Genomic DNA, 285,271 nt, shown 5'->3' on the forward strand with positions numbered 1-285,271 from the left:
GAAGGATGTCTGGACTTCAGGTGGCTCTCTTGAAAGCTGTTTATTGCATAGGCGAAGTTCCAGCATTTCAGGGAGTGGCTATCCAGAGCCAGCCCTACAGCTGCCAGCTCCAGCTGTAGGCATACCTGAAGCCGCTTGCTGTTCAAGTTACAGAGCATTCTATACTTTTCTTTGCAGAGTATCTTAGCACGTAACAACCAATAAGCACCATACACAACACCTTGACATTGGCCTATAGCCTATCATAGCTACTACCATCACCATATTATAGTCATTATTATCCAATCACAAGAGTAAGTTACAATTTAAGCTTCCAGTGGAAAATTCTTAGACCTTTCTTCTTCTTGCTACATCAACAGTTCTTGTTTGCCTGCCATATCTTTCTTTTTGGGAAAGACACCTTTTCTATTCACTTATGCTCTTCTTGAGACTTACTTACTTGGTGAAAAACATGTCTTTGTTTGTAATCACATACCTTTGTCCTGCTCCTAAAAATCTCCTTCCAACTCATCTCCAACCTTTGCCTTCTCAGTTACTCAGCGATCACTGTTTCAGCAAAACATCTTTTCTTCTATATCAAAACTTGCTTTCATTTCTACCTCATCCCCAGCTTCTACATTCTCAGACCTTGCTGCCAAGCCTACTTACCTGTGAAACTTTCTTACCAAACTTTCATCCTCCCCAACACATGGCCACTTCATTCTTCTCCAACAGGCACTTATTGCCTAAACAGGACAGGGCGGGTCTATGTAGGAAAAGGCGTTTGTCAATTGACTTTCCCTCTGGCTTTAAACAATTGGGTTTGGACCCACAATTGCCCTCCTTACAATTGTTCCAAATATCAAGACAATTGCAATCAAAGAGCTGTTCAGCTCACTAATGGTAGCTGCGTAAAGTGTTCTTACCAAAAACATTTGGAAGCCTGTAAAGCAATGGGGAGGGACAAGGGGATTTTTTGACCACCTATTTTTAAGCTGTCCCCACAAAAATCCCACAAGTAGAAGACATGTTGTTTGTGATTATCAGTGGGAATGGCAACAGCGGATTGGAACTCAAAGCCTTTTAGTGAGTTCTGCTCCAAATCCAAGCAAGCAACTTGCAGATGTAAATGTAGATGGGAACCCTGTGTGGGAGCTTGGAAATGCAAATGCTGTGACCCTTATGGTGGGGCAGCTATTGTTGGAGGACCGTTAGGCCCGGGAATCCTGCTGTATTTTGACCCACCAATTGATGACCAAGGGTAGGAAGGCCCCTTTGCTAATGGAACACGGGCTTTGAAAGGACATGATTGGATTTGTGGCCAACATGCTTAGCTCAGGTTACCTCCAAACTGGTCAGGGATATGGTGTATATCTTAGACCATTGTTCTTTTTGCTACTACAAATTCAGGGAAATCGCTTAGGAATCCAAATCTGTGATGATTTAATTAGAGAAAAGCAGTCAGCTGATGCAGCCTTGGCTGCAGGGAGCACCCCAGAACGGGGAAAAGATGAATGGCCACCAGAACAAGTTACGCAACATGATGGACCAGCCACTTGGAAACCTAAGGAATTAATCCCAGATGCCTGGCAACCCATTTATCATTTGAATGAGATAATTAGGGTACAAGCTGTCTCAGAAATAATTAGCAACCAGCCAGCCACAGCTCTTGACCGTCTTGCTGAGCAACCCACTTCAATGAGGAAAGTGGTATTTTCAACATTCGATGGTATTAGATTATCTGTTAGCAGAAGAAGGAGGAGTTTGTGGGAAATTAAATGACTCGAGCTGCTGTTTGCAAGCAGATGACAGCGGAAAAGTGGTCAAACAAATAACAGAGGAAATAACCTCAGCTCATGGACCTGTCCAAGTGTTGAAAGGATGGTAATGGGACATGTTTTCCTGGCTAACTGGCCAGCTATGGGCTAAATTGTTACAGCAGGGATTACTGTAACACGCCTATATCGAACCAGGAATCCCGTGGAAAAGAAGTAGATATGGACAGATTGGTGGTAGATGGTTCAGAGGTCTTTATTTCTTCAGCCACATGGCCGGGGCTCTGCTCAGGAACTCCCCCAGTCACGGGACCCGAGGGTCCTTGGCCACACCGGGGAACACAAACCAACCAAGGGGGAATGAAGCTGACCAGGGGCAGGGAAACCCCGTGTCTACCCCCCAGGGCCCGTCGCCCAGGGCTCCATGGCAGGGGGGGAGACCCCAACACTAAATGAATACCATTTCTCCTCTTCTATGCTGTAGCAACTCTAATCTTTTGACCATACGTGACACCATGCTGGGTGCAGCTCTTTCAGCAGGTAGCAGCCATGCCTACCTGATCCAGAAACGACTACAAAAGGACAGAAGAGGATGTCACTGCAAATAATAGCAAAAGCCCAGAAGACTCAAGAAGAAAAAATTAAATCAATGGTAATTAAGGTTTGTAAAGACAAATACAGATTAAATAAAAAAAGGAGGGATTAAAAGGAATGAGATGGATGAGTCTTTACAAACAGACCGTGTGAATTGGCCTGTAGACAAGGCTAGGAACTTATGGGGAGTGAAGTAACAGAAGAAACGATTAGTTCTCTAGAACTGTTACTAATCATCAGAGACTGTTGATTAATCAAGGCCGTGTTAAATTCCTGAACCTAGAGCAAGGCAACAAAGACTTAATAGCATTAGGAATGGGTTTTTTTCTTCCTTTTCGATGCCAAAAGGGGGGTGCATATTAGAGGGGGACATAGAGTAGGCAGTTCTGGAAGTCTGTATCTCCCGAATACCTCAGCCAGTGGGGAAAAGGAAGAGGGTGCTGTGGCTGGGAACTTGACATCAAAAGGGGGCTGCATCCCGCAACCGTTTGACAGACCCCATGGGAAAAGCCCCATGGACTCTCCCTGTAGTCGAAGAATGTTGCAGGACTCCTCTGTCTCCTTTTCGGACATCAACCTCAGGCATGGTGGATTAATTTTCCCCAACGGCAGCGACCTGCTGCGTGCTCTCCGTGCTCCTCCCCAGCCCCCCGGGAGGTGTAAAAGAGTTGCCGGCGGCTCCCACCGCGCGTTACAGACGGCTGCGCGGCGCCGGGGCTGCTCGCAGTGCTCCCCTGCCCCGCCAGGGCTGGCCGCGGGCTGCGGAGCCACCTCGCCACCGGCGCGGCCAGGGCCGGGGCCCTTCTCGACAGCAGCCGAGGGGCTGCGGAGCGGGCGGCTGCGGGACGATCAGCTCTTTTATGCCGCGCGGTGCTGCCGCCTCCATCTAGCTCCCCATCGCGCCGCCGGCCGACCCCGCCTGGCGCGTTCACGCTCGGCCGCGCTCGCCGCCCGCCCAGCCTCGCCGGAAGCTCTCCCGCCCGGGCCGTGCCCCGGCTCCGCCTGCGGCTCGGCAGGGCCCGGCCGCACGCGTGCTGCGTGGCTCGGAGCACCCGCGTTGCGGCGCAGGCGACGGGGAAGGCGGGGCGGGCCGGCGCCATCGTGGTAGCGCGAGGAGAGGAGCGCCCGGGCGGGGCGGCGAGTGGCGCGGCGGTGAGCGCTTCTGCTTGCTGTCGCTCGGCTGCCGCCCACGGCAGGTGCCGTGTGACCCCGCGGAGCGGCGGGGCCGGCCGGGCGGTGCGCGGCGCGGCTTTCGGCCAGCGGCGGCCGCAGCGACAGTCTGCTGGCACTGCCCGTGCCGGTGGAGAGAGCGGGGATCCGAGGCCGGCCTTCCTAGGGTAACGAGGGGCGACCGCCTTTGCCGCGCTGCCCTCCGTGCAGCACGTGGCTGATTCCGGCGAAGCCGGGGTCTCCGCAGCGGCGCGGGCGGGAGGGAGTGGGGAGCGCGCTCGGTGCTCTGCCGGCCGCTCCCGCCCAGCGCTGCGCTCCGCCGAGGCGTTTTCCTGCCTATCCTGGGAAGGACATAAGGGACCCCGGAGTCGGAGCTTAGCTGTCAGGGGGAACAACTTCCCTCCATTGGCGACCTCCTTTTCCCTCTGATTCAGCTACCTTGTGGTAGGTGCGATGGTGCTGAAGAAGAGTGGCGGCTGGGCACAGTTGCTGGCATAGGTGGTGCGAGAGCTCCACGCAAGCAGCTTGGAGTGGCATGTGTGAGGGTAGGAAGGTACGGCACCCACAGCTGAAGGTAAAAAAAGTCAGGGCATGTCATCAGCCGCAGTCGTGCTAAGTTGTTCATCTTTGCAAACTGCTTGCCGAGTTGTTCCTTTTCTTAGGTAATGGGGGTTTGTATCAACCAGAACTGCATATGGTCAGTATTTGCAGAGAAGGTTATTTGGACTGTTGTTGAAGTGAGTGTAGCAGTTTCTATGGCATTTTGCAAAAAAGTGACAGGTCTCTCTGCGTTCCCCAATTCTTAACAAAAATGAAGTTAACAAAGCCCTGAAAAGAGGTTTTACAAAACTTCAGGGATTTTTTCCTACGAGTACTGTGGAGACAACCATAGTCACCTTGTCTTTCCAAAAGTGAAGGTTACATCTTTTTGTCCAAGAGCATCAAGTGCTTTTGATCAGCGTTTGTGTGCATGCATTAGCCTTGTTCTTGTTCTTCCTTGGAGAACTTTTACAATACTCAGATGATCTGTGTAGGCTGCAGACTGCAGTGGTGAACTTGAAGGCTTCCAGCAGAAGGGAGATGCTGTCCACGTTTTGGATTTTCTTTAGTCTGAACTGATGATCTGTCATTTGCATGTTTGTTTAGCTGTGCTTAGAATAATGAGCAGAAACATTGATAAGTTGGTGTATAGAATAAAGACAATTACCAATTTCCTCCCTTTGTGGAAGCCCATCCAAAAGTCACGCAAGAAGAAACGTAGAGGTCACTAAAGTAATTAGAATTGTTAAAACTCAGAAAGGCATAAAGGTCAGAGTGAGGAAGATGAGTTACTTCATCTTCCTTAGGACCACTGACCCAATTCAAGACCACCGACTCCATTCAGATCACACGCTACGCATGCTTAATGACATGTAAGCTCATTTCCATACAAAGTGGAGAATGGGAGGTGTCAACACCATGAATACGCATTTTGTATTTTGGATATCCATAATACGTGGAAATAAAAGGTATCGTTTGCTTGTATCAGGGCCTGCGACTTAGGGAGCTATCCCACGCAAAAATAAAACATACACTTTCTAACTCTAAACTGTTAAGAGTTTTTGTCCATCTCAGTTGGATATCGATATTAGATCGATATTCATATTTTGGTAAATCATAGTTAGCATAGGAGAAAGGCATGCTTGGTATGTACCTGGGATAGTTAGGGCTAGCTTTTAGTTCTGCAATGTTATTACGAAACATAGATACGGTCTTGGCCAGTTGCCCCTCGTTTCGAAAAAGGGCTATAAAGGGACTTTCTGAAATAACTGAGATGAGATCTCCCCACGGAAAGAAGATAAATCTATTGGCAGCAGAGCACGAGGACTTCGTCTCATCCGTTGGTAGCCATTGCCTCCCCTTTCTTCCTCTCTACTCTTTTACTTTGTTTTTCTTTCTCTCTCTCTCTCTCTTTCTCTCCTCTATCACATTACCATGTTGTGGGTACTTAACAAAGGTGAAAAGGTGATTAAAACTGAAATCCCTTGTGTCCTTTTGCACTCGGAGATCTGTAAACAAACCATCACGACCCTCACTTCTATTAGCAGATGGTGACATTAAACTGGCATCACGGACAGGATTTCTGACAGACAGAAGGGGTTGCAAGGTTGTGTGTAGTCTGTAATAGGGGAAGGACGTTTCACTGCAGCCGCACCTAGCCCGACACCCCGCAAAGGGTGAGCGGTGTCTAGAAAGCAAGGGGGACGACTCGAATTTCCCACAAACTGCACACGCCTAGGTGAAAAGCACCCCATACTCAACTGAGGGCTCTGTCTTCAGATTTTTCACAAAAAGATCTCTTAGTGTAAAAGGGGGAACTGTTTTGGTGGGCGTGTGTGAATTTGGACTGCTTGGTGTAGCGAAGAGACAACCGTAAGTAACTTAAGGAGTACCTCCCAGGCAGATTTTGGTCTCTTCACCCACCCAGGGAAGCGAAGGGCGACACGGCGAAGCTGTTTGTGTCGCAATGTGTAATTAGGTTTTACCTCCCTGTAGTGGTTTTGATCCCTTTATAAAATGACTGAAAACCCTAGTGCAAATCATAAAGCTGCATTTTATGCTCTGCTAGCAAAACATAATGCCCGGCCCTCTCCGGGAGGGGAAGAATGGGCTCAAAATAACTGGTTTAATTTGGAGAGTGTGACTGATAGAAGATGTTCATTCCAACATGAGACAAAGTTTAAATTTGGCCAAAATAAAACCATAATCTGCTCCTAAATCTGTTTCAGGAGCATGCCTTACAGCAGCTACAGATCACTGCTTTAAGCGATGTAGTGAAGAGAAAGCAATCACAGATTCCCTTCAAAAGCTAGTGGAAATTTTACAGGAACAATCAGATGAAGAAAGGAATGAAAATCATTTGCTGCGGGCTGCTTTGAGGGAGGAATATTTTAAGAATTCAAAGAATGCTGACTCACCAAAAGAGAAAGAGGAAAAGAAAACTCCTCACATTAACCAAATATACCCCCAGGAAGAACTAGTGCTAGTGAAAAATTGTGGGGAAAACTGCTGCCCTCCTATGGGACCTCTAATTAAAACAGAATATAATTATATCAATGATGAAGATTTTGAACCGCATATCACCACTAAACAAATACCATACACTGCTCCTGAGTTGGCGAAGTTAAAAAAGGAGTACGGGCGGCTTCCCCACAAAGCTGAGACGGAATATGTCTTCCAAGTGTCTCTCACCGGAGGAGACCAAATTCAATTCACTGAACAGGAGGCCAGTGGATACTGGGGACATGGAGTTCTCTTAACAACAGGAGACAAACGTAACACATGGTCGCTGACTCAGCGCGCAGCTTTCTGGGCCGGGGGACTCAATCCTTTAGAAAGGGGAGACCCTTTTGCTACAGTTGGTACCCCTGATCAACTTCTAGAAAGCGTCCACAAAGCCGCCTGTCTGCAAATGATCCATGAAAGGAAATTAACTCCTGGATATGAATCCCCCACGCAATTACCTGTGAAACCTGAACTGATGACCCCTTTAATTCGAGGCCTTCCAGAATCACTCCAATCTACAGCAGCTGTCCTGCAAAAAACCATAGCTGCTGCAGGTCCTGTAGAGAGGTTGGACAGATTCCTTGGAAACCCGAGCGACCAAACTGCATCTACCGATCCTGGGTTTACTCCATATTCAACCCCCTCTCAGCCGCCAGGTTCACAATCAAATTCACCTGCCGGTGATTGCAAAGTTTGGACATGGAGTGAGGTTGAAGAAGATCTGATTAATTACAGTAGGAAATATGGACCGATAAAAATCCCAGAGGAAAAATCAGAAAAAACAAAAGGTGTCAGGTACATTAGGGCTCCTCATAGTGAAAACCCAAAGAATGTAACCAGAGATCCCTAACCGTCAGCATTGGTGCTTATTAGGTATCAAAAAGGGGGTCCCCAGAAATGCGATGGATGGCTTAGCCCTTGATCAGTTGAGTAAGGTAGTGTCTAACTGGCACTGCCAAAAGCCCCTTCTACCCAATCCGTCACTTCAACCCAGTGCACCCCTCCTCCCTCAGAATCTGGGCAGTGAGTCAAAGCCACTTCTCCCTCAAAGTCCGGCCAATGAGCCAGAACAGATTCTTCCTCAAAACCAGGGAAACTAGACCCTCTGTTTCTTGTCAGTGGGCAAAGAAACGGAGCATAGGTCTACCTGAGAATGCTCACTAAAAATAAAACGGGAGATATAACGATCACAGCTATTACAAGTCCTAAACGGGCACCTGTAACTTTTCTGATTGACACTGGGGCACAAATTTCTGCGCTGACAAAGAAAGATGCCCAGAGGTGTGGAATTGTTCCAACAAAGAACCGATATGGTGTTTTAAGTGCCTTGGGCACTTAAACAGAATCTATGAATGGGGCCTTAGTCAAGCTCCCTTTGCCTGGAGAGGAAAACCAACTCTCCATCCATGGGGTGATTGGAGATATTCCAACCAATTTATTAGGGCTGAATGCCCTTGCTAGGAGGCAGTGGGAGGACTCAGAGGGTCTTCTGTGGTCTTTTGGCACACCACATTTTAACATCAGACTGCTCCAAGCTGCAGCCTCCCTACCATTCAGCAAAGTAACTAATGTGAAACAATACCTCCTTCCCCTGGGTGCCAAAGAGGGTATCAAGCCAGTGATACAGGAGCTACCACAACAAGGAGTAATACTTCATACCCATTCTCCTTTCAATTCTCCGGTGTGGCCAGTGCAAAATCCTAATGGGAAGTGGAGGCTGACAATAGATTTTCGTAGGCTAAATGCTAACACAGACCCTCTTACAGCAGCAGTCCCAAATCTAGCAGAATTCATAACATTGATTCAAGAAAAGGCTCATTCAATCATGCCACCTGTAGATGTCAAAGACATGTTTTTTACGACACCTTTACAGCCAGAAGATATGGACCGTTTTGCTTTCGCATGGCAAGGACAGCAACACACTTTCACTAGGCTTCCCCAAGGGTACAAACATTCTCCTACCCTGGCTCATCACGCTTTAGCCCAAGAGTTCGACAAAGTACCCAAAGCGGACAATCTAGCTGTTCATCAACACACTGATGAGACCCTTGTGGGAGGAGATGAAATAGAAGAAGTGAGAGATACCCAACAGAAAATAACCTCCCACTTAGAAAGCCTTGATTTGCAAATTCCCTCAGAAAAAACCCAAACCCCTTCACATGAAGTGAAATTGTTGGGAATTTGGTGGAAAGGAGGTATGACACGTATCCCACCTGATAGCCTAACCTCTTCAGATCAGATTAAAATGCCTGAATCCAAAAAAGATCTCCAACATGCTTTAGGATGTGTATTAGTGCTCCGGAGAAAACACATCCCAGATTTTCCATAATTGCCAGACCTCTTTACAACTTGTTAAGAAAAGGGACAAAATGGGAATGGAGTGCTTCCCAAGAAGAAGCACTGCAACTGTTGGTTTTTGAAGCAACAGCCTCACCAAGCCCTGGGCCCTATTCATCCCACAGATGCTTTTCAGGTCTCCTCAGGGTTGTCAGTACACATATGGCAGCGGGGTCCTGAGGGTCCGACGAAGCCTGTTGGTTTTTACTCCCGTGGCTTTAAAGATGCTGAAAAAAGGTACACTACCTGGGAGAAAGGATTGTTTGTGGTTAGCTTAGCTCTCCTAGAAGCGGAGAAGATTGCACAACAACAACCAATTGTTTTGAGAGGCCCTTTCAAAGTTATTAAGGCTGTCTCTACTGGCACCACCCCCACCTGACGGGGTGGCCCAGAGGACCTCAGTAAGGAAGTGGTATGCTCAGATTGAACATGATTGTAGCGTCTTCTCAAGAACTGAAGGAGCTGTAAAAAATCTGGCAATCCAAGAAACTGAAGACTTGGGTAGCAGCCAGGACAAACCTGCCTCAGTCATTAGAGTAGCCCCTCCTTTTTCCCCCAAACGGTCAGCAAATTCTTGGCTTACGGATGCTTCTGCCAAGCGAGAAGGAAAGGTGTGGAAACATAAGGCTGTAGCCCTCCACACTTCCTCAGGTGAAGGAATTATCACAGAGGGGGAAGGCAGTGCCCAAGTTGGCAAGCTGATAGCTGTTTGGAGTGTTTTCCAACGTGAGGCACAGAATACTTCTCCTGTCTGTATCTACACCGATTATTCCTATGCTGTGTTTAAGGGATGGACTGAGTGGCTTCCTTTTTGGCAGCAAAAGGATTGTGAAGTTAACAGAATCCCAGTATGGCAAAAGGAGAAGTAGCAAGAAATTCTAAGTATTGCAAGTCCAGGGAATTTTGCCGTGGAGTGGGTAGCCTCTCACCAGACAGATGGAAATCCAGCAGGAGAGTGGAACACTAGAGCTGACGAATTAGCAAGACTAAGTCCTGTGAAAAAAGATCGAATTACAGAGGACTGGGAGCACTTCTTAGAATGGTTGCATGTAAAAAGACAACGCACAGGTGCAAAAGATTTGTACAAAGAAGCCCTTGCTCGCGGTTGGTCTGTTACCAGAGAAATGTGTAAAACATGCATGTCAGCCTGTGAACAACGTCGCAGACGGCTAGAAAGACACCCTTTGGAAGATGACCCTCTGCATTTAAGAAAGGGTAAAGGCTTACGGGAAGCGTGGCCTTTTAAAAAGTCAGGAGGTAAACACTTTGGGCTGGTAGGAGTAGAGATGATATCTGGGTTAGTCCAGGCCAATGCTTTTAAAAGAGCTACAGGAGATCATACTGTTCAAGCATTGCAGGCATGGTTTGGAACTTTCCCAAAACCACAAGAAATTCAATCTGATCATGGGTCTCACTTTACTGCCAAAGTTGTACAGGACTGGGCAAAAGGTGAAGGGATTAAACGGACTTTTCACACTCCTTACTACCCTGAAGCTAACGGCATTGTAGAAAGGACCAATGGTCTCTTGAAAGGACTTTTGAAACCACAGGAGGGAAATTGGGATGTTCGGCTATGGGAAGCTGTGAAAGGTGTGAATGATAGATGGGGGGTAAACGGGTGTCCCAAAATCACTGTCTTTTTCCCAACAGCTCCAAGCATAATTCTCTCACTGCAGGGACCAAATGATCCTAAGAATCCTGCACACTACCCTGGACAACCTGTTTCGGTAGATCTCCCTACCGTAGGAGAAGTACCACTAGTGCTAAAACGCCCTCTGAATAAATATGCATGGCTAGCCTCTGATGCCCTAGGGAGAGAGCATCGGATACATACACGCTGCATAATTCCATCATTCTAATTTTCTGCCTTTCGGTGGCAGACTCTGTTGTGTTCACTTTTCACAGAAGAACTCCGAGGGACATGAAGAAGAGCACATAAACCATGATAAGACTAGTGATACTTTTCTGCATCCTACCACAACACCAGGGCCAAAAACCAGCTGAGTGGCCATGGTCTGAGAATTTTTGAAATTGGACCACGTATAATCACAAAAACAGGCCAACAACAACTATTGCTCAATCCGGCATGGTCCCTTAAACAAGTCAAGTTGCTGGTGCAAAACAATGCCTCAGAAATTCAGCCAGCTTGTTCACCTTTTCTGCAGACTTCCTTCAAGGGGCAGACAACCGGGTTGCAAAAGCGGAACCCTTCTAAGAAACGGACGCAAAGAGACATAACCGGCGTTGTGGGAACAGGATTGGGAATCTTAAATAGTATTGATTCAGAAGTGCTAATGAATAAATTGGCTGCCACAACTACAGATTTGACTAAAATACAACAACCCATCAGCGGTTGTTATCAAACATATTACCAAATTGAGAAAAGGTAAATGTGAATGACCACAAATTGATAATTGGCATGCTCCGTGCTACGCAAAACAACATCTCTTTGGCTCTCAGCTGCGTCCAGGCTCAATTGTGGATGCAGTCCGTTGCTGCCTCAATTGTAAGAGAAGGCAAAGAAGGCACTTTTCCTACTGAAATTCGGAAAATAATCTGGGACGGTGCCACTGATTTTGAAAGAGAATTCCAATCCTGGTGGAATTTAGTGAATTTTACCTACAATCCCATCACAAACACAGCCACAGCCTTTGTACTAACCATACGTAATGCTTCAGTGCATTGGATAGTCCCTATCATTGCATTAGGGCTGAACCATGATGCAGCTATTCTCTACCCTTTCCAGCACAGAGAATGGGCCCGTCAAACTGGGAAGAAGTGGCAAACTGTTAATTTGGAAACTTGTATTGTCCGAGAACAACAAGGGTTTATCTGTGAAAGCAGTGCAATTAGACCTCAAGACATTTGTTTGGACACAGAACAAAGTGTCTGTCCTTTTGAAATTCATCCTAACAAGATTCCTGAAACACTGCTTGTGTATATAGGCAATGGATGTGCATGCTTAAGAACTGCATGTGATAAGGTATTTCTAGAAAATTTAGTTGTAGATACTAAAACTCATTCAAATTCTTGTGTTTGTAACTTGACTAAAAGCACAGGATGTGATTTCTCTTATTTAGCCCCACTTACTTCTTATTGTATTTTACAGTCCAATTACACAGTGATCCACCAATTATTGCCTACCCCCACTGGGATGAACCTTACTTAGGTAAAGCACTTGTTGCTTCACCAGGATTTCATTGGAATTTTGGAAAAGATCAAGAAAAACAGACAGAAAACCTTGGTAACTGTTCATCACAATGGGAAAGAAACACATTGTTTTCTAGACAGAGGAAAGAAAGATGCTGGACACAGCTGGTGGGATACTCCTTTTGGGTGCTCACCTACTGCTACAGGTGTCCTGAACAAATTGTGTCATCCCATCCTTGTTCTCTTGATTTTAGTTTTGATTGGGTTTGTTTTATCAGCAATCTTACACATCATGAATTGCAGAATGATGAAACGGTTGACATCTGTAGTAGATGTGCACAATTTGGACGCTATCCCATCCACTGTGGACACCCCTAAGGTTATTGACACAAGATGAACTACATGAGTATTAAAATAAGATAAGACATGATTAAAAATTACAGGTGTATTTTGATTGAAAATTACTTATTCCTTCTTTTTCCTTTTCTTTCTCTTTTCTTATTTTCTCTACCCTTTCCTGGGATATGCTACCAACATTAACGAGTCCTGAAGACTTCGCAACAACACTACGAAATCGTGCTGATGGAGCTCTCCTGATGACAATCGTGAGTCATGGGGTGGTGTAAGAGACGGTCTGAAGATCCCTCATCTGCCTCACGATCATCGCCGAGAACAGAGGCTAAACACAGGAGTTCTGACCTGCCTAAGGTGGGATGTCTGCCAACTGCTGCCTGCAGGTGTGCCCGCTGGGAACTGGTACGCATTCCTGAGGAAATTTGTGCAGGTCACAGTGGACTGCGCCGTTCTTGCTGCCCAGGCGGGAAGGACTGCGCTGAAGCGGAAAGGAATGACCTGTCCTCTACACCTGTCCTGTACCTGTTTCCCAAAGCAACGGGCCTCATAACAACGGCTGTAGATTTGCCCCACCTCTTGGGGAAAAGGGCGAGATGTGGGGATACAGCTAGAAAGCAGAAGCGAGAGCACTGCTAAACTCATGCCAGAAGTAGACGCGCTAACGCTGCTAGGCCGCAAACCATAGCAGGCAGTATAGTTAGCATAGGAGAAAGGCATGCTTGGTATGTACCTGGGATAGTTAGGGCTAGCTTTTAGTTTTGCAATGTTATTACAAAACACAGATATGGTCTTGGCCAGTTGCCCCTCGTTTCAAAAAAGGGCTATAAAGGGACTTTCTGAAATAACTGAGATGAGATCTCCCCACGGAAAGAAGACAAATCTATTGGCAGCAGAGCACGAGGACTTCATCTCATCCGTTGGTAGCCATTACCCCCCCTTTCTTCCTCTCTACTCTTTTACTTTGTTTTTCTTTATCTCTCTCTCTCTTTCTCTCCTCTATCGCATTACCGTGTTGTGGGTACTTAACAAAGGTGCACTGTTTTGATTAAAACTGAAATCCCTTGTGTCCTTTTGCACTCGGAGATCTGTAAACAAACCATCACGACCCTTACTTGTATTAACGGATCGTGACAAATGTCCAAAAGAAAAATCACTGGAACAAAAAGAGCAAACTGATCCAAGGTGAACTGATCCACGGTGAAAAACAGAAGCCTACGAAAATCTGGGGGGAAAAAAAAAGGCAACTCACGTGCCCGATTCACAGATGCAACTCCTGCAAAACTTTTGAAGGCAGTCTCACTCCCTCTGCTGAACAATCAACTGGAGGAAATCCCACTCCAAATCTGTGGGAAACAACAAAAGTGGTGCAACAAGCACTTCATAGAATAAAAACTAAAACTCCACCTGAATAAATTAATGCAATTAACATTGCATTAATTTCACCTGGCTTTTTTTTTTTTTTTTTTTTTTTTTTTTTGAGGAAATCTGTTTCTTTTCTCTTTTCTAAGAATGTCAAACATCCCTGCATTGACGATAAAGAAAGCAGTTTGAGGGCAGAGAAAGTGCAAGCAGCAGAATCACATCTAAATGTGATAACCATTTACTCACGTGGACGCTGTCCCTTTGTGTTAGCCCCAAGGAGTTGTACTTCTTTTTAATAATCGGTCTAGTGGGCCAAATTTTCACTTTTTAAGAACCTACCAACACATGGGATGGAGCTGCATGAAAACCAATGAAATGTAAAGTGTCACCATAATTGCTTGCATTGTCAGTTTGTTAACGTTTGTCATTTAAGAATTTCTACATATTTGAAGTCATACAAATATGTTCTAACCTTCCCAGTTCTGCCTCAGAAGACTTCAAAATTATTATCATTCAGCTAATTTTTTAAATTTACTATTTAGTGAATGAAAGAATCTTGACAAAACACAAGCAAATGCTAGAGAAGAAATGATTAAATCCCCCTTCCAGGGGACCCCAGGCGCTGACGGCTGCCACCGGCGTGCGCCAGGTCGGGACCGGCAGGCAGGGCTGCACCCCGCGTCTGCCACAACACCTGCAGCTTCTGCAGCCTGAAACACAGCTGGCTCAGGGGTTTCAATCAAGAGCCAAAAGATCTTGCTGGTCAATTTGGGGCAGAGAAAGGTCATCACTTCTAGCATGGCATAAGCCTGCCACTACATTTCTGTCAAGGACAATCACCTTGTTGCAGTGAAACTCCTGGGTAAAATACTGAAGCGCTTTCAGATTCATATTATCCGACATTTCGGTGACCTTCTTTTATACCTGCATTGCTTCATACTGCTGGTTGTGGGCACAAGTTCTTTGTACACTATCCTGGAAATTAAAAAGATCAGAAACAACACCCACCCCTCCCCCACCACCACCCCTTCCCCAGCCACAACCCTAACAAAACCAACCTCCAGAATGTTCAGGAGTTCAAATGAGAACAAGCATAGATGGGGCATAAAAAGATGTCCTTAGACATTTGTGCATGCAGTGCCCTGCAATCCACTAAGTTCTACTTCTCGTACACCAAATGCCTGTCTTCGGAACTCCTTGTTCTCCATTCAAACCCTTCTGGGAGGGTAATCGAGGAGATACTCTTACATATTTTTAGCACATCTTGCACTAGGCAATTAAATCCAGTGCGCAGCATTACCTGACGAACTGAGGCGGTGACAAGGTCAATTAAGACCTGTTCATATCTTCATTTGGAGCTCTTCCAACTGCTTGAAAAGTGAAGCCTTGGACATTGAAGGTTCAGACTAAGGAAAATCCAAAACGTGGACAGCATCTCCCTTCTGCTGGAAGCCTTCAAGTTCACCACTGCAGTCGGCAGCCTACACAGATCATCTGAGTATTGTAAAAGTTCTCCAAGGAAGAACAAGAACAAGGCTAATGCATGCACACAAACGCTGATCAAAAGCACTTGATGCTCTTGGACAAAAAGATGTAACCTTCACTTTTGGAAAGACAAGGTGACTATGGTTGTCTCCACAGTACTCGTAGGAAAAAATCCCTGAAGTTTTGTAAAACCTCTTTTCAGGGCTTTGTTAACTTCATTTTTGTTAAGAATTGGGGAACGCAGAGAGACCTGTCACTTTTTTTGCAAAATGCCATAGAAACTGCTACACTCACTTCAACAACAGTCCACGTAACCTTCTCTGCAAATACTGACCATATGCAGTTCTGGTTGATACAAACCCCCATTACCTAAGAAAAGGAACAACTCGGCAAGCAGTTTGCAAAGATGAACAACTTAGCACGACTGCGGCTGATGACATGCCCTGACTTTTTTTACCTTCAGCTGTGGGTGCCGTACCTTCCTACCCTCACACATGCCACTCCAAGCTGCCTGCGTGGAGCTCTCGCACCACCTATGCCAGCAACTGTGCCCAGCCGCCACCCTTCTTCAGCACCATCGCACCTACCACAAGGTAGCTGAATCAGAGGGAAAAGGAGGTCGCCAATGGAGGGAAGTTGTTCCCCCTGACAGCTAAGCTCCGACTCCGGGGTCCCTTATGTCCTTCCCAGGATAGGCAGGAAAACGCCTCGGCGGAGCGCAGCGCTGGGCGGGAGCGACCGGCAGAGCACCGAGCGCGCTCCCCACTCCCTCCCGCCCGCGCCGCTGCGGAGACCCCGGCTTCGCCGGAATCGGCCACGTGCTGCACGGAGGGCAGCGCGGCAAAGGCGGTCGCCCCTCGTTAGCCTAGGAAGGCCGGCCTCGGATCCCCGCTCTCTCCACCGGCACGGGCAGTGCCAGCAGACTGTCGCTGCGGCCGCCGCTGGCCGAAAGCCTCGCCGCGCACCGCCCGGCCGGCCCCGCCGCTCCGCGGGGTCACACGGCACCTGCCGTGGGCGGCAGCCGAGCGACAGCAAGCAGAAGCGCTCACCGCCGCGCCACTCGCCGCCCCGCCCGGGCGCTCCTCTCCTCGCGCTACCACGATGGCGCCGGCCCGCCCCGCCTTCCCCGTCGCCTGCGCCGCAACGCGGGTGCTCCGAGCCACGCAGCACGCGTGCGGCCGGGCCCTGCCGAGCCGCAGGCGGAGCCGGGGCACGGCCCGGGCGGGAGAGCTTCCGGCGAGGCTGGGCGGGCGGCGAGCGCGGCCGAGCGTGAACGCGCCAGGCGGGGTCGGCCGGCGGCGCGATGGGGAGCTAGATGGAGGCGGCAGCACCGCGCGGCATAAAAGAGCTGATCGTCCCGCAGCCGCCCGCTCCGCAGCCCCTCGGCTGCTGTCGAGAAGGGCCCCGGCCCTGGCCGCGCCGGTGGCGAGGTGGCTCCGCAGCCCGCGGCCAGCCCTGGCGGGGCAGGGGAGCACTGCGAGCAGCCCCGGCGCCGCGCAGCCGTCTGTAACGCGCGGTGGGAGCCGCCGGCAACTCTTTTACACCTCCCGGGGGGCTGGGGAGGAGCACGGAGAGCACGCAGCAGGTCGCTGCCGTTGGGGAAAATTAATCCACCATGCCTGAGGTTGATGTCCGAAAAGGAGACAGAGGAGTCCTGCAACATTCTTCGACTACAGGGAGAGTCCATGGGGCTTTTCCCATGGGGTCTGTCAAACGGTTGCGGGATGCAGCCCCCTTTTGATGTCAAGTTCCCAGCCACAGCACCCTCTTCCTTTTCCCCACTGGCTGAGGTATTCGGGAGATACAGACTTCCAGAACTGCCTACTCTATGTCCCCCTCTAATATGCACCCCCCTTTTGGCATCGAAAAGGAAGAAAAAAACCCATTCCTAATGCTATTAAGTCTTTGTTGCCTTGCTCTAGGTTCAGGAATTTAACACGGCCTTGATTAATCAACAGTCTCTGATGATTAGTAACAGTTCTAGAGAACTAATCGTTTCTTCTGTTACTTCACTCCCCATAAGTTCCTAGCCTTGTCTACAGGCCAATTCACACGGTCTGTTTGTAAAGACTCATCCATCTCATTCCTTTTAATCCCTCCTTTTTTTATTTAATCTGTATTTGTCTTTACAAACCTTAATTACCATTGATTTAATTTTTTCTTCTTGAGTCTTCTGGGCTTTTGCTATTATTTGCAGTGACATCCTCTTCTGTCCTTTTGTAGTCATTTCTGGATCAGGTAGGCATGGCTGCTAGCAGCATCCCCTTGACCACCTGCTGAAAGAGCTGCACCCAGCATGGTGTCACGCATGGTCAAAAGATTAGAGTTGCTACAGCATAGAAGAGGAGAAATGGTATTCATTTAGCCCAGAGCTGGCCAGTTAACCATGAAAACATGTCCCATTACCATCTTTTCAACACTTGGACAGGTCCATGAGCTGAGGTTATTTCCTCTGTTATTTGTTTGACCATTTTCCGCTGTCATCTGCTTGCAAACAGCAGCTCGAGTCATTTAATTTCCCACAAACTCCTCCTTCTTCTGCTAACAGATAATCTAATACCATCCAATGTTGAAAATACCACTTTCCTCATTGAAGTGGGTTGCTCAGCAAGACGGTCAAGAGCTGTGGCTGGCTGGTTGCTAATTATTTCTGAGACAGCTTGTACCCTAATTATCTCATTCAAATGATAAATGGGTTGCCAGGCATCTGGGATTAATTCCTTAGGTTTCCAAGTGGCTGGTCCATCATGTTGCGTAACTTGTTCTGGTGGCCATTCATCTTTTCCCCATTCTGGGGTGCTCCCTGCAGCCAAGGCTGCATCAGCTGACTGCTTTTCTCTAATTAAATCATCACAGATTTGGATTCCTAAGCGATTTCCCTGAATTTGTAGTAGCAAAAAGAACAATGGTCTAAGATATACACCATATCCCTGACCAGTTTGGAGGTAACCTGAGCTAAGCATGTTGGCCACAAATCCAATCATGTCCTTTCAAAGCCCGTGTTCCATTAGCAAAGGGGCCTTCCTACCCTTGGTCATCAATTGGTGGGTCAAAATACAGCAGGATTCCCGGGCCTAACGGTCCTCCAACAATAGCTGCCCCACCATAAGGGTCACAGCATTTGCATTTCCAAGCTCCCACACAGGGTTCCCATCTACATTTACATCTGCAAGTTGCTTGCTTGGATTTGGAGCAGAACTCACTAAAAGGCTTTGAGTTCCAATCCGCTGTTGCCATTCCCACTGATAATCACAAACAACATGTCTTCTACTTGTGGGATTTTTGTGGGGACAGCTTAAAAATAGGTGGTCAAAAAAACCCCTTGTCCCTCCGCATTGCTTTACAGGCTTCCAAATGTTTTTGGTAAGAACACTTTACGCAGCTACCATTAGTGAGCTGAACAGCTCTTTGATTGCAATTGTCTTGATATTTGGAACAATTGTAAGGAGGGCAATTGTGGGTCCAAACCCAATTGTTTAAAGCCAGAGGGAAAGTCAATTGACAAACGCCTTTTCCTACATAGACCCGCCCTGTCCTGTTTAGGCAATAAGTGCCTGTTGGAGAAGAATGAAGTGGCCATGGACTTCCTTCTTTGGCCCAAAATCCCATCCTATTGTGGCCCTCACATTGACCCACCATTTAAGTTCAGCTGGGCTAGCCAACCATGGCCACTCTTCAGATCCTCCGGGCCCTCCACAGAGCCAGCAATTGCTAAGGTGAAAAACTTTTGCTACTTTTTCTGCTAAGAAGGCTGCAAATTGATTCTCCCACTCCTGGCCTAAACTTAGCTGACCATATAAAAGTAGAGTTATTAAGGAAAATGTTTTAATAGTGTGATCTAATTAGCTAGTCTAATTTTCCCGTTGTCTTCTGCACCACCTGTGGCAATTGAAGACACAGAAACCACTTAACATAAAAGAATCCAGCAAGTATTAGGGCCCCAGTGAGTGGAGATTCTAGAGGAGGGATACCCATAGAGACTATTTCAGCAGGTGGTCTGTGGGTAGGCACGCAGGGCTTCCTCTGATGTCGAAGCACTGGCTACTGCTCCGGCCCACTCCTGCAGAGTGTCAGTCACAGCCTCCCGGCCTTCTCCTCCAGCTGAGATGTGCAAATCTCTGAGGCTTCAGAGACCTTGACCCGAGAGTGACGGGTCCACCTGTGTCCAGCTGTCTTCATGGCTGTTTCTGTCGTCAGTGACACTTGGAATGGGCCACGCCATTTCACCGCCACTGGCGCTTCTTTCTGCTCCTTAACTAGGACTCAATCTCCTGGTTGGATGTTACAAGCAGCAAAGTCCAAAGGTGGGGCTTGTGCCAGCTGAGCTTCCTGTTGAAGGGGTTTCACAAGAAGCAGTATCCTGGCCACAGATGGTTTTAAATATACATCACTTACCTCTACTCCCCCACTAGGTTGAGACTTAGCCGGGTAATTCATAACAACGACGGAAAGGGGGAGAACGGAATCTCTCTTCTGGCTCGGGCTCTCATTCTCGCCAAAGCCAATGTCCAAGCCCTAGCCATGGCATCTTGGTTTCTATTACCAGCTTCAAAAGGTGTTTATTTCTCTAGTCATTGTTTTCTACCCGAGCTGAGCTCTGGGGGTGCCAGGGCCTATGGAGGTTCCATTGTGTTCCTAAAGAAGCCAAAACCCCTTGAAGGATCTTTCCTGTCAAATGAGTTCCCCTATCTGAGTCTATTGCTTCTACAATGCTGTATCTTGGAATGATTTGTTCCAAAAATGCCTTAATACCTGATCCTGTCGTTGCTGAAGCAGTTGGAAATGCTTCTGGCCACCTTGCTAGCTGACATACCATTACCAGAAGAGATGAAGCCTTCCCACTTGGGGCATCTCAGGAAAATCCACCTGGCATCTTTGGAAGGGACCTGCAGCCCAAGGCCTCCCTCCCCTGGCAAGTTACTTTGTAACTTGGCTGTTTGCTTTAGCACAGATCAAGCAACCTTCAACAGCTCGTTTTGCCAGTCTAAAAAGACCCCCAGCACCATCCAGCATGAGGAAGGCTTCTGCCAATCCTCAGGAGGTGCAAGGATTCTCTTCACGGAGTTCTTTTACTATTGGTAGGGCCAAAGCTTCTGGTATCTCTTGTTTGCCATCCCTTGTAAACCAAGTATTGCCTTTTTTCTCTGCCACACGGCTTTTAACTGTATCTCAAACTCCTCTGGGAGAAAAGACAGCTTCCCGGCCAGTGATGGAGTCACTGCGAGCAAAGGGGGCATCTTGGAGAGTTCTGGCAGAAGTGTTGCTTTCTGACTTTCTTCATCCACCAAAAAGGAGACAGAGGAGCCTGTAACATTCTTCAACTACAGGGAGAGGCCATGGGGCTTTTGCCATGGAGTCTCTCAACTGATTGCGGGACGCAGCCCCCTTTTGATGCGAAGTTCCTGGCAACAGCACCCTCGGAGGTACTCGGGAATTACAGACTTCCGGAACTGCCTACTCTATGCTCCCCTCTAATATGCACCCCCTTCTTGGTATGGAAAAGGAAGAAAACGAAACTATTCCTAATGCTATTAAGTCTTTGCTGCCTTGCTCTAGGTTCAGCAATTTAACACGGCCTTGGCTGAGCAACAGTCTCTGTCGATTAGTAACAGTTTCTAGAACTAAGACTTTCTTCTGTTACGCCCCTACCAGTAAATTCCTAGCCTTGTCTAAGGACGGATTCACACGGTCTCTTTGTAAAGACACATCTATGTTACTTCTTTCACTCCCACACCTTCTTGGCGGTGGGATGGCTCCCCCCGGCACAGCACCTGGCACAAAACCCCCCTATGCACATACACGCACACCTGCACTTACCCTGCACTCCGCTGCACACACACACACACACCTCCCGCACACTAACACCCCCCTCCACATCCCTGCCATGCAGTTGCCCCGCCCCTGCCATCCCGGCCGGCTGGCAGCACTCACTCCTCACATGCTTCCCCATGCCTTGCGTTTCCTTGCTGCCCCCTCTGTAGCCTTCCCTCAACCTGCCTTTTCTCCCCTGCCTTGCATTGACTTGCTCACCCATCCCCCACCGGACTTCCTTTCACATTCGTCTAGCTCTGGCCTCACCTTTCCTTTTCCTTCTAGGACCCTCATTGCCTTGCCTCGCCTCGCCTCGCCAAGCCACCACTTGCCTTGCCCTGCCCTTGAACCCCTCCCTTGCCTTGCATGACCTTGCTCAGCCCTCCCCCACCTGGAATTCAAGACCCCTTTTCAATGCCATTTCATGGCCTTGCCCTGCCCTTTCTGCTCCTCCTAGGAATCTCAAAGCTCTCAAGCATCTCCCGTGTTTCAGGATCACAGGAGAGGAAGACCAGGGGAGGACGCGTGTTGCCACACTCATCTCTATGGGCAGCCTTGGTCTGGGAGCAATCCTTGCATGTCTTGAATCTTGCAAGGGCAATTCACATTTTGCCCTTGAGCTCGGGGACCAGAATGAGAGTTCTTTTGCCTACAAAGGAAAGCAGGTAGCTCAAGTCTTTGAGGTGCAGAGGAGACATGACCCACGTGGGATCAAGGCCACACAAAGCACTTGGTCCTGGCCACTTTTGTGTACCAGCAGTCCTTGAATGTACTTCTCACCTGCCTTGCCTGGCCTTGCCTTGGCAACACAACAGTTTCCTTGTCTTGCCCTGCTAGCCCTCTGGAGCCCTCTGGAGCCTTGCATTCCTTTGCATGGCCATGCCCCGCCCTTGACCTGCCTACTGCTTTCCTCCAGGGCCTTGGATTGCCGAGCCCTTCTTGTTTCTGCCTGGCCACCCATCAGTCGACTTCCCTTCCTACGGCCAGCCTTGCCTCTAACGTCTGGGCCTTCTCTTGCCTACCACTCCATTTGCTTTCCCCTCACTGCTCTGGCCTTGCTTACCTCTCCCTTGACTTGCCCACAATTGCCTGCACTTGCTTTGCAGCGCCTTGCCTGCATGGAAGGCAAGGGCAAGAGTGGTAGGCAGGGCAAAGCAAAGCCAGCAAGTTGTAGGTAGTGCAAGGCAAGGCAGCAGAGGCAAAGGAAGCAGAGCAAGGGTAGCTTAAGAAGAACTAGACAAGGTACTGAAGGCAAGGCAAGGCCAAGAGACTCGGAGTGCCTTTCCTTGCCAAGGCAAGGACATAAGTGCCAGTGTTGCTGGAGCAGATGGGAAGGTAGCACGGGGAGGAATAGAAAGTGCTGAGAACAGCGTGTGTGCTGCTAGTTTGAGGGGTGCAGTTGAAATTGCAGGCAGCAAGATCTTCCTCAGCCCACACTGTTTTGAGCTCTGTTTTTGCCAGATGGTTTCAAGTTGGTGGGCAGAATCTGCGAGAGGGAAAAGATTGGTTTGGGCCAAAGAGGTTTGTCTGCCTCTTGGAGTGCAGTATAAAGAAGAGTATGCTCTTGGAAGGGGAAGATGAGGGAAATCTTTTTGTCCTGAAGTGCTGTTGATTTGAGTGCAGGGACGTTTGCAACTTGCCTCTGCCCTTGGGGTGGTTTCGAGCAGCGCCTGGTGCTTGGCCTTCTTTTGCAAGTCGTCAGCGCCATCGTGTGCTTGTTTCGAGGAGCGCTGACAGTGCCGGGGAAAAAGCCAAGCGCTTCGCTGGCGCCGCCCCAAGTCGTGTGCGAGCAGTTGCTGGAAGAGCTCCGCTGTGCATCCTGCCTCTTGGAGACACAAAAGAATGTGATCCTGCGCGTAGCGGGGAAGCAAGAGGAATCTTTTCACTGTTGGCTGTGCAGTTACCAAGCGGCAAAAGTCAAGGCAGCTCCAGCACGGCCTCTTTCTTTCAGAACCTTTTCTGTGCCATCATGAACATGCTCAACATGCAACTCGCACCCACTGAACTGCATCAAAGGTCCTGGAGAGACGCACTTTCCTTCAAGCTCTAGCTACCATCCTACCCTCCACCTCTCGCCGATCCCAAAGCCCTTCCGAACATGCAGCAGCTGCACGCAGAGAACAAGTGCTAGAAGAAGGCGTTGGCCTTCAGAGTCCCTCTAAAGTCTGTAAACTAGGCGAAACATTGCAGTGACCAGCACTTTCCTTCGCAACTATCTACAGAGGGTCATCACATTCTCTCAGAGTGGCTAAGTCCACCCTTGCAGCACAGCAGCGTTTCCGGCCACAGTTCGGACTGAGAGATGGGCCAGGTGAGAAAGCATTTGTTGACTATCCGTCGTCTCTGGAAGACTTGATACTCGCAGCGCAATCACGTCCACACACCTTCAGTGTGGCCAAGTTCAAGCCAGCTAGAGCTCACAGAGACGGGAGGGTCAGGAGAGAAGCCGTTCCAAAAGTACCGTGTACTTAGGGCAGCATTCAAACTGTGCACAGCACTCTACAGCACTGTAGACCGTGGCTTCTCTGACAAGACGTGCCATCCCATTGTTGGCTCTCGCAGCTCGCTTGCTAGCTGCTCTCCTGAAGAAAAGAACTAGGAGGAAAAGCCAATGCTGGGCTGCACCTTCCCCTTGCCTCCCGTAAAGCCACTTCAACTCCCCGCTGCACTCTCTACTTCCCCTCTCCTTGGCATCGACCACTGTGTTTTCTGCATCTCGGAGCCCAAAGGTAAGCGCCAGTGTTCCCAGGGATGCTTGGAAGAGGGAGAAGTAGTAGCACAAGTAGCTGCCGTTGAACTTCCTCCTTCTCAATGCTAACGTGAAGTCGGCAGGCAGGCGAGCGCCAGCCACGCTCCTTTCTCAGTTTGGACGCTGCGGACACGAGCCCGGTGCTCGGCGCCTTCGTTCGGCCTCTTTAGTAGCCATTGTCGCGCTTTCATTCTGCCGGAGTCGAAGCGCCGTCTACTTGTGGCACAAAGAGCACGGTGCCGGCAGCCAAATGCTCCAGCCGACTGCTTCTGCCGACACACGCCTGGGCTATGCACTTTCCCTCTCAGCGACATACAGCAGCACATTCGCTCTAAATGTAAAGGGAAAGATTCTCGGCTACGTCTGGCACAGAGAACAGCTTTAGTTCAGCGGGCTTACCCAGAGCATGCCCCCGACGCGTGGCAACTTGTATTTGCACCACATTCCAGTCACAGTCCTCTTTCCTTTACAGGCTGCACAGCGCCGGCAGATGGCCGTGCGCTCTGCACCTGCCTTCTCACTTCCAAGTAGTACCGCGCACATTCGAGCCTTGCAGGGAGAGAAGACGCGGCTAGGCGTCTCGCCCAGAAGAACGTGGCAGGGCGAAAAGGTGTTCTTCTTTTGTCTTCCTCGTAGCCCAGAGTGTGCTGCTGTGTTGAAAGTCTTGGCCAGCGAAAAGCTACACCAGCAAGTATTTCTCTCCTGATGCATTGCGCTGAGCCAGAGCTGAGGAAAATCCTTGCACAGCACACTGTGGATGCGTGCAGTACACACGCTGAAGAGCGGCACGGCTAAAAGGCATCGCTGGGCTTCAGTTCTGTCCAGACAGCAGAAGGCGAAGAACGAAGCAGCTGGGCACCGGCTGCATGTACATAGTGGAGCGAATTTCACATGTGCAGCCAAGAGCTGCTTCACAAGCAGATTCAGCTGAGAATGCTCTGGCTGCTTCACAAAGGAAGGCGCAGCCGTTGCATTCCTGGACACTACCTGGCCAGAAGCAGGTTCTTACACCTTCAATGCTACAGAGTCCATGCAGCTGGAGCACCCCCAGAAGGACGCGTCCAGCTAGAAGGCGTTCTTCAAGTACCCTCCTCTTCCAAGTAGACTTGAAACTGAGCACAACACACTGCGGCTCGGCAGCTTCCTTCTCAGATAGACGTGCCGTCACATTATGCCCTCTCGCAGCTCAGTTGCCCACTTGCAGCAGCTGCTCCCAAAGAAAAAGGCTCCAGAAGTAAAAGCCACTGCTGGGCTGCCCTTTCCCCTTACCTCACGTCAAGCACCTGAAACTGTCCGCTGCACTCTCGATTTCCTTTCTCCGCCGTATGGCGAAGCATAAACCTAACCGCAATTGTTTCCAGGGCAAAGCTGGAAGAGAAATAGGTAGCAGCACAAGTAGCTGCAAGTTGAACTTTAAGTTTCGAGCTGCTAACATGAATCCGAAAACAAGCGAGTGGCAGGCACGCTTCCTCTTGCAGCCTGAGCGATGCACACGCCAGCTCGGTACTCTGCCTTCATTCTTAAGCCCTTTCGTTTTGCTGGAGGCGACCTGTCGTCTACTTCTCGCGCAGAGAGCACGGTGCCGGCAGCCAAATGCTGCAGGCTGCTGCTTCTGCCGAAACACGCCTGGGCTATGCAATTTCTCTCTAGCGCTGAATTAGTACCACATTCTGTTTGCTTTGTAGCCAGCATCTTTACAGAAAGCTTCTCGGCTAATCTGGCACAGAGAACAGCTTTATTTTAACGGGCTTACCCTGAGCTTGTCCTCAACGCGTGGGAACTTGTATTTTCACCACATTCCAGTCGCAGTCCTCTTTCCTTTACAGGCTGCACAGCGCCGGCAGATCGCCGTGCTCTCTGCACCTGCCTTCTCACTTCCAAGTAGCACCGCGCACATTAGAGCCTTGCAGGGAGCAAAGACGTGGATAGATGTGTGGCAGACAAAATCGTGCACAGACGAAAAGATGGTCTTCTTTTGTCCTCCTCGTCGCCCAGATTGTGCTGCTGTGCTGAAAGCGTGCGTTTTATTACCCCTTCTCGCAGTAAGACTATGTGCTGCGTTGGAACTGTTGGCCAGCGGAAGGCTAATGCAGCAAGTGCTTCTCTCCTGACACATTTCTCTGAGCGAGAGCTTGTGCGGCCAGTTGGGCTCTGCCAAGCAGAAAGGCTGTACTTGCACGTAGCGCTGAGGAAAATCCGTGCACTGCGCACTGTGGATGCGTGCAGTACACACACACTGAAGAGAGCCAAAGCTGAATGCTTCAGTTCTGTCCAGCGCCGGTAAGGGAGAAGAACGCAGCCCCAGGCCACTGGGCTGGTGTGTGCGATGACTAGGAGCTTTGCCGCTCTTCTGCGTGTATACTGCACGCATCCACAGTGCGCAGTGCATGGATTTTCCTCAGCTCTCGCTCAGCAAAATGCATCAGAAGGGAAGCACATGATGGATTAGCCTTTCACTGGCCAACAGTTCCAACGCAGCACCACAGTCTTCTTGCGAGAAGGGGTAATAAAACACATGTATTGTCCCGGAACAGTTCTCTGGGCGAGCCGTAGCCGAGAATCTTTCCCTTAAGATAAAGACCACAACGCAGACAGAATGTTGTGCTACCTAGCGCTAGAGAGAAATTGCATAGCCCAGGCGTGTTTGGGCAGAAGCAGCAGCCTGCAGCATTTGGCTGCCGGCACCGTGCTCTCTGCGCGAGATGTAGACGACGGGTCGTCTCCAGCAAAACGAAAGCGCGACCTGCTACGAAGGGCTTAAGAATGAAGGCAGAGCACGGAGCTGGTGTGTGCATCGCACAGGCTGCAAGAGGAAGCGTGGCTGCCTCGAGTGCTTGTTTTCGGATTCACGTTAGCAGCTCGAAACTTAAAGTTCAACTTGCAGCTACTTGTGCTGCTACCTATTTCTCTTCCAGCTTTGCCCTGGAAACAATTGCGGTTAGGTTTATGCTTCGCCATACGGCGGAGAAAGGAAATCGAGAGTGCAGCGGACAGTTTCAGGTGCTTGACGTGAGGTAAGGGGAAAGGGCAGCCCAGCAGTGGCTTTTACTTCTGGAGCCTTTTTCTTTGGGAGCAGCTGCTGCAAGTGGGCAGCTGAGCTGCGAGAGTGCATAATGTGAGACGGCACGTCTCTCTGAGAAGAAAGCTGCCGAGCCGCAGTGTGTTGTGCTCAGTTTCAAGGCTACTTGGAAGAGGGGGGTACTTGAAGAACGCCTTCTAGCTGGACGCGTCCTTCTGGGGGTGCTCCAGCTGCATGGACTCTGCAGCATTGAAGGTGTAAGAACCTGCTTCTGGCCAGGTAGTGTCCAGGAGTGCAACACAGCACCTTCCTTTGTGAAGCAGCCAGAGCATTCTCAGCTGAATCTGCTTGTGAAGCAGCTCGTGGCTGCACATTTGAAATTCACTCCACTGAGTACATGCAGCCGGTGCTCAGCTGCTTCGTTCTTCGCCTTCTGTGCTCTGGACAGAACTGAAGCCCAGCGATGCCTTTGAGCTTTGCCGCTCTTCAGCGTGTGTACTGCACGCATCCACAGTGGGCTGTGCAAGGATTTTCCTCAGCTCAACGTACAATCATTTTCTTGCTGTTTCACAGGGTCCACACTGTCCGCGTAGCTCTCGCCCTGCGAAATGCGTCAGGAGAGAAACACTTGCTGGTGTAGCTTTTCGCTGGCCAAGACTTTCAACACAGCAGCACAATTCGGGCAAGAAGAAGGAGAAAGGAAGAACACCTTTTCGCTCTGCCACGTTCTTCTGTGCGAGACGCCTATCCGCATCTTCTCTCCCTGCAAGGCTCGAATGTGCGCGGTGCTACTTGGAAGTCAGGTGCAGAGAAGCACTGCCATCTGCCGGCGCTGTGCAGCCTGTAAAGGAAAGAGGACTGCGACTGGAATGTGGTGCAAATACAAGTTTCCACGCGTCGGGGGCATGCTCCGGCTAAGCCCGTTAAAATAAAGCTGTTCCCTGTGCCAGACTAGCCGAGAATCCTTCCGCAAAGATGCTGGCTACAAAGCAAAGAGAATGTGGTGTTACTTCAGCGCTCGAGAGAAATTGCATAGCCCAGGCGTGTTTCGGCAGAAGCAGCAGCCTGCAGCATTCGGCTGCCGGCACCGTGCTCTCTGCGCGAGAAGTAGACGACGGGTCGTCTCCAGCCAAACGAAAGCGCGACCAGCTACGAAGGGCGTAAGAATGAAGGCAGAGCACGGAGCTGGTGTGTGCATCGCACAGGCTGCAAGAGGAAGCGTGGCTGCCTCGAGTGCTTGTTTTCGGATTCACGTTAGCAGCTCGAAACTTAAAGTTCAACTTGCAGCTACTTGTGCTGCTACCTATTTCTCTTCCAGCTTTGCCCTGGAAACAATTGCGGTTAGGTTTATGCTTCGCCATACGGCGGAGAAAGGAAATCGAGAGTGCAGCGGACAGTTTCAGGTGCTTGACGTGAGGCAAGGGGAAAGGGCAGCCCAGCAGTGGCTTTTACTTCTGGAGCCTTTTTCTTTGGGAGCAGCTGCTGCAAGTGGGCAGCTGAGCTGCGAGAGTGCATAATGTGAGACGGCACGTCTCTCTGAGAAGAAAGCTGCCGAGCCGCAGTGTGTTGTGCTCAGTTTCAAGGCTACTTGGAAGAGGGGGGTACTTGAAGAACGCCTTCTAGCTGGACGCGTCCTTCTGGGGGTGCTCCAGCTGCATGGACTCTGCAGCATTGAAGGTGTAAGAACCTGCTTCTGGCCAGGTAGTGTCCAGGAGTGCAACACAGCACCTTCCTTTGTGAAGCAGCCAGAGCATTCTCAGCTGAATCTGCTTGTGAAGCAGCTCGTGGCTGCACATTTGAAATTCACTCCACTGAGTACATGCAGCCGGTGCTCAGCTGCTTCGTTCTTCGCCTTCTGTGCTCTGGACAGAACTGAAGCCCAGCGATGCCTTTGAGCTTTGCCGCTCTTCAGCGTGTGTACTGCACGCATCCACAGTGGGCTGTGCAAGGATTTTCCTCAGCTCAACGTACAATCATTTTCTTGCTGTTTCACAGGGTCCACACTGTCCGCGTAGCTCTCGCCCTGCGAAATGCGTCAGGAGAGAAACATTTGCTGGTGTAGCTTTTCGCTGGCCAAGACTTTCAACACAGCAGCACAATTCGGGCAAGAAGAAGGAGAAAGGAAGAACACCTTTTCGCTCTGCCACGTTCTTCTGTGCGAGACGCCTATCCGCATCTTCTCTCCCTGCAAGGCTCGAATGTGCGCGGTGCTACTTGGAAGTCAGGTGCAGAGAAGCACTGCCATCTGCCGGCGCTGTGCAGCCTGTAAAGGAAAGAGGACTGCGACTGGAATGTGGTGCAAATACAAGTTTCCACGCGTCGGGGGCATGCTCCGGCTAAGCCCGTTAAAATAAAGCTGTTCCCTGTGCCAGACTAGCCGAGAATCCTTCCGCAAAGATGCTGGCTACAAAGCAAAGAGAATGTGGTGTTACTTCAGCGCTCGAGAGAAATTGCATAGCCCAGGCGTGTTTCGGCAGAAGCAGCAGCCTGCAGCATTCGGCTGCCGGCACCGTGCTCTCTGCGCGAGAAGTAGACGACGGGTCGTCTCCAGCCAAACGAAAGCGCGACCAGCTACGAAGGGCGTAAGAATGAAGGCAGAGCACGGAGCTGGTGTGTGCATCGCACAGGCTGCAAGAGGAAGCGTGGCTGCCTCGAGTGCTTGTTTTCGGATTCACGTTAGCAGCTCGAAACTTAAAGTTCAACTTGCAGCTACTTGTGCTGCTACCTATTTCTCTTCCAGCTTTGCCCTGGAAACAATTGCGGTTAGGTTTATGCTTCGCCATACGGCGGAGAAAGGAAATCGAGAGTGCAGCGGACAGTTTCAGGTGCTTGACGTGAGGCAAGGGGAAAGGGCAGCCCAGCAGTGGCTTTTACTTCTGGAGCCTTTTTCTTTGGGAGCAGCTGCTGCAAGCGGGCAACGGAGCTGCGAGAGTGCATAATGTGAGACGGCACGTCTCTCTGAGAAGAAAGATGTCGAGCCGCAGTGTGTTGTGCTCAGTTTCAAGTCTACTTGTAAGAGGGGGGTACTTGAAGAACGCCTTCTAGCTGGACGCGTCCTTCTGGGAGTGCTCCAGCTGCATGGACTCTGCAGCATTGAAGGTGTAAGAACCTGCTCCTGGCCAGGTAGTGTCCAGGAGTGCAACACAGCACCTTCCTTTGTGAAGCACCCAGAGCACTCTCAGCTGAATCTGCTTGTGAAGCAGCTCTTGGCTGGACATTTGAAATTCACTCCACTGAGTACATGCAGCCGGTGCCCAGCTGCTTCGTTCTTCGTCTTCTGCTGTCTGGACAGAACTGAAGCCCAGCGATGCCTTTTAGCCGTGCCGCTCTTCAGCGCGAACACTGCACGCATCCACAGTGGGCTGTGCAAGGATTTTCCTCAGCTCAACGTACAATCATTTTCTTGCTGTTTCACAGGGTCCACACTGTCCGCGTAGCTCTCGCCCTGCGAAATGCGTCAGGAGAGAAACACTTGCTGGTGTAGCTTTTCGCTGGCCAAGACTTTCAACACAGCAGCACAATTCGGGCAAGAAGAAGGAGAAAGGAAAAACACCTTTTCGCCCTGCCACGTTCTTCTGGGCGAGACGCCTATCCGCATCTTCTCTCCCTGCAAGGCTCGAATGTGCGCGGTGCTACTTGGAAGTCAGGTGCAGAGAAGCACTGCCATCTGCCGGCGCTGTGCAGCCTGTAAAGGAAAGAGGACTGCGACTGGAATGTGGTGCAAATACAAGTTTCCACGCGTCGGGGGCAAGCTCCGGCTAAGCCCGTTAAAATAAAGCTGTTCCCTGTGCCAGACTAGCCGAGAATCTTTCCGCAAAGATGCTGGCTACAAAGCAAAGAGAATGTGGTGTTACTTCAGCGCTCGAGAGAAATTGCATAGCCCAGGCGTGTTTCGGCAGAAGCAGCAGCCTGCAGCATTCGGCTGCCGGCACCGTGCTCTCTGGGCGAGAAGTAGACGACGGCTCGTCTCCAGCCAAAGGAAAGCGCGACCTGCTACGACGAGCGTAAGAATGAAGGCAGAGCACAGAGCTGGTGTGTGCGTCGCACAGGCTGCAAGAGGAAGCGTGCCTGCCACTCGCTTGTTTTCGGATTCACGTTAGCAGTTGAAAACAGAAAGTTCAACTTGCAGCTACTTGTGCTGCTACCTATTTCTCTTCCAGCTTTGCCCTGGAAACAATTGCGGTTAGGTTTATGCTTCGCCATACGGCGGAGAAAGGAAATCGAGAGTGCAGCGGACAGTTTCAGGTGCTTGACGTGAGGCAAGGGGAAAGGGCAGCCCAGCAGTGGCTTTTCTTCTGGAGCCTTTTTCTTTGGGAGCAGCTGCTGCAAGTGGGCAACGGAGCTGCGAGAGGGCATAGTGTGACGGCACGTCTATCTGAGAAGGAAGCTGCCCAGCCGCAGTGTGTTGTGCTCAGTTTCAAGGCAGCTTGGAGCAGGGAGGTACTTGAAGAACGCGTTCTAGCTGGACGCGTCCTTCTGGGTGTGCTCCAGCTGCATGGACTCTGCAGCATTGAAGGTGTAAGAAACTGCTTCTGACCAGGTAGTGTCCAGGAGTGCAACACAGCACCTTCCTTTGTGAAGCAGCCAGAGCATTCTCAGCTGAATCTGCTTGTGAAGCAGCTCTTGGCTGCACATGTGAAATTCGCTCCACTAAGTACATGCAGCCGGTGCCCAGCTGCTTCGTTCTTCGTCTTCTGCTGTCTGGACAGAACTGAAGCCCAGCGATGACTTTTAGCCGTGCCGCTCTTCAGCGTGTGTACTGCACGCATCCACAGTGTGCTGTGCAAGGATTTTCCTCAGCTCTCGCTCAGCGCAATGCGTCAGGAGAGAAACACTTGCTGGTGTAGCTTTTCGCTGGCCAAGACTTTCAACACAGCAGCACACTCTGGGCTACGAGGAAGACAAAAGAAGAACACCTTTTCGCCCTGCCACGTTCTTCTGGGCGAGACGCCTAGCCGCATCTTCTCTCCCTGCAAGGCTCGAATGTGCGCGGTGCTACTTGGAAGTGAGAAGGCAGGTGCAGAGCGCACGGCCATCTGCCGGCGCTGTGCAGCCTGTAAAGGAAAGAGGACTGTGACTGGAATGTGGTGCAAATACAAGTTGCCACGCGTCGGGGGCATGCTCTGGGTAAGCCCGCTGAACTAAAGCTGTTCTCTGTGCCAGACGTAGCCGAGAATCTTTCCCTTTACATTTAGAGCGAATGTGCTGCTGTATGTCGCTGAGAGGGAAAGTGCATAGCCCAGGCGTGTGTCGGCAGAAGCAGTCGGCTGGAGCATTTGGCTGCCGGCACCGTGCTCTTTGTGCCACAAGTAGACGGCGCTTCGACTCCGGCAGAATGAAAGCGCGACAATGGCTACTAAAGAGGCCGAACGAAGGCGCCGAGCACCGGGCTCGTGTCCGCAGCGTCCAAACTGAGAAAGGAGCGTGGCTGGCGCTCGCCTGCCTGCCGACTTCACGTTAGCATTGAGAAGGAGGAAGTTCAACGGCAGCTACTTGTGCTACTACTTCTCCCTCTTCCAAGCATCCCTGGGAACACTGGCGCTTACCTTTGGGCTCCGAGATGCAGAAAACACAGTGGTCGATGCCAAGGAGAGGGGAAGTAGAGAGTGCAGCGGGGAGTTGAAGTGGCTTTACGGGAGGCAAGGGGAAGGTGCAGCCCAGCATTGGCTTTTCCTCCTAGTTCTTTTCTTCAGGAGAGCAGCTAGCAAAGCGAGCTGCGAGAGCCAACAATGGGATGGCACGTCTTGTCAGAGAAGCCACGGTCTACAGTGCTGTAGAGTGCTGTGCACAGTTTGAATGCTGCCCTAAGTACACGGTACTTTTGGAACGGCTTCTCTCCTGACCCTCCCGTCTCTGTGAGCTCTAGCTGGCTTGAACTTGGCCACACTGAAGGTGTGTGGACGTGATTGCGCTGCGAGTATCAAGTCTTCCAGAGACGACGGATAGTCAACAAATGCTTTCTCACCTGGCCCATCTCTCAGTCCGAACTGTGGCCGGAAACGCTGCTGTGCTGCAAGGGTGGACTTAGCCACTCTGAGAGAATGTGATGGCGCTCTATAGATAGTTGCGAAGGAAAGTGCTGGTCACTGCAATGTTTCGCCTAGTTTACAGACTTTAGAGGGACTCTGAAGGCCAACGCCTTCTTCTAGCACTTGTTCTCTGCGTGCAGCTGCTGCATGTTCGGAAGGGCTTTGGGATCGGCGAGAGGTGGAGGGTAGGATGGTAGCTAGAGCTTGAAGGAAAGTGCGTCTCTCCAGGACCTTTGATGCAGTTCAGTGGGTGCGAGTTGCATGTTGAGCATGTTCATGATGGCACAGAAAAGGTTCTGAAAGAAAGAGGCCGTGCTGCAGCTGCCTTGACTTTTGCCGCTTAGAAACTGCACAGCCAACAATGAAAAGATTCCTCTTGCTTCCCCGCTACGCGCAGGATCACATTCTTTTGTGTCTCCAAGAGGCAGGATGCACAGCGGAGCTCTTCCAGCAACTGCTCGCACACGACTTGGGGCGGCGCCAGCGAAGCGCTTGGCTTTTTCCCCGGCACTGTCAGCGTTCCTCGAAACAAGCACACGATGGCGCTGACGACTTGCAAAAGAAGGCCAAGCGCCTGGCGCTGCTCGAAACCACCCCAAGGGCAGAGGCAAGTTGCAAACGTCCCTGCACTCAAATCAACAGCACCTCAGGACAAAAAGATTTCCCTCATCTTCCCCTTCCAAGAGCATACTCTTCTTTATACTGCACTCCAAGAGGCAGACAAACCTCTTTGGCCCAAACCAATCTTTTCCCTCTCGCAGATTCTGCCCACCAACTTGAAACCATCTGGCAAAAACAGAGCTCAAAACAGTGTGGGCTGAGGAAGATCTTGCTGCCTGCAACTTCGACTGCACCCCTCAAACTAGCAGCACACACGCTGTTCTCAGCACTTCCTATTCCTCCCCGTGCTACCTTCCCATCTGCTCCAGCAACACTGGCACTTATGTCCTTGCCTTGGCAAGGAAAGGCACTCCGAGTCTCTTGGCCTTGCCTTGCCTTCAGTACCTTGTCTAGTTCTTCTTAAGCTACCCTTGCTCTGCTTCCTTTGCCTACGTCTGCCTTGCCTCGCACTACTTACAACTTGCTGGCTTTGTTTTGCCCTGCCTACCACTCTTGCCCTCGCCTTCCATGCAGGCAAGGCGCTGCAAAGCAAGTGCAGGCAATTGTGGGCAAGTCAAGGGAGAGGTAAGCAAGGCCAGAGCAGTGAGGGGAAAGCAAATGGAGTGGTAGGCAAGAGAAGGCCCAGACGTTAGAGGCAAGGCTGGCCGTAGGAAGGAAAGTCCACTGATGGGAAGGCCAGGCAGAAACAGGAAGTGCTTGGCAAGTCAAGGCCTTGGAGGAAAGCGGTAGGCAGGTCAAGGGCGGGGCATGGCCATGCAAAGGAATGCAAGGCTCCAGAGGGCTCCAGAGGGCTAGCAGGGCAAGACAAGGAAACTGTTGTGTTGCCAAGGCAAGGCCAGGCAAGGCAGGTGAGAAGTACATTCAAGGACTGCTGGTACACAAAAGTGGCCAGGACCAAGTGCTTTGTGTGGCCTTGATCCCACGTGGGTCATGTCTCCTCTGCACCTCAAAGACTTGAGCTACCTGCTTTCCTTTGTAGGCAAAAGAACTCTCATTCTGGTCCCCGAGCTCAAGGGCAAAATGTGAATTGCCCTTGCAAGATTCAAGACATGCAAGGATTGCTCCCAGACCAAGGCTGCCCATAGAGATGAGTGTGGCAACACGCGTCCTCCCCTGGTCTTCCTCTCCTGTGATCCTGAAACACGGGAGATGCTTGAGAGCTTTGAGATTCCTAGGAGGAGCAGAAAGGGCAGGGCAAGGCCATGAAATGGCATTGAAAAGGGGTCTTGAATTCCAGGTGGGGGAGGGCTGAGCAAGGTCATGCAAGGCAAGGGAGGGCTTCAAGGGCAGGGCAAGGCAAGTGGTGGCTTGGCGAGGCGAGGCGAGGCAAGGCAATGAGGGTCCTAGAAGGAAAAGGAAAGGTGAGGCCAGAGCTAGACGAATGTGAAAGGAAGTCAGGTGGGGGATGGGTGAGCAAGTCAATGCAAGGCAGGGGAGAAAAGGCAGGTTGAGGGAAGGCTACAGAGGGGGCAGCAAGGAAACGCAAGGCATGTGAGGAGTGAGTGCTGCCAGCCGGCCGGGATGGCAGGGGCGGGGCCACTGCAAGTAGCATGGCAGGGATGTGGAGGGGGGTGTTAGTGTGCGGGAGGTGTGTGTGTGTGTGTGCAGCGGAGTGCAGGGTAAGTGCAGGTGTGCGTGTATGTGCATAGGGGGGTTTTGTGCCAGGTGCTGTGCCGGGGGGAGCCATCCCACCGCCAAGAAGGTGTGGGAGTGAAAGAAGTAACATAGATGTGTCTTTACAAAGAGACCATGTGAATCCGTCCTTAGACAAGGCTAGGAATTTACTGGTAGGGGCGTAACAGAAGAAAGTCTTAGTTCTAGAAACTGTTACTAATCGACAGAGACTGTTGCTCAGCCAAATTGCTGAACCTAGAGCAAGGCAGCAAAGACTTAATAGCATTAGGAATAGTTTCGTTTTCTTCCTTTTCCATACCAAGAGGGGGGTGCATATTAGAGGGGAGCATAGAGTAGGCAGTTCCGGAAGTCTGTAATTCCCGAGTACCTCCGAGGGTGCTGTTGCCAGGAACTAGGCATCAAAAGGGGGCTGCGTCCCGCAATCAGTTGAGAGACTCCATGGCAAAAGCCCCATGGCCTCTCCCTGTAGTTGAAGAATGTTACAGGCCTCCTCTGTCTCCTTTTTGGTGGATGAAGAAAGTCAGAAAGCAACACTTCTGCCAGAACTCTCCAAGATGCCCCCTTTGCTCGCAGTGACTCCATCACTGGCCGGGAAGCTGTCTTTTCTCCCAGAGGAGTTTGAGATACTGTTAAAAGCCGTGTGGCAGAGAAAAAAGGCAATACTTGGTTTACAAGGGATGGCAAACAAGAGATACCAGAAGCTTTGGCCCTACCAATAGTAAAAGAACTCCGTGAAGAGAGTCCTTGCACCTCCTGAGGATTGGCAGAAGCCTTCCTCATGCTGGATGGTGCTGGGGGTCTTTTTAGACTGGCAAAACGAGCTGTTGAAGGTTGCTTGATCTGTGCTAAAGCAAACAGCCAAGTTACAAAGTAACTTGCCAGGGGAGGGAGGCCTTGGGCTGCAGGTCCCTTCCAAAGATGCCAGGTGGATTTTCCTGAGATGCCCCAAGTGGGAAGGCTTCATGTCTTCTGGTAATGGTATGTCAGCTAGCAAGGTGGCCAGAAGCATTTCCAACTGCTTCAGCAACGACAGGATCAGGTATTAAGGCATTTTTGGAACAAATCATTCCAAGATACAGCATTGTAGAAGCAATAGACTCAGATAGTGGAACTCATTTGACAGGAAAGATCCTTCAAGGGGTTTTGGCTTCTTTAGGAACACAATGGAACCTCCATAGGCCCTGGCACCCCCAGAGCTCAGCTCGGGTAGAAAACAATGACTAGAGAAATAAACACCTTTTGAAGCTGGTAATAGAAACCAAGATGCTTTGGACATTGGCTTTGGTGAGAATGAGAGCCTGACCCAGAAGAGAGATTCTGTTCTCCCCCTTTCCGTCGTTGTTATGAATTACCCGGCTAAGTCTCAACCTAGTGGGGGAGTAGAGGTAAGTGATGTATATTTAAAACCATCTGTGGCCAGGATACTGCTTCTTGTGAAACCCCTTCAACAGGAAGCTCAGCTGGCACAAGCCCCACCTTTGGACTTTGCTGCTTGTAACATCCAACCAGGAGATTGAGTCCTAGTTAAGGAGTAGAAAGAAGCGCCAGTGGTTCTGAAATGGCGTGGCCCATTCCAAGTGTCACTGACGACAGAAACAGCCATGAAGACAGCTGGACACAGGTGGACCCGTCACTCTCGGGTCAAGGTCTCTGAAGCCTCAGAGATTTGCACATCTCAGCTGGAGGAGAAGGCCGGGAGGCTGTGACTGACACTCTGCAGGAGTGGGCCGGAGCAGTAGCCAGTGCTTCGACATCAGAGGAAGCCCTGCGTGCCTACCCACAGACCACCTGCTGAAATAGTCTCTATGGGTATCCCTCCTCTAGAATCTCCACTCACTGGGGGGGCTAATACTTGCTGGATTCTTTTATGTTAAGTGGTTTCTGTGTCTTCAATTGCCACAGGTGCTGCAGAAGACAACGTGAAAATTAGACTAGCTAATTAGATCACACTATTAAAACATTGTCCTTAATAACTCTACTTTTATATGGTCAGCTAAGTTTAGGCCAGGAGTGGGAGAATCAATTTGCAGCCTTAGCAGAAGAAGTAGCAAAAGTTTTTCACCTTAGCAATTGCTGGCTCTGTGGAGGGTCAGGACAATCTGAAGAGTGGCCATGGTTGTCTAGCCCAGCTGAACCTAAATGGTGGGTCAATGTGAGGGCCACAATGGGATGGGATTTGGGGCCAAAGAAGGAAGTCCATGGCCACTTCATTCTTCTCCAACAGGCACTTATTGCCTAAACAGGACAGGGCGGGTCTATGTAGGAAAAGGCGTTTGTCAATTGACTTTCCCTCTGGCTTTAAACAATTGGGTTTGGACCCACAATTGCCCTCCTTACAATTGTTCCAAATATCAAGACAATTGCAATCAAAGAGCTGTTCAGCTCACTAATGGTAGCTGCGTAAGGTGTTCTTACCAAAAACATTTGGAAGCCTGTAAAGCAATGGGGAGGGACAAGGGGTTTTTTTGGCCACCTATTTTTAAGCTGTCCCCACAAAAATCCCACAAGTAGAAGACATGTTGTTTGTGATTATCAGTGGGAATGGCAACAGCGGATTGGAACTCAAAGCCTTTTAGTGAGTTCTGCTCCAAATCCAAGCAAGCAACTTGCAGATGTAAATGTAGATGGGAACCCTGTGTGGGAGCTTGGAAATGCAAATGCTGTGACCCTTATGGTGGGGCAGCTATTGTTGGAGGACCGTTAGGCCAGGGAAACCCGCGGTATTTTGACCTACCAATTGATGACAAAGGGTAGGAAGGCCCCTTTGCTAATGGAACACGGGCTTTGAAAGGACATGATTGGATTTGTGGCCAACATGCTTAGCTCAGGTTACCTCCAAACTGGTCAGGGATATGGTATATCCCTGGGGTATATTAGACCGTTGTTCTTTTTGCTACTACAAATTCAGGGAAATCGCTTAGGAATCCAAATCTGTGATGATTTAATTAGAGAAAAGCAGTCAGCTGATGCAGCCTTGGCTGCAGGGAGCACCCCAGAACGGGGAAAAGATGAATGGCCACCAGAACAAGTTACGCAACATGATGGACCAGCCACTTGGAAACCTAAGGAATTAATCCCAGATGCCTGGCAACCCATTTATCATTTGAATGAGATAATTAGGGTACAAGCTGTCTCGGAAATAATTACCAACCAGCCAGCCACAGCTCTTGACCGTCTTGCTGAGCAACCCACTTCAATGAGGAAAGTGGTATTTTCAACATTCGATGGTATTAGATTATCTGTTAGCAGAAGAAGGAGGAGTTTGTGGGAAATTAAATGACTCGAGCTGCTGTTTGCAAGCAGATGACAGCGGAAAAGTGGTCAAACAAATAACAGAGGAAATAACCTCAGCTCATGGACCTGTCCAAGTGTTGAAAAGATGGTAATGGGACATGTTTTCCTGGCTAACTGGCCAGCTATGGGCTAAATGAATACCATTTCTCCTCTTCTATGCTATAGCAACTCTAATCTTTTGACCATACGTGACACCATGCTGGGTGCAGCTCTTTCAGCAGGTGGTCAAGGGGATGCTGCTAGCAGCCATGCCTACCTGATCCAGAAATGACTAGAAAAGGACAGAAAAGGATGTCACTGCAAATAATAGCAAAAGCCCAGAAGACTCAAGAAGAAAAAATTAAATCAATGGTAATTAAGGTTTGTAAAGACAAATACAGATTAAATAAAAAAAGGAGGGATTAAAAGGAATGAGATGGATGAGTCTTTACAAACAGACCGTGTGAATCGGCCTGTAGACAAGGCTAGGAACTTACGGGGAGTGAAGTAACAGAAGAAAGTATTAGTTCTCTAGAACTGTTACTAATCATCAGAGACTGTTGATTAATCAAGGCCGTGTTAAATTCCTGAACCTAGAGCAAGGCAACAAAGACTTAATAGCATTAGGAATGGGTTTTTTTCTTCCTTTTCGATGCCAAATGGGGGGTGCATATTAGAGGGGGACATAGAGTAGGCAGTTCTGGAAGTCTGTATCTCCCGAATACCTCAGCCAGTGGGGAAAAGGAAGAGGGTGCTGTGGCTGGGAACTTGACATCAAAAGGGGGCTGCATCCCGCAACCGTTTGACAGACCCCATGGGAAAAGCCCCATGGACTCTCCCTGTAGTCGAAGAATGTTGCAGGACTCCTCTGTCTCCTTTTCGGACATCAACCTCAGGCATGGTGGATTAATTTTCCCCAACGGCAGCGACCTGCTGCGTGCTCTGCGTGCTCCTCCCCAGCCCCCCGGGAGGTGTCAAATAGTTGCCGGCGGCTCCCACCGCGCGTTACAGACGGCTGCGCGGCGCCGGGGCTGCTCGCAGTGCTCCCCTGCTCCGCCAGGGCTGGCCGCGGGCTGCGGAGCCACCTCGCCACCGGCGCGGCCAGGGCCGGGGCCCTTCTCGACAGCAGCCGAGGGGCTGCGGAGCGGGCGGCCGCGGGACGATCAGCTCTTTTATGCCGCGCGGTGCTGCCGCCTCCATCTAGCTCCCCATCGCGCCGCCGGCCGACCCCGCCTGGCGCGTTCACGCTCGGCCGCGCTCGCCGCCCGCCCAGCCTCGCCGGAAGCTCTCCCGCGCGGGCCGTGCCCCGGCTCCGCCTGCGGCTCGGCAGGGCCCGGCCGCACGCGTGCTGCGTGGCTCGGAGCACCCGCGTTGCGCCGCAGGCGACGGGGAAGGCGGGGCGGGCCGGCGCCATCGTGGTAGCGCGAGGAGAGGAGCGCCCGGGCGGGGCGGCGAGTGGCGCGGCGGTGAGCGCTTCTGCTTGCTGTCGCTCGGCTGCCGCCCACGGCAGGTGCCGTGTGACCCCGCGGAGCGGCGGGGCCGGCCGGGCGGTGCGCGGCGAGGCTTTCGGCCAGCGGCGGCCGCAGCGACAGTCTGCTGGCACTGCCCGTGCCGGTGGAGAGAGCGGGGATCCGAGGCCGGCCTTCCTAGGCTAACGAGGGGCGACCGCCTTTGCCGCGCTGCCCTCCGTGCAGCACGTGGCCGATTCCGGCGAAGCCGGGGTCTCCGCAGCGACGCGGGCGGGAGGGAGTGGGGAGCGCGCTCGGTGCTCTGCCGGCCGCTCCCGCCCAGCGCTGCGCTCCGCCGAGGCGTTTTCCCGCCCGTCCTGGGAAGGACATAAGGGACACCAAAGTTGGAGCTTAGCTGTCAGGGGAAACAACTTCCCTCCATTGGCGACCTCCTTTTCCCTCTGATTCAGCTACCTTGTGGTAGGTGCGATGGTGCTGAAGAAGGGTGGCGGCTGGGCACAGTTGCTGGCATAGGTGGTGCGAGAGCTCCACGCAGGCAGCTTGGAGTGGCATGTGTGAGGGTAGGAAGGTACGGCACCCACAGCTGAAGGTAAAAAAAGTCAGGGCATGTCATCAGCCGCAGTCGTGCTAAGTTGTTCATCTTTGCAAACTGCTTGCCGAGTTGTTCCTTTCTTAGGTAATGGGGGTTTGTATCAACCAGAACTGCATATGGCCAGTATTTGCAGAGAAGGTTACGTGGACTGTTGTTGAAGTGAGTGTCGCAGTTTCTATGGCATTCTGCAAAAAAAGTGACAGGTCTCTCTGTGTTCCCCAATTCTTAACAAAAATGAAGTTAACAAAGCCCTGAAAAGAGGTTTTGCAAAACTTCAGGGATTTTTTCCTACTAGTACTGTAGAGACAACCATAGTCACCTTGTCTTTCCAAAAGTGAAGGTTACATCTTTTTGTCCAAGAGCATCAAGTGCTTTTGATCAGCGTTTGTGTGCATGCATTAGCCTTGTTCTTGTTCTTCCTTGGAGAACTTTTACAATCCTCAGATGATCTGTGTAGGCTGCAGACTGCAGTGGTGAACTTGAAGGCTTCCAGCAGAAGGGAGATGCTGTCCACGTTTTGGATTCTCCTTAGTCTGAACCTTCAATGTCCAAGAACGCAGCGTTTGGTTCTTGAGGCACCGGGTCTGGCGGGCCCCAGGTCAGAGACAGTCCAGCTGCGTTACCTCCACGCATCGCTGAAGTGACTTGGGGATCAGGAAAAGAGCTGCTTGCTGGGTTAGCTAGCTGGCTTCTTTGCAGAGGGATAGATAGCAGGAGCCCATGGTGTCGGCTCACGGTAGCTCAGAGACAAAGGAAGAGAGAGGCTGTTCAGGTCTGGCTTCTAACAGGTTTAATGCGATAGGATGATGATGAGGTCAGATTGATGGGAATCCGCTCCTCAGAGCCTTGTCCTCAGTTTTATAGGGAATTTGAAAACCGCGGTGAAAGGGGAAAATAACCAATGAGTTACAAGCCAGGGGGAGGATACAATGAAACAAGAACCACTGTGGTAAACCGAGAGGCGGGAGTTATAACAGAACCAATGAATGACCGAGCAACCGAGAATTTTCCCGAACCGGGGGAGGTGGCTTGGACCCGGGCTCCGCCCAGGGGGTGCGGCTTAGGCTTCTGAGCCGCCCCCTGAGTCTGACTTAGGGGAACTCGATCCAGGGGAGGGGTTGGGATTGATTGGCATTATGCAGCCCAGCCCTGCAGTGGGCTGGGTCACCCCAACAGTCCAAGGCTTCACTTTTCAAGCAGTTGGAAGAGCTCCAAATTAAGATATGAACAGGTCTTAATTGACCTTGTCACCGCCTCAGTTCGTCAAGTTATGCTGTGCATTGGATTTAATTGACTAGTGCAACATATGCTTAAAATATGTAGAGTATCTCCTCGATTACCCTCCCAGAAGGGTTTGAATGGAGAACAAGGAGTTCGGAAGACAAATATTTGGTGTACAAGAAGTAGAATTTTGGAGTTGATTGCAGGGCACTGCATGCACAAATGTCTAAGGAGGATCCATCTTTTTATGTCCCATCTATGCTTGTTCTCATTTGAAATCCTGAACATTCTGGAGGTTGGTTTTGTTAGGGTTGTGGCTGGGGAAGGGGTGGTGGTGGGGGAGGGGTGGGTGTTGTTTCTGATTTTTTACATTTCCAGAATAGCGTACCAAGAACTTGTGCCCAAAACCGGCAGTATGAAACAATGCAGATATAAAAGAAGGTCACAGAAATATCAGCTAATATGAATCTGAAAGCGCTTCAGTATTTTACCCAGGAGTTTCACTCTAGCAAGGTGATTGTCCTTCACAGAAATGTAGTGGCAGGCTTATGCCATGCTAGAAGTGATGACCTTTCTCTGCCCCAAATTGAGCAGCAAAATATTTTGGCTCTTGATTGAAACCCCTGAGCCAGCTGTGTTTCAGGCTGCAGAAGCAGCCTGTTGTGGCAGACACGGGGTGCAGCCCTGCCTGCCGGTCCCGAGCTGGCCTGCGTTGGTGGCAGCCGTCAGCGCCCGGGGTCCCCTGTGCCACCCACGGCAGGGCTCTGCCTGCCTGCTTCGCACCCCTGGTAGCCTCAGGGAAACAGCGGACTACTCCATCTGCTTTAAAAACAAACAAGCAAACAAAAAGCTCACTGTAATTAGATGTGGAAGTCTTGAAACTAATTCTCAGCACTTGCTCGGAGTTTGTTGATGGAGCAAATGGATTTTGGATAAACTGGTATTGCTAGTACTACATTTAAATTAGGTTCCTAAACTTCAGAAAGGAGGAGATGGTGCTCACGTTCCCCTGAGGAATGTTTGAAACAGTAAGACAGCTCAGTCATTTAAAGGTGGCCAGAAAATGGGTGTGGCAGTGGAGTGGACACTCTGCGAGTAGGTAGCCTTAAGTCATGTAACGACATGCACTTCAGTGGGAATTTTGCATCAACACCAAGAGATCATGTCATGATGTGTTGCATAACAACAAATTGGGCCAAAATTCTGCTGACTTTGATCAAGGTGGACGGGCCACCTTCACTTAACCTGGCAAAGGGACATAAGTCAATGATGTTTGAAAAACAGCCATAAAACATAGCCCCTTTAGTTTATTGGACAGTTGCAAGTCTGCAAAGCTCTGTTGACAGGTCATCGGAAGTAGCTGTTGGAATCTAACTGCGGTTGGACGCTTTGTCAGTCAGCATCACCAGGAGGCGTAACAGTTTAGGTTGAGAGGTGGTGCATGTTTTTTTTCAGAGGAATGGCCCAGTGAAGAGCAGTGTTCACTGCCATGACTGCCGTTGTAGCCTTCAAGAGAAATGGGCTAGGCTTAGCACTGTGTGAGAATTCTTGGTTCATTCAGAGAGAACTTCCTTGGTTCTGCTGGTTTGGTTTCGCAGCTGGAGCAAAGGTACAGCACTGGAAGCAATTCCTAGGGCAGAAGCGGGAGATATCCAAAGCTCTGGACTTTGTTGTCTAAGTGAGCGTAGTCTAATTGAAGGAGTGGTGAGCATCAGTGATATCAGATTTTTTACAAGTTCTTAATTCTGTCAAAACAAGAAAGAAGGAGAGTGATGAAGATGAAATCCTTTCCTCTTCAATCTGCCTACGCAGCAACTTCCGGGGTAGTTGTAATGTGTATTCACCTCTTTTGAATTGCCCAAAACCAGACCTAGAGATGCTTCAGAGTCAGAGAAGCGGGTATTTGCTTTATTCGGCACTGGGTGCGTGGGGGATCACTCCTCCTAACACACACACACACATACACACACACACACACACACACACACACAGAGCACTCCATATAGTCCTGCATTATGTGTAAAATTTATAAATATTCATCACAATTCTTGGGATAGGAGTGGTTCTAGAAATTACTTCTCGGAAGTCATTAATATCATTAGCATACGTGCCATGCATGCGCTGTGTATGCTGATGGGCGCACTGAGGAAGGCTCCTCTTCTTCCTCGGGGGTCTTTCTGATGAAGATCAGTAGTCTTCGTCACAATGCACTTTTTACCTTTCTTTCTGGAGCATGCGCAGTTCTTCGCTGGATGATTGAGCGATCTCTGTGCTGGTTTTCAAAAGATCCTGTTCCTCTTATCTTGACAAGATTCAGGCGAATCTTGCTGCTTAGGTTTTGTGATTAACATTTGCTGTCTCTTAATAGCTTATTCGTGCTTACATGAGTTAACTATGGATCATCCCCCTTCTCAATCCCCCCTTTCCCTTGATCGTTTGTAATTCTTTACAAACCTTGCATGTCTTGAATGTAAGTATCCTTCTCTATCTTGTTTCTCAGTTTTTGCTTTTGCCATTGTGTATATGCATTGAGATACTAAGTACCTAATATCATATAACAATAACTACTAATACAGTCAGTAAATAAGAACATCACAAGACAAATAACTGTTACAAACAATTGTTTAAGCCAGGATAAGTTGGGTAACCATGCTGTGAGTTTATCTTCTATCTCTTTAAACTTGCAAGAAGCGTTACCTAAGGTAATCTGATGCAAGGTTTGCATTTTGTCCCAAATTGTAAGGTCCTTCCCATTTTTCCTGGAGTGGATTTCTGGAAAGAGACTTAATATAAACCCAGTCTTTTGGATTCATATTATGGAAGGGTTTATCAGGTGGTGGTAGTTGACAATGAACAACTGTAGCGCGTATTGATTGTAATTCTGGATGTAAATGCTTAGCAAAGCCATGGGCAGAGCCTGATACCAATAGAAATTAGGTTTTTTGGCAAATTTTGGCTCATTGTTGCTTTATTAAGTGATTCATCCTTTTTGCTTGTCTACTTGCTTGTGGCCTATGTGGTGTATGCAGTTGCTGTCGCGATAGAGGGGAAACCCAGACGCTCAGTATGAGTGATCAGCAGGAATCCGATTTATTGATTGTACCAGAACTCCTTATATACTAACAATAATAGGCTTTATGCATATTCGTAACGGCGCATCCTAAGTGGTTCACGTCGACTAAGCTGATCCTAAACCCCTCCTTAGTCCCTCTTTCGTGGTCAGCAGTTCTGCCTTTTTCCCTGGCCTTCTAACCACAGATGTCTATTGTTATACTGCCAAAACCTAACCTTGCTGGCTCTGCAAATAAACCCATAGTTCAGCAGTAAGGCTCAATGGTGGTTCAGTTATTGAGCAAGATACATGTAATATTCTGTAACTTCAGTTGTTACACAGGATGTGTGGTGCATTGTCTTATGAGACCTTGCTCAGCTAGCTGCAAGGGTCTATGTGCCCGTTCTCACGTAGCCAGCTTCTCAGATCAGCAAGCTGCAAAGAATCTGTATATCCTGAATCTATATGTCCCTTTTCATGTAACCAATCCCTCACAATTCCCCTGTTTATATTAGTTTGAGCAAGCAAAGCTCCCTGAGTTAGTTGATCTACACATTTGGCTAAACAAGAAAATATAATGCGTGCTCCAAGCAATAGCAAAAGTATGATGCCAACCCATCTAAGGCCTTCTTTTATGAGACTTACGGCCCAAACTCCAAGTCCTCCAAAGGTCCCTTGAAACCATCTATCGAAAGGACTGTCCTGAACAGTGAGCTTTTTGGTATGTTCAGTGAGCCATTGAAGCTGAGAATGTATGGATTTACTGTGATCTGATAAGTTAAAGCAGCACATTCCTTCTATGTCTTTGCATCCATGTCCATGTGCTAGCAGTAAGAAATCAATGGCTGCACGATTTTGCAGTAAGGCGTGGCGTAAGCTATCCACGTCTGCAACAAGCTCACCTATCAGGTGTGAGGTGGCATTTGCTTGCTTGCCTGTCCAACATGCCAACCTTCTAAGCTGAGTGAGGGCACGTGCTGATGCAGCTCCTGGGGCTAAAAGAGAAGCAAAAAAGACAGCAGGAGTTTTCCATAACTGCACATCGTCTTTGCAATTAGGATCTAATGGAAGAGCGCTTCGTCGTGATCGCTTGTGTGTGATATTTAACAGTTGCTGAATGCTAGGAGCAAACACTGTTAGTTTCCCAAAATAGCACGGTCCTCCCACTGGTTTAGAAGGCACTCCTGGCCATGCCCTGTCCCCACAAATGAGGAAAGTTCCTGAGGGCAAAGCCCTCAAAGCTTCTTGTGGAGGATTATCAACTGGCCATACTGAGCCATTGCAGTACACTGTGATGTTAAAGTACCATGAGGTGGTAGGGCTCAGCCATGTGCTGTCTTTGTTCGGCCTTTGGGGGCTGACATTGCTGTCAAAGTGACTGCCTTTAAACATAAGACAATAGGGACTGGGCTGAGAGCCTAAGAGATCTAACTCTTGTGGCTCAAACAAGAGTTTATTAAGGCCTAAGGCAATTGCTCGTGCTTGGGCAGCTAGAGGGTTTTTCTTTATTTTCAGGTCATTGCAGATGTTAAAAGTAGAGAGGTGAGTATCGAGATAGTTATCAGTGAGGGTAGAATGGCTTGCATCACAAAAGGTTGAGAGTGCAGTTTCTGGCTCTGAGTAGTTGAGGGTGTATTTCTTACGGCTACTAGTTTCTGCTAACGGAACCCCAATAAGGCAAGTGCAGAAAGGGTCAGAAGGCGTTGCTAAGGATAAGCAAAAAGAATCTTGACCTGTTTGGTTAGCCCAGGTAACCCACATGTTTTTTCGGTGGTCTATAGTGCTAACGTGGTGTGGATCGGTAGCATGCACGGTCATCAGCAATGTTGCAAGCACTAAAGCGATGGCACATGTGTTCCCACTCATGGGTACGCACCATCCATTGGCATGGTATCTTAATGCCATCTCCGCAAACTCTATGCACTTTTGCGGATTTAAGCTGTAAGCGAATGCGAGCAACCTCGTGATTAATTCAATAGCGAAATTCAGCAATAGCTCGTTGTTCTACTGACTCATAAAGAGTAAGACTCTGAAAAATTGGTAAACCAGTTTCCCGTTCTAAAGCTCTCTGTAACGTGTCACGTCGCCAAGTTCCCTCACAAGTAATACACCATGCTCCCCCTAACAGAAGTGTCTGATGAATGCACCACTCTTTGTTACAACCTCCACACTGGAGAAGAAACCATGCAAAATGCCCTGGCTTCCCGCAAACACCACAGGTTCGACAATTAAGTTTCCCTGGATAATACTGTTCAAGAGCGTCCACTAGCTGTTCTGCTTCCTCCCAGGATTCAAAGTGCCTAAGTCGGGTAGGCACGATGTTTGCAAGAGGTGCGATCACCGGATCAGCTACTAGATGTAGCCGAAGCAGACTCAGCTCCGGAAGGTGGTATTGTGGAGGCTCCAGGCTTGAGCGGTGTCGGTTTGACCCAGCGGCTGGGTATCCACTGCGGACCTGTAGGACTAAGCACACAAACATAGCCACGACCAAAATATAACACTTCTGCAGGGCCTTTCCATTCCCCAGTAGCCATGTCCTTAAAGTGAACATAGCTTCCAGTTCCTCTTTGAGCTGGTGGAGCCCCTTCCTTATGTTTTATTGCAGGGGGCTCCTTTTCATTACCAAAAATACAAAGATGGTTTAATACAAACAAAGCTTTTGCTACTCTTTCTTTTGGGTCTATAATATCTTTAAACTTCTTTAAATATCTCTTTACAGTCCCATTGGCTCTCTCTACGATAGCTTGCCCAGTAGGTGAGTATGGGATTCCCGTGGTGTGACTGATGTTCCATGTTTGCAGGAACGTTTGAATGGTCTTGCTAATACAAGCAGGGCCATTGTCCATCTTGATGGCTTTCGGGACTCCCATCACTGCAAAGCAGCTAGTTAAGTGTCTGCGCACGTCTCTGGCCTTTTCACCTGGCTGTGGTGTAGCCCAGACGAAGTGGCTATAGGTATCAATGGAGACGTGGAGATATTTCAGGCGGCCCAATGCTGGAACATGCGTAACATCTATCTGCCAAATTTCATTGGCTTTAAGTCCTCTGGGATTAACTCCGCGGCCTATTCCAATTCCACTATTATGGAAACTGCACACCGGACAGGCCTTAACAATTGCTTGTGCTTCAGCTATGGAAATGCCATAGCTTCGTGCAAGTCCTTTAGCATTCTGATGGAAGGTGGCATGGGCCTCTCTCGCTTGTTGATGAACCGGTAGTGGGGGCTGGACGATTCCTGCCACTAGCTGATCAGCCCGGTCATTTCCTTCCCCTAGGCCATCTGTGCTCATGTGACTTCTAATATGTAGCACTGCATATGCTTCAGTTCGTTTAGCAATTGCTATTTGCATGCTGATAAGGAGTGCTACCAGTCTCTGGTTTTTGATGTCATGCAGTGCTGCATCCTCAATGCGATTCGCAACCCCTACTACATATAAAGAATCTGAAACAATATTGAGGCAAATGTCCTTCCATCGCACCAAGGCCCAAGCAACAGCATAAAGTTCTAATGTTTGTAATGAATCCTCTGGTGTTGCTTTTAGAATCTGGTGCCTCCAGCGTGACCGCTGCTTTCCGTGACTTTCTTCCAGCATCAGTGAACACAGTAAGCACATTATCCAGTGGTTCTTGAGCTCTTTTTGGTTTAGAAATCCACCCATGGTTAGTCATCCAGGCTAACACAGGTGTTGGTAGTGGCTTTGCTACCAAATTAGGTCCTTCGCTCAAGAGGGCTCGCTGCAGCTCCGGTGAGTTAAGCAGAAACCATTCTAGATCCGTGGGCGATATAGGTATCCAGATCGTCCCTGGATCTGTTCCATCCACCTGCAAAATTCTGATGCGCGCCTTTTGAATTAAATCTGCTAAAGTTGCCACTTTCTCTTGAATTGTCCTTCTAGGCTGCAATGGTGGTGCAATCCATTCTAGGACCCTAATATCCTTGGGTGGCTCCCCCGTCTCTGTTAATTTGCATTGGGTGATGGCAGCGGGCAGATACTGTGGGCCACAAATGATTGTAATGTCCAAAGGCAATGCAGGATCACGTCTTGAAGTGAGGCCTGTAGTGATCTGCTCTGCAATAGTCTGTAGCATAGCCTTCTGTTCGAGTGTCAGTGTAACTGACTGTGCAGGGTTGGTGCCTCTCAAAAGTGGACGAAGCTCATTTAGCAGTTCATTAGGAATGCCAACTACGGGGCGAAGCCACTGCAGATCTCCCATAAGTTTCTGTGCCTCATGCAGGTTACGGATGTCTGTATGAATGGTAAGCTTTTGAGGTTGGATAGTGCTGTCAGTGATTTTCCAACCTAGATAAATCCACGGAGCTGAAGTTTGAATTTTCTCGGGAGCTATGTGCAGGCCCCGATCATTCAAAGTCCTGTGCAGTATGTCCTTTTGCTGCGTGGTGAACGGATTTTCTTGCGCTAACAAGATATCATCCATGTAGTGGTAAATGATGGTATCTGGAAACATTTTCCGAATGGGCTGCAGTGCTGAATCAACGTAAAGCTGACAAAGGGTAGGTGAGTTGCGCATACCCTGAGGAAGCACTGTCCATTCAAAGCGTTGAGCAGGTGCTTCTCTGTTAATGGCTGGCAGAGTAAAAGCAAATCTCGGCTTGTCATCTTCATGCAGGGAAATAGTGAAAAAACAGTCCTTGAGGTCGACTATTAGCAGCGACCACCCTGCTGGTAGCATTGAAGGATTCGGTAGGCCTGGCTGAAGGGCCCCCATATCATGCATTTGTTGATTAACAGCTCGTAAATCATGCAACAGTCTATATTTCCCTGATTTCTTTTGAATGACAAAAATTGGAGTATTCCAGGGACTTGTGGAAAGTCGTAAATGTCCTTGATTAAATTGCTCTTGAACCAGAATATGTGCTTGTTCAAGACTTTCCTGCTTTAGGGACCATTGCTCAACCCAAATCGGCTGTTCTGTCTTCCACCGAATAGGGATGGGGAAAGTCCAAGCAATGGCCACTCCTAAAAATTTTGGTCTGTGGTAAGAACCATGCCCATTTGAGCGAGTATGTCTTGTTCCACCAGAGCAGCAACACCAAGTGGCAATGGGATGATGGACACACTGCAATTTACCACTTGATCAGCTATAGTCCATTGCAATGGGGGGGACTTGCGAGCGAGGGTAAGTTCTCCCACTCCAGTGACTGTAGCGTCAGATTCAAAGGTGGGCCAATGCTGAGGCCAGTGGTGACTGCTGATGATGGATGCATCAGCGCCAATGTCCAAGAGTGCTGTCAGGGTAACAGTCTGTCCTTGGTATGTTACTGTCACCTGGCGGCGTGGCCGACTTTTCAAGCTCACAGTGAGCATGGCTGCCGGTCCCGTAGATCCGAAGGCTCCCTCACCCCTGGGGTCGGAGTGTATGGGTGATAGTCCTTCAGTGAGAACCGGCAAAGGCACCAATTGGGCCAGTCGAGTGCCCTTTTCTATGAACATTGGTGGAAAAAGAGTCTGTACCATAATTTGAATTTCTCCAGTATAATCCGCATCAATTAGTCCTGTAAGTACTTGTAATCCTTCCATAGTAGCTGATGAGCGTCCAATTAAAAGTGCTCCGACCGCTTTCCCATTTATAATTATAGGTCCTTTGATCCCGGTGGGGATACGTTGCGGTCGATTGTCTATAAGAGTACAGTTTATTGAGGTTGCCAAGTCCAATCTGAGGCTCCCCCGGGTTGCGGGCTGGAGACGAAAGTGCTGCTCAGTGCTGGTAGAGGCACGCAGGCATTGACTTCCTGGGTCGCTGGGTATGCTGCTGCTTTTGGTGTCATCGCGGGGCGGGCCTTCCCGCTCGACTTCCCGTTTCCTGGCTTTGCACTCCGGCAGGCAGCGCTGGCGTGGGTGTCCGATCGGCAATGCTGACACCAGACATTGCCAGAGTTGCAATCCCGTCTCATATGGCCGGAGACTCCACAACGGAAGCATCGCAGTCGGGTGGTCTGTCATTGAGACCCGCTCTGATGGCTTTGCAAAGGTGCAAGGGCAGCTAAAACCTGACTCTGATTTGCCTCAATCTGCCTCTGAGCTACCTCAGCCTGCTGTTTCATCCCTATTCCAAGTTCCTTTCCAAGTTCCTTTCCAAGTTCCTTTATTGCATTAACAAGCATAGCTTGTGGACCTACGGGGACCTGCGACATTCTCTCTAATGTCTCCTCAATAGTCCAAGTAGCAGGCAGAGTAATCAACACACTACATGCAGTGGGGTTACAATTCTGGATGGCACATTGTTTGAGCAAGATACCATGCATATAGTCTGGATGCCCAGCTGCTAAAATAGCATTTGCTACGCGATCAATAAAGGCACCAAATGGCTCATCTCTTCCTTGTTTAATACTCATATATGATGGCAATCCCCCTGGTTGCTTAATCTGATCTGTTGCTTGCCAAGCTAGCTGCATGCTCTCTCGGACTTTGTCAGATCCTATGAGAGCCTGTGCCTCTGTCCGTATATAATTTCCCAGACCCAATAGGGTTACCCCATGTAAAGGATCTCCTGCTCCCCGCTGTGTTGCTACCGACTGCTGGCACAAAGTCTGCCAGTAAGCTCCAAATAGCATATGCTGGTGCTGTGATAATATCAGCTTAGTGATATTTTTAATGTCATTCAGTAGCAAGAGGGTAGAGCCCCACAAGAAATCAAGCATTTGACGAGTTGGTTCCCCTTTTAACCCGGATTCATTAACAGTGGCTCGCAGTTGGGTAAGCAATTTCCAATCTAAAGGTCTGATAGTAACGGTAATCTGTCCTTGAGCATTAGGAGGTGAAAATTCAACTGGAAAAGCATGTGCAAACTCTCTGGCAGTATCTATGTCTCCTTCAGCAGCAATAGTTTTAGCAACCTCCCTCCAGAAATTTTCTCATTCCTGAGCTATCTCTTGAGTCTCTGAGTTTATTTTTGGACGAAACGAACTATTCGCCTGCTCAGAAGGGAGTGAAAGTGCTGCCGACCAGCTCTCTTGTGGGGGGGCTGTGGGCGATTGCTCTAACTGTTCTAACGGAGGGGCTGTAGGCACTACTTCATGCTCTAACGGTGCTAATGGTGCACTAACAGCTTGGGGGGATGCGGGAGGTGAACAAACAGGATCTGAGGCTGCCTTTCCAACTTGCATAGTAAAAGTACTCACAGAGGGGGGTAAAGGGCAGCTACTCTCACCCATGTCCTGCTCCCGAGTCAGCAGTGTCCCCAAGCGCTGCGAAGCTGCTGCTGCAGCCTTCTGCTCTGCTCATACTGTGCTAAAGCATTACTCACTGCCCGCCATGTCTTCATCATCTTTTTAGCCACCTTATCATCTTGAGTAGCTGCATCAAAAATTTTATCCCCAAACACTTTCTATTGCTCCCTCTCTAAGACTTCATTTGGATCAATAAAGCAACCCTTAGCAACCCCATAATCTAAAAGTCCAGGGAGATCCTTTTTACAATCTATCCCTGGTGTGCTCTGCTTTTCTAAAAAGCATTTGAGCAAATCAAACACCGCTTGTCTCTTATCCATACCTAAACGTCAGCGCGCTGTTGCAGCCTTTGCAAGACCCCGGCGGTGTGTGGCCAGCAGGACTCCTCTGTAGGTGCTCCTGAGCTCAGAGATGTGACTATTCACCACCTCTTCAGCCTCCCGAGCTGCTTACGGGACCAACGCAGACTCCGTCGTGCCGTGGCCCCAGGTTATCCACCTCTACGGTCCCTTATTCCCCGCAGATTGACGGCTGCAGGCTATCCATTTCTACGGTCCCTATTCCTGTCCCTGTTCGGGCGCCATAATGTTGCAATGGAGGGAAAACCAGGATGCTCAATATGAGTGATCAGCAGGAATTCGTTTATTGATCGTACAAAAGCGTCTTATATACTATCAATAATAGGCTCATGCATATTCATAAAGGCGCATTCTAAGTGGTTCATGTCGTCTAAGCTGATCTCTAACCCCTCCCTTAGTTCCCCTTCTGTGGTCAGCAGTTCTCCTTTTTCTCTGGCCTTCTAACCACAGGCATCTATTGTTTTGCTGCCAAAGACTATCCTTGCTAACTCTGCAATAAAACCCATAGCTCAGCAATAAGAACTCAATGGTGGTTCAGTTGTTGAGCAAGATACGTGCTCCAGTTTCTCTTCTTACAAGTTGTCTTTGTTTTGTTTGCCCACAGACAGGAGTCCCTGCTTCCCCAGAACCACGTCGATCTGCAGCACCTGCTTGTGGCTGAGGATGCAGAAGGCCTGGAAGTATATTTGGAGCCAGGCCGTTTCCAAGAAGATTTTCCCGGAGAAAAGCATGCTAGCAACAAGTGTCCTGGAGCTGCCAGTTGCCAGTGCAAAACCGTTTAATTGCTGAGGATGCACCTGGCCAGGAAGGGCCTTGCAGAGGAATAGGAGGCCAGCTCATTGCAGTAGGGGAATGGCTGACGGGTGTTTCCCAGCAGCAACTTTCCTGGGGGTTCCAGTTCCAGTCCGTGACTCGCAGGATGCTGTGGCGCTGCCATAGGAGAAGGCCTTTGGCATGGTGCTAGAGAAGATCCTCGAGCAGCAAAGGCAGGTGTTTGCAGCTCCAGGGAATTCCCTTATGTCAGCAGTGGAGGATCAGGACAAGGAAGATCTCCATGCTTGGGATCCTTCTGGCAAGAGCCTTCTGGCAAGAGCCTCCATCCCTGCCAGAGCCTTGGTGAGAGCTGCCGGAGCACAGACGGAGGAAGGCCTTTGGACAGGTGCAAGGTATGAATGATGCACGGTCCCCAGTCGTGGTGTAAGCAGAAACATTTCTTCCAAGCATCTCTTGCTTGTAGAATAGTTTCACTCTCAGGTTCAAATAGCGTGAGCCTGGAAAGCCAATAGTCTAAATGTTCAGATATCTGCTACCCAATACTAGACCTGAACTGATGTGTCTCATAGCAACATCAGGCTTTTTCCCTAAGCCAAGTGCTGGGAGGAGAATTTCTTCTGCAAAACTACTGTGCTTCTGCTGCTTGTTCCATTTTAGAAAGTTTCCTCCATTGGCCCTGCCATGATTGAATAGTCTTTTCTCTTCTAACTAGAAGCTCCAGTTTCTCCTCTTACAAGTTGTCTTTGTTTTGTTTGCCCACAGACAGGAGTCCCTCCTCCATCACAGCCACGGCAATCATCCAAACCTGCTTGTGGCTGAGGATGCAGATGGCCAGGAAAGGCCTGGAAATATATTTGGAGCAAGCCGTGTCCATGAAGATTTTCCTGGAGAAAAGCATCCTAACAGCAAGTGTCCTGGAGCTGCCAGTTGCCAGTGCATGACTCCAAGGATGCTGCGGCACTGCCAAAGGTGAAGAGTCTCAGAGAGTTGCCAAACAAGATCCTCCAGCAGGAATGGCAGATATTGGCAGCTCCAGGGAATTCCCTGATGTCAGCAGTGGAGGAGCAGGATGAGGAAGATCTCCTCACTTGGGATCCTTCTGGCAATAGCCTCCATCCCTACCTGTCCTGGATTGTAGTGTATACTGTTACCATCCCCATGAGCTGTTGGAACCAGGTGGGGTTGTGTTTCCTTGTGTCTTCCCTCGGTTTATCTTTCTGATAATGGCCCATCATTGCCCTGCCGCATGACTCAGGGATAACTCTCCCTGGAGTATCTTTTGCAATGAGCCCATCAACACCTGGCCTCATGACTCATCATCCCATTGTGAGATCCTCCACCTAGAGGGACGAACCAAGTGTTCCTTCCTAGATATAATCTGAGATTCTGAACAGCAGAGATAATCTTTCCACTGGATTTCCAGAGGACAGGAGCTACATAGCCACCACTGGACCTTCTGAGGAAGAGCAGACCCTTTCTACAGGATCACGGCTTTAAAAGGACTGCAGCCACCATTCTACCGCACTGCTACCACCATCCTGATTAACAGGGTGTCAGGTTGTATCCTGACTCTGTCAGTTTAACCCAGTGTTTTCTGCCTTTTTTTTCCTTTTCTTTCCCTATTAGATTGTTATTCTGACTTGGTGTCTCCCACTAGTTTGTTTTCAAGCTAGTACATATTTTGGCACCCAGTGTGGGGCTGGGTGCTGAGAAAAGTTAGAATTACACTTTTGTATTGTAGAAGCCACCTACTCACTATGATGTTCAACATTCTTACATGGGTCTTGTACCTAGCTCTCTGTATTTTTCGCACATGGGGAACTATCTGCCGGTTTTAATGCTCCTGTGTAGACCAAGGTATTGTATAAAATTTGCTTTATTAGTCTATTATGCCTACTGCATGATAACCTCCGAGGCAATGAACATAATTTGGAATATATACTCAACTTTGTCTGTTTGTCCTACTCTAGGCTGCTACATCTGGGGCCTCAACAATCATACCCAGCCCCTGGGGGGAGGATTAAAGAATAGTTTTTTCCAGCCTTTCAAGCCTGACACAGCAGTTTTTGAAAATATTGAATTCCTTCTGGATGTCAAAGAAAGGATAATCTTGCTGTTAGTTCTGCTTTGTCTTCTCTGTACAATGTACACCATGCTTAGAATCAGAGCTATGGCACAGCATCCTCAGGATGAGAGGGAAAAAAAGAGCAGAGCAACAAACAGCATGTCTACACAGACTGACACAGGGGAGAAAGAAACCAAATGCAAGACAACAGCATCCATGTCTACACAGACTGACACAGAGGAGAAAAAACCAAATGCACTGTCAGCATCTCCACACAAACCATCACTGAACCAGAATAGCCTACACCGATTGCAGTTGCCCCTGTTCAGAAGAAGAAATCAAAAAGCAAATCAGTCCGCATAGTGACTGATGAGGATGCAGCAGGACCTTCGCACCCAGCAGAAGAGGCAGAGCCAGAGATCATCACTCGGTCGCTATCCCTGGGTGAGCTGCGTGACCTGCGGAGGGAATTCACCCGCCAGACGAACGAGTCTATCCTGACCTGGCTGCTCCGCATCTGGGACGCTGCAGCCAATGACACCATTCTGGACGGAAGTGAGGCCAGGCAACTGGGATCTCTGTCCCAGGATGTGGTCATTGACCAGGGGATCAGGAGAACCCAAGAAACTCTCAGCCTCTGGCGGCGACTGCTGACAAGTGTAAGGGACAGGTACCTTTGTAAAGAAGACCTCCAGGTGCATCAAGGAAAATGGAGCACAATGGAACAAGGTATCTGATGCCTGAGGGAATTGGCTGTGCTGGAGATCATTTTCTCAGAAGGCAAGAGATTTCCTAAGAGCCCAGATGGTGTCCAGTGCACATCACAGATGTGGTTGATGTTTGCATGCCTTGGACCAAAGAAGTACTCCCATTACCTGGCAACGCTGCAATGGAGGAAAGGCAAGGACAGGGTGGGCATCTTGGTCCACAAACTGAGGATTTACGAGGACACTGTCACAGCCCCGTTTCGCACCCATGTCTCGTCCGTGGAAACAAGGCTGGCTGAGCAAGTCTGGAGCTAGATTGAAGAGGGCCATCAGAAACTGAAAAAGGAGCTTAAGGAAGAGATTTACCACATCTCGCCAGAACCAACAAGAGTCTCTGCCATTAGGAGCAGGTGTCCCCCAACCAGGGAGAGAGGATACACCCCACAAGGTAATCTCTGGTTTTTCCTTCAGGAACATGGAGAAGACATGAGTAAGTGGCATGGAAAACCCACCTCTTCCTTAGCAGCCCGGGTACATGAACTAAAAAGAGGGACAACTACTACAAGAAACTCATCTGGAGTCAATGCTGCTCCGGTCTCTCGCGCACCGAACTCCAGACAGTATAGGAATGATAATATGACTGATTCTCTTGAAGGGACCTCAGGAGCATATTCGCCGGATGGAAGCAACGTGTACCATGACCAGGAATAGAGGGGCCCTGCCTCTAGCCAGGTAGAGGAAAGGGACAATCGGGTCTTTCAGACTGTGTGGATCTGATGGCCTGGCACGTCTGACCCACAAAAATACACGGCTTTGGTTGACACCGGTGCTCAATGTACTCTGATGCCACCAAGGTATGTGGGAGCGGAACCCATTTCTATTGCTGGGGTGACAGGAGGATCCCAGCAGCTGACTGTACTGGAAGCTGAAGTGAGTTTAACTGGGAACGAGTGGCAGAAACAGCCCATCGTGACTGGCCCAGAGGCCCCATGCATCATCGGCATAGACTATCTCAGAAATGGATATTTCAAAGACCCAAAAGGACATTGTTGGGCTCTTGGGGTAGCTGCTGTGGAGACAGAAGATATCAGACAACTGGGTACCTTGCCTGGCCTCTCAGATGACTCCTCTACCGTGGGACTGCTAAGAGATGAAGAACAACAGGTGCCAATCTCCAGAGCAACAGTGCACCGTCGGCAATACCGCACCGACAGAGACTCTGTGGTTCCTGTCCATGAGATGATTCATAAACTGGAGAGCCAAGGGGTGGTCAGCAAGGCCCGCTCACCTTTCAACAGCCCTATATGGCCAGTGCGTAAGTCCAGTGGAGAATGGAGACATGGCACCCCTGAGAGGCTTGAGTCAAACAATGGGACTCATTTTAAGAACAGCCTCATAAACACCTGGGCCAGAGAACACGGTATTGAATGGATAGATCATATCCCTTACCACGCACAAGCTGCCAGGAAAGTTGAATGCTGCAATGGACTACTTAAAACCACCCTGAAGGCACTTGGTGGGGGGACCTTCAAAAATTGGGAAGTGAACTTAGCAAAGGCCACTTCGATGGTCAATACCCGAGGGTCCATCAATCGAGCTGGTCCCGCCGAGTCTGAACCCTTGCACACAGTGGATGGAGATAGAGTCCCTGTGGTACACATGAGAGGTATTTTAGGAAAGACTGTTTGGATTAATCCCACCTCAGGCAAAGGCAAACCCATCCGTGGGATTGTCTTTGCTCAAGGACCTGGTTGCACTTGGTGGGTAATGCAGAAAGATGGGGAAACGCGTTGTGTACCACAAGGAGACCTAATCTTAGGTGAGAACAGTGTCTAGGGTTTCATTGTATATATGCATATGTGTGTGTGTGTGTGTGTGTAGAGTTTAAGGAAGGTATTGATTTGGGATGATATAGATGGTAATAGAATAAGGGGTGGATTATGTCCTGGGTTGCAGTGTATTCTATTACCATCCTCATGAGCTGTTGAAACCAGGTGGGGCAGTGTTTCCTTGCCTCCTCTCCCCGGACTATCTTCCTATTAATGGCCCATCAACACCTGGCCTCATGACTCATCATCCCATTGTGAGATGCTCCACCCAGAGGGAGGAACCAAAGCATTCCATCCTAGATATAATCTGAGATTCTGAACAGCAGAGATAATCTTTCCACTGGATTTCCAGAGGACAGGAGCTACATAGCCACCACTGGACCTTCTGAGGAAGAGCAGACCCTTTCTACAGGATCACGGCTTTAAAAGGACTGCAGCCACCATTCTACCACACTGCTACCACCATCCTGATTAACAGGGTGTCAGGTTGCATGCTGACTCTGTCAGTTTAACCCAGTGTTTTCTGCCTTTACTTTTTTTCCTTTTCTTTCCCCATTAAATTGTTATTCTGACTTGGTGTTGGGGTTTTAGTTTAGTCTTAGTTTTTTTTTTCTGTTAAAGGAATTTTCTCCCATATGCATGTTGCTAGGGGACAAATAGCTGTACTTAAGAAAGACAAAAAGGGGAGTGAGGCGGGCCTGGCTACTCCTTTGTCTACACCTGGGTGTGGGGGCAGTTCGCTCTGAGCGTCCGGAGAGAGAAGCTGCAGAGAAAGGAGCTGCTGCTTCTTTCTTTTTTTGGCCGCTCTTTCTTCCTGCTGGAAACAACGCCGGGACCCCAAAAGCCGCTTTCCCTGCCCTGCTGGAGGCCGAGCTGTGGCTGCCCTGCTCCGCTGCTGCTTCGAGCTTTCGCTACGCTGTAGCCCTACTCGCCCTGCCTGCCTGGGCATCCGTGGGGTTCTCCCATCTGGATACATCTCGCCTGCCACCCGGGATTTGCGTTCGTCCCTGCCGCTCCAGCCTGCCGCTCTAGCCTGCCGCTCTAGCCTGCTGTTCCAGCCTGCTGTTCCTGAGAGTCCGGGATCGGCTGCCCAGCAGTTTGTGAAGCCTTTGTCCCATCCCTTCCCGGGATCCCGGGGCACCGGTGCCGCGTGCTCCCCGAGCTCGCTCCGGAGCGCCCCCTGCAGCCGCGGGGGAACCATCGCACCTGCCCTGCTCACCGGGAGCCGCCAGCGCCCCTGCCGGCTGCAAGCGGAACTGCACCCGAGGGGAAAGGGCCTGACAGCCGAGAAGGCTGGCACTGGGTTTGTGTGTGCTGTTACTGCCCTTGATTTCAAAATATAATAACTTGGAGGGAAAAGGGGTTATATCTGCCACTTCAAGGGGGGCTTCTGCCTTCCTTAGCAGACACCTGTCTTTCAAAACCGAGACACTTGGTGTCTCCCACTAGTTTGTTTTCAAACTAGTACACTGCCAGAGCCTTGGTGAGGGCTGCCGGAGCACAGACGGAGGAAGGACTTTGGACAGGTGCAAGGTATGAATGATGCACGGTCCCCAGTCATGGTGTGAGCAGAAACATTTCTTCCAAGCATGTCTAGCTTGTAGAATAGTTTCAGGTTTGAATAGTGTGAGCCTGGAAAGCCAATAGTCTAAATGTTCAGATATCTGCTACCCAATACTAGACATGAACTGATGTGTCTCATAGCAACATCAGGCTTTTTCCCTAAGCCAAGTGCTGGGAGGAGAATTTCTTCTGCAAAACTACTGTGCTTCTGCTGCTTGTTCCATTTTAGAAAGTTTCCTCCATTGGCCCTGCCATGATTGAATAGTCCTTTCTCTTCTAACTAGAAGCTCCAGTTTCTCTTCTTACAAGTTGTCTTTGTTTTGTTTGCCCACAGACAGGAGTCCCTGCTTCCCCAGAACCACGTCGATCTGCAGAACCTGCTTGTGGCTGAGGATGCAGATGGCCAGGAAAGGCCTGGAAGTAAGCACAGAGGTCAGCCCAGTGCAAGATGATTGTTCCAGAGACAAGTGTCCCAGTAGCAAGAGTCTTGGAGCTACTAATTGTCAGCCCAGAGCTCCCATGGCACTGTGGCTGTTCCAAGGAGGGAACACTCTGTGCTTTGCAGCAGACATGATCCACATGAAACCAAGGAGGTTCCTCCATCTTCAGGAAGCTCCCCTGACATGGCTTCTGACTTCCAGGAAAGTGTTTACCGATGGCAGTCATATCTTCTTAGGAGCATGTGTGTTAAATAAATTTGGATTTTCCTAGAGAACTGAGTGTTCTCACTGTTCTGGATTTGAGTGGGATTCCTTTCTTCCCAGGAGCTGGCACAGTGTGCTGCGTTTGGATGCAGGATGGGAATGCTGTGGATCACAGGTGGATAGTTTGGTTGTTGCTAAGCAGGGCTTGCCCTCCTCAAGGACTCTGCAGGGTCCTAGAAGCCACTCCATGTCCCATACTCTGCTGTCGAGAAGGTGCCAAAGAGCCTGGAGGGATCACGTCCAGGACAGCCGACCCAGACTGGCCAGAGGGATATTCCAGACCACAGGATGTCCTGCTGAGTCTAACAACTGGGGAAGCTGGTCAGGACAGGCTGAACCCTGGTGGGATTGACTGGGCATCAGGCAGAGGGTGCTGGGCACTTGTGGTGGGGATCACTGCTCTGACCTGGGCTTTGGTCCTCTGGCTCATTTCTCCCCTTCTTGTTCTTCTTCCTCCTTCTTCTTGTTTGTCTGCACCTTCCTGGTTTTCTTCTCCTCCTTCTTCTCCTTCCAGGTCTTATTCTCAATCTTTTTATTTATCTTCTCTTTCTAATTTTTTTCCTCCTTTGTTTTTATTGCTCTTTTTTCCTTTTCTTTTCTCTTATTCTGGAGCAGTAAATCAGGATGTTGATGGAGGTCTCTGGTTCTGTTCCCAACAGGGCAGCCATTTGGCGCAGCCCATGAACACAGTGTCGGAGTCCATGGAGGTGTAGGACATATCCTTGTTGTCCACTTCTTTCCCTCTCCCACTCCCCACTGCCACCAGCTCCCCCTGGGCAATGAGGGGGCTCCCGGCTGAGCGAGGGCAGTGCGAACGTGCAGCAGCTCAAGGATCCGCTCCCTGTGCGCTTCCCGGGACAGGGCTGCCCTGGGCCTTGGCATGGACAGAGGGTCCCCCTTCTCTGCTGGGCGTGACCCTCCTGCCCCAGCCTCGCTCAGTTCGATTCATGTGCCTCCCGTAAGGGACACCCTCCACACAGATCCTGCTTCTGATTCCTTGGATCCACAGCACTGTTTTTCCTGGATTTTAGCCACGGCTTCCCCCTGCATAAGGGGCTGGGCTATGCAGGGGGGAGTGTGCTGGGCTTTCTCAGGACAGCGTTAATAGTTTCAGGCTCCCAAGAGCTCTCGTGTCCCCTTTTCCCCACCAATATCCCTCTGTCCCCTCCTTCCTGACATTTGCTGCCATCACTTCATCCCCCGTCCCTGCCGCTCCTTCCTCCGCAGTAGGGGTCCCCTCACGCTCTTTCCCTGTCCCAGCACGGGGGGCTGAGCCCGCTGGAGCGTGTCCAACTGTCCTAGAGTCCCTTCTGGCATCTGCACATCCCTGCACAGCTCCTTTGGATGCTGCCTTCCCCCGGGAAGGTGTCCTTGTTTATAACGAGGTGTGAAATAAAACTATGGAGATGATTTTAAAAATTGATATTTTATTGAAAGCATTGCCCTTATAGTTCTCATAGAGACTGCACAAAAAACAGTTTTCCCTCAGATTCTCATGGCTTTTTCAGCAGATTATATTAAATATATACCTTAATGAATGAGCCTAGGGCAAAGTGTTCATTTAGAATACAGAGGTTATTCTACAGTAATTTCTCCTCTGAGCAGTCATCCAAGTCTCTGACTCTGGCAAAAGACTGATCGTCTAGAAGAAAGCACTGGTCTTCCAATGGGAGAATTTGCACTTGGACAAGTTTTCCCAGAATTATTTCAGCATATGTTTTCTCCAGCCAAGCAGTGCTTTGTTCTGCGGATCTCAGAAAACGCTACCACAGCTGTCAATACCGACAAATTTGCAATTAGTGGTCGCAAGCAGCATTACCTAATGGCCCAGTGCAGGGGTGTAGAACTCAAATCTCCACTGAGCTGATCCACTACCGCACCTTTGGAAATGTAATATGTGTAATAACAACACAGGAAGGTCAGGAACAGACATAAAATAGCAAAACATGATACGAATGATAACACAGCTAAAGGAGTAAATGACTCCTAATAAAAAATTCACTAGAGAAGCAAATGGACAGAAGTGCTTTTGCAGTAAATAACTCTGTTTCAAGAAAATGTTGAAGAAAAAATAGAGTCTTTAGCAAGGTACTTCTAAAATCAGCTTTCATCTTTGTTACAGAAATAAACACAGGAAAATCTAATGGTTTCATGCAATACATGATTTCACATCTAAAGAAACCGTGCTGTCTTTACATTCCAGTGACATCGACACAAAGCTAAGTGCATCAAAATTTGAATTCTACCCTTTTCTTCTCAGGCAGCGTGTTCCTTTTCCAGTACAAAAGCAACAAGGTGATTATAGGTAACAGTGGCAGAATACGCTGTGTTACTGTCACAGGGACTCCCGGCTTACTTCACCAGCTCCTGTCTGCTGTTTGTTGCTGCCCACTGAAGAAGAGTCATATTTTCTTTGTCTGGTTGGCGAACATCGTATACTGCTTCTACCAGTTCTGCCATTCCATACCTTAAATGAGAAAAAAAAATCCATTTACTTATCGTTTCTTCAATATTCTCCAGTCTGGAGACAGTCGCATCCTCAAGAAAAAACACATCTCAGTAAGCATCACCCAGCAGTTCCTACTTGAGCAAATTCCACATTGCATTCAATGTAAATGTAAATTCAATGTAAAAAGAGTGGGGCTGTGCCTTGAGGAGTAGAATTTTCTACCTAAAGGAACCTACTTGAAATGCTTTTATTTACAATAGCAGCTGTAAGTGATTTTTCTTCTTCCACTGTTGTCTTGGTTTTGAAAGACAGGTGTCTGCTAAGGAAGGCAGAAGCCTCACTTGAAGTGGCAGATATAACCCCTTTTCCTCCGACTTATTATAGTTTTGAAATCAAGGGCCTTTAGGCAAAGATGTGGGAAAGAGGAATAACAGTTCTTTACTATATACATATATACATATATATATATATATAACCAGTCCAACAAAACAGCAATAACTCTGGCAGTAACAGCAAACAATCACAAACCCAGTGCCAGCCTTCTCGGCTGTCAGGCCCTTTCCCCTCGGGTGCAGTTCCGCTTGCAGCCGGCGGGGGCGCTGGCGGCTCCCGGTGAGCAGGGCAGGTGCGATGGTTCCCCCACGGCTGCAGGGGGCGCTCCGGAGCGAGCTCGGGGAGCACGCGGCACTGGTGGCCTGGGATCCCGGGAAGGGATGGAACAAAGGCTTCACAAACTGCTGGGCAGCCGATCCCGGACTCTCAGGAACAACAGGCTGGAACGGCAGGCTGGAACGGCGGGCTGGAGCGACAGGCTGGAGCGGCAGGGACGAGCACAGATCCCAGAGGACAGATGAGATGTCTCCAAACGGGGAACCCACCCCCGGAGGTCGGGCAGGCAAGGCAAGCACGGCTACAGTGTAGCGAAAGCTCAACGCAGCAGTGGGGCAGGGAAAAACAGCTTTGGGATCCTGGCGTTGTTTCCAGCAGAAAAGAAAAAAAAAAATGGCCGAAGAAAAGAACCAGCAGCTCCTTTCTCTGCAGCTTCTCTCCGAACTCCGAGAGCCAACTGACGCCACACCCAGGTGTAAACAAAGGAATAGCCAGGCCCACCCCACCCCCAAATGGCAGCTCTTTTTGTCTTTCTTAAGTACAGCCATTTGTCCCCTAGCAACATGCATATGGGAAAAAAATTCCTTTAACAGAAAAAAACCTAGGACTCAACTAAAACCCCAACAACTGTGTGAGAAACGAAGCCCACTCCTCTTTTTGGAGTTTTATAAACTTAATAAGGGACAAAAGGGGACAAAGGTCACTTAAAGCAAGAGCCCACAGCGCTGGGTGCATTGCTCATAGCCAGAGGCACAGCCACTTACACAAACTTCCCGGCTGTATGCTTTAACATCCTGCATATTAATAAACTACAATGCAGATGCATGGCTTTTGTCCGAGAACTAATTTACATTTTTTAGAAGGGATTAACATAGTTCCTCCCCCGACCCGCCTTTCAGAGCATGCGTAGATGATCATGAGGGTCCTCAGGGGTCCTCTCTGATGAAGGCTCCCGTCCTCCTCATATCTTGAACTTTTCAACTTTGTCTTTGGAGCATGCTCAGTTATGGTGTTCCTGGGTCTTTCTGGATCCAACCGGTTTAAATTCTGTACTTTGTGGCTAATTGGTTTCACTGTTGCCAACTTCTCATTAGTACATCCTGCTGCTTCCTTTATCCAGCTATAGTTGTCTATTTTTGCAATTATTCACCTGGCGAGTTTCCGTTTATTTTAGCATTAAGCGATGAATTAACCATACACTCGCTATTACATTGTATAAAAAAGTTATCATTCAAATTATATAGGTATAAAAAGTTATGATTCAGATGATATAGATATCTTATAAATCAAGCTGTATGAGCATCTTGTAACTTTGACCCAGTTATAACGTTAACTAGTTATTATCTGCATAGCAAAGTTATTCTTAACATGTTGACACATAATATTTCCTAACATATTCTAATACATAATATTTCTTACATTTCACTACCCACGAAAGCCAATGCTATAATAGCTGTTTAGCACAACTACAGGGAGAAAATGAATCGGACAATGTTTCCTTTGTAAAAATATCCAGCCTGGCTCACATCTGAGGACACTCCCATCTATTGCAACACTTTGCACCCTCAGAACATGTACTTGTGTAACGTGTAGCCTTGACAATATCACAGCTGCTGGGGTCTTCAGCGAAGGGATATGGGCCTGGGAGACCTTGCTCTCCATGGGCGCTCTGCCTGTTGTGCATATGGGGTCGATGAGGCCCGTGGCAATGGCTTTTACACTGTCAGTTAACAAAACAATTATTAACCACTGTTATTTATCAGCTGCACACCACACACACCTCCCTCTTTACCAGAAGCACTCACTGTGTGTGTCAGGTTCTGTTAATACAAACGAAGAGGTTAATTCAAAGCACAGGTAAAACCACCTGGCAAGAGACTAATCCTTTTATTTGCAGACGACAGCAGGGATGTGGTCAACGTGCATCAGGACAAATTACAGAGGCCTTCAGCAGCCTGCAGAGCTGGCTCCCGACACAGCAGCCTCACCCACAACAGTGCTGCCACACCAGAACCACAACCTATGGCCTTGCGGAGGGCTTTAAACGCACTTGGGAGCCGCAGTGCCACCCGTGCAGCCTGAAAGCCCATGCGAGGCAACAGACGAGGCACACGCAGGGCAGGACACGGACGGCTCTTGCCCGGCAGCGCCCGCCAGACCCCGGCGGCACTGCGGCCCGGCCCTCGCCGCCTGCCAGGGGCCCGCGGCCGCGCTCCGCACCTCCGGCCCGGGCAGCGCCGGCTCCCAGCCCCGCTCCAGCCCCGGCACTGCCCGCGGGCTCCCTGCTCACCGCCGGGCCGCTGCCCGCCATCCCCGCGGCCCCACAGCTTCCTGCTCCCGCTTCCTGGGCACGGCTGCGGGGCGGGGCCGGGCACTCACGGCCCGGGCGGGGCGGGACCGGGGAAGCCCAGGGGAGCCATTCCTGAGCTGCCCCGCCGCTGCGGAGCCGCTTGGGCGGGCGGATCGGCAGCTCCCAGGCTTGTTGAGTTGTGCCTGAAATGGCTCCTTCCCTTTTACCGAGGCAGCCACAGCGAAAAACTCTCTCGTTTTCATACAGGATCCCCCCGGGTTTTGTCAGACAAGGACCCTTTTCTGCTGGCGAATTTTTTGGGGCGTTGTGCCTCCGCAGCTGGAAGCGATCCCTTGGTGAAGGCTCTGGAGCACAAGTCTGATGAGGAGCGGCTGAGGGAGCTGGGGGGGCTCAGCCTGGAGAAAAGGAAGCCTCCAAGGGGGACCTTCTGGCTCTCCACAATTCCCTGAAAGGAGTAGTCCCACCTCCTTGCTGGCATGGTTGCCATTTGGGAGCATTTCCACCCGTAACCGAGCCCCAGTGTCCCCTCATAATGAGCGCAGGGTGAGGGAGGAGCCGCCATTTTAGGGCAATCTGTGAGGGGCAAGTGGTCACCCCCCGAAGAAATGGGGATAACCTGGGAAAACACCCACAGGTGTGAAACAGCCACAAGCTTCCCAGGTGAGGTGGGACCCTGGCAGCCCCCAGAGTGATGCCATCTCCTCTGGCCTGAGGACAAACCCCGGCATGGGGTGACCAGAGACTGCCAGCTCTCAATGGCTCTGGGCCTGGGCAGAGCAGGGCAGGGCTGTGGAGGACATGGGGGCCTCTTGCTCCTGGAAGAAATGTGCCATGGCTCTTGGAGAATTGGAAGTCATCACTCACAGGTCATCAGAAAAGGGATAATTATCACCCCCAGCTCAGCCTCCAGACCAGGGCTGACACACAGGACTATTGCCATCCCCTCACGGTGGGGTCCTAGCTGGAAGGATCACGGCTGAGGTCAGGCCTTCAGGTAGAGGCTTGGAGAGCCATTCAAGGCACAAGAGGGTCAGCAGCCCAAATAAAAGGGAAGAAAATTGAAAGAGCAGGCACATGTATGAATCGTGCCGAAACTGGGCCAGGAGACACTTCAGAGACAGAGTCAGAGAAGTGGGTATTTGCTTTATTCGGCGCGCCGGGTGTGTGGGGATCGCTCCTCCAAACACACACACCTGGTGCTCCCTACAACACAGTATTAAGGGTTAAATTATGAATATTCATCACATTCCTTGGGACAGGCATGGTTATACAAATTATTTCTCAGAAGTCATTAATATCATTAGCATATGGGTCACGCATGCACTGTGTGTCCTGGTGGTCGCACTGGAGGAAGGCCTCTCCTCTTCCTCGGGGGTCTTTCTGATGAAGACCAGTAGTCTTCCTCACAGTGCACTTTTCACCTTTCTCCCTGGGCATGCGTAGTCCTTTGGGGAATGATTCAGTGGTCTCTGAGATAATCCTTGTCCCCTCTATCTTGACAAGATTAGGGTGAATTCGGTTTCTTAGGTTTTGTAATTAACATCTTCTGTCTGAACAAACATTTGCTGTCTCCCAATAGTTAACTTGTGCTTACATGAGTTAGCTATTGACTGCCCCTTCCTCATTTATGAAAAAGTATGTTTTTTTCCCAAAGCCTGTATTGGTAGGTCAGGGCAGTAGACAGAAGGTGGCACAGGTTTGCAGCTGGCACCTGCCCACAGGGCCAGGGAAGGCACTTGGGTGCTTTCCTGTGGCTAGACTGGTTACTGTACTTTCCATCTCCATCAGTTGTTTTGAGGGTAGAGAAAGATATTTTGGGGGCTACAATGAGCCCAGCACCATGGGAGCAACTCCAGCATCTCAACATTTCCTGTGGGCTCCATGCCCATGGCTTACGAAGCTGCAGACCCAGCTGGTCAAAGGCCCAGCCCTGCCTCCCATTTCAGGGGAAGGAAGAGGAAGAGTTTTGTCAGGGCTCAACCTGAAATGACGTTTTGCCATTTCTGATTCTTCTCCCAGCATTGGAGAGGAGCAACATCTCTGTCCCTGCCACCTGCTGGCCCTTGGAATGCACACATGAGCCCACATATCACTTCAGGTGAACTCAAGTGGCCGTGTCAGTTTGAAAGGGCGGCTGTTGTTTCACTGTTGCATTTCTTGGCTTGTTACAGCCCCTCCTGCCTGTACTACAGCCTGTGCTTGAAGACACAAAACTGCCATGATGCCTGGAGGAAAGGCATCAAAAGCTTGAAAAAGGCTGAAGGGAACACTCTGATTACCCCTTTTCCCAAGAGGGTTCTTTAGCTGAAGTTGCTAACCAGGACCAGACTTGACACCCCGGCATGGGTTTGTGGTTCTTTTATTTCTCAAGCCGTCAGTCCTGCGTGGAACTCAGTAATCGGGTGCTGCAGAGGCTCTGGCAAGGCATCAAAGACGCCTGCCCCGCACCCAAGGGTGGCGCAAGATCTCCTCCAGCGCTGGTCTGTCCGCGGGGTGCTTGGACAAACACCAGCGGATCAGATGTTGGCACTCTGGGGAGAGAAGCCAGAAAGCGCCGGTCACTTGCAGAAGGCTCCTGCCCAGCTGCTCCCGGCACCCGCAGGGCCCAGGCCGTGCTGCGTGTGCTCAGAGCTGTGCCGGCCTCCCGGCTGACTCTGCCCTTTGCGGGACAGTGGCACGGCAGGACACGCGCCACCTCCTTCAGCCAAGCGGGCCACACCGACCCCGTCGTCACGGGCCGCCTCCTGCGGCCAGCCCTTGAGGGTAGATGGGCCTCCCGCGGAGCTGCGTGAGGGCCACGCTGGGCTGTGCGGTGCCATCTGCCAAAGCCTGCCTTCTTGAGGCCGGACACCAACCTGGAGAGACCTGCTGCCAAATGAAGAGCTGCCTCGACACGATGTCATGGTCCTCCTGGAAGGGCATGTTCCCGCAGACCATGACGTACAGCAGCATGCCCAGGGACCAGATGGTCGCCGAACGGCCGTGGTAGCAGCCAAGGCAGATCCACTCGGGTGGGCTGTACATGTGTGTTCCTAGGGGACACAGGCAGCGCTGTCCAAGCGCAGGCTGCTGGCTTCCAGAGCCAGGTGCCAGCCTCCTGGCGGAAGCAGGGGCTGCACCAGTGGCCACAACTTCCCCCCAGGGCCACCCGGCATCCCCCAGCCAATTGGCCAAAGCCAGGAAACCATTCTGCAAGGCAAACAAGGCCAGCGGAGCAGCCCAAGCCCTTGTGGGCCTGCCAAGCCGAGTGGCTGGGGCCTGGCTTTTGCAGCCCCCCTCTGTGGGCAGGGCTGGCAGCCGGCTCCTGGGGCACAGCATCTGGCCCGTGCCAAAGGGCAGCCGGCAGCTGGCTGAATGCCGCACCCCGCAGCCCAGGAGGGAACGGGGCCGTGCAGTGCCTGACACTGGGAGCAGGGCCCGGCCTGTGGGCTCACCGGCAAATCGCGTGAAGGCCTGCTCCTGGAAGAAGGTGCCACAACCGAAGTTGATGAGCTTCAGGTCGCCGCTCTCCGGGTCCACGAGGAGATTCTCTGGCTTGATGTCCCGGTGCAGGACGCCGCAGGCGGTGCAGTGCCGCACGGCCTCCAGCACCTGGCAGAAAAGCCAGCGTGCCATCTCCTCACACAGGAACCCCTGCTCCAGCAGGAAGGCCAGGAGATCCTGCGATGGCTCCGGACGCTCCATCACCAGCAGGAAGCTGTCAGGCAGCTCAAACCAGTCGAGGAGCTGGATGATGTTGTGGCAGCCAGAGCCCACCTTCTCCATGAGCACGATCTCCATGGGAACACGGGTGCCGTCGGGCTGTGAGAAGGAGACAGTGCCTCCAGCAGGCCTGATGCTGCCCTGTGGCTCCGCTGCCCCGTGCCTGGGATACCCCAGTGACCCCTTGGGCAGCCTCCCTGGTGCTTGGGCTTCCTCCCGCCCAGGGGATGCTTGGGGGGTGCCCCCCTGCCCGGCCCCACCACTGGTGTTCGGCATCCCCGGGCCCGCCATGCTCCGGCTCGCACGCTGAGCCCACGCCCGCTCCCCCCGCCCTGCGCCGCCTCCCGCCCTCGGGGCCCGGCCTTATCCCTGCCCGCCGCGCCCCGCTCTGTCGCGGGGGCCCCGCTCACTCACCAGCTCGTACCACTGCAGGACGCTCTCCCGGGCCACGCGTTTGATGGCCACCTGCAAGCCCACGAGAGACGGGGCTGAGCTCAAGCCCGCCCCCGGCCCTCCTCCCGCGTCCCACCGTCCCGGCCACTTACTGGGCTCCCGTCCGAGAGGCGGATGCCCGAGAAAACGGTGCCGAAGCCACCGCTGCCCAGCTGCGGGCCCAGCTGGTACAGCTCCTGCAGCTTCTTCTTTTGCCCTGCTACCAAGACCGAGCCATCAGCCTTGCGCCCAGGGCCCCCCGGCCAAGTGCCCGCGAGTGAAGCGGGCCGAGCCACCGCGGGCCACGTTGCTCTGACCTGCTTCCTGCTGCGCGCCGGGCAGCGGCCACCGCCTTGCAGCCGTCGGGCTGGCGAGCGGCAGAGCTGGGGCAGGGGAGCGCGCAGAGGCGGCTGCAGGAGCCGGAGGGCAGCGGGGCAGGGCGGCACCGTCGCTGTCCCCGGCGTCGTGGGCTGGACTCTGCTGTTGAGGGCGGCCGAGGCTACAGCCCGAGGACTCGCACAGGGGGGTGTCAGGAGCAGCTGCAAACCAGGGAGGGGTTTTTTGAAGCCGTGGCATCAGAAGCACTGGAAACAGCCAGGGACATGGCTGCTCTCAAGGGCCCTGGCCTGGCCTGGGGATGCCCCTCAAGAGCCCCGAGGGAGCCTCAGACAGCTCCTCAGATCTCACCTGCTACCAGAAAGGCCTTCCTGGTAGTCGGTGGCCATCGCGGAGCAGCTTCCTGGAGATGGAGGAACCTCCTGGGTCTCTTGAGGGTCGTCTCCGCCACCAGGCACGGGCTGTTGCCAGCTGGCACAGCCGGCACAGCGTCCTGGGAGCTGTGGGCCGGCAACTGCTGGCTCCAGCTCACTCGCTGCTCCGCCACCTGCTCCTGAGAAGGCTCCCCTGGATCGGGCTGGGCTCCCACTTGGACTTCTGGGCTTTCCCTGGCCACATCAGTTGCCAGGGTTGCGCCCGTGTTGTTGAAGTCCGTGAGTCCAAGGGAGCTGGGAGACCTGTCCACAGGCTCTGCACCTTCTGCAGGCTGACAGGTCTCACTGAGCGTCTGTGGGGGATGGAGGCTGTCAGAGATAGCGGAGGCTCATGGCAGGATGGAGAATCTCTGACAGCCTGAGCTTCTTGCCTGGATGGTGGGTCTCTCATGGTGTGCCATCCTTGCAAGGGTTGAGGCTCTCCCAGGGATGGAGAATCTTGCTGGGAGCAGCCTCTTGAAGGATGGAGGCTCCTGGAGGAGCTGGACGAGCCACAGCAGGGCAGGTGGCCTCGCTTCAGCAGCTCCTCCAGTTCTTTCCACAACGCCTGCCACATCCCAGAGTAGAGCGGCACCCATGTCCCATTGCGAGCCCAGAGCAGCAGCATCAGTTCCTGCAGCTCCTGGGCCACTGCCACGCAGGGGCCGCAGCTGCAGGGGCTGTCCAGGGGGCTCGCGGGAGCATGCGGCTGCTTGCGAGGGGTTGCCCGAGGCCTGGAGGACCTGGGAGCCACAGGGGCTCCTCGCTTCCTCCGTGAGCCTCTGGGCTGCACCCTGGGGCACTTGCGCCTCTTCGATGTCCGTGCCTGCCACCTCCGTGGTTGCCAGTGGCCAACGGCCCACCAGCCAGCCACAGTGGCCAGCAGCAGGACAAGCACAATCACCAGGATGCCACCGTCACACATGGCTCCGGCACGTCCCATCGCGACTGCACTGGCAGCTGCAGGTGCTGGCCTGTGTTACGTAGCGACTGCGTGGTGATGTCACAGTGCTGTGGGCCAGGACAGCCGTGTGACATCCCAGCCCTGCCTCTCGCCAGCGCTCAGCCCCTTTGTGCCGTCACAGCCCTGTGCCCACCTCAGGGATCAGCAGAACCAGCTCATCTCTGGAGATGCACATGGCCAGAAAAAGCCTGGCAGTAAGAACAGGAGCTCAGCCTGCTGCAGGGAATCATTCCCTGCAGCAAGTGGCACATCAGGAAGAGTGCTGCTGCCACCAGTGTCAAGCCCATGGCTCCCAGGACACTGAAGCGGTACCAACGGGAAACACCCACTACTCTGTGCCTGAGAAGATCTTCCAGAGACAAAGGGAGTTGAAGTTCCTGTGTCTCTGGGGAGCTCTCCTGAACTGGCTGTCGAGGGCAGGAAGAGTTTTCTGTAACAGCTCACCGACTTCTGCGTTGCCTCTTTTCTAAATAAGTCAGGATTTCCCAAGGAGTGCTCATGGTCCTCCCACTGCTTTGGTTTTGACGGGCATAGGGCTCCTTTTATCCCAATTGCTGGCACACGCTGGGTTTAGATTCAGGATGGGAATGCTGTGGATCAAACAGGTGGTTTGGTTTCTGCTGAGCAGGGTTTGCCCTCTTCAAGGACTTTGCAGTGTCCCTTGGTACAGTGCATGTTTTCCACTGGGAAGGGAGGGAGGAGTGTTGAAGACAGAGGCAAAGAATGCATTAAACACCTGTGCTGTGTCCCTGTCCCTGTTTGTGAGGTTACCATCCACATCCTGGAAGGGGACAATGTTATTTCTACAATGTTTTTTTCCATTAATATATTTAAAAAACACTCTTTTTATTGTGCCCCACATTTCTGGCCACCTTCCTCTCCAGCTGAGCTTTCACTGCACCAAAGTTGTCAGTGGCAAGAAACATCTCTGTGGAAGGAATGAGGAGGTGTCTTTACAAACTATCTGTGGGCCTGATGGTAGATAAAGCCAGATACTGATAGGTGAAAGAAGCAAAGGGAGGAACCATAAATTCCATAGGAATTCCACTAATTGACACAGACTGTTACTCACTCAAGACTCTGCTAATCCCTGGATTTAGAGAAAAAGAACAGAGACACGAGGAAAAGAATGGGGGTGGGGGGGTACACATTGGAAAGGAGGTTTGTATTAAGCCATTCGGGAAGTCTGTACCTCTCAAGTACCTCAGCCAGTGGGGAAGGAGAGAGGGAAATGCAGCCGGGAAATTAGGAGAAAAAGGAAGCTGCTTCCTCTAACAATTTGAGAGATCCCATGGGAAATGCCCATGACCTCTCCCTTTATTAGAATAAAGTAACAGGACTGCTCTGTCTCTTGTTTGGACATAAACCTGTGGTGTTTGTGGATTAATTTTCCTGACATCTGTATTCTTCTGCTGACCTTGCTTCCACTGGGCACACAGCTTCCTTTTCCATCTCCTTTCCCAGAGATGCCTTCTGCCTCGTCTGCTTAGCTTCCGACATTTGGGAATCTCCTGCTCCTGTGCCCTTAGGAGGTGATGTTTCAAAATTGACCAGCACTGATGGACCCCAGCACCTGCAAAAACATTGTCCCTGGAGACCCTGCTTACCAGTTCCCTGAGTAGTCTGAAGTCTGCTCTCCTCATGCCCTGAGCTGAGCTTTTGCTGGCCCTTTTCCTCTTGTCAGAGGTTTTGAAACTCGATTTATCTGTGGTCGCTGTGGCCAAGACGGCCGCCAGTCCCCACCTGGCTCAGGGCACGTGGGACTCAGACGGCGGCCTGGCTCCAGGGGGGCTGAGCTGGAGAGTCCTGGGCTGTGGGGGTGTATTGGGTTGACCCTGAGTTGATGGACAGTCTTTAAGACCAATTACGCTTCTCACAATTTACATATTTAAACTGCACAGAAAGGCGGGACTTGCCCCTTTCTGTCGGCGCTCGCTTGCTGGGAGGTGGGGGGGGCTCCGAGCCTCCCGGCCCCGCCCTGCCGGGCCGGGCCAGGGCCACTGCCCCTTTCCCCCTTTCCCAACGCTGCGGCACGGACCCTGGGTCACTGGGGGGGGGACTGCCTCAGAGCCGCAGGCAGCTCAAACCAGCCATGGACTGCTCACAGCTAAACCCATCCAGCGCGGCTTCTGGGGACAGGCGGGTCCCTCTCCTCTCCATGCGGAGCCGGCGGAGTCAACGGGAGCCGGCAGAGCCTCCTGTCTGCAGCCAGCACACTTCGTGCTGAACTGAAGAGGACACTACACAGCCAGCAGCACAGAGGGAGCAAGGCTTTCCCCACCGTAAAGCCTGAACAAGAACACTCTTCAACATGGCGGCTTCAGAGTCAGAGAGAAAGAGAAGTGAGTCCTGTGGGACGGAGCTGGAAATGGCGACGGGAGAAAAGAGGGCGGTGCCGCGATTCTGGCGCGCAGCTTAAAAGAAACCTTCTTGCATGCCGTGGTAAGAAACTGTAACACCACAAACTGTTTGTCTCTTTAATCCATTTGAAGAATATGGGGGGATAGAGTATCTTCGTGTGCCTGTGAAAATTGTGAAGAATGCCTATGCCAGGCTATATAGAAGTAGTAAGAGGCTGCTAGAGACTTGTGGCGAAGAAAAAGCCTTTGTGTGCAGGCCAATAGAACTTATCCTTAAAAAGATGAATAACCCCATGTGATGGCCCATGTTTTGCAGTGTGAAGGAACTGTGAGATTTTTCATGGGAGAGATGTTCTACACACAGCAGATTGTTTGTTTCCAGGCGGATCTGCTGTTAGTGGCAGTTTGGGAACCACGTGCAACTGAAGGAAAAACCCTTTTTTCCCTTAAGCATAAGAGAGAGACTTTTCAAGAACTGGAACACTGACTAACATCCCATGTTCTGTTATCCCTTGTGTGAGCTAGGTAAAAGGAGAGAAGTGCTGGGGGGGGGGGGGGGATTTGCTTTAATTTTGTTTTGTTATTGTCTCTTTACTTTTAATTCTATTAGTAATAAAACTCTTTCATTGTACTGCAACTGTTTAAGGTTTGTGCCTGCTTTGCTTTTCTCCTAATTCTATCTCACAGAAGGAAAATAAGTAAGTAATGAATATTTTGAACCAAAACCACTACATTTAATTGGTGTTTCCGCCCGGTTTCGAACTCAACCCGCTACAGGGGCGGCTCCTCCCTTACCTGGGAGGAGGCTCCCTGGGGAGGAAGAAGGGTCTGGCATGAGCCACAAGGCCCCTGGCCAAGGGACGGTAGCGGGGGACATGTCCGTAGCGGATGCTGTCTGGGAGGAGCTGTGGCAAGGAGTGGGTGTGGGGCTGGGGGTGTCACAGAGCTCAGAGAGGGTGTTCCCCCAGCCCAGCAGGCAGAAAGCCCCTGGCTCACAGCAGGAGCCAAGTTCCAGGTCACCAGGAACAGCCCCCTCCCTCACCAGTGCTCCCAGCCTCCCACAAAGGTTGGTTATGCCCATGGGTACTGCCAAGGTTCCCCATGGGAACAGGGCTGGACACCCTAAAAAGGGGGGTCAACACCCCAGAGGCAAAGCCAGCGCAGGGGGGAATGAGTGGGATCAGTGTGAGAGGACCAGCTCTACCCCTCCCATCCCGCACCAGGGAGCAGGGACCTTTCTGGGACAGCTCCAGGAGGATATTCAGGACCATCCTTGCCTGGGACAGGGGTGCCAAGGAGATCCAGGAGGGATCAGTGTCCAGCTCTGTGTCCTGGGACACCCCGTGCCCTGTTCCCCACAGCCCTGATTTTCAGGAAGGAGCCACAGGAGCCTCCTGGCCATTGATGGATTTTTCTTTCAGGAATTCACTGTGGAGCTCGTTTCTTTTTTTCCTCTTTCTGAGCTCCTGTAAACACGGCATAGAGCTGGAAGGGGTGGGGCGGGGCGGAGAAGACCCAGCTGGGGAAGTCTTGAGGGGTTCTGTGTCTCTGGCACCCTGCTTTCCTCCTCTCCCTTTCGTGGAGGTGTGGGCTGGGAACGGAGCATCTTCCCCGGGTGGCCGCGGTGCCCCGGATCCCTGCCCTGAGTGGAGGGACAACACCGGGCGTCTCTGGCCTGCCCCACGCAGCCAGGGTGTCCCACAGACCTCCTCCAACCCCCTGCTCTTGGCCGCCAGGGGCCTAATTAGTGACGTATTAACGAGGGACGAACTAAGGGCGCTAATTAGGGAGGGGAGGGCGGGGAGGGGGCGTGGCCAGGGCCTCAGCGGCGCAGAGGGGGCGTGGTTGGAGCAGGGGCGGGGCCAGCGCTGAGGGGAAAAGGGCGGGAAAAGGCTCGGTGCTGCTGAAGGGAAGCGTCGGGAAGGAGGGGACGGAGGGATATTGCTGGGAAAAAGGGAGACACAAGAGCTCTTGGGGGCCTGAAACCACTAACAGTGGTGGAGGGGAAAGCCCAGCACACTCCTCCTATGTATCCCTGTCCTTTACACAGGGGAAGCCGTGGCTAAAATCCAGGAAAAACAGTGCTGTGGATCCAAGGAATCAGAAGCAGGATCTGTGTGGAGGGTGTCCCTTACGGGAGGCACATGAATCGAACTGAGCGAGGCTGGGGCAGGAGGGTCACGCCCAGTAGAGAAGGGGGACCCTCTGTCCATGCCAAGGTCCAGGGCAGCCCTGTCCCGGGAAGCGCGCAGGGAGCGGATCCTTGAGCTGCTGCACGTTCGCGCTGCCCTCGCTCAGCCGGGAGCCCCCTCATTGCCCAGGGGGAGCTGGTGGCAGTGGGGAGTGGAAGAGGGAAAGATCTGTCCTACGCCTCCATGGACTCCGACACTGTGTTCATGGGCTGCGCCAAATAGCTGCCCTGTTGGGAACAGAACCAGAGACCTCCATCAACATCCTGATTTACTGCTCCAGAAAAAGAAAAATCCCAAACATTAATTCCAAGGGGGATAACTGAATATCTCCTTGGCATCTGGAGATCTATTACCTGAATCCAGTCATGAGTTTCCTTCAGGTCTCCTCCCTCGGGACCAGTTAAACAGGAGGTGGGGTTAAACTTCCCCCCTACTTAATTCTAAATCCTCCTGTTCCATGAGAGGCTCTTTTGGTCAACAAAGCCTTAACTTGATGTGAGGCTTAAGGGTTAGAGAGCCTCCTGCCGTCCTCAGTTACCATGAAAGCCGTGGTTGCACAATTTTGCAAACAATGGGGCCACCCCTCGCCGAGGGGTCTAACATTTCAGAAGAATGGGCCATCGGTCTTCAAGTACGACCCCGTGGTGTTCTTGCACTAGAACTCCTCTGGCGTGGTCCTGTTCAACATCCACATAAAATGCAAATACTTCTTCCCTGTCTGGAAGGGCTAGGGCAGGAGCCTCAGTTCATCTGCTTTTTAACACTTTAAAATTCTGCCAGGTTCTCACCTTGAAGGGTAGTAGTGTTACAGGGGAGACATCCGTGGCTCCAAAAGACCTGCCTTTAACAGGGACTCAGGCTGTAACCCCTTCCTTCCCTCCTGAAAGAGGGTATTGCTTTTTAAACACCACTTGTCCTGGTGGCTTCAAAGTGATTTGGAGAGGTTCCATATCTAATTTTCCACATTTCCCTGGGACTACCCACACTTCTGCGTTTACTTCAGCATAGGCCTTCTCCAGCATTTGACAGACAGTTACAGCAGTCTTCCTTATCACCTTTCACAATATTAATTTACATTCCCAGTTTAGCCATCTGTAATGGTTTTGGTTCAAAATATTCATTACTTACTTGTTTTCCTTCTGTGAGATAAGAATTAGGAGAAAAGCAAAGCAGGCACAAACCTTAAACAGTTGCAGTACAATGAAAGAGTTTTATTACTAATAGAATTAAAAGTAAAGAGACAATAACAAAACGAAAACAAATTCCCCCCCCCCCCCCCTCCAGCCAGCACTTCTCTCCTTTTACCTAGCTCACACAAGGGATAACAGAACATGGGATGTTAGTCAGCGTTCCAGTTCTTGAAAAGTCTCTCTCTTATGCTTAAGGGAAAAAAGGGTTTTTCCTTCAGTTGCACGTGGTTCCCAAACTGCCACCAACAGCAGATCCGCCCGGAAACAAACAATCTGCTGTGTGTAGAACATCTCTCCCATGTAAAATCTCACAGTTCCTTCACACTGCAAAACATGGGCCATCACATGGGGTTATTCATCTTTTTAAGGATAAGTTCTTTTGGCCTGCACACAAAGGCTCTTCTTCGCCACAAGTCTCTAGCAGCCTCTTACTACTATAAAGCCTGGCATTGGCATTCTTCACAATCTTCACAGGCACACGAAGATACTCCATCCCCCCATGTTCTTCAAATGGATTAAAGAGACAAACAGTTTGTGGTATTACAATTTCTTACCACGGCATGCAAGAAGGTTTCTTTTAAGCTGCGCGCCAGAATCGTGGCACCGCCCTCTTTTCTCCCGCCGCCGTGCTCAGCTCCGTCCCATGTGACTCACTTCTCTTTCTCTCTGACTGACGCCGCCATGCTGAAGAGTGTTCTTGTTCGGCCTTTACGGTGGGGAAAGCCTCGCTCCCTTTGTGCTGCTGGCTGCGTGGTGTCTTCTTCAGTTCAGCACGAAGTGTGCTGGCTGCAGACAGGAGGCTCTGCCGGCTCCCGCTGACTCCGCCGGCTCCGCATGGAGAAGAGAGGGACCCGCCGGTCCCCAGAAGCCGCGCTGGATGGGTTTAGCTGTGAGCAGTCCATGGCTGGTTTTAGCTGCCTGTGGCTCTGGGACAGTTCCCCCCCAGCCACCCAGGGTCCGTGCCACAGCGTTGGGAAAGGGGGAAAGGGGCAGTGGCCCCGGCCCGGCCCGGCGGGGCCGGGAGGCTCCGGAGCCCCCACCTCCCAGCAAGCGAGCTCCGACCAAAAGGGAAGTCCCGCCTTTCTGTGCGGTTTAAATATGTAAATTGTGAGAAGCGTAATTGGTCTTAAAGACTGTCCATCAACTCAGGGTCAACCCAATACATTCCACCCCTCGCTTCTTAAAATTTACATATCCAAAAATTACTTAAAATAGCAAAACCAGAGATAAAAGAAAACAAATTACATAAACCTCCACCCCTAGAATATTTACCACTTCTACAAAGTAAATTTCTTCTATTATTCTTCTTAATTTTATAACTTTATACTTGCTCTGCTTATTATTTTCTCCTAATTAATCTTCATCTCACAGTGCCCATTAATTGCCCGCATTCTCCACCATTTAATGTAGCGGGTTGAGTTCGAAACCAGGCAGAAACACCAATTAAATGTAATGGTTTTGGTTCAAAATATTCATTACTTACTTGTTTTCCTTCTGTGAGATAAGAATTAGGAGAAAAGCAAAGCAGGCACAAACCTTAAACAGTTGCAGTACAATGAAAGAGTTTTATTACTAATAGAATTAAAAGTAAAGAGACAATAACAAAACGAAAACAAATTCCCCCCCCCCCCCCTCCAGCCAGCACTTCTCTCCTTTTACCTAGCTCACACAAGGGATAACAGAACATGGGATGTTAGTCAGCGTTCCAGTTCTTGAAAAGTCTCTCTCTTATGCTTAAGGGAAAAAAGGGTTTTTCCTTCAGTTGCACGTGGTTCCCAAACTGCCACCAACAGCAGATCCGCCCGGAAACAAACAATCTGCTGTGTGTAGAACATCTCTCCCATGTAAAATCTCACAGTTCCTTCACACTGCAAAACATGGGCCATCACATGGGGTTATTCATCTTTTTAAGGATAAGTTCTTTTGGCCTGCACACAAAGGCTCTTCTTCGCCACAAGTCTCTAGCAGCCTCTTACTACTATAAAGCCTGGCATTGGCATTCTTCACAATCTTCACAGGCACACGAAGATACTCCATCCCCCCATGTTCTTCAAATGGATTAAAGAGACAAACAGTTTGTGGTATTACAATTTCTTACCACGGCATGCAAGAAGGTTTCTTTTAAGCTGCGCGCCAGAATCGTGGCACCGCCCTCTTTTCTCCCGCCGCCGTGCTCAGCTCCGTCCCATGTGACTCACTTCTCTTTCTCTCTGACTGACGCCGCCATGCTGAAGAGTGTTCTTGTTCGGCCTTTACGGTGGGGAAAGCCTCGCTCCCTTTGTGCTGCTGGCTGCGTGGTGTCTTCTTCAGTTCAGCACGAAGTGTGCTGGCTGCAGACAGGAGGCTCTGCCGGCTCCCGCTGACTCCGCCGGCTCCGCATGGAGAAGAGAGGGACCCGCCGGTCCCCAGAAGCCGCGCTGGATGGGTTTAGCTGTGAGCAGTCCATGGCTGGTTTTAGCTGCCTGTGGCTCTGGGACAGTTCCCCCCCAGCCACCCAGGGTCCGTGCCACAGCGTTGGGAAAGGGGGAAAGGGGCAGTGGCCCCGGCCCGGCCCGGCGGGGCCGGGAGGCTCCGGAGCCCCCACCTCCCAGCAAGCGAGCTCCGACCAAAAGGGAAGTCCCGCCTTTCTGTGCGGTTTAAATATGTAAATTGTGAGAAGCGTAATTGGTCTTAAAGACTGTCCATCAACTCAGGGTCAACCCAATACACCATCAAATCCCTTCCCAGTAAATTAGTCACAATCAGGAACAAACAGAAATTCATGCCTTTCAAACCTATCCCCCGCATTTACCAATAGTGGTTGAATAAAATGCACCTGCTCCTCTATCCCACTTGGTCCCTGAATAATCAAAGAACTTCTTGACAGTTTCCCCCCTTAGGCCTAAAGCTGCGAGTGGATCGAGAGGTCCCGTGTGTCCCAGGGAACTGACTTGCTCTCTGTCCACACCTGCCCTGCCTGTTAGCAAGGGCCCCAGTGTGGTGAGTCCCTGGTACGATGGGAGCCCCTGACACCCCTAACAAACCATTTCCATCAAACAGTGGCTCTGCAGTCACTCCCACATCCAGTGTCCTTCTGCCCTGCAGATCCCTTCCCCATCGCGGTTTCGATCGGCTCTGCTCTGTGTTGCCCACCCCGTCCCCTGGATCCTGGGGGTCCCCTTGATCCCTGAGGTTTATAACCCAAATCCTCCACCCTTGCCCCACAAGCCAATCTGGTGCAGGGCCATCTGCTGGATCCCTGCCACCTGTGTCCTAGGGGCTCTTGGTGTCTTGTACTGGGTTCCCCTCCAGTTATGCCAGGGTGGGACTGTAGGAACAATACCTCCTTGTTTTCCCTGCCCTGGAAGCTGGGGATACAAGGGACCTCCTACTTTGTGGCACTGTCTGCCACTCCCAGGGCCACACAGAGATACCCAGGGACATCCTGGAATGACACTTCCTTGCTCCATGGTGGCTCTCAGTGTCTTTCAGTGGCATCAGTAGGAGCTGAAGATGGCCTGGATCCACTCCCCAGCTGGTGGTTTGTAGGTGCTCCCTCACCCTGGGCCACGCATCTTCATCGAGGGTGTCCCCAGCACTGTGGCACTGCCAGTATGTCCTGTCATCCATGCTGGAAGCCAGCTCGTGGATGGAGACCACCATGGGGCCCCAGGATGTCCGGAAGTTGCCAGGAAGAGGGAGTGGGCTCCGGGCTGGGTGGTGGGATGCCCAACCCCACTGCCACAGCCCCTCTGGCTCTCACCTAAAGGTTTCAGGGTTCTCCTCTGCCACCACCTCCAGCACCCTGAGCAGCATGGAGCCACCTGGGACACTTACTGAGGTGGGGTAGTGGAAGTATTTTCCCTGAACTGTGTTGGCAGAAGAGGAGGGCAAGGATGTGCAGAGCCATCTGTCCCAAGGTCATGGCTGTGGGGACAAGAGGACAGCCAGGGCACATGGTGGGATGGCACCTGGCACCACCTTGCCCATCCAGGGCACCCTGAGAGCCAGCAGTGCCAAGCCTGCAGTGCCTGGTCCTCTGAGACCAAGTGCGTGGTCCTCCCTTTCCCTTCCCAGCCCCTCATCTCCTCCCCTCCCTGCCTTGCTGGGCTCTCCTCACTGCCTCCTCTTTGACCTCCTGGAGCAGCTGCTTATGGATGGACTCTGGGTGGTGACCCCCGGACAGGTTCATGGCAAGACGCTGGGGTTTGGCACCTTGTCGGGATTGAGGGGTCCCTCCAGGCACTGAAGCAACTGGAAGACCAGTTGTTGCAGGGCCACTGGAAGGACAGGTGTGGCCACCATGTTTGCACTGGGGGCAGGAGGTCACGGGGATCCCATGTCCTGTCCGCCGTCTTTCTCCCAGCTTTCCGTGGGTGGCTGACGCTCAGCTCAGCCCTCTGTGGCTGTGCAGCCCACCAGGGCCAGAAGGACCACGATGCCCAAAGCCATGGCAAGCATCCTCTCAGGACAGGCTGACCCACTCAGGATGGCAGAATCCTGTGGGAACTGGGCTCTCTGGGCATCCTCTCTGTTTTTAGCTGTTGCCAGTGTCCTTGTCCCACAGACCCTGGCTCTGCCAAGTACCACCGGCTTCTCTGGGTGCTGAAGGGTGTCCAACGGGGGAGGCCGAGTGGTGCGAGGGACAGTGATCTTCCATTTGGGATTGCTGGGGACAGCTTGGACCAGAACGATATCCATGAGGCTGTGGCATTGGATGGGATTCATCCCAATATGTCCCAGCAGGAATCCCCTAAGTCTACCCAAGCTCCTGAAAGCCCAAGGAGGTCCATGCTGGCTCAATGCTCTCCAGCTGTATGTGACTTGACAGCAAGGGCTTGGACTTTCCAGGAAACTCCAGCCCTCTTAATCTAATCTTGATAGCAGGAAAAATGATGGAGAAGGTCATACTTGGCACTACTGGGAGGTGATGGAAGGACAATGCCAGCGTCAGCCGTGGGCAGCGTGAGATAACAGAGGGAAATTCCAGTCTAACTGACTGATTATCCTGCTGCCATAAGGTCACCTGTCTCATGGGTGGGCATTGTGGTTGGGAATGGCATTGTGGTTGTATTTCAGGATTTTAAGAAGAGTTTTGATCCTGTCCCTCACAGAATCCTTCTGGAGCAGGTGTCCAGATGTGAGATGAGCAGGGACAAGGTGTGCTGGGTGAAGAACTGGCTGATGTACTGGTTTTCAATGGGATAGGATCCATTTTCTTCCCAGGAAGTGGGACAGAGCTGGATTTGGATTCAGGATGGGAATGCGGTGGATAGCACGTGGATGGTTTGGATGTTGCTGAGCAGGGCTTGCCCTCCCCAAGGACTTTACAGTGTCCCATTGGACAATCCATGTCCCATGCTCTGCCAGCAAGGAGGTGACACCATCATTGTTCCCCTCCTCATCCCTGTGTCCTACTTAGACAAGAATCTTCCACCCACTCTGCTCCAGAGGGCCCTCAAGTGCACACAGGGAGCCCCTTTCTTCCTCCTGTGGCACTGGAGAGCGCTGGGGTGAGGCAGGGCTGTGACGGCACAAAGGGGCTGAGCGCTGGCGAGAGGCAGGGCTGGGATGTCACACGGCTGTCCTGGCCCACAGCACTGTGACATCACCACGCAGTCGCTACGTAACACAGGCCAGCACCTGCAGCTGCCAGTGCAGTCACGATGGGACGTGCTGGAGTTAGCCCTGGGCTGGGAAACAAAAGACAAGAAGTATTTAAAAATCATCCCTTTCCTTGAGGGTGTCCAGGCCTGGGAGTAAGCCCTTCCCACCATCCTCTTGGCCTTTTCCCAATCTGAGTAACTCTGGAAATGTGCATCCAAACCCATGTTAGACAGATTGGAGTGTGTTCTGCACACCAAACACCACAGCCCCAAGCATCCTGAGTCTGAAGATGCTCTGGATTGCAATTCACAACCTCAGTGTACTCTGCATGGTAAAGCCTCTTCTGAGAGAAGAAAACATATGACAGCAAGAGCTGTCCTAGCTGACCCAGCCCTTGTGGCAGCAGTGTTGCTGAACTCTCACTCTGCTATTGTAAGACACTACAAACCAAATAGTATTGGGCGAGCTCCAAATAAAGGGGTTTAAAAGTTACTTTTAAGTCAGCAAAAAGGTCTCTGCCTGGGACAATTCACTGAATTCACTGCTACATCCCAAAATCTGTTTCCAAGTGCATAAAAACCTACATGAAAAGAAAAACACAAAGCTTCCCACATGTATTTTATACTCCATATTGTATTTCCAGCACACATTTCAAGACAGTTCACATCAGAATGAGGTCACTCAGTGCCAGCACAGTGCTAGAACAAGCACATCAGGAGACTCACTTGACAATATTCACTACAGACTCCCCATTCCCATCCCTTCATCTGCAGCATCCTCATTTCTCACAGACACTCAATTGACTCCCATTAGGAAATGGATTGCTGTTCCCAGAAACAAATCTCCAGGGTGCTTTTTTTACTCCCTGCAAACAGCAGGAATGATTGAGGACAGCTGCTGTCATAGGAAAAAAAAAGAAGATTGTGGTCAGACATCTTTAGCTGTGAGGGCTTTAGTTTCTACCTGCCATTCCTAAACAGCTCTGCCTTGGTACTGTCCATCTGCTTCAAAATGCCTCCAAGGTGTTCAACTCCGTCTCTTTGGATCTGGCACCCCCCTGCTTTGACAGGAAGCATTGACACCACAGCAGATGAGCACCTGAACAGGTGCAGGCAGGAACACATGAAGGCCACCAGGGTTTGCAGCACAGCTTATTGTGATCCATGGCTTCAGGTTTTTGGTACAGATTCACTGCAATTTAACCTAATCAAAAACATCTGGCAAGACTAAATCATAACCCAGAGAATCCAGTGAATCACCTGTGTGTTTTCTCAGTCAGTTCAGTTGAGTTTTGTGGGAGAAAAACTGTATGTTTGAACCCGTATACAACCCTGTTCCAGTGATTTTTGCTTTTGTTTTTGTCCATGACAATGTGGGGGCTTTTGGTTTCTGGCTGCATAAATCCCAGGTGATATCTGAAAGAAACTTCACAGTTTGGGGCTTCTGGGAAACACAAATCAGCCTGGATTTATGTAGCCAGAAACCAAAACCTTTCCCCAAAACACTTAAATATATTAATATAATTATTTTATATAAATATAAACATGTAAATAAATGTAACATAAACAAGATATTAAAATAAATTAAATAATATACTATATTAAAAATATACTATATAAAAATATAAAAATGCATATGTAATTTATATATAGTCATCTATTTAGACTATGTCTATGTGCACTTACTATATAGAATTCCTATTTATACTTAAGAGATCTATTGGCATGTATCTGTTTAACTTATAGTAACACTCCTACAAAACATGTATTTAGACTGTTTAGACCTGCGTATTTTGACACTTCAATATCAGAGTTCTCTATTCTGACTTAGGTATCTACTTACATCGCCCTGCTGACACTGTGAAATGGATGATCTCCTCAAAGAACTACCACAGCAGCTGGGACCTGCACCTGGTGCTCCCAAGCTGCTCCTGGGCAGTGCACACGTGCCAGGGCCGTTGGGAGGCAGCGGCAGTCACGGATAGCGCCACTGCAGTGCTCTGCCTCTCAGTACCGGATGTTTCCTACTGGGCGGCAGCGCGAAGTTTAAAAAGCCATGGCAAATGCGTAGCCACTGTCAAGTCGCTGCGCATCCACACATTTCTTAGTTGCAGTACCGCTTTTAGTCTGCAGGTGACACTACTGAGTCATTAAAAATAGTGTGCATGCATAATACCTCGTGCTTATCACCAGGTGGCAGCAGCGTTTTAAGTCCCAGGCAAGACCTCAGACGGTGTTTCAGTGACACAAAAAGGCTTTGAATACTCAGAGCTATTTCTATTGCCTTCACAGAGATCATATTTTCTCCCATTTTCATGCCCTTTATTATTTAATTTAGATATACAAAAGTTACATTTGCACTTTCAAACCCTATATATCTGTATTTAGAATTTCTTATTCTCTAACATCCTGCATATAAAGCAGTAGATACGGGGTTGTATTTGGAAATCAATTTTTATAAGTTTTTTTTCTCTATATAAAAATATAAGAAAAGTTACCATTTTAAACTGCCCTGACCACTACTGCTAATCATTACCCCTAACCACTGACCTAACCACTGACCTTAGAAAGAAAAAAAAGACCCTAAAGAAAGAAAAAAAAGACCCTAACCTCTACTCTTAACCACTGTGCTAACCACTACCCCTGACCACTACCCTCTAGCCACCACCCTAACCGTTACTCACTACAACTACAGCCAACCCAGCAACCCAGTGTCTTGTGGGCAGTTCAGGTAGCACCCAGGAGTCCGAGGTCAGCCAGAGCCATAGCTCCTGGCAGCTTTCATCTGGGAGAAATCCTCATTCTTTCACAGTTCTAGGAGGCAGAATCCCACTTCCAGCCACAGGCACCTGGCCATTCAGTGCAGCTCTTTTCCCCAGCAAGGAAAGCCCAATGCCCGAGTGTCTTCGGGGCAGCTGAAATACAGCCCCTTAGAGGCCAAGACCAGTGAGACCTGTCAGTCCTGTCAGCTTCCATGGCACCCATGACTGAAAGTGGGGTTCCATCTCCTAAAGCTGCAAATGTCTGAAGATTGCTTCCTGGAGGAAGCTCCACAACTGAAAAAGGACTCCTCAGTAAGATTGCAAAACACTATTCTTTAATTTTAACGCACAAATTCTGTTCTTTCGTTGTTACTTTCAAGTTTCCCTGACTCAAGGGAGTTCAAGTCACGGACAGGACTTCACTCTGCAAGCTAAACTAAGTAAGTTGTTAAAACTAGGCTTTTTAGCAAACTGCAAATAGGAATTGCCTTCTCCAGAGTATTTCCAATGTCTTGGCTTTTCTCTGAATGCCTGGTAGGAGTCTGAATCCCCACTTCTACACATTTCAGTTTTCTGGTACTGGCAGCCAAGTAACAAGGTTTGCATGTTAATCCCCTGCAGAGAGTTTGGTTTTGAAGCTTTGAATTTGAACTGATACCTGTATTCAAGTCTCATTTTGTAACTCACAGCATCCTGCTTACACATTCCACACAAGGAGAAGTTGCAAGGCTCCTTCCCTCCCCCACAACACTTTAAAAACAGGATGAATTCCAAGTGTGAATAATTGCTAGATTATTTAGAGTAATTAAGATTGTGTTTCTTTCTTGAGGTGTTTTATATCATATTAAACTGCTGTAATTTTAGGGTATTATTTGTGATGCATTCCTAGTGAGGCTAAAACATATGGTTAGGTGCCCTTTTCAGCATTTCTACTCATCTAAATAAATAATTCAAGGTGCCAGAGTCCTTCCTGTCAACTGGAGAAGATGCACAATCTGTCAGAAGTGACTTTCTCAAATTATTTGCAGTAAACAGTGTATATTCTGTATCTGGATGCCTTCTAGCCTTACTTATAAAAGAAAATTTTTTCCCAGAATCCCCAACAGAAGCATTCAGCAGCAAACTATTTTCTAGATGGTTGATTTGCCACTATGTTGAAAAATACACGTGAACAGAAAGCCTTTTTCTTAGGCTGCGATTGGCTGACACTCACTGAAAGCCTGAAGAACATCATCATGGCTTGAGAAGAATACAGAAATCTGGGAGGAAAGGGTGGAGAAAGAGACAACAGTTAAAAGAACAATTTGAGGATGTCCTGGGTTGCAGTGTATTCTATTCCCATCCTCATGAGCTGTTGAAACCAGGTGGGGCAGTGTTTCCTTGCCTCCTCCCCCCGGACTATCTTCTGTTAATGAGCCCATCAACGCCTTGCCTCATGACTCATCATCCCATTGTGAGATGCTCCACCCAGAGGGAGGAACCAAGCATGCCATCCTGGATATAATCTGAGACTCCCAACACCACAGACATCCTTTCCACTGGATTTCCAGAGGACAGGAGCTATACAGCTACCACTGGACCTTCTGAGGAAGAGCAGCTCCTTCTGCAGGATCACCGCTTCAACAGAACCACATCCACTACTTCAGGAGGACTGCAGCCACCATCTTATTGGACTGCTACCACCACCCTGACTAACAGGGTGTCAGGTTGTATCCTGACTCTGTCACTTTGAACCAGTGTTTTCTGCCTTTTTTTTTTTTTTTTTCTTATTTTCCTATTAAATTGTTATTCTGACTTGGTGCCTCCCACTGGTTTGTGAAGAAAAATCAGAGGTGTTTTTCTCAAATTCCTGTGTCAGATAAATTCACAGTTAAAGGTGACGCTGCTACCATTCACAGGCTGGCTGGTCCTGCCTCTTCCTAATTACAATTTTCAAAAGGAGTATGGTAGTTCTTAGAAACACCATAGTAGCCTTAAAGTAGCTTTTATCAAGCTCGAATTTACATTCAACATCCAGCATGTGCATTCTGTAAGTGCACATTTACAAAAACCCCTCCTGTCAGCTGTTCTCCCTCTGCCCAACCTGCTTCCCCCCCTCCCCAAAAATGTACACAGCATTTTTTGTCCCTAATCAGTGGAATAGAACCATCTCTGTCTTGGAATAAGGGCTACTCTTCCGTGACAGAAATACTGTACAGTGTATTTTCAGGGGAAAGAATTATTAATTTCTATAGATCATTTCACTATTGGCAGCTGGGACTTTAATTACAGAGGCAAATGCAAGCAAAACACTTGTTTGTCAAGAGTGAGAAAAAATAAATGTTTTGCCCTGAGGGCTGATTAGATTCACTATTTTAAGAAAAAGTATTCCATTAGAACTATAGAGTGGAAAATTGGGGAGGCAAAATCAATTACCCCTCATGGAACATTTCCAGGGTGCTGCCTTTTATTTTGTGACAGTTAAAAGTACCATGAAATCTTCAGTACCTATAGGTGGTCAAGATCTCTTGCTGCATCACCCTGAGAACTGACACTTCTAGAAGCAGCTCACCCCTCTTTCATGATCTGTTTCAGGAAAGCTTAATACCATCTGATTCTGCGCCTGGCTTCCCACTGTGCCAGGATTTTCCTTAGAGATCTTCCATCTAGGAATGCAGGAAATTTAATTGCTTGTTTTTCATATTAGTGATTATTATCTACATTATAGTTGAATTAGATTTAAAAAGGAAGCAGCCACCTCCTTCCAAAAACCATACATGTACACCTCCTCCCAGTTCTGGATTTTACATCTGTGGTTTCAATTGCACCATCACTTTCCTTTTAATTGATGCTTGGTAGTTGCCATTGCTCTTGTCTAATCAGTATTTGCCATTTGCTTTCTTCCTGATCTTCACTAATATTCACTGTGCCAGACCCATTTCTCTGCTGCCTTTTAGTCATTTAATGTAAGAGAGGTCAATGCAATGCAGGGTTAAATAACTAAATAGCTGCAAGACAGGTTATCATTACTGCAGCATGGCCTGAGTGTAGTGAGTTCTACCATCCTCATGTAGTTCAGCACAAAGTGATTACCAAGAAGGAAAACACAGATTTGGGATCTGTAAGTTTGTGGCACAGCACAAACTTACAGATTCAGGCCTCCCTCCTGGACTGCATCACCTTTATTTTTAAAGACTTACAGAGTTCTGAGACCGAGCTACATGCTGATTATCAGAAAAAGGGTAAGAAAAGTAGTAAAACTACAGAATTTCCAGTTACCTTGTAGTTAAAGGGTTACAGGGTTACATCCTCACTGCTTCCTTCTGGGTGTTATAGCACTTTACCAGTTCTCTTTTGTTGCTGAGCTCTTTTCACCAGGAATGACTAAGGAAGGAGGTCTATAAGGGCTTTTATGACAATGCTGATTTACACGAGTAGAGATACATTCCTTTCAGCTTCTCTGGCCAACTGGCTAACAAGTCACGAACTCTCTTCAGTAGTTTCGGCAGCAATGAATTAGGGAATCTTAATTAACTAAGGGTGAAAATGAGGGTTTTGATGAGGTCTTTTTCCAGCACTTGTTCTTATGATAGGCATCCCAATCCATGTGAAAGTTTTTCTTGGCTTGGTGAATACAATTTCCATCTTGAGAGATCCTTCATGATTCCACTCATTTCAGGCATGCACACAGGAAGAGTTAGGATCCATTTGTGGTGCTGTCATTTGTGACCAAGTCAGAGTGTCAACACCACAGACATGTCAAATTAAAATCCATTTCCCCTCTCTTAGCTTGTTACAAGCTGCAAAACAGTGGATGAAACTTTCCAGTTAATTGGCAAACTCTGCATGGAACTGTATTGTAACCTTGCAGAGCTCTCTGGAATGATATTTTTGATGTTTTTAAATTCATAGAATATCTTTGCACTGGAGCATTAGGGCTGTAGTTGAGCTGCTCTAAAAAATGGTCACATCAACTGATCCAGTGGCTGCTTGTGGTTTGTCTGAAGTCTTTAATCAGTCATCCTGAAACTACAGGGATAGTGACTTCTTGTCCTGACTGTCTTGAGGTTGGGAGGGATTTTAATTAGAATCCAGGCTATGAGATGTTGGATTTTTGTGATTCTTTTCTAATCTTGCCATTTTGAAATGTCCAGTTTAAAATAACACTGTGATGAGAATAATTATTTTCTTTTATTGTTATTGTTGTTATATGTGTACCCTTAAATTTAGTGGATATTTTGGGCTTAGTTATGGCTGAACATCATTAAAAACAAGACAAACCTCTCAAAAAAACCCAAAGAACCAAGCAACCTCACAGTTTTCTCCTGAAAAACCATTGGTTCATATAAAAGTAAAGTAATACTTTGAGGTGAAGCACATAAGCCACCTCTCTGTGGTGTATTAGGACTTGGCAGTTCCATAAATTCTCACTTGAAATCTCATTTTGACTGTCTATTATAATAACATTAAAACCCTTCCATTTGCTTTTCAGAAAGCTGAATGCAGTGCCAGTGCCAGCTGAACTCAGCAAAGAATTTAATACTCCCAAAAATTGGGCAAAAGAAGGAAGATTAATTTGAGATATCCCCAGTACAAAGCCAGTATCAGTTGGCCACAGTTTTTTTAAGGTCTATGTAGAGAAAAAGGCATGTCTAAGATATAGAAATATTCTGTTCTAGATGTGGTTCATCTTACCTTGCAAAAGATACCTTAAACTGGTCACAGGAGCCTCACTGTGGAAATCTCATCTTTTTAACAGCATAACCAGGTAATCCAGAAATACCTTCTGAAGTGCTGGGTTCAGCTGCAAGATACCAAGTAACAGGTGAGACGACTGGGTGTAGAACCTGCTCCAGTGGGTAGGAGTCGTACAGCAGCAGGACAGAGTTACAGCCAGAATGAGTATGGTTTCTGAGCAACCTCAATTACGAGTTAATGACCCAGCACTACATGGTCAAATGTGCTCTAAATTAGTCCAACTCCCTCTCCTGTAACACAAGCCTAGTTCATACATGTGGTACATTTACTGTAAGCAGGAGAAATAGTACACAATGCTAAACATTTTGATTTGTCATAATTTTCCTAAAAGAATCAGAAATTGAAGTGACAGTTTTAGTGTCAAATGATGCAGTGCTGCAGCCAGAGGTTACAGATGGCCTCGTTGAAAACTCTCCTGAGGAGGCTGTCAGCAACAGGCAGAATGGAAGAGAAACCACTTTCAAACAAGCACTTCAGAGATAATACTGAATTAAAACACAGAGCCATGGCAGGGGTTCAGAATGGCTTTTCACAATCTTTTATCAGTTAGTCATTCAAATATTTTGATGTAGAATCATGTACATTCAGTTTTGAAGTACATGTGCTTGTCGATACCTGAGTCAGTCTGCTCCATAAAAATAGATCATCGCAGGAAAAATAAAGGAGCAGTGTCCCAAAGGTGGCACAGTGGTGGAACTGCTGTGTCCATGATGGACAATTAATGAGGGTTCGATCACGTTTTATTAAAAGTTTACCATCAGTACTCTTCTGCTGCTGAGCTGTTTGCATCATTTCACCTTTCACTCATGCAGGTCCATATTTCTACAGCTTGGATGGGGAACAGGGAGTGAAAACAGGAGCTTTCAGTTATAGGAGACCTTTGAGTATTGAAAAAATCCTTGTCCACTCCCCTCCCATCAGTCAAAGCCCAAAGGGACGATAGAGATTTCCTCATGCTCCAGGTGCCATCCTGTGACGAAGAGGCAAAAGACCTAGAGCTGAAACAACCACACAGGCTGTATCAGCAAATGCCATGTTCATGCATCTCTCTTCTTTCAGTCTCGGTTCAAATTGGACTTGGAAATGACAAATACCAAGTGCAGATGCCACAGTCTCTCCCACATGAATCTCAGAAGAACATGCTCCATTCTATTCTTTACTCCTAGTTTAAGTTCAGTTGTACTCCAAAGTTTGAGTGTTATTAGCACATTATTAAATCCATAAAAATCTTTGAGAGTCTGGTAGTCTTTCCCCATGTATAAAGTTAATTCCAAAAGCCAACAACTTAAAAAAAAAAAAAAAAAAAAATTTTACAACCTTGGATCTGTCTTAATACCAGCTGCTTAAATGAAACAAGTCTTTTAAGTATAAAGTAATAGATGGGTACAATTTAATGGCAAACTACTCATGTCTGTTTACAAGTAATTTTGATATTGAAAGTAATCTAAAGCTTTACTCTATCTTAAGTATTTCTGCACTTGTCCTGTTTTTTTAAGCATTCCCATACTTCATTTTCTTACAAATCATTCTCTTTGCTTTTTCTAGCTGTATTAAATTGTATGTCTAATCAGTGTTAAAATGGGAAACCTTTATTAATCCTGGCTGCCTTTCTCTGAGTGCTCAAGACAGCCTAAAGCAGAGGAAAATGAAAGTCAGCTTTGGAGCTTAGAACTCCAAAAGACCTTAAATTTTTACAAAATTCTTGTTTAATTTTTCTCATTAAATATGAACAATCTCATGAATTGTCAAGAGGGTTGTTAGATATGAATGAAACAAATTAGACATCAAAAAGAAGGAGGAAAAAACGCAGGAAATGCAAGTTTCAAAAATTAGGAAGATTTACATGATCTCAAGTGTGCAGTAAAGATACGTAATTGAAGTTCTCCACAAAACTAATAAACAATGACAAGAAAAGAGAAACCCCCCCACAGCATACAAGTTCTGGCTGTTAAGCTTTAGTCCTTCAATTTTTTAAAGGTTTGTTGCAGTAAAACTCAATTGGTTATGCATTTTGTCTGCTGGCCATCCCCTGATTATTTGTTGCAGTAAGATGTGAAATTGCCTGCACCAGCACTTAGGAGTTTTTTGGGAACATCTAGAAAGAGAGCTGGCATCTCCTTAAAGACTTTTTTCATTTAATAAGGCTTTTTTTCTCATCTAATTCTAACAAAGTCTCTGTGTTTTCATTCCTTTGAGCTGATCAGGAAATTCTACATATCCACCCTGTTTACCAGAGCACTGCTAACAGTGAGGCATTGACATTTGCAAACCGGGGCAAGGAGCTGGATTACTTTTTAAGGTGCAATGACAAACTGTAAGAAAATGCTCTGCTTTTACTTGCAAGATGATTTTGGATTCTGTGGGTTAGAGCATTGAGTGTTTACTCATACAGCTGTGATGTCGAAGAGCAGGGCTACATCAAACAGAGGAGGAGCCCCAAGCTGTTTTCCACACCAGGTCAGTGTCTGAATAAAGACCAACTGAAGCCTCCTCCTCTGAGGAAACTTCCTGGGTTGTTTCTTCTCTCAGGGTTCAAGACCTACAACCACGTGAAGCCATTGGATTTTTAGGTGGCCACCCCTGCTGAGTTCAGAAGGATGTTGAGACTCCTACTAAACATAAACTCCTGCTAAAACATATCCACAATTTAAATTTTTTTTACCTTGCATTCCAGACAGGAATTTTAAAGAGGTGCTGGTATTACTGATTAAAAAAATACATTTTCAGCAGCCTGTAACAGTCTTTGTTGTTCAACAAACTGTTTCAGTCTGTGCCCCCTTTCCCTTCAAACTGTTTTGCCTCGCAGCTTTTCCTGAATGTGACCATTACTCAGGTAAAATAAAATCGTCTTCAATCCTGGAGTACATCTAAGCCTCAGCAATGCCTACCCTGGAACATCTTCTGTGAACAATGGGGTTTTTAATTGAATTAGTGAGAAGTAAATAAAAAAAAAAATAACGTAGATATGAAACTTGCTCGAACTTATTTTTTTATTGATACTTCTATCACCTGGTGAGTCAGGGATCACTCACTTCCCATGTCTGAGTGTAAGACAGTTTATGTTTGCTCTTTGCCTTGTAATTGTAAATCTGCCACCTCCAAAGTTCTTACCCAAAACCTTCACTTTGATCTTGGAGTTAAACTATCAATTGCACAGGTATTTAATCTGTTTTCCATTACAGTGATATTTTTCTTTGTCCCAATTCTGATTTTTAATGGCTATTTAGGCAAAGTAAACTTCATATTTAACTAAGTTTTCTAGACAATGATTATCGGATAAAAAGAGATTAACTCCCTGTTCCTGATGTAAACATTGTTGAATTGTGTTACAGAACAGGGACTCCTGTTCCTCAGCTGATGGAAGGGGTTGTATTTCTTTAAAAGGCTGAAATAAAATGCAAATACAAGGGTAAGAAAACTTTCTCTATAGTAAATAATTTATTAACCATAGCGTAATAACATTCTCCAGAGTGTGAATATGCCTTCTTCGGCCAAACGAGATGCTTTTCCTTCACCTTCCAGGTCCTATTACAATCCATTGTCCATGTCATGAAGAGAAAAATGAGAATGTGTATTTTAAATAGATATTTTCCCAGTGACTGACTGGTATTTGTTATTTGTTATATTACAGATCCGTTTACTGAGGAGCTGATGATGAAGTTGCAGATTGTGATGCTGTTGTTGAAGTAAGGTTTCTCTTTCAAATGTGCTAGTTACAGGCACATGTAAATAGGATTTAAAAGGCATGCAATGACTGGGAACAATGGGAAATGCCAAGAGAGTGGAGCACGGCTTCTCCTGTGCCTATAACACAACTCATGTTCTCAGCAAAGCCCGTTCAGCTGGAGCGAGTCTCGTTCCTTTGTTGGATGTGCTTCCCCTTCCATGGGTTTTGGCCAAAGGAGAGCTCTTCCGGTTCTGTCGGCTGGGGCTGCAGTGGCATCTAGTAACTGCCTGGCTAATTACAGCTAAGACTTTCACAGCTCTGTCCCATTAGCTCCAGCAGTGAGGAATCCTACAGCAGGACTTGCCTTTTCCACTTCCAGATATTGCCTCCCATCAGAGCACGGGGAAGAATGTTCTCGAACACCAAGAGGCAAAAAGTGACTTGCTCAAGCTCACATGCTCCTTAGAATATAAAATCATGCTTTGAATCAAATTTTAATTAATTAATAAACATGTCTCTTCTAAATAGACCTTCCTGCTTTTTTTTTAAACACCGTCCCCCATCTAGCTACTCAGCCAAAAGAACTACATCTAGTACTTACTGAATGGACTAAATTTACTTCTTATTTAATATTGAAGAGTTAACAATGCTATAGATTTGACAAACCCATCAAAAAGAAAACTGCTTTTTCATCTGGATTGTATATAATAACTAGTCTAAGCAAGCAGGACTCTGCAGGTTTTGCATGATTTGCTACCAGTGACTTGTAAAGGTTTTCCACATCTTAAAACTTACCAACAGTACTGTAAGGATTAGAAAATTCTCATTTTAAGGAAAAAGACACTGAGGCACTGGAGTTCTTAGAAGTTTATGTGTAATGAGAAAACCATATTTACACCTTGTACTTTCTCACAGTAATTCAAACTGTATAAATGAAGGCTACATCAATAAGTAAACAGTCTTTAAATGCTGAGGAAGCTGCTGTACCCTCAGATGGGCAGCAGAACCAAGTTCAGAAGGGGTTGTGCAGGTACCTTGGAGAGCAGAACAGCAGGATAACAGTGCATATAATTATCAATCAAAATAATTATTTGGTGATTTTTCTCTATCTCCAAGCTTAAGAGAAAGCAATGGCTTTTCATCTTGTTAACTCCACTAGTTTTTTTTTTCTTGTTGATGAAGAAAGGAATTCTGAACCACCCTTTGTTCTTCATTTACAGGTCCTGACTGAGAAAAACAATTATAACTCTCATGACCTTGGAATTCCACCAAGAAGCCTTTGTATCAAGTACCCTTTTCACTGTTTTTTATTACTTCTACTTTTCTCCTACTTTAACTAAAGCCAAACCAAGTGTGTTTATGTCACACAGTCCTTTTTGAACTTCTACTGTTGTCTTTTAAAGTCCAAACACTGATAGCTAATTACTTTCAAAGAGCATAGGTCAAAGTAACTAGTAGTGAAGTCAACGTGGCATTTCTGTTGATTATGTCCCAAAACTGCCTCACCTAATTGGAAACAGTTGGCTAGTAAGTTGAGTTTTTAACTAACCTCCTTTAACCTTTAAAATCACAAGTTGTGGAGAGGCCTGTGGTCCCCTGATGTGCGTCTGGAGTCACATTTAACACTGACATTCTTTGCTTCTGAGGTTTTTTCTGATTAGAGTTTGAGCTTATAAAGTGACGTGATCCTGTCCACAGCTTCCAGCCAAGGGGACCAGAGCACACTTTTACATCTGTGAACAACACATAGAATGCTTTCCCTCAGCTGGAGTGGGATGAACTTTCAGGGAAGTTCTTGTATTTAACATTCTCTAACAACTACCATGGCCTCAAAAAAGTGGGGATTTTCCTTTGTTTTAAAAGGGAGAACGTAGGCAGAAGGAAAACAGTGCTCAGATCTTGACTTGAATGCTGACACACAGAGATGAACCCATGGAAAGCAACTAGAAAATACTGCTGTTGTTTGGAAGTAAAGCTAGGAAAGAGCCTGAAGGCTTCACTGCACTGTACAGTAAGAAACCTGGAACATTTGCATCTCAGCAAAAGATCGGTACAAATTTGCTGTATAAATTCTTTCAAGCTTCTTTTTAAGGCTCAGATTCGTACATGAACTTTTTGAATTCTTGCCTGATTTACATGTTTCCTAACTTCTCAATTACATGAACTTGAAACATATTGCTTAATACATTATAATTCTTTTTATTCTGTGACAAGACAGTATAATTTTGTGAATTTTAAGGGACTTAATATTCCCTATGCTGCTGGTTAACACCGTACTGGTTATTGTCCATCACTGGAAACCTGATCCATATGTGGCACTGTGCTCACTGGTGTTCACATTGGGCCTCACAAACTTACTGCATGAATTAGAAGGTAACCATTAAGCATGAACTCTACATTATAATTTGACTGATAACCATGTCAGATGAGGAGCACCCAGCATATTTGATTATTCCTGAACAAAATTACTTACTGAGCAGACACCGCATTCACAGAACATTGGATTTTTCCTTCATCCCACACAGATTAATACCTTCTGGGTCAGGCTTATGCCTGGCTTCTGGGAATGAGGAAACAAAGATTTTGTGGTGACTCGTTTTGCACAAACTGTTTGTTTTCAGAGTAGCGGTTTTTACCATGGGGCGAAATGAAAACAGCTGCCAAGTGCAATTTGGTTCAAAGAGGCAGCGGCCACTGGTCGCAGCCCAGACACGTCCGTGGCTCTGCGAAGCCCTGACCTCTGTTGTGCTGCAGTCCCTCAGCACATTTGTGTTCCTGAACATTTAACACTGAATTGTCACCTTCACAAACACCACTGTGTTGGATCTGAGTGGCAAAGAGCAGCTCAGGCCAGCAGGCTCCTCACTCTCTCTACACCCTGCTAGCAACAGCTTGTAGACAAAGCTGCCACATGCCTTTAGTAGAGCTGAGCGTGGCACGCTGGATTCTGCACTGTGCTTTAGGGCTCCCAAATATATTAGAGTGCTTCCCACACACTGTGGATATTGGGGCTATCTCCGTGCATGGCTACAGGTATTCAATGCAGATGATGACTAAGTCCTAAGCAGCTTAGGTCTGTTTTTACCTATCAAATTGAGGGAATTAGCCGCTGAGGGCAGGATTCTGTTCACCTGCCATGAGGTGCGATGTAGACACTGCAGCTCATCAAGCTGCCCCAGTCTCCTGTTTTTATTCAGAACAGGGAACTTTAGGTCACTGTTCAGCTGACCCAGTTTAGATCTGCCAGTGCCCAGTGAATGCATCAGAGCTGACTCAATGGGAGCCTCGGGCTGCGCCAACAGCCCGGGCTGACTCAGGTTTATCAGATGAAGCCCAGCCTGGGGTCTGGATGTGGTGTGCTGCGCTTACATGTACTATAAACTGCTTCTGAAAATAAAAGGGACACTTCCCTTCCACACTAGCCCATGATCCTGGGCTGATCCATGGGCTGACGGGCAGCTTACCTGCCAGGGACTAATTTTAGAATGTCCTAGTTGCCTGCCTTGGAGGTGCTGCCTTCCTTCTGTCTGATACCTTGGTATTCAGCAGGGAAATTAAAGGGGATTAAAATAATGAGGCCATTTTGTATCCTTCTCCAGTTGAACCCATTCTGAACCAGATGTCATGGAATTTTCTAATGAGTCTCTTAAAATGAGTGTGCTCAGTTCAAGTTTAGAAGAGTTGATGAAAGGCAGACATTCTTCATGCCCGTGGAGAAAAAGCCTCTGGTTACTACAAACTGCGCTTTTTCCCAAAGGCCACATTTCTTTTGGATTAAAATATAAATAAATAAAGCACATTCTGATCTTCACTGTTTCACATCGGTAGTACAAGCTTTGATAGGCTTCCTTTGAAGAGAAGACACACACCTGAATTCAGGTCAGGTCATCCTGAGAGGGTTTAAGCTCCAGAAGGAAGAGGACTCCAGTCTCCTTTTCCGTGCTGCAGTGCAGTGTCGCTCCACGTTATTTCTGTTGCTGTTTGCAATTAAATGGAGCAGCCCTCCCTGAGATCCTCTCACCTCTTGGGTGAAAAACAAAAGAAGAGATAAAGAATTTCTTCCTTCAAAGCATCCTGAGAGTTTCTGCTCCAGGTGCCTGCCCTGTGCTCTTCACCCAAAGACAAACCCAAGCGAAACCTCATTGAAATTTAAAAGCCATGCGGATGAGGCAGCTGGGGACATGGGTTAGTGGTGGGCTTGACAGTGCTGTGGGAATGGTTGAACTCAATGAGCTTAGAGGACTTTCCCAACCTAAACAATTCCATGATTATGTGATTCTATGATTATGAAATTTCATCTCTCCCCAGCACGGTGGGAGAGCGGGGACAGCGCTGGTTCTGACCCCAGGGAAGGGAGCAGTGGGTGTGGACAGCTCCAGGCTACTGAAGGGATGGGGAAACCCCAAAGAAGAGGGAGGTGAGGAAACAGCACGAGTGACCGAGCGACCGGTGCAAGCAGGGGAAGCCTGATGTGTGGGAGCGCTGCCAGGCTCACTGCTCTTGTGCAGCAGTGCTGGTCCAGGTCAGCCCTGCAGCTTCCCTGCAGCCTGGCCAGTGTCTGTGGTTGTGTCCAGTGTTCACTGCTCTGATATGAGCCGTGGGATGAAGCAGGTGCAGCTGGATAGCAGCCCCATCTCCCAACTCTTGGTGAGAAATTTCTTGAGGAGGAAATTCTTTCCTACGAGGGTGGTGAGGCCCTGGCACAGGTTGCCCAGAGAAGCTGTGTCTGCCCCATCCCTGGAAGTGTTCAAGGCCAGGCTGGATGGGGCTTGGAGCACCCTGGGAAAGTGGAAGGTGTCTCTGTCTGTGGCAGGGGGATGGAACTTGATGAGCTTTAAGGTCCCTTTGAACCCAAACCATTCTAGGACTTTATGAAACGGAATGCCCCGAATGCCTGTGCTTGCCTTCTCCCAAAAGGAAGGGGTCTTGGAACCTGTTCATGCCATTGGAAATCTCCTGAAGTGCTTTTCCAAGGACTCTGCTCCACCTGACATCTTCACTGGAGTCATCCACAAATAAATGAATGCTGCCCATTCTCCTTCATCTTCTCCCTCCAGCCAACACTTCTGAACAACCAGTGGAGCAGAGACATCATATCCATGGGACACACAACCAAAACCCACAAGGAATCAATACAACATCCCCCTCACCTGGGCACCTTGGAACTTCCTCTGCTACAGGCACGTAGGTGTAATTTCAGGCAGGTAAGTGTCATTTCATCTTTATATTCATTACTTGTTGGGGACATAGGGAAAGACAAGTTTTGCTTTTCCCAATTAAAAGGAAGGGAAAAAAAATAAAAGGAAGAAAATAAGTGGGAAAGGAAATTTTATTTCCAAGCTTCTAAAAGGATCTTACAAAACACAGAGAGTAATAAAAGCACAAATATATATATATATATGTATATATATATATATATATATATATATAATTGACAGGGTCCTGTTAAGCAATTCTTCACATTATCTAATGGTGATAGAAGATACCACGTAACCATATATGCATTTCCCATAATCCTGATCACTGCCGACAGCTCACAAAACTCTTCTCAGACAACATTTCTCCTAGACTGTACAGATTTCTTTTCTCAAAAGCAAAGGAGGAGGACAAAAACCAAAGTAATCAAGAAGAAAGAAAAAAAAATTCTCTTAAGCAAGGTCTTCCAGGTTGGGCTGGGTGAGAGCCAAGCTTAACACCTCCTGCATGGCTGTGGGACCTCCTTCCCAGGCTCTCCATGGCACAGAATTTCCTCCAGCACCTATTACTCCCCACCACCCCAGCCATATGCCCCGTGCTACCCTGCTCCCACCCCGCCCAGGGTCTCATCACTTCAAAGGAGCCCCAACCCTGTCCAGCTGCATCCTCAGCGCTGCTCTTCCCTCACACCTGCCCATCAATCCTAACCTCAATCTTTATTTTTTAGGACTTCCTAACACATCTGCCCATCCAGGAGGAGTTAATCCCAGACCTCCATCCCCACCAGCAGCACAGGTTCCAGCTCAGCATGCCTGCTGCTCTTTCAAGCACCCCTCTGCAGCAGGAATTCCAGCTGCTGGGGATGGGAAGGGATTCATGCTTGGCTTTTCAGGATCTAGCTCCCACACCAGGAAGGCACAGACCAATGGACAGAACCAACTGCTCCAAATCAGAAAGGACCTCAGGAAATAAAGGCAGGGAAAGCTGAGAGAGAAAAATGGAGCCGGGGCAGGTCCATGTGCTCCAGATTCTTCCTCACCCTGAAATGTCATGGCAGCTTTTGGAGGTTGCCAAAAAGTAAACAGAAACCCAGTGGTACCTGGTTCCCCCATCCCACCCCCCAACAGTTTCTTAAAACACTTAATGTCCAGCTTAAGTGAAATCAACAGATTTTAAAATCCACACAGGTGTTAAAAATGAGTTACAAAAATTTGCTTGTTCCTGTTCTTGCAGCAAAACCAACCCCAACTCGAGCCTCAGAGGCAGAGGGCTAAAGGCAACATGTCTTGTGTCACCCCCCTTCAGAGGTCCAAGGGGCTCTTTGGATCCCATTCCTAGCAGGGAACCTCCGCTGAGGACCTAACAGCTCTCACTCTCTCCAGGCATCCTTCATCCTAGGGATGCTGCTGCACACAGCTGATGGAGGATGGCTCAGCCCCAGGTACCCCCACTCCTTCCTGCACAGCTCAAAAGCCAGGCAGGGGATTACTTACACACTGCCTTCCTCCTTCTCCTCCACTACACCCTACATGGGAAAACAGGCAACCACACACACCCCAGCCAGCTGTGTGAAAAAATGTATATATTCAGCACGCACTCGGTACAGTATAGCAACAAAAGCTACCATCGTTTCCTTAAAAACCAACAAACCACCAACTTCAAAAACAACCAACAAAGATTCCAAATCCTCCCCACCCTACAGCACTGATCCTTGGCCTTCTGGCCCCAACAAGCCACCAGTGACAAGTGACTCCAGCCCCACACCATCCCTGCCTGGCAAGGCACAGAGGGTGGCCCTGGTTCTCTGGGAGCATCTCCTGCCTCGGCACCCAACTCCTCCTGTGGGCTCTGGGGTGCTGAGGGTGGTCCCATCAGAGGAGCTGGGCCAGCAGTTTGCTCTGGTGCTATCCCATGCAGTTATCTGGGGGACACACATACCAAAGAAAATGGGACAAGCTCTGTCTGCCAGAACAGGGAAGTCACCACAGCCTCACTGGGGTTCAACACACCCCTAGGAATGTGCCAGGGAGGAGAGAGGGATTCCGTCGCTGATCCTGGAGGCTCCGTGCTTGGACAGTGTCTCTGCTGCTTTCTGCTGGAGGTGGGGGATGAGGCCGAAGAGAGGGAAGGAGCTGCACAGTGGTGGGGCTGGGAGCTGGCAGGGCCTGCGCTGCTGCACACAGAAGGGAGGTAGATCAGCTTTGGAGACCTCTTGCCTGGGAGGATGTCTTCTCGGACACCAGCTCCGTTTCTGGGGGGGGAAGAGCCTGCTGCAGGGCCCTGAATGCCTGCGCTTGCCTTCTCCCAAGGCAGAGGTGTCTTGGAGCCTGTTCATGCTGCTGGAAAGATCTCAAACTTGTGCAGCAATTTCCCTCAAAACTTTTTAGCCCTGAAACTGCCTCCACGGCTGCTGCAGGCAAACCCCCGGCAGCTGGGGACAAGCCCAGAGGTGATGGCAGCGACATGCGGGGCAGGAGGGATCCGGCTCCCTCCTCTTGCCCACCTGGTTGGACCCCAACCCTGACCCCAGCCCCTCTCCCTGCCCTGCCACACCGCTCCCGCTGCCACCCCTGCCCCACACGCTGTGGGGATAGCGTGTGTGATGCTCTCCATCCTCCCCCCTCCCCAGGTCCCCATCCCCAGCGTCCCCTCTGCCGTTAGTCTTGCTGCTCATTCATCTCCATGTCCGACACCAGGATGTTCTTCTCGGCAGATTCACTGGGGTTGGAGGTGGTGCGACTGTAGCGAGCGCTCTCGAAGGCGCCGCGCTCTGCACTCTGTCGGCGCTTGTACAGGAAGATGACGACCCCCAGCACGGCGCACAGCGCCAGCGTCGACAGCACGACCACTGCAATGGCTGTCGTATTCTCCGGCAGAGCTGCAGGGAGGAAGAGCTGCTGAGAGGCAGACAGATGGCTCCTGTTCCTTCCTCAGCCTGCAGGAGAGGCTGGGGCTGGTGGGGCTCCAGCCAGACCTGGGTTTTTGGGCAGGATCATTTAATCATAGAATGTCCTGAGTTGGAAGGAACCCACAAAGACCACCGAGTCCAACTCCTGGACCCGCACAGGACACCCCGAGAATCCCACCCTGTGCCTGAGAGTGCTGACCAAAAACTTCTCGAGCTCTGGCAGTCTTGGGGCTGTGACCACTGTCCTGGGGAGCCTGTTTCTGTGCTGTTTCCCCCGTGGTGGGTCAGAACAGGACAGGATGGAATGAGATTAGCTCAGTTGGTTGAGCATGATGCTAATAACACCAAGGTTGCGGATTTGATTCCTGTATGGTCATTCACTTAAGAGTTGGACTCGATCCCTGTGGGTCCCTTCCAACTCAGCGTATTCTTTGACTCTGTGAATCTGCTTTGGTGTTTTGGGCACATCCTGTGCCCTTGGCAGAGCTCCTGGGACTGGGCAGACTCCCTGGGTCTTTCCTATGTGTATGAATATTTAGCAGCTGCCTGGGATGGATATTTGGGATCCTACCAGCAAACATGGTGGCCATCCTCCAGACTGACCAAGCAGTGTGGGCACAGAAAGGAGAGTGGCAAGTGGCTGGGAAGACACACACCTCCATGGACGGATGGCTCCTGCTCCTGAGGAGTTCTAACTCAAGGCCAAAGTCACTTGGGAATGGCATTCCCCACCCACATAACCCACTCCTTTGGTTATTTACACAAGCTGGGCTATGGCACAGGCTCCCAGTCCTGGTTTCCAGTCCCAGTACTGTGGCCAGGCTGATGGTACCACTCACCTGCCCTGGAAAAGCTGCTTTCCTCCACTGCAAAGGTAACACAGACAGGTGAGTGCACGGCCACAACACCCTCCCATCTTCCCACCACCAGCACCACTGGACCCATACACTGCACTGCTCCCAGTACTGCACCACGTGGGCAATGGGCGATGCACAGCTAGGACGGTCCTCTGGCTCTGCTCCACCACTGCCCCACCGGCCTCATCCTGCCCCAAGGAGCTGACCCAGCCACTGAGACATGCACAGCCCATCATGGAGCCCAATGGGGACCTGCAGACCCCAACACTAACCCATACCATCCCCTGCACTGGAATTACCCGAAACACATGGTTGGTGCTGCCACTGTGACAGCTCTGCCGTGCAGCACCCTGCCCAGACCCCCAGCTCACCCTACATCAGCCCAGGAGCCTCGGGGAGCAAAGGGAGCCCTACCTCGGGGGATCTTGCAAATGACCCCCATGGTTACGTTTGTGCAGGAGCCTAGGCGCCATACGCCGTTGCTGCTCTGGATCCAGTAGCAGCTGTTCTGGCTAAGCATGCTGGGCCCCGTGTCGTGCTGGCCCCAGTTGGAGTAGTTCACGGCAGTGTTGTCATGCCAAACCAAGGTGCCACCTGGGAAATGGGAAAATTAGGCTTGAGGAGGCTGAAGGGGACACTCCACCTTTGTCCCAGTTCAGAAAGTACGAGGAGGTGTGACGGGGCTCTGGGCAACCTGGTCTAGTGGAAGGTGGCCCTGCCTATGGCAGGGGGTGGGACTGGATGGCTTTAAGATCTTTTCCAACCCAAATGATCCTGTCATTCTGTGATTCTATGGTGGGGAGGTGTGATGGGGAGGACCAGGGGCTACAGCACACCTTCTTGAATCAGAATGCTCCAGTGTCTTGGAGAAGGCTTTGGGTTTCGTACCCCACCAAGCCAGAGGAGGACACAAATGGCATGTCCAGCATGGCCTGAGACACCAGTGAGCCTGGTCACACTATGACATGAGCCCCCCTCACTGGTGGCACCACCAAGGGTTTCCTCTGCTCACTGCAGACTTGGTGGGAATTCATGGAGGTGCCTGGGGATGTATCTCAAACCTCATTCCTTCCTTTGTACCTTTGGGGTTGAAGGTCATGCCCAGCCAGGCCCCCTTGGAAAGGCCCTCGTATGCCTGGAGATGCTCCCACACAAAGACATTCTCCATTTCATCCTGGATGGACAACACTGTGCCGCCAACTGCAGAGGGAAGACTGTCATGAAGGAGCCCAGAACTGAGAGGACTGAGCTAGCGAGCAGCAGTGCCCAAGAGGACAAAGTTGAGGACCTACCTGTGAACCACATGATGATTGGGGAACCCTAACATGGAACAGCAAGGAGATGATGGCTGACCAAGGCTGGACACAGACACAGGGACAAAGGGGTCTGCTGCACCCACAAACATCCTGGGGATCCCACTCTCTTCCATTTCCAAGGATGCGTCTCCCTCCTTTACCACCCCAGGCCCCTCATACCTTTCTGGCACCTCCTCATGGCGTCCTTCTGCCTGAGGGTGATCTCCATGTGGAAGGTGTAGCAGTGGTCCCGGAAGGGAATCCAGGAGGAGTCCTCCAGCGATTTGGGACAGCTGCCACTGTAGCTCCACTTGTGCATGCGGGGGTGACCTGAGGAGCACACGGTACATTAAAGGTGTGGTGGGGCGCAGCATGTCGGGGTCCCACAGCACACTGGGGCACCCAGACCCACAAGGACATGCTCCAGAAGGTCCCTAGTGGGATGCCCCATCTCCAACCCTTGGTCACACCCCACCTGGACCACTGCAGGCCCCCTGACCAGCACCTGTTTGGAGCTGGCAGATGCCCCCCTGAAGCTTGGTGTCACAGCCAGCTGTGCGCCAGCTCCCGTCCGTGTCCATGTAGGAGCAGCCGGTGGTCTGCTGGGGCTCCCCGTCCTGCCAGTTGGTGTAAATGAGGTTCTCCTCCGTCAGCCACGAGTAGCTCCGGCCTCCCTGGAAGACCACAGGGAGGAGATTCTTGGGGACTGCTGCGATCCCCCTGGGAACCTGTGCCCCAGGTGCCTGCCCCCTTCCCTCACCTCATCGTTGGCCAACCCAATCCAGAGTGGAGCCCGCAGGCTGCTGATAGCCTGCATGAGGAAGGCCTGGCTATAGGGGTTGGGGATGGTGGCCAGGGTGGCATTGAGGGTCTCGCAGAGCAGCAGTGCCTCGTGCCACCTGAGGGGTTTCTGCAGGATGCGGTAAGTGCTGTTGTGGTAAAAGAGGGTGCCGGTAGGAGAAGGGGGGAATGGTGTCTGCGCAGGGCTCAGGGACGGGTCTGGAGGAGCAAAGAGACACAGTCAGAGGGCACAGAGGACACTCCTGCATCTACTCCTGCAGGTGGGTCACCCCCTTGTCCATCCCCACCCAGGCCAGGCTGTCCCTGGCAGTGTTGTGCTGATTGCACCTGGGGACATCCTGGTGCAACTGGGGAGGGAAGAGGGACATCCTTAGGGATGACAAGCAGTGACACCCTACAACCATCCCCACCTGGGAGCTGTCCACCAGGATGCATGTCCCTGCAGGACACACTGAGCCAGGCCAGTGTGCACAGGTTTGGGGCTGTCCCATAAATGGCTGAGACCAGGGACCCACCCACCCAAGTTAAGCCTATCTCCCCAGGTCTCCCTAAGCTAAACCCATCGCCCCAAGCTCCCCAGTCCCACCACAGCATGGGGCACCAGGGTGGCAGTGGCTGATCCCCAGCCAAAAGAGCAGGGGCTGTCCCCTCATCCCCCTCCTACCTATGCTCCGCTGGCAGACATAGCCATGCTTCTCTTCCAGGCAGCTCCGGTCATCCCAGCGTCCCGTGAAGACGGGGGGTGAGCCGTGCCACACCACGACACAGTTGGTCTGCACAGCCAAGCCACAATCAGCACAGTCAGCACTGCCCTTAGCACTGTCACCACAGAGATCCCCATGCGAGGAACCCCCACCCTACAGCGCTTCATCCTGCACTGCCCTTGGAGAACCACCCCAGTCCGCTAAATCCTTCCTTTCCCAAGGCTGGGCCTGGGGCTGAGCCCTTCCCGGGGGATGGGGGTGCTACAGGGAATCTCCCTTACCGGCTTGTCACGGGGGCTGGAGGAGCTGCAGCCCGAGGGCTCTCCAGGTGCCCAGCTCACGTGCCGCAGCGGCTCCCCCTCCACCCACTGGAACTCCCTCTGAGCATCGTGCAGGCCAATCCAGAGGTCAAAGGAGATGTTGGGCAGCATGGATGTGATGAAGGCTGCAAGCAACAGGTGAGGCATGGAAGACCACCCCTGGCAGGTAGAACCTGGGTGGGGTGGTCGGGCAGAGGAGACCTACCCTGCTCCAGGGGGCTGGCAATGGTGGCCAGGACGGCGCCCTGACTCTCGCACACCTGCTTTGCCTCTGGCCACTTCACTATTTCGCCTTTGTTGTGGCCATTGAAGCTAAAACACTGCACAGACAGGGGCACAGGATGGTCCAGGAGGTGCAGCTGCCCCCAACCCTGAGCCTTGCACCCTCCCCACCCAGGCACCCTCTGCAGCCCCATTCTGCCCAATGGTCCTTTTTGCCTTCACACCCTCATGCCTGCCACCCCCCAACCCCTCTGGTCCTCCCACATCTCTCCTGGCAAACCTATGGACACACCTCACCTTCCCCACCCCATGGCACATCTCTCCCAGCATCCCTGTAAATGCATCCCCCAGCACTCCCCACAAAACACGTGCAGGCATCCCTCTCCATCCTGCCACTTTGCAGCCACCCCCTCAGGGCCTCCATAGGGCTGGTGGAACACCAAGAAGTGGCCACCATCCTGCTGTCCCCTCTCCCTCCAGCGGTACCTTGCTGAGGAAGGGCAGCCAGCCTTGGGGACAGCCCCCACTCGTGGCAGCAGGTACTGGAGGGAGGGAAGGCTTCACAGCAGTCACGTTGCTCCGCTTGCAGATGTAAGGCAGCGCCGTCACGCACTTCTGGTCCCCCCAGTCCTCTACGGGGAGGGACAGGCTGGGCATGATGCCCCTCTGCACCGGTACCAGCGCCCCAGCCCCTCAGAGCCTCATGTGGAGTCCTGCCCTGCCCTGCCCTCACCTCGGCTGGCTGTCATGTACACACACTTCCTGTCCTTGCTGATGGGCCGAGGCTTGCCCGGTGCCCAAAAGACAAAATTGAGGAGGGACCCATCAGACCACCTGGAACAGCATCAGGAGGAGCACGAGGCTGAGCAGTGACTTGGTAAATGGGACCACTTGAATGCCCTAACTGGGAGCGTGTCCCACCATCACCCTCTTGGGTGAGAAACCTCCAGCCCAGCAGCCCAGGATGAGACCCCCAAGATGCAGTTGCTGAGCCACAGGCACTCTGAGAGGTGGGGATGGTGGTGTAAGGACATGCAGGGACATAGTGGTGTGGGGACGTGACGGGGACGGTAGTGTGGGGACATCCAGGGACACAGTGACTGGCTGTGACTTACTTGAACCTCCCGTCATTCTCGTAGGTGTGCAGCCCAATCCACCAGTGCTGCTCCTGGCCCCTGGAGAACTGCATGCCCAGAGAGGAGATATCAGTACCCTTCAGGGACTGGGGGGGTCTTTGGGGGCAACTGAGGCTGCCATGGGGAACAGACACCCTTCCCCAGCTTGCAAAAGCAAGGTAAAAAGCATCACTTTGCTGAGCCCCAAACCCACCCCCAGGCATCAGGACCAGCCACCATACAAGCCCATCATGACCCCAAGCCAAGCCCAGCACCCCCAAATATTGTCCCTTCAGAAAAGGGTGAAAGAAGACAAGGAAGAGCAGCCCATAGGGCAGCAGAGCCCACTGGTGCCCTGGGAAGTTCCTGTCCTCTTGGTACCTTCTTCAGGTTCTGGCCCAGAAAGTGCAGCTCAGCCTCGCTGTGCACTGACGTCAGCTCGGCCTGGAACCAGCTGCAGATGCGCTGTGCCTGCAGCCACGTTGAGTGGTGCTCAAAGAACTTGTACTCAGCCTCCTGGTACTTCACCCACTCTTTGCTGCCTGTAGGCAGGGACTGGTGTCACGCTGAGGCTGTGACACTCCTGCCATAGTCACCCTGACCCTTGGTCCCTGCCTGTTGGGCTGCTTTGCTTTTGTCCCTCTCCTGCAGTGGAGCGGCAGCAGCATGCCTGGGTTCCCCTCCCTCCCACAACCCTGCCCAGGATCCATCCTCTGGATAAATTGTGGCAGATATCCATTGAGGACATCAGGCAGTCTATGCACAACCTGACGTTGAGTCAGCAGAGGTTAAGGTTGGATATCAGGAAAATGTTCTTCCCCCAGAGGGTGATCAGGCTCCCCAGGGCAGTAACTACAGTTCCAAGGCTGCCAGAGCTCAAGGAGCAGTTGGACAACACTCTCAAGTGCAGGGTGAGATTTTTGGGGTGCAGGGCCAGGAGCTGGACTCAATGGTCCTTGTGGGTCCCGTCCAACTCAGAATATTCTGTGACTGTGACAAAAGGCTGTGGCCTATGCACCTTGGGTTGCGATCTCCGGCTCCTTCACATCAGCACCTGGAGAAAGGGCAAGGACAAGCTGTCAGGGGGGCGCAGGCTGGGATGCTCCCATGGATGCTTCTCCGCAAACCATCCGTGGGCTACAACGGCAGGATGCCTCTCCTGAATTCCCCCAGAAGGGACAGCACCTCTCCCAATCCCTGAATTGGGAATCACCCTCCCTCCTCCCAGGGATTCCACCACCCCACAGCCCATGCTCCTCCAGGTCAGTCACAGCTGATGGGTTTGGGGACCCCTTTCCCGGTACCTTTGGGCAGTTTGCAGATCCAGTCCAGCTGGGCTTCGCACTGCATTGGCATCCACTGCAGGGAGGCCAGATCCAGCACCGCACAGCTCCGGATGTCATCGTCATCATAGTTACTGCGGTCAAAGTTGTGGTAGAAAAACTGGGGGTTGAGAGAGATGGGCAGTGTTGGGCATTTCCACCAGCACCAGATTTGTCCCTCCCACAACCCAAATACCCCCTGGACTCACCCCCAGCCCGTCGCTCCATCTCCAGCTCCGGTCCCCAGCGGGGTCCCGCCGGTTCAGGCCAATCCAGAACCAGTGCTGCTCATGGAGCTCTGGCTCCGACTCCCTGTGGAGAGCCAGGGGGACAGGTGAGTACACAACCCCCTTCAAACCAGAGGGGTTCATATTTATATACAAATATATATACAGGGCTTTTTCTGTTTGTTTTCAAAGCCTGCCATCCCCACACACCGGACAGCAGGTACTGGGATAACAGGCATGCCGTCTCAGGGCTGGAGCTGCTTTAAATCCAAGCTCCATCCTCAAATTACACTGAACTTCCTGCACATCTCCCACATCAGCCACACCAACTGATGCACCTTCTGTACACCAGTGTGTGCTCAGAGAGATCCATCAATCCATCCATCCATCCATCCATCCATCCATCCATCCATCCATCCATTCACATGTGCCAGAGCACCAAGAGGGCTGTGTGCTCATGGCAAGCACACTCTGGCAGTGGGACACACACTGGTGCCACCAGCCTCTCACCCAAAAATCTTGTTGAGGGTGTTGGCGACAAAGTGCTCCTCCTCGTAGCTGCTTAGGCTGAGCAGCTGGGCCCCCAGCTCCCGGCAGAATTCCTGTGCAGCGATCCACATCTTCTTCTCTTGCAGCTTTTCAAAGCTGAACACCTGGGAAAGGAAGAACCCACAGCATGGGGGCGGTCAGCAGCAGAACAGGAGCAGAGCACTGTTCCCACCCACAGATAGCCACATCCCAGGGCACAGTGCTGCCATCCAGCCCCAGCCAGGCTTGTGGGGTGCCTCTTGCAAGCATCAAAACGTGCCCCTTCACCCCGCTGCACTGGGGAGGCATGTGCATCCCCACACCGACCTGTCCAACCCCCCTTCACCTTGTAGCAGTGACGGAGTTTGGGGTCGGAGCTCCATCCTGGGGGGCAGGTGGCAGTGAGGCTGGGTGTGGGGAAAGGACCGGGCAGTTCAGGATTGACTGGGGTGCCCAGGTTCTGGCGACAGATGTACTTGGCCTTGAAGGTGCTGCAGTTCTTCACCTCCCACAGCCCCATGGAGCTGCCGGTGGCCAGGGCCACGCAGCCACCCTTGTTGTAACCTGGAGCGCTCACGAGAGCAGGGAAGATGCCAGCCTTAGGGTTGGACCGTGCTGGGGGGCAGTGCCAGTCCCGCCTTGCATGAAGGGGGAATCCCCATCCCACCCTCATCCCTTACCGGGCTGGTTGCGGTTCCAGTGAGTGTACATCACCTCATCACCGCTCAGCCAGCGGAATGCGCCTGTCTCATTGATGTCCTGCAGAGCTGTCCAAAAATACTCCCCATCCCAGCCATAGATGAGGCTGCTCACATATGCCTGCTCAAACCTGGAGGGACAGTGAGCGTGGGCAATGCAGCAAGCCGGGACACCAAGCCGCCCATGATGCTCCAGCCCTTGGGAGTCACCCCCCACCTTGCAGGAGTTGTTTTGGGGTAAACCCACCACCACTGGCGTGGCACTGACCTGTTGGTGATGGTGACCAGTGTGGAGCTGTAGTCAGAGCACGTCTTGCGGGCGTCACTGTAGGGGACACGGTCCTCGCCCAGCCAGAAGCAGGAGGGGCTGTGCCACTTCCAGCCCTGCAGATGGGTGACAGGGAACATCCACCACTGCCTACCTGGACCTCCCCAGAAGGATGGGAGCAATCCCAGGGCACGAGAGCAACATCCCAAGTTCCCCGCCACCGCCTCTGCCTTCTCCTGGGAGGTCTCCTGCCCCCAGCTGCCCCAGCTTGACCCCACTCAGCTTTGATTTCTAACAATCCCCTGGTCCCAGAGGACATGGCTTCAGGGAAAACAAACACACAGGCAGCTTCAAAGCTGGGGAAACAGCTCTCCCTGCCAGCGTCTAGCCCTGGCTGGGATGTGGGGAGGGGAACACAATCCTCCTCTTTACGCCGCAGGGCTGAGTCCAAAGTGAGTACCACTGCAGCCAGCTTTAATCCCCTGCCTTGTTGACATTGGAGTCTCTCAGGAGTTGGAGACACAATAGTGCCTGTCTTCCGTCAGAGCAGGGAGCAGGGTGGCCCTAGGGCTGGCAGCGGTGGTGGCAGAGTGGGGAGGGACATGGGGCCTCATCCATGAGACGGGACACACACCCTTCACAAGGGTGAAGTGGCTCAGCCAAGGAGCCAAGAGGCCCCAGGCTCAGGGACCCCCTGGAAGGGGAAGCATCACTACAGTTCTACTCCTGGGTCCCCCGAGCATCGGAAGGACACTGGGGGCACGTGCCATACGCAGTGTCATCAGCACAGTGGGGAGGGAAGCAGGAGAGCAGCCTCAGGAAATGAAAACAACCAAATCCCAGTTTTCCCCCCAAGTTCCTGCTCCTACAGCCTTCCTCTGAAGCTGGCAAATCCAGGTACAGACCCATCAGCTGGGTCCCTCTGGAGCAGCGTGGTTGCCGCTGAGCAGCCAAGAAAGGGGCCTGTCCTGGGACAATGCAATGTCCCCAGACAGGTCCCCAGCCAGCCCCGGCCTCAGCACCCCTAACACCCCGAGGATGCACTCCCACACACTGAGCACCAGAGCAAGTCCCTGTGATCCGAAAGAGGGTCAGGAGAGGATCCCCAACCCCAACTGCTGCCCCCAGCTCCTAATCCCAGTGTGCCCACACATCCCTCTCCTGCTCTGCCTTTTCCATTGCCCAAACGTCTATCCTTAATTGCTTCCTTTAAGGCTGTTCCTGAAATGAAGGAGACTTTTAAAGGGGGGGAAAAGCAGCAAAGCCACCATGAAAAACCAGTGGAGTGGCTTGAGTGGATAGGACCAAACCCCTGAGCAAGATGTGCCTCGTCTCCACCAGCTTCTGCCTCTGGGTGGCAAAAGTCCTCATTGAGAATGAGTAAAGTAGAGGAAGGATGCTTCTTGGTTCATTTGTCCCTTGCATTGGTGCATTGGTTCATTTGTCCCTCACAGTTTGTTTCCCAGTGCATCTCTGTTGGGCACCCAGGGTCAGGGTAAGACTGGCTGGAGAGCCAGGAGGGAGTTAAATCAGCATAGGGAGTCCTCAGGACCGCTTTGGGGACACACAGATGCATGGTAGCAGAACTTTGCCACTGAGTGTCTCATCCCCAGCACCTGCTGACACTTGGGCTCCTCCAGCTTCGCCTGGCAGCCCTCAAATCTGGCCCTGCATGGCAGCTCTCCTGCGTGGCTCTCCTGCATTGGCTGCTGTGCTCCCCCGAGCTCTGGCAGAGCCAAGCAGCTGCTGGAAAAGGGGCAAGGACATGGGAAGAGCCCGGCAGCACCTCTGGGAGTTGGCCCGAAGCGGCTGCTTGCTAGTCAGGGTGCAAGCGCGCTGGCCAGCTCTGAAAGGCTGGGAGAGGTTCAAGAGCCACAGCGCTGCCAGACTCAATGCTTGGAGGCTTTGCAGAGAACCACAAAAACCACTTCCCAGGAAGCATGGGAACAGGGCAGCTTCAGCCCTATGCGACAGCTGGGGAAACTGAGGCAGAGCATGGACTGAGAATCTGCTGGTTTGGTGTCCCCAAAACGCCCATGCCCTGCCCGGAGGAGGCAACCCGCCATCCTGTCGAGGCATAGGGCTGGCAGCCACCTCCATCCTGCCAGGCTCCCACGTGCTCCTGTGTTCTGTCACAAAGAGAGGCAACGGAAGAAAAAGAACATCCCTGCTGCTGCCAGGCCACCTGATGGGGAGGGTCTTGGACAGTGTGCACAGATGCATGTGCTTTGTGTCCCCATTTCTTCCCATGGACTCCTCCACCATGCCAGCGAGGAGCTCAGCAGCCCCAGAGTGCTCCAGCTCAGCAGCTCTCAGGCACAGACCAGCTGCTCCAGGTGCTGCTCATAGGGGCTCCCCAAAATGGTTTTAGGGAAAGGTCCCCTGAAGCCTTGAGCACCAAGCAAAGCTGTAGAGCAGCCAGAGGCTCTACCACCCCAGGTGCCCCTCACCTTTCGGCACCCGTGGTCATCCTCCTCCTTCTCCTGGCTCACCCGACCGGGCTTTTTGCAGATGGATGGCAGGGTCTGGTTGCAGGGGCTGTCATTCCATCTCCCTTCCTGCAGGGCGGGAAGAGGAGTGGCAGTGAGCCTTTCTGACAGCCTGGGAGATGTCCCAGCTCCTCACTTCTGTTCCTTACACCAAATCCCCACGGATGATGAGATGGATCCCTCCCATCCCAATGGCTCAGATGAGCTCGGTTGAACCCAGATGGAGACATTCCCTGAGGAATGCCTTCCTCAGCAATGAGGATGCTGCAGTGCTCCCTGCAGAGGTGCAGGATAACCCCCCATCCCCTTCAGGTTCTCACTGGTCCCCAGATGGTCACACAGTCCTCCAGGCTGTCACGGAAGTTGTTGGGCTCAAAGGGGTGCCAGTATGTGAACCTCACGGGCGTCCCGTCCGACCACTCGAAGTTCATCTGCAGCTTGAGGTCATTCAGGCCAATCCAGAGCTCCTCCACATCTGCCAGGACAGGAAGGGAGGGAGTGAAATTCCCTCCTCCTGGCTGATCCTGTGCAGAACCCCCTGGTGACCTCAGCCCCCACGATGGGACCGGTCTCTGCACAGCACCTGCTGAAACCCACTCAGGGCTGAGCTCTGACCCCCCGGTCCCAGTGAGCAGGAGAGGGCAGGGCAGGGTTGGGCAGCTCCTGCCTGCAAGGATGGACCCCCAGAGTGGGAAACACAGGGACATCTGCCTGCAACTTTCAGAGAGGGGCTAGCAGTATGGGACTAAAAGTCCAGATCTGCAGGCTCAGGTCCAGTGAGCTACTGGTTTTCAACCATTCCCTTCCAGCACACCCCAGTCTGCTCCCAGCCTGGGTGCAGCAGTATTTCCTCTCCTTCCTCCACTTTCCTATGGCTCCTTGCTGGCCTCCTCCAGCAAGTCCAGCAGGAATTGTTTTCCCATCTTTTCCTACACTAACCAGCTGGGACTAGCACCATTCCCAGCTGCAGCTGTGTAGTTTTGACTCCGCACTGCAGGCCCTGGGAACAGCTTTTACATTTGCTGGATGGAGGATGCACCCGGATTATGGGCTCCTCCAAGGAACACATCACCTCCCAGCCTGGGACCTCTGCTCCCTGCACAGCCACAAAGTCAACTCTGCAGCCTCCAGCACATCCAGGGACTTTTCCATGGACCCCACAAGACAGGAAAGGGGCTACTGGCACAGCAAGGTCCTCCTTACCTTGCTTGATCTCCTTGGTGACAAATTCCAGTTCAGAGAGGGTGTGGATGCTGACCAGGTCACCCCCGCTCCGCAGGCAGGTCTTCTTCGCCTCCTGCCAGCTCTTCTTCTCTCCAACCAGCCGGTAGCAGTTGGACTGGAAGGGCTGCCAGCTGGGCTCACAGTCCACCTTCACCTCTGACCACGAGTCTGGCAGGACACAAGGCAGCCTGAGGGCTCCTGCCCAGCTCTCCAGCCCTCTCCCTGGCAGGGAATGGACCGGAGTCCTGTGGGTGCTCAGCAGACCAAGCCAAAGCCGCAGTGGGAAACACGGCCAAAATATAACAGGCGGTGCAAGGTGTGGGAATGGCAGCTTCAGAGCTCCAGGGACAAAACAAAATCCCTTCTATCTGCAGAGGAGTGAGGGCAGAGCAGAGCAGAGAGCATCCTCTCCCCTGGGGACCACAGGGACCTGCTGCTCTCCGTCCCTCCCTTACCACCTAGGGAGCTCAAGTCCTGCTCCACACAGCTAGGACAGCAGCAAGCTGGGGACACCATGGGCACCTACATGGGCAGCATCCCCTGACCATGCTGGGGTAGGAGCACACCCCCATGGGATACAGAGCTGCGCATTCCTGATGCTGGTCCTCCCCTGCTCACCTGTCAGGAAGGGATCAGCCGTGGCATTGGGCTTCTTCTTGCAGACGTAGGGGAGGGCGATGCCACAGTCACGGTTCTGCCATCCCCCGGACGACTCAGTGCGGATGACCCCGCAGTTCTCCTCGCTGGGGTTGTCAGGCTGGTCTGGGGAGTGGGATGAGGAGGGGACAGGCTACTGAAGAGCCAGGACAGAGCCACCAATGCAGCTCTCCCTGCTCCAACACCAGTAAAACCCCTTTTATTTTGTTATTTTGCATGATGAAGATGTGACCCCAACATGCCCAGGATTCTTTATAGTGCCTCAATGCACAAGAACCCAAAGGGTCACTGTTTTACCTGGAAATGTTGACAGCAGTCAGCGGGTCAAAGTACCACACCTGAACTGCTCCCACCTGTCCTCAAACCTCCTCCGAGGGTATCACTGTATTCCTCCAAGTGCCTTTGGGTGATGGCATGAGGCATGACCAATGGGCCCTCTTCCCTCTGAGCACCCCAGGGTTAGGGATGGATGTCTGCAGCTGGGGACCACTTCTCAGCCACACTCCAGCACTAAGCAGGGATGCAGCAACCCGCCAAACAAGGAATGTCAGCCCAGGTTATCCACAGGTCAGTGAGTGCTTTCAGAGGGCTGATTCCCTCTTGGTACCCTGTGTCCCCACTCCAGCTCCACAGATGTCGCAGGCTGTTACACAGGCCCCTGTGGCTCTCTGTCCTCATGCAGCAAGGGCATACCCTGCAGCAGCCTGGGCCACCTCCCTTGCCATGGGGCCATCTCCGGTGGTCACAGGGTGTTCCTCAGGCCCCATCACCACCACAACCTCCCCTGTCTCACCACTCTCCCAGTTGAGGTACTTGAGGGGTGAGTTGTCTGACCACTGCCAGCCTCCATTGATGTCCAGGTCATTCAGTCCAATCCAGAGCGTGGAGCTGTACCCAGTCAGCAGCCCTGGAGGGGCAGAATCAGTCCCCCAAGCCCAGCTCAGTCCCCAGCTTGTCACCCTCCCAAACTTGGGACAGGCAGAGCAAACTGGCAGTGGCAATGCCCACAGTGCAGCCAGCTCTGCCCCAGATGAGGAGTGCACAGCCAGGCTGCCAGAATCTCACCATTGATGTAGGTCTGCTCATGGATCTCTGTGATGCTCAGCAGGTTGGCCCCTTGCTGCTCACAGCTATTCCAGGCCTCCCGCCATGACAGCGTTGACTGGAAGTTGAACTGGTAGCAGCTGTTGGTGAGGTGGTCCTTGTCCCAAAAGGTCTCACAGTCATTGCCTGTGGGGATGAGCAGGGTGAGCACCCAACACAGAAACAAAGAAACCCCCAGTAACCCAGTAAACCCCAATAACTTGCTGCTCTGGCACTGCAGACTGCTCACAGGGGGAGAGGAGAAGCCCAAAAGTCCCCAAGAGGGATTGACATTGGGTTTTTGCTTTTTCCCACGAGATGTGTGCCCCTACTTACTCTTTATGGGGCAGAAGCCCCACCGCTCGTCCTTGCCGTAGTCCTGGGTGGTGGCACACCAGAGGTGCCCGTCCTCTCGCCCCGTGCTGGTGCACTCGTGAAACCACTGGTTGTCATACTTGAAGGGGATGGTGCAGGGCTTCCCATGGGAGTTGCCCTGGATGGTGTAAATCTCTGAGGGAAAAGAGGAGCCCTCGCTTGAGGATGTGTCTATGGGGGCTGGAGGGAGATCTGGGGTGAGGGGGGTTATGGGGTGCCCAGAGGCTGCCCACTCCCCATCGCTCTGATCCTGCCTGGTTCTGTAGCCCCAGCAAGCTGGGACTGAGCTTCCCAGGCAGGACCCGACTGCTGCAGCACCACAGCTTCAGCTCACGTTTTGGGGATGGTTTGGGTTACAGGATAACACTAATGCCCAAGGAGGTGTTACCAGAGTAGGGCATGGAACACAGATCCTCCTCAGTGCCATACGTCCTCCACTGTGAGCCATGCGCCTGGTCCCCCCTGTCCAGGGAGGAATTGCCCAGGCGGGCACCTAGATGCTGTGACAGCTGCTCCCCGAGCCCACGGCAGCTCCAGCGCATGTTGACTGACTCGCGGTCGCACTCGTAGGTGGCCAAGAGGTGCAGCCCCGCCGTGGCGTTGGCCCCATGCCATGACACCCCCAGGCACTGCATGGCCCCCACATTGAAGAGGCGATTTCGGGAGACCCATTTCCACTGCTGGGCTGGGGCACTGGCATTGCAGCCCTTGGCCAGTCGCACCAGTGAGTCCTTGGTCTCCAAGCAGCCCTGCGCGCCCGTGTTGTAGATGAGAAAGACTTTGGAGTCTGGGGAGAGAAAAAAAGGAAAGGGTGAAAGCATCGCCGGGAATTCAGTATGTGCCATGCATGGCCTGGAGCCCTGACAGAACATCCTGGCTCTGTGCAAAGCAAGTTTTGGGATGCACCCCTGGGCACAGCACCTAGGATGCTGGGGACCACCACTTCCCTTCAGCACTGACTCAGGGTTTGCCCCAGTGCCCATCCCCCCCAGTGATGGGCTCTGGGCAGAGTGACACCAGTGGGTGTCTGTATCCAGCATGGCATCACCAAGGGTGGCTGTTGGGCATCGGAGCCAGAGCAAAGTGCTCGCCCACTCTAATCACATCATTAGAACCGTTCAAAACTGAGCTCCCATGGGCAGCTCTTGGCTGCAGCATTTCCAGGCATTGCAATGATGCCAGTGCTGGAGAAGCCAATGGCTTTGGCACCGGCCATCTGCTCCAGGCAGAGAAAAACAGAGCAGGGAGATAGCACATCCGTCACTGCTATGTGTGTTTGGGGACCTGCTAAAACTGTGGAGCAAAGAGGAACTGCTGAGGAAGGTCTCCCCTTGTGTGAAGGAAAATGCCTGCACAGCCCCAGCCTCAGCAAACACAAAATACCACGTCAGGACCCTTTGGAATCCCAGCCCAGGCACTGGGAGGCGGAAGCCAAGTGAATGGAATCGCTGCCAGCAGATAGAAGTGCAGCCAACGAGGGAAGACAGGCCGAGCTCAACCCCAACTCCACACGTGTCCCACAGTCCTGCCTGCTGCCACGGGCCAACCATGCATCCCCAAGGAAATTCCCTAACCCCCAGCATCACTGGGGGCCATGCCACCATGTGACTGTATCCCAAAACCTGTACAAACCAGTAAATCCCAGACACTCTGCTGGGACACGCTGCTCCCGCTGATGTGTCGTGTTTAAAAGACACTTTATTTCTTCAAATTAATGTTTCTAAGCTAAAAAGCCACCTCAGGGCTTCTGACTGCCTCTTCTTGCCCCAAGACCCCAGCAAGAAGCTTCCCAAAGCACCACATCAACACCACCACTTTTGTTGTTCTTTTTTTTTTAATAAAACATCCCATTTTTTCCCACCACAAACATTCACCAGAAGTCCAAGCGAACTCATGGGCCCCACTGTATTTAGCTTTGGTTTGCTTTGGTTTTTTGCCATTGTATGAATTTTTTGGGCTGAACAGGTTTTCATTTCCTATTTCCCCGCAACTTCAACCTGCCCCAGCTCTGTTGTTACAGGCAGCTCCGGCACATTCAAGCAACAAACATCTTGGCTCACAGAACTTCCCTGCCCTGTGTATGAAAGGGAAAAAGAAATGGAGGAAGACAGACATCCCCATTTTTTTGGGGAGTTCCATCATCGACCCAGCTCCAGGACAGAAATTATGTCAGAGGCCCCTTCCCCAGCCCATATGACATCAGTGATAATGTCAAATAAACAAGAGTGAAGCTTGTTCGCAGGGTTTTACTTAATTTAAGGGAAACATTTAATTTCACTGAAAATATTGTAAAAATCATGGCAAGTGAGAAAATAAGCAAAAATTCAGACAGGGCTGATTCTGGCTAACTGAAGCTCAGATTCCTTAAGCTGCTGCCGGTGTTTCTCCAGCTGGAACTGGCCTGATCCTAACCTGGACAGTGGGAGACCAGCTCATCCCCCACCAAGCACCTTCTCCCCATGCCAGCACCACCCATGCCACACCCAGCCCATCACTCTCCCCTTCCCACCTACAGTGAGGGCAGTGCAGCCCCTCCAGCATCAGGGACACAGAGGTCTTCAAGCAGTTTTGGATGATGCAGCATCAGTCTTGTGACCCGCTGGAGCAGGATGAGGCCTCCCTGGGGCACAGCCTGATGCCACAGTGGCTCCTCTGCAAGGAGCCAAATACCAGTGCTTGCTTTGCTCCTTCGAACAGAAAAAGCTGCTCTACCATGAGCATCACCACAGGGAGCATCAGCAACAGGACACCCTCCTCTGTCACCTGTGAGCCCTGCCTTGGAAGAAAAAATTAGTATCGGGTTGGAATAGCCATGGAGCAGCTCAGGAATGGGTGTCAGGGTGCTCAGTGCCACGTTGGAGCTGGCAGCACCATGCAAGGGCCACACTCACTAGTGGCCCTGCAGTGGCACCACGTTCAAGGAAGCCATCCAGACTGGAAGGGACAGGCCCGAGGCCAGAGAAGCACAAGATACCATTTTACTCTAAAAAGAGAAGAGACGGAGGTAGGAAATTACAGGCTACAGGATTTGGGCAGCCCCAGCACGCTGCAAGCAGCTCAGCCCCTTGGCTCAAAGAAGGCAGGAGAGGCCACGCAGTGTGTCCCCAGTGTCTGCTGGGCCATGGAGGAATGGGAAAGCTCCAGCACCAGCTCAGCCCTGGCAGCCCCCCAGCTCTTCCAGCTTCTCCCTGTGCAAAACCGCTTGCTGTGCACTGCTGGGGAGGAGCTGGGGGGACGACCCGCATGAGTTCAACACAAGGCAGCAAAGCTGTGCTTCACCAAAAATACACCTTTCTTTCCCTTATTTTTATGGAATTTGGGGTTGACTGGGTCCATGGTGTCCATGACATAGTGGTGCTTGGATAGGCTCCTGGGCACTGAAAGGAGCATTCAGCACTCCTGACCCCAGGATAGATGTAGAGTTGGGTGAGAGAAGGCAAGTTTGGATCAATGAATCCCTTTTCCCAAGCTGGTATTCTGCAGAGCAAACCCAGTCCTTGCAGGAGGCGGCTCCAGAGGGACTGGGAATGTCCCCATCCCTTCCAGGGCCCGCTCTCCTGCACTGCCCTCAGTAGCCATGGCACAGCTATGGCTGACTCCTTTTAGAGATGTTCCTCAGGTTTTGGTACCCACCTGTGGACCTGAAATCACACAGGCAGAGCTTTCTAACTGCCCTCCAGTTATGGAAACATGGCAAAACCAGAAGACCCTTCTTAAAGAGGAGCTGCCCTCTGGCACAGGACAAAGAGCACTGGAAAATGCAATCCTGCTGGATGCTCTGCCTGGAATCACCAAAATCAAACCAGAGCTGGGACTGGCATGCTCTGTCTCTCCCTCCTGCATCCTCCCTCTATTGAGCAGGACAGCAGCTCTGATCCATCACACTGTGCTCCTCCTCTGAGGAGGAGCACTTGTGAAAGCAAAGCAAAATTCCACACACTTCCATCAAGGATGGTGTCCTGCCCCAGCCATGCAGCCACTGGGATGCTGCCTTCAGCGTACTGGTGGGACCATGGAAAGCAGCTGGTGCTACAAGGCAGTGTGACGGTGGGGATGGGGGGAGCTGGCACTGAAAGCAGGACACTGGCTCTGCCTGCAGAAACACTCTCCTCTCCCATGTGGGAAATACAGGGATGCTCGTGCCCCAGCACAGTGGGAGAAACTGGCCTTGGCACTGGTGGCTGAACACCGCAGGGATGGAGAAGCTGCCATCCTTTGGGGCAGCCCTTAAGGGAGCTTTTACATCCTGTGCTGGCTCCAGGTTCTTTTTCTTAATCAAAAAAGCAAGTTCTTGGCCAGCAGGAAGCCTGAACTGAAGGAACTCAGCTCAACCCTTCCCACAACAGCTTTACCACCTCCAAGCAAATATGGAAAGCTTCACAACCAGCAATTTTGGGGACTGTGGGCAGCACCGGATGAGAGCCTCCAAGGACAGCAGACAGAGAAAGCCCTGCAGCACGACATGGATGGGCATCCTTGGCGCTACCTAGCTCCAAACACATGCCAGCTCAGCCACCCACAACAGGACACCCAGAGCATCCCTGCTCCATTGCATTTGTCACCCTCCCATCACTAGCAACAAATGCAGGGAGCAAATTCAATGAAGGACTGAAGCTACAGCTGAACTCTGGTCCCAGTTACCCTGGACTGGAGCAGCTCCAGGACTCTGGCTGCAATTACAACTGACAGCAAATGATGTCCCCAACATGTCAGCGCTGTGAGGCTCTGTTACCACATCCCTGCCAGCCCCTGCCACCTCTTTGGCTCCACTGTGAGGGTGACCATGGCACCATGTGATGCCAGAACCCCTCGTGAACCTCTGGAACTCAGCTCTGTCCTGTAGCCACCGTGGCAAAGGTGCTCCCTGCCCTTGTTCTCACTCAAGGTTTCCCTTTACGTGGGATGTCCCAAAAAACACAGCTCCAAGTCGCTTGTGCAGGAGGCTGAGCACACCTGGAGCCACAGGGACAATCCCTCTCAGAGGTTCCTGTGCTGCAGGCACTCCGTGGATATAGCTTGCTCCAAACCACCCAGTAAAGGTGGCAAAGCCTTGAAGCCCACAAGGTGCCCCAGCCATGCCAGGCAACAGGGCTCCTCCATTGGTGCTCTGAGACTCATGAGATCCCTCAGGGGCTGCAGCCCCCCGTGCTAACAATCATTTGGATTTGGGAGCCCAGGAAAAAGTTTTACCTGTAACGTCCTGCAGCAAGAAACCCACCCTTCACTCACACGGTGCAGAAAGGAACCCCTGTTCAGCCTGAACCTCCTCATGACATGTGTCTCACCTACCAGCAAACAGGGCACAGCAGCCCCAAGCCACCTACTCCAAACTGCCACCTTTTCAGCCCATTTTTGCAGCCCAAGGGTGAGCAGTGGCTCCGAAACCCACACGGCACTGATGGGTGAAAAACTGCGGGAAGTGGGAACTCGTTCATGATAAACATGGTGGGGATGCACCAAGTATGGGGGAAAGATCAGCAACAGAGAAGAAAAATTCCCCTGGAATAAAGAAAATACCCAGAAAAAGATGACGAGAAAGATGCAGTCAGGATGGGAGAGCTGGGGATATTCAGCCTGGAGAAGAGAAGACTCCAGGGAGACCTTAGAGCCCCTTCCAGTGCCTAAAGGGCCTCCCAGAGAGCTGGAGAGGGACTTTGGACAAGGGACTGGAGTGACAGGGCAGTGGCTTTAAGCTGGAGCAGGGTTAAATGGCATATTGGGAAGAAATTCTTCCTTGTGAGGGTGGGGTGGCCCTGGCACAGGTTGTCCAGGGAAGCTGTGACTATCCCATCCCTGGAAGTGTCCAAGGCCAGGTTGGATGGCGCTTGGAGCAACCTGGGATAGTGGAAGGTGTCCCTGCCCATGGCAGAGTCTTTAAGGACCCTTCCAACCCATGCCATTTTGGGACTCTACAAAGAACCAAAAATCGTTGCTCATGGAACACAGGAGAGTTTCACCTGACAGAGCCTCAGCTGGGTCCAGCTTGCACAGCCCTGAGGAGGAGAGGGAACTGCTGGAATGGGGGGAGACCAGCCCGACGATTCGCCTTCCAGTGACATTTGGGAGGGCAGGACCCCAGGACTGCACCCCTGACCAGGCCCAGCCAGCTCTGCTGAGGGATAGAGCAGGGTCACAGAAAAGCCCCAACTCCATCTTGAATTTCATATTACTGGACAAATTATTCCTCTGGAGGAAAATCCCCTTCCTGGAGAGAAGTTCCCAGCAAAGCCCAGCTCCAGCAGTCAGTCCAGGCATGGCTCATGCCATCCTTATGGTCTTGGTGTGGAGAAGAGCAAAAAACAAAATCATTGCCACGAACAGCATCAATTTTTGGCCCAAGGAAGGAGCCTGTACATCCTTCTGTGAGCTAGGAATGGGAAACAGTGCTAAAAACATCAGCTGTGTCTATGGGAGCTCCCAACAGCAGAGTTAGAGCATCCCTGCTGCCAGTGATCACAGGACACGAGAGCATTCCCAGCCTGCGGGAAGGACATCACGGCTCTACCTCCCCCACAGCTGCTTTTGGCATCAGTAACTCCGATGCAACTCTTTAGAGAGGAACTTCAGACTAAAAAAATAAAAGGGAAGGAAATGCAGCCATACTGGCAGCCCCAGGACACATCTGGCTCAGGAAGGGCACTGGTCCCGTCAGCTCCAGAGCTGAGAGGAGACACAAGTCCCACCCCTGATGCTCCTAAATTAGAAGTTTGCAGCAAATGAGCAATGATGCCCAACATCCCAAAGACTCACCCAGCCCAGCACAACCCTGGGGCTCGGCTGGGGCCAGACTTGCCAGAAGCAGCTCTGGATGCTCCAAGCCAAGCTCCAGAATAAAAGAGGGTGGTTGTTGTTCTGTTTTTTAAAAACAGACCTCAGGGAGTTAAGGACCTCTTGCTACAAAGAAGAAAGTGAAGCTTCGGATGGTCCAGTTGGGGGTATGGAGCAGCAGGATGTGCACTTGGAGCTGAGAAACTCCTCTTGGCTGGCCCAGCAGCCAGAGAGAAGCTGCTGTTTATATGGTGGGAGCTGTACGAGATGAGCTCCTTACTTGGCTGCGACGATGACGGCTACCTACCACCCTGCTCACTCCTGCTGCCTCACAAAGGTTTTGGAAAGGGGCCACATACTTCACTTGCCTCTCTGCAGACATTAAGAAGCTCATTCTCCCAGCATCCTGCCTGGGACATAGATGAATGAATGCATTCCAGAAGGGATGCTTGTCCCTGGGCAGCCCAAGGGACTCACCACAGCAGTGGCCACAAGGGAGATGAGAGTCCCAGACTCTGCCCTCTGGTACTCAGCAAAGGACAGGAGGATGGAAATTTTCCCCAATTTCCCCCTAGACTTGGCCCAGGCTGCAGCCAAGAGGTTCTAACTCCCCAGGAATGCAGGGAGATGAAGGCAGCACACCATCCATTGAATGGGCTCCAGCCAGGATGGAGGAGTGCAATGGACCAACCAAGAACACAGTGGGAGAGGTGAAGGCTCCCTCCCAGGACACATGGTGGCCAAACACTCACCCCTGAGCACTGCTCTGGCCTCAGCTCCTCTGACTGTCCCCACTCCCTCACCCACCAGCACCCCAGACTCCCTGGCCAGCAAACTGGCCAGTGGTGTGATGTGATGTGCAGGGCAGCCCTGACACATCCTTGTAGACAGGGTACTTCCAGCACAGTTGGCTGAAGACTTACCAAATTTTTCAAAACTACTAAAGAAACTCCCCCCAAAATGATGAAAGATCCATAGATTTCTCCTCCCTTGCTTCTCCAGCACCACTCCTAATGTTACTTACCTGAGCAGTGGTATCACTGTCTCTGGACAGGGACCCACCCCCCTGTTCACCAAACCCAAGCACATTTGCAACACCAGGGGCAACCTCTGGTGTCCCATGTATTTTTTCTCAATTAAAATGATATTTACCATGAAACTTCCCACTGGGTGCCCTTCACCTTCCTCATGCCCAGCACTCCCAGGCCAGGCATTACTGCATGGCATGGCCATTACAAACGGGGCCATTACTGCAGAGCCCCAAGATGCCGTGTCTAGATTTGGCTGGAGGAATGGGAAAAGCTCAATCTGTCCATTCCACCTCTGCACCATCCTGCAAACAAGGCTGTTTTACATGGAAAATCCCACATAAGTCCCAATTGCGACAGCATGAGGTGCAGTGCAGGACTGAGCAAAGGGATGGAGATGATACTGGAAAATACCCTGTACCCGGTGCAACAGCCAAACCTTCGCTCCTACACTGAAGAGTGCTCCCAGGAATTTGCAAGTCAATCCACTAATCACTTTCTAGTCCTTAGGAAAGTAAAGATGGGTTCTTTAAAAACAAGAGCATCTGTGTGGGTCTCTTTTGGGCTCCAAGCAATCTTAGGAATGAGAAAAATGTCGATGCTCTGCGAGCTGTGCACAGTTCAGATTAATTAAAATCCTGCTCCTCACTGCACGTGAAGAACCAAATTTTACAAATTGCTTAAACAACCCTTCAGGAAATGCTGGCTTGGGATGGGCTGGAGTGGGGGGGAGGGCGGCCCCCACACCCACTCCCACCCAAGATCCAGCTGCATTCATGGACCTGAGCAGGGCATGATGATCCAGTGAGTAACACTGGGACCTCTGGCAGAGCTGGACTAAAGCCTTCCCTTCCCTGCTCTGAGCACCCACCGAGGCCATGGGACCAGAGCCTCCTGTGATGGATTTATCATATGCTTTAGTACAGAGGGATTATACACCCTCAGCACACATTTGCTTTGATTTTGGGGCAGAAAGTTTCTTTGGAAAATACTTAAGGAAGTAATACTTAAGGAGAGTGCCTCTGCCTGCAGGGAAAGGTGCAAAATCCAGCCAGAGAGAAAATAAAGCCAGGGAGAAAAATCTGCAACGTGGCTTTAACCATCACCAGGACCTCACGCCTGAAAACGCCTTTGCACATGCCGGCAAGGAGCACCTCCCCATGGGAAACCTCCTGGGGTCCCCACACCAGCTGGGTAGCTTTAAGGGAAGGGGACAGTTTTGCATGGAAGGTTAAATGAAATCTCTTTCCACTCTTGTCATTCTTGCGCAAGCACCATCCCCAGCCCTGCTGCCACGTCCCAGCGGCTGCTGTGGCTGCAGACGCTGTGGAGGTGAGGTCTTCACTGCCCCTTGCACCCTGCCCGGCTCCAGCAGCAAAGCTAACACTTCTGACCCCTTTTCCTGCTCCCAAACAGTCTGAAGAAGATCAAGATGTAATTTCTTGGGGCTGCATTTACCATGCAACAAGTTATTTCCATTGGAAAGAGGAAAATGGGGGGGAAATTCATGCAAAGGCTGCTCTGTTTGCTCTACAGGCTGTAAATTCTTTCCAGGTCCCTTCTGCGTTCTCTCTTGCCCCACAGCTGACATGGCAAGACCTACACTGAGCACTGGAGAGATGGGAAGTTGATCTAGCACCAAGTCCCGGCACTGACACAAGGACCTTGTCCCGCCTGCAGCCGTGGCAGGATGGGAGCTGCTGCCTCAGTTTCCCTGGGAAGGCACGTGGGTGCCCACATGCTACGCAGATGGGTCAGCTGGAGGAGATATTGCAGCAAGGAGCCCCAAACCTCCTGCCAAGAGCTCTGCTCCATCTTTCTGACTGCCCCGGAGGTGAGGGTTTGGCACAAACCTCTCAAGGAAGCAAGAGCTCCCCAGGGGAAGAAATGCTGTCTGCTGGGCCAGCCCCCACTGAAAGTGTCCTTGCGAACAAGGGACTCTTGGGACTACTCCATCCTGATCCCAAACTCCCAGCGAGGATCCTGTCTGAGCTGCAAACCAGCCTGGTGCTGGGGGATCCTGGATGTGGCACCTCCATTGGCGCCATCCTCTGTCCCCTTCATCCACCAGGTCCGAACCAGGACTGATGCAGGGCAGGAGCAGCCGAAAGTGGGGATGGGGAGGAGAAAGAGCTGAGGGTGCTCAGCACCAGCGAGGCACGAGCGACACGGCCCTGCGGGCTGGCGGCCGCTGAAAGCTGCCTTGTTCCTCGCCCAGGCCCGGCATGGGGTCGGCTTCCACTGCACTCCCGCCTCACAGCCGGGACAGAGGCGCCTCTGTCCTCAGGACTGCCAGACCCGGATCCCACTGACATTTTTTGGGATGAAACAGCCAGAATCAGCCTGTAAAGGTAGCAAAACCTTGCTGAAATTAAATAACCCCCTTAAAACCCACAGAAGGAGGAATTCATGGCCCTCAAGTAAATTATGGGGAGGTCTAGCAGGAATTCAGCTGTGGAAAGTCCAGCTGAGATGTCTACAAACAGCAGCAAACCCTGACCGCTCTTCCAAATGTCCCAGGCTACAGGGGTCTCCTTTCCCATTGCTTCCTACTTGCTCCATCTCCCAGGCAAGCAATTTCTCCTCTGATCCCAGAATTGATCCCTTGCTTGGCATGGAATTGCTGCCCACTGTCATCGTGTCCACGACCCCATGTTTGCCACTTGAGCAAGGAGGCTCAGCCCCAGGCACTGCGAGACTGGGGGGAGAGGGGAAAGGAGGCGGCAAGGAGAGGTGGGGGCAGGGGATCAGTGTGCTCCTATGCTGCCACTTGAAATCTGCTTTGGATTTGCTAAATGTGCTCTAATAAAATAGGCCAAGGGCTTACAGTTGTTATTTTCAGGGAAAAGTCGCCAATTTTGCTTTTCTTTAAATTTTTAAAGTTCTATCAATATGGCCAAAATAATTCAAGGAAGGCCCAAAAGCAGCTCCTTAGCTCTAGGCTGGACTATTCTGGCATAAAAAGGGTCTCAAACGGCAATTTCAGGGGCCGTCCAGAGGAGCCTCCAGTGTCTGGCTCATGGTGCCTTCACAAGGTTAGAAAAAGATAAAAACCAACCCGTTGACTTTATCGTGAGAAGTTACCAAAAAAAAAAAAAAAAAAAAAAAAAGTTTGCAAATACCCACTCGGGCCCCGATCCAGGGGGGCACTTCTTCATAAGATTAACACGTCGGGAGAGGGGAGGGGGGATCAGGATGGGAGAGGGAGGAAAGCTCCAACAAACCCCTTCGGCCCCTTCCCGACCTCCGGCTCCACGAACTGCCCACCCCGGAGAGACAAAGGGCCGGAGCGGGGCTGCGGAGCGCAGCGGGCCGGCGGCCGCCCCCCGGCCCAGGAGCCCCCCTGGCTCCCCCGCGGCCGCGGAAGCGTTTCCGCCGGCCTCGGCCGGCGCTGCGTGGCCGCTCGGCGCGGGGAGTTAAACTCAAGAGTGATAAAAGGGAGTGAAAACGCGGCGGAACGGGAAGAAAACACGGCGCGACCAGACTGGAGAAAACAAAACGCGGCGGAATGCACCGCGACCGGAGAGGGATGAAGTAAAACGAACCGTAGTAAAAGCAAATAAAACATTCCGCGATGAAATAAGCCACAGCGATGTGATCGGCGTTAGAACGAGACGCCCGCCCCCGCCCTGCGCGCCGCCGCCGGGGTTCCGCCGCCCCCTCCCCCGGGGGACGCCGGCCGGGGGGCTCCTCGACGTGGTTTGGCTCCTCGCCCCCCCCTTTTCCCTCCGACAATAAAACTCGGGAAAGTGGAGGGAGGGAGAGCGCGGTCCCACCTGGGTGCGCAGCGCCGAGCACCAGCTGGAGCCCGAGGAGGCAGCAGAGGGGGCCGCGGAGGGGGGGGCACAGCGGGGAGCAGTCGGGCCGCGGTCCCGCCGAGCCGCGCCCCATCCCCGGCGCTGCCCGCTCCGCTCCTCTCCGCTCGGGCCGCTCCTGCCGCTCCTGCCGGGCCGGGGACGGGGAGGGCGATGGGGGGAGGGGGAGGGGGAGGAGGAGGAGAAGGAAGAGGAGGAGGAGGAGGGACGCGAGCGGGAGAGGGAGGGAAAGAAGGGGGAAAATAAAATGTTACAAAATAAAATAAGAAAAAAAACGAAGCGTGCGCGCCGGGCTCAGACACTGCGTCAGCGGACTGGGGCCCGGCCCAGCGGCGGCGAGAAAGCGGGGCGCGGCCCGAGCCCGGGGGGGCTCCGCCCGCTGCAGCGCATCGCTAGGGCGGGGGGTCCGGGGGTGAAGCGGGGGAGTGGTAGAAGCGAAGCCCAGCCTGGCCAGGGCATCCCTGCAGACGGCCGAGGATGGCTGGCTGCCCCAGCAGAATGCCCCTGCCGCCGTCTCCGCACCCCCGGTGGTCCCGATGCCCCGGTGCGGGGCGGAGGGTGTAGGGGAGATGCCCACGGTGCCGCCAGCCCCGCGTCGTGTCCCGCTGCGGGTCCTCAGCGTGGGACCCCACCTCGCCGGGGAGAGCAGCCAAGGGCTGCCATGAGCTCCCACCACACATCGTTGCTTGCCCCTCTGGGTGCCCAGTAGAGTTGCCTCATCCCAAGCACAGCCAGGCCAGCTGGATCCTCCTCCACCCATCCCTGTGGCACAGAGCTGGGCAGCTCCCAGCCCAGCTGTGGATGCTGAAGTTGGACACAGCTCACGCACCTTCCATCACAAGCCCAGTCCCTCCTGCCATGGGGTGCTGCGCAGCTCTCCAGCTTCTGGTGCTCTGCTGAGGGCATGGGACAAAGAACATCTACTATCTGATGTAGGTATATCCCACATCCAGGAGGTGAATATAAAAGGCTTTCTAAAACTTTTAAAGAACTTTTAAACTTTTTTTTCACACCTCCACTCCAGCAGGGCTGCCCATGGCCCCAAAAGCCACCCAAAGAAGGCAGCAGACATGGAATACACTGGAAGTTGGCATATTCCTGGCTTTCTACATCAATTTGGTGCATTTGGGCCATGCTCATGGTGCCCATTCTTGTGGGAGCATCCCTGGGGGTGTGGAAGCCTCACCCCCTTGAGCTCTCCTGGGATTTGAGCAGTGCAGAGAGGGTCAGTCAGTCCTTGACACGCAGACTCTGCCATACAAATTCAGGGGAGATGATACTTCTGATGAGACCAAGCTGATGGCAGAGCTTCCTTGAGCAGGGAGCAGGATCTGGCCCTGAGCTGGCACAAACCCCTGAGGGGGTGAGGAACAGGTGTGAGCCAGCCACAATTTTGCTGTTCTTTGGAAAATAAAGGAATCCGTTGTTTCCCAGCGGGGCAGGAAGGACCTGCAGGCCGGTGCCACGATGGGCTTTGGGGATGCAAACCCTCTGGGGGGGCTAATTAAGCACATCAGCATCTGGGCTGTTGGTTTTCTAAGGCAGGGATTATTTTTTAATTGCAGCAACACTGAGAGAAAGACCTCACTGGCTTCCATGGCTGTCACAGGAAACAAGCATGACAGCCCAGAGGAGAGGAAGGAATCATCCAGATCCTCGCTCCTATCCCAAAAACTTGGAGACCATTCCAGGGGGATGCCACCCACTGAGACACCAGTAGCTGGACATGAAGGGGCTGTGAAGTCCCATGAGTGGGACCCTCCACCCATCCCAGACAAACTTGACATCCCTTTCAAGGAAATTGAACCCATTCAAAGGAAGGGACACAGCAGAGTCGAAAGGCTTTGGATCCCATGGAGCATCGCCACTTCCTGGCCTTGTGCCTCCTGTGTCTTGAAGGCCCCTAAGCGGTGTGTGATTAGCAGATAATTAGCACTTCTTAATTAATTTCTTCAACACGGGCCAACAGCTCTTTGCATGCTCTCCTCCTGATCTGGTTTAGTACCAGTTGAGTCGCTACTCGACAGAGTGGATCGGGAGGAAATGTGTTTTCCCTTGGGACGTTTCCAGTTCTGTCTGACCCCTCTGGCCCTAATGAGTTGCTGCCAGATGAGGACAAGGGGACAATGCTGCGTGCAAGGGGCAGTCAACTGCGCCACTGGCCACAATATCAGGAGAGCTCCTTGCCTGGGGAGACTGATTCGGAGCAATGGGCTCATCCCAGGATTACCCAGAACTTGGGATATTCAGTGTCAGTAGCCGATTCCCACAGTCAGAGCACCTGTATCTATCATTTAACTGGAAAAAGAAATTCTGTTTTTTTGGCCAAAGCAACATCCCATGTAGGGAGTGGTCACAGTGGAGGGGCTGCAGTGGGATGGGGTGAAACAGCATCGGCTCCAGTGAAAGTCATCCTGCAGGAGCGTTTGGAAAACATTTCTGGAGACAGATCCAAGCCACTTGCCCGCCTTTGGCTGGAGGTCTGACCTGGTCAGCAGCACTTGGGAGAAAACAGGTCAGTCAGGATGCTCAGCAAGTTGCAAAATGTGTTGCCAATGTGCAGTGGGACCCAACCACAGGGGTGGGGGAGAAACCCCAGATTTGGACCTGGGGCACTCATTTGCAGTGAGGCACCCCATGACTTACTGAGTTTGGGGCTGTCATGGGGCACGTTTGGTGTTTGCTTGTGCTAGAGGCATTAGAGGAAAGGATTCAGGGATCTGTGGACCATGAGAACAGCATCTATAGCCTTCAGATTTTCTGGAGGAAGGGTCTGACCACCCCACCAGCCACCTCCGAGGACTGGCAGGTTCTAAGGGTCTATTTATTGTATGGCCAGGGAGGCAGCATGTCCTGCTCTGTTGTGCTCTTCCAAGGGTGCTCCGCCCAGCCCACGGCTCTCTGCGGGACTGAGGGCTCCAGGAGAGCAAAGCCCTACCTGTGGGCAGCAGCTGTTGGGGGACCCTGGTGTCAGGGACTTTGCTTTGCTGGGGACCAGCAGCACCTGCCAGGCTCTGCCAGGAGCTCAGCGCTGCCTCGGCCTCATCCTGGCCCCAAATAGGACTGGCTGGGCCAAGATCAACACCCACCTGGCAGGCGCTGTGCACTGAGGTCACTGCTTGGGGAAGAGGCCGTCTTGGCGTCTGCTGGCTCCTTCTCCCTTGCGCTGGCAGCAGCAGCAGCAGCAGCAGCAGGGAATGGCCACGTCACTCTCTCTGTTTGAGACAGGCAGGAACAGCCAGACCAGCTCCCTCTCTAAGCTCCAGGGTTTGCATTGCAGGCAGCAAGGGTGATGGGTATCTCCTCGCTGGGATGGGGGGTTTGGTAGAGAACCCCATGGGGGTACAGCAAGGGACTCATCCCCAAGCTTTGCATTTGCACCCTTCCCTTTGGAGACACGCCTGGGGACACCATGCGGGGGCTCAGCTCCTCCACAGCCCCTGGGATGTTGGTTGTCATCGGAGGCCCATGCTGATGCTCCTGAGGGTTCAACACTGTGGGATGGGTCTCCGTGCTCGTGGCTGAGGCTCCACCGAGCAGGGAGTGACAGGGAGGCACCTCCTGTTTGCTTCCTGTGCTCCTCCCCCAGGAGCTGAAACATGATGTTTAGGATCAGCCCGGGCTCTGCTCGAGGCTCAGCTGTGGGTAGAGGGATCCTGGCCAAAATGAAGGGCCTTTTCCCTGCCTCCAACCCAACCTTGCAACCGTCTTGCAAGGAGCAGATGGAGCTTTGCCAGGGTCCCTTAATGTGCTTGGTCAGCCCCATTCCCCCTGACCTCCTTCCCAACTTTGCTGTCTCCTAGCACTGCAAAGGGGGTCCCTTTGTGGGTGCCCCACACGGCAGCTTTCAGAGCTCTTTGCTGCTCTCTCTCCTGCAGTCCTGAAAAGTCAGGCAAGTTCAAGCTGCAAATATATTAAAACCAGATGTGCTCACTTGGAGCTGCCATGAGGAATTTCAGGGCGCTCCAGCCCTGTGAGGGCCAGTGCCGAGATCCTGGCCTTCCGCAGCGGGGGCGGGACAAGGCTGGGGGCTGCCCAGGGAGAAGTGCTGCCCTCTGAGCCTGTTGCCTCTCCTTCCTGCCTGGCTTCCCCTGGAGGGCTCCTGGAAAGGGGCAGAGAGAAATTCCAGGCATTTACAAGAAATTTGCCTTTTAGAAAAACACTTCTTCTGCATGAGTCAAGAGCAAATTGGCAGAACTGGGCTGCAGAGTGGGGAGGGAAAGCAGCTGGAGAGTAGTGGAGGACAGCACATCCTGAACGGCATCTTCCTCCTGCCAGAAGCGGGTATGGGACCACAGAGCAGAGATCTCACCCTGTTCCCTGGCCCTTTCCAGCAAGAGCAGCACGGTCCAGTTGGCCCCAGGTGCTTCATTTCCACCTCTGCCACTGCCTTACCTCATTGGCATGGGCATGTGCCCTTCCACCTCCATCCCTCACCAGTTCCTTTAGCCTGGAGGGGTTTTGGCATCAATCCCAGCCACTCTCCTGGGTTTGGGTGTGAGTTCGTGGATTTTCAGGATTAGCAGGAGCTGGGATGAGCCAATGCTGAACAAAGCAGGTTGGGAGTCCTGATCCCAATGCGGAGCTGAGCCAGGAGCAAGGCAGTTGCCGACACAGCAGCGCGTGCTCGTGGCTCCCACGCAGCTGGCGCCTTCGGTCGGGAGAGGACAGGGCTGAGCAGAGCTCTGGATTTTTTCTTCCTCTGAATGCAAAGCAGAGCCAATCACCTTATAACTCTGCTGCTGGTGCTCCCCAGGGCAGCACAGGTGGGGATGGGAGATCTGGCCTGAACATGAGGCTGAATCTCCCTGTCTTCATTCTGCTGCTGCCCACAGCATCCCTGCATTTTTAACTTATTTCCTGTGTTTTTATCTCCATCCCTGTGTTTTACCTCCATTTGGACCATGGCACTGCTCTGCACCATCCCTGCAGCCCAAGCAACAGAGGATGGGAAAGCAGCTCCTGGCCAGGGCTGCCTGGGGGCTGGTGGAGGTCATCCCACACTGGTGGGCAGATGGTGGATAACCTCTGTTTTCAGGCTTTCCTGAATCAGCTCGAAGCACTTGAGCCTCCCCTTCACTGATGTGTTTGGAAATGAATAGCAACAGAGTGAGTGAAACACAGTCTGCAGCTGAAGGATGGAAGGAGAAGAAGAAAGACTGCAGTAACCCATCCCAGGAGGAGATGCAGGCTGGGAGCACAGAGGAGCAGGGAAGAGCACACAGAGCTGGTGGAGGAGCACATGCCAGCAGCTTCTCCTAGCCTTCACACCCCCACGCAGCTAAAGCATGGAATGGGAGCGTGTCTCAGGCCCGCTCCCAGAACAGACAATAGTGTCCTTGTGGCCAAGAGCCTATTCCTGGGTGTGAATGTAGTGACGGGAGGCTGAGCTGCTCTATGTTTGTTTGGCCTTTTGCCCCCACCCAGGGTGATGGCCGGGGGGGCACCCAGCTGCCCCCAAGGGCAGCGCTGGGGCCAGGGAGAAGCAGAGACCACAGGCAGAGCCATGTGCAGCCGTGGAAAATCAGTCTCAGTGCAAAGATGCATCAGCATTTGGTAGCAAAGGTAGGTCCGGGCTGGCTGGGAGTCAGGGCTGTGCCCAATTCTGCTCCTGCACACTCCAGTCTCCTCTTCTCCACCATGCTGGGAGTGGGAAGGTTTAGGCTGAAGTTGCTTGAGCCAAGCATGTGTAGCACCCAGAAAGCAACATCCTCCAGCAGCAGACCCCAGGCAGACACTGGCAGCGGTTGCAAAGCTCACACTGAGGGTTTGCCAGGTCACAAAATAAACTGGGACTGGCCCATTTAGCAGAGGGAAGTTCATTTATAGCATAACTCCCAACTGCAAATGTAGGAGGCAAAGCATCCAGCAAGGCAGCCCCTTGGTGAATCTTGATCCTGCAGGTGTCAGTGTGTCCCGCACATGCCCCTGCATGGGTGATGCAGGACAGTGGTGATTCTGCTGATGCTACTGAAGCACCACTGCTGCCTCTCCTGGCCCAAATCTGTGTCACATCATCTGAACCAGACCAGGGGGCTGAAAAATGATCGACTGCAGCAGCAGGGAGGGAGCTGAGCTCGCTCAGTGTTTGGTTTCACTTGCACTCACTGAGTTTGACTTTGGGCACAGCGAAGGTCGGGTCAGGTTTGCAGAGTAACCTGGGGCCTGGTGACTGTTCACCTGAGGAAGCAGCGCTGGGGGCAGGTACGGCCCTGGCTCCTGGGGGATGCCCGGCACAGCAGCCCCGCCGTGCCTGTAGAGGAGCTTGATGCACCACGGGCCCCGGCACTCCCCAGTGATCAGTCCGGATACAGACTCAACATCTTCAGCCACCAAGGTCCTTTTTCATTTTCTGTTGTGTATTTTTGTAAAGCTGCCAAGGCCTAGCCCCAAGAAATTAAAGGAGCTGCCTTTCGTCACTGCTCAGTGTGGTTGGTTATTGTGGGTGACTGAGAGGAGAGACTCGGGTGTCCATGGGCTGGGGAGCGGATGGGGGGTTGTGACCCACAGATTTGCATCAACAGAAAAGGTGGGGTTTTTTATGTCCTCAATATACAGGGATTCTAAAGGCAGCTGCTACTCTACAGGAAATGACGGACAAACCCACCTCAGCTTTCTAATTTATGTTCCAGGACAAGATCAACACCAGTAATTAAGTGACTTGGTAGTTTTCAGCAATTCCCCGTCTGATGCAGAGATCTCACTGCTCTGAGCTATGGAATGCCCCCTTCCCTCCATCCTTCCTGATCCTGTCCTGTGCCATCTCTGTGCAGCCACTGCAAGAGAGCTCGTGCCAATGCCAAGAGCAGAAAAACAGTAAAAGCCAAGCAAATCAGTTTCTTAAAACTTATTTTAATATCCATGTCTCATCTGTTGGGTAGAGCCAAAACAGTCTGGCCTGGTTTAAGTTACAAATTCTTCATACACTTTAAGTAAATGAACAGTGTGGCAATAGGGTCTGTTACTGGAAGTGAAACCCATCTTAACAAGGGAAGTGTTGCAGCCAGAATTCTACCAGGGTTCTTCCCTTTCAGCCCCGAAAGGCCATCACTGTCCCCTGGCCCTGGATGGGTGTCGCACAGCAGGAATAAATGCTTCTGACACAAAACTAATCACACCCACAGAGATACACACACTGGATGGCCAAGAAACAATGGGAGCAGGATAGAAAAAACCCTTTTAGAATTCTCCCCGATGTGGACAGATACCAAATCACCAGTTTCGGCAAAGCAGATGAAGCACCAACCCTGATTTCTCCTGACAGAGGCTGAATAAACATGTTGAAGCTGCTTGCTGGACAATTAACTTCTGGCTTAGAGCAGGAGGCATGGAAAGGGCTAAGAGAGGATGGCTGAGGATTTAAAGATGCAGTATTTCTACTCTTTGTCTAAAACACTGCAGGTTTAGACATCACCTTAAATGCAGCTGCAAGGGAGTAAATCCAAATAAAAGCCCAAGAGTCACTACAAAAATAGTAAGAAAAATCAAAGCAGCAGAGTTGTCCACTTCCCTGGCCTGTTGCTTAATTCCAACAGACTGCTCCATTTCTCAATTAACAAGTTCCTGATCAGGTTTAAGCACAGTGTTTGCAGATGATGGCGTACAATAAGGCGGACAAGTGGCAGTTCTGAGTGCATGATGGAGAACAGCACTTGCCAGGAGATGCCACTGGGGTAACAAAGCCACCCAAACAGCCCACAGGCTGCCACAGCTGTGGGTACAATCCTGGAGTTATCCCACAAAGGATCCCCCAGCCCACAGTGGTCCAGGGGTTGGGTTGGGAAGTGTGCACAGGGTGTTTTGGTTTTTAACCACCACCCTGAGTTGCAGTAGTACAGCACTCATCTCCCTCCTGGGACAAACCCTGCTCCTAAACACTGCATTTTAAATATTCTGGGTAAGAACCCCTGCCACATGTTAGGAGCAGTCCAACCTGGCTGCCACATGTTCAAGTGCTGCATTTTTTCTTTTCAGTTTTCCTTCAGTGTGGGAATAAAAAGGAGTGGGAGGCTCCCATTTCACAGCAGGCAGATCCCGCTGAAGGTACAAGACCCCACCAGGCAGATTATAGGAGGGAGACAATAATTCGGGTGTTTGCTCCTCTCAAGAACACTATCTCATTCCTTCCCATCTGAAATCGGATGCAGTGATGGCAGCAAGTTTCATGAGTCAGCAAGTTTGAAAATTGTTAAGGGAGAGAGGAAGTTTTGCTGCCAAGTCACCCAAACAGAGAAGAGCAGACAAGCCTGCAGCTTCAGAAAGCTCTAACGTGAACCAGGGTTAGTAGAGAGCTGTCTGGGCACAGATGACACCTGTGACACCTGAGCTGTGCTCCGATCCCTGCCTGCTCTCTGCCTGCCAGCCACGATCAGGCTCACAAGTGTGGAGAGCTCGGTGTGAGCATGTTGGGCTGGGTCTGCAAAAACAACAGCACTTCAACGCATTAAAAAGGTGCAACTGTTGTGAGAGTGATGATCAACAGCTAAGACCTTATGGCAGCCTGAGCTGTGACCCACTCTGACCACAGAGTGATGCAGGCCTGTTCTCCCAGGGCTTCACTGCCCTCCTGAGAAGGTGAATCATTCCTAAGAGGCCACCCCAAAGGAGCAGAAAGCTGCACCAGCTGCAGAATGGACACTGCCACAAACCTGCTAATACGGGTTTCACTGAGACCAGAAAACTGTTTTCTTCCAAAAAGTTGTTATTTTTAAAAAATTGAAATTAATTAGGGGTAAAACACTAACTCTAGTGCCATGAACAGGCAGGATCAACTTTTTTCCCCTCCAAAGGGCAAAGAGTCATATACCATCCCCAGCTGAACCTTGGTGCTTCGAGCTTTTCAGGAGATGTTACCTAAACTTTATTAAAAGAAAAAGAACAATGTTTAAATATCAACACTGGACTAGCCCAGTCTTTTTTCCAAAGTCCACATTCTTCATATGAAGCACACACGGCGTCCTGGATTCCCCAAGGCTGCATGTTCAGAAGTTCACAGTACATGGAACCATGTCTTTCTGTATTTTTTCTTCAGTTTCCCCTCCTTGCTCAGAGCAGCCACCCTTTTGTGGTCACTGACTGGATAAACCTCAAGCCATCTCCTATCCACATGGCTTGGGCTAGATGCCGAAGGTTTTCTTGATGAGAGTTGATGTTGTCATGCTCTATGGATGGAAAAAAGCAAGAGAAAAAAGCACCTGGTACAGGTTTCTTGAGACCCTTGTGGATTCCTCTGTTCCAAAGGTGTTTCTGAAAGTCTTTTTGCCGGTTTCTCAAGCAGTTTTTGGCCTATTACTCTGTCTCAGTTTGAAGAGCTGTTATTGGATGATCCAGAGGTTGATGCAATTGCAGCTCCAGCTGGGCTGCTTGTGGATACAGATTTGCGGATGTGAGGCAGCAAGTAGGGGTCACAGGCCAGCTGCTGGACATCTATCCGGTCCTCCTTTCGATAGGCCAGACACCGCCTGATGAATGCCTGCAGTACCCCAAAGCCAAAGTAAGCATTAGTTTCTTATGACAGAAACAGGAAGCTTTTGACTCTTTGGGAGTGGGGCCAACATGACAACAACCCCAGTGCTGAAATTCCTTCCTAGACACAGCACCAAAGCTCATCTTGCACCAGGAGAAGCACAGGCAGAGGCACCTGGTGTTCAGTGCTCAGCCAGACAGCTGCAGTAATCATGGAATCACAGAATGGTTTGGGTTGGAAAGACCTTAAAGCTCATGTCATTCCAACCTTCCTGCCATGAGCAGGGGACGCCTTTCCCAGATCAGGCTGCTCAGAGCTCCATCCAGCCTGGCCTTGAACACCTCCAAGGATGGGACATGCAAAGCCACTGATCACTGTGTGATAGGTGAGCATTAAACACAGGATTCCTGCTGGTTTTATGGAAATCAGGAGGCTGGAACTGCCTGTGCTCACTGACCCTCAAGCAGATTTACCTTTGCTTCCGGTGTGACTACTGGCTTTGGAGGGAACTGCACCTCAGTAGCTTTCAGGATTGTGTTCTCCTGCAAAATATCCTGTTGTGACTGGTTGTGACCGAAGGGCTACCAAAAGAAAGAAAAAAGTTGTTAAAGGTTGGTGACAGGCATAAAGAACCCGTAGCTCTGCTGTTTATCATCACCTGACATCAGCATTTTTCCAGGCAAGCAGCCCACAACTGCTGGGAAGGTGCTGTGGATACCAGAGGACCAGGACGCATTGCTCCCACACTCAACTGAACAAAAGGGATCAAGCTGGAACATGTCTGGCTTGGCCAGCAAGGATCTCCAGCTGCTCCCAGACCTCATGGGTCTGTTACAGCATTTGTCACCCATCTGAGCCGGCAGAGATTCACCCACTCATCTCTGCTGGGCTGGTTCCATGTGCCTGACTGACAGCACTGAGCAGCACATGTGTGTCAGCCCCAGCTTCCACAACACTTGGGTACCAGGGTCTACTGAAAACGAGAGCCCATGGAATCCTTTCTCTTCTCCACCCTCTCTCCTGTTGTCATTAAAAAAATCTACCTTTTCTCGTGACAAATCACCTTTTCCTGATGCACACTTTTCCCTTTCAAAAGCCACCCTAAAAGCTTCTTAAGTGGGTCTTTGTACCTACTTTTTTCCCCCTGAACACTTGCAGCCATCAAGGGCAACAAAGACTCAGGGCATTGAAAGTATCACAGCCAAGACCAGACCAAAAAACCTCAGACCATGAATGACACACCTGTCCTGCCCAAAAGGGCCTCAGTGGGAACATGCCCAGTGGAAAGAGATGTTCTACAGAATGTCTTTTCTGAAGGAAATGCCAAAGGTAAAGCACAACACAGCCTAGTCTGTGCTCCCCACTTCCATTAGCATGGGCTCTGCCCTGAAACTGATGGCAAGGAGACAAGGGAGCACATTCTAAGTCTGTGGAGAAGGAAGCAGAAGCCTGGGCTGCCTCCAAAAAGGTTTGGAAAACGCCACTACGAAAAGGAATTAAGCACCTTCTTACCTTTCTGCCATAGAGACACTGATAGAAGATGACTCCCACCGACCAGACATCAACTTTATTTGAAATCTTTGGAGGTTCTTTCCCAACCACAAAACATTCTGGTGGCAAATACCTGATTAGAAGGAAGCGTTAAGAAGTTATGAACAGCAGTTTCAAGTATTTTCCATCATTTCCTTTAGAACAGAAGATTCTATGATGAAATACTGGCCTGGGACTCAAGGGTCCCATTTCACTCCCGTGCATCTCTGGGCCAAGATCACCAATGGCTGGCTACTCCTTCTGGGAACAGTGATCCCAAGGACTCTCCAGAGACTCGTGTTTTGAGCTAGTTCAGCACAGTCAGTTTCTTTTCACCAGAGTACGTAAAACAAGCCCATTCTCTTTTACCTTCAGAACTGCTATTTGCTGTTGAAAGGGCTTGGCCAACAATTCCACAATGAAAGCACACAGCCAAAATACATATTTTTAGAAATACAACCCCATACGCCATGTCCCAGTTAAAGACACTCAGCTTCACTCAGGGTACAGCTAGTTTCATTTTTAGGAACAGAACAAAGCTGTACAACACAGAATGCCCCAACAAATGTTCTGTTGCCCATGGTGACAGTCTGCAGCTTGGGTGACATCTGAGTCACACTCGGTGGCACTCACCAAGGGTCTGCTCTCAGCCAAGGGTGATACAGTGACACTTGGCACAGAAGATAAAAGAATTGCTGAAAACACGACACTCAAGTGAAGCTCTGGCTATAGACAACACTGTGAGATTTACATCTTTTTTGAGAGCTAACTATGGATTTTCACCTCCTCATTTCAGAGGAATACTCTTTTCATCTCCCTGATGCAGCACCTGAATTTCCAAACAGGTACAGTATTCCCCTTGTTCTTGTTTAAGATGTGAGACAGAGCCACTCTGGACTGTGAAGGAGCAGCCAAGCCCCACTCTGGAGCTCGCTATCTCAGCAGCATATGCAGCTTTTCACCAACCCTTTGAATATGAGTGGGTTTTCAAACACTGACCTACTGAACAGTGAAATGCTGCCAGCCTCAAAAGGAGCTGTGTGACAACAAGAGCAGTTTCCAGGGTCTCAAACCTCCAGTGTGTCAAGCTGTCACAGACAATGGCAGCACACACAGAGCTGACACACATCCAAAGCTGTTTATAAACTGTTCTTGATCTTAACTTGCAAGTGTCCCAGGCATCGCTTACCAGTAAGTACCAGCCCCCTGCGACGTCAGCTCCATGCCATCAACTGAGTTGTAGCTGTCATCGTCCATGATTTTGGAAAGTCCAAAATCTGTGATTTTTATCTCTCCACATGCAGTACCATTGACTAGAAGAATGTTACCTAGACAAAGGAAGGAAAACGCCCTTAGGATACACATTTAGCAAGAATAAAATTGCATTGAGCCCTGCACTGCACAAGGACAAGGGACCTACAGTGAGGTGCACCAGATGTTTTAACTCTCAAAACCCTGAACTTCAGAGACAACTGGAGACCGCCAAGTGCTAGAGCTGATCTGCTCATCTTGAATGACCCAGTGACCTCATATTGCTTGGAGCCTCCAGATCCTGAGCCCTGTTAGCCAAATGAGCTTCAAGCCCAGCCTGTTTTGACCCCTCCCAAAGGTCCTGTTGGACGGGCAGGTCAAAAAGGAGGATTAAAGAGAGAAGTACACATACACAGTTATGACTCATTCTGCCCAGAAGTTCCGACTTGCCCTGTCCTCTCAACATTCCAGAAACTCTCCTTCCTGGCAGTGCTCCCCAGTGACTTTCTAAGCCCAAAAAGGACAATTACTGCTTAGGCAAGAGACTTTTGTAAACCCATCAAGAAGTCAGATCATCACTGTTTTTCTCCAAGCCTACAATAAAGTAGCAGAACCGTGTGTGATGGCAGTGGATGAATCACAGCTCTAGGCAGCTGCAGGCAGAGCTCAGACAACTTGGGAACAGCCAGGGAGGAAACGGGGTCACTACAACCAGTGCAACAGCACCATCTCCTGTACACATTCCTCGTGCTGATACAGCAAACCACATCACAAACCAGTTACACAATGATGATGAGGTGCCACCAGTACAGGGAGACAAGCCAGGGATAACTGCCCAAAGAGACGGATGAATTTACTGGACTAGAAAAAAAGCTATGTAGCCAATATGCATCATCCCAAAACAGAGCATTTCCATTTTCCCCCTTGTGGCTCTGCCCCAATGGTAGAAGGAAAATATACACCACCATTTGGGGAGGATCTTCTTCACAGCAGATGTAACTGAATTAACTCAAAGGCAGACCTGAGCAGTCTGACTGTGTGTCCTCAGCTTTGGGAGCTGTCACACAATATGAAAAAAAGAACATTTCAAAATTAGCTTCTGCCATCAAATTTTCAGCCAGATGATTACAGAAAGAATAAGCCAGAAGAATGGGAACATGAAGCACACCAGTAATGGTAGGAACCTTTATGAAGCAATAACAGAAACTTGCAACAGCAGAATACAAGCAAGACATTAAGAAAACGAACACAGCCACTTCAGGGTTCAAGGGCTCATTCTTAACAATGTTACACCTCTTTGTTTTATGTTGCAATTCCAGGAGACAACACCCTTTCCACATTTTCCAAATGTTCTGTGCATTTTGTTTTTTTCTTGTTGCAAGTTAGCTTTCCCAGGCAACCCTGTCTTCTTTTTGCTCTCTGACCAAAGGAAACTTCCTCATATTACTTGTAACCCATTACATTTCCTTAGCATCCTTAAGCATGTCAGCACAGCATACCTGGTTTAAGGTCATAGTGTATGATGGGAGGTTTGATTTCATTTAAGTATTTTAAAGCATTCACAATCTGCATGATAATGGATCGTGCCTCTTTCTCTGACATTAGCTTGTGCTGTTTCAGGTAGAAGTCCAGATCATTCCCCTCACAGTATTCTAACACTGTACAAAACCTGAAAGAAAAACATGAGTTATTGCAATTAAGGCACCTGATAGAAACCAGAACACTTTGTTACTGCTTGTCTGTAACTCACCTATTTGGCCAATATTTAAATTAAGAGTCCCTCAGCCTCTTAATCCCTTTCTAGAAGTAAGTTACCAGGAGCACAGGCCTCAATGCTCAACAGTACAAAGGTCAGAGATCCCCCATTAAAGACCCAGAGGCTGAAAGCTGTATCAGCTGTGGCATTTGCCCAGGACCAAGAGCAGGATTTACCAGTAAAGCACCACATCTGACAGAATACGCCACACTGGTTTGTGAGCTGGAGTCTCTAGAAAACCAGCGTATGCTGGAAGTACACCTTGGTTATCTCTGCAGTAAAGTCTAACATTGGTGTGGACACTTTCTGGACTCTCCTGGAAAGTTTTAAATACTTTGCCTTTAGTGAATAGGTCAAACCATGGGAAAGGACAGAGCAACACAACTTACGAGTCAGTATCCAGTGAGAAGTAGTCATATAGTTTAACTATTCGAGGGTGATCCAGTTCTTTGTGAATTCTGTACTCTCTACACGCATGTCTGAAAACAGCAAAGTCTGAGCATTAGTCATACAAGTGACTTAAGTCTAATTTCTCCAGATACTGAATCCAGACATACCACACAGCATCCAGCTTCAATCAAGCCCATGCACGTTCCTCAGACAGCTTCAGAAAAAGCAAGTGAAGGAGGAACTGCACAGAACAGATCTTGCAAATCACAGAACCAGAGTGCAGCTCCAACCCTGGCAATGCTACAAAATAACTCATCTTGATTAATAGTACTGCTTGCCAAAATAGAACAATCTCATAAATCCTTAAGAGATCCAAGATAGCTGAATACAAAAATCAGCAAGTTCTAGAAGAATTCCATGATGCTTAGCCGCCTAATTTCCAGGCTTCAAATTCAGCTTGGTTTGTCCCAGTGACTTGTTGAGGAGTTAAGAACACAGCTTTATCTTGGAAGTCCTATGGAGGAGGCTCAGCTGTCACTCTGCAGAATTAGCTAACCCATGGCATTAGGGAGCAAGAGTTACCAACAGCAAAAGGCTTCCAGTAAAAAATTTCTTCCTAAAATTTAATTTAACCCTGCTTCTGTGTCAGGTTGAAGCCATTCCCCCTTGTCCTGTCACTCCAGGCCCTTGTAAACAGTCTCTTTCCAGCTTTCTTGCAGGCTCCCTTCAGGTACTGGAAAGACACAATTAGGATCACTTATTCTAGGAAACAGGAAGGGGGATGACTTCCAGGGAGCACAATGCAGGTGTGTACCTGAAAGATGGGCAGGAAAAACCATTTCCCACGAAACTGCTTGAACATTTCAGAGGGAAGCCACTTCAGCACTTTCCCCACAGAGCTGGTGCTTTAAAATGCAGAGCCACATGGCTCATACAAAACTCTCTGTGTGTATGCACACATTTAGAACATTTCTAATCTGACCAAAACTTCTGCAAGTAGCTACTGGGACAGAAAGTAGCTTTTGAAATGTGGCAAACACAGGAAAAAACTGGCAGCCTGTTCACAGGCACTGGATAACCAAATGCAGGAGGAACCGGAAAACATGTCTGGCTGCTTTACAAACTCACTTACTTGTGATAGTTTTCTTTCTTCTCATCCCTCCAGTTTTTATTTAACTGGTGTATTTTCACAGCTACATATCTCTGTTCTGTTAAATCAAATGCCTGCAGAGAGAAGAGCTGAAAATCAGTAGGAATCATAGGCTCAAGGTAACACTGCAAAAGCTGACAAGCTCTAATAAACCAATATCCCCACCCAGGAAATCAGCATTACAACATAGTGAGGGAAAAGCAAACCCACATTTTTATGTAGTAAGTTTCACTAACGAATTTAAGCAACTCTGGAAACAACTGAATATTCTGTGCTTCGATCTGACTTCCCCACAGAATCTAACTCACGCTGCATTGATTTTGACATTTTACTACCAGAGCTACAAAGGGACCAGGAAGACCAAATGACCAAAATATAGACAGTTTTTATCCTGGGAAAGACCCTGCCATTATTTCCCAAAGTCCAAAATTAATTTTCTACACTTGTGTTAATAAAAAACAACCACCAAAATGCAGAACATTTTCCAATGCTTTGTTTCACACATGTAGCTCAGCTTTCCAACTTGGAGCATAATGTTTCAGCACATAGAAAAGCTGGAGAATTCAATGGCAGAGCTGTGTGATCCTGTGCTTTATTCTTACCTCCACTTTTTTATTATTTAAACAGTCTTTAAAGAATGGACCTCTGAAATTGCACTCAAGGAGCAATGCAGAAATCTTCTACCTTGCCTGAGAGCAGCAATAGCTCATAATTTCCAGGACAGGACAAAATGCTGCGGTAAGCAAACAGGCATAATGTGTGTTCATCTCAAAAGTTGTCTACTTAATTCTTAATGCTTAATAGATTGGCCAAGACCCTGGAGAAGAAGGGCTAAGCATTTCTTTGTTTTAATAACAGTTATAACTCTTAAGAGCAGGCAGGTAGGAAACATTCATACCCTCTTGCTTCCATCTGTGGAGCCAAAACTTTCTGCTTAGTCAGCAAAGGAGCTCAAAGTACTTGCACACAGCTCACACTCCTTTTTTCCCCCCCATCTGAACAGTCTAGTCCTCTTAGTTTAGGTCCCCACTGTTGTGCTGCATCAAAATAATAAAGCACCACGAAGTTTCCAATATTTGTATTGGCACAATTATTTCCATTCTAGCCAAATTCAACATGAATTCAAAACTTCTGAGTACAGATAGGGAATATTGAGAACTGGAATGGCTCTAAGTGAAATAGTCAAATAGCAAGCACCAAAGCATCCCAGGTCTTGGCTGTCAAGAGTGCTGACATGCCAGGAATCCTCAGCTCTAAGGAATTCCCAACAGTACACACACACACTGCCCCCCCCCCCCCGTCTGCTATTTCAGAGGGTAAAATGAAGACACAAGAAACAAAGCTTTACATCCCCAGGAAGTACAGGCTTTGCTCTTATTATTGGAGCTATTTTCTCTTGTTTACAGAGATGTTCAGACTTGCTGTGCCATCTCAGTAAGGCTTAGACACTGCAGGTATTTGTACGTAGCATTTGAAGAAACAAGTGGTTTGCTTCTCTGTCCTAACAACAATTGAAGACTTGGTACAACATTTTTTGACACACATTTGAAGGAAATTTGACCTCTGAGGACAAGGCCAGCACCTGAAAATCTCAACTCTGATGTCTAATGCAAGCCAGATGCACCATGAGCTTTGTCCTCCCTTTTTCCCTCCATAACCCACACAGCACTGAGAAAAAAAGTGTAAAAATTCTGCTTCCCGCAGATCCAGATTATGCCAGATTGCCACTTCCAAGTTACCTTATATACTTCACTGAAGCCACCTCTACCCAGAAGATGTAGCAACAAATATCTATCATTTAGCGTTGGATGGTCTTTAAATCTGGTGAGAAAGACAGTTTAAGAAGACAGAAATAATGAAATCCTCTGCACAATAGATCACAGCTACTTCACAGCTAAGAAATAACGCTTTCTCTTTCAGACAGAGAAATATTACAATCGTGTTAATGACCGACACTTTTGATGCTATTTGATCACTCTGCATCAATGAAAGACTATTTAATGGTACCTTGATGCACTTGGAAGCCTTTGTCTTACAGAACTTCAAACTATAACTGTACCACCCCACAATCAAGTGACTATTGAGTTTTAACATCAATTTTAAAAGGATTAAGTGTTTCCCATTATGAAAAGATTGTTTCTCATTATGAAGAGAACAAATAAAAAATAACTTTAAGTTCTCATCCCTGAATCCCATGTACTTACTGTGAATTATCTTCATTGTGTATCCTTTTCAATTCCCTGATGTGCAGATTTCTAACCCTCTCTAGCCGTTCCAGCTCTGCCTGGATCTCTGCTTCTTCCTGCACAAGGAAAAACCAAAAGGAAAACACAACACTCTGTAAGGTACTGCAGGTAGTGTTTCCACCTGATTTATGGAAACACAAATGCAAATCCACTTCTGAAGAGGTTATTGGCACAAAACTTGTCTGGGAGATCAGAGAGATGGTCAGGTTCAATTTGCAGTCAGGTGGCAAGTAACAGGAATGAAAACTGACTGGGTAATTCTGTTCACACCTACACAGACAGGAGGAGACACATCTTTACACCTCCTTGTTTCTAATGCTTTCTGTAATTAAGAAGCCTTGTTGCTGTGGTCTTGCTCCTTCCCTGAGTTAGTGCTACTGCAGCTGTTTTTGAAGGAATTTCAGTTTTGGTGGGACAAGAGAAAGAAGACAGCCTCAGCAGTAAGAGCAGGGATGTCATGATGCCAATGTGAGATGGGGCAGCGCGTCTGGACAGGATGGGAAGTGTGAGAGAATGACATTATGTTCTACTAGTGGTAACTGCTCAAACATGTCAGTGTTCCTCAATGCCATGTGGAAGTTCTGACATAGTGTTTGTCTAGCTGCAAGTTCTGGTGCCCTCAAAAACAACATGAGAATGAATTCATGTCACTGTGGCCAGGGCTGCAAACCTCAATTCAAACGTGCTCCCTGAGCAGTATAATTTGTGTATGTGACTCAGGGGACACCATTACCCATCTGTCTTGTGACTCTGCTCCTTCCCATTCCAACTGGTTCTATTTTTAGACATAAAGAATGAGCCAGTTTCCAAAAGTGGAGAAGGATAAGCGCAGCTTCAGACAATGCCACGATCCCAACACATTACTTCATTTTCCATTAAGGTCCATTTACAAATGGATTCCTCCATTCCAGGGTGCCAACATTACATGCCAGCATACATGGACCTGCAGTTAATCCCCTGCAGCCATGTGAGAGCTGTGCAGCCAGCACGCCTGCAGCATTCCCCTGCCCGTATCACTTCTCTTTGTTCACAGGTCAATAAAGCATAATGGGCAAACTGCCAGCAGATTCCAGGTGTGCAGTAGCTTTCCCCTCCACAGAAAATAACAAGGAGTATGGAGGCATTAATGAGGCCTTGCATTCTGCTTGTGTGTCAAGATTACAGGAGAAAAACTAAATGTAGAGCTGGAGCACCACCTGAGAAAAGAAGCAGCACTCCAGCAAGACATTTGCTTCCTCTTTGGTTCACTTCCAAAGGAAAACTCCTTGGCCTTAGCAGAGATCACACCTAACCAGGAAATGGCAAAAGATACCTACTTTTTGTCCCAGTATTTCATCTGTTGAAGTGTCCCAGAAAACTTATTTATAGGTCACTGCAATCACTTTCAAGGTAACCAACAGCTTATCTAAATATAACCTCACTTGCAGGTACAGTTCCTACTGAGGCCAAGGTATTTGAGAACAAATGTGCATTGCAGCTGCCTGAACAGGACTGGTTTGCAACAGCCCAAGAGATTTTATTGGACTGATAATGTTGGTTACTCAATACTGCAAAGAACTGCGAAAGTCTTTTGACTGTTGCATTTTTTTTGTTGTGCTCTTATAATTTTCTCCCCTTGGTCCATTCCTTGCTGTTCCCCCATGTCATGCACATTCAGAGTCCAGCACCAGGCAGGTCACAGTGACAGAAAATGTATCAAAAGAGCAGAACTCTGCATGAAATCTTAACCGTAAGGACACAGAAATCTATTTATTGAAGCAAAGAACATCTTTCGTGAATACCACCACACTGAAAAAATTATTACAAAATCGAGGCTATCCCTTCCAAGCACAAAACCCTCTTGACGATCAAACAAGCAGTGACCTCTACAGAGAAATGCTCTCGTTCACAGAATACTGCACAAAAAGCCTTTGCTGCAACTAGTTCTTACCTTTTTAAGATGACCTAGTCGGAGTTTGAAGATTTCCTCCTGTTCATGGTATTCTGCTAATGTTAACCTGTGTAAAAAAGAGAGACTCAACACATTAGGTTTCAAGATGTGATAAAGTGAACAATCTGCAAATACACATTGTCAGTGGAAGTAACAACTCCACAGAGTAAATCAACAGCACAAAATTTTTAGATAAACTCTGCAATCTGTATTTTTTAATAATCAGTCTAAAGGAGAACAAAACCTTAAACCTCAACAACATACATTAATTTCAAATCCAAGTCCCTAGTAACACCTATCTAGGCTACTGATTGACTTTTAACTATGACAGCTAAACCATAATCTAAATATAGAAAAGTGAACCCCAAATATTCCACATCTTATTTTTCCATGTAAAGTTTGCTTTACTGACTTATTTTCAAATTTTTCTTTGTAACAAAAGCTGGATAATTTCAACACATATATTCACTCTGAGACTAGAAGCACACCTGGCCACACAGCCGCTGCAAACAGAGCAATGACCTGGGATTCAGAACTTCTTCCTGTTTCATGTTCTGCCAAGTGGCTTCCAGGGAAACCTTGGGAAATTTACTTTATTGTATTTTTGACTTCACATGTACTTAGGAGAAGCAATGGGATAAGGGGAATAATCCCTATTTTATTGATAGTAAATGATGTCCGAAGTTTCTGCTCTAGGTGGTTGGTCAAAAAAAGTTTCATAACATTTTCAATGTCTTTTCCACGCCAAGCGCGCCACGTAGGACAAAGCACAGCCTTACATTAAACAGTGACAGAGCCAATCACTTGTGAAATACAATGACACGCTGAGATCTTTAGGATTAGAAAAATGAATCACTATATTAATTGTCTCATTACTACCAACAAGGAATTTGGTAAAAGCATCCCATGTGAACATAAAACTATGAAGCCCTTATCAACTGCATCTGTTCACTCCGTAAACAAGATCTGCACGTGACAGCATACAAATACCTTTTTTTAAACCTAAACTGAGTTCAAAGCATATCCCAGGAGGATTCCTGTAAGAGCAGTTATGCTCTACCACAGTACTTCACACAGGGTTAGTGCAGGAGGCCTCCAGAGCATCAACACCTCAACTTCTTTCAAGGGGGGACCGAGTCCTACATCCGTGCAGGGAGACCTTACTCAGTACATTGAGATGAGGGAGCATTCATCTCATCAAGTGCTCCTCTTCAAATGCCCCAGGCTTCCCTCTGTTGATAATGCAGAGTCCATGCACTTGAAACAAGGCCTAAAGCAGTTGCCACCCGATAAATTTAATGGAAAACTCATAAGCCAAGTTCCCTATGAAAGAATCTTGAGCAGAAGGAACTACTTATTACAAATTAAAGATACATATAAAACAAAGCCAGTACCAAAAGGTCACATGTTGTCTCATTTCAAATAAAACTGCTGAGGGCCCTGAGCTGGACTTGATGGTCCTTGGGAGTCCCCTCCAACTCAGGACATTCAGTGATTCTATGACTCTAATTTGCACACGCAGCCTGAATTTTAATTAGATTCAGATAATCTAAAAGACCGTCCCAAGAGTTTAGGTCTTTGTGATTCTGTGATTCTTTGGTTGCTGTTGCTGTGTAAGGAATTAAAAGAGACAATTGAATAAACCAGCAACAAGGTTTGCACATATACTCGTGCACAAATAAAAAACACCATCAATCAGTCCATTCATTAGGGCAGAGATGTAACGAACACCACGAGGCTAACACTGCCCAAAACAGCCTATCACAGCAACCACCACAAAAATCAAGGGGGCTCTGAGACAAACACCGTCCTGTTTCACAGAAACATGCTGGAAACCCCCTACCTACCCCTAGTGTTGCCCAAGCTGCCCTAATGAATCTCAACCAGCCCCAGCAGATTAATCTTCCTGAATGAAAATTCTTTTCTCATTCACAGGCTAGAAACTCATTTTGGGAGAGCTTGTGTTTAAATTCGCATCACAGGACCTTCTTCTCCTTTTTAAGACACAGCAACAACCACGAACCAAAGAGGAACCAAAAATCAAAAAGGAATTTGGCTGTCTGCTTCTCATTCAACTTTTAGAAACGTTTATATTTAAATTGCCTAAAAGTCAGCCTCTTATGTAAGAGTTCCACAATGAAAAGCCTCCCTCCAGAAGTCAGAAAATTTTGTTCCTGATACACAATGGTCCAACAAATTCACTTACTGGATAACTAATGATTAAGCAAGTAGTCAGTCCAGTTGCTACAGCTGACTTGCAAAAATCCCAGTGTTTTCACATAAGCTACAACACTCCACATGAACCATATCCACACCCTGGCAAGCAGTCTTTATCACGCACATGACAAGAAGCTTTTCTAAACCACAAAGATACCACCCTGAAATACATCAGTGAAGAATGATAAACCAGCAAGAATCAGAGAAATAGACCCGGGAGCCCAAGAGGTTTCCTAGCAGAGCATGGTGAAGCTGGATTATGCCAAGGCAGGCTCACAGCACAAGCAGAAGCATCACAGACATGACAAGGACTCCCAGGGCACATCAGGACCTGTGCTACCATGTCTCCAGAATAAGCCACACTACAGCTGCACCAGACTGCTGGAGAGAAAGAATTCCACAAAAATGGGGAAAGCTCATCCTGCCTTTTGGAAGTGAAAGGTTACCACAACGAATAGCAACAATTCTAAATATCCATGTACAGACATTCCATTTGCTTCTCCCAGCTCAAACCTGGCAATACAAAAAGAGGACTTTAAAGTTTTATTTAGTTCTTTTCAGGCTCCCTTGGCCAGAACGAGGGGGGAAATGTCTCCAACCAACTTAGTTATTTGCAGGAAGCACCCAGTGCTCTCCACCACAACTCACCTGATCTGCAGGTACCTGTATCCCATTTGGGAGCTGAGGGCACCCTAAATATCAGGATTCACCCAGACTTCTGCCATCTTTGCTGAGACTGCGAAGGCAGTGGGAGCTTTTGCTTCACATGCCCTTTTAAAGATCAAGACCAAGAATTCAATGGGCTTCCAGAACTCTGAGGTCAAGTCAAGCCCAGGAGATTTAATAACGAAAAATGAAAAATGTCAATGAGAGTTATGGTATTAACCTACAGCAATAAAATGAAGTCTGTAAAGGGAACCAGGAGAAGGCAGGGCTGAATCTATAACTAAATGTATTTCCAACCCACAGAAACTCCTGAAAAAATAATGTTTTCAATTTCTTTCGAGACCCAGCTTTACTCTAGAAGAATATCAAGTCTCTTAGAGCATCAGTAATTTCAAAAGAGGCAGGGGAAAAAAAATAAAATCCATGAGAAGAGTAGCACTTCCATCATTTCCCTGAGTCACGTATGTGTGAAGAACTGTTTTGGAGAACAGGCCAATGCTCAATGCACTGTCTCTGTAACATAGAGAGTATCTTATTCCTTTAGCATCCCAAATGAATTATTTCAAAACTCTTAACTCAGAATTCTCCACAGTAAACACACAGATATCAAGGCTTCTAAAGGTGTACAATTTTGTTTTCCTTAAAAAAAAGCACCACAGATACCCTGCTACCAATATAAATTCTGAACTTGCAACACTAAAGTCAGACCCCACTTTTCAAACCTGACACAACAGGAATACTAAAAACATTACTGGACTCAAAAAAAAATAAAGCTAATCTCATACAAAGTCTGGACTCAGCAATGATCCTTCTTTTACTTCAATGAAAACTATTTAGAACTGGAGCCAGATGTTGCTGAATGCCAGGCTAATTCCACAACATTCATTTGTGCATGGAGTGAAGCCTGGAGGCAAGGGCAAGATTCCATTTCCCAGGAGAGATTTTGTCCTCTAATCAAAGCATGTGGTTTTGCCACGCACCAAGAAGGCCACAGAACCTACGTTTCATTTTCTGCTCCGTTGGTCTTGTTCTTGCGCTGCTTCTGCTCGGTGCTTGCTGGAGGGGTCTGGCCCATCGCTGGGGGCTTCCGCTTTGCTAACATTTTTCGTTGTCTTTCTATTTCTTCCCGCTGTGAATTTATCCTTTCCTGTTGCCTGAAAAGCAGAGAGGGAAAAAAAAAAAACACGACACAGATAACTAAGGGTGTGCACTTGGTTGTCTTCAACATCTGTTCTTACCAGATTGGAGCCATGAATTTCAAATCAGTTGTACTTGTAAGATTTGTAACAAAATATTTCTGTACAGAAAAGTGGAATGTGCCAAACATGATGAGTCAGAATTTTAAAGGTATTTTTACACAAAATGGGATTTTTTTCCTGGCTCACAGAAACCCTTCAGTAAGTAAAAGGTTTAATCCATGCAGAGGACATCCAAAGGAGTTGTTAACCCCACAGAATCCCAGGATCCATGGCAAGTCACTAACTTTCCACACACTTTTTCCTAGAAGCCTCTGTTCTAAATCTCAGATTTTCCTGGTAAAACTATTCCTGAAGTCGGGCACTGTTTGAGAAAGTATCCTTACACTTCAAAAGTACAGTTAAGCTATCCTAAATTCTCTGGAATATAACCAGCACCATTCCTGATTTCACTAAGAAACCGTCTCTCTCCCAAGACAAAAAGACTATCTTGCAACATTTTACAGTGATAAAAGCACTCTTGAAATTTCAAGTCTGAATGACCTAAACATTTGCAGACCTAATTCCCCCTTAAAAAGGGACTGAGACTGCAGGTAAGTATTCCAGAAGTATTTTTTCCATGTCTTACAGCACAAACTAAGGAAGAATTATGAAGTCCTTAATCTGTGCCTAACAAGAGCTGCACCTCCCTATCACTACAGAAAAGTGTTGTGATTTTAAAGGATCACACATAGCTCTCTAGTGCAATTAATTTGCCAAGTCCTACTTAAAGGTCTAGGCCAGGTGGGAATTGGCTGGGTATTTCCATTAACATCCTGCATAAAGGGTCTCTGATCTTCATTTCCAGGTTTCTGCAGCCCCTTTGATCACTGTTACCAGAAGGCAAAACAAGTTAAATAGTATGGATTTTCTCTTTCAAGCTTCTCCACTTTCTACTCTCAAAAAAAAAAAAAAAAAAAAAAAAAAAAAAAAAAAAAAAAAAGCAAGCTAATTAGCCTTCTTTGACTAATATATGCAAGGATGCAAATCAAATTGATTCACTCAGGATGTATGTGAGATTTTGGTCCACCCCTCCATCCCAAGCACTACACAGCCAGGTGGGTGCACTGAGGATTCCCAACAGGTAACAACAGTTGGCCCAAAGGCCAACTCAAACCATTTCATTCCAGTTCAAGTCTCTGGAAGTTTCAGTGGAAATGGATTTCTCACTTCAGTGTGAGTAAGTTCCCCATTGTCAGGAGTTCCTATCTGATCCTTCCATGCATCAGTCACACCATTCTCACATTCTGACGTGCAAGACATCACACACAACTGTTGGGGTTTTTTTCCATTTCTTCCTCTGAAGTTAAAGACAATCCTGTTTGTCCTCACTTGATGAGGTTCTGGAAGGCATAGCCATCTGTCCACTGCTCCGTGAAGGATGCACCGTGCCGCACCGTGGTGAAGTGCCCCAGCCTCAATCGATCCTGCATGCTCTTATCTCGGCATGCCATCTTCTCCTGCTTTGACTGAAAGCAAAATAAAGCCACATAAAAATACAAGCCATAAATTACTAGCTAAGGGCTGTGCTGCGTTTTAAATCACCACCAATTCTTACCACTTTCTATTATTTCAGTTCTGCTTATCTGAAACCCAGCTGAATATCATTGATCAAGTTATTGCTGGTGCTTTGCACTGGTCTGACAGGCGTTTGTTCACCTCCATCCTGACATTTCAGCCTCACTCTTCCCTCCTGATGACTGCCTGGGCAGCTCACCCATCCTATGATCAGCTGAAATCAGCCTGGCAGTAGGATTAGAACTATCCCTTTGTATCAGTAACTTAGCTAGACTGCAGGCCCAGCTCTGATCAGACCCTTATTCAGGAGATGAAGAAAGAAAACGCACCTTGAATCACTATTAAGACTAAGACACAGTGATCAGCCAGCTCAGTCCTAGCCTTGTACCATGTCCTGAAGTGACACAATCTCAGTTAGGTCACCACTCTGGAGGAGGGAGCCCTGCTCAGCCAAGAACAATCAGCTCTGTGACAAAAATCAACTCAGACTGCATGTCTGCTACCAGCCAGCACCTGGGTAGTTTTGCCCATCCAGTGCTCACAAACAATAGGTGTAACTGGCCAACAGGTGAAAGAGCAATCAAACCCCCACACTGTTTAACCATCAGGAAAGCTGGACATCTTTCAATACCGAAGCAGGCTGGATGCTGGTGAACAACAGCCTGGCACTGGCCCCAGTGTGTTGTTTTCAGTGTTACACAAAGCAACGATCTCCGACTTTGCTGTTTGAAAGAACAGAGCATATCTGCAATTCCACTGCACAATGGGACACTGCTCCTGCATCCCCAGAGCTGCAAGGAGTTGCTTTTCAGGTGTATGGGTTTCCAAATCAAGCAATGCCTGCTGCATTTAGAGCTCTTTCTCTTAGGCAAGAGATCACTCTGACACTGTGCAAAGTGACCAAATCTGAACCACTTCAGTCTTTGGATTACATTCCTTTTTGCAGAGAAATAATTCATGACATAATTCCAGTTATCTTTTATCACTAAAGCAACAGGAGCAGGTTTTTACTGTTAAGAAGATAGAGATGCTTTCAAGGACATGAACTGCAGAGATGTCCCCTGCTCACCTTTTCTATAAGAAGCTTCTTGCTCATCGTTACACATCGATTCAACCGCTCCTTGTACTTCTCCAGCATCTTTTGCTGCTCGTCTATCTGCCGTCTCAAATCACAGTTGGCCTAAAAGTGAACAGAGGACAAAGCCTGTGACTTTAAACCACTCAGAAGAGCCAAACTAAGCATCACTTAGGAAGAAGTTTCTCCAGCTAGCTGTGGGGATCAGATTAAAGTCAGCAAACCAGCAGGATAAAAGAACAGGTTTTGTTTAGCAAAACATCCAAGACAAACTCTTAAATTTTTAACTCACATCTTAACACCCCTCTAGAACAGGGAAGTTCTGTCATCCTGGTTTACATGTAAGGAACTAAGGTACAAAGAGAATAAAGACAAGCAAAAGTATTTTAATTTTTTTTTGTTGTTAAACATTTAAGACCTTGCCACAGCTACCAAGCCTCAAAATAGCTTAGTCGTTGCTGGACTATCCTCTGTCTTTAGCCACAATACTGGCAGAAGAAAAGGATGGGGGAACTCCCTTTGTACTTTCAGTCAAATTCTTGTTCAAGTCACTTTCCATCAGCCCCTCTACAGACTGCTCTCAGTGGCAGCTGCTGCTTCACACCACCACAGCATGCAGCAGGACTGTATGTGCAACCACTTTCATTAACAGAGTCAAATTTAACCACTTCCCTTCCAACTAGTAGTCTGGTAAAAACAAAATAATAATAATTAAAAAAAAAAAAAAAAAAAAAAATCTATTTCCTGCTTCATGGATTGTTTCCACAAACTGACATGTGCCCCGTGTCTCTGTAAGCTTGACTGAGCTCTTTCAGGTGCTGAGACCACACACACAAAGCCTTCCCTCTACTCCCTTTAATGTCCCTTCTAATGCTTTTCAACACTTCACAAGAGCTGCCTCTCCAGCTGATGAAAGCTAAGTCAATTAGAACTCCTCCATTAAGACAAGATCCTTGATTAGAAGGTATTTATCTTTTATTGACAAATACTAATGGGTTAAGAGCTTCATCCTTTTGGTTTGGCCAAAGCATGTTCTCATCTCTATACAGGTCTCTGACTCTCCTGAATGAGCATTTCAGAACATTACTTCCCAGGCTACTGAGAGGCTACTGGACATGCTGCCAAACAAAAGGCAGAGTCAGCTCCTCAGAACTTAGAAGAGGGGAGAACTGGGTGGAGGGAAAAGGGCAGTGGTGGAGTCACCATCCCTGGAAGTGTTCAAAAAACGCGCGGATGTGGCACTTGAGGACATGGTTTAGTGAGAACGTGCTGATGGTGCTACACTGATGGTTGGACTTGGTGATCTTCAAGGTCTTTTCCAACCTTAAATGATTCCATGATTCTGTGAATTCTGCAGAGAAACCTGTTAGGTTAGCCAGCAAAATACACAAGTGTGCAACAGATCAAAGGGAGGCCAGCACTGCTGAGGACACAAACAACTGAGCTACAACAACGCTGCGCTGTATATGCCCAGACACTGCCTAGATTCAAGCAGGCCCACAGTGTCTACAAGCCAGACAATTACCCTGCAAGCAAGGGACGACCAGAGTTACCACAGTATCCACAGGCCAGACAATTATCCTGCTGGTAAGGGATCACTGGATTTGTTTTACCTTGCAACTATTGGTTCTACAGCTGGTGTACAAGCCCCTGCTCTGCAGCCTGGCTGGCACAAGCATTTTAAGTACATTTAAATAGCAGCTTTTAGAAGAGTTGTCCCACTTTAAATACTTACTCTTAATAAGTCATCTATCCTCCCCTCCTTCTTCTCCAAGTCAGAGTTCTTACTGTTTTCTAGTGCAGATATTTTTTCCATTGTGAGGTCAGACTGTAGGGAAAAATCACCATAAACCACATTTAAGACAAATGGATAATGTCTCAAATAACCAGCACTAATGTCCCAGTGTAACCTGCTCTGATCTGAACTGCTGGGTCTTTTGAGAACTGATCCCCTGCATCCTGGCAGTCAGGGGAAGAATGTTCTCCATTATTCATTTTGTTGTTGCATGGTGGGCTCCTCCAGCACAGAAGGTGCAGTCAGCCAGCACAGAGCTCTGAAGAGTACAAACTGGTAACTCTCAACAGCCTAAAATATCCTCGGTGTCCTGCGAATTTTACATTTATAGTTGAGTTTTGCACACTCTTTGGTGGTCCCTATGCAGGAGAGCTTGTAAAGAAAAAAGGCTTAAGAAAAAAAAAACCCACCACATCAAATCCCAGCCCTCAGCTGGAATATCAAATTTATGATCTTTCATGAGCACAGACAACCACCTGCAGACAAAGACAACACCTGTGGGGCTCTAAAGTGGTCCTGTGACAGATAACACAGGTCTTCATTTTAAAATACTATAACAGATTGACAGCAAGAGTATTGGGCACAAGCTTTTGTTTCTGATAAACTGATGTATTAGTACCCACTGGGGACAGGAGCTTTATAGTTCTTGAGTGAAAACTATCTGGAAAGTTTTATGGGGTGTAGCACATCTCAAATACCTTCAGTGAAGCAGTGAAATGAGAGTTATACCCAGGAACAGAAGACACACACTATATTCTTCAAACATTTCAGATTCAGCACTCCAATTAAAGGGTGGGGAAGAAAAGGTGAAGGAGTCAGTATGTACATGAACACAGCATCTAGAACAGCCAAGTCAACACAGAGGAAACTCTCCAGAACTGCACACACAGATTTCACACTTGTGGCTAGCAGGCACCTATTCTGTTTCTGAGAAGAGATTGCAGACACTTACCTGTGGAGTTATGTAACTGTTCTCCAAATTTCAAGCTTGCCTGGAAGCCAACACCATGGAGTAAGAGACAAACTTGGCTGACTGTTGCTTCCCCGACATATGCCCAGTATGGAAAAGCTCAAACAGAGCACCTGCCAGCATGGCACATCATGCAAGATGGGCCTACATCCCAAGAGACAAAGAGGAGGCCTGGGCAGGTCACCTCACCTCTGCCTCAACTTGGTTCATGCTTCCTGCCTGCAGGAAAAGCTTTGCCATGGGAGGCACCGTGCAGGATGTCTGTGCAGAACCTGGTGCAGCTGGTGGCCAAAGAGCAGAAAGTGTCTTTAGTAAGTGACTGTTATTTCACTTAGACAAATGCACAGACACGCTTGCCCTGTGTCAGAGAAAGTCAGGATACGTGCTCTTACATGTGACTTCACCCCAAGTCACCTCAGAGCACTCAGGCCCTAGCACTGACTGAAAACACTGAAGAAGTAACATCATGCTGACTTGCTTTTGGCACTGCCACAAGTGATTCAAGCTGGGGATCACTGAAGTTTATGTATTTTTTAACTCTATCAATTCCAGACAGGCTTGGAAGGGAAAAACCAAGAATGTGTACATGTCGTCATCATGCAATCAAACATATTCCTAGATTCTTTCCTGCACATGTATGCTCCACCTAGACCTCTGGGGAATATCATGAAGCTGAACACTGGCAGATAGCTTGCTCAGATAACATCTTGCTAAGAACATGGACCTTGTGGGCATGTTAAGCACAGAAGAAAATAAAAACACCTTGTTCCCTCCAGGCAGGACCACTGTTTTAAGCACGGGTGTTGGGACAGCCAAGACTGACATAATCTCTGGCAGGTTCTTGAGTTGTGGCATCATTCTCACACACATACTTCTCCATGCACTGTCAGGAAACAGGCATCTTCCCAGACCAGCATTTTAACAACACAGACAACAAATGCAACCCTAGTGACACAACAGAGGCTGGACTTGAGCAAGTGAGTGCCCCCAGAGGGGGATTGCTGTCCTTGGTGAACAGAGAACTTGTACCACCTGCAGGGTTAATGGAGAATGGACCTTCCCAGCAACAAAATCACCTCTGACAGAGACTGGTGAGGAAATGATTGTTTAAAAATTGCTCAAGGGAAGACACAAAGAGATCCGAGATGAAAATCCAAAGAAGATTAAAAGCAGGCTTGGAGAAGAAATAAACCAGGTGCACTGCAGATAAAGCTGGGCCCGCTGGTAAGCAACAGAAGATAACACAGCTAAAAGAATCTCAATAATTTAAAAGGTACCAAAAAGATAGCAGTACAGTCAGAAGAGCTACTCCTCTTCTTGACTCCAGGTCAGTGAAGTTGCTGGGAAGCACTTTCAGGAACACATCATGTTCCACCTTGACAGGACAAACTATTCCATGAGTGGACACTACAGAGGTCAAAGAGCTGCCAGCCAGACCGTGGCTATTGGTACTGTAAGCAATGTGATGCACCACGGCCCAGCGCTCGAACAGACCCAGTGCTTGAACAGAGACATTCACAACTATCACTCAGGTTTCCTTCACACCTTCACTTCCAGAGAGAGGAAGAACACTGAGGATACAACAGAGCAGAAACAGAGCTGAGGTGTTCCTCTCCCAAGCACAATCACACACAGCTGATGAACTGCCCACAGCACTGACACAGAAAAGCTTCAGTAGCAGATTGGACAAAGTCCAGCAGCAGCAATTGAAAACATTCTTTACAGGATGAGGAACAAAGCTCAGAGCAATTCACTTCACTCAGTAGTTACAGATGGAGTTGGGAATACTGGCTCTTCTCACTGGAAACATCATATCCACTAGCAGTGGCACCCTCTAGCACAGCGGACAAGCTGCATTGAGCTTCAACCTCACATCCAAGAGCTATATTGTCTAGTGAGCTATACCTGTGACTGTTTGTGCTGGATGGAAATCTGTTTTTGGGAGGTGCAGGAATGCTCAGTGTTCCCTGATCCGGTAGAAGATGGGCTGCCTTGCTGGGCCTGTAAAAGAAAGTTGTGTATTGTTACATGTCCCCCAGCACGACCACCAGTGCCCGTGCAGATACATTAATCTCCACACCGGAGCTGCAGCCTGGCCTGCACCACACTTTCATGTTCAGGTTTAAGGATGCTCTAGAGATTCAGTTCAGTAAAACTAGAGCCAGTTTCTTCCAAGAAGCCTGGCCCAACCTGCTGAAGACAAAGCTTTTAAAAGCCTGATATAATTCACGGCAGCTGAGATTAAGCAAGGCCAAACCAAACACTTCTCACAACAAAACTATACTTCTATCTTTTGCTTTTCTCCATCTATTGGATTATCCTCTCAGGTGACATAATTCTGATCTATGTAAGATTTTGAGCTGCTAACTTAAAACTCACACCCATTTTATGAAACAAGCAAAGCCTGGGACCTAGAACTCTTCACAAGGAAGATGAACTTACCAGGTGATAGACTGAGGTCAGCAAAAATGAGGCTGCACTTGGGCAGAAAACCTTCAAATTCCCCATCCCTTAACTAGACACATGCCTTAGGATTCAAATCTTTTCAGAGCTGCTCACCGAGACAAAAGTAAAACAGAGGCCACCTCCCCTCTGTGCCAGCTGCTCATTCTCTAGCCGCTGCTTCGCCAGCATCACCGACATCAGCGTTGGCAGAGCAGAGTGTTCCTCCTGCGGCTCCTTGGCTGCGCTGCCGTCTACCCCATACAGCGGCTGCTCCACTCGCCGCTGCAACACAGTCAAAAAACAGACAATGAACTACTTTTTTTTTTTTTTTTTTTTAATTAAAGAAAAAAGTGATTCTCTGACTCTGCCAAAACTGTTGTCAGTGAAGCAGCAGCTCAGGAATGAGCAGGCAGCATGGTGAGGATCTGATAACTCAAACAGGACTCCTGCAGTGATTATTCCAACAGCAGACAACAACAAGGAAATGAAGTTAACAATTAAGAAAAACCCTAACAAATGAACACCCAGGACAGAATTCCTTGTCAGTTAACACATCCTCTTCCTTTGCAAATACATGTGCTTCAGAGTCAGTGGAGCAAAACAGATTGCAGGTCCAAAAATCTACGTTGGGATTTTGGTCAATGCATTCACAATTATATTTTTTTATGCTTCTTAAGGACTCAAACAGCCAATTCCATGATACACTGCTATTCTGGTGAAGTAAACTGAGTCAGCACTGCTAAACGGCAGCAACCTAACCATGTCTAGGACCCAGACATCAGGATAAGCTCACTTCTGTCATTACAGCTGGGGCCCATCTCCTGCAATGTAAGCAAAGTACTACTTCATTCCCAAAATCCTTTAAAGGTCCATTACATCTCTTAAGGGCCAGCTCCTTTCTCCTGCAGTAGGTTAGTCTTCCAGCAGTGGTGGAGGAACTGGGTTTAGCAACAAGAATCATCTGAGCTACACTGATTACAGCACACAGCATCTCAATGCCTTGGCTTCCAAAGCCACACCATCACTGCTAAAACTTGGCAGCCTGGGTAATAATCAACCAAGTCCTTCCAAGCTCTTACTCTGGGCCAGGCAAATGCCTCCGAGAAAGCAAACAGTCACGTCAGGCTTCAGTTTTTCTCAAAAACCTTAATTGCAACCTGTTTTCTGGCTAACATTACCAATTTCAGGAGTGTGCTTTCCTTCCCCAAAAGAATGCTTCTGCCTGAGAGTGGCCTTGCAAGAGTCTCAAGACCTGCAGATCATTCTGATCAAATGAGGAGTGAGGCAATTCAAATCAGCCAAGAGATTTGAAGAGAAGTAGTAACATCCTGAAGCCATTACAATTCCTCTGCAAGTTCTGATTGCAGAAATTTTCCAGTACAGTAGAGATTAATGCAGGTCTGGAGGAGGTTTGTATCATGTGAAAGACATTTTAACACTCTGCTTCCTTCCAAGATCACACCGACACCTGTAATGGCTAAGACACTCAGCGTTCATCTCCCCATTTCTTTGGGGAATAGATCAAACCATTGACATTCAGTTTGTAAGAAGAGGAGGGATCTTGCAAGGGCCCAGAATAGTTTGTTATGAATAAGCAAATATCACAGGTTTAGCTGCAAGAGTAAAGAACAGAAGATAAACACAAGCACCTGTGTAAGGAGAGAGAGACAAACTGGCCTGGCTGAAACTAACTGTGACATCAATATTCACCAGAAATACTCTGTTCAACTTTTACCTACTCAACACATAGTGTAGAAGAAGAAAACCAAAGGAAGAATCCACTTGTCCCATTGTGGGCTATCTAATCTGCTGGAATAAAGAATTGTCCCTAATCCCTCACACATCTGCAACATTCAGAGATGATATTTCTTCATTAACTTCTCTTATAAGAGATGTATTAATGAATTAATACATGATAGGATGAAAGTCCATTCAATTAATAGGATATATTTTAGTTTTTAGAAACATTAAGAAGTATCTAGAAGCAAATGTGAAGTTCTCCCTTCAAGCAGCATTACAAAGCTTCTGAAATCCAGCAACACATGGAATTCTGAGCAGAGTGTTCAGTGTTGGGGTTTAGTTCAGTATATTCAGGAACTGCACAGAGGTCTCTGCAGAATAACAGAATTACTGAAGACTTTGCATTTGGCTTTGGGAATACCAACCTTTCCCACAATGTCTCCAGACTTTTGTGACACTCAACAAATGCTGAAAATTTTTAAAGAGGCCCAGCCAAAGGTCAAAACTAAAGCTCAGGCAACAGAGCCTCTGAATACTGCTTTGCTAGTTGCAACAAATTTTTTTAGCTGCTCTGTCCTAAAATGGTTTAAAAATACTGGTCACTTCTTCACATCCAGACCTCACAGAAATGCTGCAAGTAAAGTGGAATTACATGTCAAAAAACAGCATCAGCTGTGCACGTACACACATTTCTCTGCAAACTTTTGCTAATGCCTCTTGCAAGTCATGTACACACAAAGAGAAGTAAAACGCCTTCCCAAAATAACCACGGTGTGAACATTGTTCAGGATACCCACGGGGTCCAATCAAGATCAGAATATCCCTGACTAGTGCTGCACAAACACACAACATACTCCCAACTCCATGGAGAAGTTCATGTACTACAATAGAACACAGGGTAACTAACGGGTCAGCTCTACCTTCATTAAGGACCATAATCCCTCTGTACCCACACAGCATGTTAAAAACATTCATCCTGTACAATTTAAGCTCAGATATTCATGTCAGCTACAGCTGGACTAGCGACTGTCCCAGGGTCCTAGACATGGCTTTGCTTTTAGAACCCAGTTTCAGATTTAAAATGGAGAACAAACCAAATCACTCACCAAGAGACACTTCCCTATCCAGAACCTTGTATTACCTGTCTGAAGCATGGCCACCAAGTTAATCAATGCCAGGCCACCAGCTGTGTCCCCAAGAACACTCACCGGCAAGGGGTTGGACAGGGAATGCTGCGGAGAGGATCTGGCGACGGGCGGCACGCTTCTGCCGGGACTGGTTCCTGGGCCACTGCCCCCAGCAAACTGGGCACACAAACAGATTTGATCATCATGAATTCCACAGAGATACTACTTTTAACCAAATTTAACACAGACAGAAGAAACACATTTATCTTAAAAATGAAGCCTTATAGGCTTCAGGGAATCATTTAAATAAACTGAAAGTAAATTTTAAGAGGAAAACCTTAACAGTTCATGGAGTTTTCAAAATAACAGAAGTACGTCAGACAAACGCTTGTACTTGCACCAAGTACATTTTCCTTTGTAACACAAAAAGATATAAACCTGCACACTTGGCCATAGATCACTTATTTACTCTATGGAATTAGGAAGCCCATTCCCTGTAAGGAGACATGTCTGATGTGCACCACAGGAGTGGTAAGGAACATCCATCTCCACTGCAGCTGTGCCAGTCACTGTCAAAGAGGCAGGACAAGTAAGGAGCTGGGGAACTGCTCCAGCTGGTACAGAAACCCCTACAGTGTACCGCTCATAAAAAAATTTACCCAGCAAAGAAGTAAGCACTAAGAAGCAAGTAATTTCCGACTCCAAGTTACTCCATAAAATAAAGAACAAACTTAAGAGAAAAGCTACAGCTCTGGATTGTGCAGACCTAGAAAAACTTTAGATATTATGCAGTGCAAAAAGAATACTGAGTTTTAGAATGCCCATCACTGTTTCGGGGAAGGGTTCCCATGCCCTCTATGGTGCCAGCCTCCCACGGGAAGTTTTTCTTATGAGAGAACCCTACAAGCAACTTCCCACTCCAATCAGCAGGACTGTGCAGGTGGGCTCTTTTGCAACACCGGACCCCTAACAAAACTGTTTGCAAACCTAGAGATATCCTCAACTGAGACAGAGGTTCCAATGGAAATCAACCTCAAACCTATACTTAAGTGAAAAAAATGCCTTATCAACTGCTTAACTAAATGTTAATTAAAAATCAACTTCCTCATATCCTCTGCCTAATCAGGTATGAGCGTATCAGGTTGACATCATCAGTCCACCATCCCAATGACAGATCAGTAACACACGTCACACCATAAACTTCTATTTACAGATTTTGCAAAATGTGAATTCAGGCAGATTTGCCAATGAAAAGATCCTTACCTCAAAATAATCACTAATTTTATGTCCTCTAGGAGTGCCTTTCCCTAAAAAGGAAAGCAAAGGATTAAAACAGAGTTGTACTTTTAAGAACAGAAGTTATCATGCCATTCTAAAAACCTCCTCCTACATTTTGACACTCCTTTTCCTGTTCAGTGCAACACCTATCACAACAAAGCTTCTGCACAACAAAAGCCCGCCCCAGGGTTACAGCCCTTGTGCTGTTTTTGGGAGGCTTTACAGTTGACAATTCAATTAACTCTCAATTCCAAACATGTCAGATCCAATCAAGCAGCATTTGCACTTGCTGAAGTGCTTAGAAAACACTAAAGGTCTTGACTGTTGCATAGGTTCTCCAAAATTTCCTTCAACATAAGGAGAGAGCAAAGGGTACTTTTACTCCTCCGCCTTCAGATAAATTACTGCATATTAGATCTCTCACAAGCATTCCTGTAAGAGTTTGAGAGATAATTAGCAGTGGCTTAACATCAGCTCATTAAAACTTAGCCCTTTTCTTTTATTATCGTATTATCAAAGCAGTTCTGTCAACACCATTCTCATTACTTTCTTGTTGAAGAATGAAAGAAATCAAAATCTGCCCCTCAGCCCATTTGCTAGAAAATCTGAACTTGGATTTAACATGCCAGGTTTTCCACAGCACTCAGGACGGCAGTGCCTGCTTGGGCACAGCTTGTTCCTGATTTGTCATGGCGAGAACTTGCTCTAACAAGGCAGGCGCACATCTTGGAAAGCAAGGAAGAGATTACAGGCTGGATTCTGAAGACTGGCTGCTGTGTATGTAGCAACACAGGACCAAAACAACACTTCAGAGCAGCACACGAAGCCTCTGGGCAGCCTGTCCCATAAAAATGCGACAATTTGTGTGAATAAGCCAAGTATTTTCCTGCCAATAAGGATAACAAGGCTCCCAAATGAGAATACACCATCGTGGAGTAGTTTATAACAAGCTGCTGAGAAGAGCCATTAGTTTCCTAGGACACTGCATGTGCAAAACGTGCCCGAGTTACCAAGCACGTGGCAATCCTGGGGCAGGGTCGGAGCGTGGATTACCTTGATTGGTCTCATAGGCTTCTGCTTTCCTCTTCCTATTCCGCTGGTCATTCTGCTTTTTCTCAGGAGTCTGTTAAACAATACTTCAAAATTAACATTACTGCAGTTACTCCAAGATTTAAAAAAATGCCCAAACACAATGATCTGTTCCATATCCCCAGTGGCCATTTCTTTTCTCTGGTGCGTTTGTTTCTATTGTTGGTACTTAAAGAAACAACTGCTCTCAAAGAGCTCCTACCTGCTCATAGATGTGCTGCAGGAGGGAGAGAATGTGGTTAACGAGGTAAATTTATTTTTTCTATTTCAGCTACTGCAAGCCAGCCTACATCCAGTGACCTCACGGGGTTAGCAGAGCAAGCTCAAACACTTATAAAAACTTGTGTAAACCACTTCAAGGTGATCATAGTACTGGTACAAGGGGAATAATGATGAGAGGTTTAAATACTGACATCCAAATCTGCAGTCCAATCACAGTCTCTTAAGCCAATTCACTTTGCCTGCAGGTAATGCTTCTTCTCAAAGCCCACTGCAGATGGCTAGAACTACTATCCCAGGACAGCAGCCAGGACAAAGCTGTTACAGATTCTGTTTGCTCCTCTCCTGCTCTCATTAAAGTCAAGGGTCAGTTGCATGTGCCATTTCTGTGAGCGCCCAGAGACCTGACGGGCAGCTGATCAAGTGGATTTATGCACAATCAATTTATTTATGCACAGGCACAATATAGAGCACACTTGACAGGCCTGAGGGCTCCAGAAGTGTCATGCCTATCTGTCTATACAAGGCTAGCAAGCCTAAACATGTGAGGATGGAGGAGACCCTGGCATGATGCTTTCCCTATCACCAGGGTCCCTATCACCAGGATATCCCTATCATCATCTGCGGCCAAACCTGCTAAAGACACTGGGAAGCAGACTGCTGGAAGCAGCTCACTGAGGTTGCTGGAAAGAGATGTCTTGTCATTCCCATCACCACTGTTATTTTACAAACATCTCTTATCCCAAATCATCCCAAATAATTCCCAAGCTGTATGTTCTCCAATCACTGCAGCCACCATTAAACTATAGCCTGGGGGCAGGGAGAAAAACACTATGTGCAAAAAACAGGTCTGGGGCAAGAAAAACCATGGCCAGAGAGTCCGTGGTAAACTTAAGTTTCATACTCTTTGGAAACCCAAATATCGAGTACCCTCTTTAAAGATCTCTACCAAAAGACTTACACATGCTAAGTGCAGAAATCAATCTCCCTCCTTTAGTAGGATAAAAAGGATAAAGTTGAATCTAAATCTGGCTGGGTCCCCAGTAGGTGCTGGACACCTAACAGACCCATGTTACCAGCTGGGCACTCACAGACACAGTGTTGTTTTGGGAAGAGGATGGAGGGGATGTTAAGACAAAGGTGATTATTGTGTCTGCAAGGTACTTTTTTAGAATGAGGGGACTGAAAACTCCAAAACTACCTAGACTTGCTGCTCCAGCCCATGTATGTGTAAAAGTCCGTGACATTGCCTCCTCACTGTGTAGTGAAGAGCAGCTCCTGAACAGCGTTGGCGTGACAGTAACACCACAGGCTCCATTACAGCCTCCATGGAGCTGTGAGCATATTAATGAGATTCAGTATAAGTTGTTTTTCCATTCAAGTACTTACATAACAAAAATGACACACAACATTATCTGTTACAGACTGAAAAAGCAAGGAATGGGAGATTCAAGTACGTCAGCTTGGTCAATTTGTATCTCTCCACAAAAGTTCATTAAAAAAGAACAATTAAAAGAATGAATACTCAAATTTTCACTATTAACTGCACTTACTTTATGGAGTTTAAGATACTGCATTCTCAAAAGCCCCTCATACCAGTACTGCCATATAAGAGAGGGAAATATGATCCAAAACCTACCTGGTAACTATGGGGGAAGTTCATAAGAAATGCGTAAGAAAATGCACTTAAATTTGAGATTTTGGTTTAGTAACATGAAATTTTAGAGTAAAAATCCAACTAGAATTCATTTTGCTGCTTTGGTGAGCATCTTGAAATAGTTAATCCTAAAGAAGTGAGATTAACCAAGGACAAAGCATCAATTTTCACCTCCTCACACTTCCACAGAGCAATCCACAAAATGCTCTGCCTTGTATTAGGCTCAGGCAAACTCACATATTTGATAGATATGGCAAACTTTTCCATTAATGCTCTCTGGCTTTTCATGCGCATCCAAAAACGTATCCCACAAATCCCAATGAACTGAAAACAGTTTCCTAAGATGAGCTTTATGAAGACTGTGTTTGGGATTGGGTAAAACCTACCTGGAACGGTGGGAAGCTTCGAGGAGGAGCTTCACAGAGAGGTCGAAAACCTGCAAGGTCAAGCTAAATACTTCCCTGGTCCCTTTCACTCTCCAAACTAAGACAACCACCACTGACTCTCACACAATTTCTTCCATGTTTTGAGTCTGATCACGTTCACCTTAAACCCAACTACCCCGAGGAGTTGTGCCTGCTTACCTCCAACTCTTTATCGCTCAGAGAGCCCACGCTGCACAAGCTCTGGTTGGAAGACTCACTATTTAATGGACCCTAGTGAAAAGCAAGCAAAGACTGTTAGAAACAACTTCCCTACAAGGCAGACCCATCCTAACAAAGACTCAGTCTCTGGGCTAACTACAGTTACAGCATCATCACGGGTCAAACTCCCAGACACAGGATGGGGCACTAAGAGGCTTCAGAAGCCATTTGCAGCAGGACAGCTGGATTGTTCAACAATTTTTTCTCAGGATAGTGATACAGCCTTTGGAATATTTCTGCATCAGTTCATATCCTAACTGGTCTATTTACCCGCATCCATGAAACAGCCAAGGTGGTATTTATAGAAGCCTAAGGTTTGAGGAAGCAAACCTGATTTGTTGAACAGTAGGGGTTCCAAGCCCAGCTCTCCCAGCAAGCATCTGCTTGACCCTGAGCTAAGCATTCAGACACATCTTCCATCTGGCAAGCCAGCTACTACTGTATCAGATGCTTATCGGATTTAAGTGTGTAATTTTATGCTTTTTTCAACACTAAGAACGTGGACAAGTGAAAGCTGTGTTAACAGCAGTACAACTGGTACCCATAATACAACCTTTCCCACTTGGCTATTTTATGGACCCATGTGTGACCTACCCACAGAGCAGCTGCTCCCACCAGGCCAAAGCAGAAACTCAAGAGGCTGGAATAGATTTACCAAAACAGTAACTGGGTACCTCAGGAGTCTGCTGCATCTTTGCAGGCTCTGCTGGATACACATGTGCATTTTTACATATCCAAGCAGTTTGAAAATTATTTAAGATCTCAAACAAAACTGGTTTTAAAAGGAAAAAGTGAATCATGCAAAGTCATTGTGTTTTATCCTGACACAAAAGTATCCTCCTACAGATATAACTTAAGAAACAAAGACAAATTTGACAAAGATGTAAAAACAAGATTCACAATTAATGATGGAATGTATTAACAGGAAGAATGACATGATAAAGCCAGCTCTCCATTAATAACTTGTGAGCATCTTTTCCCCAAGATGCATTCTATTTTAACATTTTTAACTTTGCAGTAACCACTTCCCACCAATCAATCTTTCCTCAAAGCAAAGCCATTTCTCGTTATAGACTTGAGCAGAAGACTCAAGTGGTGGAATGGGGGAGAAGCATTAACACCACAGAGAAACCCTACAGTAGGTAATTTCTGAACAGACCAGTTCTCCCTCCCCTGTTTAAGGGACAAACACCACCATCAATTTGTGACATAACCTAGCTATTACTAACCCCAATTCCCAAGCAGGCATGTGCTGAAAGTAAAAGTTCTGTTTACCTTCTGTGTTCACTGTGATCATTAAATGTCAAATTTGTTTCTCCTAAAACGACATGCTCAGTTGGTTCAACCAAAAAACAAACAAACAAAAAAAAACGAAAACCCAACACCTGAATAGCTCAAGAAGCTAAACATTTAGGATTCCCTTAGAGAAAAACTGCAGGTTTACATTCTTTATGCCATACCATTAACCCTTCAAGGGATCACACAAATAGCTCAGGACCAGAAAAATGATTCACCTCGTCTCTTCAGCAATAGTTGCTTTTAAGCAAAGCAACAAGCTCCCAACCACCCAACATGATGGCTCACAGATGTTATAGGTACAACTCTTGGTCATTCCAGGAATTTACTCCTTGGCCAACAGGATTTAAAAGAAGTGCCAGCACTAACATTAGCTACATCCACGTGAAAGTCTCAGTGCTAAAAAAATTGTAAAATCTTATGGCAAGCGGCAACAGAAAGTGAATCCTTTCACCCATGAAAAAAAGCTTGTTTATAAACTGCACAAATGCTGCCCTCCAAAATCTTTCCACTCTCTCAGGAACTCCAACCCCAACAGCGCATCTGAGGCACCAACCAACCTCCTGTGCCAGGTGAGAACTTTGTAAGATACCGGAGCATCTCTCCAAATGAGCATTTGCTGGTCTCACACTGGGGTTCTGACATGATGAAGATGAAAGTGAAAGTTGTTTCCACGTTTGCTTAAATCTGCTGCCTCCATTTTGCAGATGGATAGCAAATGACAGGAGCAGCTGTTCCAAAACCACCAGGTTTGAACTTTCCACGAACATTATGATTGAAGGGGAACGTCAGGGGCTTACACAAGACAATTCTTCTGCAAGGTCCCTGTATTCTGGCATCACCTGGAGATTAACTGATGGGGCCACTTATACCTAGAAATGATACTAAGATTTAAGTTTATCCTGTCCAATACAAAAAATCCACTCAGTTTGCACCTGAATGTAAAGTTCTGGGATGCAAGCAGCTGGAAATATGCCTAATACAAAATCCACAATGTTTTTCTTACTTCCAGTACTACAACCACCTGTACTGACTACCCTGCGTGGGAATTTTTTAGCTCTACCAGCCGGAATCAAAACCATTTCTTGCATCACTAAAAGAGTAGTTTGATGCTGATCAGATTCTTGAACAGAAAAAAACCCTTTTTTTTTCTTGATTTTAAACCCTCCCCTAGAACCTACGCTGATGATGTGGTAAAATTCAACTCAGTGCAGTAGTAGAAAGGGTGAGAAGGAACCAACTTCTTCATTATGGAACTGGAACAGAACAGCTTGTCATCGTCTACAGCTATCCAGCAATTTCACTGTCACGTGTACTGATTTGTGAACAAATGCATAATTAATTCTTTGTAGGCATGTTTTGACCCATGCACTGGGTCAAATACATGACCTTCCCTTACCCCTGATCACCTTTGAGAGGACCTTCCATTGACACTTTCCTTACTCTAAAGGATTAGACCTTTACAGACAAGAGCTGAACTTGGCAAAGTTGGCAAAAAGTCTTGTTGTGATGCATTCTGGCTATGGAAACTCAAATTGTTCACTGGAACGTGCTGTACTCGAAGCAACAAAGATACAATACCTAGGACATTTCAGGAACGTGACCTAGTGCTTAGCTGCACCTCTTCTCATGTAGTGAGTCAAGGGAAAGGAAAAGCAAGTTTTCCTGATTATCCAGATAACGAGGTTATGTGTGAAATTAGGTATCAACTGCTTACAGCAACAAGTTTAGGCGTGGATGTGAGAAACCGTATAATTGAGTATCTCCCCTCAGCTAACAGTCAGTGAGTGTGTATATAAAAAATGCTTCAAATTTGTATTTTATCATTCCTGACTGTTTATACTTAACTCAGCAACTGACTTGGGATAAATGTTCAGTACTTAATTTAGCATACCATTTTTAAGTGGACACAACACAAAAGGAATTAAAGGAATGAACCTGAATTTTGGAAAAAACCCCAAATAAGCAAAGGCAAAGAACATTAACATGAGAATACTGCCAGGGAAGTAGCAGTGGGGAATAATAAACATGCAATAGTTTACACAGGAAGAGCCTATGAATTTTGTTCCAGAAGTTATCTGGCTTTTCTAGACCACTTTGGGATAATACTGCACTTCTCTGCTCTCACTTCCAGCCCACTCATCCACTGTGCCCTGTCAAGGCAATCGGTGATGGCGTTCAGCAAAAATTCAAAATACGTGGGTCATCTGAAACAAGCTAATAGTTCCTATAGTGTTTACCCAAATGACAAGCACAAGAACAGCACACACTTCCTCCTCCACAAGGAATTTCTTTCCAAGATAAGCCGGCATGCTCTTTTCCCTTGTGATTCACCTATCAACTGCTGCTTCGAAGTCTGTGACCTACCTATGCACAACAAAGCCTCCATGTTGAGAATTGCATGCAATAGCAGCAGGCACTTTCAAGACTCCTACTCAAGAGGCAAGAATTTAAAATCTGGCCACTCACAGGAGCTGGTTAGTCATTTCTCACTTTGCCAGAGCCCCTGGAAAGCCCACAGTAAGGCTTCAATGGCTGAGACTTCAAAAGAGACAACTTATCCTGCTAATAGCTCCCACCAGATCATCTAGAACAACATCAAGCTGACTCAGCTCCCCTTACCATCTCCTGCCTCCCATGACTTGTGCATTTTCACAGCCTCTCCAAGTTCCCAGAAATGATCCATCACTCCACAACTCAAGTTGGGCAGTCTCCATTTTGTGCTCTCCAATTCCTTGTACTGAAAGGGAGCTCTAGGAATTCCAGCTGCCTAGCCAGAGTCTCCAACATAGGCTTACAGCAACGTGCACTGCAAAATTCTCTTGCTGTCTAAAAATGGAGGAGACATGGAGATAGACATGCTTCATTACCTCAAGCCAGGATAACCCGAGTTCCTCTGAATTCTGCAGCAAATTAAGAGATTTCAAAGGCAAAGAGCCAATCCTTAGTTCCACTAAAGGTTAGTGCTGAGTCCACACAGGTTTACACCAAAGTGAAATGGTCGAATGGTTTTACAGTTACCCTGGTCCAGTGCTACTGTGTCAGGTTTAATTAACATATTCTTATCTTATTTCAAGCATCACATAAGTATGAGAACTACAACCTGCTTCTTAATTGAACTTTTAGAAAAGCTCAGTAATACTGCTGATAATAAAATCCCTGAATCACTGAGGTCTTTTTGCCACGAGAAGTTAATCTACTCTCAGATGTTCACAGGTAACCCCCACTCTATCAGATGGGTAAGCAGATTTGCAGCAGGATTTGCTTGGCTTCCATTATGCCTCAAGAGTTCTCTCTGGTTGGAAATACTGTATTTTTATTTTACTGATGGCAAACTGAACAGAAAGGTCACACAACTCATCCTAACCCTCAGCTCAGGAGCAGAAATAGGACTGAGATCTGACAACCATTTCTGGGCTCTAGCAGTCAGACAACACATTTGAAGTAATGTTGCACACAGAAGCATCTGAACAATTTTCAAGTATCTGGCATAAAGTCCTGGCACATTCTGTGGCAGCTACTAAATTCAATTCTAAGTTTTAAAACTCTTATTAACTGGTTCTTCTCATGGCCTATGACACCTGTTAGGGACCACCACTGTGCAGCACCATATCCCTCCAAGGAAGACGTGATCATCCTCAAACACGAATTCTCAATGTGGTAACTTTGCTGCTAAAACTTCTTGTTGAGTACATCACAGAACTGGAGTTGCTGAAGTGATCAGGACTTCAAAAGTTACAGAGGAAGAATAAAAACCAAACTAATACAAGCAAATACTGTTCTTTATGAACAAATTTTTGGTGGCATATATTCTGCAGCATTACCTCAAAGCAGGAGGAAAAGGAGCACTAGCTACCACCAAGACCAACACTTTTTCAGTTCTGGCACAGTCAGATGGATCTACAAGATTCCTACAGCCCAGTTACCCTCCCTAAAAGTACTTCAGCCTTTTTAGTTTAACCATAAAAGTGGCACACAGAGCTTGGTTTGGAGATCTTTTGAAGACCAAACTTGTAGAGGATACATGTGCTGCTGTGAGGATCCACCCTGGTTAAGCCTGAGACAGGCTGTGTGCAAACACAGATTCACGCATCACAATTACTTATTCAAATTCTTACCCAGGCAAAGTCTGTGGAAATGACACAAATCCCTTGGAGTTAACCCACCCAAACAGGGGGAAGGGAGGCAGAAGATGAGAACAGACTAAATTAAACAATATTATCCAGAGAAACAACTCCTGGGCCTCCTGACCCAAGGAAGATGTCTAGTCAGCATAACGCCTCATGGGAAAGCACTTAGGTTTTCCCAGTAAGTAAATATAAACAGGAGCTAAACAAGCAGGAACAGTCAGTGTCAGAGTGTCAGGTGTTAATTCAGGGACTTGCTCTGGGAATTTGGGGAAGAATGGCACTTCACCATATGGCAAGAATAGACATCTAAAGCATCACCAGCTTTTTCAAGCTATCTAGTGACCTGGATGAAGCACGGGAGTATAACAGTTGCCTAGAAACATTTCTTGCTCATAAATTTGATTCAATGAATTAACTCCAAGCTTCTAGTGAAATACATTCTTCAGCTACCAAGTAAGAAACTTCATCACAGGCTTTCAACAGAATTTGGAGGCTTTTGGGGCTACAAATGACCTCAGTCATTGGGTTGTGCCTTCAGCTACCACAGGAGGTGACAAGCACACAGCTGTTTCCAAAACAGTTTAGTATTTCTGTCCTCTACTACTGTTACTGGAAAGCTCTTCCAGAATCCCATGATTCTGATGGCTAGAAGCTTTTTTCTAGTTTCCAGACTGAAAACTTATTCTGGATCAGCTTGCTCTCTTCATATCTCAAAATACCTATAGTTGGTTCTTTAATAACACAGAGGAACTGTGGGCTTGAAGTCGTATTAAGGTATAAACGAATGCTTTCATTTTATACAGGTCCAAAATACACCCTGTGTTTTTAAACATTAAAGAAAGAAGCCATACACAGCGAGATACACCCAGTGGGAGGAAGGCAGGAAGCGCAGTACAACTGCCTGCTGCCTTCACCCAATCACATCTGAGCATCTGAGATGACATTTCTTCCTTTTATGCAATAAACAGCACCAGATACCTTCCATCCCAGGAGGATGGGCCAGGCCCTGTCCCACTAGATGGCACTCACTTACTCCATAATTCTTTCCTTAAACATTTCATTGGAGCCAGCTAAAAATCTTAGCCGAATCACACAAAATTGTATCACAGCTTTCCCAATATATTCCCTTTAAGACAGTGACCTACCAATGCCAGTGCGGAGCATGACGGACGGAGGCTTGGGGGGGTAGGGAGGGAATTTGAAGCACCAACCTGGGAGGGAATGTAGTAGCTGAAATTAATACTGCAACCAAGATTTGCTGCAACATAGTAGAGTCATGCTAATTTATATCAATGGTTGGCTGATCTATTGCAAATTAGCAAGAATGCAAGTAAATAAATAAATATATTGTTTGCAATAAGTGTAAAGCACTTTAACAGTTTACTGACTAATACAAGGTAAAACTGCATAACAACAGGTAAAAATAAAACTCAGCAACAAAACAGCTTTGCTCAAAGTGAGGCCTCCAAGGAATGAGGCTTTTTTACTTGGATTGCTTTAGAAATGAGATTTCAATATTCACCCCTACAGAAAAGGGCATGTACTTTCTGCTCCAAACATATTGGAAACATAATTAAGATTTGCTTTCCTGTATCTCTTAAAGGTTATTCCTTTAAAAGGAAGAGTTCCTAACATTCTTTGTGAACACTGAGTACATTGGCACTGTTTAAAGCTATAACAATGTCTGTGCTTTTAGCTGTTCTAGTAAGATGTTTGGGTTCATCTGTACTGGTACAGCTAAAGATTCTAAAGTGACAAAATGTGGGAAAAGAGGCAAGAAACAGGTGATAAAGTACATGAAAAGTTGTAATGTTGTATGAAACAAGATCACAGTACAGTAAATGCTATCAACTTTTATGCCAGAAAAAGAACTTAATATGTTAAAAGTCTTAAGAGTAGGGGAAGACATTAAAAAATCCCCACACTCTTACTTCAGAAACCCAAATTGTTAACCCTTAACATCTACTGTTAATCTTCCTTACTACACTTTCTTACAGCTGAGCATTTGGCTTCCTCGTGCTCTCTTCCCAGACTCAACCTTGTCTGAGAGGCAGAGCAGAAAGAAAAGCAAGAACTCAAACAAAACTCTTTCCAGTTTTGAATCACTTTGCATTTTTCTGAGAAATGCAGCCTCTACAATGTTTCTTCTCAAAATAATTCTAAGTGGCTTCAGAAAATCATCTAACGATGTGTTGCTTTACCATCTACCTTGATGTTGTTCAAAACTCAGTATCTCCCTCAAAAATTAACTCATTATCCCTGCCCTAGTTTAAAATGAGTTCTGCCACCATTTCATTGCTCAGAAAGACTGACATTAACAGCACCAACACCTGGAGAACTCACAGCTTAATGCCAGGACACCAAGCAACCACACAATGTTGTTACTCAGGTGTCTTGCTTTAGACAGCTCCTGATCAAGTGGAAGCTGTACATGAGGACAAAAAATGGGATTTTATTGGCAGGTTCTGGATTAGACACAGGAGAGCTGCCCTGCAAACACTTTTTTTTTGGGGTAGACAAGGGGTAGATGGGGTAGACAGCTCCTGCACCCCGCAGAACAACTCAATGTTTCAGTCTGGTTATGTGTTGTATCCAACACGTAACACTTGAAACTGTATCTCACCACCAGCCAAATTCAGCTCTCAAAGGTATTCTTGGCGAAAGGAAGAGCCAGATGAGATTCCCACTTCTACAAAGTTGTCATGGAGTTTTTTGGGCATACAAGCCGCCTTAAGATGAAACAACTCCTAAGAACTTAATTAGAGCCCAAAATCTTCTGTTTAGCAAAACATCTGCTCAGAGAGATCCCATTTTCATTCCTCTTGAACATACTTCACACAAATTAGAGGTCAAAACACAACAAGTGATACAGAATCTGTTTGCAAAGCAAAATTATTCATGTAGAAATTTAAAAACCCAACCGAAGTGCAAGGCAGGATGGCTAAGCAGTCATACCTGTCACCACAGGTATTCACACTCACCTTGGCAACCCCAACCCCAGTGAACCTGGCCTCCAGGAGCTCCTGCCTGCGTGGGTCCAGGCTATGCAATTCTTCCATCATTTCTGCTGCTATGGGAGAACAACACTCAAATTATGCAATGCAAGGAAAGGAGAGAGACATTTAATATTCCGTGCCACTGACAAGACTTAAAAGTGCCTGTTCTGCAGCACAACCGCGTAGAGAGCGTTTTCTTGCAAGAGAAATGCAAGATTACCATGTAGTAACAACATGACTTTGCTACCATATTATAGTATTTAAACCATAACCCTGCTGGAGTTTCCTCTCCTCTCCTCTGTTGTACCAGCCATTTCAAGATCTCTAAATCCAAGAAACCAATTATGTCACATTCTCCCACTGGATGCTTTATTAAAAGGAAAACATGGGACCAGAGTGTTATGACTAAAAGCTTCAGAGCTTTTCATCTGTGCTGCATGACTAGGAGAAAAAAAAGCAACGTTCTTTACCCCATAATTTATTTTTGGCCAATCCTGGAAATACTCGATCTCCACGAACTCCAGATTTCACTGACAACAGCTTTGGTTCTTCCAAGCACAGAGTGGGATTATAAGAAGAAAATAATGCACGATTAAACCTTTTAATTTACAAGCTAAAGCATCAGATACTTCTAAAATAACAGCAGCTTCTATATCCTGGATGTACCTGGGGTACCTCTTGGCAATCCAACACTATGGATGCCTTATTTGAAGGGTTAAAAACCTACCTAGCGTAACTCTGTAAACAGGTTAAAAATCAGGGAATACATAATTCAAAGCCTGAACTGAGAAAAAATGGGACAAAATTCACTGTTCATTATAACTGTGAATCACATCTTTCCAACTGCACCAATCAAGTTCATTTCCAGAAATGTCTGTTCCAGTTTCATTTTCTGGACTAAGGTAGAAAAAAAAAAGGCCAGAAACAGAAGATAAAGATTTGCTGTATAAAGAGTATATGCGATGAGGAAAGTTCTTGAAGGGCAGCAAGTGCCCTCTAGAACAGGCAGTGCACAATTGTTCCTTTTATGAACTGTCCATTTTGTCCCTGCCGCTTCCTCCAAATGCTGCAGCTCCAAGTCACAGGGGCAAAGTGAATCCATCCGGGGGCATTCTCAGCTGCTCTCCTAAATCAGTCCCAAGCCTCAAAAACTAATGGGATCCTAAATGTGGTTATTAAACAACCGTATTTCTGCCACGGGCTCTAAAAGCCCAACAAAGCTCTCAGCCCAGTTTTCAAAACAGGAAATCTGAGCAGCAAGGAAAATGACAGACAAGCCGCAAACGCCAAAATGTTCAAGTGCTCCCAGGGCTCTCGCCCATCATGGGGCGACCATCCACGGGGAATCGCATCCCCACACCGGGATGCTGCTCTGGAGAAGGGGCTGACACAAGTTCCCCCCGCCGGGGGCTGCCCCGGGACCCGCTGCACCCCTCCAGGCAGGGCTGGCATTCCCTCCTGCTCTCCCGGGAAGGGATTTCCAGCACCCCTCTCCTACCCACTCGGGACGCAGAGGCACCGGCCGCCGAGCGAGCAGCCTTGCCCCGCTGCCAGCTGCTGCACCGCCTCGGCCTCTTCCTCCTCTCCTCCAGCACCCCCTCAACCCGAGGCTCCGCAGGCCGTGCCCACCCTCCGTCGCCCCCGCGCTGCCCCCGGCTCTCACCCCCGCCAGGCCGGGCCGGGCCGCGGGGCCTGAGCTGCTCCGTGCCCGGCGAGGGGCCCAGGCCGCGCTGCCGCCGCCCTGGGGCTCAGGCCGCGGCCCTCTCGCCGTGACCCGGCCCGGCCCGCGGTACCAGCCCCCACCACCGCCTCCCCCGTGGCCGCCCCCACCCACTCTCGGGCCGGGCGGGGACGAGGCGAGAGGTGTCCCCGCGCTGCCCCCGCCGCCCCTGGGGGTCTCACCTGGCGCTGCCGCTCCTGCCGCCGCCGCCCGGCCCAGCGCTCCCCGGGCACCGCGCGGATCCCGCCGCCGCCGGGGGCAGGAGCAGCAGCAGCAGCAGGAGGAGGAGGAGGAGGGAGGGAAGGAACCTGCTGCGGCGGCGGCGGCGGCACGGGCGGGAGGAGGAGGCCGGGGGCGGCTCCGCGGCCTCCGCTGCGGGCACCGGGGCTGAGAAGGGCGGAGGGGAAGGGTGGCGGGGGGTAGAAAGGGAGGGCTCCGGGCTGAGGGTAGGCCGTGGATCCCCGGCCTCGCGTGAGGGGCCTGGCCGGGCCGGAGCGCGCGCGGGCCAGCGGCGGCAGGACAAAGGCCTCGCGGGAGGACCCGGCGGCCAGGTGGGGCGGGCGGGGCGGGGGGTGCACGGGGCTGGCGGGCGCAGCGGGGCCGGGGCAGGTGCGGCCCCTCGTCCCTCCCGCCCCGCGGCGCTGGACCCGGCCCGGCCGATGGGGGCACACGCGCTGGGGAAACCGCGCCGCGTCTCGCGAGACTTGCACGGCGGGGAGGGGGGGTCAGAGGGGGCGTGGCTTGGAGAGGGGCGGGGCCGAAGGGGCGGAGGGAGGGGCAGGTGGCGGGGTCAGTGGGGCTCGGGGGTCAGGGCGGGTCGGAGCGAGCGGGAGGAATGGGGGGTCACACAGGGCGGGGGGGGGGGAGCAGGAGGTCAGAGGCCTGTGGGATCGGGGGGGGGGCGGCCTTGGCCGTCATTAGGACCTGGGGGTCAGGGCAAGACTGAGGGGCAGGGGGCATGGCAGATGTCACACAGGTATGGGGGAGCAGCAAAGGCTCAGGATGGACCATGGGGTCATGGCAGTCGGGGGGGCTGAGGGGGCAGCAGGCTTAAGGGCAGGTCAGATCCGGCTCTGGGATGGGGACAGGTCTGAGGGCATTGCAAGGTCACACACGTGTGGGGAAGCAGCAGAGGGGCAGGGTCCTGTGGGGTCAGGGGGGCTGGGGGTGGTAGGCACAAGGCAGGGTCAGAAGGGCCTGCAGGTCAGGGCAGGTCTGGGGGATGCAGGAGGTATAGAGGGTAGTCACACAGGGCTGGGTGGCAACAGAATGTCAAAGTGGACTATGGGGTCATGGAGGGAATGAGGGGGCAAGCACGAGGGGGGGTCAGATCCAGCCTTGGGGTGAGGTCAGGGCTGAAGGTCAGCATAGGGGGGGCAGGGGGCAATCACACAGGTGGAAGGGCAGCAAGGGTCAGGGTCCTAAGGGGGCCAGAGGGTGCTGGGGAGTGACAGGCACAAGGAAGGGGTCAGATCCAGCCAGGGCTGGGGGGGCAGGGCAGGCCTAGGGACATGTCACCCCCAGGGGAGCAGAGGTTGACCTACCCCCTGCCCCAGGATGCCCCAGAGAGATGGGTGCAGCTATGACATCCATGCACCCCCCAGTTCTTCCCCTCCAGTCTCCATCTTGCACACCCATGAGCAATCTCACTCCCCAAACCACCCCCATTCCCCCAAGAGAGGGTGCAAGGGCATCACAGCACCCCCAGCTAATCCCCACTCCATGCCTGCCCCCTGGGAACACCACCCGGAGCGGGCCGGGCCCCTGGTTCGGGGCTGATCCAACAGGGATATTGTGTGTGAGACACAACCCAGGTGCCCCAGCAGCCCCCACGACACACAGTCCACTCTCGCCTTTCCAAGGCCAAGCTGCTGCCACACTCAGGAAAACAGTCCCAAAATTCAAAATAATAAACATAGGGCTTGTCCTGGCTGGAATGGAGCGATTCCATCGCAGTTCATTTGGCTCATTGCAGGCGGCGGGGCAGGACCCAGAGCGCTGCGGGTGTTGCACCCGCTCGCTCCAAGGCTGAATCAGCTTTCCGAAAAGCAAACAAGCAGGAGAGGATTGTTGGGAAAGGAAGTGGCCAGGCCTGTCCAAGGGGAGGCAGGCGCGGATTAGCAATGGGAGCGGAGGTTCCTGGAGCTCGATAAAGGATTCGCCAGGACTGGGAACGCCGAGGGACGCCCGTCACCTCCGCTTCACTGCGTGACATCGATCGATTTATGACCGAACTGGAACTGACTAGTTTGGCAAAAGGGATGTGGAGAGGAGCCGGCAGCGCATCGTTGAAAAACTGCTCCTGCAAGGCGACGGGGGAAGTTGTGTTATTTTAAAATTGCTAATTTATCGTACTTTGTTAACTCGGCGCAGCAAATGGCTCTGGGAGCGCTGCCTGCTTGTACAAGCTGCTTTTCCTGTGCTTTAATCTGTTTTGGTTTTTTTTTTCAGTATGAGAGCCACTCCAGTTTCAGCTCCTGCTCCGTAAGTCACATTTTCAGCACGACCGGTGGCAGGAATTTGTAAAATAAATAATTAAATAAATAGTGTTTTGTGTCTGCATTGTGTTGTGGTTGTGTGTTTTTTTTTTTTTTAAAGAGAAAATCCTGGAGTAAATATTCCATCAGCTGGTAGCTAATCACAGCCACTTAGGGAATGTTAACAGGACCACTTGCAGTGAACATTGTTCAAGGAGGTATAAATTTCATTTGTGCATTTCAGTTTGATTTTGGGTGGAGAGAGGAGAAGTTGTGGGAGCTGTTACACCCAATACAGAGACTGACTTACTGAACCCCCCAGCTCTTCTGGCTTCCCCTTCACCACCCTTAGAAAACCCTCCAACTCCAAAGGGAGCAGTTCACCTCCTCAGAGTGCCAGGCAGGAACTGGACCCAGTCTATGGCACTGTCCCCCACCTTTGTGTTTTAGGGGTGATGGGGGTCACTTTGGTCTAATTTTTCCTGTGCTTTTTGGACAGCACTTGATGGGGCACTTCTTCCTCCTTCTCCATGCAGTGCCAGGGACTGCATTGCCAGGGATCACAACGCCATCAGAATTTCCATGTAGGCCACCAGAAGAACCTTTCGCTGTCACAGAATCACAGAATGGTTTGTGTTGGAAGGGACCCCAAAGCACATCCTGTCCCACCCTCTGCCATGGGCAGGGACATCTTCCACTAGACCAGGTTGCTCTAAGCCCCATCCAACCTGGCCTTGGACACTTCCAGTGATGGGGCAGCCACAACCTCTGTCATTTCCCGAGAGTTGTTTGCTCACTGCCATTTTCACTGAAATCACAGACTGACCAATGCCCCTCTTCTCCCTTCCTCTGGCAGGAGCAAATTCCCAGGGAGAGCCTCCTGGAGAATCCACTGCAGCCAGGAGTATTTTCCAAGACATCCCTTGATGCACTGCTGAGTTCCAGGCCTGACAGAGGACCCATGGCCACAGCCATGGGCTCTGCCGGGTCAGGCTGGAACAGGAGGTGTCGATGTTTGATAAGGAACAGATAAACTGAGGTTGCACCATCCTCCTCCTGTGACTCCCCCTCTCCTGCCCTGCACTCCTCTGAAATGAGTGGGGTTTCTCTTCTCACTTTCAAATTCAGGACTGGGGCACATGCCCTTCAGTACATTCTGGAAAGGCAGCCCTTGTGCTTTGTAGTCCAAGGGCTCTGCTAGCTCAGCTCTGCTCCTGGATGTCCAGCAGCTCATCCTTGGCTGTAGTCACATCCTTCCCTACTCTCCTCTGCTACAGTCAACTATGGTCCTCTCCACCTACATCCTCCAAAGAGCAGCTCAGAGCAACACTTCCAGCTGCAATTTCCTTTCCAAGATGCCAAAATTGCACCTCACACCAGACATGGCAGCTGGTCCCTTTGTGGCACAAAGAGGGAAGGAATCAACAAATTGTAACTGTATTTCTGGCTGTAAGCAAGAATTTCAGAGCAGCCTTTAAGGATTCCGCTTGCTGTCAGGAGGGTACAGGTAGGTACAAGGGATTTTAGACAAGTTTGTCAGGTAACAGTAGGAAGGAAGTTACTGGATAAATTTCCCAGTGATCAGTGATCTCAGAACTTTTTCCTCCCACACTCCATCAGGACACAGCTCTGAACAGGGATGCACCGCACAGCCCAGCCTGGTGCAACGCTTCCAACTGTGCTGCGTCAGCACATTTGAGATTTGGCTCCCTGGAACAGCAAAGGTCTCTCAGGCAAAAATACCATTATCAGTGTTGACACATCACACTTGGACTACTTTGTATGACGTCTTCTCTCCTGGGAGCTGATCCCCCAGGTTTGGACTCAGCAGAGAATTGGTGGACTGTTTTCTTTTTAGTTGTTTGTTTTTGGTTTTTTTTTTTAATAAGAAAAGGCAACTTATCGGAATGTGCTTCTGGTCAGAAAAGGTCAGTTTGTTCCTGTTCTTACAGAGAAAGGTTTGCTGCTTCAAAGTGGCTGGAATACGTAAATAGTTCATCATTTCGTACAGGAAATTTTTTGATTCAATTAGAAATTCTAATTTAAGATACTACTTCTAAAATCTTATAAAGCCTCAAAACTAAACCAATGTAAGGTTAGAAATCAAGATTCTGTTGACCTCAACTTGATTTTCCCCATCGCATTACAGTTTGGGAGCAGTTTCTGTGTGTTTCACGTTCTGGCCCAGCAAGACAAGAGACTATGAGAAGAGACTATTTGGACCTCCAAGAAGTCTCACGCAGGAAAACTCACACCTGAGCGACACATGAAACTCTTCTGTTTTCCCTTTTTTTCATTAACTTTTTAAGAGCCCCTGAGCTCTGGTCCTTTCAGAGGAGCTGGTTATGAGCAACACAGTATGTACATGGCTGACTAAATATTATCTCATCCATAGGGACAAGCCAGCCCTCCTCCACCATCAGCTCTGCCAGATCATTCCTGTGCACATCCCGCTCTCCAGGTCTTGCCATCAACCAGTGTTAATGCCTCTGATTACATTCCTGTGGTAGCTCTCCTCTTCTTGTCTCAGCCTCCTTGGATGTCAGTGATATTCCTAGTACACAGCACTTGTATCATGTTTTGAAGAACGACTCAGCTGCTGCAGCCATTTTCTTTGTCACTGGATTCGACCGGAGCTTGGAGCTCCCCTCCACAGGCACAGGACGCTCAGCAAAACAGCAGCAAGCCCTGCCTTCCCACCACAGCCTCCCTGCTAACCCAGGTTAGATTAGACCAAAATTGGCTAAGATTTTATAAAAATTTTAACAGAGTACATAACAAGTTCCTTCTGCCTTGAATTTTGAAAAGATAAAATGACAGAAGTCAAGATTCTCATCTTTTTAATCATGTTTTTGGTGACTTTTCCTTGCCTCTGCTTTCCAGGCTTGTGGAATATTCTAAATGCATTTTCCTAAGCATTTCGGTACTGCCACAAGGTCTGGAAATCTACTGATATAAGACACACAAAAGAAGAGCTGAGATTCCTCAGTGATACCAGGACATGGGCAGCTGAGGACTAGAAAAAAAAACAACAAACAGCCTGAACCTTTAAAATGTAAAAGCTGGCATCAGTGATCTCAAATCCAAACATTTTATAGTACTGGGGAAAAAAAAACCCCAACCAAAACCCATGAGAGTACAACACTCAACAGGCTTTTAAAGATTTTAGCACCAGGGGATGATGTCACCTCCAGGCATCACATCCTGAAGAGGCCAACCCTTGTCTGCACAGCAGATTCTGTTAGACCTAATGAGGCATGAGCTGCCAGTGAAGATTTTTCTAGGCTTGGGGCATTCAAACCATGTCACCCTTGTGTGGATTCTTGTCTATTAAGGGTAGGGCTTCTGCCACACTAGGAACATTAAAAGTGTCTTTCCTCATTTTCCTTAGGGAGAAAACCGGTATTTGAGCTCCTCAAAGATAACATGCCATTGCCTGACTCCTTCCTGAGGCCATTCTGAGAGCCTCCACCCTCCCACACGATGGAGTTTATCTCTGAAGTTGTTCCTGCCCCTCCCTCTGTCTACACCTTCAGGTATCCCATTAGGGAGGCTTTGATCCCAAACTCAGTAGGAAAGCATCCACACCACTCAGCCTCCACACAAGCAGCCAGCCATGTGCAGCCTCAGAGCCCTGATCCAAGGCAATGCGTGTCCTACTGCTGGAGGAGGAAGGCAGCTGTGTGCAGGCACCTGGAACTGTGCAGCTGCCATGGGCCAGCCGAGGGGAGCCAGACCTCGCAGGTAGGAAAGGAACACTCTGCAATCCCAAAGCAACCTGAAACAATGGGATTCTCCTGAATGCCAGCAAGTCCTTCCCTGTCCTCACTCACTCTCGGCTTCCCAGAATACAAGAGGACTTTATTCTCAACAGGGTTTGCCCCCTGCTTCTCTTTCTCCTGCATAAAATGGGCATAATAACACCCTACTTTACACAGCTTTGGAAAGCCTTAATTAGACAAACTGCTCTGAGATTTGTGTAAGAGGAAAATTAAATCAACCTCCTATTGTAAAGCCGGAGCTACTGCACACACATTTCTCTAAGTATATTCAGCCTCTTTGTGAATGTCTGTAAATACATTTCAACCTTCCTAACGAGGCTCATCTCAGTAGGGAAGAAGTCACTTGAAGTTGTGGAAAAGCCAGAGTCAGTTTTCTGTGCAACCTCTTCACATCCACCAATGACACTGAATGTGGAAAAAGCCATGTGGCTATGTAATTACAGACTGCAGTGAGGTGGCCCTGCCCAGGTACTGCTCCCCAGGTGAGGGGGATATGCAGCATGCCTTGAGCCTGGTCCCAGGGATGAAGAAAGAGTCTGAGGGGAGATCAGGCAATTTAATCTCCAAATGAGGAATTCGGAGCCACATCCAGTGACCCTGGGGAAGTGTGGTACCTCTCTCCTTACACCTGAGCAGATCCCCTCATGTTCCACACACAGCACAGAGGTGTGACCTGGCCCCTGCGACCAGGGACTGCCAACAGTAGCTTCCCACTTCACAGGAGCTGAAAGTAAGTTTCATATTCCAAAGATTTGGCAATCTCCCGGAACTCCCTAACTTCCACATAACATGAAATTGCAAGAGCTACAAGGGTCCTTTGGACAGCAAAGACAACCTCAATACAGTAGTCACACTCCACCCCAAAATCAAGCTGCTGTTCCCATGCTATGCTGGTGCTTGCAGTGAGGGCTCTGGAGTTAACACCAGAGAGCAGAATTTAGAACAGCAGGGTTCAAACCTCACCAGGATTTTCTTCTTTCCTGGAAACCAAGCCATGGACCAACAGGCTGGGAGCTGCTGGCAGGTGCTGACATGTAAGACTTGCCAGTGAGCTCTGCCATCACTGCTTTCCAACTGCTGCCATTTCCTGCTCATCCCACTGTGGGTCAAAAACCAAGAATAAAAACCTTCACTGGCATGACAACTGCCATGCAATACAACCCCCGGGCAGGAGGGAAAAGCAGAGGCACACATGGCTCAGGTTGCCTTGCCTTTCCCTGCCTGTGTCCAGGCCTGGCTTGTGCTCTTCTGGCTCATGCTGTATCCTATTTAGTTCAGATTAGCACTCAGGGCTGCCTACAAAGGTAATTTCCTGCAATGTCCCACTTTTCAATCAACACAAGCTCCCGTTCAGCCGGGCAGTTACACGCAGGAACTTACTGCCTTCAGCGAGACCTAAAAGCACAAACTCCAGAGCTCTGCTGATTAAGCACAGAGCTGACAACTCCTTTTCCTCCAGAGCACCTCACTTTGCAGGAAGGTCCTCCAAAAAATACCTCCTGATACTTGTTTTTCTGGTAATTTCTGTCTTGCCCTGAAACACAAGTTAAAATCAGAGTTTCTGTTGAAGTCAGTGTCTAGGGACACTGTACACGAGGATGTGTGCCAGGCACCCCCGTCAAGGAAGAGGAATAGTTACAATAGCAAAAATTGTCCTGATTGTGGCATTCTCCCTCATGGATTTATTTTCCCCAATATGGCACCAAACCAAAAATGGTGGCACTTCTCTGACTGACAAATCAGATCCTGCTGACTGATCAGAACAAAGACTGCATGACTCAGTTTCACTCCATCTGTGTTTACAGAATGGAAGGATGGTCCCCAAATCCCATAATAATATGATCCCTGCAGCCCCATCCTCACTTCTAGGCAGTAAAACCTGTGCATCTTTCAGTAGTGCTCAGGAAAAACAGTTCAGTTCAGTTTGGGTCTGCAATTCCTGTAAAGAATCCAGTGGGGACAAGCCAGGGCTCATCCCAATGCCAATGACAGCAGCTCTTCCAGCTTTTGTTATAATGCAGTGCCAAAAGCTGCTGGTGTGTGCACAAGGAGGTTCCCTCTGCTCACACCTCTCTTCTATTGAAAATAATCAGGTCTCATTTATCCCAGAGCTTGAGAACTCACTGCAGATTAGAAATGGTGGTGGCATACCCAGAGAAGGCAGAGCTGAATTATTTGGGAGACAAGACAATTGTGTCTGATCTCACATGCCCCTGGTCAGAAGAATTTGATGACCAGTGTTGTAACTATTCAAATCACTATGGATGACTGCTGTCCTCACTTTGCTGTGCTGTCAGGAAGATGCTGTGAAAATTTACTTATTTTTGAAGTGACAGCATCAGAAATATCCCCCCAGCTTCTTGTTCACATCACCTCCCCTGTTCCCTCCTGCCTCCCAATTCACAGCTTGTCTGTGAAACCACGATGCTCCGAGAAGAATGATGTACCTGGGGAGGCAAAAGCTTCTTTGTCCTTCACTGGAGCCCTCAGCACCATGGCTGGATCAAAACCCTTTCTGAAGGGCTAGTTCCAAGTCCAAATCCAAGTCACAGGCTTGCTGGCATTATCCCTACATGAAAGCATTATGTGAGGGGTCACAATAGGTGATGATAAAGTTCCCTTCCAGCCAAAACAATCTATGAATCTCCAAGGAAATCCACCACCTTCTGGCAAGAGCCAGGACCAGATTTTTCAAAGTGTAACAATGCCTGGCTCCAAGATCACTGGGGCAATGCATGTGAAGGGCTATGAAATCATCTCTTCTGCTTGGGAGGTTCATCAGGCCATGCTGGCATTGCCTGTAAGCCACAGACCACAAGACTTGGAATGCTGGGAATAAAATCAGAGCAGACACTCTCAGAAAGGCTTTAAAGGTAACATTACTCTGCTAAGAAGGAAGAGGGGAAAAAAAACCCCCAAAAACACTAATGGCACGTAACCTGGCTTTTCAGCATGGTAAAAGTCAATTTGGAGATTTCCTTTGAACATGCTGGAAAGCTTGAGCAACCCAGCCTCCCAGCAGGCCCAAGGTGGGAATGGCAGGAGCTGCTGCAAGTCAGGACCGAGGTACCTGAGCAGAGCTGTGTGGGAGGCAAGGCCTGGAGTGGCAGGAGAGGAGCAGCTTCTGAGAGAACAGGAGCTGGCAGGGATTAGTGAAGGAAGCTCAAACGGTATCTGTCTGTAGGAGGCCTGGCTCAATTCAAGGCCATTAACTTGTTGCTTTCTGAACACCACCAAGAGAACTGGAAACAAAAGCACGTCTGCCCAGCATGGGCCCTGCTGAGTGACTGCTTAAATACTGCAGCAGAACTAAGAGCATTAAGAAAGGCAAAGAGCTACTTCACTGGCTCCAGGCTCACAGGGCTGCAAGTTTTTGCATGAAGCCCAAGTTAAAACCAGGCAACTGGGATACAACCTTGAAAGCACAAACAAACAAATAAATAGCCTTCATTTTCTCCCGTTCTGGAGTTTGAATTTAAAGGGGAGTCCATCAACTTTACATAAATCATGTTTATAATTAAAACCATATTTTCCTGCACTGCTTTCAAGCCTTTGGATGATTAAGAAGGCATTTTTCAAATTACTTTAATTCACACTAATTATGCTGATTATTTACCCCAGTCAAGAATTTTTCTTGCAGGGAGATAAAGCTATCCCAGGAAGAGGTCTTCCTCCAGGGACCAAGAGGAAAAGGACCCCAAGGAACTGCCTGAGGCCCCAGTAACACACAGGAGGTCTGTCACTGAGGCGGTTACACGAGTCACGTCAGGTCCAACGCTCACAGGGCTCTTGCTAAGCCTGACTTTGTGCCTGGATAAGCTGAGGAGACTTCAGCTTGCTCACCTGCTGCCAGAGGCCTTGAGCTGTGTTTTGCCTAGACCTTGCCTGAGGCCTCAGCCTTGCCAGGGAACCAGACGTTGTAGGTTTAGCATGAAAACACAGCAGCGACTGCAGAGCTTCTGGGGTGCGTCAGGCTTGTGCTCAGCAGAAGCCAAATGTGCTCCAGAAGACAGAAGCTTTACCTCCTCCTGTTTCATCTGCAGATGATGGAAAGGTTCTTGGCCCTTTAGAAAATACACTACAACAAACTGAACAAGAATTCTCTTCCCAGATATTTGACTCCCATTCCCCTCCAAAAAAATAATTTGATTTCATTCAACATTATTTAAAAGAGAGAGATATACAAAAAAGCAATGGTACATTTCCATTGTCCCAGCACTGCAGCCTGTGTGCTGTGAATGGATTCCCTGGGTAACCTTTCCCAGGGAGGGCTGAAATGTCCTGACCCAGAACAGACAAAGCAATACCTGCAGGATGACACAGTGAAGTGGAAGTTAGGAACTCATCATGCTGACACATGCCCAGCAGGAAGTACTGCCCAGTCCCTTCCCGCACTTCCCAAATCAGGGTGCTCCTGGTCCATCTCTCCAGGGCTCCTGCAGGCTCTCCAAAAACAGCAATGACATTTCCTCAGCTTTTTACTCCCTGTCTTGGGTAACAGTGCAGCATGTAACCGGGGGTTATGTACTCTATCACCATCTTCATAAGCTGTTAAAACCAGGTGGGGCAGTGTTCTTTGTCTCTTCCATGACACATCCCTGATAACTCCCTCTGGAGGAATATCTTCCTGTTACTGGGCCATCAAGGCCTCACTGCATGACTCACAAAATTACATCAGCGCATTGTGAGATGCTCCGCCCAGCGGCAGGAACCAAGCATTCCTACCTGGATATAATCTGAGGTTTGGAACACCACAGTCAGCCCTTACCTACTGGATTTCCAGAGGACAAGAGCTACATAACCATCACTGGACATTCAGAGGAAGAGCAGACCCTTCTACAGGATCACTGCTTCAATAGAACTGTATCTATCACTTCAAAGAGGACTGCAGCCACCACTTAATCAGTTTGCTACCACCACCCTGACCAACAGGGTGTCAGGTTGTATTCTTACTCTGTCAGGTTAAGACTGTTTCCTGCCTTTATTTTAATTTTCCTATCAAATTGTAGTTCTGACTTGGGATCTCCCATTGGTTTGTTTTCAAACTAGCACACCCCCTCTCCTCTGGTTCAAGATGGCAGTTATTTCATAACTTGTGTGGCTCTAGAGGTGACACTCTTGGGCAATGTCAAGCTCCAAACATGAGTGTCTGGCTAACAAAATACAGGGGAACTGCTCTTCAGCCAGCAGGACACACACATCTTGATGCTTCATGAACTAAAACAAGGCAAGAGATACCAGCCAAAGCTTTCTCTTCTTCAACTAAAGGGCAGACACTAGCGCAACTTGTAACAGAAGAAAACTGTAGTTCCCTAATGGTGGCCCAGGCTCACACAAGCACATGAGGTTCTTGCAAGCCTAATTTATATGAATCAAACCACCATTGAAAAGCACGAGACTTATTCTAATATCTGTTGTACCACACCCTAAAAATAACAGAAGAAAACAAGCTGAGATAAAAGGTGTCAAAGGTGGGGAAATACCTTCTGAAAGCCACAGTGTTGGCTTCCTCTAAGAAATTAAACAAGAATGCAAAAATTAGACATCCTGCAGATTTCAGATCAAAGAAAGTGTCTCATCTGCTTGGGTTTAGCACATCACCATGACAGGGCAGATTGTGACCTGGGAGCTGCAGCCAGTAGAAAAAGCCGGTAATTATTTATAAACCCCGGTCCTGTTAGCTGCTTCTCATCTGCTGCACTCTGGAGGTGCTGCAAAACTGGCACCAAACATCAGCACCAAACTTGAAACCCGAACCCTGCCTGTGAGGAATTTATAGCACCTGAGCTATTGCGTGCTGGTTCCCTGGGCAGATATCCCTGTGGACAGTGAGGGCAGAGCAACATCATTTGCTTTCTCCACAGGTTATTTCCACACCTTGAGGCATCCAGGGAACGCTGGTACAGAGAGACTCACACGGTCTCAGTTCCTGCCCTCAGATCAACGTATTTTAACTCATGGATTGAGTGACTGAATGACTAGGAAATAGCTGCACGAGCGAAGCTGGCCAAGAGATTCATATCAGTGAGCAGTCGCTGAGAAGAGCGGATTCATCCTTTGTATGTTTGTCCCCAAGACAAGAGTACACAAGACAGAGATACGGTCAGATCTCTCCTGTTTCATGTGGAAATTCTGAGTATGAGCAAGTCGCTACTCAACTTGCTCAGCTGCTGTTAGACACCATGACCATTTCTTAAGTTAAAACCATAAATAATTTTTAAAACTTAGACCAGTAGCATGACATTTACAGGGCTCCCTTCTCAAACCTGTGCTCTTCAACATCCACATTAATGACCTGGATATAGGACTTGAAGGAATACTAAGTAAGTTTGCTGTCTGCACTAAATTGGGAGGAATTATCGAGTCTCTCAGGGGCAGAGAGGGCCTGCAGAGAGACCTTGACAAATCAGAGAAATGGGTAATCACCAATCGTGTGAAGTTCAACAACGGAAAGTGCCGGATTCTGCACTTGGGACGGGGCAACCCTGCATGTGTGGATGGACTGGGTGGTCCATTGCAAGTTGAACATGAGTCAGCAGTGCCCTGGAAGCCTGGAGGGACATCTGTGCTCTGGGAGCATTAGGCAAAGCATCCCTGGTCAGGGAGGGGATTGTCCTGCTCTGCTCTGGGGCAGCCTCACCTCAAGTGCTGGGAGCAGTTTTGGCCACCACAATGTGGATACAAATATTGCTGCTAGCAAGAATTTCTCTTGCTCTTTCCAGTCCCGTGGGATGCTTTTCTCTCTCACGGAAGGTATCAGCAGAGTTCTATAAACCATGAACACCTGCGACCTTGCTGAGCTTTGTTTATGGCACAGTAGGAAAATATTTTGACAATGGATGCTTCAGGATTTTAGCCAATCACCCCAAGGGGGGCTGATCCTTTGTCCAACTAGACTATGAAGAAAAAAGTCTATAAAAGAGTAGTAAAATAATTAAATAAATCAATCTTGCTGCACAATTCCTGCCTGCTGGATCTCTCTTCTCCTCTCTACCACAGCGGGACTCCGTGCTACCACAAGATAAAAAAGACATTAAGCCACTAGAGACCATCCAGAGAAGGGCCATGAGAACGGTGAAGGGCCTCGAGGGGAAGCTGTATGAGGAGTGGCTGAGGGCAAATGGTCTGTTCAGCTGGAGGAGACTGAGGTCAGACCTCACTGGGATCTTCAACATCCTCCTGAGGGACATCAGAGGGGCAGGAACCAATCTCTTCACTCTCCTGAAGGGAGAGGAAATGGCTGGAGCTGTGTCTGGGGAGGGTTAGGCTGGATATCAGGAAAAGGTTCTTCCCACAAAGGATGGCTGGGCACTGAACAGGTTCCTCAGGGAATGGTCATGGCCCCGAGGCTTCCAGAACTCAAGGAGTGTTTGGACAATACTCTCAGGCACGGGGTGGGATTGTTGGGGTGTCCTGTGCAGGGCCAGGAGTTGGACTTGATGATCCTGATGGGTCCTTCCCAACTCGGTATATTCTGTGATTTTATGATATCTGAAATACTGTTTGCTCTACTCTCAGGGCATTTGTCCCTAGCAAAACTCACTTGAAGTGATGCCAGGCATGGTACAAGGCACTGAGGTCCTGGCTGTGCAGAACTCCATCACACACATGGCACCAGGAGGAGATGAAGAGGCTCCAGCCCAAAGCCCACACGGCTCATGGCTGAAGGACGGTGGGTTTGCAGTACTTGCACTGGATCCACACCCGATACATCGTCATCTGTTTCCCACGGTTCACTTGCAATCGCCGATCAACCAGATTCTGGATTTTCTTCAGCCCAGCTGTGGTGAAGAGATGATCTAATTCATCTGGAAGCAGAGAGAAGGAGACTGAGGAGGCCATAGCTCTTCTTTAACTGATACCCTCTCACACTGAGGCTAAGCTAAGCTGAAAGGTGGGCCAGAGGAAACCCATGGCCTCACCCTGGCAGGGAAATAATCAAACACGACTTAATTACTTTACTAGGGGAGTTTAATATCACAGTTTCTCAAGTTTCCCTTCTAGCAAAGGAGGAAAGAATTATTTGGAGTACATCTAGAACTACAGAGACTTGACAAAGAAAACAGCAGCAGTTTCAGATATGGGTACTACCTCTAGTAACCAATTAAGGAGCATCTTCTGGCGAGTTGGGACAGCCATTCCTTCCCCCCTGCCCAGAGGAATTTCAGAGTCCACAAGAGCAAAGAACAGGATTAGACCTACGCTTTGAAATGGTGGCAGTAAGATCTGTGCTGCCTAGGCTGGAGGGGGAATGGGATTCATTAAGGTTAAATTTGGTAAAAAAAAAAAAAAAAAAAAAAATCCTTAAACCCCACACCCTGGTGAGGCCCAATTAATGCACTAAGAGCCCTCAAGGCTTCAACACTTCCATTCGCAGGTATTCCTGACCAAGCAAATAAATCTCACAGTGCCCCAGTCCTGCTGAGCAGCAGAGCTTACTCCCAGAGCACGTGGTTTGTCTGGAGTTTCTGTAGGAAAAGCCTGACAGGTCCCAGCTTGTGCTCTTTTATCAGATGCTTTCCATTGTGAGGTGTTTGCCAAACATGCATTAAACATTAGTTTTGCTGTGCCAAACAAGACTCGTGCAGTGGGGAACAGTTCAGTTGTGCCACTGCTCTACAACTGGCTGTGCACAGGGGCCTGCAGTGGAGGGACTGGAGGTGCAACTGGTGATAAACTGGGAGAATAACAATTGCTGCTAACACCAAGCAGCAGCAGAACTGGGGGGGGGGCTGCCTAAGCTCCACGAAGAACCACACCCTTCCGCTGAGTGGTGTCCATCTCCCTCCATCATCTGCAGGCAAGATACAAGGAGAGCTCCTCCAATCCCACTCCTCCCAGGGTAGCAAACACATCAGTCTTCCTCTTAAAGGATTTTCCACTAAGGAATTCACCATGCCATGCTTGCACAAGAAGCTGACAAGCCTGGGTCACTGTTTAATCAGGAGCCACTTAACATTTCGCAGTGCTCCAAGAAAGAGGCTGGAAAGATCTTAGCGGCCAAACTGGAGGGCACAGGGACAAGAAGCGGTGAGGAGAGTCAGAGGCATGTTTTTGGATGGTCAGAGACATGTATCTGGCCTCCTACCTTGTGTGAAGAAGTAGACTCTGGTGCCATCACCTCTCACATAGAAGTTATCAGACAGACATTGACCTAAAGGCAAGACAGATATAAACAGTTACCAGTGATCATTTAAAAAAATCAACAACAGACCCTTCTCCAGCACACACTGTGCTTTGGGGAATTAATGAGCTGCCTCTAAACAGGGCAGACACAGCTCCAGAGAAGCAGAATCCACTAGTGATGGGGCAAGAGCTCCCAGGGGAAAGGAAATACCTTTCTTAAACCGAAGCTGGGCAAGATCATAGCGGCCGTAATCTCGTAACAAGATCATTCCCCCCGGTTTCAGAAGGCGACTCAGTCTGGTCACGATGCACTGCATCCTGAGAGAAGAACAAACCAGGAGTGCTCAACATGCTGCAAAATCATGCTTGTTTCCTTCCAAAAAGATGGAATAAAGTTCTACATGTTTCAACTTCATATAAAGAGCTACCCAAAGTCAGCAGCATTCTGAGCTCTCCCAGAGTCAGGTGGGTTGATTTTATTTGGCCTCTATTTTTTGACATCCCTGATTTTGCTTTTTTTTCCTACGAGGATAACATCCTGCCACAGCAGGGATTAACTGCTCTCTCTTACTGATTACAAAAGGATTTCCACTGGTTTCTGTAAAAAAGTAGTAAGTGAACTTGAAGAGAAGTGTTGTGAAGTAAAACTAAAGGATACAAAAAAAAAAAAAAAAAAGAGACTAGTGTAGGTTGTAACAACTATCACACTAAGACCACAGCACTTTCCCTACCTGTTTTCTGAACCTGAACCCTCCCTTCTTCCCACCTCCCATGTGAGAAATTCATCTACCCTCTGAGCCTGAAAATCCAGCAGAATACTTTCCAAAGCGAATGCTCACTGTGGCTGGGGCTCAAAACAGTGACCCCAGCAATGATCACCTGCAGCCACTTAGCTCTCCAAAATCATCCTGTTCTCTGCAAGAATTGGTTGCAACAGCAAAAACCTGCAAATTTCATTTTTGGAGCCTTCATGAAAAACTGGACCACAAACAGAACAAACTTTAATTTTCCTTGATAGGAGATTATTAAAGAACTCTGATTGTAAAAGAACTATCTTCTGCAATCAGAAGGAATTATTAAAACTTACTTCTCCGGGAGAATTGCTGAGAGGACAAAGATAAGAATAACAATGTCAAGACTCTCTTCTGGCATTGGGAAGGGACTTTGGTCATTGCACAGGTCATGGACAAATGCAAAGCAGCGAGAAGTATCAAATTCTGCATTGTTCTGTGTTTGAGGGAGAGAAATTAAGAACATTAGTAGCAGATCCTAATCTCAGTATTAGCTGGACTATATGGATTATTAGTATTATATGGAGTACTTTAACTTCCACATAATCAAGTGGTGTGTCCAGAGATCTGTTTCAGCCTCATTGGACTTCTGTGTCAGGTATGTTCCTTGGTCAGGCAAGGAACTGGTGTGAAATGTGAAAAAAGATTTACACACAGGAGATGTACACATCTCGCTTTGGTCTTGTTACAATCAGACAATCAGCACTGAAAAAACCCCTCAAACTGGATTCAGGGTTTATCCCAATTTTAAGGTCAGAGATTCCACTAACAGCAGTAAGAAGTGAGAGATTTATACTGATAAATTGGAAACCTTTACATAAATGAGAGTGTCAGGGCACCTCTCTGCATCACTGAAATCAGCATTCATTTCATCTACAAGCAGATATTCCCTATACCCCAAAAATCAAACTTGGTTGCCTAAAGCTACACTCTTAAAAATCAGATTTAGACTTCTTTTAGAAGTTGTGTATTTTTCTAAAGCTGCTGCTACAGATTGCAGAAGCCTCTACAAACAGTGCTTGTGTCATATCCAGAGGAGGAAATGGATGCTGACTCCGGTGCTGTGCTCCCCTCTCATACCAGGAAGTGACTGATTGCATTTGATACTTCATATATTCTCAGTTCTGCCTTGACCTGAAATTTATTAGTGGAATTTGTCTTTTGACTAAATCCCAGCCTCCTGCTCCACAGCATGATCCCTCCTCAGCTGCCTGTGCAGAAGTAATCAGACCATGTTCCCAGAACTGTGGTGACAGCAACACACACACAAGCCAAAGCCAGGTTCAGTTCCTGTTAAAAAATAGCCTGAATGTTTGCAAGGCTCAAGTTTGTTTTCAAGTCACTCAGCTAAAAGAACACTGTATTGAGAAAAGTACTGACAACCACAGGGGAAGAAAACCCGGCTGACTTGTTTGCTGCCCATGTGACATTTTGAGAACTTTTACTTCTCTCATTTCTACAATCTTTGATGGCTCATTTTCCACAATTCCCAGTGTAAGGGTCAGCACCAGGGCTGGCTAAAACCAGAAAGCTGCCAGCACAGCCAGAGAGTCACTGGCAGCTGGGATAGATTTGTGTTAATAGGCAACTGGCCCCAGATACTTCGCACATTTTCATAAGTCACCATTGAGATTACCTGGACAAGATCCACAGCTGTTGCAGAAAAGTCACAGCAATAAACAAACAGGCCTGGGTCACTGCAATAAATCAAAGAAACTCATCATTTATATCAAGGAATTAAGGAGTGTTTCAAGTGCACAAAGCCCAGAAATCCTGGGCTTTAGTTTCTGGGCAAAATCTGGTGGATTCCATTGCTCCTCCTTTATGCCCATTATTCTCATATGGAACTGACTGCTTCCTTTTGCTTCTGGATCTAAAACCAAGGGCTTCCAAGCTCAAAACACAGTAACCTGAAGCTGCAGATGGCAAAGATACCATCTGCATTTGGTCTTTCTCTGAGATTGTCTAAACTAGGAACACATGGAACATTCTTCCAATTGTTTTACAGAGGCTGGTATCTCATGCAGGTAAAAACCTACTGAGAATTACTTCACAGAACCCCAGGATGGTTTGGGTTGGGAGGAACATTAAACATCATCCAGTCACACCCCTGCCATGGGCAGGGACACCGTCCACTGTCCCAGGCTGCTCCAAGCCCTGTCTAACCCGGCCTTGGACACTTCCAGGGATGGGGCAGCCACAGGTTCTCTGGGCACCCTGTGCCAGGGCCTGCCCACCCTCCCAGGGAACAATTCCTTCCCAACATCCCATTTATCCCTGCCCTCTGGCAGTGGGAAGCCATTTCCTCTTGTCTTGTCACTACTTACTTGTTGGTTTGTAAAATTGGGAAAACTGTATTCCCAGCCCCACAGCCAACCTGTATGAACAGAGTAGATGTACATAGTGAAAATAATTCCTTCAGCACGTCCATGCAGATAATTTCCAATCATTTCTCTACAGCCATGGAACAAAGAGCAACTCACGAGTAAAGCTGAGCATGGCAGTGACCATTCTAAAGTGTCCCTGTGAGATCTGAGCGTGTTAAGGTCTGAGGAACAGGATTACATGTGTGGGAAACCACCAAGCAAGTTCTTATGGAAATCTTAATAACGAGCTATACATTGTTACTCTTTTGAAAGCTGTTTTTTCTGGAATCCCAAGCATAACAACCAGTATGAGTCACTGAAGCACTGGTAAAGGCCATGGATGAGTTACGTTCACTTCCATAGAAGATCAGAGCAACAGAGAAGTTAAGTTTGCTTTACTCTAATTGCCCCTTCTGCTTGTTCCCATGTGAAGAGATCATGGCTCACACAACTGGGTTTGGGGAATTTGCCTCTGAATGTTTAAGGAATCAGTAAAACTGGAACAGACTGAGCAGAAAACACCACAGAGGGTTTGCAGTGACAGATGCTACTGAAAGTGCTCAGGTGAGACAGGAAAGGCACATTGAGAACACCCAAGTCTGAGGAAATCTTAAAAGTGATTAAAGATTAAATTAAAAAATCAGGACAGTTCATACTAACTCTCCCTGGAAGGGCAGGACCTTCATAAAATACTAAGTATTTAAAAAATCCAGTAATTCTACAGTGAACAACTAGAGGTGGCAGAGCAAAAGGTCACAACCAGCTGTCAGGAGTCCAATATTTATAATTGCCACAGACTTCTCTGAGACAAAGCCTGTACCAGTCTGGGATTCCCTGTTATCACAAGGGCCCTAAGGAACAAACCCAAGAGCATCTTTACATTCTTGGCTTCATTACTTTGTTTCGCACCTCTCAAGGCAAACAGGAGTCAGCACAAACATGCAAAAGATAAATGACAAGGGAAAGCTTTATACAGAATAGAAGAATCAGCTTCTTCAAAAGATGATGTTTAAATGCTTGTTTGAACATCTGATAGCAATAGTTTAGCTTTTAAACTTGTAAACTTCTTATGGTCCATGTGCTCTGCCAATTCAGAGTCTGAACCAAAAGAATCCCAACAGATTTAGTTCAGTTCTAAACTGCCCTCTTATTTTTGCATTTTACTGACTGAAGGCAATTGTCTGGTCCCTTGCTGTTTGGCAGTGATACATACTTTTATGTCCCAGTCACACTGACACAAGGGAGGCTTTGATGTGTGACTTTGATGTCCAGCTCTTACCTCTAGTATACGGTAAGATGCAGCTGATCCAGGGTAATCCCCATCACTCTGACTCAGCTCACTGTCCTTCTGTGCAGCCAACTCCTCTGTGCAGCCCCCAGCTGGGCTTTTTATCAGGTTTAACTGACTCTTTGTCCTGGTTTCCAACGAGCAATGGCCATTTTCACAGCTTCCCAGCCCTTCATTGTTGGATTCTTCTGTGTTACTAAATTCATGCACAGAATCTCCATTTTGGCTTGAGTTCCTGTTAGGTGCCAGCTCAGGAAATTCAGTGAACAGCCAGTGCCTGTCCTTGAAGAAGCCATTTTCGTGGATTTTATAGAAGTCATCCCAGTATTTCTTAGCGTTCACCTCATATTCCTCTGTGAACACAAACAAAAACATCACCAGACACAAACCAGAAGGTCTCAGGGTTTAATCAGTTCAGAGAGTGAGGGATCACTGCAGATATCTACGCACCAACCTGCTTTACTAAGAGAGGTTACAACTTAAAAAGGGAAAAGAGAGAGAAGAGGAAACTCTGTCTCCTGGTAGGATTTAAAGGAAGCTGGCAACAGAAAAAGTCTTTTTGAAGGAGACTGGAATGAAGAAATCCAGGTTTTACTTCCATCTCTAACTTGTTCAGTTCGCTGAACAATTAATTTGGAGCCTGGTGACAATAAGTGTCAAGCACAACTCCAAAGGAATTTTGTGAGAGCTGCCTGGAGCTGAAAGCTCCTGTCCAACACACTGCTCCTATTTTCAGGTGGAGAAACAGAAAAATTAGTCAACTCTCCAGGCCTGGCAGGAAGCTCAGTTGGAATTTATGCAATCCTCCAGATTACAGGACAGCATGTTTTCCACGTTTTGCTGCAGTCCAGTCAACTTTGCTTTCCGTAGTTCTATGTGTGTCAGAGCATTTATGAACTAAAACAAAAGAGGGGAGTCAACAGTGACCACTGCATTAAAGTACCAGCGGAGAGCTACGGTGGAGAGGCTAAAGATGAACAGAATTAATATGAGCAGCAGCACTTTCACAAACGGCTCATTCCAGGAGCAAGGTGAGTATTACAGGGAGCTGGAATAGCTCTTACAAAGCCATGACCAAGTGAAATTTGAGTCATCTGCAAACTTATTTCCACACACTTTCACAAATTTCAGATCAAGTACAGTCTAGGGGAACTATTTCTTCCATGTGAAGCTACAAATCCAAGCGACTTTCTGTGACTTCATCAATGTGATGAGCTCTCTGTCCTGGGAATTCACACCTAATTATAGCATCCCATGCTTGGAATCACCTAGAGACATTAACAACCATGACCAGAAATCCCAACTGCATTCCAATAACAAGTAATTCCTCAACCATCTTTGCACGGCAACAAGTCCATTACTGAATAAAAATGATTGGAGGCCATTATTAGCTGAACTGTTTATTTATTATGTTTTTATATATATATATATATAAATAATATATATATATAATATATATTTATATATTATATATACATACATATAATATAAAAATATATATTATTTATATATAACTGTTTATTTATTAGTCTTCCTGAAGAACATAAAACTGTTTCAAAGTGAGACAGTAAAGTGAACCCAGAACACCTGGAAAAATATGTAGCCTCAGCCAAATATAGACAAAAATGGCTTTAACAAAGAACCACTAATCAGTCATATGTCTATTTTTAGTAGGACCTGCAGCACAAGGAGCTATATATAAAAATAATCTCTTTACTTCAACTACAAGGATTTTCTCCTTTTAAGAAGCCTTGTCCTTAAACCCCAAGCTGAAGGAAACTTTAATGTCTGATATTAGACACGAGCAGTAACTTTGTACCATGACCTCACTGTAGGTCACAGTGACCATGGCCAGGTCAACTCACTGTTTGCATGGAAGAATTCAATGACTGCTGATGCTGGAAGAAGTGCTATTGATCCAAACCCTGGCATGCTCTGTTCTGAACTGTCATTCTCCCATGTACTAGCAGGAATATGCAAGGCTTCTGAGGCTGAAACGCCCTCATCCAACAAAAATACCAAATCCTGATTCCCCCTCATCTCCAACAATCCCATGGCAGCCTGACTGCAGTGGAATGCTTACCTGAGATGCTGGGACAAAATTCCAGCCCAGCCATTTCAGATCACCCACATTTTTGCCACATTACACTGGTGAACAAGACATTGTGCTCTTCCTTTGTTAAATTAGTGTGAAATTCTGTTGGATGCTATTGAAGAGCTGTTATACTCCAAACCACATGCAGGGAAGCTTTATTCAAAGCTAATTTACCTCGGAGCCTGGTGTTTTCAAAGCCCTGAATAAAGGATCAGTAACAATACAGATGCAAAAAATCAAGGACCAGCTGACAGAGATTATACAAGAAACACATTTAAAGTGAAAATATGACCATGTTGATTTTTCAGTAAGACTTCCAGCCAGAAAAGTTCACATCATACTTGTTCCAGTCCCTTCTTGGGGTATTAGCTCACAGTGCCATCGGTGCGCAAGCCAGATTCCTCCAGAGACTTTCCTGATAAGGACACCTGACTTTCTGCTCGCCTTTGTAAGCACACCCCCAAAGCCAAGCCCATACTCACCCCTTCACTCTGCAAAAGATGAGCAAACAAAAGGAACTGTTCACAAAGACCGGAAGAGAAGCAGGGAAGACCTCCCGAATTGCAAGGAGGCTAATTATGGAGCCTCAAAAGGAAACCAAGAAACTTGGACTTCTTTCTCTTTCTTTTCCCAGCCATGAGACACATCTTCCACATACCCAGAGAGCTTCCCTCCTTCTCCAGAACAAATCCTGACATCCCCAAGAAGTCCACAAAATAATACAGCTATAATGACCAATACTCTGCCTTTGTTCTCCTCCTTGGACATTCTGATTCTCAAACTACCAGACCCTTCAGGCACATTTGCCTGGGCTGCCTTCCCTACTTTTCAGCCACCCCATTGTCTCCACACGATTTCCAGTGAATAGCAACCATCAACATTTGACTGGCCTCCATTGTTCAGTCTGGGAAATACATCACGAAGCCCTGACAAACTGCTCCAACAGCAAATTGCTCCACAATTTCCTAGTTGTATATAGGTTCTCAAAGCATGACAGACAGCACCCTTTAATGCTAACCAGATTTTAAAATGAACTCAACACAATGGGCATCACAATGGAAAACTGCTGGATACTGCTAGGATTCCAAGAAATTAGGAGGGTTACTCTTTGGTGTAATTAATTTGCTATTGTGAACACAACTGGGAGCTATATGGAAGTGTCTCAATAGTTCCAGTAGTACTCAGCATCATCTTACGGGTGACACACTCAATTTAATTTGAACCAAAGAAGCAGATCCACCCTTGAGCTCGGCAGGGTATCAAGATATCATCATCAAACAAGTTTCTTATCACACCAAAGAAGCATTCCACCACCATTTGAGGGACTGGATGATCTTTACCAGGTGCGGAGGAAATGCATTATTGACCATTCAGAATGGCTTCAACCATGACTTAACCACAGAATTGAGCACCTTGAGCTTGATTCAGAGACAGCTAAGCTCTGCATTTTGGATGGATAAATATCCTTTAAGCCAAATAAAATAAAAGCTTTGGAATCCCTTTGCTGTCTATCTGAGGACAAACAATCAAGATGAAATAATTTTTCTTTCTCTGATGAAATTCTTCTCATGAAATTTGTTCACTCTGTAGAGACAGATATGGACACCACTTTATCAGACTCTTCAAAGAGAAGATCAGCTTGGATCATGGCTCACTTCACAGCAAGCCAGCAAAAAGAGACTGGCTACTAGCAGTTAAGCTTTAAAGAGCAAAAATAAGCAGGGGCAACAACTCTACACTCAAAGAGGTTTGTTGACAACGAACACTAACAAGTACTTAAACATACACAACATGACAAAGCTCAACCTGATCTGACTCCACCCAACCAGGAGTCGTCTCTGGAGAAGATGGAAGCGTCACAGAGAGGTAAATTAAGAACAGAAAGTTCCTCCTCCTCCATTTCCCGTTATCAAACACGTGTTAAAGCCTTCTGAGTGACTGGGAGAGGGGAGGAATTCATGATGTTCTGATGTGGCTCTGGCCATACTGTTCCACTCCTGGCACAAGCCAAGACTCGCATAAGGACACTCTCCAAAAGTACCTTGTTTATCTTGTGGCAATAGTTGTGAGCTGTTCTCTTGAACTTTACTCCTGGCACTGGCTTCCTGCTCTTCTGACCATTCCACATTGTCCCTGTTGTGAAAAATAAGATGAACTGGAGCTAAGCATGGTATAAGGAGAGAGGGAAAGAGAAATGTCTGGAGAGCCCTCCAAATGGACAGGGGTGCAGGTGTGATCCCCAATTCCAGCCCAGCACCACCACAACAGCCCACACTCAGCACATGCAGGTCCTAGTCCTGAAGGAACTCATGGAATTGCAAACAGAAAGGATCCTAAATCTGTTCTATTTTGGATACTCAGTCAAATTTAGAGGGAATAGATGCTTGCTAAAACCATGAGGGCACTCAGGACAAAACTACATTGTCTTTCTCAAATTAAAACAAAAAAGGCAGTTGGGTTATTTGGAAGGTAAGTGTTAAATCAAATTATGAGAAAAATATGCAGGAAGCTTTAAAGCAATAAGAATTATTAATAACTTCAATGCACATACACAGCTATTCAGTCATTAAAGTGATTCACTTGGCCTTTTTTCATTAAAAAAAAGTGAATGAAAAGCAGAATACAAGGCCCAAGAAGCAGTTCTTGTCCCAGAAGGAATTAGTGGTTTGATTTCAACTCACAAAGGCTTAAATGTTAAGTCTGTGAAGAAACAGATTACTAAGACTTTCCACAGGAAAACTGGGGATATGCTTTTGTTACATACCTTTAATATAGAATAGTCCCAGAAGGAATGACAGGCTGACACATATAAATATCCCTTAATTACAAGTTAAACACACCCAATTCTTAACAAGGTATAGCAGCCAGAGACCAAAAGTGGATCTATTTACCTCAAAAATGCAAAATACCTTCAGTTCCCAGCAAATTAGAAAATTTGGACGTTTAACTGACTGAAAACAACTTCTGTATCCCAATAAAGAGCTCCTGTTCCAAGCACACACCCTGGCACAACCTCATGGAAGGAATGATAGGTTGTGGATTTCTGACAGCAGGTAATTTACCTTTATTAACCACAGTAATAAAACAATTGCTACAACCAGAGGAGCCTGAGGAGTACTACTGCTTCGGGAGGGGATGAGAATGGCTCAGAATCCCCTGTCGATCGGTCCGGAAGGCTCAGGACACCGTGGGGATCAGCCCCCAAGGCTCAGAACCCTACAGGGATCAGACCCAAGTGCTTAGGACCCCCGCGGATCAGTCCCGAGCGCTCAGGACCCCCGGGACCAGCACTCCCGAGCCGCGGCCGCACAGGGCAGTGCCCTGCCCGGGGATGCCGGTCCCCGCCCTGCCTCCAGCCGCTGTCCGGCCGCCGGCCCTGCGCCCGCCGCTCCCTCAGCCCGCTCCGCGCCTGGGAGGGGTCTCTCCAGGCGAGCCCGGAGTGGAGGGGGGCCACCGCGGTCAGGGCCCCGTGAGGCGGAGCGGGCAGGTTGGGGCTGGCTCATTACGCAGCGCTTGGCCACAGGCACCGCAAATCGGAGCGGCGACGGCGAGCCCACCCCGGCCACCCCCACCCCACCGCCGGGCGCGGGGGGGCACCGCAGGGCAGCAGCTCCCCGGGAGGCTGCCGGGGGTCTGGAGCGGGCAGCGGCGGCAGCCCTCACGCACCAGGCATTGTGCTGGAAGAGCCGGGCGGGGTCGGTGAGGAAGCGCCTCCCGAAAGGCCGCCGCTCCCGCGCCTCGCTGGGCGCCGCCATGACGGGCCGGCCGGCACCGGAAGCGGAAGCGGCGCCGCGCGGTCCGACCAGAAGGAGGACTGCGGGCGGGGTCACGTGGGACGGGTGTCCGCTGCTGTGGTGCCGCGGGAAAATGTGGGGAAGGGGTCCCGAAAAGATAACCTTTCTGGAGGATATCCCGCACTCCAGGGAGCCCCGCAATGGGACAGACTGAAAGGGACCATAGGGGTTCGTCTGGTCCAGCCTTCCTGCTCCAGGAGGGTCATTGCAGAGTACATGGCACAGAATCGGGAACGGTTTGGGTGGGAAGGACCTCAAAGCCCCTCCGGTGCCAGCCCTGCCCTGGCAGGGACACCTCCCACTGTCCCAGGCTGCTCCCAGCCCCAATGTCCAGCCTGGCCTGGGACACTGCCGGGGATCCAGGGGCAGCCCCAGCTGCTCTGGGCACCTTGTGCCAGGGCCTGCCCATCCTCATGGGGAGAAATTTTTTCCCAGTATCTCATCTAACCCTGCTCTTTCAAACTCAACCCATCCCGCCTTGTCCTCTTACAACGAGGCATAAAGGGTTCAAATTCAAAGGATTTGAATGGATTGTCCAGGGCTGCCTCCAGACAGTTCTGGAGTATCTCCAGCAATAAAAACTCCACACCTTCTCTGGGCAATCTGTTCCAGTGCTTGGTCACTGCACAATGAAGAAGTTCTTCCTCATGTTCAGGTGGAACTTCCTGGGCATCCGTTTGTGCCTGTCACCTCTTGTCCTATTGCTCAGCACCACCGAGCAGAGTCCAGCTCCATCTTCTTGGCATCCCGTTAGATATTTATTTGGCCTTCTGAGAAGAGGGAGGGAGGATGAAGGAGGAAGGAGGGAAGCTGAGGAGGCCACCAGGGTGATCAGAAGGATAGAACACCTCTTGTACAATGACAAGCTGAGAGATTTGGGATTGTTCAGCCTGGAGATGAGGAGCTCTGGGGTGACCTAATTGTGGCCCTTTCCAGTACCTGAGGGAAGACTACAAGGAAGATGGAGAGAGACTCTTTTACAAGGGCCTGGAGGGACAGGACACAGGGAATGGCTTCCCAGTGCCAGATGGCAGGGCTGGGATATTGGGAAGGAATTGTTCCCTGGGAGGGTGGGCAGGCCCTGGCACAGGGTGCCCAGAGCAGCTGGGGCTGCCCCTGGATCCCTGGCAGTATCAAAGGCCAGACTGGATGGGGCTTGGAGCACCGTGGTCTAGTGAAGGTGTCCTTGCCCATGGCAGGGGTGGGACTGGATGGTCTTTAAGGTCCCCTACAAACCATTCTGGGATTCTGTAATTTTGTTCACAGCGTGCACAGGGTGACCCATGTGTTTCCAAATTTTGTGGAGCTTCTTTCTGCCACACTTGAGGGAGTGTCCATCCATCCACACTGGCTGGTGCAGTCCCTGAGCTCCTGCGGGTGGCAACCAGAGAACAAAAGAGGGCGACATTGGCTTGTGAAACAGCCCAGCCCTGCTCAGCACCAGCTGCTGCACCAATGGCTTTGGAGGGACCTGGTACCTGGGGGATTTAACTGCACATGGGTGTGACATGCCTGTAGTGGCACTGCCAGCATTGCTTTTGCAGAGCAGATGGCAGCCGTGCAGATGCTTTTGGATGTGCAAAGATAAAAAGCTTTTCTGGAAATCTCATCTTGGGGCCCCTGTATTTTGTGTATGTTGTCATATAAGGCACAAATATCCCAGTAGAGAGGGGCACTTCCCTCTCTATACCACAGAGGCAACTCTCCTGATAATCTGAAACAATTCTCTAGGGCAGAGCTGCCAACTGTGCCCATTTCCCAAATACTTTGAGGTGGAGAGAAGATCTGGACAAGTTATACCATGGGGATCCATCCCCATTTTTCGCAGTGCTGGTCAGGTATCTGGCAGAGAGGACAAGTCCCTGCAGTTTATCATTAGCCAGAAAAGGTAAGGTCGACTCCTTCTGTGTCCCATCTGGTAAGAGAAGAGCTTGGCCTCTGCTCTTGTAGCAAGGAACATCTGGAACAAACTGGAAAAAGGGAAAAAGTGAGAATCTAGACTAAATTCATGAGCACAAATCCCCATTGTAGCATGATGCCTCTGGAGGTACAAAAATACGGTGCTAGACCCTGCTGAGACAGGGGAGGATGATTTTACTGCTGGAGCAGCCATCAGTCCCTCACCACCAGACTTGCTTCCATGCTTGTCCCACGTGGGTGGGAACCACTGCACGATTTTAAGGTAATCAGTTGCCTCGTGTCAACATCACATCCTTGTCATCTGACAAGAACCAGTACAGGCATGCAGGAGGCTTTTAACTAATCTGTTGGTTTCTAGAGATTTTTAGGTCTCCTCCAAGGAGAAAGACCTTAGATACCTAGCCTTACCTTCCTCTGTCCTAAGGCTTCCTTGCTGCTCAGGTGAGCCCTGCTGGCTGTGGAGCCCAGGGTGGAGTTGAAGTCCTGGGTGTCACCTTTGTGCCCTAGGGAAGGGCCCAGGCAGTGTTTGAACGGAGCAGGGAGCGTTGCCAGCAGCAGGGACAAGCTCTCCAGGGAGATTTCAGGCTTTGGGAGTAACGGCAAAAGGACAGCTGGAGAGACTCCAGCTACAGAATCCAGACTTGACACCTCCCATGGCTCTGGGGTCAACGGAGTCTCCTCTGTGACCAGCTCAGAGCCCAAATTATCCACAATGGCTGTGCCCTCTAACAAGAAAGTGTTGGAAACCTCCCCTGGCTGCTGGCAGTCAGCGCAGAGAGACTTGCCAAAAAGAGATTATTAATAATAATAATAGTGACTCCTTTGCCTTTCACCCACTCCTTCCATCTCAGGATCTGAAGAAATGTAGCCACAATAATGCAGTGAAAATCCCTCCCCCCAGCAGGGTTGGATGCTGAGGCCAAGGAGGATTAAATTACCTTTCCATAGCCACTCATCACCCATCATCTCCTTCAATGCTCCACCAAGTGTACAGACACAGCCCCTTCTCCTGTGCCCCGCTGAGGGATGGCACTGCTGAGACACGACGAGTTCACACTGTGCCTCTCTTGCCATGTGATGCAAAGCAAAAATTCAACCCAAGATTAAGGGGAGTGTGGAAATAAGAGAGAATTTAAGCTGTGCTGAGTGCATAGCGTGTCCCACGCCAGAGTGACCCAAAGAGAGTTGCAGAGACCCAGCAGCCTCCCTGTGCTCCTGTTGCTGGGGTGCTGAAGGAGAGGTAGGAGCAGAGAGCAAGGAGGGCAATGCCAGTCCCCTCCTGTGGTGTGTCCTGGGCTTCTTGCAGCTCCTCGCTGGCTAAGGGGATAGCTGGAATCTACAGTGTGGGTGTCAACCATGTCCCCAGGGCTGTGGGGGAAGGTGGAGTTAGGCAGTGGGGAGATAGCACAGAGTCATGGAATGGCTGGGGTTGGAAGGGACCTTAAAGACCATCTCATTCCACCCCCGGCCATGGGCAGGGACACCTTCCACTCTCCCAGGCTGCTCCAAGCCCCGCCCAACCTGACCTTGAACCCTTCCAGGGATGGGACAGCCTCAGTTTCTTTGGGCACCACCACCCTCACAGGGAAGAATTTCTCACAATATCCCATCTATCCCTGCCCTCTGGCAGTGGGAAGCCGTTCCCTGTGTCCTGTCCCTCCAGACTCTTGTAAAAGAATCTCTCTCCACCTTTCCTGTCAGCTCCTTCAGATACTGCAAGGCCACGATTAGGTCATTCTGAAGCTTCTTTTCTCCAGGCTGAACAATGCCAATTCTCTCAGCAAATATGTTTGAGGAAGGGCAGCCCAAAATACAGCAACCTCAATTATTCTGTGATTTTGTGCTGAGGGAAATGCAGCATTTTGGCTTTTTGTTTTTAATTCCAGCTCTTTCTTCTCTTCTTCTCCAAATCTTAAGTTTTCTGCCCAGCAGATGCTCCAGATCCTGAACTATCCCGAAATGCCAATGTACTCACCATCCACAGCCATGTCCTTCAGTACCTCCTGGAGATTCTGTTCTGGAAAGTGGATTTCCCTTGAGAGTGTTGGGACTTCACCACTCCAACATTGACCTGCTTCCCTGAAATGAATGGGGAGATGTGCTTCATTGCAGAAAATTCCCTAGGGACCTAGAAAACCCAGTTCTGGGTTGTGAATCAGACGAAACACACCTTAAATCATCTTCTGTCTGCATCGGAAGTGCTTTGCTCATTGTTTGGGTTTATTAGCAGAAAACAGTTTACAAAAGGAGTTGATGGCATCCAAAGAAAGAGAGCACTTCAGCGCTTCCAGGAATTAAAGTAGGAGTAAAAAGAATCGTGGACTTCAGTGTTGCTGTAGGAGCTGTGTTTGTGGGATGGGTTTCAGGGTGCCCCCACTCCCTGGAAACCTCCGTGGGGGAAATGTCCCTGTCCGATGCGGGAGATGATCATTAAGCAGCCCAGAAGGTGGAAAGCTTGGGCCGAGCACGTACAGACACCACCATCTAGTGGTGCCGGGCTCCAACAGCCTCCGTGCAGCCCGGAATTGGCACGTTCCGCAGGGTTGGAGCTACTACCGCTCCCAAACGGCTTCTCCCAGGGAGCTGAGAGCAACCACGAAGTCCACGCCCTGCCCCAGGAGGGACCTCCGGCTGCTCACTCTCCTCTACTCCGGCCGGCACAGCGACACTGCCTTGATTTTGGGGAGAAGAAACTACTCCAGACTCCCAACAGCTGCTCCTTGTGGTCATGGGCTTGATCCTGCAAATAGCCATGTCCCCTGGCACCAAGGGGCAGTGAACTGGGATAAACTGGGGTCTTGTCTCATCCCACAGCTCCCTGGGAAATGGAAGTCTCATGCCTAAAAGGTGTATGTGGAATCGTTGGGGTTTCTCCAGTAGAAGCAGCCCCAGGCAGCCTGGGGGCCTCATCCTGCTTCTTCATGTTGCAGCCAGGCTCTGCCTTTGCCTTTCTCTTTCCCTCTTCCTCAGCTCACCGGCAGACAAAATTCTCCTCTGGGGCCAAAGCCAGCTGGACCCACCTCAGCCCAAGCCCACATCCTGCCTGGGTGCTGCAATCACCCACTGAGCCCTGCCTGGCACAGCTGGGGACACTGAGCACTGCCCCAGGTGCCCGAATACATTGTGGGCTGGGGGCACCTGGTACCCCGGGATGTGTAGGGGGTGTCAGAGACCCAAGAAAACAGGATGTGGGGTGCTGGGGTTCACTCCACTTGCAAAGGAGTGAGGTGCTGCCAGTACCATAGTCTGCAGTGGGCTTTGGCCCACCCTGTGCCCCCCCCCCCCCCAACTTTTTATTTACCCTGAGGAGGGAACCAGAAACAGAGCAGATACCCCCGTGGGAGGCCCACAGCCCTGCTTGCCCCAGTTCTGCCATCCCTCAACCCATCTCATCTCAAACCAGCTTCCCTAGTTGTGCTGGGGTGTCAGGGGCTGCCCTCAGGGCAGAAGTCTGGGCACAGGCTGTGGACACTCGCACTGTTAGTAGTCTTGAGGTTTCTTTTTTTATTATTATTTTTATTTTTGTGATGTGAATCACTGACACTCTGGTACTACCCATCCATCCCCGGCCCCCCTCCAGGGCTCAGCCCCAGATCCCACCCAGCACCAACCCCTGCCCCTGCTCCCACTCTGCGGGGACAGGCCAGCCACGGAACAGGGACATAGGGCCACCACCAGCTCAGTCAAAAGCTGCTGGGGCCGTTGGGGCCAACCCCACGCTGGGAACAAGGTCACTGCTGCTTTTGGGGCAACGGAGGGGAATTGAGCCGTTGTGCTCTGGCAGGGCAGGGACCAGGCAGCAGCACTGTTACAGCCCAGTACTGCCCCTAGGACAGCTCTTTGTTTTCCTCCACGGGTGACACACAGCCCAGGCAGCAGGACATAGCCTGAGCCCTGCCTGCTCTTCGGGAACCCCAAGCTACACAGAAGCCCAGGGGTGGTGCAGTTACACAGTCCAAAAAACAGAGGAAGGGGAGAGGGGTGGCCAGGTTCAAGGGATATCGGGTGTCATGACCCTCCCGAAGCAGCTGCTTGCACAACCATGTGTGCTGTGGCATGGGGACAGTGGAGGCGGACAGGAGGAGCTCAGCACCAATACAGGGCTGAGCCAGGCTGCAGCTGGGACCAGCACAGCTGATGCTACACAGAGTTGGCAGGTGGTATAAAGTGAATGCACTGGAGGGAGTGAGGGAGGGCACTGCCATGTGGGGCACAGCTTTTTACCACCCCGGGTCACAGCAGCACCAGTGACATATGGCTGCAAGAAGAAAGGAGCTGCTGGGCTGCTCGAGCAGTGTCCTGAACCCCCAAAGCCAGCGATGGCTCCTGCCTGCTGGCAGCTGCCCTGTCCCCAAGGAGAAGGTCCCTGTGCCCAGAGGGACTGAGGCCAGTGCAGAAGGAGACTCCAAGTGGGCAGAGCTTCACCAGCACAGGCTGTGGAGGAGAGCACAGCTCAGCATGTGGTTCAAGCAGCTGCTACTGAAATGCCCTTGGCCCGATGAGCACCGAAGAGTTCACAGACTGACAGAGATCATCCCATTTCTCTGTGTTCAGTGTATGGGGGGCCACTGGCTCTGCGAGCGACCCGCTGAGGTAAGGACCGAGGTTTGCCATGGAAAGCACGTCCCTGCAGTTACAGTGGGGTGACAGACAACAGGGGTTGGAGGCAGTCAGGGACTTGTTAAATTACATGCAGTCATTCACACAGGCAGACACAAACAAGCTCTTCTGTAAACTGGGTTCCAGGAGATCCCATGGATCCTCAGCTGATCCCACGGCCAGTGCTGGATGTGGCATCCTTACATGTTCCCACGGTATGTGATGTTGGTGAAGGTAGATGTGGCCTCTTTATATAAAGGGTTGTGGGTCTGGAGGAAGGAGGAGGGTGAAAAAGAGCATCATCACTTTGTGCTTGGCATCAGCATTTTTTCTACTTAACATCCAGGGTAACTGAGGCACTGTCTCAGCATGGAGTGGTGGATCCCTGTCTCCACCCAAGGCTTTGGATGCCAGTTTCATGGCTCCCCATAAGGTTTCATGGGGGAGAATAGGGAAAAGCTGCTGTGGAGGAAAGGAGAAGCAGCAGGAGCTCAGGAGGAGAGAGACCTCTTGAAAGAACTCCCCATCCCATCCCGCACCATCCCTTCACTTTGTAGGGGGTTGGGAGATGGAGGAGAGGTGGGGGAGAGGTACCAGTGCTGTCCCAGCCCCCTCCCTTGTGCTCTGGGTTCTTCAGTGCTTTCCAGCACCCTGTGGCAGGAGGGACCTTCTGCCTTACTCATGGGATGGAAACACTGATGTGAGCAGTGAGTAAGGGGGTCATGCTGCTGACAAGTGCTTGGGATATGCTGGAGGTGGGAAAATCATCTAGGACATTTCCTATCACCTGTGCACCCCTGGGACCACAGCGGGCTCCAGGAAGGAGTGTCCTGGCTGGCAGTGTCACCTTGAGTCCTGCCTGGGGCTCTGTCTCAGGCTTTAGAGACAAATGGGACAAGCTGGTCCTTAAGGACCATGTCATGGGACCACAGAAAGCAGCTGGGCTCTCATGCTGGGAACACTGGGACCTGGATCCCTCAAGCCAGGGGCTGTGGGGTTTTGGGGCTCCTGCCCAGCACACCCAACCCACTGCTCCTCACCGTGTCCCACTTGGCCCTGGCCTTCTCCTCCTCGAAACGGGCGAATTCACGGCGGTCGTGGATGGTGATGAGGAGCTTCCAGATGAGCAGGGCAGCGAGGCCGATGAGCAGGATGGCACCTGTCACTGAGAGCAGGACCACCAGGACGTCTGGCCCCTTTGGACAGTCTGCAGCAGAGAGGAGGGCAGGGCTGAGGGGGGCTCAGCACCCCCAGGGCAACTAACAGCAGCTCTGGGGCTACCTGGCCATGGGCACATGGAGCTCCTTTGGTCTCAGGAGAGCATCATCCTCCTCTGCCAGCAAGCAGGAGCCTCCACCCAGAGCACAGCAGGCTCTGTGAAGGAGGATCCCATCCATGGGGCACCTGTGCCAAAATACTTGAGCACGTGTCTGTAGGGTGGGGGTCTGCACCCAAGCCTGGAGCCAGATCAGGGGCATCACAGGTCCCACCCACAGTGGGGGATGACAGCGGAGACCAAATCCTTGTGCTGGTGGAAGTTTGCCCCAAACCACCAGCCCACTTGACACCCCACCCCGGCCTCGCCCTCTGGCCATGTGTCAACACTGAGTTGGCAAATGGGGGCAGCAAGATCTGCTGTGAGCCTCTGCAGCTCCTGCTCCCCCTGCACACTGCCCAGGGCTGTGTGGCCACTCCAGCCCTTGCCTGCCTCTTCTCTCCCCTCTGGCTGTGGGGCTGGGGAGTGTGGGCTGTACCCTGCCCATGGCAGACAGCTGCAGTGAGAGCTGGTGACTGCCTTCATGGCCCTGCTTCCAAGGGATCTGCAGCCACACAGCCCCAGGCTCAGCTGAGGTCAGTGGAGAACCCGGGGCTGCTGATGGGAGCCTCCTCCTATTTGCTTCCCAAGAAAAATCACCCCCACAAAGTCAGACACAGGATCGGGGCAGTGGGAAGGTTGAACCCCCATCCTTGGCCTCAGTGAGGGGTGAAATAACTTTGGAAACGTGATACTTGAGAGGCAGGAAATCACGGCCGCGGTGGCACTGAGCAGGGAACAAAGAAGTTCTTTAAGCCCTCTCAGTCCCCAGCCGTGGTGCCCTGTGAGCCTGGCTGGAGTGGGAGGTACAAAGAGCACTCAAAATTCCCCTGTTCCGCACAGAAATCCAGCACAGCGCATTCTGCAGCCCCCAGCCTGAGTGTGGCAGCTGGCTCTTACCAGGCTCCTCGATGATGTAGAGAATGGACTTGCCACTGGAGTCCTCGTAGTACTGGAACCTCATCACACAGTCATTCTCGTCCTTATAGGTGCAGTTCACGGCATCCTTGCCCCTGTCACCTGCCAGAGTGAGAGGCTCAGAGCCCCCATGCTGAGGGGTGCACACACAGAGGGAAAGCGTGTGGCATAACACAACCCCCTGGATTTCCACGTGTTAGGGCAGGGGTTGGGTCTCCTCTTACTCAGCTCCTGCACCGTCTCGATCTCGTCACGGCACACGCGGCTGCAGGACTGCTGCTCCACTAGCTTTCCCCGCTCAAACTTCTTGCACTCCACGCAATCCCTGTGGAAGAGGGGGGAGGTACCATGAGCTTCTCCATGCTCTCCTCGGGGAACTGTCACACCTTTCAGTCTCAGGTTGTGGAAATCACCAGAGTCCCAACCCTACCAGGCTGCAGATAGTGAGAGCTCCTGCCACCAGTGCTGCCAGCTCCACGATGGGATATGACCCTTCCAAGCTCTCTGCCAGCCCCCAATGTGGTATGACCTGTCCCAGCCCTCTGCTCTCTCTCACTTTTTGATGGTGCAGGCGTCCGGGCAGGTGGGGCACTTCTCACAGGTGTCTCCGTAGGAGCCGGGCTGGGTGCACTCGCAGCGGCCGCACACGCACGAGCCGTGGCCACTGCACACCAGCCCATTGCTGGACATGCAGGTGTCAGTGCGTGTGGTGCAGTTGCAGTAGTCGCCTGTCCAGTCTGAGTCGCACAGACAGTCCCCACAGCTGCACTGCCCGTGGCCTGGGGACAACCAGAAGGCATCTAAGTGTCTCCACAGATCCCGTCAGCAATTCCCCACATGGATGCCCATGACCCAGAGTGGCAGTTCACCCTCTGTGGGCACGGCAAGGCAGACCAGCCACCTAGGACAACTCCTTTGCACTGTCCTTGGGGTGGGACACAGAGCAGCTCACACCTTCACCATGTCCCCAACTCTCCTCTTATCCCACTCAAGCAAGAACAAACTCCCACATTTCAGGATGAGCTGCCCCAGCTCCAGCAGCGGCAATGGGAGATGCTCCATCAGACCTGTCTCTGAGAAAGTCAAGTTCTGGCTGTGGCTTTGAATTTCAGATTGAGTCAGGACATCTGGCCAAAGCCCCCAAGTCTCACTCCTTTCTCAGCGCTGGACCAGGCAGGGAAAGCTGACTGCTGGGAAAAGCCCAATGCATGCTCACCGAGACTGGTTTAATCAGACAGACAGACAGGCATGCTCAAATCCTGCCAAAGCCTGGAGCTATTTGGATTGTGGTTTGATTCCAGCTCAAAGACGAGACACAGTAAGAGGTGGAAACACTGCAGAGCTGCACGCACTGACCCGTCCTAAGCCCTGAGCACAGCGGAACATGTTGGGAATGCTGCTCCCGGCGGGGGATCGGCTGGGCACCGTCCCAGCCATGGCCTTGGAGGCACCAGCATGTGAAATAAATGTGTAACCCCATTAATGAGGAACTAGGGCTGAGTCACAGGAAAATAGTGCCAGGCTGGGTGACAAGGCGTGGAAACAGATGGGTAGGCTGGGGAGGCTCAGTGGGATGGGATCGATGCCATCGGGGTCAGAGAGTTCAGGTTAATTAACAGCCCACCCTGGCTGGGGGCAGCTCTTCATCATTGCCCTTCACCCATCCTGGGGACCTGCAGCCCTTGTTCAAACAGACACAGGCTCCTTGAGGGCAGACTACTCAGGGTGGGGGAAACCCAGCGTTTCCACCTCCATTATCAGCAGGCTGTTAAGACAAAGGATCAGTCTGAGCAGCACAGAGGCAGTGTGAGCCATGAAGTTGGCCTGAGGGGCAGGTGGGGCCCCAAAAACTCCATTTGGGGACACCAGGGAGCAAGAATCGAGTGTCATCTGGCCCCAGGTTTCAGCTCACTTAGGCTGGGCTCCAGTGGAGTGGAATCAGCTTTGGCCACGGATGTTTTCCTGGGGATTTTTGGGATTTCAGCAGGAAAGTGGTGGCTTTTTCTGGCACTCTGTTAGCAGCTACCTATCCTGGGCTTACAGAGGGAGGCTGGGGCTACGAAAGGGGGTGGCTACTCCTCTCCCATTCCCCCCTTGAATCAGTTTTGGGGTGCTCTGATCCTGGAGAGGATGTGCCACAGTTTCATGTCACCTCTCTCACTTCCCTTAACTACAGGAGATGGGCAGAGCACTGTGATTCACTCAGACCTTCAGTGTTTACTGGAGATCTGGGTGGAAGGAACCTTAAATGAAGGTTCCTGGTGGGTAAGAGGCCCTGGCATATCAGGACATTTGGAACTGCTGTTGGGATGGGGGTTTTGCAAGAGGGCTCCTTCTGTGGGAGGAGAACCAGAGAACCCAAGGACCTGGTCCTCTCTTCCCTGTACTGAGAGGAGCTGGACTGGAGAGAGAGGGGGAGTCTGGGAGCACGTGGAAGAGATGAATATTCAGGAGGCGAGATGCTGTAAGGCCAGCGAGGAGGGAGGATTTACTTCCCCAACACTTTTGCCAACAGGAAGTCTTCCAGAACTGGGTGGAGGATAAAACCCACCTCTCCCATCCCCTCCCCTCCCCCTCCACCCTGGGGAGTACTGCAGAGCAGTACTTCTGATGTATTTGAGCTGTGGTTCGAGTGAAGTCCCTGGCCTGTGCACCCCAGAGCTGCTTTGTCTGGTCCCCACCAGCCCTACCAGGCCTTCTTTTTAACCTTCTAGCTCATCCCCACTCCCAGCTCTCAGGCACAGGAGGTGATACCGGTGCCCAAAAAGGAAGTAATTCCCCTGGCATCACTTCAGACCTGGGCTGGTCCGTGGAGATCCATGGCTGAACAAGCCAGAGGTGGGGACAACACACAGGAAAGGTCCCAAAATGACTGGTGTCTCCCTTGCCCATGATCTCAGGCAGCCTAAACAGCCCCAAGCTGCCTCCCTGCCAAGTCCAGCACTCACCCGAGCACATCTGGCCCTTGAAGCGAACGCAGGAGAAGTCGTCGCACTCGCAGTACTTGCCCGTCACCTTCCCGAAGTCGCTGCTGTGGCACACGCACTGCCCGCAGATGCACTCGCCACGCTGGCTGCACAGGGGCTGGCCCGGCCGGGGGCTGCAGTTGTCCTGCTGTGAGGGGTTGTACTCCTCCTCCGAGCACTCGCAGTGCGAGCCCAGGCGCCCGGGGTTACAGCGGCACACGCCGCACTCCAGCGTGCCATTGCCGTGGCTGCAGGACGGGCTGTTGGCCTCGGCGTGGCTCTCACAGGAGCACTCGCAGTCGAAGTTCACCAGCACCATCAGGCTGTCCTTGAAGCCCACGGGTTTGATGGTGAAGGATTTCTGTTGCTCCTGGGGGCAGCCCCGCACTTTGGCCTCAATGCTGAAGCTCACCTGGAGGGCAAAGGTGTGTGTCTGGATGTCAGTACCTGCTCCAGTCCGTGCCCCAGCTTAAGGAGCTCAGGTCTCTTTGGGCTCATCAAAGCTTATCAAAGCTGTCCCAGCATAATGTGGGCCAGAGAATGTGCCTGCCACAGCAACCAGGGAAATTTTAGATTCAATATTAGGAAAAATTTCTTCACTGAAAGGTTTGTCAGTTACTGGCACAGGTTGCCCAGTGGAACCAGCGTCCCTGGAAGTATTCAAAAAACCTGTAGATATGGTGCTTAGGGACATGGTTTAGTGGTGGACCTGTGAGAGATCAGTTAGTAGTTGGACTCGATGGTCTTAGAAGGCTTTTCCAACCCAAATGATTCCAGGTTCCCATGCCCTGTGAGCAGCAGCCCAGGCTGAGCTAGAGAGATCACAGAGTTTGCATCCAGCAGATTCAAAAAAGCATTTTCCTCCTTGCACCCACCCTGCTGGACCTCTGTCTCGTGCTGAGGTTCCAGGGTCTGTGTCACCTGGGAGGTCATGGGACAAGCAGATGGTGCTGGTGCAGAGCAACAGATGACCTGGCAGTGCTGCTACGTAGAGGGGAGAAAAGCCAAGCCCATGAGCAGGATCCTCACCGTGTCCCCGATCTTGAGCCCCACGCAAGACTTGAGCCCAGGGATGACCTCGTTGTTGAGGCACGTGGCATTGAAGGCCAGGGACAGCTCTTCAGGGAGGTCACGCACCTCCAGCTCCACTTTGGAGCGGATTTTCTAGGGGAGGAGAGAGGAGTGATGAAGACACAGCACAGGCTGGGCAGGGCTCAGCCCTGGGAGGGTCCTCCCCTGCCCCCAGCACCACAGTGATGCTCCCACGCACATGGGAAAGGAGCCAAGTGCCTGGAGTCTTTCTCAAGACTCAGCTGTGTCATTCTCTACAGGGAAAAGTCTTCAAGATGGTCAGGGAGAGGCGGTGAACACCCCCGGGGTGCCTGCACACATGGGTGGAGGCAGATGCTCACAGCTGGTCCAGGGAGGATGCTCAGGGCGGGGGGAGCTGACAAATCTGTGGGGGTTGTTGGAAGTGGGAAGCAGTGGCTGTTTTGGGAGGGAGAGGGCTGCTGTGGGGCCATTACACTGCACACTCACCCCATAGGAGTCCACTATGAGCTGCAGAACATTGCTGGAGTCTCTGGACAAGGTGCCCACGGTTGTGCCTGGGATCAGCTCACTGTAGTTCTGGGAGAATATCATAAACAGGGTCTGTTTGTGATGGGTAAATGTGCCATGGCTGGGCCAAACCCCGTCCAGGCACACGGGAGCTTTGATAGGACAGGAGACCAACAAGCCATGTCCAGCCACCCATGGCCCACCAGCCCCTGAGGAAGGTGGCTCTGCACAGCAGCTGGTACCTGGTAGAGGCCAACAACTGTATCCGTCACAGCAAAGATCAAGTTGATGTTCTTCTGTGAGAGTTTCTCAGTCATCAGGCCCAGAGAGGGATAGTCCTGGGGAAGAGGAGAGGTATAGCCTAGGAACACGTACACCCCCACCTTGGTCCCCATTGTGCTCTCCAACCATGGCTGGAACACCTGTCCCATCCCATGGGAACCCAACACAAGCTCTGAGCCCCACAGCCCCATGCCTGGGTCAGGCTTTACCAGCGTGGTGGTGGCAGAGTAGAAATTATCCTTGTCGATGTGGCACTGGGCGTCATTGGGCTGCACGATGCCAGCCAGCCGCCCGTCCAGCGCGATGTGGGTCTTGGCGTCCGTGGTGAAGACGAGCAGGTGGGAAGCGTCATTCCTCCAGCCAATTTTTTCCTGCAGTGAAAGGCAGCTCCCAGTCATGTGTCAGCACATGCTGAGGGCAGCCCCGTGTGCCAGCACCCCATTGCTGCCTTTGTGCCGGGGGTCACGGCTTGGCCTTAGAGACCAACCTCTGCACAGGGAACCAAGGCAATTGCTCTCCCAGGGAAGTGCTGTGGGAGTGGGCTCTGGAAGGTGGGCATGGGATGCTTGTAGGTGGAAGATGAGTTTTAATTGGTTAGAGTGTTAATCAAGGGGCTAATGACTCAGGGATGCAACACCTCCAGCAAAAACAAGGTGCAGGCACAGGACGGTGTTGTCCCTTCTGGACTGGTCACTGCAGGGCTGACATGGGATTGTTCCCAAGCACCTGCTCCACTCTTCTTCCCTACCATGATCCCATGAGAGTCCTGCTCTTCCCTTGGCTATTGGGCTAGAAATGTTTCACTTGAATGTTCACCCTCTCCAGAAATGAGTCACACAACAGCTCAACAAGGCTTGTGATCACGTCCTGGAGGGGTGGGTTGGTCCCTGACAACCCACCTGGCCCAGCCTGATGACCCTGTCCTGACCCCAGCCAGGCCTTCCTGCCCCTTACATCACACACGGTGGCCTGGATGATGGCATCGAAGCCGCCCTCAGGTGCGTCGCGGTTCCGGGAGACATTCTGCTTCCGCACCTCCTCGTTGAAGCGAGTCACCTCATCCGTGAGCGACAGGACGTGTTTGTACCCAAACATGGGTAGGCAGGTTTCCCCGATCCTGCAGGAGGACAGCACTCAGGGCACAGGGCTCACTGGCTCTTCCAGTTCCCATCCCTGCCCTACAGCCATCCCACATCCCATGGTCTGCCCAGGATATGCTGGAGGGACCCAATCTCCCCAAGAGCCTGAGTCTGGTGAAAGACCTTTTAAATACAATTCACGTTCTAGGGATGCTGGGCTCAGGTCAGCTCCCAGCCTCAGTCCTGCTGGGATTTTTAGGAGTAATTTTCTTCCAGCCTCAACATTTCTTTTGAAAAAATGATGCAAAATTTTTCCCTCAAGAGCTTTCCAGTGATAATGATATTTCTGGATTAGATCTGCTCCTCTTCCCTGTGCCAGCAGAACACAGGTTGCAGCAAGGTTTAAACCCTGTCCAGAATCATGCACCCACTTTCTCCACTTCCCTCCTTTCTTCCCAGGCTCAACTTCACTCCTGAATTCTCTGCCTACCCCCCTCCTAGGAGCACAGGGGAACAGGGAATGGGGGATGAATTCAGTTCCAACACCTCTGTCATTCCTTCCTCCTCACACTTTCCCTTCTCCAGCCTGTTGTCCTTCCCATGGGAGACAACCTTTCAAGAAGCTCTCAAACACAGGTCCTTTCTATGGGCTGCAGGTCTTCACCAACTGATGTGGATTTCCAGCCACATTCCGGTGGTGTCCCATCAACTTCTAGCCCTTACAGGACTCCCTCAACCTGGACTTACTCATAGCAAGGGTTCTTGATGGCTTCTGGAGGAGATATGTACATGTAGGGGGAAATGGGTTTGTCCACAAAGGCCCCGAAGCCGATGCGTAGGTTGCTGGTGAGCTTACGCATCTCACTGGCCAGCTTTGTGCCCAGGTTCTGGATGTTCCTCAGGTCGTCTTTCATTGAGTTGGACAGGTCCATCAGGTAGTAGATGTCCACGGGGTAATCTTCCACTTGACGCACTTGGACATGAAAGACCTGCGAGTCATCTGCAAAGTGACAGGGCAGTAGAGTGAGAGCTCCTCTCCTGGAAGGGGCAGGGGGCCTCACCACAGGGTTAGGGAGAAGAGGTCAGCATCAGCCCAAAGGGATGGTTAAAGCTTCTAGGAGGAGAACATCACCCTTAGACAAAGGGGCAAAGCCCTTAATCAGGTGCTCGCACAGGAGATGTGCTGTGCACCCCTTGGAAGTGTCCAAGGCCAAGTTGGATTGAACTTGGAGCAACCTGGGATAGTGGAAAGAGTCCCTGCCCATGGCAGGGAATGGAACTGCATCGTCTTCAAGGTCCCTTCCAACCCAAAAACCATTCTGGAATTCTCTGGCAAGTGGGGATTATGGCTCCTGCTCTCCTAACCTCTCAGTGCCAGGACATGAGCAGAGCTTCCTTTTCCAGGGCTGACCTCCCAAGATATCCTACAGGAACATCTGGATGGAGTGAGGGAAACTCTCAGCCCTCAAGCAGGTCTTACAGGGATCACCAGGCGGGCTGCAAGGCTGCTTTGGACTTCTCTGAGCTATCAAGGACTCTGACCATTTTCTGTGCCCTCCCCCATCCCCATTACTTTCCTCTCTTCTTGGCTCTCCCAGCCCCTTCTGAGAAAATTTTGGTGAAACATTTTCCATTGAAACAAAAACCTCCTTAGAAAGAGCCTTCTGGGAAACGGCCCAGTTTTGATGACTTTTGCACTTAAAAAAAAAGTGCTGAAAACACTTTGAGTTGACCTTTTCTTTCCACCTTTTTAAGAGACACGGGTCCTTTTTTCTGATCTTTGAAATGGTTTCTTTGAAACATAAGCCAGGGCACAGCTGCAGCCTTGTCAGAACACCTCAAACGTTGAGAAAAAAGGCCTGAACTGAGCTTAAATTATTATTGTTTTCACATTTCCCTCCAAATCTGCATGCCACGTTCTTTCAGATGAAGAATGTTTTAAAATTTATGACAGCCCAAAAAACTCCATCCCCTCTCCAGCTGTGCTGGGACCCGACCATGGAGCCAGGGGTCCCATCTTTGTGCTCAGAGAACAGCTGTTTGCCCTCATTGAGCTAAAACCATGAGGATTCTGAGCTTGTGGGACATGAGCTGTGACCTGTCCTGCTTATATCCTTTGTGATTTGGTCTTGGTTCCTGAGTCAAGGCAGATGGCTTATGCCAAACCTTCTTGGTTCGGCAGAGATGGTATCAAGCTGGGGGTCTCTCCTCTTTATTCCAAAGAACAGGGATTTACAGCACTCGGAGCAGCACACTCACCTGCCTTCTGCCAACTACTTTTAGACCTGAAGAGAACCTAAGTGCCACTTAGTGGCTCCATGTCCCCATTGCATGAGGACACCTCTGCCTGCTGTCCTTCCAACGGGGCAGGACTCCTCCTGGCCATGCCCAGCGATGTGCACAGAGGCTGTGTGCCCGATAGTTTTGCCTCCTGCCTGGCATATGTGAAACTCCTGGATGCTGGCAAAGGACCAGAGCAGTTAATTGGCTCCAGCCTGCCTGGCTGAGCAGAGCCTGGGAAATTACAGGGATCTGGTGGCAGCCCAACCCTGCCAGCTGCTCTGCGGCTCGTTAGATATGAGCTGACTTCCACCCCGGCATTCTGAGCACAGCAGCAGTACCTCAGGTGTGAATGGCTTTATAAATACCCCACGTGTTGTTGAAGTCCCATCCCGTCCTGCCCCTCAAATACCTCAGGACTGAGGCAAGAGAACGAACACAGTGACAGACAGCTTCCCACCAGAGATGTTCTGGAGGATTCTGTGCAGCCTCCAGCCTGGCCTTGCCCCCGAAGGACACGAGACCACCTTGGCCAGCAAGGCAGAGTGACGGCTCACTCAGTGCCTGAGCCCTTTGGGTTATTCCCACTGCATCCTCCCCTTCCTGCAGCAGTCTGGGGGCTCCTACCTGGCCGCAGGTTCAGCTGTATTTTCTGGGGGCTCATCTGGGTGGTGGTGGACCCCCCCGAGCCCTTGTTGCTGAGGGGCCGGTCCTCCAGGATGGTGACGCTGCTTCTGGGGGACTCGATGTGGTCCTGCCCACAGCCGCTGTGCAGGAGGTTGGCACGTAGGTCACAGCGAGGGGTCGACTGCGCCCAGACCTGCGGGGGAGGGATGCGGTCAGGAGCCTCCCAGGACTACGCTGGGAGAAGGAGAAGGGCCCCTCCCTTTTCCCTGGAGAGCTCCTGCTTTATCACACCTAACTCCAGACCAGGATCAGAGGCTTCTTGGGGCACATGGTCTCTGCCTGAGAAAGGCAGCAGACAGAGGGGATTTGGGATCAGCAAGTCCTGCTGGGGTTCAGACCAGGACCCCATCAGCCCTTGCCAAGGAACGATGGATAACACATCCCTGCCAGCCTCCTCCTGACTCCTGGCAGCCGGAGCCTTAGGTTTGGGTTTTGGCAGAACTAAAAGGAAATCCTGTCTCTCTGGGATGGCTAGAGGAGGGTGCGGCAGGATGTGAACATGGCAAGCTGGGTAGAAGCAGTGTGGGACTTTTAAAATTATTTATTACTTTGACAAAAGACAAATCAACTTTCCCTCCCATTTTCCCAACACAGGCCCTTAGAAATCCCGCCGTGAGCAAGGAGCATGTGCTCTGTGGGTGAGCTCATTGCACAGAGCAGTGCTCAGTTCCTGTCAGGAAGTGGATCAGACCTATCTCCAGCTCTCCAGCTTCCTAACGGATGGAGCTGACCAGGGAAAGGAGCACCAAAAAAGGAGTGAAAGAGTGCAAAGGCAGTGGGGCTGTGGGAGAAGCCTTGAAGAGCCTGTCCGGGGCAGGAAGCACCAAGTGTAGAGTCATGGTGAGCACCAGCCCTGTGCCTCCTTTCCTAGAAAGCTCCTGGCTCCTCATTCTTATCACAGAACATTCAGGAGGGTTCATATTCCTTTGGTTGCTTATGAAGACAAATATGGGAAGAATTTCTCTCCCAGCCCAACACTGCTGCGATCTGCTGCCACATGTTCCTGCTCAGGCAGCACCCACCCTCCCCTCCAAAAGGATTCTGCATCTCCCTCCCCCAGCCCAAATCTTTCTACATTGGAGTCCTCCAGCAGAGGACCAGCACAGCCTCTTCCTGCAGCAAAGGGAGGTGGCAGAAGTCCTGGTGGGGCTGGTCCAGTGTCCTCCCTGCTCCTGGGATGCTGGAATCCAATGCTGAGCCTTCCAGCACTGGAGAGGTTCCCATGCAGGATATCAACTGCCCTGGGTTCAGGCTGGTTGAACCCAGGGATGAATTTGTATGTTTTATGCAAATGAGTAGAAAAACACAAATGGTGTCAGGAGGCCCTGGCTGGCCCACAGCCCTCTGGAAACAGTGGCCAAGCAATAGCCAAAAAATACATCAGCAGGCCCTGCCCCTGCCTGGACAGTGTTCTGACAGAGAGGACGACGAGTCATCCCTCCAAATTAGCTCCCTCACACCCACCACCCACAAGCTCACTCCACGGGGCTCCCTGCTGCGGGAAGGGGTGGCTGGTTCACTCCAGATCCCATCAATCACCATGTATATTCCAGTCCCAGTCAGGGAAATCACTGGAAAAATATGTGGGTGAAAAGCAAGCTGGGCAAGTGGGTTTTAACCATGGTGCTTGGTGACACCTGGAGATCCTAGGGAGCTCCCAGGACCTCAGAGGCCTGATGGCGCCTTATGGGATTAGCAGCATCACTCCTGCTGTGAGATTTCCATGGAGAAGCTGTTTAACCCCAGGGCTGCATCCTTCCCCTTTCTCTGGAGCCCTAAATATAGTGACCGACTCAAGACTTACAGGAGCCTCCCCAACAACGAAAACTACCACAAAAGTGTGACATTTGGCTACGAGGCCCTGGCAGCCCCTAGTCTGTTTCTGAGCCCAGGCTCTGCCACTTTGCAGACTCAACACCTGGGGCACAGCCCTAGTTAGGAGGGACTCGGAGGCAGCCCAAGCTTGCTGGTGACAAACTCACAGCACAGGGATTTCATGCATGAGAAAACCATTCCCTGTCAGCACAGCCCTGATGGCATCAGCTCCCTACACGGAGGTGTGGGGAGATGTGTGCCCCCTCTCTATCCCAGCCATCCCACAGCCCTTCCCAGAGATGCTCTCCCTGCCCTCTGTCCCACTGCAGAGTGGACATCTGCTCATGCTCCCTTCAGAATGGGAAACCTGATGATTTTATCCCAATTGCTGCCTCCAGGGCTGATTAGTGAGGGCAGGGTCAGGCAGGGCTCTGGCAGGGCCAGTTCCATCCCTGAGCTCCCAGGGTGGGAGCCCGAGGGAATTTGCATATTCCCCAGGGCACCTCTGTTTTCATCTCAGAGACAACCACATCCAGCATCACCTTCTCTGCAGGAGAGCTCCTGGGAGTGCTCAGAGCACAGATACTGCCACAAATTAAGCTAAAACCTTCCAGCAGCTTCTCTAAAATCCAAATCTGGCCCAGTGTGGCCTCCAAGAGTGGGTGGGTGACATTTTGGGTGGGTGAGACCCTGGAAGATCTGTCACAATGATTTCCAAAGGGAATTTAGAGATACATATCTGTGTTACAGCTTGGCTGGATTTTTCTAAAAAAGCAGATGAGAACATCTGTTTGTTGCTAAGAGTGGTCAAGGTTTCTGAAAAATAAATAAAACTCAACTCTCCTCTGCATCAGTGCTCCGGGGGGGTCAGTGATCACAAGAAACCACAATGAAATCCTTCTCCAATCCCAAACCAGGATGGAGCAGGAATAACTCATCACCCCAGGCTCCTTGGGAAGGTAGCGTGAGCGGAAAAGGGCTGTAGTGGGAGCTGAAGGAGCACAAATATGGGCACTGTCCCTTTAAAAACGGGGATGGGGGGGGGTGTGTGTGTGTGTGCAGTATCAGAGACCTCCCCCACTCCAGGGAAATTAAACAAACCCACAGAAAAAAACCTCATTTGCTAAATTGAGACAATGTGGTCCAGATGTTGGAGGCAGAGTTGCTGAGCAGAGCGCACAGCCGGGCTCTCCGGGGGCCGGCTCTGGCAGCAGGACGGCTCCCTCGCTCTTGCCGTGTCTGCCCGGGAGCACAGCTCGGAGCAGCACTGGAAAGATTTCCTTTTTTGGAAACCTTTGCTGATCTGGAGGAAAAAAAGCCCATCACGGCTTCCACTGCAGTGTCAAGCCACCAGCGCAGCCCAGGATCGGTGGCTGGGAAGGAGGAGCCCAGCCCAGCACCATCCCCACCCCGAGAGGGGATGGAGAGGGAAGACAGGCGCCTTATCAAGCTGCACGTTTCAGCCACTCCTTGCGGGAGATAAGACGGGCGCAAACGTCTTTATTCACACCACAAGCCAAGAGTCAGATCTGACAGGCACAGCAAGCCAGAGGCCTCCCCTCCGGATATGCATTGATCCCAAAGCATCAGACCATGCTGGCATGATCCAACAGCGCGTTTTCCAGCTTGGATCACTTTTCCCAGGTCATTTCCAAGTCCCAGTGGGCACTGTGGGCACAGTTGTAGCTGATAGAAGTGGGACTTCAAGGATAGAGAAGGAGAAAGCAAGGAAAGCCTTGAAGAAGGTTTCATCACCTCTCCCCATCCCAGCCTCACCTCCCCTGGCTCTGCCCTGGCGCTCCTTTCTCATCCCCTTGGGAAACTCCCTCCTCTTACCCAATGGATTAACCCCCAGGGCAGCATTTTTGGAGGGGAATGTGGCAGATCTGCTTGGCTCTCACCTACCCAAACAGGGTGATTTGAGAGCCACAGCTCAGCACTCACATCCACTTCAGCACCTTGCCTTCTTCTCCCCTTATTTCTAATGAAAAAAGGCTTTTAAACCCAGGCCTTAACTTCTAATGAGTATTTTCAGTTCCTCCTTCCAGGCCTTCCAGGCCCCCTTCCCTTTTCAGCCCTTCCAGGAATTAGGCTCCTTCAGCCAGAGCTTTACAACAGGTTTCCAAAAAGCAAACCAAAAGTAAACTAAGTTTTTAAATGTACATTATTTGAAAGATAAAGTGAATCCCTAGTGGAAACACTACCATTTCCCATCCAGCTCAGTGTAGCTCCCACCAACACACCCAGATAAGGGGCATATTTCTGGAGCAGGGCAGAGCAGTGGCCACTGACCAAGTGCCTTGAGCTGAGGTCTGAGCCAGGTGCCACCAAGGAATGTGTTTAGATACGGTGGGAACAGATGGAGACTGAGCTTGTGGCTGTGACCTGGACTTCCTTTACATCCCCTGCCCTTCTCAGGGATGTGCTTCAGCCCTGCTTGGCCCCCAGCTCTTACCTCAGCAGAGCACCAGGCGCAGAGGGGACTGACAGCCAGGCACTGCTTGCAGGAGTTCACCCCACGGGTGGTGCAGATGTTGCCCCCTGAAACAGCAAAACAGAGCGATTACAGCCCACAGAACCCAAACTCACATGTGTGCTCAGCCACCAGCTTCTTGAGCAGCCAGAGCCCCACCAGGGCCCTTCTCTATCCCCTTTGCCACCTACAAACCCTGGATGTTGCCTCCTTGCTCTCCCCAGCCTGGTATGGGCTGGGCTTCATCCTGCCCAAGGCTCAGCATCATTCCCTACCTGCCTGCTCCTCAAAGGGTCCTCTCAGCCCTGCAGCATCACATGGGTGTTGGAGTGAAGCCCCCACTGCTGGCAGAGGGTGCATCTACCCTTGTGCCTCCCTGCAGACACTTTGGGGCAGCAGGAGGGGAAGGGGTGAATTCCCAGGGGTGCAGGGTGGTGACCACAGCCCTGCCGGGGACCGGCTGCCTCTTCCCACCATCCTGACTCAGGGCGGTTGGTGTCACCTTGTGCAGACACTAAACTCAGTGGCTGGTCTTGGCTTGGCTTCAAATCCGGGGAAAGGAGGGGAGGGAAAGGGCACAAGTCCAGAAATGTGCTGGTGGTGATTGGCACCAATGTCCCAAGCAAAGGTTGGGCTCTGTCAGTGGCCGTGGGGACTCTGGGAGACACACTCTGGCACCAGTCCTGAAGGTCAGAGGCCGGTGAGTCCGTGGGGGGAATTAAAGGTTCACAAAATGCCTGTGGGGCCCAGGGGCAGGAGGGGCTCCTCGGGCACAGACCAGACTGGGTGGCCCTGCGGTTCCTGCTGCCAACGGCTGATGTGACAAGTGGCTGGGACATGGCTGCTGTGGTGCCACCCTTGGCTCTTCCTCCCTCCTGGGCACAAGCATATCAGCAGTTTTAGGATTCCCCAGGCAGAGCAAACTGCAGCCAAGTGCCCACTTGGTTGGGACACACTGCAGCTTGGGGAGCCTGGGGAGGCCGGCAGGGAGCAGGTGGCACTAGGGCCTCCCCTCTGCCCTGTGTGCCCCCATCCCTGCCCAGAGCTGTCCCAGCATGTCCCACAACCACAGGAAATGCAACACGGAGCAGAAAGAGGAAATGGTGAAACATCATCAGACCTTTGAGCAGAACCACAGCCACAGCACCGTGCACTCCTGCCTGGTGGCATGTAGCCAGGAAGTGAGTGTGCACACGTGTTAACACCTGTGTGAGTGTGTGTCTGCGTGTTTGTCTATTCAAGGGTGGTGTCACAGGCTGTGGGTGTCCTAAGGGCCAGTGGCTGCTTGGGGATATGCCCCAGGGTGTCCCCATGGCACCTCTGACACCTGCAGTTCCCACTTGTCCAAAACGAAACTAAAGGCTGAGCCAGCTTAGCACCAGCTTTGGGGTGGCACCCACACCCAGAGCTCTCATCATACCCTGAAATACCTGGCTCCAGGTGATTTTAAACATAACATTGCCCAAAAGAGTGACAGGTTGGTTTCCTGTGCTTCCTGCACCTCAGCAATGTGCCAGCAGCAATACTGATCTTGGGTGGACAGGGCTGGGAAGAGGGGAGGCAAAGAGCTCTCTGAAAACAACTCTGCCAACACCACCTCCCACGTCTCACACCGGCTCCTGCTGTGTCCTTCAGCCGGACCGTAGGAGTGAAATTCCTCCTGCCCTGCCAAATGCCGGTGGCCACAGCCGTGGCACGTGCCATGGATTTGTGCTGTGCTGTGCAGCTGGGAGCCAGCTCAGCCCTCCAGGAAGGAGGCACTGCCCAGACAGCCCTCAGGGACAGGGACAGTCCTGGCAGGTGCTCTGGATTAAATGCTCAGAGCTGCCAAACCCAGGGCCACTTGCCTGAACATGGAAACAGCTTCCAAGCCTGCAGGTCCCTGGGGAGCCGTGGTGCTTTGATACCTGGACCAGGATGGTGGCCCCTCACTCAGGGATCGGGAGAGCTGCCACATGCCAGGGGTTTCCCTGCTTTCTACTCTCACGTCCCTCATGTAGTGGCCGTGTCCAGCTGCTGGCTCACGGCTGTGGTGGCTTGGGCAGAGTTATAGCACCGAGTGCCACCAGCAACACTCCTTGTCCAGGCTCCTGTTCAATGCCAGGGTGGGGTTTGTCCCCTCATGGTGGGTTTTAGCTGGTTTAGTCACCTGGCTCTGCCCCAGCACCCACCTTGCTGGGGAAGGGCAGAGCTGACAAGACCTCCACGAGGGCTCTGGGACATGAGACACACCAGTCCAAATCCTGCCTCAAACAGGTTTCCCTGTTTTGACCCAGTCCCTCAGCCACTCCCTGCCTCAGTTTCCCCTGTGCAGTGTTAAGCTGGTCTCAGTGACACCAGGTTCCGCTGAAACTCCATGTGGAGGATTCCAGGGTCACGTCTGCCGGATGCCTCCTCATGCCATGAAATCTGAGCTTGGGGCTAAGGAGCCCCAGGACTGTCCCTCTGAGTTCATCTGCTCCTCACCATTTGCTACAAATTACCTCCTGCCTGTGTGCAGCCCCTGGACCCTGGTGGTTTCCTTTCCTCTCCTTCTGCTGCCACCCGAAAGCCCAGGGATCATTTATCTGGTGTCCCCCCTTTTCGCTGGGGATGTAAATCCAGTTTTCTGGTGGATTTTGGAATGAAGGCCACAGACCCAGGCAGAGCAGTGTCATGGCTGGGGAGCTGCACATAGGCTCAGGTGGGGCTGCAGCTGGCAAGTCCCTGTGGGAGGGATGCTGCCATTCCCAAGGCTGCTTTGGGGTCTGATGTCCCATCATGGCACCGTGCCATTGCTTGTGGCTTTGCCTGGGGAGTCCCTGGAGGCCTGTATCTGCCCCCAGACTCACACAGCCTGGTGGCCCCCATGGTGTCCATCCCTCCATGACAAAGACACATTCCTGGGGATGGAGGGCCCTTCCCTTCCCTGGAACCAGTCTCCAGCACTGTTCAGGGCCATTCGTGGCTGCATTTCTATGGGGCTGGATGGAGCAGGGCCTGGGCAGTTATGACCATCCAAACAGGCTGGTCCTGCTGTGAGCAGGCAACTGCACCCCCCACCATGGGGAAATGTCCCTTTTTTGGCATTCCCAGCACTGATTGCATGGCTGGATGCAGGGATGCAGCATTGGGAGGGTTTTGTGGGAGCAGGGACCTTGTGAGGATGTCAGAACAAAAGCACAGATGGGGAAAGTGGAGGATGTGGAGGAGGTGGAGGATGTGAAAGATAGGGAGGATGCTGCAGCTGGAATCCCCTCAGGTTTTGGCCCTGTGAGTGCTGGGCAGTCCTTCCCAGACTCGGACACTGCCTGGCTGTGAGCAGGTTAACACAGTTCCAGTACAGTCTATACTAACAAATTCTGTATTTTTTAAGTGACCTTTTTTTTTTTTTTTTTTTTTTTTTTTAATCTTTGGAGCTTATTTTCCCAGCCATAAAAACTAATAAACCCAAGTACAAAACCTGCATTTTTAAACTATGTTAGCAGCTGCTCTCACACAATGAGCTGATCCTAAAGACTCCAGCTTTTGAAAAAAAGCAATCCTGAAATATAGGGAAATGGGAGACAAACTGTGCAGAATGATGGGAACCACCCAGCTGGGGCTGGGCAGTGCTGTGAGAGAGGTGAAAGCAGGGAATCCCAGCCTGGTTTGGGTTGGAAGTGACATTAAAGCCCACCCGGTGCCACCCCCTGCCATGGGCAGGGACATCTTCCACTATCCCAGGATGCTCCAAGCCCCGTCCAACCTGGGATTGAATTTAGAGAAGTGATGCACTTGAAACACCCCAGACGTCTGTGGCTCAGCATCACCCTGTCCTGACTGGAGAAAATTACTCAGTCCCAGTCTGCACTCAGAGTAACCTCTGTGTAGTGCAGGAGCACCCACACACTTCGTTTTCCCCTCTGCCAATTTAAGCAAGAATGAGCACAGAGAAAACCTGATAAAAACATTTGAGGAAGCTTGATAAAGGTACAAACCACATCCTCTCCGGCCTTTCTGCTTGACTCAGTGATAAGGATCTGGGATTTCTTGGCTGATCCCCACCCTACCGTTCTGGGGGCGTTTCTTCTCTCGAGCCTCTCCCTTCCTGCCAGCATCTTCCTGGGAATGGGATGCCCCAAACTGAGCACAGGCACCAGAGATATCACCTGCACAGCCCCAAACTGCAGCTCTAGGAACTCAAACTCTTCCAGGGGTTATCCCATGTCCTGTACTGATGACAGCTCCATCCGGCAGCAGATCGGAGCCTCGGGCTGTTCCTGGGAATTCACCATTGTTTAGACAGAACAATGTTGCCCCAAACCCCCTGAGTCTGGCCTTGAAAACAATGTGATCAGTTTATAAATCACCATTGTGCAGTTTCAAGATTTACTTGAACTAGGAACACACCTGGGGAGGAGATAATGCTTTTTCCAGGCTTTTCTGTACTTCTGACATGCGAAAACTTTTCAAAAATACAAACTACATTTGTCCCAAGATCATCTGATGCCACAAATCAGTTTTCTCAAAGAAAAGCATCAAAATAACATGAGAAAAATAACACAGGACAGCAATGCTGACATTAATGCCCCCCCCCTAAAACGCATGGTCACAGGGAGGGATTACCTGACCTGTGATTTCTCCCAGTGAATGTTCTGTTTCTATAGGAAAAGGATGGAGCCTTTTTCCAAAGGATGGAGCCCAAGGCACACCCCAGTCCTTCCATTACAAACCAGTACCCAGAGCCAAACACAGAGTAGGTAGAAATATAAACTCACCACACCCAGTAAGAATAACCCACCAAAGTATGTCTTCACCCTGTAACATCCTTGAGAACTTGCTGGCCCTGACCCAGCCAAAGCTCAGCCGGCCTAAGCTGCGCTTCGTATGTGGGAACACGCTGCAGTTCAGGCTGCCAGCTCCCCCTCCGAGTGATTTTCCCGTGAAATCACAGACTCTGGGAATGCAGAAAGTCCTGGGATTCGTAGAAATAACAGGCAACATCTTCACTAAATGGCTTTAAGCGGTGACAGAAGCGACCGAGTAAACCTACCCCGGCTGCCCGTAGCGCAGAGCAGGAGGATCCCGAGTGTCACGGAGAGTTGTCCCATCTTCTCTGAGCCCCAGGCTGGGGGGACTGCCTGGACCAGCCCCAGCACGAGTGATGGGCAGCGGCTCTGGGATAGCTGGAGGTTTTTAGCGGCCGAGGAGATGAATCATGGGGCTGGGTGAATGACACACATGGCGAGTGGGGCGGCCAGAGGAAACTCTGCTGCCTCGTCACTCCGCAGTCCGGAGTGTCCCCGCCCGCTCTGCCGCCAGCTCCTTCGGAGGTTTTCACTCTCTTGGCTTAAACAAGGACCTAATAAACCCTGGCAGAGAGTCCTCAGCACTGGTGACCTGCAGCCCCGGGGCTTGTAACAGGCTCTTTCCCATAGGCTCTTCCGCCTGGCTTTAATTCCTTACAAAATCTGGCTCACTCCTTCCTTTTATTAACTCTTGAAAGGCAGCTGTTTTTAAACCCTGTCTGAGCTGCTGGATTCAAGGATTTAAGGAGAAATGGAGCAAATACACACTAACACGAAAGTGTGGGTTCTCAGCTCCCTCACCAGAGAGGGAATATCCCTGCTAAAGCAGAGCTGGGGGGCTGAGGGAGACCCAGCCAGGAACTGGACCTGGTGGAACCAGCAGTTTGGGTATAAACCCGGACATCTCAAAGGGAGGGAAGCTCAGCTTGGGGTCACATAATTTGGACCTGATTTTCTTCTCACTTGTATTGTTTTTGCCCCTCTGTGTCCTCAGGAACTGATCCCTCAGGATTGGGATCTGCATAGGGATTGTGCCCACTGAAACATGGGGACTGCCTGTGGGTGTATCTTGAAGGGGTTTTAGAGACCTCTTGTTCCTCTGCAATATCAGGGTCCTAGTCAGAGCTGTGGAAACTGAGGCACTTGGAATACACCTTAGGAGCAAAAGGGAGAGAAGGGCTGGAGCCATTTCCCTGGGATGCTCTCTCCCATTGGGTGACAGGGGTTGGGGACAGTAATGACACAACCCTGGGTCAAGACAACCCAGCACTCAGTCCAATGCAAGACAACCCACAGAAATACCAAGCTGTGGAATACAAGTTTTGTGGGTGCCAAGAGCTGCAGCCACATCCTGGAGGTGATGGAGGCTACAGACTAGGTGCACAGAGCTGTACAAGAGCCACAGCCCCAGGGGCTTGGGAGATGGGGATAACAGCACTTGTCCCAGAGCTGGCAGCTGTCCACAAAAGATGATGTTTTTGTGAGGATGAGATAGAGATACGGACTCTGTCTTGGGACCTGGGGACTTTCCTTGGCTTTAAAGGAAGTTTTGGTGCCTCTCTGCTTCCCCACATAGCCCCACCAACCTTGGGGATGCTGCTGTCCTCCTCAGTGAGGATCACTGTCTGCCTGGGATCCAATTCCCTCCCCAGGGGTTGTTAATGAGGATTTTACAAAGGGGAGTAGGAGAAGCCCATCAACCCTCATGCAGTATCAAAAAGGGCTGTGCCTTGCCTGAGACATCAATACAAACCCCAAACCTGTTTTTGGGCAGCTCCAGTCTTGCCCTGTTTCAGATCCCGGAGCCATGTCTCCCTGCAGACCCCATCAGCCAGTTTTAGGGCATCCAAATTCCTTATTTTCCTGCCTGGACATGCTGCCTACATGGCCTTTCCCATCATGTGGGGCTTTCAGCCCACACAGTTGCCTGTCCCCATGTGCTGTGCTGTGTCATCCTGCGACCGTGTCTGAATGTTTCATGGAAAGGAAGATTAGTCTTAACTGTCTAGAGAGGACTATGGGACCCTGTTTGGCTCTGCACACCCCCAGACCCAACCTGCCACCCATCTCCCAGGCCCTCTTCACCATGGACTCATCCCGCTCAGCTCCTGGCTCCCCAAACTGGCAAGTGCTGCTGCTCCCAAAGGACATGCAGCTGCGTGTTGTCCTGGAAACCCCTGCCCAGTGTGGGCTGTGGTACTCCCAGCATGGTGCAAAAACTCTAAAGAAAAAGGAAAAAAGTAGCAAAATGAAGTATTTGACCTGCCTTCACTTTCCTGGACTGGTCCTGCCTGAGGACAAAGATGGCATGAACTCCAACATGTTTGGGTGGAACTTCTCTGCAAACTGCAAGAAGGTGCTGCTTGTCCTGAAAATATTGGTGGGATGTGAATGTCCCATCCCTGGGAGTGTTCAAGGTCAGTCTGGACAGGTCTAGCAGAAGGTGTCCTTGCCCATGACAGGGGGTTAGAATGACATGAGGTCCCTTCCAACCAAAACCATTCCAAGATTCCACAATGTTACCTCCAGGCACTGTGTAACAGGCAGTGGGATGCTCCAGATCTTGGGTTCCCTGGTGGGATGAAGGCAGGAGCTGGCAGGGGAGTGTTTGGGAACCCTGGCTGCCCCATCACCACAGGCTGTGGCCCAGGAGCGATGGGTGCAGCCCAAATCCATGCTGGGGAGTGCTGGGAGAAGAGCTGCTGGAGCTGGAGCCACCAGAGGGAGCAGAAACTCCTTCAGTCTGGGTGCATGCAGGGAGAGGATCTCCCACCCGGGCTGGGGCACTGGCGATGCTCTGATTTCCTGTGGGATTTTTCCTGGCCCTCAGGTTAAACACAAGCAGATGCTCGTTGGATCAGGGTTTTCCTCTCCTTCCTGCACAACTTCTGCTGCAACTGCCCTAGCAAAGTGGGCAGAAACTCAGAGAGAAATGCCAAGTGCAGAACAAGGAGGAAAATGCAACAAGTAAACCCTGAGCTGAACAGTTCCGAGCCCCTAAAGTCACAGTAGCAGAGCAGGGGCACAGGTCCCAGCTGCCCAAAAGGAAGATCACTTGACACTGTCCCTACCAAGCTGCCCTCCACCCTCAGCCAGCCATGCTCCTACCTTTGGCTACAAATCATCAATCCCCATTTTTGTTTTATTAAAATCCCCTGAGGGCTGGGCAAAGGAAACAAGCCAGTATGTACATGGATAAACCAGGACAAGGTCCTCACACTGTGCTTTGGGGGGATCTGCTGCTCTGGCCCATCCAGACAGCAACTGGTGATGGTGCAGACTGCATCCATTTCCAGGCAAATGCCAACGGGCAAAGCTAGGAAGCTGGGACATGGCAGTCCCATGAGCAGGAGCAGGAGTAAGCCTGATATGCTTGCTGGGCACCCTGACTCCTGCTGTCACTTTGGGAGCTTATTCAGACACAGAGAGGGGAGCAATGGTGAAACTTCCCCTGGGATTGCCTTAGTGGGGCTGAGGGGCCTGTGATGCTCCGGGCCTGGATGCTGTGGTGATGCTGCTGTGGGACCCAGAGCTGGGGACAGGGCAGAGATCAGGGTGCAGCACTACAGAGCTCCCCTCTGAAGTGGGGAGGGGAGTAGAGGGAGACCATGTGCCCTGAGGAAGAAGCCCCCAGCCAGAGGAACAGGATGCAGAGAGGGGCTGGATCCAGCTTTTCTCTGGAGGCACAGGACAGGCATCACCAAGCAGAGCTGGGGGGGCACTGGCTGGATTGGGCCACGCTGCTCGGAGGAGTGGGTGGCACAGAGCAGCAAGCGGAGATCGGTGACAGCAGCACTGACCTGAGGCTTACAGGAGCCTTCGGGGGAACAGGGACCTGCCAGCAGCCCGGATGAACAGTGACCATGCAGGATGCTTTTGGGAGCAGGTGGGAGGGCTGGAGGGAGGGATGAGTTAGGTACTGCTCTGCAGGGCCTTAGGGGTCAGCCCCCACCTGGGGGTGGCACAGGGGTGGGTGCAGGAACCTGTGGCAGGGCAGAGACGGGGTGCACAGCGTGGGGAAGGGGTGGGCAGCAGGGTGAACGTGGAGGAGGAGGAAGGCGGGCCTGGGGGGAGGCTGGAAGGGGGTGGAGTTGCTGTTTTTTCTTTGAACACGGTGAAGACTTTTAGCTTGTAACTTGCATTTGTGGAGCTCCCAGCCGGCAGGCACCAGCTCTTCCTCCCACGGGAGAACTCCCGGGATCTGGCAGCACTGCTCCGCTGCTTCGGGGGCAGGCTGGGAGGGCAGGGGGCATGGGGTGATCCCCAGCTGCCGTCCTCTCTCCCAAGTCCCTCTCTCTTTTTCTCTCTCTCTCCTTTTGCTTGTTTGGGGGCTCGTGCTAACGCTCTGCCAGGAGGGATCTGGGATCCAGCCATCCCTCAGCTGCATGGACTGGCTTCCCACCTGCTTGCAGCCTTGAGGAAGTTCTCTCTCCATCTTTCCTCTTCCAGAGGAAAGGCAGGAGGTGGCTTGGAGCTGCCGAGCCCTGGCCTGTGAAGGGCAGACAGGGGGACAACAAGCTCTCCTGTTACCTTTCCTGAAGATTTGGGGTCACACATAGACCATGAATGGATCCTTTTTCAACCAGACTCTCCTGGAGCAGGGAGCTGACCCCAACAGGACCCAGGGCTTGGGGATGCTCATGGCCTGCTGCAATGGGACCAGCACGGTGCTGGCGACTGATGGTGGCTCCTTGGTGCTGGCACCTGACGAGAGGAGCCTTTTCATCACGAGGGTGGTGCAGATTGCTGTCCTCTGTGTCCTCTCCTTGACTGTGATGTTTGGCATCTTCTTTTTGGGCTGCAACTTGCTCATCAAATCAGAGAGCATGATTAACTTTCTGGTCAAGGACCGAAGACCTTCTAAGGACGTGGGCGCTGCAATCATGGGACTTTACTGAAGCCACCAGGCTCTTGTAGGCAAGTGAACTGTCTGGACCTGGTGTTGAGATGCACTGTGTTGAGATCCCCATGTGTTTGGGGCAACTGGGGGGAGTGGGAAGGGGGGGAGGGGGGAGGGTCTTGTAGTCTGTCTGTGTCCATGGGAAAACAAACCTGTTCTTCCCAGTCAAGAAACTGTGGTGGTGAGGGGAAACCACCCCAGAGCTGTGTGAAGCACAATACATGACCAGCATCGTGTTGCATGCAGAAATGGCTTAAGTTTTGCATGAAACTTGCAGAAACAGTGATTATGTGGAGATCTGGATTCTTTACTGCTGTTACCTTGGATACCGCTACCTGGGATTTAGGGCTAAAAAAAAAAAGTCATCACAAAAAGAAAACAAAAGAACAAACTAAAGAGAGAGCAAAATGCAGGGCACAGACCTCATCTTTGAGAGGGGCAGGGGAAAGGAAGCACTGTGTGGGTCTTCATAAAACAAAGTCTGCATGCTACAAAATGTGTCAGTCTGTTGTGTTTTGGATGTCGAGCATGCATCTTCTGGTTGTTTTGTAACAGGGAAAGCATGTTCTTCCTTATTTTCCTGATCTATCCTGTTAAATAAACTGGTACTTTCTTCTTTCACACTATGCTGGAGGAAGAAAAGGACCCAGATAAATACAAATCCCTCCCCACCCCTAAAACAAAAGCATGCTTGTTTTTGTACACACGAGCCTCTTTTTTCCAAGTGCTACATTGTTACAGTCCTTGAGGTTTTGTAATTTTTGAAACCCGGTGAACATTCAGGAAAAAAAACCAACCTGTTTCAACAGAATTTTGTGTTGTCTTTATTCTTTCTGTGTGTGTGTGCAGTTCAGGAATTTCAATCCTAGTTCTAGATATAATCATCTCACCTTGAAGTGAAGTGTAATTGGAGGTATTTCTTTAAAGCAGAAACCACCATCATTTTTCACAAGCGAGTATCACTTTCCACTAGCAAATAAATCCATCAAGAACTGTGTATTCCAGGCTTGTGTTAAATACCTGCAAAGTGCTGAAAGAGACTCATAAAGATGCTCTGAGTGCCTCTTGCAATTACGTGAGAGGAGGAAGACTCCTGACCTTTGTTCTGTGATGGAATTACAGCTGTGGCTGTGGGTGTGAGGTAGAAATAATTTGTGTTTTGTTGCACCAACAATATTCCTGTGGGGTTCACTTCTGTAGTTGGAAAGTAATCCTGGATACTGGAGGAGCTGATGAACTGAGCTACTTGGATGTAAATCTAGAGGAACAGATCTTTGCCTTTCCCAGAGGGAAAAATGGGATTAGAGAATGTTTTGTAATTAATCACTATGTGCTGAGCACCTTCTCCAGGTTGCCACATGATGCAGAGCAGGACCAGTGTGGTGCTGTCTCTGGTTGCTCCCACTGACCTGTTGCCTGTGTCAGCCTTAGGAGCACACTGACAACATGGCAGCAGGGCCAGAATTTGGGGTTCAAAACTCTGAAATGCCCTGTTGGTGCCAGTGGAACTGCTGAAGAGGCAGTTTTTAGGAGCACGTGCAGGTCTGCAGACCTTAGCCACCTTCTCAGTGCAGAGGGTTTGCTGCCCTGCTGCCACATGTAAAGTGGCCTCACACAGCAGCCTGGATGGGGATTTTGGTCCCTGCTGCTGCGAGGGGTGTTGTGGCCATTGATCTCCTGGAACAGATCGCTCAGAGAACTGGCACAAGGTGCCCAGAGCAGCTGTGGCTGCCCCTGGATCCCTGGCAGTGCCCAAGGCCAGTCTGGACGGGGCTGGGAGCAGCCTGGGACAGTGGAAGGTGTCCCTGCCATGGCAGGGGTGGCACTGGAGGGGCTTTAAGATCTCTCCCAGCCCAAACCATTCCAGGATTCCATGATTCCATGGTCTCTTTGCATGAGTGAAAACCACCCCTACTGTGGAAGCACAGCCTGGTCAGACGTGAGACATGAAAACCCCAAAGGAGACAATGACCCAGCTCAGCAAACACTTGGGCTGTACTTGTGTTTGTAACCTAACGGTGTGTCTACATCTCCAGGCTGCTGTGCTGTCACACAGGATAACCCAGATGCACTCACTCAACTTCCAGCCCATCCTGCTTCCAGCTGCCATTTTGGTCCCTCTTGCCAGTCCATCCACCAGCTGTGACCCCAATGCAAAGGACAACTCAGAGGTGATGGAAGAAACCTTCCAATGTCAGCAAGGAGAGCAAGGCACAGGGAAAGCGGCTAATGCAGTTAAAGGATCAAATTTACATTTGCCCTGGAGCAATACCATGAGTGATGCAGCTGGTCACACATCTCAGCTGTCCCCACCTCTGCCAGGGCTGTGACAGCTGGTGTGCGTGTTGAGCGTCCTGCTATGTGTCCTTAGAGGCCACATCCAGGAATGGGGCATGGGGCTTTTCATCCCTTTTGTGCTGTGGAGTGTTCCAGAGGTAAGGAGAAACATCCTCCACAGAAGGCTCATGTACGCATGAGCTGGAGGAGCAATGAAACGCCCCAGAAAGCAGAGCTGGGCAGCTGCTGAGGCAGGTGGAGCTTGCTCAGGACTCAGCTGGGAGAGGGAACATTTTCCACACGGGTCCTTGGGGCAAGAGCCCAACTTTACATTGGCTTGTCCATTCTCTGGTCATGCTGGGGCTCTTTCCTGGCATCAGGGATGTGTCTGCATTACCAGGTTGTAATGTCTGAGGATCCTCAGAGGAAGCAGTTGGCAGCACCATCCACATCTGCCATATTACAGCATGTGTCCCCGTATGCTTCTGCCTTCCTTGTGCTGGGGTTAAGATACTTAAGACACTTGCACACGTCCTCATACATTAGATTCCTAATAAAAGGCTGATTACCCCACTGAGGAGGAATTATTTGTGGTAAAGAAGGCTAGCACCATGAAGGAACCCCCTGGATCAGAAATTATGGGTCTAAAGACCATCTTGAGATGAAGTCATGGTTGCTTAAGGGAAGGTACTGAGGGCACCATGATGCTCCCCAGATCTCAGGGAAGAGCTGTGATCTCAGATTCTGAAAATCCAGCTGTCCTGCTCCAGAGACATGAGTTCTGCAGCTGGAGGATGAGGTTGTTACTGAAGGGCTTGTTGAAGAAAGCAGACCATAATGGCTTTCTGCTGCCTTTCCCCACAGGCTATGGTTTTTCATCTCACACCTACTCATTTAGCATAAGCTCACAAGTGGGTACCAGCTCCCAAGAAAATTCGAGCAATTTTTTTAAACTGTTATTTATTACTATGTTTTAATTTTTTTTTTAATTGTTGCTTGTAGCACGATAACTTCCAGAGTGCCACTGGGGTGCCAGGAGCTGTTCAAGCATGACTGAGAGACACTGCTGGAGGGACAGGGAGGGAAGGGATGTGCTTAGATGGATCATCATATCAGTGGCAGACTGAGGACCAGCCATTGAGTCTTCTAAAATCCCCTCCTAGCGCTGGAACACAAGATACCAGTGCAATCCTGTGGGACTGGTTACACCGGTCTGAGTCACTGGTCCATCTAGTCTGCATCCCTTCTTTGAAAACAACCGTGATTTTAGGCAGTACGTGGTCTTGGAGGTCTTTCCCAACTGTAATGATTCTATGGCTCTATGACTCCGTGGTCAGTCAAGTTGTCCTGCCCACCAAGAGCAACCCGCCCTGGGCCTTCACCATCCTCCTCCAGGCACAGCTCCCTGTCTCTGGGCTGGTCCCCACTTGCTGTGATTCTGCTGGAGCTGGAATTTCTTCTTTCTAGACAGGCACCAGGGAAACAGCAGAGAAAGGCAAGTGAGAGCATTTCCCGCTGCTGAACAGCCTGCAAAGGGAAATCCTCTGCTTATGGAATCACTGGTTGTATGACTGAAATAAAACAGGTGGCTTGACCCACCTGGAAAATGCTGGTCATACAGATGTCCCTGTGGTAGGGAAAACACCAAAGTCCCAGATGATAGCCACCTTTTTCCCCTGCCTTGGCAGTCTGGACCGAGGGAATGGAAGAGTTAAACATGATGAGACAGACAGATTGTGGGGGGAAGAAGGATCCCAACCTGAGCTTGGCACCAGATGTACTGGAGCACCTGCACCAAACATACACAGTATTTAATAATGCCTGAGAATCGCCATGGTAATAAAGCACAGAGTCAGGTTGTTATGGCAACAGGTTTTTTTTAGGCAGGGAGGCATTACTCGGGTTGTAACCTCAATCCAGATTGAACACATTTCTGAGAGCCCAGAAAATAAAAAAGAAATAAAATGAAATCAAATTAGATAAGTAGCAGTTTCCTGTCTCTTGTCTGGCAGTCCTGGGTTTTTTCTGTAGAGAGGTGGAGGGAACCAGGTTGTTCTGGACAAATGTTTCCCTGGAAAGCCTGAGGAACAGCTGGAGTGGATCTCTGCAGGTTTAAACCGGGTGCTAGAGGGGGTGAATGGCTGAACTCCTCTCATGGGTGGGTCTGGGATGATGCTCTGCCACCAACTTGGTTCCTTGGCCACACCTCTGGCCTAGCTCCAGGTGTGTCCCCAGCTGGCTAAAGGGAAGGACACTCTTGTCTCTGCAGGTGTGCACACACGAGGGAGTAGTGATGGGCAACCCTTGATCCTAGCTGGGCCCACAGCAGGGTGCTGTAGTCCCAGGTCACAGCCTGCCCATGTCCCAAGTGATGGATGTCCCAAAGTTGGTCTCCAAGACAAGACAGGAATTTAGGGGCTGGAAGGGGTAACAGACCACTTTTCCTAAATCCCCATGACAGACCTAAGAAGAGAACACATGTTTCCTGAGCTCTGGCAAGGTCTCCCGACTGCTGTGCTCCCCAAAAGGGCATCCATCAAGCAAGATGGAAATTTCCTGTGTCTCTCTCCTGCCCTCCCAGCTATGGGCAAAAAGGCACTTCCACCTCCTCTCCCAAGCCATCCCCTCCAGCAAGTGTGTAAGGTCTGTTCAGCTGATACTCATACATAATTTTAATTCAATGCTGGCTAAAGCAGCAGCTTTGTGAGCCTGTTTTCTCTGGACGAAGCTGAGGCAGTGCGTGTTGGGTTCACTTAGCAGAGACATGGCTTGAAATCTGCAGTGCCATTACTCAGGGACATTGCTCCATAAATCCACCACCCTCAGTGTGGGTGTCTTGTATCGGCTGTGCAGGAGCCATTAGCCTCCAGATAAAGCCTCTGTTGTCCATTAGCTCTGCCAGAGAGGGACAAGTTGATGCCATCAGTCAGGGACTCAAGGGAGACCGAAGCCAAACAATGACAGAGTTCAGAGCCAGCTTTGCCTCGTTGGAGACTTTGCCTGCCAGTTTCTCTGTTTGAAAGGGAAATGTTTCCCTGTTTCTGGGTCTTCCAGCTGCTTTGCTGCTGAGGCTGCTAGTGGCATTTTGGTGTGTAGCTCCTCAGACTCCCTGCCCTGCCCTGTCCCTGTCCCTGAGCCTGACTGGAGCTGCCAGCCTGGCACTGGGCTTGCTGTCAACTCAGGTGTGCAGAGCACCTGGTACCCACCAAAATGGGTACCTGTGTAACAAATGGGTACCAAAAACCTGGGGCAAAGAAAGCTGGTCACTTCCAAAAAAAGTGATTTGTCCCTTTTTGCCAAACCAGAGCTATTTTGGGATTGTGTGAGTATTTAAAGCCATCCTTGGAATAAAACGGATCTTACAGCCCCATCTGTGCCAAGGAGATGGAGAACACCAGGAACATTTGTGGGCACAGGAACTTAACCGATGATACTGTTAATGTGGGGGAATGGTTCAAACCTGTGCTGACAACCTGACCTGAACAGTCCCTGGGCAGTGGCAAAATGACAGAGCTGAAAGACCACAGAGGACTCGGGAACGTTGCTCTGGGCTTTGCTGTCTGTGCACAGGGAGTGTCTCATTAGATTTTGCAAGTGTAGGTGCCTTTAAAGCAGTTGCTTGGCTTCCTGAATCCAACTTAGTGTTTTTAGGTATGAATGAGGGATTGGAAACCTCATTTAATTTTAGTCTGGAGAATATGTCTTTGTAAAACAGTGAGCACAGGGAAGAACAAAACCTCAACAGCCTTGACAAGGCCTGATCTGGGGTGTTGGATACACCTTTGGCTTCACACTAGCTCTCCCATTAAGATGACTTAGCCAAGCATTTCCCCATCAGTCTGGCCAAATTTGTGCTCCTCTGATTTTAGAGACAGACAGTTTCTTGGAATTGTTTGTTCCATGAGCATGTGGTTATGGAAACTTGAGTTAAGAGAAAACCAGAACATTGCCAGCAATGAGTATGGTTTGGCACATCCCTGAAACTGTCACTGTCAACGTGCTGGGAAGTGGTGGAAGCACTGGCAACACTCAGAAACATAAACATGTATCTAAAGTGACTGTCTCCAATCTGAAAGATGCTGCTCATCTACATGTATTTCAGGTTGTAAGTGAAACACAAGTCTTGCTTCAGAGAGGCCTTTGCAGCTCTCTTCCCTGCCAGAAGCTCATTGGTGGGGATGACATTTTCATGCCATTAATTTAAGGCAGGTTAATCAACAACAGAGCAAAAATGTCTTTCTGACAGATGGGTCTGCGTGGTAATCTTGGCTGTAGGTCACAGGTGCCTTCAAGGTGAAGGCAGCAGTTTTGTCACTCTTTGTCAGCTCACGGCATTCAGCTGGGACTGAGCATGGCAAAGTGTTCTCTGCTGGGGTGCAGTCAGGGACCAGATATTAAATCAAATTAATATCCTGGTTTTGAATTAATAAGACCTGCCTGAACATGTCTTCTCAGAGGAATGGGGCTCTCCTGCCCCACTGACAGCCTTTGAAGACACCACCTCTGCAGCTGGATTTACTCTCCTAGCAGGGAGCTGTGAGACCAGAGGACTCAGAACCAGAATCCCTGGTTGGATCTGCCTTTTCCTTCTATGTGGACTCACTGCTGCTTATGCATTTCAGCAGTACCAGGCGTGCCAGCTGACATGTGCTTTCAGTGAACACCACTACTTCTGGTTTCTGGAGTGACTCTAGAGGGAAAGGAGACAAGATCCAGCCTTCCTGTGATGCCCCACTTCTTCTGACAGGATCCAATACTGCGAGGACATGAGTTACCACCTCCATCTAACTGTGGGTGTGACACTGGCAATTATGGGCAAGACAATAATCAAGAAAAGGAGAAGAAAAATAAACAAGGAGAAACATCTACCCCTGTGGCATGAGTGGCCTTTCTGGAAAAGGGGTTGGAATTGCAGAATCAAAACCCTCTTGTTCTCCATGAAAGAGGCAGTTTTGTTGCCTTGGTGTGTGTTGGTTTTGGAGGCTAGTACACGTGGGTGTGAGTGTGGATGCAGGTGCTTGTGCATCTTCCAGGAAAACAAGGTGTGCATGAAGCAAGCCCAGGGCATTGTTCCCTTTCCATGGCAGCTGCCTGGCTGGTGCTGGATGCTGGCTCTCTGCCCTGGCATGGCTGGAGCTGTCACACATGTAGGGTTAAATCCAGAGTCATCCTTTCTGGCAAGCTCCACAAGTGTTCCCATCTTACAGGTTTCCAGGCAGCTGTGATTGCTCCCCTCTTGCCTGCATCCCCAAATGCAGGTTTAATAGGACAAGACAGATGAAGAAGCAGTCAAAATGCAATTAGACTTTAATTAACTAAGTTCTTTCTCTCAGATAATTGAAAATCGGACTAATTGGTTGCAATGAATTCCCAGACCAGCCATCCATCCAGCTTGGTGTATGCTCTGCCAGCTGCCACGAGGACCAGCCTTGAAGTGGAGCGCTGCTCCCCACTGTTCTGCTGTGCTCTGTAGGGCCCAGCTCCTCAGCTCCAGAGAGGTGTTAAAGCCCCTAAACCTCACAGGCTGCAGCCAGGGAGGTTACTGACCCATGGACACAGCAAGGCTCATCCTGCCTCATCCCAGATTTCACAAACCAGGGAGCCAATGGGCCACTAAATCTCACACCCCCTGGCAGGACATGCCAACAGTCCTGCCTGACAGGACATATCCTTGGACATCTGCAGCAAGCCTGAGGATCACAGCTGGAAAGGAGAAGGGGTTTAATCTCCCCTTGCCCCTATCATGATCACAGTGTGCTGCAGCTGGCTGAGCTCAAAGTCTGGCTGTGTACAGTCAGTGCTGAACCAGCTGCTCATCCCTTCTGCTTCCTGTGCTGCTCATTCTGCTCAGCTGGAGGGTGTTCCAGAAGCTCTGGTTCAAGGTCAGAGCTGCCCCGGACTGATGGAAACCTCTAGGCAAGCTGGAGTTGGCAGTGAGACTTCTAGATCAGCCTTGGCAATGATTTCTGGTAGAAACCCACAGAATTGTTCAGACTGGAAAGAGCTCCAAGATCACCATGTTCAACCATCTACCAGTACCACCATCGTGTTCACCACTAAACCATGTCCTCAAGTACCTCATCCACATGTTTTTTGAACACTTGCAGGCATAGAGACTCCACTGCCTTGGGCAGCCTGTTCCAATGCTTGGCAACCCTTTCCATGGAGAAATTTTCCCTAATCTCCAATATTTTCCCTAATTTTCCCCAATCTCCCTGCCACAACCTGGCTCTGATGGACCTCCCTTTTACATGAATGAAACTAAAGGTCTCCACCATAAATGTTGATTAGACAAAGTGAAGCAGTTTCTGGCTGAGGAGCTTCAGGAAATAGGTTGCTTTGCCCAGGTGCACACAATTTTTCTAGCAAGTCCCTTTGAGACTTCCACGTCCCTGTTTTGTGGAGCAAAGACTTGGTCTCTGGTACAGATGGCAATTCCCAGTGGCTGGGAATGGTTCAGGGAGGTTGCACAGGTAGGAAAAAACATCGTGATGTTCTTTTCATCGCAAGATCATGCCTAGAAAAATGCTGGACTTGCTCTGCATCCTTGGCTCAAGTTTCCCTTCTCCCTTCCCTCTCAGCAGTGTGCTGTGTGCCAGGTGGCTGCATTTCATTACAGAGTTTATAAAGTTCCTGGGGAAACAAGGAATGGGGAGATGAAAAATCTGTACAGAAATGTGATGATCCCTGGGCTGGGCAAAGGTGCAGAAGGGAGGCACTGATCACATTTGCATTCCTGTAGCTCATGGCTTTTTCTTGCACACTTCCTTCTGTCTGGGCTGCATCACTAGGGATATTTCTTGTGATTTGGGGTTAAAACCGTTTCTAGTTTTTATGTGCTTCCCAGACGACTGGGAAGGAAAAAGAAAGAAGGCAGCTCTGCCATGTCAGGGAGCTCTGGATATTTCTATTTTCATGTCAAGACATGACACCTGACTTTTTCCTTGGGTTGCAAAGCAAGTTCAAAGCACTCCCCTGCACTGACCACCTTTCACAGAGGTAGAAGTGGCTCTGCCCACTCCATCCTCATGTGTTTGAGGTGCTGACTTCAAAGCACTTTGCTCTGGAGCTGAAGTCTCCAGCATGGCTGGATGAGCCACAACAAAAAGTGTTTGTATCAAAGATAGTGTGGCAACAGGACCAGGGCACTGATTGTTCCCCTGTTCTGGGCACTGCTGAGGTCACACCTCAAGTTCTGCGTCCAGTTCTGGGCCCCTCACGGTGACAGAGACATTGAGGGGCTGTGGTGTGTTCAGGGAAGGGAACGGAGCTGGGAAGGGACTGAAGCAGCTGAGGGAGCTGGAAAGGGGCTCAGCCTGGAGCAGAGGAGGCTCAGGGGGCACCTTGTGGCTCTGCACAACTCCCTGACAGGAGGGGGCAGCCGGGGGGGGTTGGGCTCTGCTCCCAGGGAACAACAGAACAAGAGGAAATGGCTTCCAAGGGGGGTTTAGGTTGGACATCTGCTGCGGTCCGGCTTGGCGGTGCTGGATGCTGAGGTGCTGTGACCTTCCGAAAACGTCTCCAAGACGAAGCTGCTCAGCAGAACCACCACACACTCACACACGTGTACACACACACACCACGGATAGCTCCTTAAAACGGGTTGACGACAAAGAGCCGAGAAGGGTCTTGTGTGGGGTTCCACAGGAGAGGTTTATTGCGGCCACTCATGTGAAGGGGTCCAGGGACGAAGACAAATAATATAGCAGGGTCCAGGGTTACATATGGGAGCTGAGGGACCGTCAGAGACCAATGATCAGAGGGCATGAGGGTGGTACACAGGCAGGGCTAGGGTATGGGAGCCAGCAGGGAAACTCTGAGGGAGTGGTGATGGGGCAAGGGCCAACAGGGAAACAAGGAGTGGAGAACTTTCTAGGACACGGGACATACAAGCTACAAAGGGGCAGGGAGGCCAATGGGCCAACCGGGGAAGCAGAACTGGGGTATATTAACATAATAGAACAGTACATCCTGGGGGGAAAGCCTTTTTGTCTCCATAACTTGAGGAGGATCTTTGGTACTAGGGACTGTCCCACCAGTGGACTCTCTTTGTCCCTTGTACCAGAGGCCCACCGGCCTACACAGACATCAGGAAGAATTTTTTCATGGAAAGGGTGGCCAAGCTGTGGCAGGGGCTGCCCACGGAGGTTTGGAGTCCCCATCCCTGGAGGTGTCCCAGGAAGGTCTGGACGTGGCACTCAGTGCTCTGGTCCAGGTAACAAGGTGGGGATTGGGCACAGGTTGGACTCAATGAGTCTGGAGGTCTCTTCCAACCTGCATGTTTCTGCGATTCTCTGAAAGCCAGCTCCTTCTCCTCGGCTCAGCAAAGGCTCATGGGAGAGAGAAGTTAGTAAGAACCTCATCCGCATAGGAATTTCCACAGGCACACTTGTTTTAAGTGGCTCAGGCTCTGCCTGCAGGTGCCTTATTTCAGGGCTTTGGGATGACTAACAGCTCCAATTATTTCCTGCCAGGTATTTACTGGGTTACTCTTTAACAGACAGGAGGGAACAATGCCTGACACCAAGACACAAAGAAACCCAGCTGGCCACTGCATGCAGTGGGCCAAAGGCCCTTTTATAGCTCCCTCCTCATGTGAGGAGGTTGTGAGATGAAGAAATAGAAGAGCAGCGATACCAAAGCTCAGCCTCAGCACTGCCCTCCATGTTGTGATGGGAATGCCCAGCAGTTACGGACATTTCTAGAAGAGGGGATAGTTTAGGACTGGGCTTTCACCTGCTAAAGCTCACGGCATGAACAGTTTAGAGCATCCCCAGCTTCCTGCATCCTTGCTGCCATCCTGGCAATCCCACACAAAGGGGAGCAACGCTGTGATCCAGATTAGGGAACCTGGAAAAAACCCAACATAGTAAACTAACACTAAACATCATTTCCATGTTGGTCAGGTCATTCCCTGGTTCACCAAGCAGCCCACAGGCATCACTACTGGCACAAGGAACAGGAACCTCTGTGTGGGAGCTTTGGTGGGTCGGACGGTCGGGACGGACGGAGACAAGAGATCTCTGAAGTCAGATCTTGGAACATGCGGTTTATTGCAAAGGGCGTGGGTACAGGGGCACTGCTTAGAGCTGCAGCTGGCAGCTCTGAGCAGGCCCAAGAGAGCAAGAGAGTAAGCAGGTAAGTAAAGAGAGAGAGGGAGAGAGAGGAATGAGAGTGAAGAAGAAGTAGTAGTGAGAGAATAGAAGTAGTGATGAGAGTGTCTGAAGTCCTGGTTACAATACAATAAATCATCTTCTGTACTGAATATTCTAATTGTCACTAACCAATCTAATACAAGATACACAATCTTATAGCATTTACATACAGCCTATAAGAGTTCTTATATTACCATAGAGTGTTACATCTTAACTCCTAAAAACTACTCTTTGGACCCCTTCTGCTGAGCTAGTAGGGTCTGCTCTGACCCTTGGACCTGTCTGCAAGCAGAGGGTATTGTTCAATCAAGAGGGGATTACCTTCAGTCGGCCATACCATTGTTTTCCAGTTGTTCAGTAACTAAGACTTGGTATTTCAAAAGTGGCTTTCATTTCGATGTTGCCTGTAGTTTTCATATTCCCAAAATCTTTTGTCAGGCAATCATATTTATAAGGCTTTCCTGTTTCATCTTCCCCAACACGTCTGGCTGCTTAGGGATTTGCCACATGCACAGTTAATTTAAATGTCTCAGGCCTTCTGCCTGCTGTAGGGAAAAGGAAGGAAAGACTACAACCTTGTGAAAAGTATTTCTCAAGCTCCCCAGAAGACAGCTTTAGAAGAATTCTCCTTGAGGTTGGATCCACTAAAACCCCAGGACCATACCTGTGCCTAGCTCGCTGTTCCCCACCCACACTTCATGGAGCTGATGACCACGGCAGGTTTGCACAGCTCTGCCTTTGCTCCCAGAGAACCCCATTCCAGGGCTAATTCAGGGCCATTTCTGGGCTATTTCCCTGTTTTTCTGGTCTCCTTTCAAACTCTCATCCTGTCTCTCGTCTTGTCTTGCATTTCTCACACCTCTCCTCCCAGTGTGGGGGGTGTGCAAACATATTACACATCCTGGAGCAGATGAACCCCCTGTGGTCCCTCCCCACCTTACACAGTCTGTGATTTTGTGATTCTGCTTTCCTTTTCCCAAACCATCAAACTGTCCTTGTACAGAAGCCCCTTGAATTCTGGCAGCTTCTCCCTTGCTTTTCTTTTCTGGGTGCGATGAGGTGCTATTGGGAAGCACAGGCAGCATGGCACAAATCTGCCACCTTCAAGTCAAAAATGCCTTGCCCAAAGTACCTTCATTGGGACCTGTTGCTCCCTTACTCGAAGCCCAGTCTTCAGTGTAGCTCACCTCACTGCACTGGATCTGGGAAGTCTCACTCCCACTTTGAATTTGGATGGCAATGCAGAGATGGTGGAAGGATGTGGCATTGGTTTCCTGCTGATGGGTTATTTTGGAGCTTGGGAAATAAACAGAAAGAGACAAAACATTAAATTCTCATGATAAAACTTGCCTTCCTTTGCCTTAGTCCAGCTGCCTACATGGTGTTGCCATTTCTCAGGCTTTTTCTTCTTTCTTTTAGTCCCCATTTGTTGCAATGTGACAAGAAAATAACTTTCTATTACAGAATTGGTCCTTGTCACTTTGTCCATGTCAAAATGCTCTTTTTCCCCTGACCTCATGTTTTTTCCCCATTTTCCTTCAAATTTACTCCTTTTGTCCCTGGGACAGTCTTCCTGTGAATCCAGACAACTTCAAGGGAATGATTCCACTTAAAAATATCCTAGAGGAACGAATTCTAAGCCTTTTTTGTCATAGATTGTTTTGTGTGGGTCTTCTGCAAGTTATTCCAAACTCAACAGAAAAGAATTACCTGTCTCATTCCCTGAGGAATAATTTCAGGCAGGTAATGAATTGCTTGGGAAATGACTCTGGAAGGTGCCGAAGGCCTCCAACAGAACAGCCTCCAGCTCTGTGCTATTAATGCTCCTCCTGAAATGTGTCAAAACTCTGCCAGCCCTCACTGTGTCTGCTCCGGGGACACTGCCTTGTGACCAGGAAAATGTGAAGGCATTGTGGAAAGACTGCCTAGATCAGGGCTCAAGGAAAACATCTCCCAAAGGCCAGGGAGCTCTGGCAGAGCTGCTGGGCTCACACAGGGAGCCCTCTGTGCTGTGCTGGGGTGACAGCGGCCCTCAGCACCTCAGGCTGTGTCTGTGGAACCCACCAGGCTGTGTGCCATAGTCCCTGGGGCAAAGACCCACTCAGCTGCATCAGCCCCTGTAGTGACTGTGGGCTCAGCCAGCTGGAATCCCAGAGTCATCCCCTGGAGTGATCCCTCTGAACTGGGCACTGCTGAGGCAACCCAAATCCTGTGGTCAGTTCTGGGCACCTTGTGACATTACAGACATTGAGGGGCTGGAGTGTGTCTGGGGAAGGGAACTGAGACGGAGAAGGGACTGGAGCCCCAGGAGCGGCTGAAGGAGCTGGGAAAGGGGCTCAGCCTGGAGCAAAGGAGGCTCAGGGGGAACCTTATGGCTCTGCACAAGTCCCTGACAGGAGGGGGCAGCCGGGGGTGGGAATCAGGCTCTGCTCCCAGGGAACAAAGGACAGGAGAAGTGGAAACAGCTTCAAGTTGCACCAGGGAAGTTTAGGTTGGATATTAGGGAAAATTTCTTCACCCAAAGGGTTGTCCTGCACAGGCTGCCCAGGGCAGTGGTGGAATCACTGTCCCTGAAGTGTTCACAAAATATGTGGATGTGGCACTTGGGAGTATGGTTGAGGGGTGGATCTGGCAGTGCTGGCTTAATGGTGGGACTCATTAGTCTTAGAGGACCTTTCCAACCTGAACAATTCTGTGATTCATGAACCCACACTGGTGCAGGCAGTGGGTTTCCTTCTCCCATCCTCTCTCCTGTGTCCATCAATGAGGCAGATCTGGCTGAATAGCGAGGGTTTTTTTCTCCTCAGCTCTCTGGATCCGCTCCCTCCCTGACTCACAGAGAGGATCCACTTGCTGCCAGATCCATCACAGGGGAGACAAGTGGGAACATGGGATCCTCCTCTGGCAGTGCCCAGCATCTCCCTGCCCACAGCACCAAGATCATAGTCAAACCTTCAAAAACAAACCAACTTTCCACCATGAGGGTCAGTGAGGCAGAAGAGGAGCCCTGCAGCTGCAGGTGCTGAACATGGAGCAGCAGAATCCCAGAACCACAGAATTAGCTGAGTTGGAAGGGACCCACAAGGATCGTGTAGTCCAACTCCTGCTGGTGGGCACTGCAGCAGTGACTGAACCCCAGGGTGGCTTGAGGTGCATGGGGCACCTGCATCCTGTGTCCTGTCCCACTGATGAAGCTGGTGGTCCCAGTGCACTGAACAGCACTGTACTCTGTGGGATCTGCTCCTGCTGGATGCTGCTGAACCAAAATAACTCCCTGTTTTTCCCAGCCAGTGCTGAACTGGGATGTATTTGGGAAGGCGGCAGAGACACTGTGACAGATGGCCAAGAAAGCAAATGCTGTTTTTTATGTCACCTCCATGTTTCCTCCTCTGCTGTCTCCTGCACTGGAGGCGGTGTTTGGGGATGGGATGTGCTGCCAGCACACGCCAGAGCTGAGGAGACAGCAGAAGGTGGAGCAAGGTGCTGGCCACCTCACACACATTTCTCCCCTAGGTTTCTGATGCTTTGTGACCTTCATCAAAGCCTTCACCTACAGAAATTCGTGCCAAAGAAGGGGCTCGGAAGTGGGCTGATGCTTGAGCGGAGTGTTTGCTCTTGCAGAGCTCCCTGGTTGTGAGCCCTGCTCAGAACCTCCTGCAGTGGCACTGGCCCAGGTTGTTTGTTCTGCTCCAAAGAGCTAGATAGGCCAGGAAAACTTGGCCCGGGGATCCTCCTGCCAGCTGGTGACCAGTCCTGGCTCTTCTCCTATGGGCTCAATGCCAGCTGCATGTAGAGGACCCTGAGCAAGCCAGAGCTTTGATAAAAGTCTGTTTCTGAAACAAGGCTGGGTTGGACAGGGCCTAGAGCAACCTGGTCTAGTGGAAGGTGACCCTACCGATGGCAGAGGCTGGAACTGGATGGCCTTTCAGGTCCCTTCCCACCCAAATCATCCCATGATTCCATGAAACTGTTCGATGTGCTGCAGCCTCTCCTCCCCCTTTGCACATGTCACTCAGGATCTTTGGGCAAGAGACCTCTCTCCTCCTCCCCTGGGCCACAAACATCATGGCAGTGTTATGGAGGGCTGGACTAGTGAGAGATGAAGCCCCGGATCCCTGACATCCAGTGAGGATTCAGCAGGAAGAGCACACTCAGCAGAAGAGGAGCACAGGGAAGCTGGTGACTGTGAACTGCTGTCCCTTGGGTTGTACCTTGGAGGAAGCAGGAGCAGCCTTGCACAGGGACACAGGCAAGAACCCACCAGCCTGTGTGGGTGGCTGCTGCCCCACCCTTGGGCTTTGTTGCCCGGCAGGAGGAGACGCTTCTGCCGCCATCTCAGCTGTCAGGATCCAGCTCCTTTCTCAACCTGCCTGGTGCAGAAGGAGTGACTGGCACTGCTGTTGGCACGGCCTCTATCTGCCTCCTGTTCTGCCATGGTGCATTTGGCAATTCTCCCCCTTCTCCCTCTGTTTTTCCACGAGGAGAGCTCACAGTCCTCTGCCTTGGCAGCAGGTAGACAGACAAGAAGGGCTGGACAGATACATGGTCTCAGAGGCTCTCCTCTCTCTCCCTGCCTGTGATGGACAGAGCCTCCCTGAGTTCAGGGATCCCTGAATTCAGATCCCTGAATTCAAGGTCATGGCATTGAGCAGCGGGGATCACTGGTGTTTGAGGCACTTTTCCTAAGATAAGAGAAACCAAATTCTGAGAGGCTGGTGAAAAATCAGCAAAAAAAAAAAATCAAAAGGTGACAGTTATGAACTGGTCTCATTTCCATTGTCTGCTGGGAGCCCTCGTAGACTTAGGGAGCCCCAAAGGGCTCAGCACAGCAGCCTCCAGGTTCCCAGCCCTGAGGAGCAGGAGACCACAAGTGAAGGGTGAGCAGCTCTGCTTTGGACTGGTGTGCTGGGCTCTGCTCCCTGCCTCCTCAAAGCCCTCCAGGAGTAACTCAAGCCCCATTTAGAGATAGTTCAGGAGAGTAAAGCAATAGAGACAGTTGTGGGCAGATAGGGAGGTGACACAGGACAGAAGTAATGACAGGAAAATTCTGTGGAGAAGCCGCCCAAAGTAGGGAGAGGCAGAGAGGAGCTGGTCTGCACCCACACACCCAGGCCCAGTCTGGAGCAGGAGCATTGAAATGGAAATTACTTTCTATTTACAGTTCCAAGATCCTCCCTGCTCCCCCCAGGAGCAAGACTGGGGCCTTCCCTGCCTGTCTTGGGTGACTCTGTGGAGGGAGCAGAAGGATGCTGGCACTCTGTGCCACAGACAGGTGTGTGGGGGGAACAGGGATGCTCTGAGGCTTTCGGGAGCACACTCAGCTCTCTCATCCTCTCCAGACAGCACAGACCTGTAACAGTGAGCAGCCTGCTCATAGTTAAACACACACTCTGTCCTTGCTACCTCCCTGGGTCACTCCACAGTCATCCAGGGGCTCAGGAACAAGGACACATAGGGGTGGGCAGATCCACAGCTTCCTCCAAGTGGCACAAGAGGCCAGGAGGTATTTCAGACCTCCCTAGAAAAGCCTGGTCATTATTCTGCAGCATTATTCTGCTGTGCAGGGAGACATATGTGGGAGTGCATAAAAGCAATGCCAACCCATGTCCAGGCTTCTTTTACCCACAGAGGCAGCACTGGCAGCAGAAAAGAAACTCGTTCCTGTGTTGTACCTGCCTGGCCCCAGGGGAATAACTCAGTGCTATAAGAGCCAGGCCCCAGCATCTGCAGCAGGTGCCAGGGAGCAGGAGCTGAGGCTCTGTGCCAGGAGCCAAAACCCTCCCTTGAGCTGCTCAGTGGGCCCTGGAGCTCAGCCTCCTGGACACAGAGCATGGAGCAGTATCAGGGATCACAGGGATGTGCCCCCGGGTGATGGGTCCTTTGAGAGCAGGGCTGTGAGGACACAGAGCTTGGGGACAGCACCCAGATCTTCATCTTTCTCCATGCTGCCACACACAAAGGACAACAGCCCCAGTCCTGGAAGAGGTACATACCACTTGTGCTTCACTCTTCAAGGATGTCATGGTTTCGCATAGTTTGGGTTTTTAGTTAAAGAGGGCTCCATCAGCCACGGAAGTGATTCTCTTGCAAAGAGGCGCTTACAGATTCCTCTAGACCCGACAGAACCAATCAAGTGGCTGGTTTGAATATTGGCAACTTTGTTAAGCCACTTAAGAAGCTTGACACGCCTCTGTGATCCACATTCAAGAACGAACAAAGCCCGGGAAAGCTCTCTTGTTTCCGGCTTTCGGATAGATAACTGGGGGCCCGCAGCGCGGCCCAGAGGGCTGGGCTGGGCCCTGCTCGGCATGGCTTGGCTGAGATCTCAGCCGCTTCTGCTCGCTGGTGAATCACCGGGCCAGGAGACCCTTCAGAGACAGAGTCAGACACCGCGCTTTATTCGGCGCGCCGGGTGTGTGGGGATCGCTCCTCCAAACACACACTCTCTACAACACAATATTATGGGCTAAATTATGAATATTCATCACATTCCTTGGGACAGGTGTGGTTATACAAATTATTTATCGGAAGTCATTAATATCATTAGCATATGGGTCACGCATGCGCTGTGTGTCCTGGTGGTCGCACTGGAGGAAGGCCTCTCCTCTTTCTCGGGGGTCTTTCTGATGAAGGCCAGTAGTCTTCCTCACAGTGCACTTTTCACCTTTCTCCCTGGGCATGCGTAGTCCTTTGAGGAATGATTCAGTGGTCTCTGAGATAATCCTTGTCCCCTCTATCTTGACAAGATTAGGGTGAATTCGGCTTCTCAGGCTTTGTAATTAACATCTTCTGTCTGAACTAACATTTGCTGTCTCCTAATAGTTAACTTGTGCTTACATGAATTAGTTATTGACTGCCCGTTCTTCAATCCCCCCTTTTCTTTGGTTATTTGTAATTCTTTATAAATCTTGCATGTCTTTAAAGTAAGAACCCTTCTCTATTTTATTTCTAAGTTTATGCTTGTGTCATTGAGCATAAGCATCGCGATTCTAAGTACATAATATCATACAACAGTAATTACTAATACAAACATTAAGTAAGAATGCAATAACACAAACAGCTATTACAAACAGTTGTTTAAGCCAGGATAAGTTGGGTAAGCATGATGTAAGTTTGTCTCATACCTCTTTAAGCCTTCAAGAAGTCTCATCTAAGGTGATTTGATGCAATGTTCACTTTGGATAAATAATTTTAACAGTTTTCTGGGTATGACTATGAGACCTTTTTATCTTAGCCCACCCATCTGTGCTCATTTTTTTTTTTTTTTTGTGTATCTAATTTAAATCATAATTAGAGTTAGGGCTTGGATCTGAACTCTACTGGCCACTGCCTTTGCTGTTTTGTCTGCCATAGCGTTTCTCAGTTCAGGGATAGTGCTACCCTGGGAGTGTCCTTTGCAATGCATTATAGCCACTTTTGAAGGTTTTACCACTGCTTCCAGTAACTGCATGATTTCAGTAGCATGCTTGATTTCTTTCTTCTGTGAGGTTAATAAACCTCTTTCTTTCCAGATAGCCCCGTGAGCGTGTACCACCCCAAAAGCATACCTTGAATCAGTCCAAATGTTGATAGGTTTTCCTTTGGCCAACGCCAAGGCTCCAGTTAGGGCTGTTATTTCAGCCTTTTGAGCTGATGTCCCCACAGGTAATGGTTTTGCCTCAATGACAGCGTCTGTGGTTGTAACTGCACACCCAGTGAGCCGCTCACCATCCTTGACATAGCTGCTCCCGTCGGTGAACCAGTTGTCTGCATTTTCTAGCAGAGAGTCCTTTAGGTCCAGGCGGCCGGAGTAAACTGCCTCCATGGTTTCAATGCAGTCCTGCTGTCCAGGCTCCTCAGCAGCCTTGCCCTGGAAGTAAGCTGCTGGATTAAAGATGTTAGTTACTTGGATACTCACATCCTCTGATTCTGCTAGGACAGCCTGGTGTTTGAGAAAGCGAGATGGGCTTAACCAGTGATTTCCTTTCTGTGTGAGCACTGCTGACACTGTGAGAGAGACAAAAACAGTTCTCTGCTGGCCCAGTGTGAACTTGAGGGCTTCCTCTATGTTCAGGGTCCCAGCTGCCACTGCACGCAGGCAGGTGGGCTCTCCTTGGCTGACCACGTCCAGCTGCTCGGAGAAATAAGCCACTGGCCTTCTGTATGGTCCCAGCTTCTGTGCCAAAAGTTCCAGCACCAGTCCTTGTCTCTCATGTGAGAACAAAAGAAAAGGTTTAGTGACACCTGGTATGCCCAATGCTGGAGCTTGCATTAACTCACATTTCAGAGTTACAAATGCATTATTAGTCTCTGGTGTCCAGCATAGGTGAGTTCTCCCAGTCTCTTTTAGGAGTTGGTATCAAGGTTTCACAATTAGTCCATAGTTGTAAATCTATAATCTACACCATCCTGTCATTCCCAGAAAGGTTCTCAGTTCTTTGGTTGTGGTTGGCCTGGGCATTTGACAAATTGCCTCTTTCCTGTTGTCTCCCAAGGCTCTCTCCCCTCTTGCTACTTTATACCTTCGATATGTAACATTCTGGAGGACTAGCTGAGCCTTTTCAGGGGAGACTCTATATCCACTTAGTCCCAGAAAATTTAAAAGACTTACAGTCCAGTTCTTGCAGTCTTCACGGGTCCTTGTTGCTATCAGCAGATCATCAACGTACTGCAGAAATGTACCTTCTCCACGTGGCGGTGTCCAGGCTTCCAGTTCCTTGGCTAATTGATTTCCAAATATCATGGGTCTTGAATCCTTGTGGCAATACAGTCCATGTGAGCTGGCTTTTTCTCCCTGTTTTGGGGTTTTTCCATTCAAAGGCAAAAATTTCCTGACTGCTTTCAGCTAATGGCAGACAAAAGAGAGCATCTTTTAAATCTAAAACTGAAAATCACACCCAGTCACTTTGTAATTTTGTGAGTCAAGTGTCCTCAGGTCCCGAACTAATCAATAACTTTCATTTGGCTTTTGTACTGGTAGAATTGGGGTATTGCAGGAAGATCTACACTCTCTCAACAACCTCTGATTAATAAATTTAGTCATTATTGGTTCTATTCTTACTCATGTTCCATGCCTTAGTGTATATTGTTTAATTGACACTGGTTGTGCCCCTTCCAGTAGTTCAATAATCACTGGGGGAGCCCGTTTTGATCTCTCTGGAATTTCAACATCTCCTACTAATGGGATCACTGAATTTGTTATTTTACTATCTATGGGTATTTCTCTTTCTTTTATCTAATCTTAGTGGTTTAATTTACACTTTAAAGTCCTGGTCAGGTATCGTCAGGAGGCTTCTTTGGTTGTAGCTTCTTTCTACAGTTTTTGTTATAATAATATTCTTACTCTGCTGTATAATTCTATACATGATGAAGGATTAGTTTTTATGATACAAAACTAACACACAAAACATTTTCATACAAAGTGTTCTCATGCAAACATTTCTTTACATTAGGGCTATGCTCTGTTTTCCAGGAGACAGATTATAGCACTCTTGTCATTTAATCTTGACACAAACTACAACCTGTGGCTTTATTTTTGGTGGGATTAAAAATGAAATTAATTCTCTTTCAAATGTAGGGTTGGTTTTTTTTTTTTTTTTTTTTTGTTTTTTGTTTTTTGTTTTTTTTTTTTGTTTTTTTTTTCTTTTTTTTTTGTGAATAAATTGCTTTCATTCCATTCTGCACCTACAACTGAGATTGCAGAATGTGCTATAAATAGGAGGGGTGAGGAAAAGTTAAAACATCCTCTTAAGACATATGGCATGAGATTGAACAGCACTTTAGTTTGAGAGCTGGTAGAAGGCTTTTCTGTATCCCTCTTGGTTTAGGAAGGGGGATTCAATCATTTTTCATGTAGCATTTGCTTGTGTTTTGTCAAGTTTTTTAATTCACTAATTAGAAAATCCAAAAAATTTAGCCAGATTATAATAATTTTGAAGCCTTCTGAGGCAGAACTGGGAAGGTTAGTCCATATTTGTAGGATTTCAAATATGTATAAATTCTTATGCCAACTCTCAGGATAATATTGGTTGAGACAAATTATACATCTCTAAGACCTTAACCACACCATTTTTCAGTAAAAAGACAAAACAAGTTAGACAAAAATTAAACTCAAGAATATGTAGAATGCTTTAACTACTGTTTGATCTTTCACTAAGTCACTTGCAATGAAAACACAAACAAATTACAAACATTAACCAACTGACAATGCGAGCAATTATGGTGACACTTTAAATTTCATTGGTTTTCACACAGCTCCATCTCATGTGTTGGTAGATTCCTAGAAAAGAAAAGTGAAAATTTGGCCCACTAGACTGATTATTAAGAAGTAAAACTTTTTGGGGCTAACACAAAGTGACAGTGAAGCAATGATTATCAAACATTTAGGTGTGATTTTGCTGCTTGCAGTTTCCTTGCTCTCAAACTGCTTTCTTTGATGTCGGGACATTTGACATTCCTAGAAAAGAGAAAAGAAACAAACTTTCCCCCCCTCCAAAAAAAAAAGAAAAATATGTCTGAGTGAAACAAGAGTTTAATTGAATTAACTTATTCAAGTGGAGTTTTAGTTTTTATTTTATGAACTGCTTGTTGCACCACTTTTATTGTCTCCCACAGGTTTTCAGTGGGGTTTCTTCCAATTGATTCTTCAGTGGAGGGAGTGAGACTGCTTTTAAAAGTTTTGCAAGAGTTGCAGTCGTGAATCAGGCATTTGGATTTGCCTTTTTTTTTTTTTTTTTTCTTTCTCCTCAGGGTTTTAGTAGGCTTCTGCTTTTCACCCTGGAGCAGTTTGCCTTATCAGTTTGCTCTTTTTGTTCTAGTGATTTTCCTTTTGGACAAGATCAAGTTTGGCAGCAAGCAATGCTACTGCCTAAAACCCCCTCCTCTCTCTCTTTTTTTTTTTTTTTTTTTTTTCTTTTTTCAGAGTTTCTCTACAGCCCCCGCAGATGAGGCTGCATGACAAATACCTGGGCCTGCACAGGGACAACACCATCCCCACAAGGCTGCAGGATTAGAATCTGCCAATTCTAGTTCTCCACAATAATCCACAGACTGGTGGCGAGGCTCCCCACAAGATAGGAGCTCGCCTCAGAACTGAAACCTGCCAATTTTGGCTTTTCACAACAAAACACAAAAGGCACAGGGGCACGGGTCCCCTCCAAACAGGAGCCTTTCAGCTCTGCACAAGCACCACATAACAGGAGCCTTACAGCTCCGCACAAAACGCCAAGCAGAAAAGGGAACTAAACACCCAAACCTATTAATCACAATGTCCACAATTCTTACAACTTCTGCCATCACCTTTGCCATTGCTTTGGCCTTTTCCTCATCTCTTCTTACATACACTTGCTGTACTTTTCTAACCAGTTCCTCTCAAATTTCTCACTATTCTCTGCCATTCTCCCCTTACTCTAACATTATCTGCACTTTCCTTCTCTTTCTAGTCTGATACCAAGCTCTCTCCTCTGGTAGCTTGGACACCACCCACTCCATCTAGTAGAAGTACAATACCACTTTCTAATACATGTACACAAATACAAGCTTCACAACTGTTTTCATACACTAAACATGGGATTTCAAAACGGAAATCAGATGGAGCTACATTAGAAAGGTGTTGGGGGTCTGGATGTTTTCAATTCAATAGCTAAAATTTTTTCTCCTCTAAAATCCACCCCACTTCGGACAGTAAGGTTGAATTCCAAACCAACGGTTTATATGATTTATCCTCATTCACTCTTTGCCAAACGCTTCGCTTTTCTCTGGCCGAGCCCGGCGCCGGGGTACGGAACCGCAGATAGAGCTCCTCACTCGCTCCACACTTTGACAGCACGTCTCATCCACTCTCACTCACACAGCAGCAGAACAGCAACAGACAAAACACAAAGAGCCGTACAGTAGCGCCTAACAGCGGGGTCCAACCCCTTAAAGGTACCTTTCACAGTGCGGTCCAACCCCGGGGGGTCCAACCCCTTTAAAAGTCGGGGTCCAACCCCTTAAAAGTACTTTTCCTCTTGCCCAGGACTAATTTGGGGAGACCCAGTCTTCCTCGGGACTTTCAACCCACCCTCAGGGACTCGAACCCTGGACCTGCAGGTATTTTGTGTTTCAAAGGAATAGCAAATCCCTTAATTTGGTGCAGATGGTCCTTGTCTGCCCCCGCCGTGAGCCAAAGGACAGCTGAGCTCCCCCTGAAAATTCAGGGTGGCGACTGGGAGGTCCGCTTATCCCTGGATCCAGCAGCCGGGCAGAGAGGGTCCCATCTGGGGTGCCAGATGAATCACACTGCAACCGGGCCAGGAGACACTTCAGAGACAGAGTCAGAGAAGTGGGTGTTTGCTTTATTTGGCGCGCCGGGTGTGTGGGGATCGCTCCTCCAAACACACACACCTGGTGCTCTCTACAACACAGTATTATGGGCTAAATTATGAATATTCATCACATTCCTTGGGACAGGTGTGGTTATACAAATTATTTATCGGAAGTCATTAATATCATTAGCATATGGGCCACGCATGCGCTGTGTGTCCTGGTGGTCGCACTGGAGGAAGACCTCTCCTCTTCCTCGGGGGTCTTTTCTGATGAAGACCAGTAGTCTTCCTTACAGTGCACTTTTCACCTTTCTCCCTGGGCATGCGTAGTCCTTTGGGGAATGATTCAGTGGTCTCTGAGATAATCCTTGTCCCCTCTATCTTGACAAGATTAGGGTGAATTTGGCTTCTCAGGCTTTTAATTAACATTTTCTGTCTGAACTACCATTTGCTGTCTCCCAATAGTTAACTTGTGCTTCCATGAGTTAGTTATTGACTGCCCCTTCTTCACTGGACACCCGGCGCAGCCCCCTCAGTGCGGGCTGGGCTGGCCGGGAGACAGCCACCCTGGAGCCGTGCAACCCTGTTCCATCTGCGGCCCTGCTCCATGCAGGTGGCCCCTGCAGCCCTGCTCTGTGCAGGCAGCTCTGCGGCGTGGCTTGGCCCAGCTGGCCCTTGCCTAGTGCGGCTGAAATTCATCTGAGGCCGCTGCCCAGCAAAGATTATGTGACCAACAGCGATAAGCGAATTCCAGCTGCAAGGCCCGGGTGAGATGTACCCTTTTAGTGCTGTAAGATTCCTCCAGAGCAGATGAAGCCTGCAGACATCAATCTTCTCCCAAGTCAGAGGAGGAGGAAAAGTGAGGACATGTAAAGAAAACACCATAGGGACACCGAAGTCAGTGAAGAAGGAAAAGCCAAAGCCCAGAGAGAGGAGAAAGAGGAGATGCTTTGAACCTAGAAGCTGAAACTCTTTTGTAAGGCTATGGTGATGGACTATGATACATCAGAGTACCTGTTGTAATTTCATGAAGCATAGCGGGGTGGAGCGTTCAAATTGCAATTGTGAGCAAAAGTACCTGTGCTGAAATGAGCAAATGTTGAAGTAGTTGTAATTTGATGAGAAGCTTGAACAGAGAGATATGAAAGTGATGAGGACCCTTGCTCCCGGAGAAGGAGAAAACCTCTGTTCCTAGAGATGAAGATGCTCCCAGAGATGGGTGAAGAGAACCTTTGCTTCTGAACAGCTCATCCTTAAAATGGTACCCCAGTAGCTCAAGATTGAACCCTCAAAAGCAGTTGTGGGGAAAGCTGTAAGTCGAGGGAAGTCGAAGTGCGAGCAGAGAACCAACCCAGGCGGCTGTCTTGCTGTGACATTGAAGCCATGAGAGAACTTTTTCTTGTGGAGATGTCTCCATAGCATGAGCAAGAGAGACTCCTCTCCCTAAGTGAGCTGAAGAAAGACTAGTATAGAGGTGGTAAACTGACTGGAAAAATCCCAAGTTTTGTCTCTTTACATGGTCAGTGGGAGAAGAGAAGAGAGGTGGGGGGAAGAGAAGTGTTCTGAAGGTTTAGTCTGATTTTTTTCTTTTAGTTCTGCTAATAAACTTCTTTATATTCTTTAAAGTTTTGTGCCTGCTTTGCTTTCTTTTAATTCTTACAGAAGGAAAATAAGTAAGTAATGGATTTTGAACCAAACCACTACAAAGGACTAGAAAGGTGGAACTGAAAAGAGATGATGAATCAGCAGGTGTGACAGGGTCAGTACTTTTGCACCCTTCAGTATCTATGCCTCTTTGTAGAACCAAAGCCATTGACAGGCTCCATGTAGGGTGAGAAGCCCTCACTAAGATCTCCTCATCAGCATTTTTCAGCTGCAGAACAATCCCTGATCTGCTTTTCCTGCTGAAGGAACTTGTACAAGCAGAGCTGGGCCATCCATCTCTGACCTGTTACTCATGTGCTTCAAGAAGCAGCAGTGCCACAGGCAGTGCCAAGCCCCAAACCCTTCAGTTGGACCCAGTGTGCCTGTTCTCACCCCTAGGTGCTCAGCCTTGTGGTGAGGAAGAAGAGGCAAATTCCACACCTGTCTGCCCACCTTGGTTGGTGCAGGGCAGGCTCTGTTGTATTTCAGGGCAAGATTTCCCTGAATAATTCTCCTCGTCTGCCAAAATAGAATTAAAATTTGCTGCCAACCATCATGAGTCCTCTCCCCCTTCTTCCTCCCTCTCCTCTGTTTTTTTTCGACAATTTTCTGTATTAAGATAAATGAATGATAATATCAAATTGTGCATTAAACACTGGTCCTTGCAGTCTGTGAAACAAAGAGCATGAGGGGATAGAGATTCCAGCTGTTGCTAGTTCATTCGCATTTGGGTAGGTCAGCTTTTAAAGAATCTTCTCAGAACAATTCTTTCAGATTTCCTAAGGAGCCTATAACATGGAATTTTGTGAGAAAGCACTATCACAGAATCACACTATCATAGGATGGTTTGGGTTGGAAAGGATCTTACAGATCATCCCATTTCACCCCCTGCCATGGTCAGGGACACCTTCCATTATCCCAGGCTGCTCCAAGCCCCATCCAACTTGGCCTTGGACACTTCCAGGGATCCAGGGGCAGCCACAGCTGCTCTGGGCAACTCTGCCAGGGCCTCACCACTCTTATGGTAAAAATTTCTTCCACATATCAGTCTAAACCTACCCTCCTTCAGCTTAAGGCCATTTCCCTGTGTCCTGTGTTCCAGGCCCTTGTCCAAAGTCCCTCTCCAGCTCTCCTGGGGGCCCTGTGCTGTGGAAGGGGCTGTAAGGCCTCTCCAGAGCAGGCTGAATTACCTGTGCCGGTGAGGTCAAATTTAGAAATAGATACTCTGAGAGAAGGCAGGTCACAACCACCCCTCACCCACCAGGTTTGGGAAAAAATAAATTTTCCTCAAAGGAAAGTGAAAGAGATAAAAACTATTTATTTACCAAACACATGGGAAAAGGATAATAATGCTAAATAATAAAACCCCTCGCCCTGCTGAGAGAAACCTGGGAAAATTTCAGAGTCCTTCCGTAGATCTCTCTCCCCTTCCTCGGAGCTGGGTTGTGGTGGGCCCACCTCCAGGGCCAAGGCCTCAGTGGAAAGTCCTCCCTATGTATTCTGATGTTGAAACTGTCCAGCAGAGAGAAAAGGGGAAAAAAACGAAGTCCCAGGAAAACAAAAGTTCAACTCTCTGAAGGAAAAAGAGCTGAGGAAAAAAAACCTGCTGAAAGCTGTCTGGAAAGAAAAGCAAGCTGGGTGCTTCCCTTCCCTCCCACTCTCCTGCCGCAGCTGAAAAAAAGTCTCTATATCTATGTGACCTTGTGTCTTGATTTGAAAGACAGGTGTCTGCTATGGAAGGCAGGAGCCTCCCTTGGAATGGCAGATGCAACCCCCCTCCCCTCCGAGTTATTATAATTTTGAGATCAAGGGGCTTTCAGGCAAAGATGTGGGAAATAGGAATAACAGTTCTTTACTTTTATATATCTATATGTGTATAACCAGTCAAACAAACAGCAATAACTATGGCAGTAACAGTGAACAATCACAAACCCAGTGCCAGCCTTCTCGGCTGTCAGGCCCTTTCCCCTGGGGTGCAGTTCCGCTCGCAGCCGGCGGGGGCGCTGGCGGCTCCCGGTGAGCAGGGCAGGTGCGATGGTTCCCCCACGGCTGCAGGGGGCGCTCCGGAGCGAGCTCGGGGAGCACGCGGCACCGGTGGCCTGGGATCCCGGGAGGGATGGAACAAAGGCTTCACAAACCGCTGGGCAGCCAATCCCGGTGTCCAGCCGGACCCTCAGGACCAGCAGGCTGGAATGGCAGGGATGAGCACAAATCCCAGGTGGCAGACGAGATGTATCCAAATTCAGGAGCTGTGGTGGGAACCCCCAGGAGGTCTGGGCAGGCAGGGCATGAGGGGCTACAATGCAGCGAAGGCTCAAAGCAAGGCAGGGGCAGGGCAGCCGCAGCCTGGCTCCCAGCGGGGCAGGGAAGGCCGGCTTGGGATCCCGGGGTTTCTCTGGTAGGAGGAAAGCAGCTGAAGAAGCAGCCTCCCTCTCTGTCCAAACGCCGGGGACCGACTGTCCACACACCCAGGTGAAACAAAAGAGTAGCCAGATGCACCCCACCTTCAGTGGCCAGGTCTTTTGTTTTTCTTAAGTACTCAGCAATTTTTCCCCCTAGCAACACGTATGGGGAAAATTCCTTTAACAGAAAAAAACCCCAGGAGAACTCCTAAAACTCCAACACCTTGAACAAGCTGCAAACTGCTTAAAAAAAGTTTTGCTCAGTTTTTCCTTCCTCCTCTCAGGCTCAGTTTAAAGGCATAGAAAGGTACAAAAATTAATTTCTGGGCATAGGGCAGCGATATGGGATACACATCATAAAGTCACCCCAAGATATTCCACCCCTTATCCCATATTGTTGGCTCAATGCCCAAACTAATATATTCTAATTCTACATACACATTAATACATATATATATATATATATATATATATATATACACAGCTATATACGAACAGTGACAGTGACACTCAGCAAGCAGGGGTATACTGGCATTCCACATTACAGATTGTTTTCACCCAACAATCAGATCTCCCTGTGGTACACAATGCGTTGTTCCATCTTTCTGCATTACCCACCATGTGCAACCAGGTCCCTGAGCAAAGACAACCCCACGGATGGGTTTGTCTGTACTCGAGGCAGAATTTATCCACACAGTCTTTCCTAACAGACCTCTGACATGCACTGCTGGGGCCTTATCTCCATCTACTGTATGCAAGGATTCAGATTGGGCTGGACCAGCTATTTTGGTGGAACCTCGGGTGTTAACTAACCAGGTGGCTTTTGCCAGATGCTGGTCCCAATTTTTGAAAGTTCCCCTACCCAGTGCCTTCAGGGCGGCTTTCAGCAATCCATGGCACTGTTCCACTTTGCCTGCAGCTGGTGCATGGTAAGGGATGTGGTACACCCACTCAATGCCATGTTCTCTAGCCCAGGTGTTTATAAGGCTGTTCTTAAAATGAGTCCCATTGTCAGATTCAATTCTCTCAGGGGTGCCATGCCTCCAAAGGACTTGCTTCTCAAGGCCCAGAATGGTGTTCTGGGCAGTAGCATGAGGCACAGGATAGGTCTCCAGCCATCCAGTGGTGGCTTCTACCATTGTGAGCACATAGCGCTTGCCTTGGCGGGTTTGAGGCAGTGTGATGTAATCAATCTGCCAGGCCTCCCCATACTTGTATTTGGACCATCGCCCACCATACCACAGGGGCTTCACCCGCTTGGCCTGCTTGATCGCAGCGCATGTCTCACAGTCATGGATCACCTGGGAGATACTGTCCATGGTTAGATCCACCCCTCGGTCTCGTGCCCACTTATAGGTGGCATCTCTGCCTTGATGGCCTGAGGCATCATGGGCCCATCGAGCTAGGAACAACTCTCCCTTGTGTTTCCAGTCCAAGTCTATCTGTGACACTTCTATCTTTGCAGCCTGATCTACCTGCTTGTTGTTTTGGTGTTCCTCATCAGCCCTACTCTTGGGGACATGGGCATCTACATGGCGGACTTTCACAACCAGCCTTCTTACTCGGGCAGTGATGTCTTTCCACTCTTCAGCAGCCGAGATTGATTTTCCCCTACACTGCCAATTAGTTTTTTCCCACTTTTCCAGCCATCCCCATAGAGCATTGGCTACCATCCATGAATTAGTGCAGAGGTAGAGCTTTGGCCACTTCTCTCTTTCAGCAATGTCTAGGGCTAGTTGAACAGCTTTTGAGTTCAACGAGTTGGCTTGATCCACCTTCTCCTTCAGTAGCTTCTGCAACCCGTCGTATGGGACTCCATACGGCTGCTTTCCACTTTCGTTTCATCCCTACGATTCGACAAGAACCATTGGTGAAAAGAGCGTAGCGTGTGTCTTCTAATGGCAGTTGGTTGTATGGTGGAGCTTCTTCAGCACGTGTCACTTGTTCTTGTTTTGCTCATCAGTGAGGCCAAAGTTTTCACCTTCAGGCCAATTTGTGATTATTTCTAAAATCCCAGGGTGATTCAGGTTTCCGATATGGGCACGCTGTGTGATGAGAGCAATCCATTTGCTCCATGTGGCATTGGTGGCATGGTGGGTAGAGGGAACCTTTGCTTTGAACATCCACTCCAGCACCGATAGTTGGGGTGCCAGGAGGAGTTGTGCTTCAGTGCCGATTACCTCTGAGACGGCTTGGATTCCTTCATAGGCTGCCAAGATTTCCTTCTCTGTTGGGGTGTAGTTGGCTTCAGACCCTCTGTAGCTTTGACTCCAAAATCCCAGTGGTCGACCTTGAGTCCCACCAGACACCTTCTGCCAAAGGCTCCAGGACAGACCATGGCTCCCAGCTGCAGAGTAAAGCACGTTCTTCACCTCGGGTCCTGTCCTGACTGGGCCAAGGGCTACCGCATGAGCGATTTCCTGCTTGATCTGGGCGAAGGCTTGTTGCTGTTCAGGACCCCAATGGAAATAGTTTTTCTTGTGGGTAACCAGGTAGAGAGGGCTCACGATCTGGCCGTACACAGGAATATGCATCCTCCAAAAGCGTATGGCACCTAGGAAAGTTTGTGTCTCCTTCTTGTTGCTTGGTGGAGACATTGCTGTGATCTTATTGATGACCTCAGTGGGAATCTGATGTCATCCATCTTGCCACTTTACTCCCAGGAACTGGATCTCTTGGGCAGGTCCCCTGACTTTGCTCTTCTTGATGGCAAAACCGGCTTCCAGGAGAATCTGGATGATTTTCTCTCCTTTCTCAAACACTTCTGTTGCAGTGTTCCCCCACACAATGATGTCATCAATGTACTGCAAATGTTCTGGAGCCTCACCCTTTTCTAGTGCAGCCTGGATCAGCCCATGACAGATGGTGGGACTGTGCTTCCATCCCTGGGGCAGTCGGTTCCAGGTGTACTGCACACCCCTCCAGGTGAAGGCAAACTGGGGCCTGCACTCTGCTGCCAGAGGAGTGGAGAAAAATGCATTGGCAATGTCAGTAGTGGCGTACCACTTCGCTGCTTTGGACTCCAACTCGTACTGGAGCTCCAACATGTCCGGCACGGCAGCGCTCAGCGGTGGAGTCACTTCATTCAGGGCACGATAGTCCACAGTCAATCTCCATTCCCCATCAGACTTGCGCACAGGCCAGATGGGGCTGTTGAAGGGTGAGTGGGTCTTGCTGACCACACCGTGGCTCTCCAGCTCGCGGATCATCTTGTGGATGGGAATCACAGCATCCCGAGTTGTTCGGTACTGTCGGCGATGCACTGCCAAGGTAGCAATTGGTACTCGTTGTTCTTCCACCTTCAGAAGGCCGACTGCAGATGGGTTCTCTGATAGCCCAGGCAAAATGTTCAATTGCTTAATGCCCTCTGTCTCTACAGCAGCTATTCCAAAAGCCCGCCTGAGTCCCTTTGTGTCTCTGAAATACCCGCTTCAGAGGAAGTCTATGCCCAAAATGCACAGGGCCTCTGGACCAGTCACAATGAGATGTTTCTTCCACTCATTTCCAGTCAGGCTCACCTCAGCTTCCACCAAGGTCAAATCTTGTGATCCACCTGTTACACCAGAAATAGAAACAGATTCTACCTCCACGTGTTGCAATGGGATTATTGTACACTGGGCACCAGTGTCAACCAAGGCATCATATTTTTGTGGTTCTGATGTACCAGGCCAACGAATCCACACAGTCCAAAAAACACGGTTTTCCCTGACCTCTACCTGGCTAGAGGCAGGGCCCCTCTATGCCTGGTTATCCTTCTTTCCCTGGGCCTGTATCTTAGAGGTTCCTTCATGGGAATTGGACATGCCATCGTCTTTTCCATCATTTCCAGCAGTTTGACTACAGGCAACTGGAGCTACTTCCTTTTTGGTAGAACTTCCTTTCTGAGACTTGCACTCCTTCAATTCACACACCTCGTGCTGCCAGAGCATTCCCACCTCCACATGTTTTCCCCACTATCACACAGGAAATCCCACAGCTCACTTCGTGGGATGTACTTTCTCTCTTGGGAACGTCCACGTTTGGTATCAGAATCTCTGATCTGTACTGCTGAGATTTGGAGAAGGCCCTCTTTCATCTCCTCCTTAATCTCCTGGAGACTCTTCTCCGTCTTATTTTCCATTTTCTGCATACGTGTTTCCACAGCTGCGATTCTTGCATGCGATTCTTGCATGCTCAGAGCTTCACTGCTGTATCCTGCACGGTCTCATTAACACTGTAGTCTGGTTTCATTATTGCTAAAGCAGAAGCATATTCTTGTGGCCCAAGTTGTATGAGTTTTAGCCACATATATGGAATAACTCTGACCCGGTCTGGACTCCTCAATCCTGGGTCATCTGTGAAGACAACCTCTACCACCCCTAGTTCTCTCAGGCGCTGGATCCCTTGTTCTGTGGTTTTCCTCTGGGTTTGCTGCGCACAGATATCTATCCCTTGCGCCATCCAAGACCCGTCTCCAGAGACTGGCAGAGTCAGCCCCCCTTATCATCGCTTGGTCGATAGCTGGATCACGTGACAGGGATCCCAAATGCCTCACTTCAGCACCATCCAGCATCACATCATCACCTGCCGCATCCCAAATACGGACCATCCAACTTAGTATGGATTCATCAGACCGTCGGGTGTAATCCTTTCTTAGGCTGTGAAGGTCCTTTATGGACATGGACTCAGTAATGGTTTCTGTGCCTGAGTCAGTTGGTGGTTTTGAGGTTCCTTCTCCTGCATCTTTTGAGGTTCCCTCCCCTGCATTATCCTCATCTTTCACTGGGTGATCAGTTTTGATTGTGTGCTTTTTCCTCGTGACAGGAGCCACTGTCAGTGGCTTAGACTCTCCATCTGGTTTGGGCTTGCTGTCTGGTTTATCTGCAGCCTGAGTGACTGGGGTGTGTGCAGGCTTTGCTGATTTATCTTCCTGCCCCTCTACCTTTACCTGCTGCAGTGTGCGATAGGCATATGCCAGAGCCCAACATATTGCAAGGAGCTTTTTCTCATTAGAATTGTCATTGTATTTCTCTTTCAGATATTTCCCCACCTCAGCTGGTTTCTGAATTTGTTCAGACAGGAAATCCCAAACTATCGGGTCAGAGAATTTCTTCAGGATTTGGCCCATATCCTCCCATTCCCCACCCCCCTCAGGATTTTCCACCTCTGGGTCAGGTGTCTTGGCAGTCACCCTGGAAATCTGAGCTCTCATTCTACACAACCTGTGAATCACATGGAGAAAGATTACCAGATTAAATACCAGGAGGATGGTATCTTTAACATCCAGGGGAAACTGAACATTCTCAAAAGATAACTTATCAAATTTAAAGGGAAGGGAAACCCCGTCTCCTCCTCCTCTAACAATCCGGTGGCAATTACTAATAAATTCCCAAAACAGGCTACTGAAGCTAGGACTGGGGTGAGGACGGAGAAACCACTTATCATACACACCTCGAACAGCTGCCTGTACCTCTATCAGCTTCCTATAAATCATTATCACCGAGCACAGCAAGATAGAAATCCGAATTCGTCTCCCTCCTCTGTAAAATTTACATATCAGGGACAAGATTGGAGCAAGTTGTGGATAGGCAAACACCCCTAGGGACCAAAAAAGCACTAGTACCTCAATGAAGCCTAAGGACCAGAAAGACATGTGTACATCGAGCCAGAGAGACATTATGAACTCAAACAACATGGTGACTATCTTACCCCAACACAGAATAAGTAAATTCAAACCAAAATGTAATTAGCACAGGATTTTTCACTTTCCTTTGAGCCACGCAGTTGGGTGCCACTAAATTTTTGCCGGTGTGGTCAAATTTAGAAATAGATCCTCTGAGAGAAAGCACAACCACCCCTCCCCCACCAGGTTCGGGAAAAATAAATTTTCCTCAAAGGAAAGTGAAGGAGATAAAACTATTTACCAAACACATGGGAAAAGGATAATAATGCTAAGTAATAAAACCCCTCGCCCTGCTGAGAGAAACCTGGGAAAATTTCAGAGTCCTTCCGTAGATCTCTCTCCCCCTCGGAGCTGGGTTGTGGTGGGCTCCCAATGTATTCTGATGTTGAAACTGTCCAGCAGAGAGAAAAGGGGAAAAAAACGAAGTCCCAGGAAAACAAAAGTTCAACTCTCTGAAGGAAAAAGAGCTGAAGAAAAAATACTGCCGAAAGCTGTCTGGAAAGAAAAGCAAGCTGGGTGCTTCCCTTCCCTCCCACTCTCCTGCCGCAGCTGAAAAAAAAGTCTCTATATCTATGTGACCTTGAACAAGCTGCAAGCTGCTTTGAAAAAGTTTTGCTCAGTTTTTCCTTCTCCCTCTCAGGCTCAGTTTAAAGGCATAGAAAGGTACAAAAATTAATTTCTGGGCATAGGGCAGCAATATGGGATACACATCATAAAGTCACCCCAAGACATTACCCGAACTCTCTCAGCCTGCAAACTGTGAGCCCCAGACCCAGAGAAGTCCTGGAGGGCTTGGTGTTGATGCCTTTTGTGTGCAGGGGAGCAGGCTGGTTCTGGACTGGAAAAAGCTATGTGGGTGAGAGACCCCGAGCTCTGCATGATGCTGTTAGGCTCCTGCAGTGGGATCACCAGTTTTAACCACCTTTAAGATGATCCCAGTCTGCTTTCCAAGGTAAAAGGTCCTACTTTTCTGTACCCATACCTGGCACTTCCTTCAGTGTGCTGGGTTGCCCAGGCAGAAAATTCCTGCAAAAAAAGTCTGGCATTTTACCTGACAGATTTTCCTGTTGCCTGGAAATCTACAGGAGTCCTGGGTGCAGTGACACAAATCTATTTCTTCTGCAACTAAGGTGTTCTACAGTCTTGGAAAAGTGAAAGGAATGGCTCAATGGGTGGCTGCCACTGAGGAATTAGTGTGGGCTTTCATCCAGCAGCCATATGCTCACAAAGCCAACAGTTCCCTCTTTCTCTCATGGAAGCAGCCACAGAGCAGATCAGCAGAGTGTGAAACTTGCCAGCAGCCGGGTTTGCTGAAGCTCAGACAATCCTTTGGTTCCCAGAGGCTCTGGGAGTAGCTGTGTGGATGAGTATCTGCAGAGCACAGGAGTGGTGGGAAGGGCCTCGATGAGGCACCAAGCGGGGGAAGAGACCCTGCTAAATGGCCCAGCCCCAGCACTCGTGTGCATCATCCACACCCAGCCCCAGTAGCCCTGCTGGGAGTGGCAGGCAGACCCATATCCATGGCTTTCACTTCCCATCACCTCCAGCTGGTCTATTCTAAGAAAGTCTGCCCAGGATTCATCCACCCAAAGCGTCACACTTCACAGCTCCCTTCCCACGCAGAGCTCGGTTCCTTGCTCTGAATAAACATCGCTTCCCTGCCCGCCTCCCCACAGCCAGGCTGCTGCCTCCTCCCCCTGTCCCCTAGGGAGGTGTGGCATGTCTAATCCACACCTTGGGAGCTGTGTCCTGCTTCCCTCAGTGCAGGAAAAAGGGATAGGGATAAAAGCTACACCAGTCTTCCCTCCTCGGTTTCCAACTCCAGCCAGGGCAGGCAGAGGCAGGTACTCCCAGACGGCAACACCAAAAGGTTCAGTGCTCAGAGATCTGACCCCAGGCAGGTTCCAATCCACTTCCCAGTGAGCAAATGCCAGTTTTGAGGACAGCAGAAGGTTTGTGGTTCCTGAAGAGTCCCCTCTCTTGGCACAGAAAGAGCTGGCAGTGCTCAAAAGCTCCTGAGTGATGTCCAGAGGATGGTTCCAGACTCTTTTTGGTGGTGCCCAGGGAGAGGAAAAGGAGCAATAGCCATGAACTAAAACACAAGTTCCACCTCAACATGAGGAAGAACTTCTTTCCATGGGGGGTGGCAGAGCCCTGGAACAGCTGCCCAGGGAGGGTGTGGAGTCTCCCTCTCTGGAGACCTTCCAAACCCACCTGGACAAGCACCTGCTCCAGGTGACCCTGCCTGGGCAAGGGGTTGGACTGGGTGATCTTCAGAGGTCCCTTCCAGTCCTAATGATTCTGTGTTCTGTGATGTGGCTTTTGTCCCAATGATGTGCATTTTGTCCCAGTCCTTCCTACAACAGAAACAACTAATTTGTGTGAAAGCTCCCTGCCAGCTCCATCGCAGCACCGGTGTAAGAGACTCAGAGAACCTCCTGAGGCATCTAAGAGGTTACCACAGCCAGAAGCTAAGGGCAGGTTCAGAATCCTGCTTTTAGGGCTCAGGGTAATGCTCAGTAATGAAGAAACTGTACTGATCCCAAACATGGAACACCATCCGACTCTGGAAGGACACTTGAGTAAGCAAAGACTGTGACCATGGTTAATCTGTGACATATCTACAACAAGTTTCCCAGGAAAGAGATCAAGAACTCTTTCTGTGGGGACTGGTGGGATGTGAAAATCCAAGGAAAAACAAAGAGAGATTTGGCCACCTGGGGAATGTACTCATGGAGAGCCCAGCAAGCCCAGATACAGGAGATGACAGACTGAGATGGATGAGAGGACTTAGTATTAAGCTACGCCAGGGAAAGTTCAGGCTGGACATCAGCAGGAATTTCTCCATGGAAAGGGTGGTCAGGCATTGGAAGGGGCTGCCCAGGGAGGTGGTGAAGTCCCCATCCCTGGAGGTGTCCGAGGAAGGACTGGACATGGCACTCAGTGCTCTGCTCCGGGTGACAAGGTAGGGATTGGGCACAGGTTGGACTCAGTGGGCTTGGAGGTCTTTTCCAACCTGGATGATTCTGTGATATCACCACAACCAGAACCATTAAATAGTGAGACTGACAATTTCTACCCTATTCCAATCTCTCAAAGGGATAGTTGGCAATACATGAAAGCTCCAACAAGCCCCACGTTGCAGCCTCACAACTGCAATCATCCAACACACTGCATTCTCCCAGGACTTCAGTGATGAAAAATTCAGAGATAACTAAATTCACCATTTTACCACTTGCAGCGATCAGCTCAATGTCAGGCCAACACAGGGCAGGCAGTGGCTCATATCTCTATAAATCTGTGATTTTTATGTCATTTAAGCCCTGAAATTTTACCCCACTTTGGTCTGAGCAGACTTCAGTGTCCTCAGGCTGATACCTGAATAATCAAGGGCAACTCTTTCTTCCTCTTGTCCCTCAGCTTTGTCTATAAAGGACACTCTGCATTAAAAAAAAGCCCCAAAAAACAACCACTGTAGTCTGGTAGATGGTCTGGCCCAGAGCTTTTGGCAGGTGCTCCTTGAGGCAGCCATAATTGCTCATTTAAATCTCATTGATTTTTATTTTAAAAAGCTTCCTAACAACACAAAAGATTTCTTTCCTGCATCTCATTGGAATTGTGTGCACATTGCCATGGCAACCATGCCAGAGATTTTTTTTGTGGTCCAGGACCCATTTTATTGGTTATTAAATATCTGTGCAATAATAAAAAAAAAGAAATATATATAGCTTTGTTCTCCCATCTGTTTGTTCCATCTGCTTATTTCCCAGTGAAATACAACCATTTGGCTCAGCCACAGCTTTCTCCCTTTCCTCATGGGACTGGCTGAAGGAAAGAGAGAAGCATCTACTGGTGGTCATGGAAGTGGTGGAGGGGAGGAAGAGGAATGGAAGACATTGATGTGGACGCCAACCTGACCATCACACACACAGAAAGGCTTTTAGCTGATGATGACACATTGCAGTCTGAATTCCTGCCCATTTGCAGTTATCTCCCAGGTGGGAGGGGAGGAGAAGCTCAAGAAGATACTCTGGCCAACACATTCCCCATCTGTTGCTGGTGGAGCAGCAGTGTCCTGGCTGCAGCTCAACCACAGCAGGTTTGTTTCCTGCCACAGGGTCACTGGGGAAGTGGAGTCAAATGTTGTGTCACTGGTCAGCAACAGGAAACTCGTCACAACTCAGCTGCTTCCACTGAGAGTCCTTCCTACCTTCCCAAAAGGGAAGGACAAAAGTATCACTCCATCCCAGTACACACTGTTCTGTGGAACAGAAAAACACCAGTAACAAGATCTCTGTGCTGAACTGGTTGTGTTCCTCCCAGAAGTCCCTCTGTGCCAAACTGACCCCATTCTGTCTGACAGTCCCGTCTGCCACACTGACCGTGTTCCTCCTGACATTCCCCTCTGTGCCACACCGACCGTGCTCCTCCTGACAGCCCCCTCTGTGCTGAACTGACCCTGTTCCTCCAGCAGCCCCCTGTGTGCCAAAGTGACGGTGTTGCTCCCGAATTTCCTGCCCGGATCAGAACCTGTGCCAACAGCTGTTTGACATCCTCCCTCCCAGGCATGAATACCTCCTGGCAGTGTTTGCCTTGCCTGCCCACCCCCACAGCTCTGCTGGGAGAGAGGATGTGTTCCCAGCCTCCCAGCTCCCTCTCATTATTTAAGCTGTCAGCTGTTAATTATAGTGCTGCATTTCAACTTGATGCTTCCCAGGGGGCCAAACCACGCTATCAGACCCAAATCGGTTCCCAGTGGAATATTTTTGGAGACTCTGCTAGAAGCGAGCCTTTGCCTTTATTAGCCATGGTGAGACATTCCTGACTGCTCTCAGGAGACTGGAACTGCACTTGCTGCTTTAAGACCCACACCTGCACTTCTTGCCCTTCAGAGCCAACATTCCCACTCTCTAGATGGGAGTCATGGCTTTCTTAAGGATATGAATATAAGGATATATTGCTTTTAATGATATAAAGCTATTAGAAAGTGTCCAAAGGAGGACTATGAATATGGGGAAGGCTCTGGAGAGGCCACACGAGGAGCAGCTGAGGTCATTTGGCTTGTTCAGCTAGAGAAGAGGAGACTGAGGGCAGAGCTCAGGGGGGTCTGCAGCTCCTCCCCAGGGGCAGCTCCGATCTCTGCTCCCTGTGACCAGGGATGGGACCCAGGGAATGGCTGGAGCTGGGCCAGGGAGGTTTAGGTTGGATATCAGGGAAAGATTCCTCCCCCAGAGGGTGCTGGGCACTGCCCAGGCTCCCCACGGAATGGTCCCGGCCCCGAGGCTGCCAGAGCTGCAGGAGCGCTGGGACAGCGCTGCCCAGGGTGGGATTGTTGGGGTGTCTGGGCAGGGCCAGGAGCTGGACCTGATGATCCTGTGGGTCACTTCCAGCTCAGGATGTTCTGGGATTCTCTGAATCACACAACCATGACCACCAGGCTTCGAGGACCCACACATTCCTCTCGGTGAGGAGGGTATTCCCATGCAGTTCCCCAGCGAGTGGCCAGGTCAAGTGAGAGCAAACATCTGAGAAATGGACATGATGCTGATATTCTCTAGCTTGTAGCAACATTACCCAGCCAAGTTGTCCCTCTGCCTTGTGTGACCACAGAAACATCTGCTTCAAATGCAGAAAAAAGTGAACAAGTGCAGTGATCAAACCATCAACCTGCTCAGGGCAAGAGCATGGGGGAAATAACGGAGTAGACTGTATCATGGGGAAAGGCTTGAGAATCCTGACAGAAAAGCACCCATCTCCCTTGACTGTGTTAAGTGAGACATTGCTTTGTGGGGATTTTTTTCCAGGAGAATCAGATGTGGTGGGTCAGATGTGCCAGAGGAAACTTAAGAGCTGGATGAAGAGTGCTGCAGAAAGGACCTGCTGCTGGCACCACTTGCCCATTGTGGTCACTCAAGGCCAGCTGAGCACCACAAAACACAGTCCAGCCCAGGGACAACAGCCAGGAGAGTTCAGCTGTGTCTCTGCCTCTCTCAGCTGGCTGGAAGCATTTTACTCAACATCTACAGAGAAATCACTGTAAGAGAGTTCACAGCATTCTTAGCAGGATGTAACTCATCCTAAAAACAACAAAAAGCAGAAAAGAGGCAATAAATGAAAAAGAACTAAAATAGAAATGTGAAAATTGTATTGCATTGAGCCATAATTATAGTTGAGAACAGCCTTTGCACCAGGAGATTCAGGGTGGCTGTTCAGCTTTGCCAAATTTGCATAAAAACACCTCAGCAATTATAATTTCATCTTGAATAGGTATTGTTTTAATTGTGACTGCTTTGCCTGCTCTGCACTGACTGCAGAAATCACAAAAGTTCAGCAGGAGGGCTGTGGATGACTTTGGCTTCTCCTTCCTCCAGCCACCTCAGTGCCCCATCAGATCCTCTGTCTGACCCCCCAAAGTCTGTGCAATGCAAAACAAACCCTGCAGTGCTGAAATAATCACAGCCTCTAATTACATCCCAGAGGGAGTGTGCAAAGAAACCCAGTACCTTCCTGCCCAGGACAATAAAGCTCCAGCAAAGCTGCCTCAGAACGTGATGCCTAGCACAGACCCACTGGGGCACCTGGTGGTGAGGTCAGCAACTTGAGCTCCAAGTGGTTTCACTTAAAATCAACTCTTCTGACAAACCACTGGTTCTCTGAGAACTTAAACCCTCAGCAAACCCTCAGAGAAACCCTTTTCAGATAGCACCTGCCATCATCTAATTACGTTCAGTAACTTAATTCTCATTGCATGATAGTCTAACATCCAGCCGAAAACCTTGGAGCAGCCTGGTCTAGTGGAAGGTGTCCTTGCCCATGCAGGGGGTTGGAACTAGACGGTTTTTAAGTTCCAACCCAACCCATTAATCTATGATTCTATAAATTATGCTGATGTGCTCACTTGTCTTTCAGTGTATGTGAACAGTCATTTATCAAACACTTTTTCTGGGACTGGTAACCCCTGCCCCCTTAACCTTTTCTGACCTGACCCAAACACACTTGACCTGCAGTTCTGTGGAGGGAGTGGTTCAGGCAGGGACCTCTCTAATTTGTCATCTTTTAAGGCATGATACTCAAAAAAAGACACTGTCCAGCTGAGAACTCCTCAGCAGTGAGCAAAGTGCATTAATTATCTCCTGCATCTTGCATATGACAGCAAGTGCTGTATCCTTGGAGCAGGAAGAGCAGACCAAGTGTTCGTGGTCTTTTTGAGCTCGAAAGAAAAGATATGCAAAATTTACCAGGAACACTTTTAATTAATTGCTGCCTACTGACAGCAGCTGGCAAGACAGCCCTTTGCCCATCAGCATTCAGACAATTAGCTCTGTCCTCCACTCAAGATGGTGGAGCAGCTCTGTATTTATTCATATTTTGGGTGAGTTCAAAGTGAATAGCTTCTGTGATTTATTGTCTGCACAGAAAAATCTCTACATCTCATTTCTTCGAGAAGTGCTGTCTCCAGCTCAGGGATCAAAGCACTGCCAAAGAGACATTCTCCTCCGGGAAGGGTCAGGACTGAGTTTTCCACTTTGTTGGTACCTTTTGGCAGGAGCTGTCTGTGACACAGAACCTGTCCTTAGAGTCATAAAATGGTTTGGGTTGGAAAGGACCTTGAAGAGCATCTCATTTCACCTCCTGCCACTTTCTACTAGACCAAATTGCTTCAATGCCTCACCCTCTAGAATGTCTGTCCATTGCCATTGATGCCAGAGTGCTGAAGGCACTAAGTAGATTTTCCTTTGGAGCACCCCACCTGTGTGCCACCCCCAACTCATCCCACATGTCTTCAGGACAGGAATGCAGCCCTTTGGCTCCCTTAGACCCCCAGCAAGGGGGCAGTCCCAGCAAGGGGGGCTCTGGTGCAGGAGGAGAGTTTGAGCCGTTCCTGAGAGCAAAGAAAGGAGCGGTTGTCGTGGATACCAACATGCAACAGAGGGTCCGACTCTGCTCTGCTCTGCTCTGCCTGTCCTCCCTTGGCCCATCGTGTGCATCTGTGGAGTACCCACTCCACAGCATGGAGGTAAAGAATATTGAAAACTAAAATCTGCATGGGAGCAAAAGTGCAGTTATTTAAGGGCAGAGTCCCCAGCCTCTTCAAGCAGGACAGCTAATCCCAAATGCACAAAGCCAGGACACACTTCAGGTATACAGCTGCTGATGGTGCAAAAGGGCTTGGCAGCTTGGGGAGAAGATCTCAGTCCTGAACTTACTGAGGAGATAAACCTTTTCTGGGCTGGATTCAGGCCCCTGCAGAGCACTGGGCATCAGCTGTACTCGGCACTTTGTCCCTGGCTGTGTAGGACTGACTCTGTGACCTCCAGAAGTTTTAGGAATTTCACCATGTTTTCATTTTCAAAGGAAAACCTCTTCCCAGCTATAAAGCTGACAGGTCTGATTATTTCATGCTGAAATGTTTTGTGTTTTCCATTTGAAACTAGTATTTCTATTTATCCAATACATTTTTGTTTGTTTTTCCTTCTGGCCAATCAAATTTTCCCATTGCCTTTTTCCATAGAGTTCATCACAGTGTTCTGGTTGGATTTCAGGCATAAAATAAATTCTGGACCAGACTACTTTTTTTTTTTTTTGTAATGGCATTTATTGTGGGACCTAGGAAAGATGAAACTTTGGTTCCTGAATTACTCCTGAAAAGGTTCTATTATATGCACACACATGCACAGAATTACTCTAACAGAAGACCTTTTTGGATCCAGCAGGACTGAAATCTAACATAAATTAGAATATTTTCAAGATGATTGCTTGCAAACATAAGCATCAATTAGTTATCTCAGTCTGGTTAAGCAGCAGTGTGGGCAGATGACTACAAATAGTTGTGTTGCTGCCACTTACTGCCTTATCACTCCACACCAAAAATCCCTTTGGTTTTCCTAATGATCTTGGTCTTTTTCTTAGATCCCAGTGCAGGGAAGCATCTAAACCTACACTGACACAAACAACCCCAGATGCTGAAAATAACATGGGTGCTTAAAATTAAATGTGGGCTTTTGAATTAAACCCAAGCAGGAGCAGCCTTTGTTTATCACGTTCATTAGGAACGACAGCCCCAGGCAGGCAGCGGGGTTTAAACTCTCACACGGTGTAGGGAAGAACCAGGAACTCACAAAACATGATGAACTGAAAGAGGTTTTTAATGAACCCTGGGACAGAGCGTTCACAGATGTGTGTGCCAGACCCGGGCTTGTTTCAGCCCTGCTGGACAGCTGCCCATCTCCAGGCCACCACTCCTGCTCTGCTCAAACCTCTTCCATGGCCCAGTTCTTTGAACCCTCCAGGAGGAGACTGACTTGGGGACTGGGAATTTTACTGCCAGGCTTTTACTCAGCCCTGGATTGCAGGGATGAACCAGCTTGTACTGAGAGCCACCCACTCCTTCCCCATGAACTTTGACTCAGTGATCCTTGTGGGTCCCTTCCAACTTGGAATATTGTATGATCTGTGAACTCCCAGTCCAGCCCACCCAGCCAGGGACAGGTGACAGCCACAGTCCTTGCCCCCAGCCCCTGCCACAGTCCTGCTAATTACACTTGTCTCAAGATTAGTCAGAAGGAATCTGTTCCCTGCAAGCTGAGCTGAGTTGGGCAGCAGCTGCCACTGCCTCCTCATGCCAGGCTGTGCCAAGCCAGCCTTGTCACACTCTGCTGGGTGCCTGGCACTGGCTCAGCCTCCTCAAGGCAGCAGAGAGGCATTAGCTGTGCCTCGTTAGTGTGGTGGTGGTGGTTTGGTCATTCCAAAGGGGGTTTCATAGAATCCCAGAATACCCTGAGTATGAAAGGACCCACAGGATCATCGAGTCCAACTCCTGGCCCTGCACAGACATCCCAACAATCCCACCCTGTGACTGAGAGCATTGTCCAAATGCTCCTGGAGCTTTGGCAGCTTCAGGGCCGTGCCCATTCCCTGGGGAGCCTGGGCAGTGCCCGACACCCTCTGTATTTGCAGCCCCCTTTAGGATTTTGCTGAGGGGAGAAGCTGGGAGTGGGTGACGAGGTTGAGCACATCCAGACGCCACAGCAGAGAGGGAGCCTTAGTGCTTCTTGGTCCCTGTGTCTCAGCAAATGCACACATTTCCTCTAGGGGCTTCAGCTCCAGCCCAGCAGAGAAACTTTAAGGGGATAGACCCAGAACTGACTCACCTGTTCCCCCATCTCCTTTCCTCAAGGTCTCCACTCTCCCTGCTTCAGAGATCCTGGAAGCTGGCACTCCCTTTTTCTACACCTTCAGCTTGCTGATGCCAAAGTTGTTTTTAATCCCCTGCTGCAGACCCACAGACTGGAGAAGAGCTGTGAAGAGCAGCAGAACCGTGGAGCTCCATAGGGAACCACTGGCCCTCCTGCAACCTCCTTCCTGCAGCTCCCACCTGAAGGCTCACAGTCCCTGCTCTCACGCACCATGCACTCGTGCGTTACTCCACCTCCACTCCACAGAATTGTTCAGGTTCAAAAGCTCTCCAAGATCACCGAGTCCAACTGTTCCCCAGCACTGCCAAGCCCACCAAAACCCATGTCCACAAGTGCCACATCTGCAGGCTTTTTGAACAGTTCCAGGGATGTTGATTTCACCACTTCCCTGGGCAGCCTGTGGCAGGGCCTGCCCGCCCTCTCAGTGCAGGAAGGCTGGTCAAGCCTCGAAACACTTTGCTCCTCTCCCTCCTCTCAGCCCCAGACAGTTCCTAGCATTCCTGCCCAGGATGCTGTGGATGAATAGCACTGGTTCTTTCTTGAACCTCAGCAAACAGCTGCCAGCCCAGACTTCCCGTGAAATTTCTTGGGACAGCTTCGTGCCCTGAAACTACTGAGCACAAGCCTGGAGCTAGGCCAGTGCCCCTGCTCTGAGTTTCGATCTATGCTAAAAAGCAGAACAAGCCCCTCCTCCTCTTGCATTTTAAATCCAGAATGTGCTAGCTTCCTGCACAGTATTGCTGCCCTCTTCTGGGCTCTCCGGCAGCCACCGAGCTCAGCAAAATCCCAGCAACAGATGCCAATCCTCGAGGTCAAGAAAGTGGGAATCCTTCCCAAAGCCCTGCGTCCTCACATGGCAAGGCCCGGCTCTGAAAATGAATATATTTTAGGTTGTGCTTTCTCTTGCCCTGTCCTATGAACCCTGACCCCACTAAATGCTCTGGCTTTAGCTCTTCCCTGGGGCTGCTTTTTCAGTCATGTGTAAAAAAGTCGTATGGGAAGGAAACTGAGTGCAAGACTGACTAGGAATGTTGCTTTTTCTCACTTGGTTTAACCCGTATGATGGGTCTCCCTGTAACTCCCAAATCCCACTGTGTCTGGAGAAGCCAGTGTTGCAGAGATCAATTAGAAGCCAACCTTTATTAGCAAAAAAAGTTGTTGTCAGAGCTATTTGGGAAGAATAATTCAGAGAGAAGGGTGTCCCTCTTTTCCCCTGCTGGATATTTCAGCCGGTGTGAGGTGGTTGGGGGCACAAACAAAATGGAGAGTAGTGGCTGGAGGGATGCTGGGTCTCATGAGATCCAAGTCTTCATGTGCCCCTCACCTGCTCCTTCCTTGGGGGGCTCTTTCCCCTCCTGCCCCTCTCTTCCCTCACGGGAGCAGAGCCCATCACAGCTGAGAGGAACCAGGACCCCCTTGCCTTGCCCTGCCGTGCCCAGCAGCAGGCAGGATCAGCCACCTCCATCCCAACAGGGCTTTGGCAGTGAGTCCAGGCTGCTCTCCCTGTGGATGAAGACATGGCCCAGGCCAGAGAGAGAGACAAATGCTGAGGACACATTTGAGGAATTTCAAGACATTGCAAAGAGCAGGCCTGGAGCTGAGGGGAGAGGAGGGTTGGGAATTCACTGGGGCAAGCTGGGAACCTGTGTGGCATGCGGATGGACAAAGCCCCACCTGGGACCATCCTACAGGGAGACTTCAGGTTGTTTATGTGCTTAGAGGAGAGAAAATGCCAGGAGCTGTTGAAATAAGTGGCAGGAAGCGAGGCTGTGATGAGCAGAGCTGGGGAGACCAGAGTCAGACTGGGACTCCTCCACTCATGTTGGCTGTTGAAGGGTTTTGCAGCTTAGGAAAAGCTGAAGGGGGTTTTCCCCTCGCATGCTGACAAAAGGAAGCCCAGAGGTCAAAGCTACAACCCCTCTGGAAGGCGACAATCCCCGCTGAGACACACAAAAGGAAGGGGCAGAGCTCCTCACCCAAGGGAGCTTTCCTCCTGTTGCTGGAATGAAGGCACGAAGGCAAAGAAGAAAGAGAGGGGACTCTCCGTACGTGTTCAACACAGGTTCATTCTAGCGAAGAGACAGGGACACAGAGCCGAATGTTTGAGAGAGTCCAGGGATTTTATACTGAGTACGGACTAGGTGGGGAAAGGGATCTCAGCCAATGGGGTAAAGGCAAGCCGGTGGGGTTGATAGCAAGGAAACCAATGGGGACAACACATAGGAGGGACTTAGGGAAAGATCCAATGGGCGTCAAGGAACAAAGAACTTTCTAGAACTGATACATATTAAAGAAGGGATATGAATATACATAACTTCACACATGAAAGAGGGAGGGGAAAACATTAACCAATCAGGGGAAAACATGCAAACAGCAGAAGAAAGGAATTTATGGGTTCTCACTCTGACTTCAAAGTTACATGCTAAACTTGGGTTGCTGACCGCCACAGCTGTTTGTCTGAGTTCTCCTCAGGAGACAGAGTGGTGGGAACCACCTACACTGCTGTAGGCTGTGACTGGGAAGCCACATCCTCTGCCCAGGTCACTGGCACAAGGACGGAGAGGGGAGGTGTCACCAGCAGCTGGACACAGGCTGTATGTGGAGAGCTCCAGGAAGGAGGAGCTGTGGGTAAGGGAGATCCAGCAGGAGAGCTCTGCAGGTCTCACCTCTTGGTGTTCCCAGCTGGGGATGGGAAGGTGCTGGCTCGCACAGTGGCTGGGAGGTCCCGATGCAAGGACAGTGGATCTCCAAGGGGGAAAGCAGAGGGCGGGTGCTCAGGCCCAGCTCAGGGGGTGCTCAGCTCACTCCAGTTCCTCTCCAAGGCACCAGTCAGTCTTCCAAGGAGTCAGAGTAGATTATATCCACCTCCACACTGATCTTTTATCTGAGCAATCCCAAAGCACCGGAGTCAGCATCCCCAGGGTCCCTAACACCTCGGGTCCCCTGGGGGCTGGGTAGACATGTAGAGCACAGGGCATCCTGCCCTGCTGGGCAGTGTGGAGCATGCTGTTACCATGGCAACAAGGAATCTGCTGCTTCTCCCTGTCACCGGAGTGATGCCTCACAGGCTGGGCAGCCTCATCTTCCTGCCCACCTTGCTAGTACTCACCAGGTCTGGCCTTTGTGGGAAACATGGCCCTGGGAGGAATCTGGGAAGAGGAAATACAGCTGGGGACCTCCTAGAAGGAGAGGATGTTAGGAGAGATGATCAGAGGGATAGAGGTGTATGAGAGTACTATTCAAGGCTTTTTTTTGGTGGCAATCGTAGCAGAGCAAGAGGCAGAGGAAACCCAGCAATCCAGATTGAAGGTGAATTTGCTTTGCACTTCAAGAGGGAAACTCCGGGGTCTCCACCTGTGGAGGATACCTAGAATTGGCTCTGGGAACAGCTGAAAAAATAAGAATATGTTGAAGAAAATAGGGAATTGTGGTTTTGATGGGAAATTATACTCACAAAAGTCTCAGGGTAAGAAAAGACAGAAGTTGCTAAGCAAAGATCAAGGTGTGGCCACACGCTAGGGAGGACTTCCTGCCAGCTTGGGTCATCCTGAAAAGCACAGCACCAGCTTCCAACAGGAAGTTTGGATTCAAGCCTGGGGTACTTTAGTCAATCTCTTGTTTGGAGTGGAATGTCTTTTAAGAAGGGTGTGTTTTCTTAATGTTGCTGTTTGTCCTGGCAATGAACTTTAGATTCCTATGATTGTCCATTCCTATGATTGAGAACTACAAGAGAGCAGTTTGAGTATATGGACAGCGAGAAGCTTGGGAAGAGGAAAGCTAAAAACTCTTTCTCACTTGTACAGGGTTTCTGGAGGTGGAATGTAGGGGGAAGGACAAGTGCTTTTAGGGTAAATATGTTCAGATCATACTGCTGGCTTGTGAAAAAAAATGTGTCTGTAAGAAAACAGCACAAAGTAAAGAAAAAAAGAAGAGAAATATGAAAACACCCACCGCTTCATTTAAGATCCAACAAAGTATGTACAACAGCTCAGAGAGAGCAGAAGGCACCAGCAATTATTCTTGGGGAAAATCTTGCCAAGCTAAGGCAGCTCTCCCTCCCTTCTTCCCTCCCTCTCTCTCTCTGGCCTCCCAGAATGATGAAATAATGAGAAAATCCATGAAAAGCTTACACTTCCCAGGCCCATGGCTGGGAGGGGTGGGGAGCAGACACAGCAAGGGCAGCCTCACCCCTCATCCTGGCTGGAGCCAAAGGAAGGGGCAGGGCTGGGTTTGTTTCCAGGCTGTGCCTATGGAGAAAACTTCACCCTGGTGAACAATGGGATGAGCAAATCCTTAATGTTTCTTTAAAGAGAGAAAAAAAAAAATCACACTACACCCCAGATCTCAGTTTTTTTTCTGACATTTTTAGCATAAATAAACCAAGTCTGGTCTGAAATCACTTGGGATTAAACCAAGCAGCAGAAGGAATGAAGATTTCTTGTGGTTTGTGGTGTGGGGCTGTGCATCCCTCCTGCCTGGTGTGGGCTGAACCATGGGGATCTCCCTGATCACCTTTTTTACTGAACATGCTGGAACTTGATAGTACCTTTGAGATCTCCACTTCATCAAATCTGAGTGAAACTCATGTTAACAAGTTATTACAAAGAAGGCAGGCAGCCAGGCCAGACTCTGAATGACTCTGTGGATCTCATTTCCTGAGGGAAGCAGGCTAAAAATAGAAACGATCTGAGGCAGGTGCAACATTTCTGAATTTCCCTGGTTTTGCATTTTAACTCATCAGCTCATTAAGGGATTTGTTTGTGAGTTCTCAGATGAGTTTAGCAGTCACTGAACATGTGCTGTGGTGGCAGGAGGAGGGATACCCTTCCTACATAGCAAAGAGATTCCTGCTTGAAATGCAGAATTCGGGCTCACACGAAGCTGAACTTGGCTCATCCATAGGAAAATGCCCAGAACACAGATTCACTTTACCATCTTAGAGTGCTTCTTAGTCCTGTGCTTGTCTTGGAAAGAGCACAACCAGTGCCTCAGTAAGTACATGGAAAAACCATCCTGTGTTGTCCTGAGCAGGAATTAACCTCCCTTTCCCCAGAGGAGCAAAGTGAGTTACCCCTACATGCTAACTCCATTTATAAATAAGAATTGACACAGGAGTAGTTTCTGCACCCTCCGTGGTTGGAAACGAGGGATCTGGGGTTGGTGGGCATTCTGCATCACCTCTGGGCTTGTTTTACCTTGTGAACGGCTAAGGGTTGTTAATAAAGGCAGGAGCTGCCCTGATACCACTCAGAGTTAACCCTGGTGGGACCAGGCCCTTCTCTGAGACCTGAGAAGGGCTTTCAGCGCTCAGCAGAGTCCAGCTCTCCCGTGGGCTGTTCCGTATCTGTGAGCAATGCAGAGGGAGAAGCAGCATACAAGCAGGGGCAGGAACAGGGGCATCAGCTGGGGAGCAGAAAGAACAGTGTGAAAGAGCAGGTTGGGGGTGGAGAGAAGCACAGCTCCTCTGTATTTTGGATATTATCATGTCTGGGAGATGGGTCTAGGTGGTCTGGGGGAGCAGGGGGTTGAAGGGGCAGCAGGTTCAGCCTGAAGGCACCTGGAGAGGCTCAGGACAGGATTTGCAGGATGATGATGCCCGTGTGGCAGGTGACACAGGGACTTAAAGGAGGAAGGAAAATCGCGGTGGCCTCTGCCAGAGGGAGGTGAGATAGCGGGAAAAGGACAGCAGAGGGTAGCAAATGCCTGGATTCCTCTCCTGGGCTCTTGTGAGCCGCAGGCTTGGCAGCGTGTACAGCCTGGTGCAGATGCACAGTGCACATCTGGGCAGGTTTTGTTAAAAGATAAAAGGGGGAACAAGGCGTTTTGATGAGATAGATATGGTCTCACCACAAAGGCTTGTTCTGAAAGACATTTACTTTAGAAATTCCCTGCCAAGATATCCCCAGTGACCCCACAACCGCCAGGGAGAAGGCGAGGCAGAATGTGAGGCTTTGATTAGAATCAGAGGAGAAGATTTTGACCAAATGAAAAGAAACTTCTCTGTGTGGGGATTTCATTTCCCAGGAACAGCAGCAACGCTGGTTGCTATTTGGGCAGCTTCTTCCTAACTTTTAGGGTCTGGACTTTGTCTACCTGTGCTGGGGTGTTGTGCCTGTGGATTGCAAACATGGAGATTCTCACCCCTGGGTCCCCTCCACAGGCCACCCTGCTCTCACTTGTTCAGAGGGGGAGCAGGTTTCCTTACAGACATGCCCAGGTACAAACTGAGAGCCCAGTAAGGCTTTGCACTCGTATCTTAGGACCTGAAGCCATCCGTGGGCCTAAATCCCTCTCATAACCCTGGGCCTGCACAGCAGCCCAGCTGGTCCTGCTGAGGTTTCACCCCTGGCATCTCCAAGTTTCCTGCTGCTCTTTGCATGCTGCATGTTCTCTTTATATTGCAGGGGATGGAGCAGGGGGATGGTTAAAAATGCTCTAAGTGTCATTAGCAGCCCAGGGTTGATCATTAGGCAGCCTCCTTCTCTCTCCCTGCAGATGTAGATTATCCATGTCAGGCCCAGTGCTTGTCTTTGACCCTAAAAAGCAGCTGGGAGATGTCCTCAGCTACTGGCTCAGGTCATCACATCAAATAGGATCATTCATCTTCGTGAGAGAGCTGGCTGAGCAGGCCCGTGTGTGCCAGGCCATTCCCTGCCTCTGGCTGGGGGGGATTAGGATTTTTAGGTGGTGGAGAAGGGCGCAGAGCCCTGGCAGGGAACAATTGTAGTGGTCAGTCCAGGGCAGAGTTAAGGCTGGTCCCTGCTCTTCACTAAAAATCTTTTCAATCCTCACTGAGTTATTTTTATGACTGTAGGTGCCTCTGCAAAGCATGAAGGAATGGAGCTTTTTCATTGAGGCATATTAAGTTTGATAAAATCGGTTTTCAGGATCATGCCATCTGCCAGAGAAGCTCTTGCAGAGACACAGAGCAGCATCTTCTCTGCTGATAGGTGGCACTTCAAGTGATCCCCACTGCTCGTTTTTGTGATGAGTCTTCAGTTCAGTAAGTGTGTTACGTATGGGACAGGAGCAATTGGGAGGAAGTCTCTTACATGTATACAAGACTCTGCTTAAATTCACAGAGCCTGGCACGTCAGGCACATAGAGCAGGAGAGAAATCACAAACTAGAGACCAAATGGGAGATGCATTTTTGGGCTTGTAGGGTCAATATTCCCTGTTCAGGCTTGAGTCTTACCATCCTGTCCTCCTGGCTTGGAAATCTATAGCCAAACACAATCCCCTGGCCATGGGATACGGAAAAGTGGCAACTTAAAACATCACTTGATGCAGGAAGATACCAGTGTGCAGGTG

At 49.6% G+C, this 285,271-nt stretch overlaps 5 protein-coding genes across 16 annotated transcripts; 1 reads left to right on the top strand and 4 right to left on the bottom strand.

The window, feature by feature from the left end:
- Positions 1-101,474: 101,474 nt before the first annotated feature.
- On the bottom strand, positions 101,475-127,615 carry MRC2 (mannose receptor C-type 2; the record flags this gene model as incomplete). The annotated part of the gene is made up of 30 exons (XM_082297582.1): positions 127,483-127,615; positions 116,299-116,697; positions 115,872-116,045; positions 115,518-115,682; positions 115,246-115,359; positions 114,414-114,557; positions 113,775-113,963; positions 112,892-113,046; positions 112,533-112,640; positions 110,083-110,198; positions 109,797-109,945; positions 109,463-109,680; positions 109,099-109,241; positions 108,571-108,673; positions 108,344-108,482; positions 108,058-108,093; positions 107,421-107,581; positions 107,040-107,107; positions 106,658-106,758; positions 106,411-106,556; positions 105,908-106,022; positions 105,664-105,827; positions 105,343-105,451; positions 104,638-104,876; positions 104,383-104,551; positions 104,058-104,207; positions 103,663-103,782; positions 102,997-103,176; positions 102,565-102,591; positions 101,475-101,695 (listed from the first exon to the last, which is right to left on the bottom strand). The coding sequence occupies exons 1-30, from the start codon at positions 127,595-127,597 to the stop codon at positions 101,475-101,477; spliced, it is 4,437 nt and encodes a 1,478-aa protein (XP_082153708.1). The 5' UTR covers positions 127,598-127,615.
- A 6,738-nt stretch (positions 127,616-134,353) lies between these two features.
- On the bottom strand, positions 134,354-190,874 carry TLK2 (tousled like kinase 2). Of its 11 annotated transcripts, XM_082297488.1 has the most exons (24): positions 177,240-177,713; positions 175,808-175,885; positions 175,323-175,411; positions 173,487-173,552; positions 166,856-166,927; positions 164,360-164,429; positions 163,292-163,335; positions 162,110-162,205; positions 159,276-159,443; positions 158,622-158,717; positions 155,687-155,779; positions 153,946-154,056; positions 152,691-152,827; positions 151,125-151,277; positions 147,241-147,307; positions 145,269-145,366; positions 144,804-144,885; positions 143,047-143,138; positions 141,914-142,003; positions 141,268-141,437; positions 139,707-139,845; positions 138,500-138,611; positions 137,461-137,568; positions 134,354-136,993 (listed from the first exon to the last, which is right to left on the bottom strand). In XM_082297488.1, exons 3-24 carry the CDS (start codon positions 175,401-175,403, stop codon positions 136,820-136,822), a joined length of 2,319 nt encoding a protein of 772 aa, XP_082153614.1. In that variant the 5' UTR covers positions 175,404-175,411; positions 175,808-175,885; positions 177,240-177,713; the 3' UTR covers positions 134,354-136,819. The 11 variants fall into 11 exon arrangements, with proteins under 11 accessions (XP_082153614.1, XP_082153619.1, XP_082153618.1 ...); XM_082297493.1 differs by lacking the exons at positions 175,808-175,885; positions 177,240-177,713 and adding an exon at positions 190,860-190,874; XM_082297492.1 differs by lacking the exon at positions 175,808-175,885 and having other exon boundaries at positions 175,323-175,408.
- LOC309582377 (tRNA N(3)-cytidine methyltransferase METTL2-like) lies at positions 175,337-202,744 on the bottom strand. 2 transcript variants are annotated; one of them, XR_014227101.1, is made up of 10 exons: positions 202,649-202,744; positions 201,024-201,115; positions 196,879-197,240; positions 195,561-195,610; positions 194,870-194,930; positions 193,530-193,669; positions 192,654-192,760; positions 192,405-192,470; positions 190,860-191,124; positions 175,337-175,411 (listed from the first exon to the last, which is right to left on the bottom strand). XR_014227101.1 is itself a non-coding variant. In XM_082297503.1 (9 exons), the coding sequence occupies exons 1-9, from the start codon at positions 202,735-202,737 to the stop codon at positions 190,973-190,975; spliced, it is 1,119 nt and encodes a 372-aa protein (XP_082153629.1). In that variant the 5' UTR covers positions 202,738-202,744; the 3' UTR covers positions 189,326-190,972. The 2 variants fall into 2 exon arrangements, 1 of the variants encoding a protein (XP_082153629.1); XM_082297503.1 differs by lacking the exon at positions 175,337-175,411 and having other exon boundaries at positions 189,326-191,124.
- A 5,602-nt stretch (positions 202,745-208,346) lies between these two features.
- ITGB3 (integrin subunit beta 3) lies at positions 208,347-229,814 on the bottom strand. Its single transcript, XM_082297569.1, has 15 exons — positions 229,685-229,814; positions 224,653-224,738; positions 220,323-220,515; positions 218,163-218,415; positions 217,291-217,453; positions 216,546-216,707; positions 216,297-216,392; positions 216,034-216,123; positions 215,524-215,658; positions 214,477-214,906; positions 212,085-212,307; positions 211,753-211,853; positions 211,511-211,630; positions 210,336-210,502; positions 208,347-209,564 (listed from the first exon to the last, which is right to left on the bottom strand). Exons 1-15 carry the CDS (start codon positions 229,740-229,742, stop codon positions 209,496-209,498), a joined length of 2,346 nt encoding a protein of 781 aa, XP_082153695.1. The 5' UTR covers positions 229,743-229,814; the 3' UTR covers positions 208,347-209,495.
- A 4,187-nt stretch (positions 229,815-234,001) lies between these two features.
- On the top strand, positions 234,002-234,337 carry RPRML (reprimo like; the record flags this gene model as incomplete). The annotated part of the gene is made up of 1 exon (XM_082297164.1): positions 234,002-234,337. One exon carries the CDS (start codon positions 234,002-234,004, stop codon positions 234,335-234,337), a length of 336 nt encoding a protein of 111 aa, XP_082153290.1.
- Between the last annotated feature and the right edge of the window lie 50,934 nt (positions 234,338-285,271).

This window comes from Coloeus monedula (assembly GCF_965178545.1).
Source record: "Coloeus monedula genome assembly, chromosome: 26".
NCBI lineage: Eukaryota > Metazoa > Chordata > Aves > Passeriformes > Corvidae > Coloeus > Coloeus monedula.

Excerpts from the sequence above, each read along its gene's own strand:
- TLK2 (XM_082297493.1), bottom strand. The coding sequence starts at position 175,403 with ATGATGGAAGAATTGCATAGCCTGGACCCACGCAGGCAGGAGCTCCTG. Across the intron at positions 154,057-155,686 it reads GGATAGATGACTTATTAAGA|GCCAACTGTGATTTGAGACG; the intron begins GTAAGTATTTAA and ends GTTCACTTTTAG. Across the intron at positions 144,886-145,268 it reads CACAATGAAGATAATTCACA|ATTTAAAGACCATCCAACGC; the intron begins GTAAGTACATGG and ends CTTTCTCACCAG.
- LOC309582377 (XM_082297503.1), bottom strand. The coding sequence starts at position 202,737 with ATGGCGGCGCCCAGCGAGGCGCGGGAGCGGCGGCCTTTCGGGAGGCGC. Across the intron at positions 201,116-202,648 it reads CTCTTCCAGCACAATGCCTG|GGACAATGTGGAATGGTCAG; the intron begins GTGCGTGAGGGC and ends TTTTCACAACAG. Across the intron at positions 192,471-192,653 it reads CCAGCTTCGGTTTAAGAAAG|GTCAATGTCTGTCTGATAAC; the intron begins GTATTTCCTTTC and ends TCTTGCCTTTAG.
- ITGB3 (XM_082297569.1), bottom strand. The coding sequence starts at position 229,742 with ATGGGACAACTCTCCGTGACACTCGGGATCCTCCTGCTCTGCGCTACG. Across the intron at positions 215,659-216,033 it reads TCATAGTGGACTCCTATGGG|AAAATCCGCTCCAAAGTGGA; the intron begins GTGAGTGTGCAG and ends CTCCTCCCCTAG. Across the intron at positions 210,503-211,510 it reads CTACATCATCGAGGAGCCTG|ACTGTCCAAAGGGGCCAGAC; the intron begins GTAAGAGCCAGC and ends TCTCTGCTGCAG.